The 234,257-nt window shown below is 42.6% G+C and overlaps 4 protein-coding genes and 3 long non-coding RNA genes across 21 annotated transcripts; 3 read left to right on the forward strand and 4 right to left on the reverse strand.

The window, feature by feature from the left end:
• Positions 1-2,953: 2,953 nt before the first annotated feature.
• On the reverse strand, positions 2,954-14,585 carry LOC140620909 (uncharacterized). Of its 3 annotated transcripts, none has more exons than XR_012020667.1 (5): positions 13,313-14,585; positions 6,794-6,943; positions 5,605-5,675; positions 4,684-4,828; positions 2,954-3,174 (listed from the first exon to the last, which is right to left on the reverse strand). It is a non-coding gene; the product is annotated as an uncharacterized lncRNA (long non-coding RNA). The 3 variants fall into 3 exon arrangements; XR_012020669.1 differs by having other exon boundaries at positions 14,548-14,568; XR_012020668.1 differs by lacking the exon at positions 13,313-14,585 and adding an exon at positions 7,750-7,900.
• LOC140620910 (uncharacterized) lies at positions 12,320-47,030 on the forward strand. Of its 3 annotated transcripts, XR_012020672.1 has the most exons (4): positions 12,320-13,108; positions 19,619-19,731; positions 20,180-20,303; positions 46,523-47,030. It is a non-coding gene; the product is annotated as an uncharacterized lncRNA (long non-coding RNA). The 3 variants fall into 3 exon arrangements; XR_012020670.1 differs by lacking the exon at positions 19,619-19,731; XR_012020671.1 differs by lacking the exon at positions 12,320-13,108 and having other exon boundaries at positions 19,136-19,731.
• On the reverse strand, positions 40,661-139,953 carry CFAP58 (cilia and flagella associated protein 58). The gene is made up of 18 exons (XM_072805401.1): positions 139,762-139,953; positions 134,555-134,836; positions 132,273-132,421; positions 128,418-128,574; positions 127,188-127,382; positions 124,749-124,886; positions 122,635-122,794; positions 118,435-118,517; positions 114,989-115,180; positions 104,196-104,357; positions 103,263-103,409; positions 96,663-96,803; positions 95,670-95,893; positions 92,595-92,706; positions 90,446-90,550; positions 48,341-48,460; positions 45,403-45,536; positions 40,661-41,394 (listed from the first exon to the last, which is right to left on the reverse strand). The coding sequence occupies exons 1-18, from the start codon at positions 139,768-139,770 to the stop codon at positions 41,283-41,285; spliced, it is 2,622 nt and encodes an 873-aa protein (XP_072661502.1). The 5' UTR covers positions 139,771-139,953; the 3' UTR covers positions 40,661-41,282.
• A 15,168-nt stretch (positions 139,954-155,121) lies between these two features.
• Positions 155,122-188,178, forward strand: ITPRIP (inositol 1,4,5-trisphosphate receptor interacting protein). Of its 9 annotated transcripts, XR_012020674.1 has the most exons (5): positions 160,645-160,816; positions 173,534-173,758; positions 175,387-177,681; positions 181,863-181,978; positions 187,529-188,178. XR_012020674.1 is itself a non-coding variant. In XM_072805406.1 (4 exons), exon 4 carries the CDS (start codon positions 175,400-175,402, stop codon positions 177,053-177,055), a length of 1,656 nt encoding a protein of 551 aa, XP_072661507.1. In that variant the 5' UTR covers positions 155,124-155,510; positions 156,055-156,382; positions 173,534-173,758; positions 175,387-175,399; the 3' UTR covers positions 177,056-179,069. The 9 variants fall into 9 exon arrangements, 8 of the variants coding, with proteins under 8 accessions (XP_072661512.1, XP_072661507.1, XP_072661505.1 ...); XM_072805406.1 differs by lacking the exons at positions 160,645-160,816; positions 181,863-181,978; positions 187,529-188,178 and adding exons at positions 155,124-155,510; positions 156,055-156,382 and having other exon boundaries at positions 175,387-179,069; XM_072805404.1 differs by lacking the exons at positions 181,863-181,978; positions 187,529-188,178 and adding an exon at positions 155,124-155,510 and having other exon boundaries at positions 160,633-160,816; positions 175,387-179,069.
• On the reverse strand, positions 188,175-212,772 carry LOC140620913 (glutathione S-transferase omega-2). 3 transcript variants are annotated; one of them, XM_072805414.1, is made up of 7 exons: positions 212,353-212,767; positions 206,256-206,366; positions 205,864-205,972; positions 202,883-203,105; positions 201,840-201,941; positions 189,604-189,710; positions 188,175-188,467 (listed from the first exon to the last, which is right to left on the reverse strand). In XM_072805414.1, exons 2-7 carry the CDS (start codon positions 206,284-206,286, stop codon positions 188,308-188,310), a joined length of 732 nt encoding a protein of 243 aa, XP_072661515.1. In that variant the 5' UTR covers positions 206,287-206,366; positions 212,353-212,767; the 3' UTR covers positions 188,175-188,307. The 3 variants fall into 3 exon arrangements, with proteins under 3 accessions (XP_072661515.1, XP_072661514.1, XP_072661516.1); XM_072805413.1 differs by having other exon boundaries at positions 206,256-206,426; XM_072805415.1 differs by lacking the exon at positions 201,840-201,941 and having other exon boundaries at positions 206,256-206,426; positions 212,353-212,772.
• LOC140620915 (uncharacterized) lies at positions 212,347-216,620 on the forward strand. Its single transcript, XR_012020675.1, has 2 exons — positions 212,347-212,602; positions 212,834-216,620. It is a non-coding gene; the product is annotated as an uncharacterized lncRNA (long non-coding RNA).
• On the reverse strand, positions 213,801-223,707 carry GSTO1 (glutathione S-transferase omega 1). The gene is made up of 6 exons (XM_072805416.1): positions 223,477-223,707; positions 223,188-223,296; positions 218,756-218,978; positions 216,675-216,773; positions 215,221-215,327; positions 213,801-214,052 (listed from the first exon to the last, which is right to left on the reverse strand). The coding sequence occupies exons 1-6, from the start codon at positions 223,508-223,510 to the stop codon at positions 213,899-213,901; spliced, it is 726 nt and encodes a 241-aa protein (XP_072661517.1). The 5' UTR covers positions 223,511-223,707; the 3' UTR covers positions 213,801-213,898.
• Between the last annotated feature and the right edge of the window lie 10,550 nt (positions 223,708-234,257).

The raw sequence follows: 234,257 nt of genomic DNA on the forward strand, positions 1-234,257 counted from the left end.
GAGGCTCGAGGATCTATTCTTCAAAAGCTCCCCAGCCACTTCCCTGGAGCAAACAGCACAACACAGAGTTCAACAAATGTTCAAGAAGGACTTAATCAATCGATGGAGATACAGAGCTCTGTGATCAATATGATTGACAGGGAGGGACTATTCCTTGCAGGCATCATTATGATTAGGTTCTATTTTAATCATGAGAAAACTCCATAGTATATTAAGATGCCTCCAGAGGGGCACTAACTGAGCTGCCAAACACTCAGTCTAAGGCCACGGGTCCCAACAAAGTTTTTGTTAATTATTCGACAGCAGTGTCTCTTCATTTTCTGAGACTCTTTATTAGAGAAATAACCATCTTCTCTGAGACATACCTTGTTTGCTGTGGTTGTGAAAAATGAAAGGGGTCATGGAAGAATTTGGGCAGGAAGAGCTGAGAAGCCCAGTGGTGTATAAATAGATAGCTGGATGGTTACTAAAGTTGATAGCCAGAGTCACGTAACTAGAGAATGGCAAGGGGCAGGGTGGAAGGGAGACCTCATTAACCGCAAAAATCATTGAAAGAAAGAAAGAAAGAAAGAAAGAAAGAAAGAAAGAAAGAAAGAAAGAAAGAAAGAAAGAGAGAGAGAGAGAAAGGAAGGAAGGAAGGAAGGAAGGAAGGAAGGAAGGAAGGAAGGAAAGAAAGAAAGAAGAGAGAAAGAAAGAAAAAGAAAGAAAGAAAGAAAGAAAGAAAGAAAGAGAGAAAGGAAGGAAGGAAGGAAGGAAAGAAAGAAAGAAAGAAAGAAAGAAAGAAAGAAAGAAAGAAAGAAAAGAAAGAAAGAAAGAAAGAAAGAAAGAAAGAAAGAAAGAAAGAGGAGGGCTGAAAGTAGAGGTGTTGAGCTGCCAAGGGAAGGCTATTCTGGACGAGGCTGGGATCACAGCTGGAGCAGGTTCTGTGGGTCAGGTCACAAGGGAGGAGCAGAGAGCTGGTCATCTCCCACATGCATCTGTGGTTTTCCGCAAAAATAACACAAGAGGTGGGAATGTTCAAGGCATATAAATGGCCATGGTCTCTGTCTTCCATACGTATGCTCAGGGTTGTGTGGCAGCACTGCCTGCGGGCACAGAAGTCTGTAGAGGTGACCCTGACCCTCTCCACGCCATTCATGAACATGAGGGGTCCTCTGTGATCTGAGCAGTAGTCAAGGCGAGACTCAGAGTGGAGCCAAGGACCCAGATGAGCCCAGACCCCAGGCAGTAATCCCTAGCTGATGTCTGCTCCCCAAATCCCGGCTCCTTCTTTGGCTCTCCAAGTTTTCCTGTGTCCTACCTTTGACTTAAGTAGGGATAGCACTGACTCCTGCTATGTCCCACGACCTAAGGAGGAATTCATTCCTCTTGACTTGATTCATTCAGCTAACACATGCTGTGCTCCTACTCTGTGTCAGCTAACAGGGATGTACAGAGAAGGCAATGTCAGATGAATGAGTGAATAAATATTCATAATAAAACTAGTAATAACTAGCATATACTAAACCCATGTCATAAGCGAGGCTATGGGCTAAGTGCCATATATTATCATTTTGTCCTTATCCCATGAAGAAGACATGATTATTCCAGTTTTACAAATCAGGAAACTGAAGTTCAGAGAATTTAAACAGCTAGGCTATATAGCATATAGGAATCGGTGGAGCTGAAATCTAAGGCCACAGCTGCCCGCTCCAACATTTGAAGGTCTTAAAACCTAACTGAACCACGAGGTAAGGGTGCAGAGTGATAGGGCGAAAGAACCAGAAGATGTAGACAGCAGCAAGAATAGAGCAAAGGAGGGAGAGGGCACAGGCCGGGGAAGCCAGTGGTTCCCTGCTATGAGGCCGGTGGGGGGTAGGGGTGGGGGTGGGGAGTCCAGGAGCATGGCTCTTTCTGGCTCAGAAGAACTCCTGCACATTTGGCTGGCAGTTTTTTAAGGTTTGATTCTGACTGCCTTTCCATGTGGAATGTGTACCATCCCTAGTGTCTGATCACAGTCTGATTTATACAATAGTGATTTGCTCTACTCGTCATTTTGAGGTTGCTGAGAAAAGATATGGGCCCCCAGATAAAATTCAACCCCATGGTGAATTTACATTACAACATTCTGCTTTATTTTAAAACTTCAAAGGGACTCCTTTCCCTCAATCTATTTGAAGATGTGTGTGTATGCTCATGTGTGTGCTTGTGTAAAAATCTGCCTTAACATGAGGCCCTAAGCAGAGGATGTGGAGAAGTTCCCCATTTTCCCTCAAAGCAGATATGCATATAACTTAGAGAACAAAGTGGTCTTGGGATATCTTGCTTAAGAACAGAGGCCAAAAAAAAAGAACAGAGGCCATAGGGATCCCTGGGTGGCGCAGCGGTTTAGCGCCTGCCTTTGGCCCAGGGTGCGATCCTGGAGACCCAGGATCGAATCCCACATCAGGCTCCCGGTGCATGGAGCCTGCTTCTCCCTCTGCCTATGTCTCTGCCTCTCTCTCTCTCTCTCTGTGACTATCATAAATAAATTTTAAAAAAATTAAAAATTAAGAAAGAAAAAAAAAGAACAGTGGCCATAATATATTAGTATATTCTGTACCCTTTAGAAAGGAAAAAATCTGGGGCACCTGGGTGGCTCAGTGGTTGAGCACCTGCCTTTGGCTCAGATCATGATCCTGGGGTCCTAGGATCAAGTCCTTCATTGGGCTCCCTGCAGGGAGCCTGCTTCTCCCTCTGCCTATGTCTCTACCTCTCTCTGTGTGTCTCTCATAAATAAATAAATAAATAAATAAATAAATAAATAAATAAATAAATAAATAAATAACATCTTAAAAAAAAAAAAAAGAAAAGAAAGGAAAAAATCCATCAGTCATTGCCAGGAATTTCTAGTCCTTACAGGATTTTCCCAAAGATTCTTCATAACACCTACCCATGAGTTCCTTGAGTAGGAAAGAAGAAATAGAAGTACATGTACTGTCAAAGGAATTGAGTATTCACCATAGCCCACCAAATCTAAAATGCCTACAGGGGAGTATCAAGCACCCATACATCACAAACCAGGTGTGGAAAGGGGGCTAGAAATGTGCTTCAGAAGACACAATTGCTTCTCTGGACCAGTCGTGACTCAGATCAGAGCTCACTGAGAACCGTCAGCTTCTGCAGGTAAAATAGCATCTGAACTTCAGGCAAGGACTGAGCATAAGGTATAGGAAGGGATTCAAGGGAGCATTTACTTCCCATACCAGAGTAGTGCTGAAGACTTTGAAACACAAGTAACCCCAGCAGATACCCAAATCCCATACCCCAAACCAAGTTCTATCCCATCTGGATTATTAACCTGAGCAGACTTCCTTCAATAGCATCACAGGGTACTAAGATGGTAGAAAGTCTTGTCATATGGCAGAGGAGGTGAGGGATGCAAGGAAATAGAATACGTACTCATTGCCAGGAAAGTTGGAGCCAAGTAGGTCTGCTGGAGATTCCTGATTTCAAAGAATATCAGTGTATCCACAGTGGCTCTCATAGATTGTTCTGGAAAACCTCTCTCTTCCAAGATGCAATATCATGCCTTTGTTACCAGACTAGGCCTTCCAGGAGGCAAATCCACGTTCTCTGATGCCCCATTCAGATAAGTCTTCTTGAGCATAAAGGACCAACTCCTTCACTGGCATCTTCTCACAGAGCCTACTACACAACTCTGCTCACCGGGGAGATTTTTTTTTAATTTATTTTTTATTGGTGTTCAATTTGCCAACATATAGAATAACACCCAGTGCTCATCCCATCAAGTGCTCCCCTCAGTGCCCGTCACCCAGTCACCTCCCCTTCCCCCACCCCTAGTTCGTTTCCCAGAGTTAGGAGTCTTTATGTTCTGTCTCCCTTTCTGATATTTCCCACTCATTTTTTTCTCCTTTCCCCTTTATTCCCTTTCACTATTTTTTATATTCCCCAAATGAATGAGACCATATAATGTTTGTCCTTCTCCAATTGACTTACTTCATTCAGCATAATTCCCTTCAGTTCCATCCACGTCGAAGCAAATGGTGGGTATTTGTCATTTCTAATGGCTGAGGAATATTCCATTGTATACATAGACCACATCTTCTTTATCCATTCGTCTTTTGATGGACACTGAGGTGCCTTCCACAGTTTGGCTATTGTGGACATTGCTGCTAGAAACATCGGGGTGCAGGTGTCCTGGCGTTTCATTGCATCTGTATCTTTGGGGTAAATCCCCAGCAGTGCAATTGCTGGGTCGTAGGGCAGGTCTATTTTTAACTCTTTGAGGAACCTCCACACAGTTTTCCAGAGTGGCTGCACCAGTTCACATTCCCACCAACAGTGCAAGAGGGTTCCCCTTTCTCCACATCCTCTCCAACATTTGTGGTTTCCTGCCTTGTTAATTTTCACCAGGGAGATTTTTAAACCACAACATCAAAGAACTGAGTGACTAATTAAATGTGTGTGTGTGTGTGTGTGTGTGTGTGTGTGTGTAGCAAGTCCAAGATCCTCAGCTTGGACTTTTTTTGACTGATTTCTTTCAAACCCAAAGGCCAAGTTATATGGTAAGAAATTATTAATAAAATTTGCATTGAACTGAGAATAAGAATTTCAATTAGCAAGTAGCTACACACACACACATAAATACAGCAAATGGCAACATATATACCCATTTGCTTAGATGCATAGACAAAAGGATACAATCAGATGAATGGGGAGCATGATCCCATGTTGAGCTTAAGCTGTATCACCTGTGGGATTCGTTCATGTTTTGGAATATCTGACAAATTGGTGATGCCTCTAGGAGATCATCATGAGATCTAAGGAGCTTTTGGCAGTGAACTTCCTGAGGGAAAAGGGAGATAAGGAAAAGCTTGACCCAATGTCAAGTCCTCAAGGTAAGAGAGGAAGTGTGATTTTGCTGATAGTGCAGAATCTGTCACTTGGCCCTGTCCTTGCCCGGTCCCTGAGCTGTATCCCTTGGGCCCAATTAGCTAATTAACATCAGCTGACATCACAAAGCATTATGGTATGCACGTAGTTTTGTGTGCATTAGTTCATTTAGCCTCTAAACAATCCTGAATCAGGTACTACTACTTTAATCCTATTTCACAAATAAAGGTGTTAAAGCTCAAAGAAGTAAAGAACTTTCTCCAGCACAATTACTGCATGGGAGAATGAGGCTTCTAACCCTAATCAGTTTGAACCCATTCCCCAGATTCTAACCTCACACTATCCTGATCCCCAGGGAAGAGAGGACCCTCAATAAAAAATGAAAGAGCCAAAAAAAAAAAAAAAAGAGCCCTATGCCTGACTGCTCTTTAAGGCAGCAGCTGCAGGCAGGGCTGCTTGGGAAGCACCAAGTAGAGATAGCTTTTCCCTCCAACTGTGCCACGGACTGCCATGCTTTAGCACCTTAAAAGTTCTGGAGCATTTACTGATGCTTCCGTGGGAAAGCAGGTGTTCACGGAGGGAGACTGTGGTGCTCTGTGGCATAAGGTGGTGGCGGTGGGGAGGCGGAGTGCCCTGCGGCCATGGCAGTGTCCGGCAGAGGTAGACATACACAGTTGGCCCAGGGGCAGCAGCGTCCCCTGGAAACCTACAACAGCTGACCAGACTCACCGATGAGCTTCGTGGGAAACTTCCTGGGTACACCCGAGAATACTTGAGGGGCTCTGGCAAGGATTGGGGTCCTGCATTAGGAAGAGGAGACATGAGCTAAGAAAACATAGGAGATTACTGGTGACATGACCCACTGTTAACCCCAGGCTGTGACGGCCTGAGGAAACAGAAAATCCAAGAGAGAGGAAGAGAGAGCTCTGATCCTCAGCTTGGACTTTTTTTGACTGACTGATTTCCTTCAAACTTACCAAGCTAGATGGTAAGAAATTATTGATAAAATTTGCACTGAACTGAGAATAAGAATTTCAATTACCAGATGCCACCCTCCCCCTAAATTATCTGCTCTATTGATGAGAATCTTTGGCTTAAGTCTTTACAAGCATTCTGACCATCTCTGACCATCCAGAGAAATATCTACTGTCTCTAGGAGCAGAACCCACATCCACCTCCATGCGAGCTCATTCCTACTCATACAATGTAGACAAGACAGGGTTAAAGGCTCAGCCCTGCTTTGTCTCAGCAGATGCCATGTGGAAAAGTGCTGGTCTGGCAGTGCCCTGTGGCTTCAGCAATCAGGCAGGGTAGGCTAATTAGTCAGTCTGAGATCCATGGGGGAAATGCTGACAAACTCAATAAGCAGCAAGTGCCTGGCCCCCAGGGGTGGGGGTGGAACCACATCAAAACAGAGGGGCAGCAGGTCTGGGGGCGGAGGAAGGGCAAACAGGTGTTCTCCAAGGATCCCTTTACCTACTGACCTCTTCAGCCTTTACTCCAGACATTATTTTCAAGCAACATTAAAGAGGTCTTACCTGGAAACAGACCCATAATTACAGAGAACACACTGGTGGTTGCCAGCAGGCAGGGAATGGAGGGATGGGCAAAAAGGAGTGAAGGGAGGTAGGAGTTGCAGGCCTTCAGTTACAGAATGAATAAGTCAGGGAGATGAAATGTACAGCATGAGGAATATAGTCAATGATATTGTAATAGTGCTGGATGGGGACAGATGGTAGCCACACTGTGGGGAGCATAGGATTCTATAACATACAGAATTGTCCAGTCATTATGTTGTACACCTGAAACTAATGCAACATTGTGGATCAACTATACTTCAATTTAAAAAAAAAAACACGCAACTTAAAAACTTGAATTATATGATTTAAAAACAAATTGAAAAATAAAGAGGTCTTACCAAGCACCAGGCACTGTGGTCATGCTTTCTCAGGCACCTATGCCTTTGAAACGGAGGAGGAGTGGTGACTGGTGACAGGCAGATGATGCCAAAGGTTCTAGAGCATTGCAGGATGCACACAATACAATATCATCCTGGAATGTTGATTTCCTATCCAATGATGGAGGAGCAGAGAGAGCACTATTTTATATCAAAACAAGCATGGGCATATTATAAAATACAATGCAAGCTCTGCAGGAATGTTTTAATTTTTTTTTTTTAAAGTAGGCTTCATGCCCAGCATGGAGCCCAATGTGGGGCTTGAACTCATGACCCTGAGATCAAGACCTGAGCTGAGATCAAGAGTCAGATGCTTAACCAACAAAGCCATCCAGGTGCCCCAGGAATGTTTAAAATAGAGCAGAAGGCTATAGGATTAGAGCTACACTCCCAGACATCACCCCCAGCCCCGGGGCACATGCTCAATGTGGTCTAGAGTTGGGATCCAACAGTGGAAAAGCAGAATATATTTTTACTCCTTGTCTTTAGCAATTCTTAGGGTTATGTTTCAGGATCTTCTTCTCAAATTAATGACTTGCCCAAGCTCACCCAGCTCATGACTGAGCTGTGCAAACTCAGTGTGTCTAATTTTACCACCTGATTCGAGAAGACAGTTGGGAGAATCTAAAACCCTATTCAGACCACAAGGAGAGCACTGAGGCTCTTGAATTCTTTCCCAGATTTACCAAGAGCACAGAGAATACCCTGGCAGGGAGAGAGAGAGATGATTATCTGGAGAAACAACTGGACAGGCCCAGAGGGAGCACATCCCCCCCAAATCCAAACAGCCCCACAAACAGAGCATCAGCAAACCCTGAAACAAGCAACCGTTGCCCCTTCCCTTACAGGTAGGGTGTGATGGACACTGGCTGATTCTGAGAACAAAATGTGTCCCTTTCATTTTGGGTAATACACACCTTTCTTTTAAGAGGGTTGGGACTGAAGACATCACAGAAGCCCCCCAGAGGTGAAACACTGATTTCCATTGGATATAGTCACACACTTTCTGGACCTCGGTAAAAACATTAAATTATAGTAGTTGCCAAGCATTTCTGAAGGTTAAAATTCATAAAGCTTGAGCCAGTTTTTATTTTATTGTCATATCTTTATTTTACTTATTCCCTTGCATGTCTTCTAAACTGAATGATATGCCATGGGCAGTGAAAGGCAGGTCTGCAGGCTGCCCCGTGAGGAGAACCTTGCGGGCGTGCTGGGGCGGGCATCCCTGGAGGGCCCAGAGCCTTCCTGCCCGAACAGCCCTGCCCACAGGTTAGTGCCATGAGGAGGAGCAGAACGTAGGCGGCTGTGGAATTCACGCTCTCAACAGATACTTATGGGGCCAAGCAACTGCTCTTGGCACTCAAACCTAGCAGTCACAGTGGTGCTTTCAATGAGTAACAGAAACTGAGGCAAATTCACACTCTCCAGTATCAATATTACCTTAGTAACAGCAACAGGAACCCAGTAACTGTATTCTTCACCTGCTACTGATGTAGTTCACCTTCTCGGGCCTTACCAAGTATCCCAGCCCGTAAAGATGGTAGTAACAGCCTTAAGTATAGGGCTAGGACAACTAAGGAGCTTAAAATCAGTAATACAATCAATCAATCAATCAATACGATAAAAAACACAGAATAGCATGTGATAATGACATGGGCTTGGATCAGAGGCCTGGGTTCAGGATGTGACTCTGAAGTCAGTTATCCTGTGAATTGCAGAGAAAGGTACTTAGAACAACGTCTGGCACATATAACCTCTCCATCGATATTAGCTCTTATTATGAACAATAAGACACACGGGAAGATCTAGAATTGACTGTTCACTGAATGGTACTTCATAAACAGTCAATATATGAACTTCAGTTGCCTTTCCTCTTGCCTCCTCTTTCTGGAGGAGTGATCGAAGCGGGGTGGGGGGCACACTGAACATTGATAAAGCTGTGAGTCCCATCTCTGGCTTCACTACAGACCAAAGAAACAGATGATTTCCAGCAACCTTTGGTTTTTGGATCCGTTGTCCCTGAGAAGAGCTGAGTGGTGCTTGCATCTTGAATGAACTATGCTGGCCTCAGTTACCCAGGCACATGAGAGCTTTCGTTTAAATTTTGTATCACTTGTCACCCTTAATAATCCAGACTATGACCTTGAGTTCCCCATTGGATGGGGCAGTGGATGGAGCTCTCCTTACATGATACAAATAAATAAATGAAGCCAGGGGAGGAGGAGGGAGACAGTAAAATTGTGTCAACTGAGTTCAAAGAAAATCAGCTCTGCATGCTATCTTCAAATGGTAATGGACCAAATCCACCAGGTAGATGTTAAGTAAAAGTCCAGGCCTGGAAAGCACACATAGGGGGACGAGAAAATCTCTCATCACAGCTCCCCCTGACTGCCCTCCTGTCCTTCCCACTGGTCTTCAGCTGGGTGGAGGGGGCTCATTCTTACAAAGAAGCAACACGAAGGAGCCAGTTGATGATCAGAAGGGAACAGATGTCTCCACTTTCTCCCTGGCACCTTCAAGCTGCTTTCAGCTTAATTAGCCAACTGTGCTCCCCTCACACCTGGATGGGAATCTGGATGGGCTTCTGCATGGGAAACTGGAAGGCTGAGCAAACACCCACTGGGCCACCGGTGAAGGGCAGTCCACACCCTCTCCGTCCTCCAGACTCCCTCAGGGCCCCAAGAGCCAGCTGCCTTTCCTAGGTCTCTGGGCTATAAAGGGACCCTGGACTGATTGCAGGGGCAGGTCTGAAAGGGAAGCAGGCTCTTAAGAAAGGCCCTTACTTCTAGCTGACCCCTCAGCACCCAAACTGCACCGTCCTTGTTCCTTTGGAGGGGAAGAGCAGGATCTCACAATACTGGGTGCATCAGTATCTTACACGTATGAATTCATTACCTCCTGGCAAGAATGCTAAAATTGCTTTTTTTTAACTGATGAAGGAACAAAAGCACAAAGAGATTAATATGCCTCAGGTCATACAGCTACCAAGTAGCAGAACTGGGATTAAGACCCAGGCATTCTGGGATCCCTGGGTGGTGCAGCAGTTTGGCGCCTGCCTTTGGCCCAGGGCACAATCCTGGAGATTGGGGGTCGAATCCCACATCGGGCTCCCGGTGCATGGAGCCTGCTTCTCCCTCTGCCTATGTCTCTGCCTCTCTCTCTCTCTCTCTCTCTCTCTCTCTGTATGACTATCATAAATAAATAAAAATTAAAAAAAAAAAAGACCCAGGCACTCTGGGGGCCCCTGGGTGGCTCAGTCAGTTAAACTCAGGTCGTGATCCCAGGATCCTGGGATCAAGCCACACATTGGGCTCCCTGCTCAGCGGGGACTCCACTTCTCCCTCTCCCTCTGCTGCTTTCTCGTGCTTACTTGCTCTCTCTCTCTTTCTCTCTCGAATAAATAAATAAAATCTTTAAAAAAAAAAAAAGACCCAAGTATTCCAACTCTAGAATCTGGGTTCTTCACCATGACACTAGAAACTTGACGGGTGAGCTCACCAGCAAGCAGAGATAGATGAATGTATTAGAGGTCTGAAGACAAACATATGGATGTCATTCAGCCCATCAGGCCAGAGAGCCCATGTGGAGCCAAGCTGCCCTAGAGAGATCTGCTGAGGAAAGAGATGCGATTCTGCTCTGGCAAGGTTTACTGATTAATAATAATGACTCATGTTTGGTGCACACTTACCAGCACCCCAACCTGATATTACTATTTCCATTTTACAGATGAGGGAAACAGACTCAGAGGTGAACATGCACAAAGTCATACAGATAATTCAAGGTAGAGCTGAGGCTGGAGTCTAGCTCTGTCTCCAAAGGCAACAGTCATTCAGGTACAGGGGCCCATCAAGAATGGGAGAACCTCTCCCGGGACCCCTGTTCTGTGCTACAGAAACCTCTGAGCCAGAAGAGCTAGACTTGACCCTTGCCCCGTCAAGCCCACCTTTGGCTCCCCTTGGCTTCTCCTGGGAGTATAGCAGAACCCTGGCCTCAGCCCCTGACTCCTGCCGTGCAGCCCTTCTCCACCAGGGAGCTGGGGTTCCCAGCAGCATGTCTTCCTGCTGACATCTGTCTTCTCCAAGCTCCTAGGAGAGTGGGCAGGTGCCTGGAGGGACCTGATCCTCCTGGCCTGAAACACCCCTGAGTCTTCCATGGAAACTTGTCCAGCCTGCTCAGTCCCCAAACCCACCTATCCTATCCCCCCACGAGACAATAAAGTTGGCCCACCTGCCTCTCGGGGATGCTGTCTGTGATTTCAGATTTTTGTAAAATGGCTCCTTTGGACTTTTTGAGAAGGCTCTTCAGAAGCTCTGAATTTGGAGACACATTGAGGGTTTTCAAACACACAAACATCATTACCCACCATTGATAACCTTCCTTAGTTTGCGATCTGCTCTGAGATTAATGTAGCTACTCCCACTTTCCTTTGGTTAGTGTTGGCATGCTATGTTTTCCTCTATCCACTTTTAATCAATACACATTACACATCTTTTTTTTTTTTTTTTACAGTGGGTTGCTTGTAGATGACATAGAGTCAGGTATTGTTTTTTTATCCACTGTTACAATCTCTGTCTTTTCGTTGGTTCTTTTAGGCCATCGATGTCCAAAGTGATTATTGACACAGGTGGATTACTATCCATCACATTTGTTAGTGTTTCCTATTTGTTGCCCTATTCTTTGTTCCTGTTTTTGTTTTCCATTCTTTTTTTTTTTTTTTTACTCTTGTGATTTTAACTGAGCATTTAATATGATTCCGTTTTCTCTTCTTAGTATATCAGGTGCACTCACTAGTGTTTATGAAAAGCTACCATGGTCATTCCTGTCCAGCTTTCTTTCTGCTAATCCAGACTGTCTGTTCTTCACTGAGTCCATTCCAGCAAGCCACCTTCTGCTCTCCATGGGCCATGGTGGGTTATCAGTTATTCCGTTAACAACTTTATTTTGTACTTAGTCCTATGTAATTGCTGAGCTCTGCCTTCAGGAGTTGATGATCACAGTTACCATTTATTGAACATCTATTATTATGCACTAGTCACTGTCCTGGACATTCTTGACTACTTCAGTACAGAGGTGTTACTATTCCAGCTTCGGTGATTGGCTGCAAAAATATCCATCATTCTACACTGTTTTCATTATTTTTTTCCAGAAGAAATTAGGGCAGTCCAGAGTCTGACTTGATATCTACACCCTGATAATACCTATTCTTGACAGGTTAGAAACCTGACTTCCTGCCCTTTGATTCCCTCTTGTGTTCTTTTTTATTTTTCTTGCCCCATGGAGGAAGGATCATTTGGCTTTAGCACCAGGAAGTACATATTGTAATATTTGTAATTAAATGTTCTTTAATTTTAAAAATTTACAGCAGAGGCATTTGAGGATAAGTATTGAGCAGGATGACTTCACCCCTTCTGGGTATTCTGATCTCATCTTAGCTGTAATAATAATATTGGAGTAAAATGATAGGGGGTACAAAACATTTTGGGGGCACCCTGTCCACAGCTGATTCAATCAGCGGTGGCCATCTCACCCATGTGATGACCTTTGGTTTGTCACTTCTGGGAATTTGAAATGGAAACTTTGAGACTGAGCCATAGATGAGAGCAGGTCAGAAGTGGGCTTAGCTGAATCACACTAATGGTGAAGCACTAATGCAAGGTCAGGGCATTCTGCTGCCACCGTTGGCCTGGGAATAGCCTGGTTCCCACCCCTCCTGTGGCCCCAGATTTTACTTGGATTCCAGCAGGTGCATAGCCTTAGTGTATTCTTACCCTACTTAAGGGACTTAAGGAGTCCCTACTCCAGGGACTCTATTCTTAGCAAATATATGATGTCTAAGATAAATTGATTTTGCTTAAAAAAATAAAATGCTCAAATTCATGGAAATACAACAGATATTCTCTTCTGAGCTTCAAATAATACACTGACTATAATCAAACTCACAAGCAGGTGGATATGGAGTTCCCAGGATGTGGCCAAGCTCTGTGGCCACGGCTGAAGAAGGGACAGAGAGCTGGGGGGCAGCAGACTGGTCCTATTCCATCATGGAGGAGGGAACGGAAGTGAGAACTTAGCCCCAAAAGGAATGGGAAGAAAGGAAAAAGGGGATCCAACTTTTGTTCAGTGCTTGCTCCTCATCTGCTGCCAGCTTGCTGGCTGCCACAAAGACAAGCTGGTCGTTTTCTGGGCTGAGCACTTCTCTGGGAGCTGGGAAATAAACCACAACCAAACTCTCGCTGACACCTTTGCCAAGCCAATAAACCGCAGTTCGTGGGAAAGGTAAGCTCACCCAAAGACAGTTTTCACTAATGAAGAACTGTGCAAGATATGAAAGTCACTTTTTAAATAGGAGCCTTAGGATGGCTTTCGAAATTTTATGTATCTGTATCTAGAGTGCGGGGTGCTTATGTGCACATGTGCATGGGCTTTGGGTGGGGGTAACTCTTTGGAAAGAAAAGCATAGTGCTAGAGAAAGCCACTTACTGTGTGTCCTCGAGAATTTGCTTAAACTTTTGAGCTTCAATATCTTTATCCATTTGGGACGCCTGGGTGGCTCAGCAGTTAAGTGCCTGTCTTCAGCTCAGGTCGTGATCCTGGAGTCCTGGGATCGAGTCCCACATCGGTCTCCCTGCATGGAGCCTGCTTCTCCCTCTGCCTGTGTCTCTGCCTCTCTCTCTGTCTCTGTGTGTGTGTGTGTGTCCCATGAATAAATAAAATCTTTTAAAAAAAGGAATTTCCTCTTTAAAAAAAATCTTTATCCATTAAAAAAAGAGAGAGATAAATCACCCCATATGGTCATCATGAGGGTTAAATAATTGACCAAAGTATAATGCCTGGCACATAGTAAGCACTCACTGGCAGCTTTTTCTATTTTTTAATTCAACTGGACTTGGGAATTCTTCAATTCCAACCACAACCCCGCTACCCCCGCCAACTCCCTGCTGTCTGCATAGGATAGAAAGTTCCACCCACATTAACCTTAGCTCTCCACTCTTTAAACAGAAACTCCACAGCCTACTTCTGCTACAATTTCTTTCCCTGAATAAGGAAGTTGTTCATGGAAAGCATCAGGAAAGGAAGCACTAGGGAACGGGATGACGTTCATAGACATTCATCTCAACACTTTGCCTCCCTTGCCTCTTCCCTCCCCAGCCCCATCCACTGTCAGGTCCCCCAGGTCAGCTGATGTGTCTAGAATGAAGGCTGCACTCGGTCCACATAAGAGTAGCCTGAACTCTGGTCATACAAGAATTTTTGTCCAACCAGCTCCAGGTTTTCTATGTTAATACAGCCAAATAGATTGACTATTTTTTTTAAAAAAGTCCAGAATTCTGGTGCCTCTTGAGAAGTCAGACATCAGGCCACACTGGGTTCTCCTTCCTCCATCTCAACAATAGGCCAGCTGGCACTCCAAGGCAGCTGCCTATGCTAGTCGAGGCAAGTAGTCGCCAGTCGACCATAGTCGTCACCATTCCCTGTTGCTTTACGTTGCTTGCCTGGCCCCATGCCATCTGCAACATCTGGTCCAGAGCTCATAATTAACCCTCCTTCAGCCTTACATTCTGTAAGAAGACAAACAGCATGGGATTCCAAGAAGTCCCTAGCATGATGCCATAAGAAAAAGGACAGTGTTTTGCCCACCAGACTTTCCCAATAAGAAAATAGCACTGGGTGGGGATTCTGGCACCTGGGGTGTGTGAATTCATCCTCCCCCTCACCTCTCTGGACTTCAGTTTCTCCTCCAGTGACTTAAGACACTTGGAGGAGTGGGACTCAGAGATTGGCTCTGGCACTGCCTCGTCATAATGCAGAGTCACCAACCATCTGGTTCATCTGGGAGAGAGCTGCATGATGACCCTGGCACCTGGCTCAAAATTCAGAGTAGGTCCTATCAGAAAGAGGCTGAGCTGATGGCGGGAGGGCAAACTCGGGCAGCCACTCTGGAAAGCAGTATGGAGGTTCCTCAAAAAGTTAAAAATAGAACTACCCGATGATCTAGCAATTGCGCTACTAGGCGTCTACCCAAAGAATACAAAAATACTAACTCAAAGGGATACGTGCACCCCAATGTTTATAGCAGCATCATCTGCAATAGCTAAACTATGGAAGCAGCCCAAGTGTCCATCAACTGTAAAGAAGTGGTACACACACACACACACACACACACACACACACACGCACTGTGGAATATTACATAGCCATCAAAAAGCACGAAATCTTGGCACTTGCAATGACATTTTTGCTAAGTGAAATGGGTCAGTCAGAGAAAGACAAATACCGTATGATTTCACTCATTTGTGGAATTTAGGAAACAACACAAACAAGCAAAAGAGGAAAAAGAGAGAGAGAGAGGCAAACCAAGAAACAGACTCTCAACTACAGAGAACAAAATGATGGTGACCAGAGGGAGAAGGGTGGGTGAAATGGGAGGGTGATTAAAGAGTGCTCTTATTGTGATGAGCACTGGGTGTTGTACGGAAGTGCTGAACTAAATTGTAGTTCCCCTGAGACCAATACTACACTGTAGCTTAACTAACCAGAATTTAAATAAAAACTTAAAAAAAGAAAGAAAGGAACAGGCTGAGCTGAAAACTCCCAGCTACGGAGCCTCCGCAGGAAGAAGGAGAAGAGCTAGAAATCTTTGTCTCCTGCTGGGGCGGCTCATTTACCACCAAAGACGCGTGGTGGGTGGGTGTCAGAGGAAGTGGAGGCCCTGGCTGGGGCTAGGCGAGCAGTAAAAATTTGAAGTAGAGAGAAAAAAAAAACATTAAAAGCAAGTGGATGGGAAGATAAAAGGAGGGAGAGAGGCTCTGGGTAAAGGGCTGTATAATTCTGTACTAAAATAAAAATTAAATCCCAAGGGGATAAAAATACTAAAAAGAGTCATCAATTTGTGTCATGACTTATTCTGGTGCCACCCTAGCTCCTGGAGACTTTTGCATCCTTGGCTGTGCCCTCCCTGCCCTGCCCTGTGCTATCTGCTCCCTCTCCCCTCCCACCCCTCCAAACCCTGGCTGCTTCCAAATGAGCCCTCAGTTCTGTAAGCTGTTTTCTTAGATTGCATCTAACGCAAAATGTTCCACTAGAATAATTTTGTTTTCATTTCACCAAGCAAGAGAAAAGACCTGAGATGCTTTGAAAAAGCAACCAAGCCCAAGCAGTTTTAATAGGCTAGCGTAGGGTAATAGGAGTACTTTAACATGGACTTAAAGTAGAAGCTCCAGATATATATATAGAGAGATAGATATAGATATAGATATAGATATAGATATAGATATAGATATAGATATAGATATACAGAGAGAGAAAATGACAGAGAGACAGAGAGACGGCAGCACAGAGAAGTGGGTTTTGGAGCATCCTTCTCAAACCCCCATATCTCACCTGAACTCTAGGACAGGCTCTAGAAAAAGGAATGCCCACAACCAGAACCTCCCCCTGTCAACAAAACCCATCAAACAGCCCTGACCTGGAACCCAGCTGGAGCCTTAGGCCAGTCTCATCAGACATAGCCTCAGTCTTGTATTCATTCAATGCACATTTGGAGGGCTCTAAAGACAGGAAGCCCCTCAAGGTCAGAACTATGTCTCTTTTGTCCACTAATGTCTGTCCAGTGCCCAAAATGGTCCTGGCACATAGTGGGTTGCTGGTAAGCATTTGTTAACCAATTAATTATTTTTGTGCCACACACTGATCTAGGCACAAGGGAACATGATGGCGAGTAAAAGAGGCTTAGCCTCTGTCCCATGGGGCTTACAATCTGGCTGGATAGATAAAGACCTTCAAAGACCATTACACTACAGCATGGTAAGTTTGGGGGAGTGGGGGAAGTTCCGAGTGCTATGAATGTGCATAGGAGGAGCATGTAACCCAGATTGAGGGAGGTAGGGAAGGGTTCCTGGATGTGGGGGCATTCCATTTTTCACCCTTAGACACGAAGGATAAGAGTCATCCAGGAGAAGTGCCGGGGGCAGGGGGCGGGGGGCAGTGGCAGCTGCATGGAGAGGAAAGAGTGTTCTGGAGGCTCGGTAACAAGACTGAATGAGATATCCAAGGAACAGAAAGAGACCTGGATCAACCAGATGGTCGGAGACAAGGAGGTGAATATTTGGAGGTGAGGAGGAACAGATCACTTTACACAGGGACTGAGAAGCCACACTATGGCATGTAGACTTCATCCTAAAGCAGTGGAGAGCTTTCAAGAGACATTTATTAAGCAACGTGTATGTTTCAAGTCTGGTGTTGGCATTGGGGATTCGGAGGGAAGCAAATCAGTGGTGATCCTTGCCCTCTTGGACTTCAGTGTAGTGCAGGGACAGATATGAATCCAAAAATAACTGAATAAACCAACGTGTAATCATGAAGGGAAATAAACAATCCAGAATAGCCTGCCAGATCTTCCTGCGACTATGAATATCTATAAATACAGCATGGCCACATATGCTAGTGTGCACTTACGATGCCACTAATGTGATTGAGCAACCAAATGTTTCATTTTATTTAATTTTTTTAAAGGATTTTATTTATTCATGAGAGACACAGAGAGAGAGAGGCAGAGACACAGGCAGAGGGAGAAGCAGGCTCCATGCAGGAAGCCCGATGACAGACTCGATCCCAGGGCCCCAGGATCCTGCTCTGAGCCAAAGGCAGATGTTCAACTACTGAGCCTCCCAGGTGCCCCCATTTTATTTAATTTTTATTATCTTAAATTCAAATTTAAACAACCATAGGTAGCTAGCAGCTACTGGATTGGACGGTACAGAGAAAAATGAACTCAGATCTGAGAGCTCATAACAAAAGAGCTAGTCTCAAGTAGGGAGGAGGGTGAGCATTCCTGGGGATGTGACATGACTTAGGACCTCAGTTACAAGGTGACAGATAGTGTTGATGGTCCTGTCTCAAAACCCCTAGTATGTGGTGGAAAGAACACTACAGCCAGTGGCTGTAAAAATTTGAGATCTAGCCATGGCTCAGGGGCGTACACACTGGGCAATGCATTATTCAAGCCCTCTGAGCCTCAGTTCCCTGATCTGTAAAACAGGAATGATAATTCTACCTAATTCACAGAACTGTTATGAGGGTCAAGTGAAAGTACGCATGTAGAAAACTTTGAAAACTATAAATATCATATGAATGTAAGATATTTTAGTATCTTTTTGGCTCATTCCAGGAGAAATGTACACCCATTACAGAAAAATCGGGAAATCTAGAAAGATTCAAAGGCAAAAAGAAAATTGTAAATAACACATCTTAGCTGTCTCTGCAGTCACTTTTCTTTGCATAGGTGTGCATATCTGTGACTTTAAAAACAAATACCTAGAGCACACCTGCATGCTGTTTTGTCGTCTACTTTTTTTCCCTAGCAATATGTCATGAACATTCCCCCGAGTCATTAGTTTGCTACAACATGGTTTTCCATGGCTGCAAAGTGTTCCATAGGAAGTTGTCGTTTTACCTTCAGAGCCCATTACTTCCTTCATCAGCAGGTTGAGAGTGAGTGGAGGGAAGTCCTCTACTGCTTCCCCTCCACCGCAGGATGTGCCAGCACATTCGAATTCACGGAGCCGGGCTCCTAGAACCCACTGCCTCAGTGCCCCCGAACAGACCGAAGGAGGAAGCCTCCCAGGGCACTCAGCTGATCCCACCTGTTTCTGTGCAATCGTATCTCCTGGCCCTGGAGCCAAGCCAAGCCCAGATGGCAACGTTGCCAGATTCACCAGTGATTACACATCGGCACTTGGCTCCCAGGGCTGAGTGGGTGGACTTCTCCAGGGAGTGACCGTCAAGCCCCCCCCCCACACCCGCCCTCAGCAACCCACCCCTATACCAGGCTACGTGGGGAAAAGTGTGCTTTCTTTGTTACTGGAAAACTTCACTGGACTTTCATATTTTCAAAGTTCAGGTGGCCTCGGACCCCCTGAGCGGCCCTCCTGCTGAATTGGTTTTCAGACTGTGCCACTTTAAACATGATTCAAGAAAAATTACCGGAGCCTCCACTCCATCTGTCTCTGGAAATGGTCTTTGTGCTTAGATCATTTGCCAGCGACACTCCATCTCCACAATTACCTCGGCTATTTTATCTTTATCTGTCCGGAACACTGAAGGGAAGCAGCAGATAACACCATCATTTAAGTGACTTGTTCAGCTTAAATACTTTTGCACCTCAGAGTGTGAAATACCCCACTGCTGCACTGGCCTTGCCCCAGGGATGAGCCCCTGCACTGTCAGTGGGTTTTAAGCATGATAAAGAGAGGCTGCTGACGGAAGAGTTTCATCATAATGGGGCTGCATCCTCAGGAGCGCAGTGATGGTACTGAACCCCTGTCACAGCTCAAATTGCTTCTCCGTGCTCCCTAATCCCCAGCTGGCCTTACAGCCAAGGCCAGTATCCTAATCCTCTAGCACCAGAGTGTCTTCTATGCAACTGGAAGTGTCTGCAGTGGATAAAGCTGAGGTGTGCCTGAGACATCAGGAGGAAAAAGCAAGGATCAGACAGGATGTTACCCTACCTGGTCCCTACACGTGTATCTTTTTACATATTTACTATATACACATACTATAGATGCCAAGAGGAAGAAAGATGCTACTGCGTGCCTCCTGCCTGCAGGGAGATAAAATATCAAAAGATAATGAACAAAACCAGGCAGTACATGCCAGGTTAATAAGAACAGCTAGCACTTACTGAGCTCTTACTGCGTGCCAGGCATTCTGCTAAACACTTCATCACATTTTCTTATTTACTCCTTGCAACTATCCTATGAGGTGTGCATGATGAGCCTCATTTTTCAGATGAAGACATTGAGCTGTGGTGAGATTAAACAACTTGCCCAACGTCACACAAGCAGTGGTTGCAGCTGAAGCTTGCTGCTTTGCGAACAAGAAAGATGCTGCTGCTTCCAAAGGTAGCGTTATGAGAAAGGAGAGAGGGCACAGCCCCATTTCTTTTTTTTTTTTTAAGATTTTATTTATTTATTCATGAGAGATAGAGAGAGGCAGAGACATAGGCAGAGGGAGAAGCAGGCTTGCTCCCCACGGGGAGCCCGATGGCAGGACTCTATCCCAGGACCCTTGGGATCACGACCTGAGCCAAAGGCAGACACTCAACCACTGAGCCACTCAGGCACCCCGCACAGCCCCATTTCTAACAAAGCCAAACTATCTGCCCATTTCAAGTGTTAGGACCAGAGACTGACATGACCAGTGGGTGGTGAACACAGTTCTCCATCCACCCAGTTCTTCTCTAGAGACACATCCCTATATTTCATATCCAAGGTGTGGTCCTTCAGGGTTTCTTTCTTTGTTTCTATTCCTTTCTCCCTTAAAAATGAGATTCCATTCTTTCCACTCAAGGACAGAGTCAAACCCAGCAGGAATACCAGCTACAGGGACCAGGGGAGCATCCTGGCAGTCAAGCCAGGTCATGGATCAGAGGAACCAAAGACAGATATGATCTGAGAAGTCACATGAGTTCAAGGTAAGGAGGGATAAGGAAGAGCCCCAAACAGTATGGGACAAGCCACCTCAGATCTTGGCCCCAAAGGGAGAGAGTCAGTGCAGACATGAAACAAGGTGTGAGGTCTGGCTTAGGGTGTGAGCCCCAGTGCCAGGCGCTGAGACAAGACTGAATTTAAACATAATTTGAGAAATGACTGAGAAGCAGTAGTAGGGGAATGAGAACTGAGACAAGGAGAGGAGGGAAGCAAATACAGGGCATTAATAAGAAGTTTATCATTTGGGGCAATTGGGGCTCAGTTGAACTGGAGAACTCCAGGAGAAGATGTGGAACATACCTCAGAACTATCCCACCAAAGAGGCGAGAGAGCTGGGGTATTAGTCCACCAACACATTCAGAGAAAGAGTTGAGGGCTGCTTCCATGTGACAGGAGTCCCAGCCTTTCAGCCTGTCCCTGGTTGTGTATGCCAGGAGCATATGACAAGATTAGAGCCAGAACAAATAGGAACTGGGAGGGGAAGAGAATAAGAACACAGTGAAAGTCCTCATGCTATAGGGAACAGAAGGCCTATGAGCTCCTGAGGGCAGCCTGGCTAATGACCAGATGACACAGGGACAGGCAAGGCTGCGGATACAAGGGTAAGGGCTGAGCTGATGGGTAAGGGCTGAGCAGGCCCTGTGGACCTGCCCCCCACCCCTCAACCAGCCCCTTCCCTATACAAGGGATGAAATGGGCAACCAACATCCAGATCAGACCCTGAGAAATGAAAGTATCCCTTACAAGTCCTTGGTCCTCTTGCCACCTTCTAGCTCTCTCTGTACCCCGGCTCAGCTTTTCAGAGCCTCCATCCCCCATGTATTGATCCCTGGGCCAGGGCAAGGTGAGTTTGCTGAGGTGACACCTCCTCTCTGTCAGCCCAGACCTATGACCTGACTCTGTGACAGTGGCCCCAGAACTGTCACTCTGCAAATAACTGTGGCCAGGGCAAGAGAGGCAAAAGCCAACATAAGGATCTGAGACAGACATCTGTAATTGCACATTTGGAAAAACGCAAACCTTTAAGCAGAAGCTCTACTTCAATTTTCTCACTTTGTTCCTCCTTAACCTCAGACTGAGGGGGGAATAAACCCTTTTTGATTTGTAGACTGAATTCTTTAAATAGCCAGCTTATCCTCTTTTAAATTTATTTTTTCCTTTTGCTTGGGGCAGTCACCAGGGGCCCAAAATGGGAATTTGGTACCTTGGTCAGATGGCTCAAATGTCAAAAGTTACTATAGGGGATATCATGCTACCAATCCATCTTTCCTGCTAATCCAAAAGTCAAATAAGTCCATGGAGGACTTTTTTTTCCCTAGAATTTCAGGCTCCCTGAGGACTAATTTCTCTGAAAGCTGCATTAAACTAATAGCACCATAAAAGGCCCATTGTGAGATGTAATTGGTTTGCAGGACTTTCCTATAAAAATAATAAAAAGACTGACAAAGGCAGTTTCCAAAGGTCAATTATCTTTGTGTTGCTTGAGTTGAATGGAGGTCAGTCCCAGAATTCCATTTTATAGGCATATTAATCAAAACTGGGCCTGCCCTACCCATCTGACCCTATCAGCTGTCAGAGAAGTCACAGGTTCCACCTTATGCTCATTGCCAAAAGGATGCTTTGGGCTCCTCTTCTCCCCAGATGAGATTGGCCCATCACCACTTTGAGAGCAGAGCTGGAAGCTGAAGTTTTTAAGGGAGGAAAAATGATACCCTGAACACAAAAAAGAAGAGGTAACTCAGTGAGTCAGGCAGGTGTGTGCCAGGCAGTGTGCTTAGAGATAAGGCCCTGTCCCCAAAGAGCTGAAGAAATACGTTAGTCATGATTCTAAGTTATATTTAACCAAAACCAACTAAAACTAGCTTCAGTAAAAGTGAAAATTTAGTTAGCTTACATAACGGAATTTTAAGGATGGCTACATCCAAGGGCTCAAAGAATGCCAACTCATTGATGACAGAAAGTTCTCATTATTCTATCTCTCTCATCTACTAATCAGTCATCTATCTATCTATCTATCTATCTATCTATCTATCATCTGCCTATCTATCTATCACCTATGATCTCTCCCTATCTCTGCACTACTAATTCCTACTCTCAGAAAAGCTCTCTGCCACATGGCAGGCAGGAAGGTATCCTTGTTGTCCATTTTCCCCAGTGAGCTACTTCACTATAAAGAGATTTTTTTCCTCCTAACGTTCACATATCAATTCCAGGAAAACAAAACAAAACAAAACTCTGGTTAGCCCTGTTTGGATCACATGCCCACCCCTGAACCAATCATTGAATCCATGAGGTTGCAATAATATGATTTCTCAGGTTGGGTCACATGCTCACCCCTGTGGCTAGGAGGTCTAGAGAGAGGGCATAACAACATATTTGACAACTAACCAGATCACATCAAGTAGAGAAAAAAGGGGGGTTCCCCTGATGGCAAGATGTTGGCAGACAAAATCCTGCCCACCCAAAGAAAACTATCCAACTTTGAAATGTACTCAACCAGTTAATTTAAGGTATCTTCATTCCAACTACTCTATTACTCTATTCATCTCTCCTTTCTCTCACCCATCCATCCATTTATCTGGCAAAAGAGTTAGTTTCATAGGAACAAGATCTTTTCCTTCTTGCCCCTGCTCAGAATAAAATTTTTTAAAAATTGCTATTTCCAGGGAGGGCCTAAGTCTCCAAAAGGATGAATTATCCTCAAGCTTTAGAGTGTCCAAAACTCAATAAGGATACACAAAAAAGTATGGAAGACTATACAACCAAATGTTAACATTGGTTATCTCTAAGTGGTGTGCGTGTGGCTCCTTTTTTAGTTTGTTTATCATGTTTTCCAAGCTTTCCGTAATGAAAATGTATTGCTTATATAATTTTTAAAAGGAAAAGGTAATGCTAAAAGCCTCTCAATCTCATTCCTCTGATTCTATGTGCACCAAGCAATCCTTTGAGGCTTAGACGAGTTTCCCAAGTCAACTTTGCTACAGAAGAGAAAATAGTCTAACCATCCAGAGCGCTCAATAGCTATGTCTTTCCATAATAATAGGACTCCATCATGCTAATTTATCAAGTCTTTCTTGAGTCTCAGACTGTTCACAAGATGCTGGCCCAACATCCAGCCTCTTCTTGGCAAAATCTGAAGGCAGCATCCAAAACCCTGGAGGATAAAAGTGTTTATCTTCTCACAATAGCCCCGTGGTGGCCAGCCACATTTGCTGCTGGCCACAGAGCCATTACTCATTAGTAGCTAAGTAAAAGACAGTGCACTTCCTATCATCTTCATGAGGGGGTAATCTTTTGATGCAATCAGCAATTGTCCACACTGAGCATTAAAGGAATGTGCCCTTCCTGTGAACAGCAGCAGAAATGTTCTAACTGGGGTCGGGGGCTCCATTAAGAGTCATCTCTGTGTTGGGAATAAAAGTGGAAATTATCAGACCTTTGAAATAGCTTAAGCTTAGATCTTAATATTTTGAATAGGATCAAAGTGCCTTGGTACAGTGCAGTACTTTTCATGGAGTGCTTTGTCACACAGGTATGGAAATACACATATATGCCAGCCAAAAGTATTTTAAACTTTTATACCCAGATCCATCTTAGAAGAAGTAGGGTTGCTGATCAAATAAGAAATACAATTTTTAAAGTATGTTGGTGTTTCTCAGATGTGAAACCATTAAATGATTGAACACCAAGCTACATATGTAATATTCACATGGGCTCTGAATCTGACATAATTCCTAAGGAAAACAACTGTCAGAAATAAATATTTAGGGATGCCTGGGTGGCTCAGCGGTTGAGCATCTGCCTTTGGCTCAGGGCATGATCCCAGAGTCCTGGGATCGAGTCCCACATAGGGCTTCCTGCATGGAGCCTACTTCTCCCTCTACCTATGTCTCTGTCTCTCTCATGAATAAATAAATAAAATTTTTTAAAAAGAAATAAGTATTTACTATTCACCCTCGTGATTTATACATATTTTTCAAGAAGTACCTTACAACCACCCTACAAGGTTTTAAAGGTGGGAAATCAGTGAATAATACTAGTGATTGGAAGAACCATAGTTTATCCAAGCCTATCTCAAGTCTGTCCTGTGCTCTTCTTCTTTCCGTGACACCAATGTGACCTTTCCAGCACCCCCCCACCCCCAGCTATACCTGCACATAGCGTGCACATCTGTGGGCACTGTGTGCATGATATGCTCGTGTAATTCCTGCATTGACTATATATTAATATGCAGGCAAGGATGCCAGCTGAGAATAACTCAAATGAAAAAGGGAAATAGATGGTAGAGTTAACTCTAAATGAGTAAAATCAATTTAACTTAAAGAGTCCTTCTTCCATTGCATAGAAAGTGGCAGCTGAGCAATGGGTTCTGGACAAGCTTGGCCATTTCTGGCTTAAATACGACCTCTTCAGAGGAAATTTCCTGAAGTGTCAGGTGGGCATAATTCTAAAATGTAATGCTAAACGTCAGCAGGGAAATAACCCTACTGGTCATAAATCCCATAAAGAAATAATAAAAATGTCTCTGACTAGATAACAGCATGACATGCCAATGTTCCAGAAAGACAAACATAAACATAAGTTGCTGCCTACTTTAAAAAAGAAGTGCTAGTGACAAATTCACTTTAGCTGCTTTGCGGGGTCCTTGCTATTAGTGCCTGCAAAGTTACAGGGCCCCAGGGTCTGATCTCAGATACTGTCTTCCAGAAGGGGTGCTAGCCAAACTGGGTTTATTTCTTCTAAAGCTAAGACTGGGGAAAGTACAAATCTTTCTTTAGAGGTTTATAGAAAACAAGACTGGCTTATTCCGAGGATGGCTTTTTTTTTGTTGTCGTTCTTTATAATAACAAGAGGATTTGGATACACACTTGGGTTCATGAAGTATAAATCCTGCTTAAATCTATAGAAGTTAAGAAGATGTGTGGTGGCTCCGTGGAGCAGGAAGCAGCATCTGTGTCAAATCGTACTGAGCAATGTTCTTTGTTGTCGTGAGGTATTGATAAATCCCTGGGTCTTCAACAAGGGGAGTCAGGAATAGGAAACTCATTTCAAATCATATCTCAGGTAGGCGTCTGAGTCAAAATAAGATGAAAGTCATTAATTTTTTTTCTATTAAGCCACCAAGCACAAGTGGAATAGTTCTCTCCTTTCCTTCTTTCAACTGAATTCTGTTAAGAACAAGGGCCAAGACTCCTGTTCTAAATCTTCAGAGAATGACACAGAATTGTTCTTTTCCTTTTTCCTTAGCAAAACAACAAGGTGTGAACAAAACTGTCACTTAACATGGTAATTAATACAGGGAGGTATAATTAGCTGCCACAAGCATTTCTTTCTCGTCTCAGATACCACCGATGCCAAGGAGATTAATGTCTATATCACCGTTAGGGTAATAAGCCCACCTGATGGATAGGTGTGCTCTGCTTCTCTTGATTTAGTAACACCACGTCCCAAATTAATTTCTGAGTGATTTCTTCATAGATGAAAAGAGTCACAGAGGCAAAACGCTTCCTCAGGCAAATCTTCACATCTGTAAACATAAACAGCCTTATAACAAACCACATAAACGTGGGTAACTGCAACTCAGGGCAAAGCCAAAACAATCTCTAATGATAACAAACTAGTGAGTACCCCCCTCTTTAACCACCTAAACCAAAGCCACTCTTGCCGTCACACTGCATAAGACGGTACAACAACAACAAAAAAGATTAAAACACTATCTTTGGCATGCTGTGTTTAGATGAGGTTGTGCAAATTATTTATACTACATCTGGCTTTCCTTTTATTTCAAGAAAGCCAACGCTGTTCAATCGGAAAATAAAATCCAGCATGCAGCTTGCCTAGTGATAAGCATGCTGCTCCTTTAACTGGATCATTTCATCACGTCCTCAACCCTCTTTGTCCATCTACAACAAAGCACAATCTGCTGCTGGTTCCTTTACCTTGTGCCACTACCCTATTTTCTCCCTAGGTCTCTGTCCTGCTCACCATCCCCTGTAGCTCATACATGTAGCTTTTGCTTCCCATATTTTTTAAGCAAGCTCTATATCCTGAGATCAAGTCACATGCTCTACTAACTGACCAAGCCAGGTGCCCATATTTTTTTTAATGATTAGGAGTTTTAACGTGGTCTTCCCTGTATTACCAGTTATAAGGTAGAATACTTATTTATGAGTAAAATTTCCATTCCATCAACTTTATTAATTCTTCAGGAAAACAGGGTTGCATAATATTTGAGTTGTGCTTCTTCCAGTGTCCCTGCTCCAAATGTTCTCCAGTGCACAAATCCTCTCTTTGATAGCCCTGAGTCATGATCTTCTCCCCCTTGCTAAAACACTTCAGGTGAAAAGAAAGTCAGTGCATTTGGGGCCACCTGCTACATTGCCACACTGCAAACACCTGCATCCTATGCTGCCTTACATTCACTGGAGTCTGTCTCCTACAGCTTGGGTGGTTGACTCTGGTTCCATTCTCAGGAGCTCCATAGATTATGTCAACTCCTCTTCTATCCTGGTAACCCCTCAATCAACTAGAGACAGCAACTTGGTCTCTCATAGCAGGGTGTTTGGCTCAGACAGCTGAAAAAGCCAAAAATCACACTAGGTAGCTATGTGGGACCTTGGGGAACCAGAAAGAAAATCATCCAAGGGGATCTGCAGTGACTTGGCACCACATGACCTTTGGCATAAGTAAATGAAATTTACTGGTACCAAATCTTTCAAATTTCCAAGAGAAGTATGAAATCTGTATTTTTATGTGAGATTTCCCAGTTTTCCCAATTTTTAAAAGTTGACAACCAAAAGAAGAAATTATTTCAAATACCATGCAGGCCAAATGAAACACATATGAGAGCCAGATCCAAACTACAGAACACAAGTTGCAATCACTTCTCTAAAATGTTCTCTTCTCCGAATTAAGCATATGGAGGTTTGAACGACAATGGCAAATGTCGTCTGGTATCCCTTTTTATTTTTGTTGTACACACTGGCCTCCAGAAATGATTAAGTGTCTTGCTGAGCACATTTATTTGCGGCTACCTGGAGGTTTGTTGTTTGTTTGCTTGTTTGTTTGTTTGTTTTTAACTATTTCAAACAAACTAATCCCTCAAGCAAGCCTGTCTGCATAAATACAAGTTCGATGGCTTTAAGTTATTTAGATAATTAGCCAACATCACTCATCATCCATTCATGTGTGGCCTTAGGATGTTCATTTAACCTCCCTGTGCCTCAATTTCCTCATCTGAAAACTGGGACAAATGTATTTTTCTTGGTAGAATTTAATTATTACCATCCCTTCACAGGTTGAGGTTGCATTAGAATTAGTGACTCTCTTCCAAAGAACAGTGTGGAAAGAGAAAAATGGTAATTTCATGGTAGAGAAACCTGGCAAACACTACCTTAACCAAATGATAAAGGTGAACATTGCCAGTGATGCCATGCGGCTATCATGTATCACATGATATGAGGAGATTAGAAGGGCACTGCACCTCTATGGTACTCTTCTTCAAAAACCATAATTCCCATCTAATCATAAGAAAAATATTAGATAACTTCATATTGGAGGACATCTATGGAATCGTGATTAAAGAGGAGGAAGTAGTCAGTTAGAGCAAATGTTGTTGAGAGACTATTTGAGATTAGGACAGGAAAAGTTTGCTGATTTGACTGTTTCCAGAGGTGTGGCTGGAGACTGAAATTTGATTGGATTTAAGCATTGAAGGGTTGAAGAGTAAGTGGAACCAAGGATAGATAATGGGTTCAGATAGATTTTCTGGAAAATAAAGAAGAGAAATTGTGATACAAGCTAAAGGAAGATGCAAAATCAAGTAGAACTGTTTGTTGGTTTTTGATGGGCCATGCTGGTAACTATAAGTTGTTGAGATGTCCTATAGAGTAGAACAGATCAATGATGTAGTAGAGACATAATAAAACTTCCTGAAACAGCAAGTCCTTGAGGAAGTAAGGAGGTGGATCCAGAGCACAAGAAGAGAGGCTGGCCTTGGTTGAAGTGGAGATATTTCTTATCTCTTAACAGGAGAGAACTAATGGCAGGTAAAATTCCAAGCAGATGTCTAGGTTTGTTGGTGGAAAGATTATGGCTTCTATAGTCTCAGTTAAGTAGGCAATCCATGAGTTTAAAGTAAGAAGGTAAGGAATAAGGGAAGGGAGTAAAAAGAAGGCAATGGGTGCACACATAGATAGGATCCTTGCCAGGCCATTGCAGCAGAGAGAGAGAGGATATGGGTTCCTCTCCCAAAGACACTGGGGTGTGGCCTGGGTTCTTAAAAGCCTTTGTGATGGCAGCTATTACAATTATTGTTACACTTAATAAGTTCCCATGCATCATCACAATGGGAAGGAGGAAAAGAAATTGTCTTTGTTTAAATAGAACAGTGTTATTATGGAACTAGAGGAAAGAGCTCCTGGCATTCTGTCTCAGATTAAGTGTAAGAAAGGCTAATCACTTATGTAAAAGAGACAGAATTGGCACAATACACTTTAATAGCCATTCAATCTTCTAATACCTATTTAAAGAGCATAATAGAAGACTTCACAATCCAGGGAGGATTCTTGACCATATCCATTCAGGCAGTAGTTAAGCAGTTTTCACAATGTTTATTATCCATTCACCTGACCACATAGAACAATATTTTAAAACTCTCCAAGTTGTTATTAGGGCAAGGACATGATTTTCAGATAATAAAAATTAAAGCTGGTATTTATTGAGCACTTACTATGTGCCAGGCACCTTGCAAATATCACATGTGGTCTCCTGTAATCCTCATAATAATTCTGAAATGGATTATTATCCCCATTTTGCAAATGAGAGTTCAAAGGCTGCAGAGGTTACTTAACCTGCCTAAGATCAAAAACCTATACTTGGAAGAATATGAATTCAAATTAAAAATCTGTCTGGTCCCAAAATCTGTGCCCTTTTAACCACTATGCCATCTTGTCTACTTACAAGATTCCATAAGACATAAAAGGGAACAAGGTTATGGGCCAAAAATGGAGGAATCAACCTTATAGAAAAGTAGACATGTTCTCTTGTTTGATAGAATAAAAGAGAGAACAGGTATCTGGGGGAAAGGATGTAAAGGAATTGAGAAGTAAAAAGAAAACACAAAAATTCTAAAGTTTACACGGACACTTTTATATTTCCTAAAGTACTTGGCACAATAAGTTATATACAATAGAAACTTAAAACATACTGTTGACTCAACATACTTTAAATTGTCATTTTTTCACTAAATGAGAAATTTTAATGGAAATAGTTGATTTGCCAAAGGGCCCACATTGTGAAAGCTTCTGTCCATCTCAAAAATTTTCATATTTATTGCAATCATATTGTTTGTACAAATAGCTTAGAAAACATGAGTACTAGAAGGAAAGAAGGAAGTCAGGGAATGAGGAAGGGAAGGATCATTCTTCTGACCAATAAAAAGCCAGCTAATAAGTGGAGAAGGAATAATAGAATAAGAATATCACTATTTGGCAATATTAATATTTTGCCAATATTAATAATTGCTGTTGATTAAGAAAGAATCATCAATGGTGCTAAAACTAGTAGGTACAGTTTAAAGAGGAATAGAATAGGGATCCCTGGGTGGCGCAGCGGTTTGGCGCCTGCCTTTGGCCCAGGGCGCGATCCTGGAGACCCGGGATCGAATCCCACGTCGGGCTCCCGGTGCATGGAGCCTGCTTCTCCCTCTGCCTGTGTCTCTGCCTCTCTCTCTCTCTCTGTGACTATCACAAATAAATAAAAATTTAAAAAAAAAAAAAAAAAAAAAAAAAAATAAAGAGGAATAGAATATTAACATAGTCTCAAATTATTTACTACTAGATATTTATTAGTTATAAGAGTTGAAGAGTAAATTTACAGTGGAGAAACATGGTGATGCCATCTTAAAGCAAACTCAAACTTAATATGGTCGGAAATGAGATCAATCATCTGCCTTCCGATCTGTCGCATTGAGAAGAATTCAGCATAACTTCTGTGACATTCTGGACAAAAGTATATGACCTAAATGTAGCCATAAGAAAACATTAAACATGGGGCATCTGAGTGGCACAGTCAGTTGGGCATCTGACTCTTGAGAAGAGAGTCAGGTCATGACCTCAGGGTTATGAGATCAAGCCCCTCATCAGGTTCTGCACTCAGGTAGAGTACAGAGTGCTTGAGTTTCTCTCTCCCTCTTCCTCTGTTCCTCCCTTCTCCTCTCAACTAAATAAATAAATCTTAAAAAAAAAAGAAAACATTAAACAAAATCAAATTGAGTTTGAAAAATAATCGTTAGTGCCATGAAATACAAAGACTAAAGATCTCTTCTACATTAAAAGGAGTTTAAAGAGATATGATATTGAATTTTCATTTGCTATAAAGAATATAAATGAGGCAACTTACAAAAATCTCTCAATAAAGTCTATGGATTAAAAAATAGTGTTATATCAGTTTAATTTTTGAGTTTGATTTTTATTGGAGTTATGTAATAGAGTTCCTCATTTTTAGAAAATACACTGACATATTTGGGAATAAAGAGACATAATCTCTACAGTTTACTCTTCAATGGTTCAGAAAAAAACATAAATAGATAAATAAAGTGAGTATAATAAAAATTGGATAATCTGGGTGAATGATATCAATGAATTTTTTGCACTATTCTCGCAACTTTTCTCTAAGTATTAAAATAAAAAATTGAAAAAAAATAAAAATTAAAATAAAATAAAATAAAATAAAATAAAAAATTGTTTGAATAGCCCTCTAGTAATCCACATGCAATTTACCTACCAAAACAATCTTGCCCACTTTTAAAAGCAAGACACTAAACTCTAGACACTCAATAGGGGAACACATTATGTAGCAACTAATAAAAAATTACCAGATATGCAGGGGCACCTGGGTGGCTCAGTCAGTTAAGCGTCTGCCTTTGGCTCAGGTCATGATCCCAGGGTCCTGAGATAAAGCCCTGCATTGGGCTCCCCTCCACAGAGAGCCTGCTTCTCCCTCTCCCTCTGCTTCTCCCCATCCTGCTCATTCTCTCTCTCTCTCTCTCTCTCTCTTTCTCTCTCTCAAATAAACAAATAAATAATAAAATCTTCAAAATATTATCTGATATGCAAAGATGCAGGAAAATGTGACCCAAACCAGGAGAGAATTTAGTCAATAGAAAAAGTCACAAATTACAGCAATGATATATTATAGACAAGAATTTCAAAATGGTTATGATAAATATGCTCACGGATGTAAAGGAAGCATGAACATAAAAAGGAGAGAGAGGGAAGATATAAAAATAACCAAATGAAACTTTTAAAGCTGAAAAATACAATATCTAAAACAATAAATTTATTAAACATTGTTTAACCACAGAATAAGAACTGCACAAGGAAATATTAGTAAAACTTAAGACATTGCAAAGGAAACTATCCAAAGTGAATAACAAAATAAAAAGGAGGGAAAATAGAGAATTTAATGCCTACTCAATACTATCAAACTAATATAAAAATAATAATAATCCCAGATAGAGTGTTTCCAAAAATATCTGAGAAATAATGACCAATTTTTTTCAAATTTTATGAAAACTATAGCCTATAGATCCAAGAATCTCAATAGCCTCCAAGCAGGATAAACATAAAGAAAACCACAGCAAAACACATCATAATCAAATCCTAAAAATCAATTATAAAGACAAATTTTGTAAATCAAAAGACATAGTACATTCAGGGAAGCAAAGATAAAAATATTTGCAGTCTAATAAAAAATAATACAAACCAGAAAACAATTTAGCAACAAGCAAAGGGGGAAGTTGGCAAAAGGATACAAACTTTCACTTATAAAGTGAGTAAGTTCTAAGAATCTAATGTATAACATGGTGAGTGTAATTGATAACAAAGTATTATATAATTGAAATTTACTGAGAGTAGAACTTATATGTTCTTATTCCCTCCAAAAAATAAAAGGCAAATATATTAGGTGATAGATATGTCAATTAACTTAATGGGGGGAATCCCTTCACAATGTATACATGTCAAATCACCATGTTACATACTTTAAATATCTTACAATTTTATTTGTCAATTATACCTCAATAAAGCTGAAAAAAAACCTCAGTACAAAGCAAACAGGAAAAGAGAAACAATGAACAGATGAGACAAATACAGAGTGAATAGTAAGATGATAGACCTAAACAATATTGATAAATGCATTAAATTTAACAGGTCTAATTCCTCCAATTAAAAGGGCAAGATTGCCACACTGAACTTGAAAAAAACAATATCCCACTATATTTTATCTAAAATGACCATTTCCCAAAAGGATAGCAATACCTTAAAAGTAAAGGATATGGGGGTGCCCGAGTAGTGCAGTCACTTGAGCATCTGACTTGGTTTCAGCTCAGGTTGTGATCTCATTGTTGCGAGATCAAGTCCCACATCACACTCTGCACTCAGCACAGGATCTGCTTGAGATTCTCTCTCCCTTTCTCTCTCTCCCTCCTGCTTGTGCTCTCTCTCTCTCTCTCTCTAAAATAAATAAATCATTTTTAAATCCTTTTTTTCCTTTTTTAAAAAAGGAAAATGATAGAAAAGCTATAATATGAAAACACTATGAATAATAAAGCTGGAGTGACTATATTAATACTAGACAAGGTAGACTTCTAGACAAGCAATATTACCATAAATAGAGATATTTCATAATAAAAAGGTCAATTTTTCAAGAAGACATAATCTTAGGGGCACTTGGGTGGCTCAGTTGGTTAAGCATCTGCCTTTGGCTCAGGGCATGATCTCGGGGTCCTGGGATAGGGTCCCACGTCAGGCTCCCTGCTCAGTGGGGAGCTACTTCTCCCTCTCCCTCTTTCTTGTGCTCTCTCTTTCTCTCTCTCTCTCACACACACAAACAAATAAAACCTTTAAAAAAAAAAAGACATAATCCTAAATATTTATGCAGTGTTTAAAGCTTCAGAATCCAGTCAGCAAAAACTAACAGTGAGAGGATAGACAAAGCCACAATCACATTTGGAGATTTGACACTCCACTCTGAGTAATCAATAAAACAAATAAGAAAATCAATAAAAATTTAGGCTAGCAACAACTTGACCTAATTGACATTTATACAGCATTCCATCCAACAGAAGCAAAACACATTCTTTTCTAGTGCACATAGAACAAGAACCAAGGGATCCCTGGGTGGCGCAGCGGTTTGGCGCCTGCCTTTGGCCCAGGGCGCGATCCTGGAGACCTGAGATCGATTCCCACGTCGGGCTCCCGGTGCATGGAGCCTGCTTCTCCCTCTGCCTGTGTCTCTGCCTCTCTCTCTCTCTGTGACTATCATAAATAAATAAATAAATAAATAAATAAAAAATTATAAAAAAAAAAAAAAAAAAGAACAAGAACCAAGATAATCCATATTCTGGACCATTAATATGAAATAATTCAAAGTATACAGGATGGTAGGGGATTGGTCAAAATAGGTCATAGGATTAAGGAGTGCACTTGTCATGATGAGCACTGGGTGATGTATGAAATTGTTGAATTACTGTATTGTACACCTGAAATTAATATAACACTGTATGTTAACTATATAGGAATTAAAATAAAATAATTCAATTAAATAAAGTATACAGGACATGTTCTTTGATGACAACAGAATTAAATTAAAAATCAGTAACAAAAAGCTATCTGGAAAAGCACCTAAATGTTTTCAAATATAAAAACATGATTCTAGGGGATCCCTGGGTGGCTCAGCGGTTTAGCACCTGCCTTTGGCCCAGGGCATGATCCTGGAGTCTGGTGTTCGAGTCCACATCAGGCTCCCTGCATGGAGCCTGCTTCTCCCTCTGCCTGTGTCTCTGCCTCTCTCTCTTTCTCTCTGTGTCTCTCATGAATAAATAAATAAATAAAATCTTTTTTTTTAAATTCCCATGCCCAGGATGGAATAGGAAACCTTTGTTTAGATCTTAGCCATGTAAAATAACATTTTGAACAATTTTAGGTCAATAAATTCAACAACTTATATGAAATACACAAATTCCTTGAAAGACAAATTATAAAAAGTGACACAAGATAAAACAGAAAAACTGAATAGCTTTATATCTATTTAAAACCTTCAAACAAGAAAAATTATAATTTCACAATGGCTTTACTGGCAAATTATATTACATATTTAAGGAAGAAATAATATCAATTCTACACAAAGTATTTCAGGAAATAGAAGGAGCATCTCCCAATTCAGCTTATGAAGCTAGCAAAATCTTAATAACAAAACCAGAGAAAGATACTATAAGAAAACTATAGACTAATAAACCTCATAAATATAGTTGTAAAAATCCTTAACAAAATATCAGTAAGTCTAATTCAACAACCTATAAATGCATTAAAATGACAATATGACAAAGTAGGGTTTACCCAAGAAAAGGCAAAATTGGTTTAACATTTGAAAATCAAAGTGATTCACCATGTTAACAAAATATGAAAAAAAACATATAATTATCTCAACACATGCAAAAGAAGCATTGAGGAAATTCAATATACATGTACAATTAAAATCTCTTAGCAAACAAGAAATAGAAGGGAATTTCTCCAAACAAACCCAATAAAAGGCATCTATGAAAATCCTTACAGCTAACATTGTACTTCATGATGAAGTGCTCTCCCCAACATCAAGAACAAGGAAGAGATGTTGGTCTCACACTTCAATTTAACATTGTACTAAAATTCCCAGCCAGTACAAGTATAGTAATTATGAACAAGAAAGAATACTGATTGAAAACAAAGAGAAACTGTCTTTATTTTTAGAAAACATGATTATGCTCACAGAATATTTTACATAATCCCAAAAAGCTATGAAACAAATTAATCAATGTCCTAGAATACAAACTAACATACAAAAATAAAACAGTTGCATTGTTACATACTAATAACAAATGGAAAGTAAAAAAAATAATAAGATTTATTTATTTATTTATTTATTTATTTATTTGTTTGTTTATCTATTTATTCAGAGGGAGAGAGAGAGGCAGAGACACAGGCAGAGGGAGAAGCAGGCTCCATGCAGGGAGCCTGACAAGGGACTCGATCTCAGGCCTCCAGGATCACACCCCGAGCTGCAGGCAGCGCTAAACTGCTGCACCACCAGGGCTGCCCTGAAAGTAAAAATTTAAATACCACTTATAGTAATATCAGAAAATGCAAAATACTTAGATATAAATTTAATAAAATATGTGCAATGTCTGTACACTGAAAACTACAAGAAGTTGCTGAAAGAAATTTAAAACTAAATAAATGAGAACATGTACCATTGATTGAAAGTGTCACTATTGTTAAAATGACAATTCTCCCCAACTTCATCTATAGATTCAGTGCAATCCCAACCAAATTCCCAGCAGACTTTGTTGTAGAAATCGACAAGCTGATTTTAAGCTGTACATACATATGTAAGGGATCTAGAATAAAAAAATAATTCTAAAGAAGAAAAAAGTTGGGGCACCTAAGTGGCTCAGTTGGCTAAGCATCTGGCTTCAGCTCAGGTCATGATCTTGGAGTCCTGGAATAGAGCCCCATATTACATTCTCTGCTCAGCAAGGGAGTCTGCTTCTCTCTCTCCCTCTGTCACTCCCCCTGCTTGTGCCCATGCTCTCTCTCTCTCTCTCTGTCTCAAATAAATAAATAATTTTTTTAAAAAAGAAAAAGTTGAAATCTTACACCATCTAATTTTAAGAGTTACCATAAAGCTATTGTTATCAAGAGAGATAGGTATATGGGACTACAGAACAGAACAGAGAGTTCATAAACAGAACTAGTCAAATAGTCAACTGATTTTCTACAAGTGTGCCAAGGCAATTCAATGAGAAAATGACAGTCTTGTCAGCAAATGGTGGTGAACAACTAGATATCTATATGGAACAAAAATGAACCTCTACTCTAACTTCATACCATACATAAAATTAACTAAATGGATCATAAATTAAAATATAAAAGCTAAAACTTCTAGAGAAAAACATAGATTAAAAAATTATTGCTGTCTTGGAATAGGCACAAATTACTCAGGACAAGAAAAGTATAAACCACATTAAAAAAAAAAACAAATTGGACCTTATTAAAATTTTAAATGTCTGCTCTTCAAAATACACTGGTAAGAAAATGGAAAAGTAATCCACAAGCTGAGTGAAAAATATTTGCAATCCATCTGTCTGACAAAGGCTTTGTAACCAGAGTATACAAAAAACTTCTACAAACTAATATAAAAAAAATAGGCAAAAGATTTGAAGACACTTCACATGCAAACGACCAAAAGCACATGAAAAGTGCTTGATATTATCAGGAAACACAAATTTAAATATCAGATACCACTATGTATCTAAAAGAATGGCTTAAAAATACTGACAATACTGAATATTCACAAGGACTGGAGTAGTCACAGTTGACGCACATTGTTGGTAAGAAGGTAAAATGGTCCAATCAGTTAAGAAAATAGTCCAGCAGTTTCTTACCATGATAAATGTCCACTTACCTTTTGATCCAGCCATTTCATTCCTCAGCATTCACCCAAGAGAAATGATAATATTTGCTCACATAAAGACTGGTACATAAATGTTCAGAGCAACTTGATTCACAATAACTAAACACTAGAAATCATCTGAATTCCCATCAACAGGTAAATCCATAGACAAATTGTATTATGTCAATGTAATGGGATATTACTCAACAATAAAAATGAGTAAACCCCTGATACACATAACAACATAGGTGAATCTTAAAAGCACACTACATGAAAAAAAAAAAAAACAGGCACAGAGTAAATACTGTATGATTCCACTTACATGAAATTCTAAGAAAGATATAGCTAATACATAATGATGAAAAACTGATCCATTGTTGCTTTGGTTGGATGGGGACTGTGAATATTAATGCCAAAGGACATAAGGACACTCCTGGAAGGTGGTGATTGTGGCAGTAATTATTGGGTATATGCATTTGGTAAAACCTAGTAGCCTTTATACTTAAAATATGTGCTTTTGTTATACGTAAATTATATCTCAATTATATCTTTTATTTAAAAAAAACAAAATATATTTACATATGCTTATTTTAAAAGTCCAGAAATATATACTCAAGATTATGAAACTGTAGAATTTCAAATGTAACATTCAAAACATTTAACAGTTGGGAATTTTAACCATCAATCAGTCAGAACAAATGATGGGCATGAACAATTGGAATTGCCAATCCATATGAATGAGAGGAGCATTGGCCCCAGAAAACACCAGTTATCAATAGATGGTGAGATTGATGATGCCCTTTTCTTCCTTTTGCTCATTTGTATCTTCTAACTTTCTACCCATATTTTCAATCAGGCACTTTAAAATAAAGGGGAAAAATCTTTAATTATAAAAAAGAAAAATGGCACCCTGTTGATACCACATTTCGTACTGTTATAAAATTCTAACGGGTTTCAAAATCTTAATGGAACTTTTCAATAATAGATATGAGAAATGGTGTACTAAAACAGCATTGAATTAGGAGTTAAAAATGGATAATGCCATAAAAATATTTCCCATCCACTACAAAGAAAATAGTGAGATATATTTTTAAACTATTTTACCATTTTAATATTTTAAAATGCCCCCCCTTTGCTCCTATTCCAACTAGATCTCCATATAATTGATTATGTTTACTAAGAGACCTAGTATCTTTCCTCAAGTAGTCCAGGCCCTGAAATGCCACATTGCTCAAAATTCATTATATAGTATTACCTGATGGGTATCTTGGCCTAAGTCAAACTTCAGAATCTGACTGAGCAAGCCAGGAGATCAAATGATAATTATCAACCCCGGATAAATTTTTATAGCAAAATTACAGCCCATGACCAGAGATTTGCTACTGCCTCCTCTCAGTATAACCACCTCCGTCTCTATGGCTTATCACAGCAACAAACCTTTGCTCTAGGCAATTTCTTTAGAGGTAAGCACGATAAAAACCTGTCTATAAGAGCAGTTGCTGAGAAGCTATGATCAGCAAATAATGACCAGCAAGTTCCCTTTATCATGTCTCTCTCCATCCACAGAGAAACCCTACCAGCTTCCCCATCAGCCCAGTGGAGAGTCAATGGCTAGTTTAGCAACATGACTTCTCTCTGAAACTGAAAATCCCAGGGTAAAATGATGCTACTATATGATCTCTTAATGTTGCTTTACAATGCAGTTCAAATTTGTGATTTTAAAAGCACCTCAGCGCAATGTGAGTTCACAGTTATCTTTAATGATTTGCAAATCTCAGTGTTTTTAACAACTCATTTTTGTACGGTGGCTATGGTGGTTAACACCTACACCTAAATAGTTATTGCTTATAATACCCTCGGCTATCAGGGTGTGCAGTAAATGAGAAGCAGTGGCATTACCTTCCACCTTTTCAAGCCTTAATTTACTCCTTCTACATGAACATAAGGAGACTGAGCCATATTGAGCTGCCCTGTCATCTCCTGGGGATTGTGCCATCTTGGCTCATGGGACCTCTGTCATCCACAGAGGCTGACCACCCTTCTCTATCCCATGGAGAAAAACAGAGATGGCAGCTAGAGGCCACCAGCTCTTTCCCTCTGGCTGGAAGCTCTGATTTCTGAAGTAAAGAGTCTGTCCCCAGATCACAGTTACAAAAAATATATACAGAATTTTTCATGAGGTACCCAATGTGGCATTTCTGCAAGATATTCAACTATAAATCACACTACCAGATCCAACTTCATCCCCACATTATATTGTCACAAACATTGTTCTCTAATTTCAAAACATTAGTTATCTCTATGTAATAGCAATAATAATGGCAGATATTCATTGAAGTTACTATGTGCCTGATATTGTTCTAATCTTACCTCTGCATTAATTCATTTAATCCTCAAAACAACTCATTGTTATGATATGCCAGAACTCAAACCCAGCATCTGCCTCCAAAGTTTTCACCATGCTAGGATAGATCAAGATTCATAGACCTCTTTTCCGGAAAGAAGTGAACTTCTTATAAAGCCACCCAAGGACTCAGAAGGAAGTTGGCTATAGATACACTGCAAAATGTCCTTGAATTGACTGGAAAACATCCAGTGGTGTACATGTGTAATAACTACCTTGCTTTACCTTACCTGCAAGTCTTTTGTCTAAACAAAAGATGGCCCTGTTGTAAGATATCACCAGTGATTTTCAAAACTGAAAATGGTCCCACTGTGATTCTTAGGTTTAAGCTTCCCTTGGCAAATTCTCCAGGGTCCACACCTGTCCTCCACACTCCTATATGACACACAAAATTTGACGACCACACCTCACCACAGGGTCATAAGCTACAGTGGAGGGTGATTCCCATCTGTCCTTCTTCTCCCAGAACCATGCAGGAAAAGCAACAGAGCATGGCACTGCCTAACCCCCTTCCCCCAGCCCTTAGCATTTTCACTGCTGACAGTAACGCCATTTCTGTCTCACGCCCGCCCCAGGCAGCCAGACCCTGCTTCGCCTGCAGACAGAAGGACTCCTTCAGAGCAGTCCTTGACCAATGATTGCCAGCATGGCATAGAGGTTATAAATATCCCAGCTGCCTTATAACTTTCTTCCCCCACCGGGACAACTCTGAGCTGAGATTCCATTGTCTCCAGAGCCCCCTTGAGAAATGTAGCTGAAGTCTTCCACCATGGAACTTGACTTGAGATTGCACCCTTGATGATTTCTTCCCCTTCTCTGATCTATTCCTCCATTGTTAGTCATGAGATCACTTCATAATAAATGACCTCACAGCCATCACTACCATGGATCTGTTTCTGGGGGTGAACTGAGAAAGACGGCAAAATATGCAGATGATCCCTCTAAAATCTCACCTCTCTATAATCTGAACAAGCATTCTGGGGTCATTAAGTCTCCTGCTCCTTGCAGTGGGAAACTTGGTCCCATAGCAAAATGGAATGATCCACTTATATTGTCCTTATCTCTGAGCTGCTTACTCCTCTATAATTTAAAAAATTGCAGAGGTCAAGTTCTTGTGAGAGAGATGACCAGATTTTCCTCGCATAATATTCCTGAATGGACCCTCTTAATGAGGGAACTTTGAACTGAGGTCCACATAATTGTGGCTTCAACAGAAAGACAATACAATGGATTCAATGACTCTAATGTTGGCCTGAAGCCTGAAAGATCTTTGTCCTACATAACTCCGTTCTCCAAGTGGGAGGTCTTAGAAACACCAGGCCTTCAGAGGATGTCAGCCCAAGCCCCTCATTTTAAAGTCTTGGTTCCTCGGAATCAGATCTTTATGTTAAACATTTCTCAAAGTAGTTTTAAACTTTAATTACATACTCTACCAAAGCAAAGATCAAAATCTCTACAAAGGTTCTTTTTTATTTTTTATGATGAAGTATTTATTAGTATGTCTCTTTGGAAAAGATTTTCATACCCCAGGCCTGAAAAGAAATTCCATATAGAAATCATTCTCAAAATACTTTGTAAATACTTGAGAGTTTGTCTTTTTTTCCCTTACCTCATGCAATGACTTGTTAATGAGGAATAATTAAAATAGATTCTTATTAATAAGAACACACTGCATTTCAAAAATATTTTTAAAATGTAAAACCTACACACCAATGTTTATAATAGAGAAATCCAGATCCAAAATTTCATCTATAACAGAGTGTCTAGATATGTGGTGCATTTCAAATCAATCAATGTGGTAGTAACAAAAGATCTGCTTTATGCAATGCATCAGCCTAATTGAATGATATAATTATAGTCTGTTAATATCCATGAGGACTGAGTAGAATGTCATCACTCTTAAATGTACATGATGATGATAGTTTTTGCATTTCTTTTCATCCTGGAATTTGAACACTGATTTCTCTAAATATTTGGGATCCAAGGGATTTGAAAGAGATTCCTCCAAAATGTTTCGAAGCGAATTTCATGAGCTGTTCCAATGCACCAAGCCAGGAGCTTCATCAGGTTAGGACTTCACTTTGGATGGCTTGCTGAGGGGAAATCCACCCCCAGTAAAACGAGGGCCAGTTGGCTTGGCCATTGAGAAGGTGTTATCCATGGATATTCTGTCCTTATTTCTGAAAGACAGGAGGGGAAAGTTAACTTCCTTAACATCCTTTTCCGCTTATAAGTTTGTTGTTCTCTAAATTCCTAGGGTGAGTTAGCCACTAAAAACTGCTTTGATTAAAGCTTCCAGTTTTAGACAAGGTGGTTGTTTAAACCTAATTAGTTGTTCATTGATAACACATAGAATTAGGGAAAGACACAATTAAATGTGCCCTCCTAATGTTGATCTAAATGTGGACATAAGACCTCATTATAACTCAATCACTATGGACTTGAGACTTCCGACTTGTAATCATCTTCCTGTTTTATAAAACATTTGTTTAGTTCCAAAGATCAGTCAGAAGAATCTTTCTCTTGGCTCAGTTATAATGACTAATTCATCATTTACCAACTTTTATACTCCAAAGTTTCAGTGGAAACTTATAAATATTTACCACACACACACAAGGTATCTTCATCAAACTTGGATATTCATAAAATACAAATTTTCCTGTAACTTTAGACAAGCAGCAGTTATTATTAGAAATAGTTTAAGTTACAAGAAGGACAAATAAGGTAGTACATTTGGCAATAGATAAAGGAAGTTCTATCCTAAAATCTACAATGTATCTCCTACATAGATCTCCTTTAAATACACACACATATACACAGGCATTCACACGTACATATACACACATTCACACACTCACACGTTCAGGTCTCCTGCAGAGGTAGCTTAAATTTACACAAATTCCCTATTGTGTATTTAGGGGTCTTATGGAAAACATCTCTGGGCTCTCTTTAAAAATAAAAATTAAGCTAATGACTAAGACCAAAACCAATTAGACTTGACAACTAGAAATGATTTACCTTAGGAGAGAGAATTCCACCTTTGGGGAAAGAATCTGTCTAGTTCTGCAAACTCTAGACCAGCCTGGGCAAAGGGAACCAGAGGCAGGTGGGTGAGGGTGCAGGTCAGGATGGAAACATGATGAAAGGGTGTTTGAGAAAAAGAAGGCTTAGAGGTAAAAATGGCATGAGTTACTCTTTTATAAAGAGCATGTGTAGGGAGAACATCCACAGAGATTATTCTAAATTATTCCATTTGGAAAGAACCTGTAGATGATTAGTTAATCAATCCAGTAGTCTCTTAGCAGGATTGATTTCATTATTATAAAAAAAAATCATCCTCCATAAGTAGGACAAAAGCTTTAGCCTTAAGTGGATCCAGTAAAGAGGATTCTTTCAAGTACTTGGCAACTTGCATCCCTGATGGCTGGAGGATGCAGGCAGCCCCCTTGTCTGGCCCTCTCTTGCCTTCAATTCAGTAACTTTCCCTCTCTGAAGGAACTTCTGCTAACCGCTGCTGGCTTGCTCTAAGTTGACTGATGGGATGATGCCCACTGCCTTTGTAATGTATCTTTAGACCATCACATTGGCCCCCTTCAGCCTCCTGCCTTCCAGTCCACACCCTCTGGGCACCCCTGTTCTTGCCTCAGCATACTTTCCTTCAGCCCCTGAATCCTTTTGCCCTTCTCCTGTGAACTCCTCTCTCTGTCTACCTCCAGTATATGGATCCCCACCAAAATGGAACCACCAATGATGCCCTAACCAGGTCAGAATGGCTATAAGTAATGAGCATTTTAGGTAAAAGCAAGGATTCTATAACTGTGCTATCCAATAGAACTTTCTGTAATGATGGCAAAGCTCTCTATCTAGAGCCCAATGCTGCATCCACTACCTCCATGTGACTATTAAGTAGTTGAAATGTGACTAGTGCACCTCAAGCACTGAATTTTTTATTTGATTTAACCGTAATTCATTTTAATTCAAATATCCAGGAGTGGCCTAGGCCAGGTGGCATTGCAGTTCTAGTGGATGCATCACTGGGAGGGACTAAACCAACAGAAGGGCATTTCTGTTGGCTCCACAGTGTTTCTGTGTCCAGAAAACTGCGTGGCGAGTGTATGGGAGGAGTCAATACAGTCAACAGACCAAACTCTAGGGCCAAGGTGGGGAAGTTAGTCAGCTCTGGAAAGATAACTACTTAGCTAAACTTACTCTTTTTTTAAGATTTTATTTATTTATTCATGAGAGACACACACAGAGAGGCAGAGACACCAGCAGAGGGAGAAGCAGGCTCCATGCAGGGAGCCTGACGCGACACTCGATCCGGGGACTCCAGGATCACACCCTGGGCAAGGCAGACGCTAAACTGCTGAGCCACCCAGGGATCCCCTAAACTGACTTTTTATTACTATATGAACTAGATTGCTGGTCTCCAAAATGGATGCATGTACTCTAAAAGATGAGTAAGATGACCTGTCAGGAAGTGCAAAAAAGATATTTAAGATTCTATTCCTATTTTGTCTTTCAAAAATTAAAAAAAATTGTTTACTAAAAATCACTGAAAAAATGGCAATAGTATTTTGCTTGCAATTTCTACAAATTAAAATATATTGGAGATATAAAACTCTCCTAAAATAAAATTTTCAATTTAAAAATGAAAACAAATATATATATTTAATGTACATGCCCATACATGGGAGACTACAAGTTCAAAAGTGTTGTACTGATAAGAGTGTATGATCAAAACTCTCAAAGACCACTGAGCTGTGCATGTGCCCTACGTAGGAACTAGCCTTCAGCATGATCCTGGTGTCCTAACAGAAACCACAGTGTCTCCACCCAACATGCACTGATTCACACCATTAATACACTAGTTCTCCAGCTGTAGCATGTGTGGGGATCACCTGAGGAGTGACTGAACTGTAAATTCATCCAGAGCCCATGGAATGCAAACATCTGGAAATGGGGCCTGGGAGCCTGAATGTTTAACAAATCCCACCAGCTATTCTGAATCAGATAGTTGCCAGACCCACATGTTAAGACAGACCCAGTGAAATTAGCAGGATTTTATTCTACCAAGAAGCTGGCATCTAAATGTGGAACAGGGGAGGAGGGCGGGGGGTGGGAGTGAATGGGTGACGGGCACTGGGTGTTATTCTGTATGTTAGTAAATTGAACACCAATAAAAAGAAATGCAGTGAAAAAATAAAAAAAATAAAAAAATAAATGTGGAATAGGGGGATATTCTGATTTACAAGCAGGGCAACTTTTTCCCAGCAAATCACTTTGCATCTAGTTACTGTAAATAGTTGTTTGCCACGAACAAATCACAGGCAGAGGCACCCCTTTCACCATGTCCTCACAATACCCACATGGATGAAATACCCAACTTGACTTAAGCACACGATGTGAGCCACTACAGAATTAACTAGGTGAGTTGGGTAATGCCATACAGCAAGCCAAGGTTCAAACCCAATGATTCATTCAGGCCTACTCTCTCACCCTAGCATTAGGCAAATGATGACAACCAAATGAAGAGACATCTACCCTTCCACCTGTAGGCATCCTGAAATGCAAAATGATAACCTCAAGTCAAATTATCATCTCCTAGAAGAATCAGAGCTCACGTCATGCCTCAGCAGATACTGAAATCAGTTACTAGACATAAAGATAGTTCAGAGACAGATCATCTAAAACATAGGTAAAAATTATCTGTGAGCAACTCATCATTACAGTGACACAGCTGCACTGCATTCTTGGAAAGAACAGCTTTACCAAACCTATACCCCTTAGCAAAAGTACCTGTGATTTTAAACATAGATGTGCTTTCATTCATACAAGCCTGATTGAGAACCTCATTTACAAACATTGTTATGGCATGTTCATCTCCAAACCATGAGAACAATGTGGGGGGAAAAATCACACTATGTTTCTTCTGCTCCATGTGAGGTCCACTGATGAGTAGAGAATAACAGATACTGGTTAGAGTCCTAAGGAGAGGCCTTAGTATCAGATGAGACATGCATCTTGCTCTGACGCAAACCAGTGGGGACCTGTAGAATGTCATTTGTTCACCCTGTGACTTCGTTTACCCCAGCGGATTCTTTGACTCTGTGCCTGTCTGCCGGTTTTTTTCTTATCTGCAGGAAATAGGCACAACTAAATTAAAAGAACATTTAGTTAATTCTTACCTCTGGATGTATTCTTTACGTTTCTGAGCTAGGTATTTCTTCTTTAAGTTCATCAGTTCATTGGTAAGCTTCTCGATCTCGTATTTGTATTCTTGGCTCTGTGATTCATACATATTCAACTCTGAAGACAAAACCTAAAGTGACAAAGAAAGCAGCATTAGCAGAAGATACACAGGGGCACCTGGGTGGTTCAGCTGGTTAAGTGTCTGCCTTTGGCTCAGGTCATGATCCCAGGATCCTGGGTCGAGCCCCACATCGGGCTCCCTGCTCAGCAGAGAGCCTGCTTCTCCCTCTCCCTCTGCTGCTCCCCCTGTTTGTATGCTCTCTCGTTGTGTCAAATAAATATATAAAATCTTTAAAAACCAAAAAAAGCAGAAGATATGCAGTGAGACAAGATCCTGCTGCCATTTACCTCAGTGAAGCTAGAGATGCAAACCCGTGCCCAAGTGTAAGAGCTAATCCAATCCCTTCTGCCAGTTGTCAGTTCCCAAGATCTGCATGGAGGTAAAAATCTGACTGAGGTCTGAAGACTCATAATCCAGTGGCAAACGTGGTGAAAAGAACTCTGCTTAAAAGAACTATTAGGGCTACATTCAACAGGCTCACACACGAATGATATAATGTGTTTCAGGTATATTGTGAGCAGAGACAGAAAAACTCCCAAGCATGCAGTATAAAATTGCTTTTAAAGCCTTTTTAGGGATCCCTGGGTGGCTCAGTTTAGCGCCTGCCTTTGGCCCAGGGAGTGATCCTGGAGTCCCTGGATGGAGTCCCACTTCGGGCTCCCTGCATGGAGCCTGCTTCTCCCTCTGCCTGTGTCTCTGCCTCTCTCTCTCTCTCTCTCTCTCTCTCTCTCTCTCTCCTCTCTCTCTGTCTTTCATGAATAAATAAAATCTTAAGTAAATAAATAAACAAACAAACAAATAAAGCCTTTTTAAAGAGCATTCAGGGAAGTCCTCACCAGGGAGAGTGATTCATTTGAAGATTATAGTAAAAATTATTCCAGAATCATCCTGCTGCCACCACCGCTAAGTAGGCATTCAGCTTACATGCTTTCCTAGGTTGCTGTTCTGCTAAATGTCTATCACCTCTTTATTGTGCTCTTTGGGACTCTTCACAGGTTCCTTCTTTCTCCCAGCATGGCAACATTCACCTCAGAGAAGCAGGGAGCTAAAGCACGTGTAATAGGAACCCTGATTTTCTGCCTCTTCCACTGTACTGTCCAATAAATGCTACTGGTCTCAGTTGAGCAAGAAGACTGGGAATTTACTCATCTGAACAGGATGTGTAAAGCATGCCCAAGCTAGGGGTGCACCCCACAGAAACCAAAGAGAAAGAAGAAAGGTTACCATTCTAAGAGGCACACAATAGACGAATTTGTTTTTCCTCTTGCTCACTATTTTAAAAATCTGCACAAAAGGGAGATCTTTGTCTTTTGAGTGTTCATCTGCTTCTGCACTCTCTCCCTTAATGGCTGTGAAAACGATTCTGACCATGCTATCATGAGCTGAAGAATAGGACTTTCATGTTGGGAGAAAACCTGCCTTGATCATTAAAAAATTAGGAACAAAGACTCTGTTTCCAAACAATGAATATAGTGTTTCCTAAAAAAGCCCAGAAAATGAGGACAAACTAGCAGACAGGCTCAGGTCCACCACCTCTGAACCTCTTCCACCAGGAGTCACATTTCATCAGAGTGAAATTCTGAATTTCTTGAGTTAAGGGGTTAAAATACCAGAGGGCTCCTGTGAGCCATATAATGCAATCTAGCGCTGAGTGTAGCTCTCTGACAGCAGTGTGAAGACAGACGTGTGCTTTTCTAATCTATACCCACTCCTGAGAAAATAAACTTTTATTTTGTTTAGAATATACAATTGTTTAAAAGGATAAAAATAATCAAAAGATTATGCCTCGTGCAAAACTCAAATTACATCTCAGGATACTCATATGCAATAAACACTGTGAGTGATAAGTTGAAAATTAATGTTCTAATTACACATTTGTTTCATCTGCCTTTTTAAAGTAGGAGGAGGTGATTTTACAATGTCCTATTTGTGAAAGGATTAGTACTATAGGGGGCATCTACATTACCCCAGGCAGAAAGGCAACATTATTACCCTCCTTGCAGCAGATAAGTGCCAGAACTCAGCTGGTGTGTGCTACATTCTGTGCATGCATGTGTGTGTATGTGTGTGTGCGTGCGTGTGTGTGTGTGTATAAGACTTCCCTGACATGCCAAGAATACTTAACCACTTGCTTAGGAGGTACAGCTCCAGATATGATGGGAACACACAGTTTTTGAGAAAACTTTTAAAAGGCACATGTAATAATAAAACATTCCATCTCCCCAGCTGAGGTTCTGAAGTCACTTAGAAGGGAATTTATGCTAACAGAATTCTAAAATGATTTTACCTTCCTTTCATAGCGACTTACTTGAGAGATGGTCATGAAGGAAGGCCCTGGGGGCTAGGGACTAGCCTGTGCTTTCTGAACATTTATTGCAGGTGGAATGGAAGAGCAAAAACCTCCTTCGGCACAGTGTTCCGCTTCAGTGGATGATGGTGTTGAAACATTTCCTCTGTTCTTTCCCACTGTCCAAGATCTCTCACTCATCTTGAGATCATCCCTACACACCCCATCTCCCAAACTTCCATTCTGTTGCCATCATCCTCTCTCGAACTTTTTCTCTATTTGCTGACTTCCCTCTTTCAGAAACAGAGAACCGTGGGGTCTATTAGTCTAGACACAGGGGAATAAGGCTGAGATGTGGTTGTTTCTCCTGGGACTGGAATTCTTAAAAAAAAAAAAAAATTTAAAGTCAACCTCTGTGGCATGCGGCATTTGGGAGACTGGCTCCTTGAACTGAGGCAGTGGACTCATCCAGCTCCCTGGTGTGAGGCTGTCCACCTGCCAGGAAAAGGCAGAGGTTTCCACTTACTTTCAGCTGCTTGGTCTTCTCCCGCAGCGTGTGGCGATAGATCTGCAGCTGCTCTGCAGCCTCGGGACCAGGCTGCCGGGCCAGGATGTGCTTTAGTTCCACATAGAGTTTCTCCTTTTCCTGGTGAAGAGCATAACCACAAGGGAGATAAACAGCCCCATCACAACATGGAAAGTGCCTGTACCAGCATATGGTCAAGAGAACTTGGGACCATCCTAAGGTACTCTGGAGTGCCACGCTGATTACAGTCACCATAGATTCTATAAAAGTGCCTCAAAACAACTCTGGCTAAAGGCTTAGGATGTGCCTGACATTCAAATACAAATAATAAGACAAATGAGGAAGGGAAAGTCTCTCTCTACCTCAACTTACAATCATGTGACTGAGAGACAGGGCAGCGATGGAAGGTTTGCACAAGTGTCGTGGCCAGTAAAAGTAGGGAGTAGGGGAATTTTCACAACGATGTCATTTGAATTGTTGCTTGAAGAATGAGTAGGAGTTTTCCCCAAGCAGAGAGAAGAAAGAAAAACTTTTTAGGCAAAGGTTCAGAGCCAGGACAGGGGAGAAGTGAGTCTAGTCCAGCACGTGCACTGGGCTGAAGGAGGGAGCAGTGGAGAGAAGAGGTTGGGCTCCTAGGTAGGTTTCAGGCTAGGGGTTTGGGAGGAAAGGATGAGGCATGCCTGGGAAATAGCTCCAGCAGTAAGGCAGACAACAGAGTAAGGGGACTGCTCAGGGCACCAGGATAAACAGAAGATGAAAACAGGTAGACCTAAGGCAACTAGGATTGAAAGGAGGTAGATATAATGACATTCCTGAGGTAGAATCAGTGGGATTTGGTGAAAGATCAGACAAGTGAGAAAAGAAGGAGCAGAGCCAAGAAGACTCCAAGGCTTCTAATATGGACACCTTGGGGGCTGGAAGGTGGTGGTAATGGATGCAGGATGTAGGAAAGAAGGAGTGTGGAGAGGGGGGAAGAAACTCTTCCCACATTCTCTTCTGATTATCAGTGGGGTCTGGATATGCTGAGCTTGAGGTGTTGTGGGCTATCGAGGAGTTGAACTGAAGTTAGAACTGGAGATTGGTCATGGCTAGAACCACAAGAGTGGCTCTATCAACCCCCAAAGAGGCTATCTCCCAGGACAACAAGATCTTTGGGAGAGTCAGCATATCAGGGGGAGGCAAAGAAGAATGACCCAAAGAAAAGGGGCAAGAGAGAGTAACTGAATGTCCCCCAGCCAGGAAATGGCAATGTTTAAAAAAAGAGGCATAGGGCGCCTGGGTGGCTCAGTTCATTAAGCATCTGCGCTCGGCTCAGGTCATGATCCCAGGATCCTGGGATTCAACCCTGCATTGGGCTCCCTGCTCAGCAAGGAATCTGCTTCTCCCTCTCCCTCTGCTCCTTCCCACCCTGCCTGTGCTCTCTCTCTTTCTGTCAAGTAAATAAAGAAAATCTTTAAAAATAAAAAAAGAACCAAAAAGGGAGGCATGATATGAGTGGTCAGTGATACCAGATGGGCAATGAGAAAAAACTGGAGAGGGGTTGAAAATGGCCTTGGGGAGGCCTATTAGGATGACACCATGACCTTAGAGAGTTTGCAATAACACTAAGGAAGCAAAAGTCACACAGCTGGAGAACAAATCAGGAGTAGGAAGTAAAGAAAGTTAGTCTTTTAAGAAATATGACACAGGAAGAACAGAGATCTAGAAGTAGTGTGAGAGAATAGGTAAAAAAAACTAAGATGTGCACATTTGTAGAACTACAAGAAAGGGCTTTCTAGGAACCCAGAGCAAATCATAATTTTGTAGTTGAATTTAACCAACAAACAATATAGAATTCCCATTTGTACCCTAAAGTTTAATTGCTTGTAAGGTGTTTTCAGATTCTTGAACTAAAAAAACTACATACAAAGGAAGATTTATTTCTTAGGCATCTCAGTTCTGCATTCCCATTTCTCTAAACTGCAATAATTTGAGCAAACATTGATAAAGACTAGTCTGTCTACTCATTTGTCTCTGTACATATTTATTTCCTTAAGGTAATTATGTTAGAGAAAAAAATATAAGTAAAAGCCCTCTCTCAATAAGTGACACATCCAAGCAAATGGAAACTAATTTTTACCTGGAGCTATGTATTCTTAGCACTGTCATCAAATAATCTGTTTTTGACAGAGGACATGAGAGTCAGTAAAAAAATAAAATAAAATAAAAAATCGGTAGAAGAAAATTCATTAACTACTCATTGTTACCATTTGTTTTAGATTTTCCTTCCCCCTGGCTGAATTATAGAAATTTTATCACAAATAGCATGACTCTACTTTCAGAAGAATGCATGCAACTTAAGAATTAGTTGGATAGAACAAGATTCTGGAGAAACATGTATCCAAAAATAATACTCACCATTTAAGAAATAATTCCAGAAATGACAAGGAAATCCAAAAGCCCGTGCAAAAGAAAACTTGAACAAATAGAATTACAAAGTGGTGATTTTCCTTTGTTGTACAACACCTCCCGTCACACCTTATAATATAATCTTCCCAGTAAATGGATGTAGCAAGCAATGGGAAAGATGTCAGGAGGTGAGTTTATTTTCTATAGCCACTTAATGCCTGCTCTGTTGGAGAAATAACATTTCTGACAAGGCTTCAAGATTCAATTTGGAGAAGGTAATAAATACGTGGAGAAGCCCATGAAACTGTTTTGTCCGTTTCTTTCAGCTCCCCTTCCTCTATACCAGAACACAGGTGGGCTTGAAAAGTAAAGAACCCCACGAAGACGAGGAGGAAGCAATCTGGTTTGGGATATAATAATGTCTTAAACTGAAAAGATCGTCTTACTCCAAGAACCTTCGAATGTTTCCCAGGCGTAACACTTTTCAACCACTCTTGGCAGGAAGGAAAGAGACACAGAGGAGAGAGGCTAGAAGAAGCAAATATTGCTACCTCGTCTCATAAGTGAGAATCCCAAGGTCAATAGGAATGAATGGTGTATCCAAAAGCCCAAAGTGTGACAAGTCAAAAACCCAGTCATGATATACTCGGGAATCACTTTTCCCATGCAATGCCTCCTCTGGGGCTTGAAATATTATAACCCTGAAAGAATCTGGAGGAAATCGTGCTACCTAATTCCTAAAGGCTACACGATACTATCAGAAGGATGGAGACAGAAGATGAAATTGTTTGGGCAGCCAGAGGAGAGCACATAGAGATAAGAGCATGACTCAGCTCCTGGCACCCAGGGCCTAGACCAGTTGAGTGGGCTCCACCACGCCCTCTAACAGGACGTGCAATCTTCATGTACAGGGTGAATGAGGCCACCATGTAGCGTGTCTTCCCCGATCTCTGCTTCCCAGTTTTTTCCCAAGGCCATAAAAGGAATTGAAATGGATTTATTCTAAAAAATAACTGAGCGACTGAACAGTGAGGACTCATAAGTGTGGAGAAAAGTGAAGAAGCTTAGTGAATTACCATTAAAACTGTTGCAGCACTCAAAGTCAAAAAGTTCTAAGTTACATCATCCAGGCCAAGTGATGCATGTGTGTTGGCGGTGGGTGGAGAGAATACCAAATGAATACCAAGACAGTGGAAACGAGGAGAGCAGAGGGGAAAGGAGTGGGGGACAGCGGCTGAAATGCATTACCAGGCTTCAGTGTGCACGAATTTTGGTCTGTGTTTACAACAGAAAACCTAACTGATAAAACCAAAGTGAAGACCGGTCAGCATTAACATTCTAGCTGTGTGTATCATACAGATTTGTATTTTGGGAGAGCGTTCTGGTAATTTAGATAAATATGGAGTGTTTGATGGATTGAAGGTCTTAAGTACGATTGTTTTCCAATTTATTTCTCTCCTAACCCTCTACAAGGGCCAACCAAGCTCTTCAAACATTGTGCAATGGTGTGTATAATAACCCCATTTAGAGACAAAGCGTGCAGTTCTATTATAAAGAGAATCTATCTTATGCAACAGAGAGACTCATTAGGCTGTCCGATGTATATTGTCTCCATAAGCCAGCAGTGGCAGAACCAGCTGCCTTGTAATACATATCCTGTCCTTCTTCGTTAAGCTGCACTCATTTCTTTTTAAACCAAGTCAATTAATTTGTCACTGGGTTAGAAGCACCATATGTCAATGAAACATCATAAGAAAATCATAAATAGTTTATTATTTCCCCACCAACAAAAAAAATGCATCTTCAGGTTGGCATTTCTTTATTTATTCAGAGTGTGTTCACAACGCACATCAATATTACTTCGTAGCATGCCTTACTCTCTAAATTATTTTGTGAACAGCTATACTGGAAAAAAGCTAGACTCTCAACATCAGGAGACTAGCTCTCACTTTGGCTGAGCACGACTTGCAAGCATAAAACATATTATGTCCATCCTCGAAATGATGCTCCCTTGCTAGGCATCCCATCCTCTCAGTTGGACAGACTGTCAGACATGGTTATGGATTCTTTTGCTGCAAGAGTCTCTGCCAAGTTATGCTGGATAACAGCATGGCTCATTATTAACATTGGCTGAGCATAGTGGTAAGAAATTAATTGCAGTATTAGCCTCAAATAATGCTGTCATTACATGGTGACAGTCTGTAACCCCAGATTGGAAACTCCAAACACGAAGTCACTCAGACTTCAGGTGTTTGTATTTTATCTGACAATAAATTAAAAGCCTACATTCTGAACAGTCTATGCAAATAGGAGTCAGTGCTATTCTGGGTACAATTCAGAGGAAGAAATGGAGTTTCTCACAGACCTTCTTTCCCCACTGAGCTACAATTTTATATCCACTGTCTGTTTATATTCCCTGTCTTTTGCTCGGCATCTTCATCTGAAAATAGAAGATAGTTCGCACTCAATGTGTACCTTAACGTCTCTTCTTCAGCTCACCTACTTGAGGCAATAACTGATTAAGAGGAACTAATTTATTCTGTTTTAATCTAAATCTGTGCTTGGCAAATGCCAGTGCATTGATTCTGTTCACCCTGGATTCATCAATTTGCTTGGGTGAGCGTTGCAAATAATTGTTTCACCCTGAGAACTAGTTAATTCATGTGAATCAGGCAACCTTGCTCCTGCTCTCAAGTCACATGCTTATCTATACCCACCAGGGTGAAAGCCACTCACTGAGATGCTTGGATACCATGTGCTCCAAAGAAAGAGACATCACCTTATCTTCACTCTAGCTTACCCATGGGTTCAAGATGAAGTTGGTTTAAAAAAAAAAAATCCCTCAATCACTACTTGTGGGAGAGCCAACTCCACAGAATATATAGAAAATCTTTTTTCCACACTGAGGGGGGCACTTGACGGGAGGAGCACTGGGTGTTATATGTTGGCAAATCGAACTCCAATAAAGAAATATATTAATTAATTAGTTAATTAATAAAACAAATAATTCATTGATATTAAAAAATAAGAAAAAGTCTTTTTTACAAAATGTCAAAATACCATTTATATCACTTCAGTATTTAATACTTATGAATCCATTCTTCCTCGTTGCATTATGAGCCTTAAAGGTCAGAACAATGGTGGCTTTTTCTGTGTGTCCCTCATACCTGCTATTGTGTTCTACTCATTCTAGGTGTTTGATAATTTTGTTGCTTGAAATTATATTGTCAGCAAACTATGCCTATCATATTTTAGTAATACACATCAACAGAGGTGAGATATATTTATGTTGAGAACTTTTACTTAAATTAGAACATTGGGTAACAACTCCCAGTCAGCAGAGCTTATATAATTCACCCTAACGAGCTAGTTGGTCCTATAAATCATATACCTTTGAGTGAAACCTTATCATCATGCATGCTGTGTATAACTCATGAAAACAATTGATATACAGCCTTGATCTCTTAGTAAAATGTTTATAGTGGTTTCTGATAGTGCAACTGGTTTCAAATGTTTCTTCTAATTCATAAGACTGGCAAAGGTATTTACATTAACTGGTTCTGAAGCTCTGCTTGTATATGTATGTACATAGAGACACATGAAAATGCAAGCAAACTAAATAATGCATGTAAACCAAATAATGTGTGGACTTTTTAAACAGCCTCCTTAATCACAAGAATCCTAACTGCACACATAACTTTCTTCTACAATTAAAAAAAAATGTGTTACACTTTTTCCTGTTTGGTTTTAGTTTGTTTTCCACCTTCCTACCCCCCACCCATAATCCTTAAGAAAAGACTAAAGCCAAATTTAAAATTTTAAGCAAAATTGCTTCCCCCTTTATATGAAGGCAACTCCAGAACACCATCTAATTTATCTAGAAATGTCTCTTTTCGTTAGTAGGAAAATAAATTAGAAACTCTGTAAACATATTGCATTTCTATCTAGCTTTAGGAAAGGGAAAATAATGGCTGATACCTTGGGGCTTTCTTGTTTATTAGCTTTATAACGAAAATGTCAGCTAACCTGAACTCTGGACCTATCTTGTTTATGGTGTCATGAAGTGGTAAGGCCCCCTGGAGAGGCTGGGAGATGCTGGATTTGGGGATGAAACAGAATTACACAGCTGAGTTCCTCATGAGAAGGAAACTATTTAGTTACACAGTGGTTCTTGGCTCTGGATGTAGATGATTAAGTGTTTTATGAGGCATAGGAGAAATCTGCACATGCTAACCTTCACCGTTTTTGTAATAATAGGGAAAATGCTTCTGGTGCTTTCTAATGTAAACAACACAAACTTTCTTGAGAGATCTTTTTCAATGGGTTTTGTCCCAAATGCAAATATATGTTTGTGAAGTCCTGGATGGTATAGAATTGCCTAGACCAGCCTGAACTTCATTACCAAGACTGCTGGCTTGTTTTACCCTTGCACCTTACCTCACAACTTAACATATGTGAAGAATTTGCACATATTAAGTAATGATGGCGTTGACTTTTCTTAAAACCTATAATGAAACAGGTCTAGAAAAATTCAAGTCCACTAAGTTTTTATTTAGTGACAGCACTACACATATGATTGTGCTAGTTTCATACAAAGATAAATAAGGTCCAAACTTCAAGAAGCTCACTTTTCAGCAGGAGAAAAACAAATAACTAAGTTATAAAATAAGACAGAGTATTGCCAGGTCTCCAAAGAGGTGCTAGGAGTAGTGTGCAGTGTGTGGGTATGTCCAAAAATAGAGACAAAATTCATTTGATGGACTGTAGAAAGGGAAATATTTCAGATGGATCTTAGTGGGAGTAGTAGTCATAGCAATAATATTTGCATTCATGAATTAGAGAAAGGACTCATTACCAAAGGACAGACTTAATTGATAAAGCCACTTAAAGGTGATCCACCTAAAATGTGATCAATTTTCATTATAAATAGTACAGAAAAAGGTTTGAGACTTTTTCCCCCCGAAAAATTGATCTAAAAGTCATTTTAAGAATATCTTTAATTTTTTATTTGAGTATTTTGTCTTATAATTTTAAAATTTGCATTTTAATTGTAATAATGTACAAGTACTGGATCAATTAAAACTATTGGGTTTGGGGGCACCTGGCTGGCTCAGTCAGAAGAACACACAATTCTTGATCTCAGAGTCCTGAGTTTGAGCCCTACATGGAGTATAGAGATTACTTAAATAAACTTTTTTAAAATTATTGTTTTTTTTAAGATTTATTTATTTGAGGTGAGGAAAGGGGAGGGGCAGAAGGAGATAGGAAGAGGATCCCAAGCAGAATGCATGCTGAGCTGACACAGGGCTCAATCTCACAACCCTGAGATCTCCACCTGAGCCAAAACCAAAAGTTGAATGCTTAACCGACTATGCCATCCAGGTACCCCTGGGTATTTTTTTTTTTTACATAGCTAACAATATTATAGTACAATTTTACTTCCTTCATATGTCTTACTTCTGCAGTACAACTCTTTAATTTTTTTATTATGTAACAACCATACGAAAGAATATACAGTATATATGACTATAAAGCATAATAATAAAATGAAATCCTTGATGAATCCATCACACAACTTATGAAATAGAATATCATCAATACCCAACATTTGTGTAAACCCTTCTCCATCCCATCCCTGTGCCTACACAACTGCCACCATCAGCCAAGGTAAGCACCATCTGAATCTTGTTACTGTCATTCCCTGGTTTTTTCCATTTGGTTTTATCATACATCTATTTTTTTAATTTTGCTTTGCTTTGAGCTTCATAAAAATACATCCTGGCATGCCTAGTTCCTTTGACTTGCTTGTTTTACTCAAAATAATTGGTAAAATATTTATTGATGTTGTTGTGTGTCTTCCATACATGCATTTTGTCTGATATTCTGTTGGGTGAAAATTCCACAATTTACCCATTCTCCTGTAAGTGAGCATTTGGGTTGTCTCCAGAGTTTTGTTTATATCAATAATGGTGCCATGAACATTCTTGTGCATGTCCTCAATTACAAGGCTTCCCCATGTAGACCTATAAGTGGGATTACTGCATCTTAAAGATATATAAATGTTCAACTTTGTAAAAGAATGTAAAATGAAGAGGTAATGGATCTATACCCTAAAAGCTACAGAACACTTCTGAAAGAAATTGAGTAAGACACAAAGAGATGGAAAAATATTCCATGCTCATGGATTGGAAGAATTAATATTGTGAAAATGTCAATGCTACCCAGGGCAATTTACACATTCAATGCAATCCCTATCAAAATACCATGGACTTTCTTCAGAGAGTTGGAACAAATCATTTTAAGATTTGTGTGGAATCAGAAAAGACTCCGAATAGCCAGGAGAATATTGAAAAAGAAAACCAGAGCCAAGGGCATCACAATGGCAGATCTCAGGTTGTATTACAAAGCTGTGATCATCAAGACAGTGTGGTACTGGCAAAAAAAAAAAAAAAAAGACACATAGATCAATGGAACAGAATAGATAATCCAGAAATGGGCCCCCAACTCTATGGTCAACTAATATTCAACAAAGCAGGAAAGACCATCTACTGGAAAGAAGACAGTCTCTTCAATAAATGGTGCTGGGAAAATTGGACATCCACATGCAGAAGAATGAAACTAGACCATTCTCTTACACTATACACAAAGATAAACTCCAAATGGATGAAAGATCTAAATGTGAGACAAGAATCCATCAAAATCCTAGAGGAGAACACAGGCAACACCCTTTTTGAACTCAGCCACAGTAACTTCCTGCAAGATACATCCATGAAGGCAAGAGAAACAAAAGCAAAAATGAACTATCGGGACTTCATCAAGATAAAAAGCTTCTACACAGCAAAAGAAACAGTCAAAAAAACTCAAAGACAACCTACAGAATGGGAGAAGATATTTGCAAATGATAAATCAGATAAAGGGCTAGTGTCCAAGATCTATAAAGAACTTCTTAAACTTAACAGCAAAGAAACAATCCAATCTTGAAATAGGCAAAAGACATGAACAGAAATTTCAGAGGAAGACATAGACATGGCCAACAAGCATATGAGAAAATGTTCCACATCATTGGCCATCAGGGAAATACAAATCAAAACCACAATGAGATACCACCTCACACCAGTGAGAATGGTGAAAATTAACAAGACAGGAAACAACAAATGTTGGAGAGGATGTGGAGAAAGAGGAACCCTCTTGCACTGTTGGTGGAATGTGAACTGGTACAGCCGCTCTGGAAAACTGTGTGGAGATTCCTCAAAGAGTTAAAAATAGAACTACCCTATGACCCAGCAATTGCACTGCTGGGGATTTACCCCAAAGATATAGATGCAGTGAAACGCTGGGACACCTGCACCCTAATGCTTATAGGAGCCATGTCCACAATAGCCAAACTGTGGAAGGCACCTCAGTGTCCATCGAAAGATGACTGGATAAAGAAGATGTGGTCTATGTATACAATGGAATATTACTCAGCCATTAGAAATGACAAATACCCACCATTTGCTTCGACATGGATGGAACTAGAGGGTATTATGCTGAGTGAAGTAAGTCAGTTGGAGAGGACAAACATTATATGGTCTCATTCATTTGGGGAATATAAAAAATAGTGAAAGGGAGTAAAGGGGAAAGGAGAGAAAATGAGTGAGAAATATCAGTGAGGGAGACAGAACATGAGAGACTCCTAACTCTGGGAAATGGACAAGGGGTGGTGGAAAGGGAGGTGGGCTGGGGGTTGAGGTCACTGGGTGATGGGCACTGAGGGGGGCACTTGATGGGATGAGCACTGGGTGTTATATGTTGGCAAGTTGAATTCCAATAAAAATATACAAAAAATAAAAGAATGTAAAATGATTTTCCAAAGTGCTATATAAAAACCCCCAACGATCTGCATCTTTGCCATTGCTGAGTGTCACCAGGCATCCCTAAACAAAAGACCTAACTAAATCTCTATACCTAGAGTCCTATCCCCTGAAATTATGAAATAATGTATATTAAGTGGCCAAATTGGTGGTAATTTATAACAAGGCAATAGATAACTAATACAGACATCTTAACTTTTGTTCCTCTAGAAGTAGTAAAAAAATATCTCAAAGTGGTCATATATTTCATTTCCTTGCTTATAAAAATAAGGTTGAGCATTTTTTTTAGTTTATTCATAATTTGTGTTTCCTCTTCTGAGAAATGTCTATTTCACACACATTGTTTTCCTGTTTTCTACCATTGTCTTTTTCTTACTGGTTTGTAATTCTCTATATATTCTGGATGAAGATATATAAAGTTTTTGCCTTGTTTTCTTTATGACTTCTTTTGAAGAGCAGACATTCTTACTGATAAGGTAGTAAGATTTATCCATAATTTCTTTTATGGTTAATGCTTTTTGTATTTTAGTTAAGTACTCAGACCAATTATTTTTAAAAGACTTCCCTTAGCAAAAATATTCAAAGCCTTCATTAATTTCTCCCAAATCCCCTCTTAATCCTTTGATATTTAAAACATTGTTTTGAGGTACCTACACTTAAAATTGCTTGATTTTCTCTTTTACCAGATGCTGACTTGCCATTGCCTTTGATATGATTCTAGAATTTATCTAGTATCACTTGCATTGACTTCAAGTGATCTGGAATCTTTTGCAAAGCTTACAATTGCTTTGCATTATATTTGCATTTCTTGTTGGCTGATAATAACACTGGACAATTCTACCAAAAAAGAGAGATCAATGATACCAAGATGTGCAGGAATCACTCACATGATGCTGGAAGGGATGTCTGAGTAGGTAACATCATATAAATGGCAAGCTCATTAGTGAATATATTGATATGAAAATATTAACTTTTCTGTGCAATCTCAGAATTTGGTAGAACTGGACAAAAATATTCTAGAAAAGAGTAATAGAAGCAGTCACAGCAGCTCTCATCTACAGAACAGGTACTATGGGTATGCCAAGCATGGTGCTCAGTTCAAATGTGGCATTTCTTTTCTTCTTTAAAATTTTATTTATTTATTTGAGAAAGAGAGCATGAGAGAGAGAGCATGAGCGGAAGGGAGGGGCAGAGGGAGAGAGATAAGCAGACTCCCTGCTGATCGAGGAGTCCTACTGAGCCTCCCAGGTGCCCCTCAAATGTGGCATTTCAATAACTCATCACAGGAAACCCAAGAAGTGATTGTTATTATCTCTATTTTCCACATGAGAAAGTTGAGGCTCAGAAGTGTCAGTGACTTATCTAAATAAAACAACTAGAAACTGGCAGAACCACTATTTGAACCTATAGAAAATAGAGCATGTCACAGATTGAGAAAACCATATTTTATAACTAGATGTGTGTATAGATACATAGATACAGATATAGATACAGATAGATATGTACAGGGGCACCTGGGTGGCTCAGTAGGTTGAGCAAAGGCCTTCAGCTCAGGTCATGATCCCAGGGTACTGGCATCAAGCCCCACATCGAGCTCCCTGTTCAGTAGAGATCATGCTTCTCCCTCTCCCTCTGCTGTTCGCCCTGCTTGTGCTCTCTGTCAAATAAATAAAATCTTTTTAAAAATATAGATATATATAAATATGTGTGTATACGTATATATGTGTGCATGTATGTATATATCTCCATCCTTGTTATTTTTTTAAGATTGTATTTATTTATTCATGACAGACACACAGAGAGAAAGAGAGAGGCAGATACATAGGCAGAGGGAGAAGCAGGCTCCATGCAGGGAGCCCAACATGGGACTTGATCCTGGGTCTCCAGGATCACACCCCAGGCTGAAGGTAGCACTAAACCACTGGGCCACTGGGGCTGCCTTCCATTCTTGTTCTTAAGCATTACTCACACTGCTTCCTATAGTGGGGAGTAAAAGAAGTGGGAAGTAAAAGAAGGGAAAAAATATAAACAAAAGTATAAAGGTTAGGAGGTGAGAACATAAAAGCATCCAGTAATCCTGCAGTGTATGCAAGAAAAGTTGCAAGCAACCATATATTACTCAACTAGCAAAGAAGACTATATGTGTCTTGAATGACAGATCGATGAGTATGTTTCCAACATAATAGGCAGTAGGAAACCACCGAGGGATTCTTGGTGAATAATATATTATGTTAATAACATTAATATATTATTTGTTATTATATACATGTATTACTGTAATAATTTATAAGACATATGTAAAATAGAATTAAAGACTGAGATTAAAAAGCACATATATTTAGATGTTGTGATATTTTCTTCCAACACTCAGTAGATTGTCTTAGGCCGTCTACATTGCAGAACACTGGTCTGAGATAACAGAAGTGAAGACTTACATCAGAAGAGTGGCTGAGGGAACAAACATATAAGGTTAGAAATAGATGCAAGAGCATGGGAAGATGGAATTAACTTGACTCAGCAACTGACCTGGTGGGAGGTGGATGGGGGAGTCAGAAATGGCTCTGTCATTTCAAGCCTCTAGATGCCTGAACAAGCTGCCACACCATGAATGTGCATATCCAAGCCAGGGAAGGAGCTGGCTTCAGGAAAAAGATGGTGAGCCCCATTTTAAGGAGTCAACAGGACATCCTTTTGACAAACATGTATTAAGGAAACTGAGGTTCAGCAAGGCTAAGTAATTTGTCCAAGATCACACACCTACAAATTAAAGAGCCAGGATTCTAACCCATGCCAGTATGACTGCAAGCCTGGACGAGCACACTCTTGGCTTCTTCCAACCCATCATCAAACACCTTGCCTCCACTATTCTCAGTCACCAGTCAAAACAGAGGGATGGCCAAGGTAGAGAGGAATCAGGAGAGAATAGAGCAGCTGTATAACTATACATCGACAATGACAGCTGCATAAAGAAAGGACCTTACATAGTCAAGTTATTAAAACATGCAATGGGGCCAATGAAAGGCACCTAAGGGAAATCTTGCTAACTTGGAAAATTCCTGGGAGTAGTACATAGTTTTAAATAAGCCAAATTCAATTTTAAAACAAATACTCTGATGGAATTATATACTCAAGTTGAAATAACTCCAAGTAATTTGGATTTTGTGATTAAATCCTAAAAAGCTTCCAAATAATCAGAGGACCATGACATTGACAGATTGGGCTCAGAGCAGAGAGGGCTCTGTCCTTGCTCTGCTCCTTCATGTTCCCTGTGCCCCATCACACTAAGTCATTCTCCCTTCCTGATTCACCAGGTTCTCTCAAGCCTTCTGGCCTTTATACTGGCCACCCACTCCTCTCTACCGCCCTCCCCCCACTTCCAGCTCTAGCCCTTGTCCAACACATCTCAGCTTTCAAAATGCTGCTCAAAGTAATTTCCACTGGGGAGCTTTTCCAATTTCCTCAAATTAACAGCATCTTTGATGTTACCACCTGTTGTCAGGTATTTTAACCTTGGGTGGATTTAGTCATAGAGTAGTCCCCACTTTCATGTAGAGGATATGTTCCAAGACCCCCCAGTGGATGCCTGAAATTGCAAATACCAAACTCTATACAGCCTATTTTTTTTCCTATACATGGCTAGCCCTGATAAAGCTTGGTTTGTAAATCAGGTAGAGTAAGACATTAACAACAAAAAAGAACAATTACAGCAATATACTGTAATAAAAGGTAGGTGCATGTGGTCTCTCTCAAAACATCTTATTGTGCTGTCCTCACTCTTCTGGTGATGATGTGAGATGAGACGATGCCTATGTGATAAGATGAAGTGAGATGAATGATGTAGGCATTGTGACCTAACCTTAGGTAACTACACCAGCTTCTAGACAATGGTTGACCACAAGTAACTGAAATCATGCAAAGTATAATTGCAGATAAGGGGAAACTATTGTATTCTTCGGTTTATGGTGCCTTATCATCATTGGTTCCTCTTTAACTGTATATATAGCACAAATAATACTACAGTAAGCATTTCAGTGTGGCTGAGTTATGCACAACTGAGGTTTTTTGTTTTTTTTATCAACTCCTAATGTTGAATTTCTGAGCCACATTAGAAGGCCTGTAATACATCGTACCAAATTCTGTTCTAGAAAGTTGGCATCAACACAGGGGCACCTGGATGGCTCAGTCAGTTGAGTGTCCAACTCTTGATTTTGGCTCAGGTCATGATCTCAGGGTTGTGAGATCAAGCCCCATGTTGGGCTACACACTCAGCATGGAGTCTGTTTATCCCTCTCCCTCTACACCCTCCTCCACACTCTCTCTCTCAACTAAATAAGTAAATAAAATATTTTAAAAAAGAAAAGTTGAGGGGAGCCTGGGTGGCTCAGTTGGTTAAGCATCTGCCATCTGCTTAGGTCATGATCCCAGGGTCCTGATATTAAGCCCCATGTAGGGCTCCCTGCTCAGCAGGGAGTGTGCTTCCCCGTCTCGCTCTGTCCCTCCTCCAACTTGTGCCTGCTCTCTGTCTCTCATAAATAATTAATTAATTAATTAATTAATTTAAAAATCTTTTTTAAAAAGCTAACATCAATGCAACTCTACCCGTGGTATATAAAAATGCTTATTGCCTGCATGTTCTCACCAGTACTAGGTATCATCACTCTATTTTTCATCTTTGCCAATTTGATAGGCAAAAAACAAGAGATAATTATTCTTTTAATTTTCATTCTTTTGATTACTAGTAATGCCAATCATATTTTTATGTTTATTAGCCATTTGTGTTTCTTCTTTTGTGAATTATTTACTTATGACCTCCAGCAGTTTATTCACAGAAGTGATTATCTTTTACAAATCAGTTTGCAAGGGCAGCCCTGGTGGCTCAGTGGTTTAGTGCCACCTTCAGTCCAAGGCCTGATCCTGGAGACCTGGAATCGAGTCCCACGTTGGGCTCCCTGCATGGAGCCTGCTTTTCCCTCTGCCTGTGTCTCTCGCTCTCGCTCTCGCTCTGCGTCTCTCATGAATAAATAAATAAAATCTTTTTTTAAAAAAGCAAAAAGCAAATTGACTTGCAAAAATTCTTTATATATTAAGGATATTAATCCTTTCTCTGTCATATTCATTGCAAATTTTTTGCCTTTCCATTTTTAAAGTATTTTCTTCTGGACTGATGATGTTCTCAAATTTTTATGTAGGTAAAGCTATTCTTCTTTTCCTTTGTGATTTTTGCCTTTGGTATAATACTTAGAAAGTCTTTGCCCTTCCCCTAGGTACACACCCTAGAGACATGCTTATACACGTGTACAAAAAAACTTGCACAGGAGTGCCCACTGGAATACTTTTATGGTAGTGAATGTTGAAGGAAAATATCTAAATGTCCATCACTTAAAATATAGGTAGATATAGTAGAAATATACAATAGAAGGGTGGCTGGGTGCCTCAGTCAGTTGAGTGTCTACCTTCAGCTCAGGTCATGATCCCGGAATCCAGGGATTAAGCCCTGAGTTGGGCTCCCTACTCAGTGAGGAGCCTGCTTCTCCCTCTCCTTTCTTTCTGCCCATTCATGCTCTCTCTCACTCACTCTCTCTCAAACAAATTAAAAAAAAATTATCTTATTGTGGTTTTGATGTGTATTTCCCTGATGGCCAGTGATACAGAGCATTTTCTCATGTGCATGTTGGCCATGTCTATGTCTTCCTCTGTGAGATTTCTGTTCATGTCTTTTGCCCATTTCATGATTGGATTGTTTGTTTCTTTGGTGTTGAGTTTAAAAAGTTCTTTATAGATCTTGGAAACTAGCCCTTTATCTGATACGTCATTTGCAAATATCTTCTCCCATTCTGTAGGTTGTCTTTTAGTTTTGTTGACTGTATCCTTTGCTGTGCAAAAGCTTCTTATCTTCATGAAGTCCCAATAGTTCATTTTTGCTTTTGTTTCTTTTGCCTTCGTGGATGTATCTTGCAAGAAGTTACTGTGGCCGAGTTCAAAAAGGGTGTTGCCTGTGTTCTCCTCTAGGATTTTGATGGAATCTTGTCTCACATTTAGATCTTTCATCCATTTTGAGTTTATCTTTGTGTATGGTGAAAGAGAGTGGTCTAGTTTCATTCTTCTGCATGTGGATGTCCAATTTTCCCAGCACCATTTATTGAAGAGACTGTCTTTCTTCCAGTGGATAGTCTTTCCTCCTTTATCGAATATTAGTTGACCATAAAGTTCAGGGTCCACTTCTGGGTTCTCTATTCTGTTCCATTGATTTATGTGTCTGTTTTTGTGCCAGTACCACACTGTCTTGACGACCACAGCTTTGTAGTACAACCTGAAATCTGGCATTGTGATGCCCCCAGATATGGTTTTCTTTTTTTAAATTCCCCCTGGCTATTCAGGGTCTTTTCTGATTCCACACAAATCTTAAAATAATTTGTTCTAACTCTCTGAAGAAAGTCCATGGTATTTTGATAGAGATTGCATTAAGTGTGTAAATTGCCCTGGGTAACATTGACATTCTTACAATATTAATTCTGCCAATCCATGAGCATGGAATATTTTTCCATCTCTTTGTGTCTTCCTCAATTTCTTTCAGAAGTGTTCTATAGTTTTTAGGGTATAGATCCTTTACCTCTTTGGTGAGGTTTATTCCTAGGTATCTTATGCTTTTGGGTGCAATTGTAAATGGGATTGACTCCTTAATTTCTCTTTCTTCAGTCTCATTGTTAGTGTATAGAAATGCTACTGATTTCTCGGTATTGATTAAAAAAAGAAAGAAATATACAATAGAATCATCCATAGCACCTATGTATATCACCATAGATATTTCTCAAAAACATAATGTTGAGTGTGGAAAAAAAGAACAAAATGAATAATAATACATATACTGTAATGCCACGTGCATAAATATAAAGTACACCAAATAACTATTTTGCAGATGCATCAATTTGTAGTAAAATCATAGAAATACACTGAAGGAATATACATCAAATTCCTGATAGTTGTTGCCCCTAGAAAAGTCAGGAAAGAAATAGGACTTCAAGGGGGTCCACCCAAACTGAAAAAGCTACTCTATTTATTTTTTTAATCTAAAACAAATGTGGCAAAACATTAATATTCACCATTCTGGATGGGTGGCAGGTATATTTGTTCTTTCATACTTTACTTTTCTGCATTATAATCTTCCCCCAAATGAAAAAATAGGGGATTTCCTCTACCTTCCAAGAGTATATAGAAATTCACTTTTATTTTATTCTATAACTTTCTCAATATATGTAAAATTTAGTATGAGGTATGAAGTAGAATTCTAATGAGTAACTGAAAATGAGTGAGTGAATAAGCAAATGAATGATTCTTAACGACTAAATAATTCTCTGTCACTTCTATGAGCACCATCATTCAGATTATATAAACATACTCTGCAAATCAGAGAGAATTTAGTAGCCAAACTGAAACTCAATAATTATGGCCAAAAAGTAGATATATGCCAGTCAGTATGGTAGCCACTTGCCATATGTGGTTACCAAGCACTTGACATGCAGAGTCTGAATTGATACATGCTCTCATGTTAAATACATACCAGATATTACAGACTCAGTACAAAAAAAAAAGAATCTAAAATATCACATTAATAACTTAAAATTCATTTCATGTGAAAATGATAATTATCTTGGATATATTTGGTTAAACAATCTATATCATCAAAGTTAATTTCACCTGATTCTCTTTACCTTGTTGTGACAACTAGGACATTTACAATTACAGATAAGGCTTTTTATTTATTTCTTGTTGGATAGCACTAAAATAGAGCAACAATATTGCTTTAGATCTAAAATTGTAGAAGAAAAAAACATGCCCAGGTTTCACATTTGCCTAATCTGAATGCAAACCAGCCCCCTCTTTATATAAATAATGGTATGAAACTAGATGAAAAAGTATGAGGTCATTACACTGCACAGCTGACAACTTGGAAAATTAGACCTTACACAAATTGTTCCATAAAGCACTTAATAAAATTTTAGGGAAGTGGAAAATTTTGTATTAAGTTCTGTAATACAAAATAGGCTCATTTCCAAAAGTAGACCATAAGGCGAGAAGGTGATGTGAAATACCAGAAAGAAATGACATTCTGTTGTCAGTCTCCTAATGTTTCTGCTGCCCCGTGGACAACTGCTGAATCAGCCCATGTTACTCAGTGATCCTGGGGTCCCTTTCTTTTTAACGTGGTCTCCTTTTGTCTGGACAGTGACAATTCTAATGTAGCCTTATTGACACTAAGATCCGGATGTGGACCAGCCACAGAGAAGAATCATGGTCAAGGAAAGCGACCAAAAAGTAATTTCAGACTAACTTCTGTAGATGCGCCAATGACTGTGAAGGGGGCGCCAATGACTGTGAAGGGGGCGCCAATGACTGTGAAGGGGGCACCAATGACTGTGTTGGCACCAATGTCTATGAAGGGGGTATATTATCCACATCAAAACTTAAACCCCTCTTCTCCCATAAGCTGCAGCTGTTCTCACATCCTCAACTCCAAAATTCCTAGGAAAACTTCTTTCATGTGCTGCCCACATATTCCTTCCTTCATTGTTATCATGACTATATATCTCAAAAGCCAGGGGAACTGTTCTGACAAGGATAGATCTCTCCCCTGAGTGGGAAAGAAGGATTGCCAGGAAAAGAGCAGAAAGCCAGAGCTATGTCTAGTGAGAGAAGAGGGAAAAACTGTGAAAAAAATTTGACTTTTACATTTGGTGTCCTATCCACACCAGCCAAAGCTAGGAGTTCTATTTTCTTTTTAATCATCAAGACAGTGTGGTATTGGCACAGAAAACAGACACATAGATCAATGGAACAGAATAGAGAACCCAGAAGTGGGCCCTCAACTCTATGGTCAACTAATATTCAACAAAGCAGGAAAGAATATCCACTGGAAAAAGGACTGTCTCTTCAATAAGTGGTGCTGGGAAAATTGGAGAGCCACATGCAAAAGAATGAAACTAGACCACTCTCTTTCACCATACACAAAGATAAACTCAAAATGGATGAAAGATCTAAATGTGAGACAAGATTCCATCAAAACCCTAGAGGACAACACAGGCAACACCCTTTTTGAACTTGGTCATGGCAACTTCTTGCAAGATACATCCATGAAGGCAAGGGAAACAAAAGCAAAAATGAATTATTGGGACTTAAGATAAAAAGCTTCTGCACAGCAAAAGAAAAAGTCAACAAAACTAAAAGACAACCTACAGAATGGGAGAAGATATTTGCAAATGACATATCAGATAAAGGGTTAGTATCCAAGATCTATAAATAAATTATTAAACTCAAAGAAACAAACAATCCAATCATGAAATGGGCAAAAGACATGAACAGGAATTTCACAGAGGAAGACACAGACATGGCCAACATGCACATGAGAAAATGCTCTGCATCACTTGCAAAGCCAGAAGTTCTAAATATATGCATTAATTGAAGGTTCACCATGGGGAGCTCAACTGATTAAAATATCAGATTTTAGAAAAGAAAAGTGAGGGCAGCCCCGGTGGCTCAGTGGTTTAGTGCCACCTTCAGCCCTCGGAGTGATCCTGGAGATGCGGGATCGAGTCCCACATCGGGCTCCCTGCATGGAGCCTGCTTCTCTCTCTCTGTGTGTGTGTGTGTGTGTGTGTGTGTGTGTGTCTTAGATAAATAAAATCTTTTAAAAAAGAAAGAAAAGAAAAGAAAAGAAAAGAAAAGAAAAGAAAAGAAAAGAAAAGAAAAGGGAGGGGGGAAAGGGAGGGGAAGTATAAAAATGTACCTTGAGTCATGTTTTACTGAGGAGTAATTCAAGTGGGATCAGGTCTCGCAGAATAGAAGGATTTCACAAGTCAGAGAGCATTACTAACAGCCTATATAAAAGAGGAATTAAGTCTCTTCTTCAAATAGGTGCCATTTGGAGACTTACTGATTTTCAGAAATGACTCTTACAAAGGGACTGTAAATAAGAAGGAAATTTTTTATAAATTTTGGAAATAGAGTCAGATATATTGCAACAAGCACTGGGAGTTTTTTTGTTTGGTTTTGGTTTGGGTTTGGCTTTTATCTGATTGAAATAGTCTACCTGAAATTCCATGACCAGTTTAATATGAATGCCACTAATTCCAGAGCTGGCTTGAAAACGCGCCCTAAATCCATGCTCCCCATCTCTGAATGCAGACTCCTAGCCCGCCATTGCTCTCCCTCCTTCACTGCCATCACTGGGACCTGCAAATCACTCAACCCTCCCACTTGGCTCAGCCCATTAGCCTCCTCCTGGCTTTATGGTTCTGCTTCCCCCCACCACTGCCCTAGAGTTAAATACTCCTGAGTGCCTTCCACAACACTTTCAGCGCTCCTCCCTGACCTTCTATTACACCTGGCAGGTATGTTCCCAGAGAGTATGGTCCTCTCTCTTGCTGACCATTGCTCAGCTCCCAGGCCATCCAGTGCTGCTAAAGGGCAGTGCAGGGTACAGAGCAGGGCCATTACAGGTTCAAGTTAGGTACTTTGACTTCTTCCTTCCTTCCTCTCAGAAATTCTCATATTCATTTCTTGTGAACATCCAGATACCATCTGCTCAGCAGCTTCTTCAGACCTCTCTCCTCTGGCTCCCAATTTCACCATGGACACTCACTCTCAGCAGGTGACCTGATCTGAACAGACAGAAGGCATCTTAAGAGACCTCAATCTTGGGGCACCTGGGTGGCTCAGTGGTTGAGCGTCTGCCTTAGGCTCAGGGCTTGATCCTGGGATCCTGGGATGGAGTCCCACATCAGGCCCCCTGCGAGAAGCCTGTTTCTCCCTCTGCCTATGTCTCTGCCTCTCTGTGTGTCTCTCATGAATAAATAAATAAAACTTGAAAAAAGAGAGAGACCTCATTCTTCATCACAAGGCACCAGTGCTATGTAAGTTCTCACACCCTTCCTGTCCACATCAAATGAAGAGCTGGTGGCCTCCATCTTCTTTCCTGGTATGTGCATGTGAATAACATAGGTAGACTCTACCCATGCACATAAATCCACATATTCTATAACCCTGCACACGCACAAACACACATGCCTACCTTGAATCTCCTCCTCTCCTTCTGTGCTTCCTCTTCGCACTCATGCCTGACATAAACATGAACTTCACCCTATCTCTAAAATGTTTACCAAGGATTAGAAGAGCACATGTCACTCCATTACACTCGGGGAGTGGGGCTGCCACAAAAAGGAACAGAAGCCTTGCCTGGTTTATTCTATATTTCTCTATATTTTGAATCTTTTATAACAAAAAAGTATTTATATAATGTGTGTGTTTAGTGTTTTACCTCTAGTCTTTCAGAGCCACATGTCTTACATCAATAACCTAAATCTACTCCCTCCACTCTCTCACCACCTCTTCCTTCTGAGCCCTTGGCAGTCAGGCTTCCATATCCAACAACCTCTCAGAACTGGACACTCAAAGGGCACCAGTGAGTGCCACATCCTTCCCTGAGTTCCACCTCTCTCAGGAGATGCCAACAGTGATAACCTACTCCCTTCTTGAAATTCTCTCCTTCCTTGGCTTCTGTGAGACTGCCCTCTGAGTTCTGCTGCAAAATTGGACACATTTCCCTGAAAGGCTCTGCAAACAGCCAAACAAGCTTCTTTTTCTTCTAAAGTTGAGGGAAATGACAGGCACTATGGAATGGGGAGGCTCTAAATGTGTGTGTGTTTGCTTAAGAAACATCATCCTCTAAATACTACATACCCTCACACAGCCACCTTCCCCACTGTCCTCACTTTGGGGAAAAGCCAAAGATGAGAAAGTCACTCTAAAGTTCTCATAACCCTCAGAATCAGCCAAGGGGACTTCCTTTCAGGCATCTTCTATATACATCCCCACTGCACAGGCTACGGAGCTGGGTCCCCCTTTCCCAGGCTGATTCACTCAGCTTTTCTCCACTCTTTGAGGAGAGGGCAAAGACCACGTCCTACCTGAACAATATTTTATTTTTTTAAGATTTATTTACTTATTTGAGAGAGAGAGAGAGAGAATGAGGGTCGGGGCAGAGGGAAAGGGAGAGAATCTCCAGCAGACTCCCTACTGAGCACAGAGCCAGACTCGGGTCTTGATCCCACAGCCCTGAAATCGAGAGTCTGATGTTTAACCAACGGAGACACCGGGGACCCCCTGAACAGGATTTTTAAAAAACAAAGAGGGGTTTGCTGCATGGACAAAGCAAGGACAGATATTCTCTGGGAATTTTATTTTCAGGAACAGAAAAGAATAACTGTGTGTAGAGACAATTAGAGAAACCTTTTGAGTATATGTTAGAAATCAATGAGTGTAAGCATGAGGTGGAATAGGTGAGAGTGCTTTGCAAAACGTAACTTGCTAGACAAACGTTAGATGCTTCCATCATCATCCATCTCGAAGTTGTTGAAGACCAAATAAGACAATGTATGTAAGATTGCTTTGTCAACTGGAAAAAGCAGTTTAAAATTTTTAAACTGTAATTATTATGTGATGCTTTGCCTCAGGCTAGATTAAGAGTCTGACCATGGCAATATTGAAGAAAATTAAAATACCTGCTAATTTCTTTTAAATCCACCTTCCTGAAGCTGTTTATAAACTGCGAATTCTAATTAATTTCCATTTTCTCACCTCTTTTCAGATGAACTGATTACAATAAACCTCAAACTCTATTAACAACAGAGTCAAAGTTCCTGGTGATTGTTAGCTAGACCACGGACTTTGGAGTCGAGGCCTGAAAGTCATCTTTTGTGCCCCGCCCACCGAAAGAAGGCCAACGCTCTTTCTCTTGTGACTATTTCCATTTTTTTTTTTCATTTCAATCTCCTTGGGCATCATAACATTATGGTTATACTGCAGTAGTTTCTGGGCCTTTCTCTCTATATTAGCTCTCTGATTTCCAATCCATCCCTCCTTTGGGTATGCAACAACCCAAATTAGTCCAATTAATTTCTTAAAATAACTAATATTATAAACAAAGTGATGAGCCAAGAAATAAAAACAAATTGAATATTTATTGGAAAGGAGGAGGAAAACTATCACTTTTTAGAAAAGACATGATTATATAACTAGAAACCCCAGAAAATCAACTGAGAAACTACATAGCAGGATGAGCTAGATACAAATAAGTATGAAAAATCAATAGCTTTCTGATATGGCAGCAGTAATATGAACTGCCATGAACTGTGCAACTGAAACATGTAATGGGAGAAAGACTTTTTTTGCCTTAACTGCCAATCTGTACCAGAAGTAGAATCCAGATGAGTGACACAGGATTAAGGGATTACCTTAAGTCTGTATAGTTTTTCTGAGATGGTAACTGTTTGCAGCCTTCATGTAACATGGGTGTTCTTCCCTGTTTTGTTTTATTTTCATCTTCTGTTCAAGATTCAAAGAATCTCCTGGTCCAAGTTTCAGCCTGGGCAACCTTGGTGGGGTGGGTGGGTAAGGAACAGGCACAAGAGGACCAATGTGATGTAGCTACTGGGCCCCAAGGCAGTGAGTCACCGGAAGTATCCTGGGAGTTATCAGGATAAAAACTGACAACCATTTTTGACTCTTCTCTCTTGACCTTCACAGACATTCAATGGTCAAGTCCTTTAAGTTCATCTTTTTAAAGATCTCATTGATTTACTCCTTTCTCCTCATTTTCAGTGCCTGTCCCTTACCAATATCCTCAGTAACTTGGGCCCAAATTACAACTGTCCTTTGGTGCTCCTTCAGCTCAATCCTTGACCCCTTGCCCTTTCGGTCTTTCCTCCTGGTCACTCCTCTGACTAGTTAATATCCTGCAGAACATAGGCCTGGAAGGCTAACCAAGCTGGGATAGAATACGGATTCACCTCTCACCAGAGACTGCATGGGTTTGAAACCTAGTTCTACCACTGGGTCACTCTGTGACTTTCACCATATTACTTAATCTTTCTGAGCCTCAGTTTCCTTATTTGTAAAACTGGCCTACCACATAAACAGTAAAAATCATTGTGAGAATTAAAAATAATACATAATAACATAAAGGATCAGTCACAGGATTGGACACATAATTATACAATAGGCATCCAAAATCTATAATTTCTGCCATGGTAGCTGCAGGCATTATCACCCATCTCAGAACTTTGACTCTTTATTTTCCCTCAACCTAAAATGTCCCTTTCCCTTGTTTCCAAATATGCCTCCCTCAAGAATACTTTCCAGGGTGGCTTTTTCCTGGGTGGCTCAGTGGTTGAGCATTTGCCTTTGGCTCAGGGAATGAACCCGGGGTTCTGGGATCGAGTCCCATATCGGGCTCCCTGCAGGAAACCTGCTTCTTTCTCTGCCTATGTCTCTGCCTCTCTCTCTGTGTGTCTCTCATGAATAAATAAAAATAAAATCTTGAAGAAAAAAGAACACTTTACATTACAAGCCCTTTCTACATCAATGCCATCGATGTCATGTGTAGTTAGCTCTTACTACCCTACGTGACTAGCGCTGTCCTAGACAGTTCTTTTTTTTTTTTTAAGATTTTATTTATTTATTCATAATGGACATAGGGAGAGAGAGAGAGAGACAGAGACACAGGCAGAGAGAGAAGAAGGCTCCATGCCAGGAACCCGACGTGGGACTCGATCCCGGGACTCCAGGATCGTGCCCTGGGCCAAAGGCAGGCACTAAACCGCTGAGCCACCCAGGGATCCCCTGTCCTAGACAGTTCAAATGAGTTTTCTTGTTCAGTCCTCACAACAACACTGTGAACCAGATATTATTACTCTGACCATTCTACAGCTGGGCTCTGAGAGAGTAAGTTGCTTGCTGGATATCACAAAGTTGGGCATTGGTAAAACCAGGACTCAAGACTAGGTCTGAGCCCCCTTGCTACCCCATTCTTCTTCAACACGTATTTTCAGGCAATGGTTGGATAAGTAATTTTAATGCGACAAAATCTGGCCCAATCACATCTTCTTTGTCTGTGAAGAAGCCAGTTCTTATTCATCTCCCCTACTCTTACCCCTTTGGCACTTACAGCTGTTTTAAACAACAAACACCATATTATATTCTCTCCTAGACAGTGTCTCTTCTGCATAATTGGACACTCACTATTGTCAGTATCCAGTATAATGTAATGATGCATAATTGGGTATTGTTCACTAAGTGGAACCATAAAGTGATAGTCTGGATTTTTTAGACACTGCTCATAGAGACCAATCTCATTTTTTTCCTAGATATACCTCAGAAATCTTCTGAAACAGAATATAAATTTCTTGCACGTAAGGACCATGTCTTCTATTCCTTTGTGTCTCACAAATTCTTGCAGACATTAGAAACACCCCCAAAATACCTTTGGTTCATACCTGTCTTCCAACCAGGCTCTCTTAATTGTGGGGATGATAGACCCCTGAATGTATGCAGGACAAAAAGGATTTAAGAGGGAATGATTTTCTATTATTATCTCAAAACAGATAGCACCCTCGGACTCTATACACACTGGGAAAAATATTTCTAATGGTCAGAAGCCAAAAGTAAACTCAGTTTGAAGGCATCAATATAATGCTTAATATGCTACATATTTGGCATCTATTCCAGAGAAGACTGTGTCTCAGGAACTCAGCAAAGGTCTCCTGGGCATATAGGCAGCTCTCACTCTGTCTCCTACAGATTAAATACATTCAGGCTAGGGAATATACATTTTTTAATGCATGAAACATGAGCCAGACTTGACACCCATCTATCAGAGCTGCTTTAAGGATAATAAAATCAGTGCTGCCATTATAAGGAGAGGAAACTTGATAACCCACTGGAGATTTCTTCCAATCTAAACGATTCTATAAATTCCCCTAAAATCATAAAAAAGCATATTAAGGATTCATGTAGGTGTTTGGACTATAAATACAAATTAATTTCTGCTCCAGCTGCAATTTTTCTCATCCTTGTAAGAAGCACCTCTATCTCTGAGGTATTTCTGGGTGAGAAACCAACAGAGTAGCTAAAGATAGACAGGACTCCCCAGGTGGGTGTTTGTTTTCCTCTAATTTCACAAATAAATCTGCATCTTGAAACAAACTGAATTGAATCTTGCTGCTGTCCAAAAACATTTATCACTGAAACTCTGTTTTGTTTGAGGAGTAAAATATAATTGTATACAGATTCAATAAGAATCTAAATGTTCCACTGAGAAATTCTTTATTGAAAATGTTTTGTTTGGACTCTAAGTAATCTATTTATTTCCATTTTAGGTTACTAGTCATATTATTGCATTTGTTTTTACTAAAAAAAAAATCCTGCTTAAACACCTCTCTAATGAAAAGAATTGAATAGTTTCTATCAGAAACTCCTATGATTCGCCCTCTCAGTTGGTTTTGTGAAACTTCCAACTGACCCTTATAAAAGAAAGAAAATTAATTCTTTTTTTTAACATCCCCTCATCTGAGAGCTCAATAACTAGAAATCAAAAGAAAATAGTAAATAACATTTTTTAGATATTAATTTATCAACTAATACATTTTTGGCTCACATACTTGCTCCAATTCAATGTGAAGTCAGACACCAAAATAGAAATGAACAAATGGATTGTGGATCATTTTTCCAAATGCATGGGGATAAATGCATTTCCCTAAGGAAAAATGCTCAGTTATGACATCACAGCTGTTTCTCCTATAAAAAGAACTATGTCCTACAGCAAACTATAATTTCCCAAATAAAGGGAATAAAAGATTAAAGAAAAGAAAAGCATGTCAGCAATAAAATCCAAGGATAGCAACCAGATGCCAGGCACATTAAAATACCATATCTGACAAAGGATTGAAAAAAGAAATCTTATACCACTTGAATGCTTAAATGCAAAGTGTTTCCAGTCAAACTCACCAAAGATAAGAAATTGGGATATGTTGTTGCAGTAATGGCTGGATGTGTCCATGATATTTTTTTTAAATTTTTTATTTATTCATGAGAGACAGAGAGAGAGAAAGAGAGAGAGAGGCAGAGACACAAGCAGAGGGAGAAGCAGGCTCCATGCAGGGAGCCCGACGTGGGACTCAATCCCAGGTCTCCAGGATCATGTCCTGGGATGAAGGTGGCACAAAACCGCCAAACCACCTAGGCTGCCCTGTCCATGATCTTAAACAGTCATCTCCTCCATTTATCTTGGCCACGTGATTTGCTTTGGCCAACAGGGCAAGTGTGACACTGTACATGTGAATGATGCCATTTAGATCAACCAGCTCCCAAAAACCTGCTGCCGGCAGAAACATGAGTGGGTCCAGGCAAGCCCGAGAGAACTGGCTAGGTGCATCCAGTCCAAATTGTCAACTCATAGAATCACAGCCTAATAAACGATTGCTGTTTTAAGCTGCTAAGTTTTTTTTTTTTTTTAAGAATTGCTTTCTTTCTTTTTTTTTTTTTTTTAAGATTTTATTTATTTATTCATGAGAGACACACAGAGAGAGAGAGGCAGAGACACAGGCAGAGGGAGAAGCAGGCTCCTTGCAGGGAGCCCGACATGGGACTCCATCCAAGGTCTCCAGGATCACACCCCAGGCTGCAGGCATCACTAAACAACTGCACCACCAGGGCTGCCCTAAGCTGCTAAGTTTTAGACTGATTTGTCATATGGTAAAAGCTAACTGTTACCGAGGTCATCACAGAAACTATTTATGGCCTACTCTCTAGGTAAAGTGAAAGGCTGCCCTAAGGAGAGATGGGTCAAGCAGTTATTCCTGAAAGTGAGTTTGCATATGAAATGCTCAATTGTTCTACTAAGCCACTTATAAGCTATGGTTGTGGAGATCCTTCTAAAAGCTACATCCAGGGACGCCTGGGTGGCTCTGTGGTTGAGTGTCTGCCTTCAGTTCAGGGCATGGTCCCGGAGACCCAGGATAGAGTCCCACATCAAGTCCCACATCGAGTCCCACATCGGGCTCCCCTCAAGGAGCCTGCTTCTCCCTCTGCCTGTGTCTCTGCCTCTCTCTAAGAGAGGCATAAATGAATAAACAAATATTTGAAATAAATAAATAAAATCTACATCCAAAGTACAATACCATGACACTGGCAGCTCACATCTCTTAAGCGCAAGCACTGGGCTATGGGCTTGGTAAAGATAATCTCATTTAATCCATACAAAACCTCATGCAAAAGGGATTATTATCATCTGTATTTTACAAATCAGACTCTGCAGCTCAGGGAACTTAAGTAACTTGCTCAGGGCCACACAGTATTATGAGTGAGCTTGAACTCACAAACCTGATTTGCTCCAGAGTCCAAGCTCTTAATCACCAGGTTTTCTACCTAATTCCCCACCCCATCCCCCACAGAAGGCTTCTCCAGTCCACTGGGCTGAGAAATTGTCTACACCAAGAGACCTATTCTCTTCTTCCTGGATCCCAGACAGCCAGATAGAATAGACCCAATGAGGCTGACCCACCTAGTCAAAATCAGAGAGGAGTTGGAACAGACAGTGGACATGCTGGGTTTTGCCCTGGCCCGCTGCCCTCCAACACAGAGACTGGGGAGCTTCAGCACATGGGCACGGGCTATGCCACACAGAATGGTCTGGCCCACCAGCAGTATGTGGCCCAGGCCTCATGAATATGTACCAACCAAGTAGCAACGCCTCCCTTTCCAGTCTTGCGGGGATGTGGAAGGGGGTGGAGCAGAAAGGAGTCATGAAAGAGCTAGAAAAATCAGTGGACAGTTGGGAAGAAGGTCCTTGTTTCTTGCGGTTAGAGAAAGAGTTCCTTTGAGGAGAGGAACGAGGTTTGATGTCTGCTGTGCATTTAATATCTGTCTGTCCTTTGTTAATGAAACCTCTGGAAGCAGGCCTGCTGTTTCTTGGATTCCTGACAATTTAAACAGCCTCAATTCTCTTACTGCTGAGATGAAAACAAGACAGAGGAGAAGTGAGTCCTTCAAGATAACCCCGCTTGGAAACCACTTGTTTCAAAGGAAGGAACATGACCAAAACCCTTCCTAAAGCAAATCAGAAATCCAGTGCACCAGGTGGCTGAGCATCTCCTTGGGTTGGCTGGAATTACAAGTGCTTAAGGTACTCACGGCTGAAAGTATAAACTGGTTTTTAACCTCTGTCTGCCTAAGGGAGCCTACCAGAGACTATCTCTTTTTTTAAGAAACTCCTAATGTTTGTGGGACTCTAACACCCCAGGAAGTTAGTCCTGGCACACTGATAGAGAACCAGTGAGAGGGAATAGAAGGTGGGTGATAACTGAGCAAGTGTGAAGGGACACAGGTTGAGAAGCGTATTGATCTTAAATGAAGCTGAACATGATTTCTTAATGCCACCAAACATCTGCATATTAAAAGCCTGCTCCCGCCAAGGAGACAAGCGGGTCACCCTTTTTCTTAGGCTGCCATACATTTTCTGAGGGCCCACAAACCTCTCCAGCCTTTAGTTCCTTCATCTGTTAAATGGGGCTGTTGCAAAGATGAAGAGGTTAAGCCAGAGCTCCTTCATTTTAGATTTCTTAGATGTGAATAACTCCCACCCACCCACCCTGCCAAGCTCTTGAAAGCACCAGCATGGTCTTACTAATTTCTTCTGCTGCTAAGTTTTAACATGAAATAGAAAAAGACTAACAGGATATACTGATGTAGGTTTGCTCTGGTCCAGGGACCGCTCTAAATGCTTTACATATATTAATATAATCTCTCCAGCAAACCCGTGAGACAACCATGATTATCCCTACTTGACAAGTGAAGAAATCAAGTCACCACAGACAGGTTAAGTAACCCACCCAGGGGTTCAGAGCTCGTGGCAGAGCCACGCATTCCAACTATAGTAATCTAGCAATAACATCCATACTATCAACAAATAGGAAATTGTCAGGAGTGCTTACCAATCCTTTCCTTTCATAAAGGAAAGGAATGCACGAAAAATAAAAGAGAAGGCCATTTCAAAAAACTACATAACATTTTACATCTCCAAAGGTAAGAAAGAAGAATGCGGGGGCGGATAAATGCAGTCTCCAAAATTAAAAAGTAAAATCGGCCTTATGCTACCCAGTCATTGTGCTCATGACATTTCAAATCAATGAAACACTCGTGTTTGGGAACATACACATTCTCCCAGCCCCCAGATTAGCACTCGGGAGCTACTGAGATATGATGCAGAAAAAGCACTTCACAACGTGCCCATCAGACATTAACGGTTGCCAAGGCGCTGTAAGATCACAAACAAGCTGCCCTGGAGCCCACCCTCTTAGAATTCACATCAAGGCCCTTGCACAAACCAGATATGGACCAGCATACAGCGCCCCACCGGCAGGCCACATGGATGTATGCACATCTCTGTTAATGGCCAGCATTAGCGCTCTGCTTTCTGAACGACCCGTCTCCAGTTGCTCCTCATCCTCCCTCACACATGAGGAGCAGGTGCAGGAAAGTAGACATCCCCCAGGAAGTCTGAGGACGAGGTAACAGCGGAGAAGCAGCCCACAAGGAGCATGCTGGGGAAGAGGCCTCCTCAACGATTTCTGACACTTCCAATACTCTTTGGGACAGCAAGACTTTGCTGATGGTGTCTCCCCCTCTCATCTCATTCTCCTTCCCTTTGATTTTGAAACAGAACAAAAATCTGCAGATGGCCTTCTAGCCAGCAGCTTTTGCTCTGCCTTTCTGTCCCCCGGTCTGTCTGGTGAGGGAGCATCTCCTACAATTTCAGCTCAGCTTTGCGGAGGATGAACACGTTATCTGACAACAGAGCGGACAAGAATTATGTCTGGTACAGACTATACCACCAGCAATGGGACGCAGTATTAAAATGCTGCCTTCCATATCTCAAAGCAGTTCTTTAATAATTGACCCATTCATTTGGAATTGGAGAAGGGGGAAGTAGTCATAGAAATGAAATGTTCAGTGGCTTTACTAGGACTAACCATAGAATAGTGGTGAATGGTTCTGGTCTGGCTTCCAATAACTAAGGTTTAGAAGTGGGGTCAGTGAGTCTTTTCTGCAAAAGGCCAGAGGTAACTTTTGTGGACTTCGTGGGCCATATGGTCTCTGCCACAATTACTCAGCTCTGCTGCCCTAGCACAAAAGGAGCCATAGACAATACATAAATGGATGAGTGTGGCTATACACCAATACAACTTGATCTGCCGACACAGAAATTTGAGGTGTAGGGATGCCTGGGTGGCTCAGTGGTTGAGTGTCTGCCTTTAGCTCGGGGCATGATCCCTGTTCTGGGATCAAGTCCCACACTGGGCTTCCTGTGAGGAGCCTGCTTCTTTCTCTGCCTATGTCTCTGCCTCTGTGTGTGTGTGTGTGTGTGTGTGTATCTCATGAATAAATAAATTAAATCTTTTTAAAAAAAGAATTTTGAGGTGTATTTCATTTCATTTTTACATGTCATGAGATGTGATCATTTGATTTTTTTCTAACCATTTACATGCATAAATATTATTCTTTGTATGGGCCATGTTGGGTCATCGTTTACCAAACCCTGGTTTAAATGCAGCTCTGGCATTTCTTAGCTGTAAACTCTTAGGCAAGTTTTGTTGTGAAGCCCCAGTCCCCTCCCCTATAAAACAGAAACAATAACAGCACCGGCTCATCTGGGCTTCCTGTGGATACAGTGAAAGCAAAATGCTTTAGCGCAAGGCGGCTGGGCACGTACTCAGTGTGCTATAAATGTGAGCTGTGACTGCCATTCCCCTCCACTCTTCAAAACTCTCTGCAGCTTCTGCCAAATTCATCCAGGCTGCCATAAAACAAGATCAAGGTTTTTCATGTCTCTATCAACAAAGAAACATTCTAGACTTTTCATAATAACAACACTAGCCATTGAGAGTTTATGGAGCCCTAAAACATGCCTCAAACCCTGGATGCATTCATTTTTCAGTTTCCCTCCTAGGTCTTGGTCCCTGGAGTTCAGGAGCTGTGAACCAGAGGGTGAGGTTATCTTGCCCTAAACCAGAAATCATGATATTTTTTGAGCACTGGCCAATTCTTATGACCACAGGCATTCCTCTAAGAAGGGCTTCATGCAGTTCCTTCCTATCACCTTCACAGTAACTGAAGGATGCCGATAAAGTGATGAGCTCCAAGTTTCACAGAAGTGTTTCAGGTTTCAGAGGAGATCTGAAGTGTTGGAAGGTTATGCAGAAAGTAAGACCACATGCCTAGTAACCAGGTGTTGTGGGGCTCCTTCCTGAACCATAGCTCTTGCAAAGAAAGGGTGACTATCTGAACCAATATCCTATACCCCTGGGAATCTTGTTGAAATGCAGATTCTGATTCATTAGGTCTGGCAAGGTCCTGAGATTCTGCATTCTAACAAGTTCTTAGATGACGCAGTGCTACTGGTTCTAGAACCAGGCTTAGAGTAGTCAGGCTCTAGATGCAGTGAGAAATGTGAATTTTGCCCGTTAATGAACAAAGTAGTCTATACAAGATGAATCAGTGGCCATGATTTTCCATGGTGAAGAGCCTTTGGAGCTAGACTTCTGAAGTCAGACTCATACCTCCACCAGGTGCCAGATGTGTAGCATTGGGGGCAAGTCGTTCAACCTTTCTGTGCCTAATGTTTCCCACCTGTAAGGGGGAAAGGTGACAGCTCTCATCTCTTGGGGTGTAAGGATGATTAAATGAAATAATCCATATATAAAGCATTTAGAGGAATGTCTAACACATTCTAAGTGTCCAATAAATGTAGGATAATCAGAAGATCCTTAGGATCCTAAGAAGCCTTATGAAAGAATTATCCAAAAATGTACTATGAGAGGTTTGTTCCCCTGTACAGCTAATGACTTGAGCTGATCCATTCAAACTCTCCTATCTTTCAGGCTTTTTTACAGTTAAATAAACTAGACTTGCAGCCAGTCAGTCATAAAATTAACTTACGGGAAAAGTTCACCTTGAAAAGGCAGGACCCAGATGCCAACAAAGAAGCAGTGGTTTCCAGTTCAGTTCATTATTTATTTATCTGAGGGGCATGCCCATTCTCTAGACTGGTAGCACAAAGAAACAATGGAGAATGTATATGATAATTTCCTAAGCCACACAAACCTGAACTTTATCAAAGCACTTTTCTTGCTTGGGTCATTTCAATGTGTCACTTTGGTAGGTAGTGGGCTCCCATGCATCATAACCCCCTAAAGTAATGAACTCTTCCAGTGATATGCCGCTATTCTACATATTAAGGGAAATGCCTCAGTGTTTTCATCTATATGATGAATGTTCTGAGTAAGATAATCTAGTATTCATGTTGTGGGGGTCAAGCTTATTTCCTTCCCCCAAATTGTACCTCCTCCTCAGGTGCATCACACTTTATTTCACCCTCCCATCTGGCCAGCTGTTGTTCACTGTGTGCTCACCAACATCCCTGAGGTCTGTGTGTGGGGAAAGCACAGAGCCTAACACAGAGGAACCATGCAATAATGGATGACTGTGATTAGAGCAAACTTGGGGTGCCATCTTTTAAACAAACCACAGTATTACCATGTCATCTGGTTATTGGATATCACCTGGAATGCCAGGTTGTTGATGGGATGGGGGAAGGCCAGATGGGAATGTGGCTGGGAAAATGCCACTGCCTTTTCTGAAGTTGGATTGCCAATTTACCATTCAGGTGAGAAGCTAAGTGAGTAAGGAACTGGGAGGAACAGGGTCTACTGGTTGCTAGTCTTCAGGACCTGTCAAGAAGACATATTTCCTACTGCAGCCCTGAGTCTCATCCTCTCAGCCCACCTCAAAATTTCAGCTATGGATGAAATGCCTGGCACACTGGCATGGCCATCATTTCCAGAACACTCTGGCAGCTTCTGCCTCAAGTGCAGGTGGAGTCGGCTTTTCTGCCTCAGGCCAGGGCTCCCTCAGATGTAGGCATGGATACAACTAAAATATCTCAGTCTGCTTTCACAAGCAGCCCAATGCCCCCAGGGGCAATTTTTAACCAGGGGGGAATGGGGATCAGTGAACAATATCCCAGTCTACCTTCCTTTGACAAGACAACTCTTCAGTCATTTCAGTGTGGCTCCTCAGAGAAATTCCAGTAGAACTGAAACTCAGATATCCACAGAGTGACCAGCTGTCTCCCTCCTTCTACTGGCTTTTCTCCTTCCCAGTCTCACTTTCCTACTCTCTCATTCCAACTTCCCAAGACCACCTCCCAAACTACTGGAACCCAAGCCAAGTCTCATTCTCTGATTTGGAGAATCCACACTGAGACCCCGACCACACCAAAGTTTTCTCAGAGTCCCATAGGATCCTGTACAGAATCAAAGCCTTTGTTACACTGCACTGTGGCTGTAGAGCTCCATGGTCTTCCAAGGCCAAGATCAAGTGGAATCCTGTAATCCCAGGTGCCCTGGCACATAGATGGCACTCAGTAACTATCAGTTGAGTGGATACCAGCAATACATCTGCTGCCTGTGCCCTGGAGGGCCAGGAGGCAAACCTTTGTCTTTGTAAGAATTCAGGGAATTTAAAAAAAAAAAAAAAAAAGAATTCAGGGAATTCTTTTCTGTTTTAGAAAAGCTTAAAAAATGAAACTAAGACAGAGACATTAGCAGCAGGGGGAAAGATATTTTAAGAAGATTCATCTTCTATTATGTCCACCAATGCCTGGTCCCACAAAACATACCCCAGGTTTGCCCACCTTTTTGCTTGCCTCCTCAGAAATAACCCACCTTCATTCACCTCTGACCGTCTATCCCCATAAGACACCTACAGCCTTTCCTTCTCCTCCCTCCTTATCTCCTCTTTCTCTTATGATTTTTATGCTCTGTACTTCCATCAAGGAATCACAACAAAGGACTAGATCAAAGAAATTATAACAAGTAAAAGCTGATTTGCTGCTGCTTTCTCTTAAATCTCTTTCTCCCATCAGGCCTTGAAGCCAGAGGTGGCAAATAAGCCTCCTGTGGGTCAAGGGTGGTTGGAAGATATGTTTCTGGGGAGTCTATACACTGTTCTAAAGTTGCCAATATTTAAAACTCATTATAGGGAACAGAAAAAAAATTCACATTTCAAGCTATTCTTGAAAAGTTAAAGATCTGATGACATGAGAGCATAGTGGAGGGTAGGGTTAGCTGCTTCCTAGACAAGGGATCTGCAGCCCCTATGTACTGTAGTCCCCAGCATTGCCATTTGCCTCTGATTCTGAGGCCCCTGTCCATTTTAGTTTGCCATTTCTAATCATGATACACAAAGTTTAATGTGGTCTTTCTTGTTACCTGCCTGGTCCTAAGGGGGGGTATATTTGAGTTTGCTGTTCCATATTTAAACACTTAGAAAAAACACGTCCCAACTGCTATTTATGTTTCTTATATGTTTAAGTGCCTCTGGCAAAAGGTTAGAGCTTCCTACTCTCATGCTATTATGCCATTATTTGGAATCCCATCTTGATGATGATGATGATGATGATGATGATGATGATATAATGATACTTAGGTAATGGATAGCAGTCACTCATGGCACATATGCCTGCCTAATCCTACAGATGCTATTTTGTTTTTTAAAGAAGTCATTAACACAGAATGATTCAGAAGACATGAAGACTAAATGCATTAAAAACAGAAAGAAGAGGCTACCAGGAGGCATGTCTCAGATATGCTTGCATTGCCCTTGCTCTTTTGAAGGGAATAGCAGAGTGGACTGGTAGGCAAAAGAAAGAAATCTTTCCCATCCACACCTTAGATTCCAATTCTCACAAGAATGCAGACTTCTTCATCTTACCACTGACGCTATAAAGTCAAGCTCAAGAACCATTTTCATCTTAACTCTGAGCAAGGGGAGAACTTTGAGTGCACCACATGAATTAGCATGCTTAGGCACACTAAAAGGACACTGACAGTTTGCATCAAGTTTATAGATCCATAAAGTCACAGTAAATACCAGACTCCCACAAAGTTAGAAGTTAGTAACAAAAACGAAAAGGCAACAAGAAGAATAATTACCATAATGTCTCAGAGCTCAAAGACAGAACTTAAATGGCTATGAGACATACCACTTACTGAACGACCACCATTCTTCCAACATTTAATCAGTCACTAAACAAATAACTATCTGTGGGCAAGAAACTAGGAATGAAATGATCATCAGGACAGACACAGGTACCACTTTTGTGAAGCTTATGGTCTAGCAAGAGTCATTAAGCACAGAGTTACAATTATATTGTTAAGTACAAGTGTAAGGATGGCATGAAAGAGAAGTCAAGACATAGGAACAGGTACCAGGATACCTAACCTAGGAATAAGGACCTCTCTGAAGAAAATAACACTCAAGCTAAGGCATAAAGGTTGAGTGTAGGAGTTGCCCAGGCAAAGAGTCTGTCCTTCATTATTGAGCGCTTCTCATGTGCCCTGCTACCATATCAGGCATTGGGGTTAGAGAAATGAATTATCAAGTGCCTTTCCTCAAATAACTCAAGTCTATTGGGGTAAATAGGCTTCTATCTAATCTGCTGCTAGAAAATGATGGGGTCTCTTCATTACCATGTAACAAATTAGTCATTTAAAAAATGTTCTGATACTCAGAGGAATTCAACCAAAATCTTCCTAATTGCAAAATGTTCTAAGTGCAGAGAATTTCTCAAATAATTTTAAAAAGCAGATGACACTGAGAAACTGTCCAATCCTGTGGAGCACCTGGGGCTTCCCCAGAATTACAAGGTGTGTTGTCTGGGGATATATGCAAGCCCCAGAAGGAAATATGCAGCAGGGACAGAGCAACCCAATCATCCAAAAGAAAGGTTACATGAGGGACTGAATAAAGGAGAGTGAGGCTGGGTGTTAAACCTTGAACTGTAAAAAAAATTGTTTTGTGGTTAATAATGTTAACAATAATAGTTATGTTAATGAGAACATTGTTAAAGATAACCAAGCATACTGGCAAATCTTATGTGTACTTAAGAAATTCAACTCTGTAGGTAAGTACTGCTACTGTCCCCATTTTATGAATGAGAAAACTAGAGATTAGAGAAGACCAGAAAAATGGCTATTAATGGTCATATGGCAGAACAAAAACCTGACAATGAAAGTCCACAAAGCATGAGAGCTGCTGAGTAAAACGACACATTCTTTTGATTAAAAAAAAAAAAAAATAGAGTGACTGGACTCACTGAACAAGGGGCTTGGGCTCTAATGGCCATAAAATGATAAAAGAGGGATCCCTGGGTGGCTCAGCGGTTTGGCGCCTGCCTTTGGCCCAGGGCGCGATCCTGGAGACCCGGGATCGAATCCCACGTCGGGCTCCCGGTGCATGGAGCCTGCTTCTCCCTCTGCCTGTGTCTCTGCCTCTCTGTCTCTCTCTGTGTGACTATCATGAATAAATAAATAAAATAAAATAAAATTAAAAAAATGGTAAAAGATAACTTGGTGCTAGGCCTGTGTGAAGTGGGTAACTGGTACTGAGACTCCTCCACATAAAGTTACAGACTTAACAGGGTTACACCTTTGGTGAAAGAGACAATAGATGGAAATCTACCCACTGGGATAGGAAGACCACAAAGAAGTCTAACAATGTCTCCTAGGCTTTGAGTGAGGAAAAAACTTTGGCTGTGTGGAGAATTTATATTCATGGCTCTTCCATCACAAGTCTTTGGGGTTCTAATATACATGAACCAAGTTGTCCAAGAAGCCCCAAGGTGAGAATTTAACATTAAAAATTATCCTAAGCAATTGATATCTTCTAGGGCACCTGGGAGAAACAAATGAAAGGATATAGCCTTAACCTGAACCATTCCCAAGTCCTGTAAACAAAGCTTTTCTGAAAATTAGTCCACAATCCAAAATTACAATACAAAAGTAAAAAGATCCACTACAAATCAAACTCAGTAGTCATGTATACAATAGGAAAGACCACCAACACCTTCAACTAATAGAACAAGCAGATGAAGACTATAGAATGTTTAAATTGATTGAAGACATAGAGAAAGAATAAAAACATAATAAAAAATCAAGACACTATCAACAAAGACCAGTCATATGGAGGAAAACAAAAAACCCTCTAGAAAATAAAAATAAAATCATTGAAAACAAAATCTTGTCCAATTGGCTACTAGCAGATAAGCACACCTTAAGGGAGACTTAGTGAGTAAGAGGACAAAGCTGTGAAAATGTAAAATAAGAGATAAAGAGAAGAAAAATATCAAAGAGGCCAGTAGATAAAGAAGAATAAATGAGAAATTCCAACATATATCTGGTAAGAGTTCCAGGAGTGAATAAAGGAGATAAAGGAAACACTATTTTTTTTAAGATTTATTTATTTGAGAGAAAGAGAGAGAGAATTTGTACATGAAGCCAGGGAGGGGCAGACAGAGAAGGAGAGAGAAACTCAAGCAGACTCCAAGCTATATGGGACTTGATCTCATGATCATGAGATCACGACCTGAGCCAAAAACAAGAGTCAGATGCTTAACTGGACTGTACCACTAAGGCACTCCAATAAAGCAGATACTATTCAAAGATTATTCAAATTCAGATTCAGGAAACAGCAAATCCTAAGCACAGTCAGCAAAACTAAGTTCTTATCAAATGCATTGTGCTTTTCCAGGACACCAAAGACAATGGGCAGCTCTAGCAACCAAACAGAAGCAAAGGCAGGATGCCTGAGGAGGAACACAAATCATGAGTCTCAATGGCATCACTAGAAGCTAACCCAAAGGCCTTTTAGCTTGAAAGTATAAACAGAAAATAGAATTTCAGCTTATTTATGAGTATGGCCAAAATAAAAATATTTGTAGATACAAAAGAGAGTATTAGCCTCTGAAAATTTTATCACTGAAATAACTATGAAAGGATGTACTTTCAAAAGGAGATGGAACCTAGAAGTAAGGAATTGGGGATATGAAGAAAGAGAAAACAGAAGAACTGCGGGGCACCTGGCTGCCTCAGTCGGTGGAGCATGTGACTCTTGATCTCAGGCTTGTGAATTCAAGCCCCACGTTGAACAAAAGAAAACAAAAGAACTGGTCAACATCTTGATAAATCTGAATAAATATTCATTGACTCCATAAAATCATGATGCTGACTAATGCTGGCAGGACTACAGTGGGTATTTGGAGTTAAAGCATCTAGGTCCTCATGTTATTAAGAATAAGCATATGGATCAACATCAACTATGGATTGGTTTAGACTTGATGTCCACTATGTGTGTTCAATTTTTGAGGAAATCCATAAGGCAGAGAGTGAGAACTACATTGAGCAGTGGTAGCTATTCAGAAAATAAATGGATAAACCAGGAAAAGGAGAATAGGGAATAATGAGGAGAGAGAAGTAACCAGTGGAGTGCAAAAAGAGGGAATAAAGAAGACTTAATCCAATAGAATATAGGAACAGACCTTTTTCAAGTATTAAAAAAATCAGGGCAAATAATAGAAAATAAGTAGGTAGAAATAAACCTAAAATTATCAATAAATACAAGTAGGCTAGACATACCAATCAAAAGACAAATATGTCAGATTGGATTTTTTTTTTTAGATTGGATATTTTTTAATTACAAGATACCCACCTAAAATTTAAAGACTCTAAAAGTTTAAAATTATATAGTACTTATGCACAAAAGCCCCAGGTAGAGTTATATTAATATCAAACAATTTTGTAAGTAAAAGCATTAAGGATTAAGGAAGGTTCTCATATAATACTAAGGGCACAATTCATCAGGAACAAATAACAACTGCAACATTTTACTCACCTTACGAACATAATCCAAAATGTACTTAAAGCAAAGAAAGTGACATATCTACAAGGAGAAATAGATAAATCTCCAAACTTTTTTTCAGTGATTATGTAGACAAAATTAGGAAAGATACAGATCTAAACAACACAATTAACAAGGTTGATCTGATGAACGTCATAGAGACTCATGAAGCTTGAACATGTAGAGAACATAACACTTTCAAACACATAAGCATCTGTTAGAAAAACTGACCACTTCAGTTGGTCCCAAAGCAAGTTTCAACAAATTCCAAAGAATCAGTAGAATACAGACCACAATGCAAAAAAAAAAAGAAAAAAATGAGAGATCAGTAACTAAGTGATTCCCTAAATGCATATATATTTGGGAATTTAAACTTATACTTTTGATTACCATAAGAGGAATAGCAGGTATTACTTACTCTCAAAGGATAAATAATTCTGAAAACAGAAAATATTTAGAACTAAATGAAAATGAAAATACCATATTGCAAACCCTGTCGGGAGGAACTCCAGAAATCATTTAAAGTATGTTTTATAGGTACAAATGCTTCTAATAGAAAAGCAGATTTAACATTAATGAGTTGAGCACTAGTCTTGAGAAGGTAGAAAAAGAGCAGAATAAATCCAAAGCTTATGGAAGGAATGAAGTAATAAAATTAAAGCAGTCAATGAAATACCAAACAAACTTACCACAGAGAGGTTTGGCAAACACAAAATGTCCTTTGTAAAGCCAACAACGCAATAACAACTGGGGAGGCAAAGTAATGCGCTGGTACAGTGCGTGGGCTCTGGAGGGGACGGTCTGGTTTGAGCTGCCACTCTGCCACTTCCCAGTTGCATGGCTGTGGGACGTGACTTGTGGCTGGGTTGATGGAGTTATAGCCTGAAGCCTGAACTACCCACCACACCCCGGTGCCCACGCACTAATTGGTTATCCTTACCACAGGACTTCCAAGTTGTATACTCCAGTGGGAGTATCTTTCTCCCATAAAGAAACTGGGTATTAATGCCCCCATTTAACGGATGGAAAAACTGAGGTTTGGAGAATTTATGTAAGTCTCCCTCAAGTCATGTAACATAAGGCATTGGAGCCGATTCAAGACCAGATCTTTCTGACTCCAGTTTGCCCTCCTAACCACTATGTTCATCTATAAGAGAAGAGGAATACATCCATGGGCCATTCAGCATAGCCATGCTCTGGAAAGAAACTTACTATATATATATATATATATATATATATATATATATATATATATATATATCTCCAACCTCACGGACAATGTCTTTTTAAAGTAAAAAGTGAAAGAGAAGAGGCAAATGCCTTTTGCTCATGTATAGAAATTCCTGCTCTTATTAATGGTAACTCAGCAGTTAAGAGCATGGGCTTTGGAATTAGAAATAATAAGGATAGCTGCAATATTTATTAAACACTGTGTGCCAAGCATAATACTGAGCTCCTTCCATCTTCACAACATCCCTTTCCACAAGTTCTGTTATTAACCTATAGTACAGATTAAGAAACTCAGGGGCAGAGAAGTTAACTTCACGCAGCTCTAAATTGATTCCAACCCAGCCCACCTAACATGGGAGCTTACGTTTTTATCCATACTGCACACCTAGAGCCCAGCTTCCTCATCCACTGATTGGAGGTGACAATACCCCCACCCAGAACCGTGAAAAAGAACTGAGACACGTAGGGAAAGCCACCAGGACAGTATAGGCTGGTGATAACAGCCTATACTTGCAAAGACACAGGCCTAAAAGGATGTTAGCAGTCCTGATTACTCCAGAATAACTGAATGCATAAAACCCACAAAAAGAAGTCTTTCCTTCCAGTTCATCTCACAAATCTTCAAGAGGACAGATCATCTGTGCTCTATGTGAAAGCTTATTTTCAAAATCAAAATCATAGCATTTCCCATTTTATAAAGATTTAAAGAAAAGTATTTAAAAGAATCTGACAAATAAAACTGTAGAGAAGTGGGGGATAAAGGCTTACAGCACCCAACGCACTAAGTCTAGCCTTCAACTTAATTTTCCAGAATTCTTGAAATATCAGTGATGGCAGCATAAAAGACCAATTAATCATGTTGTTTGTTCTCTGTGTGTGAGTCACTGTTGCCATCTACAGTTAAAGATGGGGCGTGCAATGCTGCCAAATAGCTAATTCTAAAAGCAGTCCTAGAGAAGGTGATGCTCAGAAAACATGCTTCCTCACTGAGTCCAGAAAAGGAAAATGCTACCTGCAGAAGCAGCTCTTTCTCAACCACTTCTTCTGTCTTGCTGATGAGACGCTTCTGCAGGGTGTGAATCTTCTGTATCAGCTCAAAGGTACTGGGGTCACTGGCCTGTTCAGAGGCAACAAAGTAAAGCAGCTGAGATATCACCAGTTCAAAACACTGAAGTTTCTATGTAAAATAATTATTGTCTTATTAAAGTGTATTGCAAACCTGCAGACCCCATACAGAGAGAATTAGGACCAAAAAAAAAAGCATAATAGATTGCAATGGCCATCAAAAAAGAAATGAAGTTTGGCTAATAGCTTACCTACTGGCTCTAGTTAGCCAATAAGTGGAAAATGAATATGTTTGTTCCATCAGGGAAAACAATGATTATACTAATAATAACAATAATGAGAGCTACTATGCATTATACCTAATTCTTTGCCACCATCCAGACACAATGCTAAGTGCTTTTCGTACAACATCAAATTTTAGGCACACGAGTTCCTTTAAGACAGTATTAGTCTTCCCCTTTTACAGAGAAGACAACCGTGGGTCAGAGGATTAAGTTGTCCACCCACACTGGTAAGGGTCAGAGCTGGATTCAAGCCCAGATGTGCCTGGCTCGAAAGCCTGCAGTTCTTCATTACTATGCTCTGAGGCTTTTCCTCCTATGCCCTCTGTTTCCGAATGAATGAGACAGGCTTCCCTAATTTATTCAAACTCAGGATTCTCCTTTGGTAATTGCCAACAAGAAGATTCATTATAGCCTATGATGAAGAAGGTTTCTAGGATGTGGACTTCTGCTAATAATGGGCAACAAAACACGACCATGGCATTTAGCTCTCAAACGGGGTTATCAATCCGGAAAGCTTTGAGGCACTTTCAATAACTATCTATGTACAATTCAAACAAACGCTACAGTTATAAATTGATAATCTGTCCTCTCGACTTTGAGCCAAAGTTCTGCTTTCAACTGTACTGACATTTTGAATTAATCTAGCAGCTAAATATTTTCATCTGCTTCCCTGAAATTTTCTAATTTTTAAATAGAAATTGACATGGAATTGGAAACTGTAAAGATTTGCTTGAAAACACATGGAATAAATGAATGAGACAGTAAATGAATTTTAAGTCTTCAGCTCTACTTCCCCAGACACATCCATATTATTGTTAGTTGACACCACTCTTGGCATTTAAAGAGGAATAAATGAGGGTCAACATCAAGGGAAGAAAACATTCCACTGACTGTGTGACTTTGCTTAAAAATACTAAGCAGTGCCAACTGATATCCATATACTGGGAGTATATCTGGCGCACATTCATCTGGCAAGACTGGATGTTGTTAAAATTCAAGCCTCATGTTTACATAACAATTTATAATGCATTACCCTTAATGTTTTCTTCATTAAAAGGAAAAAATAGGAATGAAAACCAAAACTGACCTGGCTGGTTGTACTTTCTTATGTCATATACGTCTATCCTCCCAAACCCTAATTGTTAGTGTGGTCAAAGCCCCTCCTGGCACCCACATGGCTGGCTACAGCTCTGAGAGATGGCCATCTGTTTTTTTCTTGAATAAGCAGGGCTTGTCTTTACCTGTTATCTGCAGGGCTGATGGTAATATCTATCAGGAAGTCATAAAATAAAATATGAGGTTTGTTATCCATCACCTACCAGTGAGACTTTGGCAGTGTCCCCAGATCCTAAGAGAAAGGGTTTGGCTAACGCAATGCTAGTCCAAAAAAAAAAAAAAAAAAGAGCTAGTTGACAAGAGCCTTGTTTCCTGCTGCAACATAAAGAATGCAAAGACAAACTGAAAGAAGGTATAGATGCTGGTGGCCAATGTGGCTGAAGACGATCAGCAACAGAGACAGGCAGCCTGAGGATAATTGGTTGACCAAAAACTTCTCAACAGGAAAAATGTCTATTGGTGAAGTCAGTTCACAACTTCCCCTGGGTCTTCTTTAAACAGAACGGATCTTGTCCAAGACTTTTTAAACAAAACCCAAGTAAACCATCTGGTTTGGGAACAACCCAATTTACCTTTGATATAGACAATTTGCATAGTATTAAATAAAACCAAGCTCCTTCCTGTGCATTAGAGAGGGGACAGTGTAGGGTAGGAGAATGGATCTGAGGAGGAGAGGAAGGCTCCGCCAGGCATTACCTCAAGCTTCCTCCACCTGTGCACATTCATGGGGTTCTCCAGTTCCTCCTCCAGGGCTCGACATCGTGTCCTCTCCTTCAAGAATTCTCTTTGCATGTGGAAAAGCTCCTGCCTGAATATAAGACAAACTGTCTTTTGCTAAGAAATTCTCCACCCATTGTCTATAGCCATACCACCCTGAATGCACCCGATCTTGTCTGATCTTGGAAGCTAAGCAGGGTTGGGCCTGGTTAGTACTTGGATGGGAGAAATTCTCCACCCATTTGAAAAGCATGTCTTTATGTGGCTATAGACATACAGCATCTTATATAAAAAGTTGGCATCAGGGAGACTTCTGTGAACACAAACCAGCTTCCAACCTGGGCCAGACATAGATATTATCAATCCTTAAAGTGCACAAACTTCAGCATTAGCTTGAATGAAAGTACCAGAACTTCAGAACCATGATTCCAAAAGCCCGAGGAATTTACAAGTCAATGGAAAGAACAGGGAGGAAGTGAATTATAAGAATTTCAATATACTCTAAATATCTCTATATAAAGAACAATCTATCTTTTATGTTTTACCACAAAATATGGCACCTGACTGCAGGACATTGAAGCTCTTGTGGTAACTTGACAACAATTAGGGCAGTGCATTGCACCCTGACTTCACATTGGAATCACCTGGGGGGGAGCTGCGTGACCTACCTTTGCCTGGACCCAATCCCCACAGAGATTCCACTTTAATTGGTCAAGCATGTCACTTGGGCTTTATAGGTTGTAAAGTCCTCCTGGTAATTCTAATGTGCAGCCAGGATTGAGAAAAATCAAGTTAGAAGTGATATTTGCTGTTCCACCACTACACAGATGGCTGCAAAAGTCCTGAAGAACTAGCTCTGGCTCAAAACTACTTCTCCAATCTGCAGGAATTTCTAGCAAATAGGCACCGTGCTAGAGCCATTCGCAGTGCTCTGTGAGCTGGCTGCCACCCTATGGAACAAGCTGCTTTGTTGAGGGGTGGAGAAGAGGCAAACACTCACATTGACATGGGCAATAAGGATATTATTATCTGTCCTCGTCTGCTGTGGGTGTGCAGATTACTAATACCAAGCCATCTCTTTTACTTAATTGCTTCATTTAAACCAATAATACAACTTCCCCTCATTAGCAAGACAAACCATTAGAATTAACTGCATGATGTTCACTCAACAGGGAGCTCAGCACAAGCTGCTTAGAATTAAAAGCATATTTTTAACACTTCAATCTTCTAGAGTATCGTCAGAAGAGGAGGGTCAGAGTATTAGCTACTGCTACTGACAGCTTATTTTGTTCAAGACTCTGCTCGGCACATTGTGTTTGTTTTCATGTTTAATTTTAACTACAAGTTTAAGAGAAGTTAAGGGATTTGCCCAAGGTCACACAGCTTGTGGGTGGCAAGGCTGAGATTGGAATTCATACCTGCCTGCCTCCAATATCTTTAGTAAGTTATCTTTCCATTGAAAAGAAAAAATAAAATCTATTATCTACAAGCCAGCGATACTGACTAGGAATGGGTAGAACTTGGTCCTTTGTGTATATAATAAAAATAACTCATGGCTGGCAAGTTTAGTGATGATCTTCGAGATCATTAGAATGAATCTGTTTGTCTTCAAAATGTCAATGGTGGCATCTCTGGATAGTAAACTTATGCGTGATTTTTTAAGCTCCTCTTTACATTTTTTCTCCATTTGCCATGTTTTCTACAATGAGTTTGTACTACTTTCATCATCTGAAAAACGAGTGACTCTAAAAAAATAAAAAGTATTGATCCATCTTTGATAATGACAACTTCCCTTGCTATTCCTGAATATATTCACTGCACCTAAATATCAAAACTATCTTCTAATTCAATTTATTTAAAAAGCTGATGCAAACCGTGTCCTTGTCCCAAGGTGGTCAAGGATACTGTTCATCTACAAATCCATGGGGAATAAGGTTAGATACAGAGACAACACCAGGCCTCTTATTTGGTTTCCTGCAATTGCCTATATAAAACATGGTGATGTTTTCCCAAAGGGGAAGTAGATCTTGTATAATGCAAGATTTAAAGCAAGAGAAGGCGCACTAAGCTAAAGTGAAAGCTGCAGAAGATAAATCAAGAGTGAGATATAAAATTTGGCCACCTTCTAAGGAAACAGAGTTTTCAAATAGTGATTAAATTTTTCCCTTCTTTTCATTCTGTGTATAATTCCAAGAAAAAGATGTGCAAATGTTACCAGGATTAAATTTAAATATTGCTGCTCCATCGCTTACATGCTGCCTTCTTAAATTCTAAAGAGCTCATGGGGGAAATGATTTTCTGAATTGTAACTAGGTTGGGTCTGTGATTTGTCTTGAAATTTCTTTTTTAAAATCCAGAATACAAGGACGCCTGGGTGGCTCAGTGATTGAGCACTTGCCTTCCACTCAGAGCCTGATCCTGGAGTCCCAGGATTGAGTCCCACATTGGGCTCCCTGCATGGAGTTTGCTTCTCCCTCTGCCTATGTTTCTGCCTGTGTGTGTGTGTGTGTGTGTGTGTGTGTGTGTGTGTCATGAATAAATAGATAAAATATTTTTTAAAAAACCAAATAAAATAAAATCCAGAATACAGGGATCCTTGGGTGGCTCAGCAGTTTAGCACCTGACTTCGGCCCACATCGGGCTTCCTGCATGGATCCTGCTTCTGCCTCTGCCTATGTCTCTGCCTCTCTCTCTCTCTCTTTCTCTCTCTCTATGTGTGTGTGTCTCGTGAATGAATAAATAAATACAATCTTTTTTAAAAATAATAAGTAAAATAAAATCCATAAGACATTTATAAAAAATCTTTTTGCACTCACTTATATTCCCTTGAGAGGAAACTAGTCCATTTTGTGTGTGTGACATAGAATGGGTACAAGGTAGATTCTAAATTACGGAAAAGTTGTTCTCATTATTTGCTAATAATTCCATCATATAAAACGTTAATTTATACAACTTGATAAAGACTTTCCATGACCAACAAGTAATGAACATAAGGTCATTTCAGAAGCTCCCCATAGACCATAGTGCCCTCACCTCTGAAGGGCTTCCTATTACCTGAGTTCATCAACATTAGCCACACTCCTGGCAAGAATTCCCTTTTCTCGGCGAAGTTTCTTAATCTCGAGTTTGAGAATTCTCATGTCCTCCACCCTCTGGTTGTACTGGCTCTCGCCTTTATTCAACACAGATTGTTGGATCTTGATCTTCTCATAGAGCAAAGCCAATTCGTCATTGCGCCGAACAAGCTGAGACCCAAGGATATCTCTCTCGTTGATGACCTAGAAAAATAGGGAAAGGCATGGTCATCAGGGAACAAAAAGTCTCACTTTTCATTATGGCAGCCTCTTTCATTCTGTCAAAGATTTCTCAAAGGCCTATGTGTGCCAGGCATCCAGTGGGCAATATCCTGCTACACGGTCAACACTGAGCTCCTCCCATATATTTGCTGTCCCGTTGGAAAGAGAAAGAGTACGACAAATTATCCATCATCATCATCATCATCATCATCATCCACTATTTCTTGGCCCATGGGTGTTTGGGGTGTTTGATTTTTTCCCAATCCATTATTTTATTGTTTAAATTTGAATGACTCTATGGTGGGCTAGCTCTTGCCAGTTTCCACCACTCCTTACTGTCTTACACTGGCCAATTTGTCTTTTTTTCAACCTGCCAAATCTCTGAAAGCATTTAAGTTTCTAATCCCCTAATTATACCTTTGAGTTTCTAACTCCAGAATTATGTAATTATTAGTTGCAATTACATGTGAGCAGTTAGTCTTGTATTAGAATGTAAGCTCCCTGAGGACAGGGACCTTACTTTCCTGTTGGCCAGTGCATCCCCCGGTGCCTCGGGGATAGTAAGTGCTCAATATGACTTGAATAGTGAGTGAATGTTTCATAATTAATCAACAGAAGATGGCTTTCTATTACTGTTCTTCCAATAGATTGAATGCAAGAGCTTAGAGGAGAATGAGGATTCATGAAAAGTTGAATCAAACAGTTATGTCTGCTGATGAGGTTTGCAGGTCCAATGAGGAGATATTCCTACCTGGTCTAATTCCTTCTTCTGTCTCAGCCTCTCCCCATCAGCCTCAGCAATGATTCGCAGGAGTTTTCTCTCTTCCGCTTCCTGCTTTTCAATGAAGTGTTTGGTCTCCAGAGCTTGTTGTCTTAGTTTCTGCAGCTTGGCCTGACAAAGAGTGAAAGATACAGACAATTTTTGCTCTAGGGCAGTAGGACCTGGGTCTTCATGGCCCAGATTTAGAGGCACAGTTGTTCTTATATTCTCCTTTGATGTTTCATTTAACCTGGCTTGATCACTCTCACAAGCAAAACAAGCTCCACACACACACACACATACATGCACACACACAAGCCTGTAAAGAAACAGCAGTGCATGTTGGTGGGAATGTGAACTGGTGCAGCCACTCTGGAAAACTGTGTGGAGGTTCCTCAAAGAGTTAAAAATAGATCTGCCCTACGACCCAGCAGTTGCGCTGCTGGGGATTTACCCCAAAGATACAGATGCAGTGAAACGCCGGGACACCTGCACCCCGATGTTTATAGCAACAATGTCCACAATAGCCAAACTGTGGAGGGAGCCTCAGTGTCCATCAAAAGATGAATGGATAAAGAAGCTGTGGGTCTATGTATACAATGGAATATTCCTCAGCCATTAGAAACGACAAATACTCACCATTTGCTTCGACGTGGATGGAACTGGAGGGTATTATGCTGAGTGAAATAAGTCAGTCAGAGAAGGACAAACATTATATGGTCTCATTCATTTGGGGAATATAAAAAATGGTGAAAGGGAATAAAGGGGAAAGGATAAAAAATGAGTGGGAAATATCAGAAAGGGAGACAGAACATGAGAGACTCCTAACTCTGGGAAACGAACTAGGGGTGGGGGAAGGGGAGGTGGGCGGGGGGTGGCGGTGACTGGGTGACGGGCACTGAGGGGGGCACTTGATGGGATGAGCACTGGGTGTTATTCTATATGTTGGCAAATTGAACACCAATAAAAAATAAATTCATAAAAAGAAAAGAAAAAGCAGTGCACATTACCATGATCATGTTTATTCTATGAGTTGTGCCCTTGAGGGATTTCCATCACTTTTCTATATACGTGTAGCAGAGGTTTCATTGGTATTCAGCAGCTCTTCCCTTACCAGCTAAACAAGGTGAGGATTCACAAAGAATAGTGCCAAGGAGGATGTAGGGATGAAGATGGGGGAGGACCTTTGTACGCACCAGCTCCCGTAATGGTCCTAACACCACCAGCACATCAACTACAAAGATAAAGCCTGTTGCAAGCAAAAATTAAATTAACAAAGATGGAGCCAACTATCTACCTTATAAAAGGTCTTGATGGAACAGCAGAGATGTCACAGTATAAAGAGATATATAGATCCTATTCCTAAGATGTTTCCAATCTAGATGAGAAAATAAGATATACAAGTATTATGTGAATATTAACAAGTCCAGGCAGTGATTTTTCAGTATCACGCAGTGAATTGATGCTACAGGAGGTCAAAGTACTATGGTTGTTAGGGAAGCTTTCTGGAGAGCTCAGATCTTGACTCTCTTGAGGTTATATGGAAATAGTAAGAGTCATGGGGACAGGGTACCATGAACTGGTCAGTTTCAGAAGGAAAATGCATCTCATTAAAGGACACATTCGTTCCAATTCTCAAGTGCTTGTGACCTAAATACCTCAGGCATAATACCAGGCATTTTGCAAGCTACTCTTATCCCTACTCTTATCTTATTTTATAAATGCAATGTGTAATTGACAAAGAAAAACAAATTAGCTTGCCCAAGGTCACACAGCTAGTACACAGCAGAGTTTATTCCAACCCAGATCTTTTGATTCCAAATCCTGTGCTCCCGAAGCTATCACTACCCAATTATTCCAAGCGAAATACAAAAAAGTAAGACCCGAAGGACTCATCATCCATTAGAAATGACAAATATAACCAACTACATCACAGTGGAAATGCTATCTACTGGGTGAAAAAGGACATGGGAGTACCCAGGAATTAGCTTCTAATTCCTGCCTGCCTAGGGATTAGAGGGAGGAACTAGTGAGAGCTTTGGCAACTGACAGATATTTCCTAAGTGGAGAGGCTTGTGTTGGGGGAAGGTGTTAAACATGCACCATGCATGCAACTGTAAAGTACCTGGTGTGTTCACCACACAGCCAAGCATCCAGTGTGGCTGGATTAGAGTGTTAGGTAGGGAATAGCAGGAGGTAAAACTGAGCCAGACTGGGAAGGGTTTTGTGTGCCACACACTGTACAGAGTATGCAGTGGGGAGCCACTGAGGTATTCACACTAAAGGAAAGAAGAGTATGTCTTGAGAGGTCCTAGGCCCACATAGGAAGGACAGACCAGGTCAGCACAATAAGAAACAAATGAGAAGAAAGCTCTGATTTCACCCATGCCTGGAAACATAAGGGAGATGACAAAGTGATATTAAGTCCCCAACTCTTAATGGCTAACAGGTTGGCAAATGACAGTAAAAAGGTAATACATTTTTCCTTCAAGGAAGCATTGGGACCTCCCTCCCCCACCCACCCAGAAAGTTCACCAAGAGATAGAAAACCTCATATTTGCAAGTGCCTGTGACCCAACCCAACTCTAGTTGAGTTGGACTCATGAAGACCAAGAACCATTAATTCCATACCTCAAGCTTTTGTTCCAACAATAGAAGATACAGCACACCTAGGATCAGACATGTAATGTCACAAACGAAATGTATCTGGCTAATGGGAAACCAAAGGGTTCTTTTGTGACATTTGGTTTGTTCACTCACAAAATATGTTTTGGTCCAGGGATAAGCAAAAGGAAATAAGTATTGAGAAAAGATCTTCTTAGTATTTACCACTTTGGGGGATTGCCTGTTGGGAAAGAGAGCAAAGAACCAGCATTTCTCTTTCTATCATCAGTTACGGTGACAATGAAGACAGCCATAAATACCTGTTTGGCTCATGTTTTCTTTAATAAAACTTTTATTTTCCCAGATGTGCAACATTCCCTTCCCTGTTCCTAAGTGCCAAAAGCTGATCAGAATCCATCAGCAGAACAAAATGAAACCCCTGTTATATTAAAATGCAATCAACGGTGTGTAAAAGTATCTGTCTGAAATGTAAAACCATTCACGCGTTTGGCATTGCTGTGTTTTTTTTTTCATAATATATCAAAATTCTGAGTGGTCTCCTTATGTCATAAATTTATGGGCTGTAAACAAGATGTGGCATTAGACTATGGCAGCAAATGTTAACATCAACAAAATACCTTGAATCTAATGCATTTAGCAGCTATAAATCTGAGCTGTCTTACCCAGGAAAGATGGTAACTGCTATGTGCCCAAAAGCACATCAAGCAATGTTCTGGGTGGACCATTGGGTATCCACAATTCTCAAGGTGTTACCAGTGGTATGAAGTTGTAATACACTCACAGGACACACTTGTTAGTCACTGACTCCACAATTAGTTTTGTGGCAGGTGTTTACAGAACATATATCATCCTATTTGGCTGCAGGTATAAATCATATTAAGAATCAGACTCACAGGTGTTTCACCCATTTGCACATGATCCCAATATTCACTGCATTTCACAGAAACCATCCCTTTACATCTAAGACCTAAAGTTTTCCAGCCATGGGAATAATTAGGCTTTCCCTCTCTCTCCCATCCAGGTCATCCCAGTAAAAGGATAAGGTGTCCCGAAGCCAGTCACTAATGTGATGCTGGGCTCTGGACATAAAGAATCTGCTGCTGAATTATTCACCAGGAATCAAAGTGCTGTCAGAATGATGTGGGATGATTTGGAGGTGATGAGGCAGATCAGGGGCTTGTTAGGACACTCCAAATGAGATGGCTCCGTCAGCACTGATGAAACAAGGCTGGGACGGAATGGGCAGATGAACACACATGCAGCGATGTCTATGAGGACTATTGACATTCTGTCATAACCATAATGTGCTGACAATGTCTAGAATACTGAGGAGTCAGTAGGGCCGGGTAGCAACTGAGAAAGAAAAAGAAACATGAAAGGAGCAAGATGTTTCTTTTGAGGGGGATGAGTGAGGACAAAGATGATCTATTATGGACAACTGTTTGTCATCTTGGAGAAGTAAATTAGGTTGTCCTATCAAAAGGTGTCTCATGGTCTACCACACAGGGTGGGGGAATAGGGGTCTTGCCCTTCCATGAGGGATTGTGTGCCCACAAAGCTTTGTAGAACCCAATAATAATAAGCTAAATGTCTCTTGGAGCAAGGTTACTTGAAAATCTGCCCTTCCCTCCGGGGTTTTGGTTTGCAAACTTCAGATGCATGAAATCCAGAGACCTGTGTGAAACGTGATTCAAATATGAGGCTAAAAAAGTCAAGAGGCTGAAACTCAACATTTGAGCTGTCATATTTTTCTAAAGAATGTCAAACAGGCTTCATGATAGGCCAAAATTATCCAGTCGAAGCACCATTGCAAGTCACCCTTGGATAACCTCAAAGAATAAAGCAAGCGGACATCCTTTTTCTATTCCTCATTCTTACCTCAATGGGAAATGCTAGGGAGAAAAGTCATTGTGGCTTCACAATAAGTCCAAAGCAATCACCTTTCTATAATCGACGGCTCCAAGCTTTCCAGACCCTGGATTCCCCATTTAGAGCAGACTCTCCAGGGCAGAAATCTTTTATACTCATCTACCATGTTCACCCACTCCCAGCTCTGCTAGTCCTGGACCAAAAAACAGAGCCCTCTTGCCCTTTATTTTCTTTTATTATGTTGCTTATTTGGAGCTACACATGCATGATGATGGAGGACATCACTGAAACAAATATTAACCAAAGTCAAACTCTAGAGAATTAGGAATAATTGATCTGTTACCTAGGATATTGTTTTTTCTAAAGCAGAATTTGGTAGAAGGCAGTTAGTTCCACCTTGGACCCCATTATGGGGTAATAATCTTTTGAAAAGAACATTAGCTGGGGATGTAAGAGATGAGGATTGATGTCATCCTATAAAAAGAAAAATATGATGTACCAAATAGAGTTAAATGGAAGCCTTGCTAACAAAGGGTCCATGAGGCCCATGGGTGAAGCAATATTTATAAGATTCCTCTGATTCATTCAATGGTAAATAAACACATCCCACTACGGGCTTTGGGATGGAACAAGTTACCATCTGCAAAATTATTTTTACAAACAAAGAGAACAGGGGCAAAGATGCAGGCTATTTTCCAACTTAAAAAAATATATATTTATGTTTCTTCATATGGAAATTAATTTTAATGCAGAATTTTTTTATTCCTTTTTTATCATAAGCTAGAGTGGGGAGATGAAAGTCTCAGATAAATATCAATTATCACATCTTTTCTGTTGTATTTTGATCTTTCTTATACCAAATGTGCCTTGATTTCCTGTAGTAGTTTTATTTCCATGAAGACCTATCATTAAGTTGACAAAACCTATTAGGAAATTGAGAGTGCACATTTCAATCTATGGCATTTTGGAATCAAGGAAATTTGGTATTAAAGTGTCCAACACCAGCTGCACATTTTCAAGATAAGAACTATCTTTCAGGGATGCCTGGGTGGCTCAGCAGTTGAGCGTCGGCATTCAGCTCAGGGCGTGATCCTGGGGTTCCGGGATCAAGTCTCATATCGGGCTCCCTGAGAGAAGCCTGCTTCTCCCTCTGCCTATGTCTCTGCCTCCCTCTGTGTCTCTCATGGATAAATAAATAAAATCTTCACACAAAAAAAAAGAATTATTTTTGAAAACTATTATGTGCAGAAACCAAGACACCAGGTCTCTCATTTGCTATAGTTCCTCCAAGTAGCTCATAAACATGCATGAATATTCTGTATATACATTTTCAAGATGAAAGTAATACTTTCATACTCTAAGAAGTTCCTTTTTAATTCTTGGTCAAATGGATTAGAAGGGAAATCTATTGGATTAGATAGGAAAAGAAAAATACATTAGGTTTAGTGAATGTGTATAGTAAAACAACTTTGGTTCAAGGATTGAAATTATACCATTTGAAATAATGGTATAATTATTTGGTATGTATACTTGGAAAAAGTTTTTGTATTATCTTAGTAGACATACAACATGCTAAGTTCATAGATTTAAAAGGATTTGTCTTAGTAATAAATTTGAAGACAGAGGTGGTTCCCTGGAAGAGTGGCTAAGGATAGTGTGGGCAGAAAAGTCAGGTGCACATAAAGCAAACAACTATTAGGAGCAGAGGGACAAAAGGTCTTGCCAGCACCATCTTAGGAGGAGTTTGGAAGAGTGGGATGTGGGTGTTGGACTCAGGCTGTAAATGCAAAGGGACTATAGCAAGTCTGTAACCTCCAGGACTTCTTGGGCACTGCCCACCTGCTATGTTCTCTTCTGCTGATGTGATGGTAGCAGCACAGGTGAAGTAGGTACTTATGCATCTCCACTGGCCTCCTCCCCCTTCCACCTGGGAGCACTCCCCATAAGGAAGCCTGACCTAGAGGTAGTAGAGCTCATCCTCCTGGGTCCCTGGTTGCTGTCCCTGTCCCCTTTCCTTCAGTGAGCATGAAGCCTGCCGCGAGTGGGGCAAACAGACAGACTTCTTCTGGTCCATCACTTTTCTTCTAAGTTCTGTACCTTCAAAGTTTCCTTCTCCTTCTCTATCCGCTGCTGTTCCAGATGTAGCTTCACAAGTGCTGACTCTTTGGCTGAGATTTCTTCTTTCAGCTGATCTACCTGATGGGTCATAATCTTTAATTTTCTCTTCATCTCTGTTATTTCATCCTAACAAAATGAAAGAAGGAATCTTTGAAAGTGAATTAAATAGACATCACCATCTGTATAGAATTCAATACATATTCAATAGCTTTTAAAGGAGGTTCTCTCAAAACAATGGTCTGAACAATTACCACTGGGCTGTTCCTTTGTATCTTGTGCCCATCAACCAAGTACTTCATAGCATTAACTCTCAAAATATTCTCATGAGATATATACAAAGTATGCGTAATGACTATGCCATACACAACACACATACAACAAACACATACGTACAACACACAAAACACAACACACACACAACACACACTACATACTGCATGCAACACATACAACAAACACGCAACACATACAGCACACACAAAAACACAACACATGACAAACACACACACACAATATGCACATCTATTCCTCATTTTATAAGGAAGAAATTGGCCCCACAACAAACATTATAACTAAAAGATTACAAAGCAAAGATCTGCAATTAAATGACAAGAGCATGCTGCTCCCCTCTGAGTCATGATAGCTATTAGCAGCTCTAAAAATTAGAAACAGGAGAATGGCAATTCTACATAATAATTAAAAGCAGGACCATGATCTTCACATCCCATCGAGTTGTATCATTTCCACTTCAAACAACCTGATAATTCTGCACAAACTGATCTTCTCTTTCAGGTGAATTCCCTGAGATTTCTTGCTTGCCCTGTTCTAAATTCTGCCATCAGGAAAACAGAAACTGCTTTAAACCCAGAAGGGGGGAGGAGTCAAATGTAAAGACATAAATATATTCTTTACCTGAGCCTCAATCAGATTTTTGCTATACAGATTCCTGTCTGATCTCACAGCTTCATAAAGGTTCTGTTGCTGTTTTAACTTAGTCTCTGATTCAGCGATTTTTTTCTTGTAGTCAAAAATCTGCATTTCACGGATTTTTATGTCTTCCATGTTCATGAGGAGCTGGAGAAGAAAGAAGTATATGAAAGGGTTAAAGACCCAATCTGTGGTTATCAATTTGGGACAATCAGATTTTGATCTAAGGGTAGCTGGTAGAAATGTTCACAGCTGGTAGAAAATCTGACTGAGGCTATAATCACTGCGGTACAACACAGAAATTCAGCCCAGCTGATTAGGGGCAAACATACATTTTATCACACTAGAGTTCTGCTCAAGCATGAAGGCTTAGCACAGTTATTTTGTGATCACAAGAAGAAAAATAAATAAATAAAGGAATTCTTTGAATTCTGAAAACCTCTCGGGAACACCCACCCACCAAAAAACAAAAGAAAAAGAAAAGGCACGGGTTTAAACAGATCTTCCCATGGAGCACTAAGAAAGATAAGAGATAACTTAGCTGTTTGGCCACACTCACAGCTTTATAAATTTAACCACCAGAAAGAAAAGTGGCCTTTGGACATCGATAGTAATCAAAACGCTGTCTTGCCAATGTCAAACTCGCTCCATCAGGGAAACTCAAAGGACTTCATAAAAATGCATTCTGTTGTGCTCAAAACATTTCTAGGCAAGATGAGATGTGAGAATAACTGCCTGTTTTTTGCAAGTATGAAAAACACAGGCACCGAATTCCACCGTGAGCCAATAACTTCTCAACAAGCAATCCATACCGTTGAAATTACATAATCATGACTCTCAGCTGCAGTGTCCACAGAAATTGATTTTTTAAAGACAAACTTTTTCGAAAATTCCTTAAGAAGAAAAACTTTAGCAAGGAGGACTGATTGAATCAATGGAATTATGGTCTGGACAAAAGCTAGAACATACAAAGAGAAAATTCTCCAGAGTTTTACTGCCTCACAGTGGCATTCCCTTAATTAATGATTACAGCTAAAGGAGATAAACAGCAATGTGACAGATAATAGAGGGCAGGGCATGTCCTTGCAGTCACATGGCCAGGGAAGTTTCCTCTGAAGAGGAGGCATTTTATCTAGAACCTAATGATCAAAAAGTACTTAGATTTTTGCCATGTTCATAGTCAGTGGGACTCAAGTGTGGGCTACCTCCAAGCAACATGCTCCCGAATCACTGCTATACATAAGCCTTTCGTTCCATCTGTGGAATTAGTATGCCAGAAAATACGTTCCAAGAAACTCTAAAGTTTTCCCATCAGAGGTAATGATGCCTAGTGTTTAATATATTTATCCTTTATATCTTTAAATAAACACCTTTCAAAGTTTTCTTAGATATATTTAAGGAGGGATGGGATTAAATTTTAGTAAATGCATTTTGGCATATATTATTTTGTACCATTTTTTTCTTATTGGGTCTATTAATTTGATACACTTACTAATAAATGCTTCCCTTTACAAGTATTTTAATTTTATTTCTTTGTACAGAGCCCCATGTGCCATAATTTTAAATAAATTCAGCAGTGTGAAATATTTTTTTCCTTTTACTTATTTATCTGGACCTTCCTTCTCTCTTCTACCCATATCAACCCCTTACCAACATATAAAGCAATGATTAACAATTTAGTATGTATTCATCCACATTTTTCTTTGAACTCTACATATTCTTCTACTCAGGCCTTCTAGCACAGTAATAGCTAATAGTTCTCAGACACATTCTACGTACCAGGCATTCTATATGTATTAACTCATTTAATCTTCACAAAATCCTATGAGATGTGCATTATTATCACCCTCATTTTACAAAGGAAATTTAAGTCAAAAAAAAGTTAAAAAAAAGTATTATCATCCATAGCTACTCAACTAGTAAATATTCAGACACAGGGATTTGTTTATCTTCCTTTGTCTTGCTTTTCAGGTTTTGTTTTTATTTTTTAGCAAAATGTGATCTTCTAATATATATTTGTATGCTTTTTAATCCCTCAATAATACTTGGGAGAATCCTGTAGAGTAGGTCTAATTCATTTTCTTTAAAGGTGGTTTAACACTCCACAGTGTGGCTGAGCTATCATCTCCTTAGCTCTTCCTCTGTAATGGGCATTAGCTTGGCTTCCACTTTTTTGCCACTCTGAACCCTGCTGCAATAAACATCTTTGTACATGTGTCCTTATGCACTGTGTTTTCAATTCTGTTGGGATGGATTCCCAGGAGTGGAATATCTGGCTCAAAAGACATATATATTTTTAACTGTAATAGATATTGCTAGATTGCTTTCCAAAATGGCTGTAACACTTTACATTTCCATAGTGCCAGCAATAGTTTTCTTAATAGAAAACTATCCTTGCGGTTTCAGGATAAACCCTCTTTGGTCATACTGGATGATTCTTTTAATGTACTGTTGAATTTGGTTTGCTAGAGTTTCATTTAGAATTCTGCGTACATATTCACAAGTGATCTAAGTCTATAACTTTCTTTTCCATTTTATTTTAATATCAAGGTTTCTACTAGTTTGGTAAAGTGAACAGAGTATCTTTCTGTTCAGCCATTCATTCACTCACCCATTTATTCATTTACTCAATAAACAAGTATTGAGAGGATTTATTCTTCAATGGCAGGACTGAGGATCCTCAAGTTCACCTCTAGTGAATGACTCCCCCACAGAATGTGTAGTCAAGGAATAAATAGAACCAGGAAACTAAGACATGCATTAGGTGTTATGAGAGAATCAAACACTGGAAGGTTGGGACACCTGGGTGGCTCAGTGGTTGAGCATCTGCCTTGGGCTCAGGGCATGATCTTGGAGTCCTAGGATCAAGTCCCCTATCAGGCTCCCTGCATGGAGCCTGCTTCTCCCTCTGCCTATGTCTCTACCTCTAACTCTCTATGTCTCTCATGAATAAATGAATAAAATCCAAATAAACAAATAAAATCTTTAAAAAAAAAAAACACTGGAAGGTTAATGGATAGTTTCTTCTGAGAATGGTTGTACACATATAATCTGAGCAGTTAATATTTCGGATTTACATAATTTGTGGGAACTACCTCTTCCTTTTTATTCTTCAGCCATCCCAACCAAGGACTCACATCAGACCCCAAGCTCTCTCCCAGACCTGGAGTCTTTACTCATTATCCCCACGGAAGGCATGGGTTCTCTATCAATGCAAGCAAGGTCAATCGGTATCACTCCCAAAAGAATGCAAAGTGCCTGAGCAGCACCTTTTCTAAAGTTATGTAGCCAGAGAATTATTTGATTCTTCAAAGTTTGAAAACCTCAGTTCTAAAGTTTTTGGGCCCTCTGCGAGTATTGGAGAAAATTCTTCAACTTTTTTAGTGGCTTCCATAGTTAATGATCTTCTCACATTTACTACTTCTCTTCAAGTCAAACCTTGATGTATGTACGTATTTTTGAGAGAAGTACCTATTTCAACCCATTTTTTAAATGTATGCCACTAGATTCGTACCAAGTATTTTTATATGCTTTCACTGTTTTATTGTTATTAAAGGTGATCGTCCACTTTGTATGTAAATAAAGTAGCAAAGAGTAAGAATGGTTGAGGGCCTAGAAGGAACAAAATTTAAAAATCCGACACAAGGAGATTTGGAGAAAAGGTATGTGGATTGATCTGAAATGAAAAGAAACCTCTTTACTTTTCCCATCATTTCTTTGATCCCTATCTGTAGATTCCTTCAAAATGAGTAGCAGGTGGTCTTTAAGGTACCACCACTGGTAACTAAAATGTGTAAGTTTTAGAAATAACTGTAAAACCTAAATAAGATATCCATTACTGGGGATCTGTCGTTTGATTAAAAAAAAAAGGGGGGGGGGGGGAAGGCACTATTTTGGACTAAAATTTAGCCTTTCTAGGATGCCTGGGTGGCTCAGTTGGTTAAGCATTTGCCTTCTGCTCAAGTCATGATCCCAGGGTCCTGGTATGGAGTTCCCAGAGTTCCCAGTGGTCAGGCTCCCTGCTCAGTGGGGAGTCTGCTTCTCCTTCTGCCTCTGCCCCTCCCCCTGCTTATGCACACACTCTCTGTCTCAAATAAATAAATAAATAAAATCTTAAAAATAAAAATTAAAAATTAAATTTAGCCTTTCTATGGACATGATCATCCTCTTTGGGGCCAGTGAAATGATTGGATTGAAAATACTTTGAACGGTATCATCAGCATTCAGAATATCAAGCAGCACACATCAGAGAAAAGAAAAAAATTGCTCCTTCAATCACTTTAAGAGATGTTATAACAAGAATCATCCCTTTCAGAGACAGAATAATGCTCCAGAGAAAGGATATGGCCAAGGGCATTTCTTTTGGGGGCATCCAGTAGCAGGGTTCATCTTTTTGCACATAACAGTGCAGGAAATCACAGGGCACTTGCTTCTGGCTTCTTGAAGCTGGGAATAATAAGAACTCATCATGATACAAGGAAAATCAAAGGTATTTTAGTTAAATGACAATGGGAAAAAATATTGAAACTAAGGGAAAAGACAATTTACAAAGCAATTTAGTTCTAAGTGTTGAAACTCAATTTGTTTCGATGGAAATGATTCAAACCAATGTCAAATCCTGAAAATTCATAAAATGTGTGGATTGTTAAATAGGAGCAAAACCTTTAGTCAGCAGAATGTCCCCTGTTGCAAATGGCATATCAGAGAATATGGGATGCCAGCTATAGGACTGGAGCTTAATTAATTGATTACACTTCAGGTACCCCAAACAACTCATGAGAGAAATCACACCTAAAAATAAAAAGCTTTTGTTACAGGTGGAGACTTGGAGATCCCAGCCTTTGTAAGCCCACTTCAGACTAGCCCAGAAAATGCTTACAGTGCACTCTGACGGTACCGTCCCAGTTTATAACCTACTACCTTTTCTTTTTCTGTTAGAACAACCTGCCAATAGAAGGAAGAGTGAGATAAAAATCAATAATGCATGCTGGAAATCTGCAGCATAGTCAAAACATCACATAGTCTAAGGCAGGATAAGAAAGTAGGTCACTGAATTTGGAGCCCTTTAACTTACATTTGATGAAATATCAGTATAATAAACTCCTCCAATAAGTTTTTCTGACTCAATGTCAATGGTTTGAATGCTGACGATGCCTTTACCTTCATAATGAAACTGAAAAACCCACTCTCTGGGGGAAAAAAACCCCTATGTGGTCAGGCAAGGTGAGATTTTTTTAAGACTTCTCTATTTTTCTTGTTTTCTTATTTTATTTTATTCTCCACCTTAGAGAGGCACGTCTTTGTTTCTGGGGTTTTTTTTTAAGGTTTTAGTTTTTTAAGTAAGCTCTCCACCCAACGTGACGCTCAAAATCACAACCCCGGTATCAAGAGTCACACATCCTACTGACTGAGCCAACCAGGCACCTCTGTTTCTGTTCTTAATAACATATTACATCATATTATTAAATAAGAGACATAATCATATCTACCTCAGAGGGCTATTATGAGAATTTAAGTCAGAAGATCATATATTTGCTCCATCCTATAAGTACCTAGCAGATCACAATTTAATAAATAAAAATTATCATGATGTGTTCATATTCTGTCATGTTATGTAATATTAGTACTTAACAAATCAATTTGATTTTTCCATGGAACAAATTCAGGAAAATAGTAAGCCCTAGTATACTAATTTTAGAATGACACATAAAGCTAATATTTTGTCTATGAAAGATCCTCTGTATAAAATTTCAAATTAATACCAAACAGGAGCTTTCTTTCATCATGAAGTACCTATTTAATCAACAATATTTTTTTTTATCAACTTTCGCTTTTCTCACTTACTTCTAAGCCCCTGAAAGCACATTATGATTAGTTTCTTAGAACCTTTGCCTGGGAGAGTTTTGCATGACACTGTAACAGGCAAATAAGGAACCTAGAGGTAAGGATTCATTGTGAAAGGATGCTTTTTGGCGTATAAAATGTCTGGAAAGGAAATAGCCAGTTTAATATTTAGGATGAGAAAGGAGGGGTCCTAAAATGAGCCAAGTGCATAATGTGCAAAATGTGCTATGGATGTAATGATTAACCAGGAATGGTTTTACCCAGAATTTATAAAAGTTCAGTAAATGTGGTGGACCACAACTTATAATGCCATTCCTGGTGCCTCGTAATTTAACTAAATAGTAAAATTTAGAGTGCAGCAGAGGAGAAAGCATGAGGATAAAAAGTGTTGAATTACTGTACTAGATTATCTTAGGGTTCTGCAAATATTCACTCCCTCTCCCTGTTCCTGCCATCTCCACAGGAAGAGTCTTCCCTTTGCTGTTGGACCTGGACATGTGATTTGTCAAAGCCAATGGGATGTCAGAGGACATTAGGCAAGGAGAGAGCCCTGAAATGTGCCCGTGTGATTGGGTTTGTCCTTTGCTTTCCTTTCCCCATGAGAACACCATGCATCTTGGTAGACCAGAAACATGTAGAACAAAACCAGACCCAACTCACAGCTTCAAGCCAAGTGCAGGCAAGCCTAACCTAGACCACCCGACTCCTTCTCAACTGCAGAAGTGTGAGAAATAAGCATTGGGGTGCCTGGGTGGCTCAGCTGGTTAAGTGACTGCCTTTGGCTCAGGTTGTGATCTCAGAGTCCTCGGATTGAGTCCTGAGTCGGGCTTCTCTCCCTCTCTCTCTCTCTCTCTCTCTCATAAATAAATAAAATCATTTTAAAAAAATAAAGCAGTGCTTATTTTTGCATGCCAGTGAGATTTGGTGGTTGTGTATTATGCTGCATTATTATGGCAAGTGTTGACTGAGATAAGCACATAAGAAAAGGTTTGGGATTCTGAGCCATCCAATTCTGGCACAGAAAAGGATCTTCTTCCTCATTTGCAAATGCCAAGTTAAATTAATAAAATATAATGTTGGGCTTTCAGTATCTAAGATTTCACCTTTCTTTCTTTAAACAGAAAGAACCAGAAGGCAAATGTTGACACTGTGTTTGCAGCCCAGAAGGCAGAAGAGACCAGGCCGCAAGTCACTCACAGCTAAAATTCCTAAGGATAATTCAGATAAGATTGTCCATTCTGGCAACATGCATCCAGTGAATCTAAAGTGAAGGAAGTCCCATAATAATAAATATATTATTGAAGAAGAATTTAATATAAATACTTAAAAGTAAGTCTTTGAGTAGTTAAGTTAGATCTCTAATTACACTTTCCATTCACTCCTTCAAAAAATATTTGGTACCTATCTAGAAAATAAGTAATATGAAGAGCTCAAAATCAAATACCAATCCTTCTCCTATGCACACTGATAAAACTAGGTCAAACCATGTACATGATTTTGCATTCTGTTTTTATCAGATTCATATTGTGAACGTATTCCCCATTTAAAAAAAATATTTTTCAAACACGTTTTTAATGATACTTAATATTTTATCAGGTAAGTATGGCACAATTTATGTTAAAGAATATTCTTTTATAAAACTCTTTGCATTTCTTATTTTTCCATAAATTGAGTTCTTACAAAAGAAATTGCTGAGTCAAAACTTGGGACAACATATACTCACCCCAGAGATAGATGAAAACAACAATTTTGTGACATTATCCCCAACCCCTGGTATCAGTCGTCAACTCCCGATAAACAGAATACATGAAAAGGAATGTTCTCTTTATGGGAATAAGGGGTGTGTGTGTGTGTGTGTGAGAGAGAGAGAGAGAGAGAGAGAGAGAAAAGAAAAAATATGGGGAGGGGCATATGCAGGTCCTGAATAAGTAGCCCCAGGGAACCTGGGTGGCTCACTTGGTTAAGCATCAGACTCTTAATTTTGGCTCAGGTCATGATCTCAGGGTCTGAGATTTTATCCCATGACAGGCTCTGCAAAGCCTGCTTCAGATTCTCTCTCTCCCTTGCCTTCTGCCCTTCCACACCTCACTCACACTTTCTTTCTAAAATAAATAAATAAAATCCTTAAAAAAGAAAAAAAGTCCAAAGATGATGCAAGTTGCTGTAGCAGCTGATATATGCCATCAGGGGTTAAGAAAGAAATAGAAAAAATGTAGTTGATAAAGAATTTGTTAAGAACTTGTGCTTAAATAATTTAGTAATACATTATATGATCTTGTGCAGTTAAACATCAGAGATTATGAAAAACAGTTACCAGCAAAACTTGGTACCTCTACACTTTGACAAGGAAACAAAAAAATAGATAATCCTATGTTAAAAAATGACAGCATCCTTTTTATAACTCATCATCTATCCATTTGCTTAACTTTATTGGTGCCTACTATTGCCAGCGTACTGGAAATGAAGAAATGAATGAGATGAAGTCCTAGTTCCATGAGCTCACTGTAAAGTAGGAAAAACAAATATGCAAAGAAAATAATTGCAGGATGATAAGTGCCATTCCAGAGCTACCAACAAACCCATAAAGGAGAGAGTTGGAGCAGGCCTGACCCCAGAGATGAGGATTATTGAAGGATAAAGAGGAGTTTTCCAGGCAGAGAAGGGAAGGAAGGACTTCGCAGAGAGAACAACAAGGTTGGACTCTGTCCCATAAATCACAGTAGACCAATTGCTTTGTCTTGCATGGATTAGAGGTATGTACCAAAATACCAGGTGGTGGGACCAGGGCAACTGGCCTCCCTGGGGTAGTCCTCTCCAGCCCGGAACCACTTCTCCCTTCGTCCCACAAGATATAGACATATTATTTTCTACATTTACTAAGGATACAAAAAAAATGTTAGAAAGCACAGGCCCAGGTTGCTGAGATGTGACCAAGGTTTATAAGGCCGGGAGTGATACTAAGATCACATTGGAATTTTTAACCATGAACTTTGAAAGTGTGATGGCAGCCAGGGGTAGAGAAAGACTGAGTACCAGGAGGGTGAAGGAGGAGCTGCGACAGATGATATGTTCAGATATGTTTACCGTCTCACCATACAGTGCCACTCCCTTAGGAGGATTATACTCCTACCCAGGGATGTTGGGTTTGGCCATTAGACTTGCTTTGGCCAAGGGAATATGAGTGGACAAGCCTGCCTTGTGCCCTTCCCTTACCAGCAGAAGCTCTGAGAGCATCACAGAGTCCACTATTACAGTGTTTTCCCTCTGAAAGAGGCCAGCATATCCCAACAGAATCAGCTTAGAGTAAAAGGGGACATGAAGCAGGGTGGCAGCTGACCCTCAAAGGCCATTAATTTCAGCCAAAAATAAATCTTTGTTGTTATCAACCACTGAAATTTAAGGGTCAATTCTTACAGCTTAAGCTAATGGATGCAGAGCCTGATGGGCTAGGCTAACTCAGACTGTAGAATATGAGTTCCTGAACTGACAACTGATGGTTTTCTCAGCATCAGGAAATCAATCAATGGTGCTTGTAAGATGATTAAGTCAGAAGAGAAACACACTGTATTCCAATGGCCCTCAATTAGGGCTATGAGAATCACTGGGGGATCTTTGACAAGGAAGACACGTCCAGCCAGGGCTAGACTGAGCATATGTATTTGTGTTCTTCCAAACTTATGTTCAACAAACATCTGCTCAGCATTTATTTAGCCTAAGCGGGAAGAAGCTGATTTTCTAACAGGAAAGCTGGTCCCCCACTTTGTTAATGTTTATCACTCAAATGGTGGCTGTCAAAAAAAAAAAAAAAAAATGGTGGCTGTCCTTGTCATCTTCACTGAGATTCCACTCATAAATAAATAAATAAATAAATAAATAAATAAATAACATACAAGAGCATTGGTAAACACTGTAGATTTCACTGAGGAGATAAAGGAGAGGGCTTATGGTGTAAAGTAGATAACATTTTACCAGGGGGTAAAAAAAATCTCATTAAACTAGTCTTTTCTCCCAAAACCTCTTCTAAGCCTCATACTTAAAACTTTCCTCCAGGGGCACCTCGGTGACTCAGTCAGTTAAGCAGTTGCCTTTGCCTGGGTCGTGATCTCAGGGTCCTGGGATCGAGCCTAGCAGACGGCTCTCTGCACTCCCCACCCCATTAATTCTCACTCTCACTCTTGCAAATAGCTGGATAAAATCTTTTTTAAAAGCTTTCCTCCAATGCCCCCTCCTGACATCATAAACCCCCTCTCATAAAACCTCCTGCTCTATGCCATCTGTGAATGCACTGAAGACAGCAGAGTCTAACCACTCATGCTTAATGCTGGCAACGTACTAAGACAACTGGTTCAAGTAGAACCAAATCCCTGAAGTCATTCTTCAAGATGCTGCTGTTCACAGGAAGTAGAGATCTGGGACTTAGCTACTTGATGTGTGAATTTCTACCACTGGTGAGCTTTCAGGTTCACAATAGTTGCAAAATAGAAATGTTCTTTGAATGTGTGAACATTTACCTGATGCCAGGAGTCACTTACATCTTAATTTGAGACCATTTAATTAGATGCCTTTCTCCTAACAACTAGTTGGAAGTAGTTGGTCAGAGGGGACAAAGATTTCAGGGACAGATGTGGAGGGTGAGAACAAAGGGTATGGAGATGGTGATGCTGACAGCACCTCCTCCCAACCTATGCATCCAACCCAGGGAAAGTGCACAGGAAGAGCCTCAAAGGGGGAAACAGGGATCCCCTAAGCTTTGTCCACTTCACAATTTGGCCCAGATCAGCTCTGGGACAGCTTCCCTTCTGTCAACATCATTCCTCTTAAATTCTCATGCAAACCACAGGCTCAAATCTGAAGCAATTCTCTTTGCTACAGTGTGTGACAATCAGAAAGGACGTGCTTTGTGCTCCACCCACACCTTCAAGGAGTGACTTTACCTTTTGGGTAAGGTCACTGGCTTTATCGATGTACTGATCTCTCTCCTTTTCCAGCTGAAAGATGATCTTTCTCTGCTTCTGAGCCTCATCCTTGTAGTTCTGGATTTCTTCTTCCAGATTCCTCTTGGCTTGCTCATGGAGCTTTACCAGGTCTATCTGTTTCTGGGTCGCATTGATCGCCTTAAGCATGTTCTAAAAATGACAAAAGAGCAGCCACATTACTCAAAATGTGTGGGGATTTGGGGATACATTTATCCTGTTTCATCCCTAAAATAATTAGATAACATTGTTTTTTGGTTGAATAAAAATAATCATATTCTCTACAGCTATTATGTTAATTTTGCATAAGGCAAACCCATCCGTAAATATACTAAGTGACCACAATGTCACTAGGAAGTGAGTATTGTCTTGCTCCCATTTTAAGGGTAGGAAACTGACATTTAGAAGTTAAGCTGCTTGCCTACAAGTTCATACAATGGGGGAGTGGCAGAGCCAGGATTTGAGTCTGATGGGCTAATCTGAGTCAGGACCGGCTGACCCCCCAAAGGTAAACTCCACCCCAGCTCTAGCTTTGTTCCTGTGAGCTTAGAACAACTGAATCATGTACCAGGGCTTTGACTACAAAGTAGAATAAAACCAATGTGTTAAAAATGCAAATATCAGTGTCTGGGCAGCTCAGTCGGTTTAGCATCTTCCTTGGGCTCATGTCATGATCCCAGGGTGCTGGGGTAGAGCCGCATCAGGCAGCTGCTCAGCGGGGAGCCTGCTTCTCCCTCTCCCTCTGCTCCTCTCTACTGCTTGTTCTTTCTCTATCTCTCTCTCTAATAAATAAAATATTTTTTTAAAGACACAAATGTCTAGAGTAAATGTATGATCCAACAATTTCACTCCTGGGTATATGCACCCGGTAGAGCCAAAAAACAGGTGTTCGAACAATAATTTGTATATGAATGCACACAGCAGCACTAGTCACAAAAGCCAAGAGGGAAAAACAACCCAAATGTCCATCAGCTGATGAACAGGTCATCAAAGTGTGGTCTATCCACACAGTGGAATATCAATCAGCCATAAAAAAGGAACAAAGTCCTGATACAAGCTACAGCATGGTTGAAGCCTTGAAAACATTCCAAGTGAGAGATGCCGTATATAAAAGTTACATATGATTCCAGTTACATAAATATCTCAAATAGTCCAATCCACAGAAGAAGAAAGCAGAAGAAGTCAGAGTTGGTCAGGGTGGGAGAGGCGGAGGGTGGGGGAATAACTGTAGCTAGATAGTGGTGATGGTTGTGTGACACTGTGATGGGACTCACTGTCACTCATGGTCTATCCTGCCTTACGTGTATTTTACCACAATAACATAATGAACCCAGTTTCTAAAAAAATGCAGATGTCTCTGTCTCAACTCCCAGAGATTCCAACTCAGTGGATCTAGGGTAGGACCCAGGCACCAACACTGTTTTTTTTTAAAAAGCTGCACTAGTGATTTCTGATGCTGAAATGGAAATTCCTTTGGATTGCCTGCCCAAGAAGCCAGATTGTCCCCTGAAAATATGGATTCAATAGTAGGGCCACTCTGGCAGCCACGCTCATGCAAGAGGACTCACTTTTCTGACCATAGGTATGAATGGACCAGGGACTTTTGAAACAGGGCCTTTCGCTCTTTGCAACTCAATACAGGATGTAAACCTGGGAGCTGTTGGTGATGCCTATTGGACTGAGAAGCAGGGAGGCAATCTTCCCTGAAAGAAAGGAATGAAAGCAAATCTAGTGGTGGCAACAGAGGGCTTTCATGTGTCCCCAAGAATGTCAGGTCAGGCTTCCATTAGTTCATGAGGCCCAGCTGTGTCCTTGGGTTTGATGAGGTACCTGGTTGTCCCTTCCCAAATCTCTAAGCAATACATACCTGCAGGCAGGTCTGAAACCACTGGAACATAAACACATTACACCTCACTTGGGTGGTGATGCAGAAAATAGAAAAGGTCAACTTGATTTTCAAGTATTGAATTAAACATTCACTCTCTAGAAGACAAAGCCACTTTAACATGACACTGAAAGAACGAAAATATATTAACATTGCCGCTTGTCGAAACCATGCAGCTCATTCACTCAGTGAAGATGGCATTTCAAGTCAGTGGGGAAGGAATGTATTATCAGTGAAGGTTAATTGCATACCTGCAGAGGGTCAGGCACTGCGCTAGGCACTAAGGATGCACTGGCCAGAAAAGAAAAAAAGTATACCCTGCCCTAGAGGAGGAACTGACATTAGTCAAATCAAACAAATAAATGTAAAATTAATGTTGTACTACATGTCCTATTGTAGCAGAAAATCTATTGGTCGTCTACCGGTATACATAAAATATAAATGCATTCAATGTATGTGTTAAAAATACATTTAAAATTCTAAATCAAACGAATTGTTTGCATGTGCGAATTTATTGAATAAAGTTTCCAGGATTATGCAAAAAACAACAATTTTCTAAGAAGTGCTCAGCATGTAAAGATATGTAATCTCCTACTATTTCCTGAGATCCCTACTTTGTCTCTTTTTAGCTTCCAAAGTGGTCTATTTTGTCAATATTTGTTCAACACTGGGAAACCTAAAGAAATAATGGAAGTTGAAAAAATATATGCTGTTTCTACTTGATGAGATGAAGCTGTCTTGGCCAAAGGCCATAGACTGTTCTGGAAGCAGCCTCCTCACTCTATACCTGGCCCTTGGATTTTTTTCTCCCTGGAGGAAATCCCAGGGCAGGAAAGTTTACCCTAAATCCTTGAAAGTAGTTAGCCTGCTAAGAGTGATTGTCAATTGAAGGAATTCTCTGGACCCATTTGAAGAGGAAAGGGGTGAGGGTAGGGGTCATCCCTTGAGTGGAGGCTTTGCAGTCCTCAAGCTCCCACAAGCCCTCCCTCAACTTTGGACCAGACTGAGCTCAAAGACTAAGAGACGAAAGGGCTGGAAACAAAAACAAAACCTACAACAGTCTAGGAAAAGAAGACGGAGGGAAGGTTTATGGCATCAACCAGCCCTTCTTAAACCAAACTCAAAGGTAAAATGGTATTAGCACTCACTTGTATCTTCTGGATTAGTAAAAGTTGTAGATCATAGATATTAAATTCAGAAATTTTGATCAACTGTTTAGGATGCCAAATAACACACTAGCAATAAAATCAGAATCCACACAATGCTCTTAAATCCCCTGCTCTTTTATATGGTAATTCCCCCCAAGTCCCTTTGTGCTCAAGGGTGATAATGCAGTTTCAGTTCTCAGCCTGTGAATGGTGGCCTGTGTGTGGCAGCTTGGAAGAAAACGGAGCACAATTATTTATTTCTAATCCACTTTTGTTCGTTTCAGAGTCTTCCTTCCCCTGCACAACTGGTTATAGGCAGATATCATAGCATTAAAGAAAGATATTTATTTACCATGCTATGGGTACAAGCTCACCTTATTTAATATGTCCCTTTCTCTCAGAAGCTCATCCATTGCTTTCTTATCAAGTTCTGCTTGTTTCTTTGAAGCTTCCACCTCTAAATGACGAAGTAGAAAGAGAAGAAGAAATATGGAGCTGACCAAAGAAACAATCTGCCAAAGCCAAAGCCGATGTGACACAGAAACTGCTTTACGTGTTTATCTGCAGCTATAAAACTATTTATTGAGTCTTAGATGATCTTCACTATAATTTAGTGAAGGAGGTCTCCCATCCCACTGAACAGATGGAAACTGAGACTAGTGGGATTAAGCCACATGCCAACCGTCTGCAACTAGGTGACAGGGCTAAGGCTGGGAGCATGGTTTCTCTGAAGCCAAAAGTCCTTGCTCTTTTAAATCTTTTTAATTATACAAGTAATTCGGGATACAGAAACAAATGACACATCCAAATAAACTAGAGGGAAAAAATTTCAAGTCAACCAGAATCTACTTAGGATTTTAATAGGTCTCTTTCCAGACTTTTTCCTTTGCAAATATATGTGTGCATAAAAATATAGATATACACACATTCATAATAAAAATATAGATATACACACATTCATATATATATATATACCCAAAGTGAATTATACTTCACATACTGTTTTGTAGCTTGCTTTTATAATTAACTAACATAAAATAAATGCTTCTATATATTATAAATATGCATCTACAACAGATTTTAATGCCTCTGTGATAATTCACTATATGAAAATGCATAATATATTTAGTCAATCCCCCACCTTAACATTTAAATTGCTTCCATTTTACTTATTTATTTGCAATTATAAGCCATAATTCTGTAATAGTTCTTGTTCATTTGTTACTCTAGAAGAGGAAGTCCTGGATTGAAGGTGATTTTTTTAAAAAAAAAAAAAGGCATTTCCTCCTACTACCAAATTTCTTTCCAGAAAACTAATAGTAGTTTTTTTTTTTTTTCTAATAGTAGTTTAAATCCACACCCAAAACACCTGTGGATATTATGCTCTCTGATCTTTGACAATCCAATAGATTATTAAAACCATATGTCTGTATTTATTTATAGCTCTGTGATTAGTAATGAAGTTGACTACTTTTTCATGTTTAATGATAATTTATTTGTGTTTCTGTTTTTAAAATTGCCCACACTTGCTCTTTGCCCATTCTTCTCATGAATTGTTCGTCCTTTTCGTGGATTTTTAAGAACTCTTTATATAATAAAAACATTAGCTCTTTGGCAATGTTTTGGTCAATTTGCCTTTATAGAGAGAAATTTTGATACATTAAAAACCCTTAGCTTTTATTTCATTAAATCTCTCAATCTTGGCCTTCTGGTTTCCACATCTGATGTAAACTTTTAATCCCAAAAAGTAACTTATGTCATGCTACCATTTTCTTAACCATCCATACTGCACTGGTATGAAACAACACCATTATTTTAATGATAACCTTGAGTCTTATTGTGTTTTTTCCAATCTCTTCCATTGATCCGTTTATGAGGCATTTTCACTACACTCTTTGATTACCGAAGTTTCATAATATTGAACACCTAGTAAGGCAAATGCTCCTTCATCACTTCTCTTTTCCAGAATTTTATGGCTATTGTCACCTGTTTATTCTTCTGGAGGAACTCTAGACTCAGTTTTCAAGTCCCAACAACATAACTTACTGAAATTTTTATTGGAAATATTAAGTGTATAGATCAATTTAGGCAGATTTATATCTTTATCATATTGCTCTTTTTCATTCAGGAACTTCATATATCTCTCCATTTTTCAAGTCTTCCTTTATACCTCTCAATAGAATTCTGTAGCATGTTTTATATACATGTCTTGCAGTGTCCTAGTAACTTTATTTATAGATATTTTATTACTTTAGTTACTATTGTGAGAGGGGGTTTTTCCATCATATATTCTAACTAACTGATTCTTTGTATGAAAGGAAAGTATTGATATGTATATATTTATTTTATAATCTGCCACCTCAGTGAACTCTCATTAGTTCTGGCAGTTTATCAGTTAGTTCCTTGGGCTTTATGGTAGAAAATCATAACACATGGAGGACTCGTTCTCCTAACTATTATGTCCAATGTAACTCTTTGATTGGACACATCAAAAGGAAGAGGTACCTAAGAAGAAATAATGATGTTAATGAGATAAAATAAAATATGGTTATATGGTTATAAAATAACCATAGGAGAGAGCATGATAACTTCTGTAAACATGACTTAAGGATGAAGAATTGGGTTGAACACTGAATGAATAATTATTTTTCAAAACTTAGCAGGCAAAAGTATAGAAGTTTAAATATGCGAGTGTTTTAAAAGTCACTAAACCAATTACAAAATATGACCTAGTAATTCTATTTTTCTTCCTGTCACTGAAGACATTAGATTGTAAACTCATGCAAGATCATAAGCACCCTAAGGGCAGTGACCTCCATGCACTCAACCAACATTAGTGCACTACACATAGTAGGCACTCAAGTCATTGAATGAATGATGGAGAAATTATCAAGATAAGCTGCAACTATACCTCAATAAAAGATTATTTCCTGATGTCTTAGAAGGAAAAATATCTGCATTTTTCAAAGGCTTACATAACAAATACAGTTGACTGTTGAACAACATGGGAGTTAGGGATGCCAATCCCCCACGAAGTTGAAAATCCACATATAACTCTGACTCCCCCAAAATTTAACTACTAATAGCCTACTGTCTACCAGAAGCCTTACTGATAACATAAACAGTAGACCAACACATATTCTGTATATGTATTCTACACTATATTCTTACAATAAAGTAAGCTAGAGAAAAGAAAATGTTGTTAAGAAAATAATAGAGAAGAGGGATCCCTGGGTGGCGCAGCGGTTTGGCGCCTGCCTTTGGCCCAGGGTGTGGTCCTGGAGACCCTGGATCGAATCCCACGTCGGGCTCCCGGTGCATGGAGCCCTCTTCTCCCTCTGCCTATGTCTCTGCTTCTCTCTCTCTCTCTCTCTCTCTCTGTGACTATCATAAATAAATAAAAATTTAAAAATATATATATAAAAAGAAAATAATAGAGAAGAGAAAATACATTTATATGAATTGTATTTATAAAAAAAAAAAAATCCACATCCAGGTGGGCCCACACAGTCCAAACACATGTTGTTCAATGTTTTTCAATAGTCAACTGGATTTTCAATAGTCAACTGGATAACCTTACCTAGAGATTTAGCTTTTGCCTAACTTTTAGTGAGACAATGTATGTTTTTATGCTCTTAGGTATGTTACCTCCTTCAGTGACCTACAACTCATAGTAGCCCACTTAAGTTCAATGACATGTTTCTGCCTCACATACTCTGGCATAATTAAATTCAAACCTGGGTCCTCTGTCTCCAAGTTCAGAGCTATTTCTGCCAAACCAAATTTGACTAGCATATCCTATTTTCAATCATATTCTTTTTCAGAATAAGATGGTCTTCTATCTTACTTCTTATATAAACTGTAATATCCTGGATAATAATAGATGCCATTTGGTAAGCACTTACTATGTGTTAGGTACCATCCACAAGTGCTTTATGTGTATTAGCTCATCTCATCCTCCAACAATACATACATTAAAGGTGGGATCTGACCCCAGGTAGACAGTGACTCCATAGTTTGTATCTTTAATGACTTTTCTGTGCTATTGGCCTTCCATGGCTCTTAAACTTTTCCTCCACAGGGCAATGTGATAGCTGGTAAAACAAATGTTTACCACATGGAAAATACTAACAAAGAAGTTAGGAGCCTTTTATTTTTGTTCCACTGATTCTTTGTATAATATTGTCCCAAATACTGCTAGTGGGGGACATTCATTTTAATTTATTCCCCATCTTCCATGAGAAAGGGGGCTAAAGCAGAAGGTCATGTAGAACTAGGACCTGAGGGTATAGATGTTATTTATTCCAGTGACAAGTACTGAGCAATACTTTTGGCTGAATTTACATTGTGCCAATATAGTCTGTTGAAGAATTTTTTTAAGGTAAGAAAGTTAAGATATGCAAAATTATGTCCCCTGCATATTGGCTGCTTACCAGCTTGAAAGTTATTTTATTGATTACATTTGGCATGGTTTGTGTTTGTATGCATAGAGCCCTGGGTTACCAAATGACTTCAGTCATCTATGAAATGTTTGCAAAGGAATAAAACAAAGTGCAAAATGGTTCTTGCTGTACCTCTCTCTAATCCCAAGATCTGATTTTTTAGAGTTTCCTTGTTCTGTTCAACTTCTGACTTTTGATCTTCAATCTGGTGCAATTTCTTATGGATTTGTTCTCTGATTTTGTTGAGCTTCCCGATGTCAAGCCGCATCTGATGGACTTCTTCCTCTTTGGCCTGTAATTAATGAGACAGAATTAACCAGAGACACTCAGTAGATAAAGAACCAGTGACTAGATGATGATAAACTCAGAACCAATAAAAGGAAATTGTTCCTATATCAGTGTAAAGTTGTTCTATGGGTTAAATAAAAACACAGACTGTTTGATTTTGAGAGAAATTGAAAAACTATTCTCTGAATAAAATATGTGGCTATGTAAGCTAAAAAATAATGAAAAAGACTGATTAGACCTGATGTCCCAAGGTACCACTGAATTGTTGAATCAAATAGGATAAGAATGCTGAGTATCATAAATGTATGAGTTTTATGTACAAATGCTGTATTTGATTGGCAATTTTTATGTACTCACAGAGTAATCTGTCTCAGAAGATTATTAACATGCTATAAAATATTCAAAGTCTTTTGAACCCACGTGGCCACTGTAGTAGAATAGCATATACTAGAGAAAGGGCCCTCCCTCCTCAGAGGATGTTAGTCAGTGGGTGTACATACAGATAGGTAGACAAGGTGACATGAATAAGCAAGTCTACATAATGGCAAAAGGTACCAAAATAATAATTCTAGCAAAAGAAAGCACCAGATTTTTGTCAAAGGACTTCAAGTTTTATGACTTTTTTTCAATTTAAATTAAATTCATTTTTTTTAATTTGCCATTCTTAGACATTGCTGGAAAAGCAATCAGTGATTCTTCCGCAAATAAACATTAGCAATTATCTCTAGCTTTTGACAAGGAAGAAACTGCACTTAGCTGGGCATGCTATTCTCGGATTATTGCTAGAAGTAGAATCCTATAGGTTCAGAATCTGATAACAAAAATATTCCATCTTTCAAGGTGCCCCATTCATGTTATCAAAGAAGAGAATTAATGGCATAAGTATTTTTATTTTAATTTCACCTAGGGGCTAATATATTATTTTGCCTTAAGTAGTCATTTCATTTCTGCTTCAATTTATAACTTTCTCATAAAGAATGGTTTCAAGTCAAACCATTCTGGACTGCTTTAAATGCTCCTCCACCTCAGATTTATATGGTCTAAATTAGCTGAACTAAGGCCCTTTCCAATTAGAACGATAGGATGTTCTAACTCAATAGTTACTAATCCAGACCCTGTGGTTAGACTACAGAAAAACCCTGTAAATCTTAAACTGTATTCCAAACAAGATGCAAGATGTGCAAATAAGTGTGTGTGGTGTGTGTGTGTGTGTACATGCTCTCATCAGATTGTCAAAAGGGCTTACAATGCAAAAACTGTTATGATTCACTGATCAAATCTATATATCATTCTTGATCAGTCACTCATTTTGTGCCTAGTATCCTAACATAACTGGAGAAGGGTTTATGGATTTTTTTTCAGAATCAGTGATAAACATAAAACCCTTCTGTTAAGTGTGTAGGTATACAATATGTACCCAAGTATAAAACTGTTATCCAAACATAAGATTCAAGCACTTTTCATTGAAGACAGGGAGAAAAATGGGAAGCTTGTCTTGAAATTTGCAGTAGATGAAAGTAAAAATCATGGTTGTACAATCCTGGAAGTAGATACCCAATAACACCAGTCCATCCCCAGCCCTGCCATTCCACCTTCTCCATACAAGTAGTAAAATATAATCTGACTTCTTTGCTACTCATTCATATAAATGATGTCTAGCTCAGGGCAACTAGTTATTTCCAAGGCTAAGTTACAGAGATGAGCATCTGGGCTTGCTTTCAAAAAAACATTTGCATAATCATATAATCGACATTCAGGTTTGTGGTTTTAGAAGAATGGAAGTCATCAAATTATCTACTTCCAGGCAGAAAACCATCACTTAAGACTGGCGCCTGCCTCTAATATATCAAGGCTAATACAGGTTACGCAACCAAGGGGTCCAACCGCAGTGGTAAACCTCTATTAATAGGGAATAAAGGAGGGAGTGCTAGGGAACAGATAGGTCACACGGTGTTTACTTTGAGCTCCGATGCCTTCTGCTGATTTTCCTGGGATAGCTGCTCACAAACCAGACTGTGTTGTTCATTCTCTTGCTGAAGTTTAGAATTTCTCATCTGAAACTGCTCCAGTTCCTTTGCAGCTCTTTCGTTCAATATCTGAAAGATGCATGACGAGCTGGTTAATGCTTTTTAATCTGATCACAATATCTGCATATCCACGCAGGAGGCCCTGCAAATCTCCTGGGATGATCATAGCAACCACACTTCTTTTTTGTCTTTGTAGAAATTGTTCTTTATCCCTGGTGAAAGCACTAATGCACTCAAATATGATAAATGTTAAATGGCTGAGGAAAACAATGTCTTCTAATGAATAACACAGAGAGCATCATTTTTTTTTTTCTGAGAGCCTTGGGAAGTCTTGTTCACAGGTGGCGGATAAATATTTTAATGCCTGTTTGCCATTTGGCAAGCTTCGCATATGCAACAATTGCTATAATCATTGCAAATGAGCCAGAGATTCAAACGGGTTTTATCAGTTGTGGGGCTGGGATGCTACATCTTCAGAAGCAGATCCCATATTAACATGCCTACAACATTTTTGTGAGCAGAACAATTCACTGACACCAACACAGAGACAATTCCTCTTAAATCCAACTGAACTCAAAACCGTGGAACAGCAGTGCAATGATTTCAATCTACCTGACTTTAGTGTCAGTGTCATTTCCTCTACCCTACCTTGACTATCCTGAGCAGACAAGGTTTTATTTTAAAAAAAGGGAAAAAAAAGAGGATTATATTTGGGGGAGCCGGGAGTCATTTCTATTGGCAGACTAGTGGGAGGATGGAGACATATCAAATGTGCTGAAAGGAGAAGAGAGACGATAGTTTAGACAATTATTCCAAAATATAATTTGATGTAAGCAAAAGTTAAACACAGAAAGAATCCATCCAATTTCCCGTCAATAGGGATTAAATAAAACATAGCCGGCTATGCTAAAAATGAAATTGTGTTTTACGTGAGTCCTGTATATTGCTAAACAAAGAACTGTAGTTTGATCATGATGTTCAAAAACCTCTCAAATTTCACGCTCAAAGACGTCTCATGTTTTTCTTGTGGATACTTGCACATTGTATATTACCTATATGATTTCTGGCTTTATACAAAACTAATGAGGCAATTGGCAAAGAAACGTTTTCTAATATCTATTTTGTAAGTGATAAAACACTGTATGGTTTGGCAATTCTTTGGAACCTTCCTAAGAGAAAATATTTTCAAGAAATGACTTTTCTCAATTACATGAATTGCTTCTTTAAGAAATGAGAAAAGAGGGGCGCCTGTGTGGCTTAGTCGGTTGGGCATCCAACTCTTAATTTCGGCTCAGGTCATGATCTCAGGGTTGTAGGATGGATCCCCGCCTGCCTTGGGCTCAGCAGGGAGTCTGCTTCTCTCCTCCCTTTGCCACTCCCCCAGCTCCCACGCACATGTTCTCTCTCTGTGTCTCTCTCTAAAATAAATACAAAAATCTTTTAAAAAAGGAAAGGAAAGAGAAAAGACAGACCAGAATTATTACTGTAACTCAAATGTTACCTTAAACAGCTATTTTAGGGGAAATGTTAAAAGTAGTACCATTTTAAAATGCATAAAGACTGAGTATGGTTTCCTAAAATTGAAACTTAAAAATAAGCCTGTTAAAAATGAATCATGTAATGGTCACACAATGATTACTATGAGTGTGAATGGCCCATTGAGTTCTGTCCAATAGAAGTTTTAACAGTGATATGGATACAGCACACTCTATCTGTGCTGTCCAGTATGGTGAACCCTTGAAGTGGTACTCATGCAGCTGAGGAGTTAAAATTTTAATTTTACTTAATTTTAAATAAATTTAAATAGCCACACGTAGCCAGTGGCTACCATACTGGACAATGCCGCCCTATAACTACATGGCAACATAAATGAATCCCTCAAACAGAATACTGAGCAAAAGAAGTTAAACACAAAAGAGTACACATTGCATTTCTGTAAAGTATAAAAACAGCCAAAATTAAACTCTGCTTAGAATTCAGCATAGAGGTGAACTTTGGGGGAGCATGTGACTGGGAGGGGGCACAAGGGGACATCTCGGGTGGTGTATATTGGGCTGGATACAGGTGACCAACATGTGTTTAAGTGGAGAAAATTCATCAAGCTATACACTTGTGACTTACACACTTTCCTATATGTATATTATAGATCCATAGAAGATTCAAAAGAAATTAACCCATTGGAGCTGGGGGAGGGGGGGTAGATAGGTCATATCTACCTATACGAGCTGTCCAAAGAGCAATGCAGTGCTAAGTGCTGTATTGCTCACATCTCTAAGGAAGGGAGTTTGCTGCTTTCCAAAGAAAACTCCAAGTGCTCCAAAGGCACCCTTCTTGTTGCAAGGACCGCCGTACAGCCCACACCCAGTGCACCTTCTGTTCCTTCAGCTGCTGCTCCAGCTTCTGAAGCTCCTCTTTGCTCTTCTGCACGTACTGTTGTAGCGCCTTAATTTCTGTCTGCCTGGTGTCCATGTCTGTCTGAATCTGCCTAAGCTCCTTCTCTAGTTTCTCCTTCTTCCGGGACTCCCGTGAAGCTTCATTCTGACGTTGCTGGATTTCTTGTTGGAACTAAGGACACAGAAAGGACAGAGGAAAGAGATGAAGCCCACACCAGGACAGGTCTCACCCAGCCAAGCTTCTCCCTTTCTCAAATCTTACATTTTCAGGATAGTCCCCTTGTATTAGCCCTTCCCCTGCAGGACAGTTATCTTTGAACCTCAATGTTAAAACTTTCCAAGAATATTCTATATTGCTTTTCAGACACTTCACACCAAATACCACCTGGATGGTGGGAACAAATCCACAAAGAAAGGTATAAAATCCAATTAAATATGGAAGCCCAGAATTCTAGAGAAGTTAAACATGGAAAGAATTCATACAATTCTCTATTAATAGGATCTAAATGAAATGTTTCCTGCTACCCTTAACATGAAATTATGTTTCACATGTCCTGGATGTTACTAAAAACAGCATTATAGTTTTATCATTATGGCCAAAATCTACAAAAAATATTTGTTATCTTATGCTCAAAGGAATCTCATGTTTTTCTTCTGGAGATTGCACATGTGAATCATCTACTTGACTTCTGAATTTATATAAAAGTGTTCAAAAGGAGTCCTTACAGGACCACCTGGGTGGCTCAGTGGTTGAGTGTCTGCCTTTGGCTTAAGTTGTGATCCCAGGGTCCTGGGATCGGGTCCCACATCAGGCTCCCTGTAGGGAGCCTGCTTCTCTCTCTGCCTATGTCTCTGCCTTTCTCTGTGTGTCTCTCATGAATAAATAAATTATTTTTTTTTAATAAAGGAGTCCTTACAAAGGAGAAGAGCCTATTTCCACCCTTCCCAAAAGCAGGGCATCCTGGCTGTTACCAAGGATATTCTCTTGGGCCAAAATTGTAAGCAGTGCCCTGTCTTAGTGACTTCTCAGACACACAATGTTGAGAGGAAATGCACAAGTATAACTGTTCTTGCAGAAGTAAAACCAGAGAAACAACCAGAACCGTGGATGCTTCGTTTGGGCACCAGGCAGTAAATTGAACAGAGGAACAACACAAGAAGGGTTTCCAGAAGGTTCTTTCATCTTGCCCTCCTTGGCAGAGCAGACCTGACTGATGACCTGCTCCACCTCTTCTCTGCCTCGCTCCGTTTCCTGCTGCTGTTCAGTGGTCTGAGCTAAAGACTCTCGTAATTTCACCACTTCTAACAAGAGCTGGTCTCGCTCCTTCGTCACTTCTTCTTTGAACTTCAGTAAATCTCGGATGCTGAAAAAGAACAACACAGGACTCAGACTAAAAGGCCATCTGCTCAGGAGTCCTTCATATTATCCTCTGAGCTCATGTTCATAGGCAAGACTCCGGGACCAGGACTAACACTATCCAGGTGTGAAAGAGAAAGATTTTTATGCCCTGTCATGGACACAGTAGCTGCTCATGAGTTATTAACTGAAAAAGAAGTTCTAATAATAATATATATAATATGATCTATTTTCTTATCTTTAAAGAATTACACTGTCTGTGTATATGCATGTATATGTGTTTTGTAGGCATTTTTGTAGAAGTCTAAAAAAAAATTTGAAACTGGTGACTGGTTATCTCTGAAAAGTGTAATATAGGGTTGGAAGAGTTGGAGAGATAATTTTTCCTCCTTAGTTTCCATGCCTTTGTATTACTTGAATTTGTTACAGTAAGATTATATTGCTATTGTTTTGTCTTGTTTTCAAGATTTTATTTATTTATTCATGAGAGACGCAGAGAGAGAAAGAGGCAGAGACATAGGCAGAGAGAGAAGCAGGGAGCCCAATGTGAGACTTGATCCCAGGACTCCAGGATCACACCCTGGGCCAAAGGCAGACGCTGAACCACTGAACCACCCAGGCATCCCAATTATATTGCTATTGTCAACTCTTGTAATTAACCCTAAGGAGATATTAATTTAAGAAATTATTTGTTTACTATGTTCGGTGGAGGACTGTGATCACAGCCATAAAGTCTAAAATGAAGCATAAACATAAGCAAATAATATGCATTGCCAATTTTCTCTCCATTCACCCATAGAGATTAGTTTCTCCCAAAGAGATGTAACCCAGATAAGACATTCCTAAGAACAAAATTTGGAAAATCATTCACAATGCCAGTTATTGGAGAGTATGTGATAATATTTGTTGATTTAATCATAAACAGTTACTTCTACATTTCAAAAACCACTACATATGATTTGACATGACTTTCCACAGAATCAACATTTTGAAAGTAGAAAGACTATGTCTGGTCTGATCTGTGCAGCAGAATTAAGGTCTAAAGCAAGGCAGCTATGTGAGAGTCAAGAAAGCAGAGAACTTGCACTAGAGGCACTTGCCACTGGCAGTCATCAAATGACTATTGGAAGCACAGTAATCTGACAATGTTTACTTACCAATAACTTTGATAGAATATAACTATTTAATAAGGACACTTCAAGACCACATTCAACTTCTCCAAAAACAAAAGTTCGAATTCTAAGACTACTATGAAGACAGCTTAAGCACATTATTAAAGATATAATTCTAGTCTGGATAGTTTCTTCAGTTCTTCTCCTCACCATGTTCTAATTCTCATTAATACTCGCCCTAACTGGGGCACCTAGGTGGCTCAGCTGGTTAAGCATCTGACGTCAGCTCAGGTCATGATCTTGGGGTCCTGGGATCAAGCCCCACATTTGACTCTACACTCTGCAGGGCATCTCTTCTCCCTGCCCCTCTCCCCACTTGTGCCTGTTGTCTGTCTCAAATAAATAAATAAAAATCTTAAAAAAAAAAAAAAAAAAACTTCTCCTAACTGATCAGTTCCCTTACATTGCTCTTCAGTAGTTTCTCTGATGATGCTTGACTTCTTTGATGAGAAAATAGAGTCCATTATTACAAACACTGCATCTTCTATTTTTCCTATTCCCTCCCCTAACACCTGCACTTAGAATTAACTCTCAATATTGGATAAATGCACCTAGAAAGCATGAGAAAACTAGACAGCAGTTAGATATAGCTAAAAATGGCTAAGGAAGTGTGTGCTCTTTCTTGACTAATTAATTAATGCAAGGCTTTGCATGCCCGGCACAGTGCTAGACTCCTAAAGGGAAGGTAAAGGTGTCTTCCTTCAAGGAATTCACAGCCTAATGGGTAGCAAAGCATATCGACAATTGTTTTCTTTTTTTAAAAGAAGATTTTTTATTTATTTATTCATGAGAGACACAGAGAGAGAGGCAGAGACACAGGCAGAGGGAGAAGCAGGCTCCACACAGGAAGCCCAACGCGGGACTCGATCCTAGAACTCCAGGATCATGCCCTGAGCCAAAGGCAGATGCTCAATCGCTGAGCCACCCAGGCATCCCTCAACAAATATTTTCAATACAACGTGATCAGTGCCATACTGGAGATAAATGTTGGGTTCTATGGAAACAGAGAAAACAGTACTCTTGTGCTTAGTCATTGGTTCTAGGGGTGGGGAAGAGGTTGAAACAGAGATGCTGATAGTGATGAAATTAGATGGTATTTGAGATGGGTCTTGAAGGGTGCATAGTGGTTTACTCTGTGGAGAAAGAAAGAGAAAGCATTCCTGGCATAGAAAACAGCACGGTCTAAGGTGTGGGGGCATAAGCAAGCATGGTGTTTCTGGGCATGAATCTAGCAAGGCAGATCTATGTAAGGCCCTGAAAGACATGTTCAAGATTAGGATGCAGGGTTGCCTGGATGGCTCAGTAGTTGAGCGTCTGCCTTCGGCTCAGGTCGTGATCCCAGGACCTTGGGATCAAGTCCCACATCAGGCTCCCCACAGGGAGCCTGCTTCTCCCTCTACCTATGTCTCTGCCTCTCTTTGTGCATCTCTCATGAATAAATAAATAAAATATTTTTTTAAATAACAAGGCTGCATCCTTTGGGAATGGGAAGCTATTAAAGGTGTTTGGAACATGTGCTAGAGATGGAAGCACACAGCACACATTTCAGAAGCCTAAATCTGATTTATGGAAGATAGTGAAGATAGTGAAGATCCTTGAAGGAAGGAGACTAATTAGCAGTCCATCACTAGATCCAGCAGAAAATGAGAGGCCCGAAGCAGGCATTAGCACTGCTGATAGGGAGCAGGGAAAAATAGAAGTGATACTTAGAAGACAGAATCAACAAGATGAAGCTTTAAGGGATAGCCTAGAACCTATTTCCTGGCCTAGAATTTGAGAAGTAGGAAGAATGGTGATGGGTATAATCATGGGGTTTGGGGGGAGGAGGAAGCAGCTGGAAATTGGAGCAGAAAGGCAGCCAGTTCCATTCCACACAGGTTTGAAAGAAATAAACCTAAAACATTTACTCATTTTGAAATTGTAGGGGATCCCTGGGTGGCTCAGCGGTTTAGCACCTGCCTTCAGCTCAGGGTGTGATCCTGGAGACCCAGGATCAGGTCCCACGTCGGGCTCCTTGCATGGAGCCTGCTTCTCCCTCTGCCTGTGTCTCTGCCTCTCTTTCTCTCTGTGTCTCTCATGAATAAAAAAATAAAATCTTAAAACAAAACACACACACACACACACACACACACACACAAATTAGGAGTTCTTGGGTATGGAGAAAGGGAGCATTAAAAACAAAAAATAGGGGCACCTGAGTGGCTCAGTCAGTTAAAGGTCTGCCTTTGGCTCAGATCATGGTCTCAGGGTCCCGGGATGGAGCCCTACATCAAGCTCCCTGCTCAGCGGGAAGTCAACTTCTCCCTCTCTTTCTGCCCCTCCCCCTGCTCATGCTTGCTTGCTCTCTCTCTCTCTCTCTCTCAAATAAATAAATAAATTCTTTTGTAAAAAATAGCAATAGATGGAAAACAATCTCCAGGAAACCACCACAGAAGGAAACTCTCTGTAAAACAAAAAACATTCAAGGTGACACTGCAAGCCCCAAGGCTATTCCCAAAAGCAAGTTCAACATCCATCAAGAGTCATGACCTACTTGCTATCCTGGTCCATGGACAATCCAGACCCCTGCTCCACTAGTTTGGTTAGGTTCACTATTTCCTCTTTCAGGGCAAGGATCGTTTCCTTTGCCTTCTGCTCTTTGTCATAGGCCGTGTCCACCATCTTCCAGGCCTTTTCAATTTCCTATATGGGCCATGGGACATCAGTGAGAAAGAACAAACTAGGATCCAGATGCAAGATAAACTGAGTAAACAGAATAATAAAACAACTCCAATATAGTAATCACTTGTGGGGAAAGAAGGTTACATATTATACATTATGCATTCCATTTATATTGACTTACTGAATTTCTCAACACGAGCTAGTCAATACTAAACAGCAGTTTTAGGAGGGGTTCTGGCTCACATCCTGCAAGGGCTGCTATAACTAGGGGGATATTTTTAATAAAGATATTAATATAGGTTTACAAAATTAAAAATGAAAGTTTGTGCTTTCCAAGTCCAGATATTTTTGGGAAAAAAAAATTAAGGACTGACCTTAGATCTAAGCTTCAAATTTAATTTGAAGCTCCTGACAGTTCCAAATAGAAAAATCTGTTTTGTCCTCAGGTCCCAAGTAAGTGGTCCTGGATGGCAATGTCAACTTTAGAACAATTCATAGCAAGGTAGTCTTCACTGTCATCTAATTGTATACAACAGCTTTGGTGGTTCCCATTCCAGAAGCCCATGCTCAGGCCTTCTCATCAAATGCTCACAGGGGAAAAAACAAAGCCCCTAGCTGGAAATGGAAACAACTCATGCAGTTTGGGTTTTCTTACTGTTCTGAAATGCAATGTGGAATACCAACATAAATACTTAAAAGGGAATTTCAGCCATTCAAATAAGTGAACAAAGCAAATGTTGCAACAGCCATGAGTTTTACCCTGCCACTCAATTTTCTTGCAAAATTTTGTCAAGTGGAATGTGAGTCCTTTATACGTGTAAGAACCTATAAGCTGAAGGTGACAATACCCACTTTCGTGTTGACAAGGCATAAAATTGGAAGAGAATATTTACATAAATTCATACTCACATTAGAGAGAGAAATGAGTTTTGGGTAACTTTACATAATTTAGTGATTCAAAACAATTATAGGGTATTTTTTTGTAGCAACCATATGTACTATTTTCAGCAGAACAAATGAAGGATATTTAAGTGAAAATGCAATTATATGACGTTATGTCTCAATCAATCACCAATTATATTTTAACCAGTTCATGATTTCCATTTCCAATTTTTTAATTTACAATAAAAAATGTTTTTTTTATCATCATAGAATGAGTTAAAGCCTTCTTTTATTGTTTTTTTGGACAAAAGGAGAAAATGGCAGTAGGGAGAAAATGGCACTTTTAAAAAGGTCCTTTCTAAGAAAACAGATGTCATAATATGCGTTGGTGTTGGAAATTCACTTAAACTGGGTGATGTTTCATTGTATGATATCAAGGAGTTTAAAAACTTCATGAGTTATTTCTCATCACTAGGGCCTTAATTATAAATTAAAATCTCTTAATCTCTCATCACCTTGAAATCACAAGGAACATTTACATTTTTTTTTAAGATTTTACTTATTTATTCTTGAGAGAGAGAGAGAGGCAGAGACACAGGCAGAGGGAGAAGAAGGCTCCATGCAGGGAACCCGACGTGAGACTCGATCCCGGCCCCAGGATCACACCCTGGGCCAAAGGCAGGTGCTAAACGGCTAAGCCACCCAGGCCGCCCAGAACATTTACATTTTACCCTCAAAATAATACAACACACTTGAAAATAAAAAAATAAATAAATAAAGGGTAAAACAGAACCATATTTACTAAATATCTCCCAGACTGAATCCCTGCTCTCCCATTATGAGGAACTGGGAGGATCAAGGAGGAAGCACGATCGATCGTGAAAATCACTATCTAGGAATTCTCAAGTTAATTTCTCCTAAAACAAGGGGAATAGCAAAAATATGAAAATATCGTTTAAAAAATGTTTAGCAAGCTATCATCATGAGATATTTAATTACTCATCTTATATCAAACAAGACATACCAAGGTCCCTAGTATTATACTTAGTTACCTCTAATTCTTTTTTGCTAACCCAGAATTTCCTAGAAACTAAGCCAGTAAGGTTCTACGTTATTTCCTGCATAGTGAAATACATAAATCACGTAAATTTTCACCTAGTAACTCATTTACTACCAGCCAAGAGCTGCCAATGTAAAGAAAGAAGGATGTTTTAAATACAGGATGAATTTATGGCAGCTCTGCCTGGGTTCTGTTTCTACAAGATCACTGACCTTCTTCAGGGATGCGATGGTGGTCTGATCATCCTGGGAGACCTTCAGGGCAGTGGCAACCTTTGCAGAATTAACCACAATCTCTGCGTTGAGCTCTCTGCATTTGGCCATCAGACGCTTTTCATTGTCATAAGACTTTTTCATGACAGCATGAAGCTTCTCATATTCAATTCTAAATTTCTCCAGACTTTTGTCTCCTGAAAGTTCATTGAGAACCTCCTGAAAATCCCTTTCGATTTCTTCAAATGCAGTTTCTTCCAGTGCGAGTTTTTCACTTTTACCCTGTACAAAAGAGCAGGGGGGAAATGAGTATTGCAACATATACATCACTACTATTTGGGAATTGCTGTTAATAGCTATGAACACAAAGCCTTCACAGAAGCAAAATAAAAGTCATTGACAAAACTACATGATGGAAAAACATTTTGTTCATACCCCGATGCATGCATATATGTACACATGTGTGTTAGGATAAGATTTTTAATAATAATATTATTATTATATTATTATAATTAATTATTATATACATTATATAATAATAATAATATATTTCCTACCACATGGTATCAACAAGCAGATTAAATAGGATCATTTATGTTAAATACTTGGCCAAGTGCCTGGCAAACAGGAGGCACTCATAAACTTTGATAGCTGTTAGGATTATTCCAAGCCCCGATTTTACTTCATTCCACTTCTTACTGGCCCCAGGACTGCAGAGGAAAGCCATGGCATGTTATGGTCAGCTATCAGGAGATTTTGGTGTTGATTTGAGATCATGAAATCACACATACAATGAACCCCATCTGAAATATGGAATAGTATCCTAAAAGATATTCCATCATTTTTATTTCTTAAAATAATTAGGCACGGTTATCTCCACAGGTTTATGAGATGCCCCCTATGCCATGCTCACAGGGCTTCTCCAGATTTGCTTTTTGTGCTTACTGGACAACAAATTTAAAAAGAATTTTAAAAAGGGTGGGGAGGGCGGGAATCCCTGGGTGGCGCAGCTGTTTAGCGCCTGCCTTTAGGCCCAGGGCGCGATCCTGGAGACCCGGGATCGAATCCCACATCGGGCTCCCGGTGCATGGAGCCTGCTTCTCCCTCTGCCTATGTCTCTGCCTCTCTCTCTCTCTCTCTCTCTCTCTCTCTCTGTGACTATTATAAATAAATAAAAATTAAAAAATAAATAAATAAATAAATAAATAAATAAAATAAAAGAGAGAGAGAGTCCAGACGTACAGGTGTAATTCAAGCAGATCTGGCTATGAGATGAAACTTAGATGAGAACCTAGAAGTCAGTTATATAAGAATTCTTATTTCTCTAGTATTAAGAGTTGAATTTGTCCCCCAGAAATATATGTTGAAGTTCTAACCTCCAGTAACTGTAAATGTGACCTTATTTGGAAGTAGAGTCATTACATATATAATTAGTTAACTTGAGATCATACTGGAATACAGTGTGCCCTAATCCAATAGGACTGGCTTCCTTTAAAAAAAGAAAAAGATTTTGTTTATTTATTTATGAGAGAGACAGAGAAAGAAGCAGAGAGACACAGGCAGAGCGAGAAGCAGGCTCCCTGAAGAGAGCCCCATGCGGGACTCAATTCCAGGACCCCAGGATCATGACCTGAGCCAAAGGCAGACACTCAATCACTGAGCCACCCAGGTGCCCAGGACTGGTGTCCTTATAAAAAGAGGGAAAATTGTAACTATGTGTAGTGACTGATGTCTAAACTTGTTGTTGTAATAATAATATATATATATATATATATCAAATCATTATGTTGTACACTTAAAACTAATACAATGTCACATGTCAATTATATCTCAATAAAACAAAAGTATAGGGGTGGGATTTGGACAGAAATACAAATACAGAAAATACCACATGAAGACAGACACAGGAATTAGGCTGAGGCAGCTGGAAGCCAAGGAAAGCTAAAGATGGCTAGCTACTGTCAGAAGCCAGAAGAGGCAAGGAAGGTCCTGCCAACACCCTGATTGCAGACTTCTAGCCTCCAGAACTGTGAGACAATAAATCTCTACTGTTTAAAGTCGCCCTGTTTGCAGTATTCTGTTATGGCTGCCCTGGAAAACTAATACACCTTCTTCTTGTTAGACACAGCACAAAAATAAAATAAAAATAAAAAAGATAGGGATGGTTAATATATTTATTATAATATAAATGGTTAATATATTTGTTTAGTTATTTAGCAAATGTTTATTGAACATTTGCTCTGTGTAAGTTTATAAAGCCTGTAGGAGGCACAAAGGTAAGGAATAAACAGCTCTCCCACAGGGAATTTCTACATTAATAGTTGATGGGATATGTTTTCAGAGAATGGAAGTAAGGAATTTGATATCTGCCATAAAATGGTTTCAAAATTCTACAAGATGGAATTATTCCCAGTAGCAAGAATGAAAGCCAGTTTCCTAAAGGAGGTGGTATTTGAGCAGGCCCAGAAGGGAGAGTGAATTTTTCACAGGTAAATATGGAGAGAAAAAGATATGTCTGGCCCAGGGCAAAGCTTGAACAAATGCTCAGAGCCCAGCAAGTATTCAGGATTTGAGGTTGGTTAAGAAGCTCAGAGCGGCTGAAGTGTAAGGGGTATGATAGGGAGAAAGAAAGAGAAGACTAGACAAGGAAATAAGGGCAGATTGGAGGACTTGAATGGAATTCTAAGGGATATGGAATGGATTAATCGCAGGCCATGCAAGACTTTGGAACTGATAAGGTATGAAAGGCCTTATTTATGGATGCATCATTATGCTTTGATGTTCAATCCTAAAAAGAGCTTCAACATCAACACTCTATTGCTAATCAAAGAAATCAATTGAGATTATTTCTCTAATCCCCCAAAAAAAGTAAAATTTAAATTCGCCCTGCAGATTTAGGGTAAGCAATCTCATTTACCTTCTGCTTTGACAAGCCTGTCTTGCCCGATATAGAGAAAGTCTACATATTTTTGGTTTCCAAAAACACTTCTGTTGATTTCCAAAGATGACACCCAAGCAAAAGAACCCACATCTTAAAATAGATGTAGAGTAACAAGCATATCTATAACATTTTTGCATAACAACATTAGTACTAATGTTAAACTCAACAGAGGTTTTCTTCCTGACTAAAAGCAGCTTATTGCAAACATCACATTATAACCATTCCACAAAGGAGAGGAAAATCGTATTAAGAAAATATGGTGCTGCTGCTGCCCTGTGTTTTCTCCCCTTGTTGATGCTAAACATGAGCACACACAAAAAATTTATCATGGCAATGTTCTCAATTCCATCCCTGTAAATGGTATTAATGTCAGGCTTTGATCACTAGCCTAATGATTTGTTTGCAGACGAGGTTTTCCCTGTACATCTGGCACTTACCACAGGAATGGAAAAACATCAAACAAAGAAAAGTTTTTAAAAAGAACTTTTATGAACAGATTTGTTCATATTGACATTTTTTAAAAGGTACCATGCTAAAAGCACAGCAAAAATAGCCTCTGAGCTGTGACCAATAACCAGTTGATGTCTACACGGTCAGAGCATATAATGGTTTCTATTTTGGGAGCACAATTTCAACATGAACTAGTCAGAAAGGAACTGTGATGTTCCTTCATTCAACACCTATCTTTCGAGTGTTTACTATCTGCCAGGTACTGTCCTGGGTGCTGGGAATACCAATTAGTGGGAGAACGACAAGGAAAAAGGACAGGAGAGCTGCAATGATAAATGAGGCCAGAGTGTTAATGGAAACTTTGGAAGCAGAGGTGAGGAAAACCTGGCTGACATCGAGTGAGAGAAGAAAAAATAGAAGAAGGGAAGAAATGAGAGGAGATCATGAAGGGGAAGGGAGACTGGGAAATCATTTGTTCATGGTGAGGGTATCTGGGGCTTATGAAGAAGAATGAAATGAACCAAGATGACTTGTGAGGGGGAAAGGATGGGAGTGCTCAAAAGCAAATGAAGGAACAGGAGATGGAGAGGAAAGGAACATGACTAAGCGAGGGACGGGGTGAATATGGTGGCCACCACCATGCAGATGTGAGAGGGACAGAGATCAAGGAGCCCAGGAGTGAAGAAGAGGAGGGTGGGAGAGGGATTGGATGCTAAGAGAAGGAGGAAGCTCTGTCCACAGAAGGAAGGAGCTTATAAGGAGAGGCTTGATGTGGAGGAGACAGAATGATGAGGATGTGAATGGTGCAGAGGAGATAGAAGGAACTAGAATAGGGGTCAGGGCATGACGGTGATGACCGATGATGGAGGGACCATGCTGATTTCATGAGCACACAACCTGCCAGGGTGCACAGGAACCCTTTGCTCAATAAGCCCCACCCTTGGTTTAATGCTCTGCTATCTCTTTTTGAAATTCTTAATAATTTGTTAACAAGCAGCTCTGCATTTTCATTTTTCACTGAGCCCCACCACTTATGTAGCTGACCCTGGTTGAGACTGACCCTGTGACAGGGGAGATGAGGGAGGACTTTGATGGGACAGTGGAGGAATAGGGTAGGGTATGACGAATGGGGACTGTGACCAGCAAATGACAGGGACTTGAGGTTGTACAAATCACAAACGAGGATGCTAATGGGCAAAGGGTCAATAAAGGGGCTGCAGAAACGACCCCTCATTAGTGAGGCTAAAGATGGAGTATACTACAAAGTGAGGGAGTGAAGGATGCTACAAGATTTTAACACAGTGGTCAATGACGACACAGGGCATCCGCGATGGGAGAAGAGCTTAATGGAGATGTGTTCACAGCAGGTGATCAGATGATAGGGAATCGTGGGGTGACAGGCAGACAGAGGTCAGTGAATAAGGGTGACAGTGGGTATCTATGAAGCCTTCTTCCAGGTCCCCCAGCCAGTGACACATCAACATTTCTGCGTCTCTCTCCTGTGGTATCACCTTACGGGTCAAAGGGGCGGGTGCCTGTCAGGTGTGCGTCTAGGAATTCACGGATTTCAGACTACATTTCACACAGCGCCAGCTTTAAGAGTGGAGGTGGGAGGTGAGACAGGAGGTAGAGGGGCCAGAACCAACGAGACGGAGGGGTGGGGTGAGGCTGCGGGTGGGGATAGAATGCGGGACGGCGGGAATGCGGGAATCCGTGGATGTGACCGGGGATAAGCCGACAGGGGGAGAGGGACGACGGGGAGGAGTCGGGGAGGAGTCGAGCGAGAGACAACAGAGAGAGAGGCACGACTCCTAACCTCGGCCATCCTGACGCTCTCTGGGGGTGGCCTCAAAGCCTGCTGTGGTGACCGCGGAAACTGGGCCCGAGTCTGAGGAAGGGGCTGTGCACTCCCCCCAGCGTCTATAAGGGCGCCACGTTATTTGTATCCCGCGCAGGGGGACAGAAACCCGGCGCTCGGCGCGTCCTCCCGTCGCCTGGCAACCGCCACGCCCCCTAGGGAAACGTGGGGCCGGGGAAGGGGCGGGGCCTCCGGAGAAGGGGCGGGGCCTCCGGGGCGGGCGCCTGGGGCGTTCCTTAGACGCATATGCAAATTGCCCGGAGTGGGCGGGACCAAGGATGCGACGGGGCGGGGCCTCCGAGAGGCTGCGCGCACCCCAAGGTGAGGGCCAGAGGCGCCGGGGGAGCGGGCAGGGGCAGATCCCGGAGGCCGCTAGGGCCAGCCAATGGAAACGTGGATCAAAGGCTTCGGGAAGGACCGGCAGCCACCCTCTGCTCTCTGTGACATTCGGTCGCGAGAACAGGAAATCATCTCAGTTCAAGTCAATTCAACCCTAATGAAGCAGCTGATGTATGCAAGACACGGAGGGGAAAGTAAAATAGAGAAAACACAGACCCTGCTTTCCAAAGGTTTAGTCACCAGTGGTGACAAAAATAGGGTACAGCGCTCGATGCACCCTAGGAAAACGAATGTGGAGCCACATTGTGAAAAGCTACCTTTCATCTGGGCCTCCGCTCCCAAGGCCGTTTCTTCTCCCTCTCCCCCTCCTCCACCACCCCCTATAGACTTCAGGTACTGAAAGGTGGATTAAAAAACTTGGTTCATGAAACGTGCAAGACCCGGCTCTTGTTTTATCTTTTCCCTCTATCCTCATTCTTACTCTCACCCTTCCTCAGGCCCATAGTCATTCATGCTGCTGTGCATGGATATGGATTTTTGAAAAGTGTAGACCTTTTTATTGGTGTATTTTTAAATGTTTCATAAAGCTATTGGACTTTAGGAATCATCTCATTCTCTTCTTTTTTTTCACTCAATATTCTTTTTCTGCATCTGTCCTTCTGTGGTTGTTGTTGCAATCCTAGTTCATCACTTCTGATTGCTGCATAGCCTTCCATATTGGACATCCACCCAAGTGACTTCCATTCCCCAAATGGATACCAAGGCTACCACCACCTCTCCAATACCACAAACAATGCAGTGATAATCATCCTTGAGGCATGGTCTTTTATGGACCAACGTGCAATTCCGAGGAAATATATGCCTAGGAATGAGATTGGTGAAGTTGCAGGGGATGCACAGGGCCATCACATTGGGTTATGCAATTTGTCCAGTACAAAGACATCCAGCCAAGGGACCTGTGGGGGCTGGAACTCAGCCCCTACTCTATCCTGTGCCATGTGCCCTGCTGAAGGAAGATGTGCCCTTTTCTTCCCACAAAAGCTCTGTTCTTTGGACAAGACATGAAACTAGAAGAAGGCTATAACCACCCAGAGGATATATATGCCTTTTTCAAATTCATCTGACCAGTGGTGGACACTATTTTCCAATGTACTCACCTTCACCAAGTACTGCTAGATTGCACACCAGAATTGCTGCACCATACTCTGCTCCACTGCATAATATAAGGGTTTCTGTCCTCCACTCCCATCCTTGCCAGCACATGGTAGTTTGTTTATTCATAAACACTCACATAGTGTTTACTAAGTACCAGATACTATTCTAAGTGCCTTGCAAATACTGACTTGTCTAATTAGCCAATTTTATAAATTCTGTCAATTATCATGGAAGTAGTGTCAACATATTTTTTTTTACTTTGCATCACTCTGCTAGTGAAATTGAATATTTCTTCATGGCTTTCTTCATAAGCCATTTGGGGGTCCCCTTCTGTGAATTTTCTATTTATAGCCTTTGCCTATTTTTCAATTGCTTTTTTTCTTTTTGATTTGATTTACAAGAGGTCTTTGTAAAGTCTGGACATTAATCTGCTTTCAAAGACTAGAAACTTTGCTTGTAACATCCTCTGTAAGACAATAATCCTTCGTTTTGTAGCCCGTCATTTTTTTTCTTTTTTTTTAATTTTTTATATGCCTTTTCAAATGACTTAACAAAACATTCTCAACTCCAAGTTCAGGAGGGTCATAGAGGGATTCTCTGTCATTTTCTTCCATTAGTTTCATAGTTTCATTTTTTAGCATTCAGTTCTTGAGTCCATTTGGAGTTCACTCTTACATATGGTATGAGATAAGGAGACATTTTTTTTTTTTCTCAACGGAGTGAGCACATTTTCAACATCTTTGTCCCCTAACATAGATGGGTCTGTTCTGAGCTCTCTGGTTTTCTCCTATGCCAGTAATACAAGGTTTTATTATGATGGTTTTATAGCCAGTCATCATGATTGAAGGGCAAGTCCCCCACCCCTATGTCTTCTGTCAAAACTGCACTGGCTTCTCGTGAACTTCCATCACCCCATATAATTTTCAGGATGTTTTTCAAGTTCCTCATGAGAAATCTTAATTGGAACATCACTGAATTTATTAACTTGGGGAAAATTCACATTTGTATAATTATATCTCCGTTGTGAACAGAAATTGTATATGTGGTAGACAAACATTACATAATATGGTTGAGGCATAATGTGCATGGAGGTGATGGGAGAGGTGGCAGATAATGTTGGATACTAATGTTGATAAGAGGGCGTGGGTGAATGGTAGAGGTTTGGAGGAATAACAGAGAAGCTGGAGAAGCAGTCTGCACCAAACTGCAAGCCAAGATAATAGAAATGAAGTAAACATAGGGCAGTGAACATGACTCAGACTGCTCTGTGTGTTTACAGGAGACCTGATCACATATGGAGACTATCAGGTTGTGGGACCACCGTGATCCAGAGAGACTCTATAACATTCTCTAAAGTACATAACAACAAAGAGAGACTTAGAGGGCCCTAACCACCCATATCTTGTGCTGGAGTCCATTGTGGCGCCACATATCTTCCCATTTCCCAAAAATCACCTGAAGGATTGTTTTACAAGTAGATGATCTGCCAGGGTGATAGAAATTCAATCCAGACAACACTTTTTTAAAGCACTGGCTACATTGTTCATACAAGGCTGGCCTCAGGAACCACAGAGTTAAGTAACGCAGAGTCACTGCCCTTTGCATTCACAATCTGGCTTTGGGAGAAAGAGAGAAAGGAAAATCTGCAATTAATTCTAATACTATATGATGGCATCATCTAGAACATGGCATATCAACAGCAAGCACTATGGGTGCTCTGGCCATCTAGACACTGATACCTGAGAGCATTACTCAAAATATGGGGACAAAAGGACCAGAACCAAGGAAATCAGGAATCCACAGGAGGTGGAAAGGAACATGATGCATTCAACTCACAGGAAAGGGATGCAGGTGGACATCATCTTGGATGGATGAATGGATGAGAGGATGAGTGGTTGGACAAATTAATTTATGCTGATGTAAGAAGGTGCTTCATTTCCATTTTCCCAGATTACTGAGGCCCCTGCTCCCCTTTGTGGTTGTAATAAAAAGGAGCACTAGGTGGCATCATACTACCAAAAGTCCTCACCTTTTAAAGTCTCAAGGAGAAAACTCCCCCACCAAGATTGAGTCAGCTCCTAATCTTAGACAAGACTGCTTCTAACAATTTCATTTCTCATAACATCCACTTAATTTATTTATTGAGCATCTACTATATGCTCATCCTATGCTGCATACTGTGGAGAATAAAAAAGGAGCTGAAGAAAGGATCTCCTCCTATGGGAACATAAGGAGAAGCAAAACATGTATGGCACCCCTCCCCTACACAAAAAAATTTTCAATACAGTCCAAGGCTGGATGGTGAGCACTGAAATGAGGATGTCGAAATATAATATCCAGTGTAATCTGGCCTCTTTGACTTTCTGGTGCCTTCTCCCACAGCTCACTTCTTACCTCAATGGCTTCATTCAATTCCTTGTGTATGTCACATTCTCTCCCACTACTTGGAGTTCACAGAGGCTGATCTTTCGTCTGGTATGCTCAACCCTCCCTCTTTACCTGGCTGACTCCCATCCACCCTTCCTTCAGATCTCATTTTCTCAAGATCATTTCTGACCAGCCCTCAACACCAGACTACTTTTACAAATACCATGTCTTCTACTTCTTGGACCCTCCAACAATGGGTAATTAATCATGTATTCATAGAAATGATTGCTTAAAATCTGTCTTCTCTAACAGACTATCGAACAATAAGAAGACAAGGATCATGTATACTTTGTTCAGCCCTATCTCTGCTGGTGTTATAGGCTGAACTATGTCCCCCTAAAATTCATATGTTGAAGCCCTAACCCTCACCTACCTCAGAATGTAACTATATTTGGAGATGGGGCCCTTAAATAGGTGATTGGGTTAAAATAGACCATAAGGGTGAGCCTAAAACAATCAATATTGTGTCCTTATAAAAAAAGGACATTTGGACGTACAAAGAGACACCAGAGATACACATACACAGAGGAAAATAGAGTGAGAAGGGTATCTGCAAGCCAAGTAGAGAAGCTAAACCCAGTGACACCTTGATCTTGGTCTCCTTGCCTCTAGAACTGTGAGCAAATAAATTTCTTGTTGTTTAAGGCACCCAGTCAGTGGTATTTTATTATAGCAGCCCCAGGAAACTGATATAAATGGCCATCACTCCTCTCAGTTTATAACTATTAAGTGAATGTCTATTGAATGAGTTCTAAAATAAGGAAGAACAGTGAAGGATGGCATATTAGGAAAAGCTACATCGTAGACATGGCCCTTGAACTTGACCTTAAATGAGAAAATAGAAGGAATCCCAAGTATAGGAGGGACCATTGGGAATAGATACCAAGGCAAGAATGCAAAAATCCTGCTACAGGGAGGGTGGGGTCCGTCTCAGGGGCCAGTGGACACTAATGTTGATAAGAGGGCGTGGGTGAATGGTAGAGGTTTGGAGGAATAACAGAGAAGTGGCTGCAAATGCAAAGACCAGGGACAGCCAAGGACACACCCGTTTGCACTGCCAGATAACTTGAATATATGATCATGAACTGTAATACCTCTGCAAAGCTCTTTGTTTAAACCTGGATATAGTGCCTTCTACGGACGGTATCCTCCTAGGATTTCTAAACTGTGTGTTGTGACTCGGTAATAAGAACAGCATTATATACATAGAGCTCAACTCCTCTCTAGCACCCAGTGAGGATATAAAATGAAACTCCAGAAAAGCAGAAAGAAACACTGTAGCCCTACATGGAAATTCCCAGCCTGCAATGCAAAGCAACTATGCCCTAAAGGAAACCTCCTTCTCTATGGGATCAGAAAGGTCCTGGAGGCAATTTGGAGGGAGTCTGAGCAGTCCACAATCCCCTTCTCTGAGACTAGTAACTCCCACCAGGAAATGTGTTCCTCCTGGAAGCCAAAATGTTGTAGATGACCCTCTCTGGCTCCCTGGGGCCATGGCTGAAGAGGTTGGAGTGGAGATCTGACCCATGTGAGGCCAATTCCATTACTTTTCCTGGGGATTTATAATTGGGGTCAAGTTGCAAGGCACTCATTGCTGGGGCCTGGAACTGAGCATGCGAAAACCAGGAGAGGCAGAGAAAAAGGCTGCATAGAAGGAAGAATGAAGCAAATGAATGTACAGGGGAAGCCACAGGCCCAAGAGAAGAGAGAGTGGGGGAAAGGGGCCTCCTTGGCTGTTGATGCCTCTTCAGGGCCTGGTAACAGTTCCTGGGGAGGCATGGCAACACCTGCACTCTGGAGCTTTGCCAGATACTACCTCCTAACAAATTCACCTCATTTGTTTAAGCTAGATGGAGTTAGTTTCCATTGCTTATACCCCTCCTGAAAACCCAAAAGCCTTGACCAACACAAATCCTGTTTATGCAGGCATTCTTGTGATGTTGCTTGAATTTAGTATCCATGAAATCTAAAAACTGTATTTGGGGCCCCAAACAACAGCGTAGAAACTGCTCCAGTCATCATATCTAACATTTCTCCTCCAGGCTGTTGAGAAGATTAAAGGCCCACGTGTTACAGAAAATTGTTAGCATTTATCAGCCGACCCCCTGCTCACCTTAGATGACAGAACAGAGTCCCAGCTGGCTGGTGCTCTCCAAAACTGTGCGGGGCTATATTTTATTCCTTTAATCTGCTCCTTTCCCAGCCTGCTGCGGACCTAACTTAACAGAACATTTGTTGAGCATTTGACATTAGTTCCCAAAGGGTCTCCATACAAACTCCCCCCTTGATACCAGCAGAGGCTACGAAGCTCGGGCAGATTTATCAGGAAGATTGAAAGACTGGCCATGAGGTGGAAGCAGTGGGCGATCTGCCACCGCAGGCAATAATTTTTACCAAAAAGGGATGACAGTGTCACAACCACTCTGTCATCCAGCCTGCCTTGCATTTTATTGGTTTAACAGCAACTGTGTTTCTCCCAGTCAGATTACTTTCGGGTATGACTGGCTCATTCAGTTGGTGCTTTTGCCAGAAAGGCCAGGTCAAGATTGCAGTTTGATGCCTTCCTAGAGTCAGTGAGGACGTACACAAACCAACTGGCTAACCAGATTAGGCGCTCTACACAACCTGTTCCCAGTACAAATGAATAAATAAATTGAATAAACAAATGAGTGCACAAATGATTTTTTTAAAAATCAAAGCACAAATCCCTTTGATGATGACCCAATACTCTTATGTCTGCTATTCCCAGAAAATGCCATATTTTCAAACACCTCTAGACTTAACATATGCTGGTCCCTTGTCAAGAATATCCTACATCTACCTTCTTTGCCCAGTTAGACTTTCAAAACTCAGTGCAGTGTCACCTCCTCCAGGAAGCCTTCCCTAGTTAGGTATTCCTCCTCTATGTTGCTAGAAAACCTCTATTCACTGTCAATACACAATATTGTAGCCATGTGTTTATTTCTGTCTTTCCCACCAGATTAGAAGGTCCAGTTTTTCTTTAAAATATATCTATGGTGCTGACCCATAAGAGACAGCCAAAATAGAAAGTTGTGTTTCTTTTTTAAATTTATTTATGTATTTGACAGAGAGAGAGCACACGCAGGTGGAGTGACAGGCAGAGAGAAAAGCAGACTCCCCATCGAGCAGAGAGCCCAATGTGGACTCAATCCCAGGACCCCGGGTCATGACCCAAGTGGAAGGCAGATGCTTAACTGACTGAGCCACCCAGGTGCCCCTCAAAATAGAAAGTTTGATGAAGGAAGGAAAAAATGCAATTAGCTCATACTTTCAGGCACACAGCAGTTACTTTGGGGAGTGATTAATGACTAAGGGAAGTTAAAAGCTATTGGAACACAAACATTTGAGATTCTAAGGTAGTTAACCAAAATCATCTCCAGGTATACACCAGGTCCCCCACCAGAAGTATTAAGGATTACAATAAAATCCGTTTATCTCCTTCCTTTCCCTGTTTTGATACAAGTGCCAAAGTTTGAACCAAATCTTTTTTCTTACCCACAGGGCCAGATGCACAGTAGGTACTCAATAAAAGTTGACGACTCGCTTTTCATAGCAGCAGATAGGCATCTATAAAATGAAAGTATTTGTTATGTTAAAGGAATAAACTCTCCTTTCTACCCTGTGGGTAGGTTTCTTTCTTTCCAATATCTGCTGCCAGATCTACTAAATAATTTCAGCAGCAGAAAATGACTGCTGAGCATCTACTGTGAACAGGTGTTCTCAGAGGCCACAATGGGAGGGAGGCAAAAACCTCGAGCCCCTCCTCCCACCCTCCAAGGAGCTTGAAACCCAATTGAAGCTGAGCAGGACTGTTCAAACCTCCAGGACAACAGAGACCAGTCTAAATTGACATTGTATTTTTAGAATCTAGCACCAGAGTCTGCCAACTTTTCCTGTGAAGAACCCGATTAAGAAATATCGTGGGCTTCATAGGCCACAGGGTCTCGGTATTCAACTCCGCTATTGTAGTGCAAAAGCAGCCACGGACAATACAGAAATGAATGGGCCTGGTTTTGATCCAGCAAAACTTTATTTACAGAAACAGGAGGCACTCCGGAGCTGGCCTGCCAGCCATAGTTTGCCAACTCCTGATTTAGCACAATGCCTGGCATGTAGCATGTAGTAGGTGCTCAAATATTTATTGAATTAGTGAATGAGTAAATGAATGAATATGTGAATGACTGAAGGCAGGTTTTCCTAAGGTTAGAGCATGGTGATTTAAAGTTCCAGGGTACCATCTTTAGACATTAACTACACGGAGAGCGATGAATACTGACTAACCAGAAACAAGTTTGATAGAAATTATTTGACAGTTTTCCCCACTCCAAGTGCTGTGTGCGGTTGGAAATTTGACATTTATAAACCACTAACAGCTTTCATAATACAGATGTGAACTAGAAAAGTGATTTTAAGAAGGATTTTGGGGGTACCTACCTGTGTACTGAGTTGGTTAAGTGTCTGCCTTTGGCTCACGTCATGATCCTGGGGTCCTAGAGTCAAGCCCCATGTCAGGCTCCCTGCTCAACGGGGAGTCTGCTTCTCCCTCTGTCCCTCCCCTTGCTCATGCTTGTGTGTGCTCTTTCTCTCTGAAATAAATAAAATCTATTTTTTAAAGAAGCATTTTTGGGGGACTCCTAGCTGGCTAAGTCAGTGGGGCATACAACTCTTTATCTTGGTGTTGTGAGTTCGAGTCCCACACTGGGTGAAGAGATTACTTAAGATTAAAAATCTTTCTTTTTTTTAAAGTAGGCTCCATGCCTAGCAGCCCAATATGGGGCTTCAACTCAATCCTGAGACCGAGACCTGAGCTGAGATCAAGAGTCAGATGCTTTACCAAATGAGTCACCGAGGCACCCCAATATTAAAAATCTTCTAAAAAATAAAAACAAGAAAGCACTTTTTTCTCTTACTTTGGATCATGACTCATTAGTCAGTTGTAACCTGCATTTTTTATCTTCAGGAAAGGGTAAGAGACCGGTAGAGAAAGAAGGAATATACCAGAGTATCTCACATGCAATAAGCATAAGGGTTGTTTTTAAGGAATCTTTCAATTATAACAGACTTTTATGTGTGAGTATATTGGGTTCTGAGGTAAAATGTAGTTTCAAAAAAGTTTGAAAAACATTTTAACCATTGAAATCTCATTCTTGGGGAAATTCATTGTAGTTGTACATTTGGAGGGGGTTTACTTTAAACAGAAAGATACAGCATTGTAATTAAGGTCAAGATTCTTGAGCCAAAGTGCCTGTTTCAAATCCTGACTCTGCCACTTAATAGCTGGGTGACCTCAAGCAAACTACTTAGCCTCTCTGGGCCTCAGTTTCTCCATATATTAAATGGGACTGCTAATGATACCTCCTGTGTGCAGTTATTATGAGAATTAATGAATTGTTAAAGTGCTTAAAGCAAAAGTATAACCACATCATGTAAGTTTTCCCTATTATATTGTCACTAAACAACAATGTGACCTTGAATATGTGACCTGGTTTCTCTGGGCTCCACTTTTGTTGGTAAATAATCTCTAACTTGCTGGTTCCAAAATCCCTAGGAGAGGGAGGAATTTCCAGCACAGACTTTGAGGAAAGAAATAGCTAAATGTAAATCATCTATCCTGTTCAACTGACACATCTGAGGTCTCAGCAAAGTAGCCCGTTCCAGTGAAATGCTCTGTAAACCACCGTGTTATTATCTCTTAAAACTACACACAAAGGTGAATTCATGATGGCAAGAGATCGACTAAATCAAAGAAAATGCCCTATTTTTCTCATCCATCATTCTGTTCATGACTAGCATTGGCTTCCTGTTTCTCCCATCGTCGTGTATTCTATTCTACATATGGGGATAACCACAGCCGGGGGTGAACAGGAAATCTGTCCTCACATTTGGGTTGGTTTTTTTAAATGTTCTTGACTGTGAAGCACAGTGTGAGGCTGCCCTGCAATTGGTCTGGTGTTGGTCACAAGTCACCTTTCACTGTAAAATTTGAAGTCACAGCTAACACCTGAGATTATGAAAAGAGTTCCATTTACCTTCACACACACACACACACACACACACATGCACACACACATGCACGCACACACACGAGAACCAAGCCAACAGAAAAATGAGTAAAGTTATAATCAACTATCTCCAAATGAAGAAATAAAAATGGCCAACAATCATGTTCCATTTAACCTCACTTATAATTAAAGAAATACACATCAACACATTGAGATATCTTTTTTTACTTATAAAAGAAGCACACTAGGAGTACCTAGGTGGCTCCATTGGTTAACCATCTGACTCTGGATTTCAGCTCAGATTATGACCTCAGGTTGTAAGAGGGAGCCCTGCATAGAGCTCCAAGCTCAGCATGGAATCTGCTTGAGATTCTCTCCCTCTCTCTTTGCTCCCCCGCTCTTGTGTTCCCTTTCTCTAAAATAAATAAGTTAATAAAAGTTTATTTCCAAAAGAAGGAGCAGGAGAAGGAGAAGGAAGAAGAAGGAAGAAGAAGGAAGAAGAAGGAGAAGAAGGAGAAGAAGGAGGAGAAGGAGAAGGAGAAGAAGAAGAAGAAGAAGAAAGAAGAAGAACAAGAAGGAGGAGGAGGAGAAGGAGAAGGAGAAGGAGAAGAAGAAGAAGAAGGAGAAGAAGAAGAAGAAGAAATAAAAAAAGAAGCACATTAGTTGAAGTAAGGAAATAGCCTGTGCTGGAAAGGATGTGGGGAAACATTGTTCACATACCTTATCAATGGCAGTCTAAACTGAAAACAGCCTTGGAGGACGGGTTTTGCAATATGTACATCACATTTGACCAGACCCAAAACTATCAAAGGATTCAACCAAAGCAGCCACCTCTATACAGACTTCTCATTTAAGAAAAATAAATCCCCTATTTCTTTAATTCTCTAGTAGTCTCAAACACATATGAAATTATAGTCAGGTATTCTATTACTTGCAACCAATCACACTCCAAATTGACAAAAAAAAAAAAAAAAGATGAAAGAAGACATCCTTATCCTGCACTAACTTGAACATGACGTTTCTAGTATTTCTTCATTAAGCAGGACACTGGTTTGGAGGCCAAATGTCACCTTTTATTTTTATCATGCTACAGAAGTTGTTTCTCTTTTTAAAGATTGTATTTATTTACAATAAATAAATACAATCAGAGGCAGAGACATAGGCAGAGGGAGTCTGATGTGGGCCTCAATCCCAAAACCCCAGGATCACGACCTGAGCCTATGACAGACACTCAACCACTGAGCCACCAAGGTGCCCAGAAGTGTTGAATTACATTTTGATATACTGCTGAAATTCTGTATCAATATTTTAGTTAGGATTTCTGAAGGAGTATTTGTAAATGAGATTAGTATGTCACTTTTCTTTATCCCCCCTTTAACAATTTTATTTACTGGGACACCTGAGTGGCTCAGTATTTGGCTCAGATTGTGATCCTGGGGTCAAGGATCAAGTCCTGCATCGGGTTCCCCACAGGGTGCCTGCTTCTCCGTGTGTGTGTCTCATGAATAAATAAATAAAATCTTTTTAAAAATAAATATTTTATTTATTTGTTTATTTATTTATTTATTATTTATTTATTTATTTATTTATTTATTGGACCAGGGGTTAGGGGCAGAGCCCAACAATGTAGGGCTCCATCTCAGGCCCCTGAGATCATGACCTGAGCTGAAACCAAGAGTTGGGCATTTAGTAGACAGCCACCCAGACACCCGTTCCCCTTTTCAATGAGTTATTGTTCCTGGCTTTTTGACTGATACATTATTACTGCCTAAGAATTCCAACCATTAAGATTTTTTGAGTGTAAATGACTAAACTTTTTATTTCTACATATTGCATTTATGCTTTTCAAATTTGCCTATTCTTTTTTCATAGTGCTATGTTCTACTGTTTTTTATCTTTCTTATAATTTTATCTTTGTAATTATTTTGAACAGAACTATTTTATAGTATTCTTCAAATTGTTCGCCTTTCTCTCTCATTAATAAATAAATAAAATCTTTAAAAAAATTGTTCTATTGTATCAAGTTCTTAAGAGTCTAATTCTCGTGTTTATTACACCTACCGATCCCATTCCTCATGCAGTTCATTTCCTAGTTTATAATTTCTCATTATAAGCTCATCTTCAATGAGGGTTGTTTGTGCTGTGAGAGATCAGAAGAAACAGCTAGGTTTTGCATTCACTTCTGACAGGACCAAGTCATCACTCTGGAACCAGCTTTGATATTTTGTGTTGACTTCAGGATTCCCTCCCCACACCCGTTGTGTAGATTAGGGCCTCACATCTGTGCATAGTGGTTTCCATTTCTACAGCAGACAACTTCAGTTCATCCAAAGCCCCAGACAAACGACAAACTTCCTTGCTGGGCCCCTGGATGAGTGGAGAATTTTTTCTCTCCATCTTCTAGTCCCTAAGATCCTCTGCAGGGTCCCAACTGTGGGCAGATCCCTACCTTTTTAGAACCCAAGGCCTGAATGAGTCCTGAACTCCGGTCAGCCATTTGGGTTTATTTAAAATAAGTCAACTCTCCCGAGGTGTTTCTGAGTTCTCTTTTCTTGCATCAACCCTAGGGCTCCCCCTTTCTTCCTTTCAATCATTACTATCTTTTTTTCAGCTGTTCTGTGTTTAAAGCCGAGGGTCATGAACTCTTTGATCACTACTGTTCCCAGAAGTTGAATCTTTGTACTTTCCTGTCTTTTAAAAACCCTTTCTAGAGTAAGCACAAGGTGCTATGGAATCTACATGATGGGGAGGAGGATTCTAACCACAGCGTGGTGGTTCAAGGAAGAGTTCCTGGAAGAGAAACTGCCAATTTTGAAGACCCAGTCCCCTTTAGCTAGGAAAAAAAAAAAGTGTGTGTGTGCAAGGAGTGACAGGTTGGAGAAAGAGGTGGGTGACGGTTGCAGAGAAGATAGAGCACTTGTGAATATCTAAGGGTAGGGGCGGGGAACAGATCCCATATCACATTCTGAGAAGCATGAATTCCAAGAACTACAAGGAGTTCAGTGTGGAACGTGTAGTGAGATATGAGGTTGGTGAAACTGATGTGGAAACAAAGGCAGAAGAAAACTTGTTAAATTCCCTTACTACCTACAGCCCATGGACAAGTCCTTGAAACAGGCAGAGTGACATTCCTCTAGGGACTCAACTGCCTTGATGTCGATGTTGGTACTTTGCTAAGGGCAAAAGGCAATCTTAGCCTGACCCCCAGAACCCTGTAAGTCTACTTTACCATATAAAAATTCCTTTGGAAACCTTTGTCTCTACCCTCCACCCCTCGCCCCCAAGATACTTGTTGGCAATCATCCCCAAGCATATGACCCGATAACATACATACATCTGAAGGGTCTCCTGAGTTTTTACTAAATAATAATAAATGACCTTTACCTAACAATAGCTATCCCCCTCAGGATCCTGGAAACTTTGTTTCCAAAATACTTGGGAGGCTAAGGCTCTCTCTAATCCCCTCCCAGCTTGAAGATATATAATGGGCCACTCCTCAGTGACCTCAGTGCAACTCTTTCTGCCCACAAGTCTTGTCCCCACATTTAACAAAACCACCTTTTCGCACCAGAGATGTCTCAAGAATTCTTTCTTGGCCCTTGGCTTCGAACCCTAACATCCTTTTTCTGCATCAAAATAAGTAGAGGCTAATTCATGAACAGCCTGTGTGCCAGGTTAGGATGGTGTATTCTGTGCTGAAAGCAGAGGGGAGCCAATGCAGGTGACCATTAGGTCACTCAGAGTGAAATCATCCGGTTTGAAAGAAAGACAAATCTAATAAATATTCCTTATATAAATAAATATACACAGCCGTTTAGAAATTGATAGAAGGACTTTGCACACAGGATGACAATCCCAGAGGGCATTCGAGTACTAACCTTCATGTTCCAGCATACAGAACCCTGAACTCTTACCCCAAGGATTATAAGGCAGTGTAGAGGTGCTCAGGTCAGTGTCCCTACCCTCCAAGAATTCCTTTTGCCTGCTTTGGGGAGAAGGAGTACCTCACCCATCCAACTTGACAGACATTTTGGCAATACATAGCCCTTTCGCAAACGTTTCCCTAGATTCCTGGAGTCAACGAGGAAGAATTTCTTCTGCCCCTCAAGATCCTTCTAGTAAGACTAAGAATCAAACTGACATGAAGCAGATTTTTTTAACAGGAGAAAATCACATTTAGGTGCCTCTGTAAGGGGGGATCCCACCCAGACAGGGAAATTCCAAAGACAGTGATAGCTAAAGTGAGCCCAGGAGAGGGGGTGGGCTCTGAGGTTACAAAGGGAGAAAGACTATTGGGAGGATGGTGAAAGGAGGAGTTTGGAAAACAAAGCTTGCCTCATTACGCTTCTTAGGTAAAGAGGAATTCCTAATAGCTCTCTTCCTAGCGCTGGCTGGCCCCCGGGAGGGGGAGGTAAAGAGCTTTTCCAGAATCTGCCCAGGCAGGGTTCCATTGCTTTTAACTCAAAATAATGTTCAGGCCAAAGGGGCCCATCTCAGAGCAGCCTGCCCCTTGACCCCTGCAAGCCCGTTCCCCCATCCTCCCCATCAGTGCCCCCCCAACTCCGCCTAACTGTCCCTGATGTAAGGAAAGCGCTAGGAGCAAAGCAGAAGCTTGAAAACAAGAGTAACCTGGGCCAAGGGCCAGGGGGGTCTATTTTTAGCGCTTTGTCTCACTGCCTGTTTATCTTCGAGCCTCAGCCTAATGTCTTGCAGGCGAGTGTTCACGTTACTGGGCTGGCTCCAAGAGGGAAGGGCATAGGTGACCTAAGAGGCCCCACCGCAGCGGCCCTGGTGACAACCCCTTGGACAGCGTGTTCTCCTCATTTCCCCCAGGCCGCCCTCCGTCGTGCTGGACTCCCCCAAAGCCACTTAATGCAGGATTTGTTCCAGCCGCGGCCGCCACTCCCCCTGGCCGGGACAGCCGGCGGGTCACAAGGAGGAGAGGCTACGGATTTCGCACCCGGGGGCGGGGGGGGCACCTGGGCACCCGATTCCCGGGACCCTAACTTCACACACGGGGTCTAACTGCACTACGGCGGCGGGCTCGGGGCCCGACAGCGCCCTCTGCAGGGAGGCGGGCGGTGCCCATCCTTTGTGCAGCCTCAGCCGGGAGCAAGGCACGGGGGCCCGTGGCTCCTTGTTCGTCCACTCGAGCCGCGGAAAAAGAAAGGGGCCGGCGTCGTGTCTGGACGTACAGTTCCCTCCCAGGACAAAAGCGGGGGGGGGGGGGGGGGGCTGGGATCCCGCCGCTTGTAAAACGCGCCGCGGAGAGCTCGCAGCCCAGGGGCCGCGCCTTAACCCCCGCCCCCTGCCCGCCCGCGCTGCCTTTTAAGGGCGTCCTGCTCGCCCCGCGGCCCCCCGCGCCGGCCGACTCGGGAGGCCGGAGCCCGACTCGCAGGGTCGCCCTCCGGGTCTGCTGGCCTCTCGGGGGTTCCTGTGGGGGGCGGGGGCCGACCTCTTGGGGCCGCCTCACCGCGACTCGCGCGGTCCTCCTTAAGGAGCTGCGGCGGCCCGTGGCAGAGGCGGGTGTTTTGTTCTTATAAGGAGGAAAAAGTTTCTGTGACATCCAGGAAATGAGTAACTCCGCCGCCCTGGGGGCCGCGCGGATGGAGGCGCGAGGGCGGGAGCCGGCCGTGGAGCCGCCGCCCCCGTCCTTCTAAGCGCCCGGCGGGACGCGAACCGCGGCCTCCGGGCCCTGGGGCCCCGCGCGCGCTGCGGGGCTGGCGCGGTCCCCGCGGAGGCCGGGAGGGGACGAAGGCCGGCGTGAGTCCCGAGGGCGCCCGCCTCGCGCGGGGGGGAAGGGGCGCGCGGCGGAGGGAGCGGGGGCTGGGGGCGCGGCGGAGGGCGCTGGGGCTGGGGGCGCGGTGGAGGGCTCCGGGGGCGCGCGGTGGAGGGCGCCGGGGCTGGGGGCGCGGGGCGGCCGGCTGCGTGCCCTTCCGCGCCCCCCGCGTCTCCGCTGCAGCCCGGGCCGGGGCCCCCGGGCCTCCTGGCTGCACCCCCGCGCGGCGACGGTCGCTCCCGCCCCGGGGTCCGTTACTTCTGAGTGCAGCGTGCGTGCGCGGACAGACCGACGGGCCGGTCTCCGGCTCTTCCCCTCCTGCAAGGAGGCAGTAGGAGGGCTGCCTGTTTTCTCTCTCGGTTTAAGGTAGTGAAGTTATGGGGTTACGGGGGCCCGAGGGAGCCTCCGCAGCTTCCTCTTTCGGGACTGCGAGTGTTAGAGACCCCGCGCAGTGCAGGACTTTCCTCTTGCGGCTGCAAATCGCCTGACCCTTAACCCAATCCCCACCTCTCCCCCCTGTGTCTCCAGCTTTCTGGCTTCCAGGTGATGGGACTCAGAAGCCCCAGGGCCGGGCTTCCCATCCCAAATGCTCCTCTTTAGAAATCAAAATGCTGCCAACCAAGAAGGGGAACATATTTTACGGAGCCACTCAGGGATCACACATCCCCTGCCTGGTGTGAGAAGGAACCGCCTTCAAAACTAGAAGAGCTCCAGATGCCGGGCAGATCCTGGACCCCGGCCTGGGGGATCTGAATCAGTTTGAGAATCCTGTTCTGTTTTCTTGTTACTCTTTTGGATTTGACCCAGAGCCCTTCCTGCCTTTTACAAGCCAGTTGTACCCCGGAGAGGCTGCCAGGTAAAGCTGATCTGAGCCCGCTGCAGTCACAGGTCCAGGTTAGCTGTGAACATGGCACCGCACACGCAGGTGGAGTTGCTGCTGTTCACCTCTTTATTATTAACATAATGGGCTGTGCTATGGAGCCCTCCTTCCAGCCTACGTGCCTAAGTGGCTTTCATTGTTTGCTAATTCCCTGTGCCTGCTGCTGCTCCAGGCCATTCTGCCCTCATATTTTCCACTTGTGGGTAACCATAAAGTGGTTATACTGACTCTCTGCTCTCCCTGGGTGGATGGCTTTTGTTCAGATGCCATCCCCTAGCTCCGTAATTTGCAAAGATGCAGCAATTTCAAGCTCTGGATTTCAGGGGGCAAGGATCTGAACTTTTAACCCGATGCCATCATCCCAGAAGTTGTCACCTTACCAGGAGTGGTTCCCAGCTCCTGCAGGATTCAAAGTGAAACAAAGACCAGGGTGTGGGGGTGAACTTTTTATCTGAGGGCAAGAACAGGGAAGAACATCTAGCAGGGGCTTCTGGCAAAAGTGCCCACCCGAGAAAGTACTACCTGGGAGAAAGCTGGTTTTGTATTTGTCCCTTCTCAAACGCCCTGGAGTCAATAAAGAGAAAGAAGGTGGGGGATTCTGTCTGATGGAGGAGGTACACATCTCAGTTGGGAGGCAGTGACCAGCAGAGCCCCTACGGTGAGCTCAGTCCTCCAGGCCCCCTCCAGCAAAGGATGGCACTGCCAAAGGGAAGTGGTCCAGGGGAGAGGGGCTGGCATGGCAATGGGGGGTCAGCAAAGCGCATCTTGTGAGGGAGAAGGGAGTGAACCACCCGCATTTGTCTCCAGGATGAGAAGCCCAGGGGGATGAGGCCGTGGCCCTCAGGAATCTCCAGCACTGTCACTTGAGGAAAAGTTTGCTCACAGACACAAAGGTTTGCTCAGAGACGCACCAATTAGAAGCAGGGAGATAGCTTTCACTCAGAAGTAAGGAGTAACTTGGCAACAACTAGAAGTTAGTAGTGCACTGCCATCCCTGCCAGCAGAGGCAGGTGGCCACTAGCAGTCAGGAAGGAGAGAGCACAAAACTGTGGCTCCACGTTTGGGGCAGACAAGTCCCCTCAGTAGGGACGAGGTCGCAATGCAGCCTGTGGGGTTTTGACAGAGAAATGTCCTACCAAGAGTGCTAGGACCTACTTATGGCTGAGACCAGTCCATCTCAGACCAATCCCCCTCTAATCCAGTCTTGCTGGGGAGAGGGATATATCTGAGAATGCCAAGGGTTGTTAATAATCGCCAAGGCTATTGCTAGCCAGTTCCGTCCCTTGTGTGAATTAGAGTAAGATGCATCTTTCTGCAAGAGGGTGGCACCTTGGTGACATTTAGGATGCCATGTTGGGGTCTCATCTTGATGGATATGGCCCAGGCGCATAGCTGGGCAAGTGCTTGTGAGCTGGATCCATCCTTAACCATACTCAGGCCAAGTGTTCTTGAGCAGTATATCACCTGTGCAACCATACGCAGCAGCCCAGATGACCAACAATTATTGAAGGCCTAACATTTATTTGCCAGGATTTTTTTTTTCCCCAAAACCACTTTCCTTTCATTAAGTCATTTAATCTTCATAGTAGTCCAATGAGGTAGGTGTTGTTACCCCTGTATAGATGAGGAAGCTAAGACACAGAGCAGTGAAGTGTTTAGGAGCCTGGAAGCTGAGTCCCAATCACTGAACCTAGAGTAAGAAGTCGGTTAATTTTAAAAAGCTAGTTTGCCAGGTGCCTGGGTGGCTCAATTGGTTGAGCATGCGTCTCTTGGTTTCCACTCAGGTCATCATCTCGGGAGTCATAGGATCCAGGCAGGGGCAGGCTCCATGCTCAGCAAGAAGTCTGCTTAGGAACTTGGGGTCCTCTCCCTCTCTCTCTCCCACCACTTGCATGCTCTGTCTCATTCTCTCTCATAAGTGAATAAATCTTACAAAAATAAACTTGTTTGGTTGGGAGCCCTAGTGGGAAGAAGGGAAGAGCAAGCCTCTTGTATGATTTGGTCTTTTCTTTATCAGAGGAAGACAGAAAACTGCTCAGAGGGAGGAAAGATAGAAAACTCATCTGGCTGCAGAAAGATAAGGGGAAAAGAGCATGCTCAGTCAGCCTTGATGGCTCATGGAGGCCAGGCCCAAGTATCAATTGACTTTCGTCTTTAATTGCTGGACAGTGTGAGGTGGCAAATCCAGTTTGGGGCCTGACGTGAGAGTGATGAGTAAGTGCCACCTGGGCGTTGTACAGAAAGAGAAGGCCAGAGCTACGTGGGGCCCCTGACCAAGGCAGGAAATGCCCTCAGGGGTGGAACAAGTTGGCGAGTGTCCAAACATGCTGTCCCAGCTCTTCCCACCTCCTGGGCCCCATCTGTCCCCTCTTCCCTTCCCTGTCTAGGCCCTGTTCACCTGTAAATGCCCTTCCCAAACTCATTCAGGGAATCTTTCCCAAAATTTCATCTTATAGCTACATCTAAATGATCATTTATTTTCCACACTATACATTTTAGCATTTAATTAGCTGGAATGAAGCATTTTACTACATACTATCTATAGACAGTATTTTAAATAAACTAGCTGCTGGGCCATGAGGATGCTTCGAAGTCTCCTGGGAAGGACCAGCTGATACCCAGCAGATTTCCCATAAAGGGTGCTGTTTATGTACATCTTGTCACCTGTCCCAAGCCTAGCTCTTAGTTAGCTATGCTTATTCAGAAACCTCATCTCCACAATTTTCAGAGTATTTTGGACTTGGAGTACTGAGTCACCTCGAGAAGCTCCCAGAAGTGGGAAATTAAAATGCTAGTTTATTAATTGGGAAGACTTGTGACCGTCACCATCATGCAGACTGTATCCTGGCCGAGCCACATAGGAATACAAAGATCCAGGCAGCTCATGCTTGGCAAAGCGGGGCATGGAGTGGGGTGTCTAATATAATGGGGTTCTCTTGACTCTATGGCCCTCTCATCAGTGGAGAGATACTTGCCAGATAGACCAGTACTCCAGTCAGCCTGGCTGTCTAGATCTTTTTGGCCAGTGCCTTGGGGGCAGTGTCTACCTGATAGGATTTCTCCATTTCCTCTTGCATCATTTTGCTTATTTCTATTTTTTAAATTTTTTACTTATTCATGAGAGACACACACAGAGAGGCAGAGACACAGGCAAAGGGAAAAGCAGGCTCCCTGTGGGGAACCCTGATGCAGGACTTGATCCCAGGACCCTGGGATCGTGACCCAAGCCAAAGGCAGACACTCAATCACTGAGCCACCCAGGTGCCCCTAGCTTACTTCTATTTTACTTAGCTCCCAGCTACGTAGTTTTATTTGTAAAAGTCAACCACTATACAGTTTCAGGGTTGAAGGCCAGGCCACAGGGATAAATTCTGTATGTAAATTAAGAGGATTTAGCGAAGAAACAAGATCGCTAATCACAGATGCTTGGGGAAGTGAAAGACCCCAGATTGGCCACTTATGGCAGCCCCTTTGTGAGCATAGGCATGAAGCTGTACTAAGGCACTGCTTGCCTTGGCTGTCTCGGATCAGTTGGCCTGCCCAAATGGCCTCTTTGGAATTAAAGGGCTCTCTGTGATCTCTGGTCAGGCTCCCTCACGGTTCATCTTTAGTAAGCTACAGTCTCTAGGTGACCCGGTGCCAAGAAGCTATGACCCTCATGGGCTTTGGAGTAGCGTGGACTTGGGTTGAGTCCTGGCTCCACCACCCAGTAGATCGATGTTCTCTGTATTTGGGCAAGCACTTTGACTATTTCAAGCCTCAGTTTCATCATTGGTAAATTGGGGATAACCACTCACAGGACATGTGTAGAAAACTCCAAGCCCTGTACCTGGCATCAACTTATCTGGCTAGTATGAGCTCTTAAAGACAGGTTGAGTTCATCCACATTCTCTGCCGAATTGGGCCTCTGGCTTCCCCATTACTGCCACTGATGTCTGGCCAAAGGACAAGGCTGTAGGGACCCAGACTGTCTCAGAGGCTTAGAAGAAAGTTGCTCATCGGTGCCCTTGCTGTGGTTTGTTCAGAGGTGAGGACACAGCCGCTAGTCCTCACCTTTCCGCCAGCTCTGGGGGAGGGACAGCCAGGTTTGAGGCTTGGCCTGAACAGGCATCCAGAGGGGAAAGAAAGGTGAGGTCTTCTGGGAGAGGAAGAGGGTCATTTGGGGGTGCCTCAGAGGTCTATAGGGCCCTCCTCAGGAGTTTGAGACCTGTGATATTTTCTTGTAGAAAGCGTACTGCCCTTCTATCCGAGTGGCCCACCCCCTGACATCAGCAGAATGGAAGCACCTGGAAGGTGACATCACTGTTGCCCACGGCAACACCTCTACCTTAAGGCAACTGAGGAATAAGAACCACTCCAACTGTAGGACTGATGTTGAAGGGAGGGAGCATAGAAGGTGTGACATCCCAGGTGTGTTTCTCAGGGGCTGGGCAAGGGGGGCAGGTAGGGGCTGCATTTTCAGAGGTCTGGGCTGTGAGCCAGTTGGTGGTAGGCCTCTGGGCCTTGGGCTTGGCCCAAGGGAATAGAGCTCAGTGCTGAGACCAGCAGTTTTGTGTAGTTCTCTGAGTTGTGACTTGAAACAAAGAGTATGACATCTTACAGTAGCTTCTGGCAGCTTCCATGGCCTTGGGTTTCACAGCCTGATCTGGTGGGGGAGAGTGGTAGGTAGGGGAGCAGTGATAGGGTGATCAGAAGAGTGGCTTTCCCATTTTCTCCACCCTCACCCCCAAAGGAAAGTGGGAAACAAGGATGCCCACGTCCTGGCTACAGGAACTGACTTAAGAGAGACTGTCCGTTCATTGCTCGAGTATTTCTTGTGCTCCTGCAATGTGCAAGGCAATGAGTGTGCTAGGGATTCATTGACCTCATGGAGCTTTATAATCAAATGCACGCAGAGAAGAGGAATATCTGGGATCTGCAGCTCCAAGAGCTGGTACAGCTGGGAACAGAAGCAAGGTCGCACAGCTCACCTCTCGCCAGCTCTAGCACGCCACAGTTTCAACTTGGCTTAAACTAAAGCTACAGAATCCCTTCCTCCCCAGTAGTTCATACAGGGGTTCGGAAGTGGTTGAGATACATCCCAGGATTTGGAGAGTGGCATTAGAGAGGATGGGCACAGGTATCAACTGCGTCCTGCCAAAGAGCAGAATCCCACAAAGTCTGAGTGTCAAGAGGTGAGAAGACACCAGGCCAACCACCTACCCAGGTCTTCTGCTGTGACTCACTCTGGTATTAGCAGTTAGGGCTCAGTTTCTCAACCTGTTAATAGGGATAATAGCAGCCAGTACCAGAGAATGAATATACAGAGCACTTTAAAATCCTCAGATAAGGATTTTAAACCTTTTAAACCTAAACCCAGGTGGCCCAGTGGTTTAGCACCACCTTCAGCCCAGGGTGTGATCCTGGGGACCTGGGAGCGAGCCTGCCTCGGGCTTCCTGCATGGAGCCTGCTTCTCCCTCTGTCTGTGTCTCTGCCTCTCTCTCTCTGTCTCTCATGAATAAATAAATAAAATTTAAAAATAAATTAAAAAATAAAATCCTCAGAAGTCCTGGGAAAAAATAGAAAACCCATAATTTTCAAATGACTCTCTTCCAGGTGAATGGCAGAGTGGAGCACTCGCTGCCCGGGAGGAGGGCTCAGCTTTGGAGCTGTCCTGGGCTACTCCTACTTTCACCCCCAGGTCATTTGCCTTAAGTGGGTAACAGGAGAGTTTCCTTCTAACTAACCTGCACCAAACCATAGGGAGGGCGTTGTCATAATTCTAGCCCTGCTTGTTGGTACAAAACCATGTGCTCATAACAAACTGTTCTCCTGGGAGCCTGTTTCAATAGCCTTCTCAGTAGCAGTCAGAGGACCCGCCTCAAGTTCATGAAAAGGTCCTTTGTTTGCTGAGACTTTGTTCCCAGTCAAGTGAAGAGGCAGGAGGCGGAGGAGTGTGGGACCGCAGTGAGCCTGGGCTGGTGGGCACGAGACGGGATGCCGAGGTCTTACCCCTGAGTGCCCCCCCCCCCAAAATGCCACTTTCTTCCTGAGGCCTCCCCATAAAACACACTGTCCAGTGTCCAAAGGGTCCTCCCTCCCTTTTCCTGATACACTGCCCTTTTGGCTGAAAAGCGGTCTCAGACATCCCAGGTCGCACACCCAGAATCTCTGGGTGGGAAGTACCTTGAAAGCTCATTAAGACTGATTCCCTGCTTCATATCCAGATTTCACTTAAATTGTCACCTGCCTTGCCTTAAATGGTACAGGGAAGCCCAGAGGTGCGTGTAATATTTCACAGATAATCAGGTCACACAGCATCATGGGAAAACCAGAGACTTGAAAGTCAGTCCTGAGTTCAAATTCCAATGCTGATAATGAGCAAGTAGCCTCTCCAGTCTTTTTTCTTAAAGATTTTATTTATTCATGAGATACACACAGAGAGAGGCAGAGACACAGGCAGAAGGAGAAGCAGGCTGCATGCAGGGAGCCCGATGTGGGACTCCATCCCAGGACTCCAGGATCACGCCCTGGGCCAAAGGCAGGTGCTAAACCGCTGAGCCACCCAGGGATCCCTCCAGTCTTTGCCTCAGTTTCCTTATCTGTAAAATGAAGATATTGCCTCTCGTAGAGGCTTATTGTGCAGATGAGACTCAAAGCATTTTGCAGAATGCCTAAATCTTAGTAAATGTCACACTTGGGCTGCTACTGTTTAAACTCTCCCATGGGGCATAGGGCCATAGGGCCAGTCTGTTCTTTTCCAGAAAGGGAAAACTGCTTGCCATTCCATCAAGCGGTGCTTCTCTGCTTCTTTTCCTGAATTTGCTTCAAATCCCATATCCTCCATTTATCTTACATTTCTGTAAGACTCTCAAGCAAGGAAGTGAGCGTCAAAGGGAGAGGCAGCTGGCGGTCAGATAAACTTGTGTTGGGGTTCATTCCTGGGCTGTGTTCTTGGTAAACTCGAGTGGTGAGTCAGCCTATGGTTCAGCGAAGGCTGTCCAGACCTGAAGTGGCTGAGGTCTGTCTCTGGGGGCCTGCATCTGAAAGAGTTTTTGCTCACATTCCCCAAGGCACCCACCACTGTCAGCACTTTGCTTTTCTGACTGCAGAGCGTTCCCAGGAAGAAAAAACTTAGAAGTTACTTAGTCAGGGATCTCCCACTACACCCCCATTTCAAATTCGTGCTCCTGGGAGTAAAAGCAGTGAGGTTTTCCCCCCAGTCCTGACATCATTCATTCACTCAGCAAGCATCACAGGGTGCCTGCACTGTAATACCGGACATCAGGCACCAACAGTGGTTTCTCCTTCTAGCTGCTCCGAAGGTCCTGGAGGAGGGTCAGTGTTGATGCTGCCAGATTGGGGGGTGGGGGTGGTGGCAGGCTATGAGGTCCCCAGGTGCCAAGCTTCCTGTCTCCCTCTGTGGCAGCCCCTGGGGCCTTTGGAGAAACAGGGAGGCGGAGGAGACAACCAGGCCAAGTCCCCAGGCATCTAGAGTGCCACAGGGATGTGGGTCACCTAAGATGAGTCAGAGTCCCTAAGATGCAGGAGCAAAGGGGAGCCCTGGCCTTATGACCCATACCAACGCAGATAAGCATGTCCTTTAGGGAGCACGACCATGTATGTGACCACCATGCCCGTCGTTACCGCCCGTGAGAGACTTGGGGTTCAAACCCGGGCCCTCTGATTCCGGAGTCTGGCCCCTTCGCTGCTGTACACTAAGCCTCGGCCAAGTGTTAAGCTCTCCTGAGCTGAAGCGCCTTGGGCTGTTTGTTTCTGGGTGGCCTTGGGGCGGAGTATGTCCCCGGGACGTTGGCAGTGGCAGCGGCTGCCCGCCCCGGCCTGACCCGCTGGTACCTGCCCGTGGTTCGGGCCCACCCACTGCGTGCCCCGCGCAGCCTCGGGCAGAAGCCAGGGCAGAGCACAGGCGTCACCCTGGTCCCTTGTGGCTGCCTCCTGTGGTTGTCGGTGTTTTGACTAATTCAGGGGAAGGGGACTCTGTGCAGCCATAGACGATTCTGGGGGTAATTTTGCCCTCTGTTCCTGGCCTACAGTCTAGGCCCTCTGCTTTCCCGGACGGGGAGAACGGGTTTGCCCTGACGGAGGCGGCTCTGGGCCTGTGGTTCAGCCCAGGTGCCTGCAGCAGAGAGCGCAAGCAGAGAGGCCCGCCACAAGCTCTGAAGTGTTTAACTACTGGGTTGGCCCCCATCTTGCCTTTGTGTCTCTTTATAAAGATGAAAGGGGTTTTAGATCTTTGCAGGCTGTGTGTGTGTGTGTGTGTGTGTGTGTGTGTGTGTGTGTACATGCAGGAGGCCCAGAGCTCTTCCCTTCCCCAATGCCTCCCCCCCCAGCCCTGCCCAGCTGGGGCCCAGGCATTGTGTCCAGTACCGCCCCAGCCACAGGGGACCAGGGTGGGAGACAGCCTGGGATTTCAATGTGTGGGGGCCAGAAGCCCTCAAGCCAGGATGTGAGTGAGAGGGAGCCCAATGGGGACTGAGGAGGTAGGGAGCTGGCCTTTCTGTGGCCATAGAAAGCCCTAGGCGCCCTTGCCCTCCCCGGAGAAGCCAGGTCATCTTTATGAGCTAGTCTGTTCTCCAGGGGATCACCAGGAAGGTGGCGCCCAGCAGCCTGTTTCATTCCATCCATCCCCAGCTCATGTGTGAGAGGGGAAGCAGGGTGGTGGCGGAAGCACGGCTTTGTCTCCACTTTGTTTGCCTTCATATTTTCTTTCTGGTTCCTGCTCATCCCCTCAGATACCCTCCCCATCGAGGCAGCATGTTTGCTGCTGTTGGAGCCTGCCCATGCTGCCCATCCACTACTCTGCTGGGAGGCCGGGGGTGTAGAGGACACAGGGTGGAGGGAGAGAGGGGGTACAAGCCTGGGGAGCCTCGGCATCCCCCCCATTGACGTGGGTGTTCATGTTCCTTCCCAGCTGGTGCTCCTGTGGGCGAGATGGGGCCCAGAGGTGGAGGGAGATTCAGGGAAATACTAGCTCGAGCCTAGCCAGCGTGTGGTGGTAGATGAGGGCTGCTTCACTGTGGGAAATGGTCACCTCTGTGTTTCCGCTGTTCACATGTGATTTCAGGTCCAGAAACGCCAGGTGGGAATCTGGGGACCAAGGGAGACGCTTTGGTGCACGCTCGCTGTAGGAAACGCATCCTTCCCTAGAACGGAGGACTTGTGCGATACCTTCTTTTGAAAGCGGGTGTGTCTCCAGAGCACAGGATGTGAGCGCACTGGTGGGTCCCCAGGATGCATGGGTCCATGGAGCACGGAGCAGGCCACCTGTTTGGTCTCTGCCGGCCACTTCGGGGGATGTCAGGACAAGCCTTCCTGGCCCCGGGAGTCATGGGGTAACAGAGCTCAGGCAACTCACTGTGATAAAAGAGCAGGATGGGGTGAACCAGGTGGAGGGCAGGGTCTGGAGCTGTGGGCCTAGCATGGCCTCTGGCTCCCCTGTTCTTTTCCTGTGAGACCTTGAGTGATTTTTCCACCTCTCAGCTCCAGGGACCGCTGTACTGCTGAGCTGAGCTAACTACAGAGGGAGGCGGGCAGCGGGCAGCAGGGCGGGGGGGGGGGGGGGGGGAGTTCCTGCTATGGGACCTCTCTGGCGATGCCATCTGCACAAGGCACCAGGCTTAGCTGTACTCAGAAGGGCTTAATACAGATGCCATCTGCTCCAGCCCGCCCCCCACCCCAACTCCGGCTTGGTCTCCTCCCTTTCAAGAAAGAAGGATCTGTCTCAGGAGTTAGGGGTGGAGAGAGATGGGGAAGGCCCTTGGAGGCAGTTTCTGAGGTGTGCTTGCTGTGAGGACCATTGAGTAGGGTTTGGGTTGTGTGGTGTGGACACAGTGCAGGGAATTTGGGGCCGTGTAGGAGGTGTTTGGGGGCAGTCAGTAATCTGAAGTAGCCAGGGCAGGTGGGAAGGGAACGGAGGGGACCCCCAAGGCTTGGTGGGACCAGGCCCTGAACATCAGTCTTAAAGCTCTGACCTGTGTCACATGGAAATTAGAAACCAGTGAGATGGAGAAAGGAGAATTCCAGGGAGGAGGAGGCCACCTGGGGTGGCTGGGCGTTAGGGAGGGCTCAAAGGAGCCGATTCCAAAGGCTCATGCCAGCCAGGATGGGGAGCCCCCGGCTTCGGTGCAGAGGAAAGGCTGCCTCAGAGGTAGCTGGGGATCAGAGTGGGGCGAGGAGGCTGCGTTGGGCTTCGAGACTGTGTTGTTCTCTGAGGGCTGCTTTGACAAAACGCCATAAACTGGGTCGTGAAACAACAGAAAGGACCCTCTCAAAATTCTGGAGGCCCGATCTGAAATCAGATTACCCTCAGGGCCACACTGCCTCTGAATGTTCCAGGGGGGCTACTCCCTTGTCCTGTCCAGCGTGCCGTGGCTGTAGGCCTTCCAGGCTGTGGCAGCTTTGCTTCAGCCTCTGCCTCTGGCTTCCATCACCTTCTCCTCTGTGTCTGTTTGCTCCTTTTCCGTCTCTTTATAAGGACACTTGAAAAAAAAAAAAAAAAAAGGACACTTGTCACCGGATTTAGGGCCCACCCAGGTAATGCAGGCTGAGCTCATCTCAAGATCCTTAATTTAATTACATCTGTAGAGACCCTTCCTTCCAAGTGAAGTCACATTCACAGGGCCTGGGTGTCAGCATGTGGACCTACCTAACTTTTGGAGGGTCACCATCCAACCCACCACAGGAACTGTTGGATTCAAAGTTCCCTGGGGGAACAGGTGAAAGAAAGCTGGATGTGGGCCTGGACGAAAGGCTGCCAGGGGGAGCCCCTTGCTGTCTCTGGGGTCTGCCGGGCCTAAGCCTCTGAGACTCCCCGGAGTCCATCTGTCCCAGGACACGGTGATTTCCCATGACGTGCTGTGGGGATGTCAGACACCGTGTCCTTCCTGGGAGATTGATGGCTTCCCTGCCTTCTCCATCTGTTGCTTGCCAAGGGATATGTATGGGCTGCTGATGGAAGAGCGGGAACAGGAAGGATGTGGGCTCTCCCACCCACGGCAGCCGAATCCAGGCCCCTGTCCTTCCTGAGCTCGGGCTGGTCAGCTGCCTCACCCCAGACCAGAGGAGGGGGCTGGCTTCCTGGTGACTTTTTGAACCTCTCCCCTCTGAAAGTGGGCCTTGAGGAAACTTAGTGCTTTGGCCGATGTGACTTTGGCTGGTGTGACTGGGCACCCCCTGTGAGTCTGGCCAGTGCGGACACGGGGCGATGACAGCAGAGCTCACCTTGGTGAGAAGGCTGTTCCTTTCCCAGCCTAAACTTTGCCATGGGCTCTCTTCTACTGGGCATGGCAGGGAGGGGAGTTTTCTCTCCTCCCTGTTCTCTCCTGCACCCCTACTGGGGTACAGTCTTGACCCCTGCTTCTTCTGAGCCCAGGCCCCTGCTCACTCAGGTCCCCTGGGTTAGGGAGGGGCAGTGGGGGTCCAGTTCTCCAGTCCTGGGGACCGTAGACCTTAGACAGTAATACCAAGTGCTCCTTAGTGCACACCCATTAGGCCACAGTTTGCTTTCTTCTAGTCCCTGGAGAGGCTGTGGAGAAGGCCTGGCTGTGGAGAAGGCCTGGCACATAGCCAGCCCTCATAAATGCCGGTTATGATTATTCTGGGGGCGGCTGCTGGGATGACTGGGAGACGCTGGAATACAGTCAGGACTGGGTTTGGGGAGAAAGGTCGAGCCAGGGGGGCTATTCCAGGGAGTCCTATTCACGGAGGAAATAGTAGATGGTCGTATTGCCAAGGAGGAAGAGTGAGGAGAGTCCCAAGGTCAAGGGCAGCCTTGAGGATGCTGAGGAAGTGGGGAGTTCCGGTGAATAGGAGAAAGAAGGCACATAAAGGGGGCTTGTGGACCAGGGCCCATGGACTTTAGGTGGCCCACTGACATACTTTGTGTGGCTTCCATGGTTTTCAAAGAATTTTTGAAATAGCACCCAACATTGTAAAATTGAGGATGTTGATAAAATCCAGATTTCTGGCTTCTCTTGGGGGGAAAAAATAGATCATGCCATTCTCCACACACAGCACATGCCATGTGGTGGCTCTCCCCTTTAGGGAAAGCACGTGGGCCCCATTTGACCCCATGCGCATCACTTGGATCTGTAGCATCTGCAGCCTTGACCATTTACTATGGTCACCTCTCCCCTTCCCCACCCCTCTCCCCCACATTTGGTCTTATAACCCCTGCCTTCAGGAAGGGTGACTGAAAGCAGGTAAGGGAAGGACCTCAGTGGCTGTGAGGGTGGCAGGTCTGAGGAAGGTGAACTTGGCTGGAGGCCAAGACAGAAGTTCTGCTGAGTGGGAGGAGTGAGGTGAAAGGTAATGGGGGTGGCTGTAAGGACATGGAGAAGAGACACTGGGGGCTCAGAACCTCACCCTTCAACCCATTTCTCAATTATGCTTTGTTGGTTCTCTTCCTTCCTCTTTCCTCACTTCCTTTCTTTGCCTGCCCTCCATCTCCTACTCAGTCAGGCTTGAGGCCCCAGGCCCCAGCCCCCTCCCCAGTGCTGCTCAGCCTTTCCCCTACCCCACCTCCTCCATTTGGGGTGCAGGCAAAGAGGAACCTCAGCAAGAGATGCCCTCACTGGGGTGTGGGCCAGGCTGCAAGGCCTTTCTCCTCTCCTGTAGGAGACTCCTGTCCTGAAAGGGCAGGAGCCATCTAGGATGAGTCCGTTTACACCCCACCCCCAGCCTTGAGGGGAAGAAAAAGGAGTTTGTGGAGACATGTCATCCCCGCAGTGGCCATCTCCTCCCCAATGCATGATAAGTCAGCTCTGACTGGCATACTGGGCGCCTGCTGCATGCGCTGCCCGAAGCCTGGTGCCCTGGAGGAGGTGAGAGGACATTCAGCTTTGGGAACTTGCTAGAACTGTAGCCAGGAAGGCAGGGACTGGTGGGCAAAGTGACACAAGGGGGAGCGGGAAGGTGGCCTGAGCTGCAGGAGTTCTGAGATGGGCGAGGGAGGCCTGCCGGTGAGAGCCACAAACCCCTTCCTTACTCTGCATGTATTTTGTCCTCCCTGAGGAGGGGCCCCTGGGCTGGGCAGGGAAGCTTGTTTGACGCCGGGGCGCAGCATGGGCTGGGCTAGAAAGAGACATGGAATCAGGGATCAGACAAGCCAGACCCCAGGAGAGCCTCACCAGGGCTTCAGACAGACTGCTTGCTCTCTTGCTCTCTTGCTCTCCGGGGCCCAAACTCCACCCCCAAGACAGACGCAGGGTCAGACTCTACAGTAGTTTCCCCATGATCTGAGTGGTTGCCGCTGGCCTGGCCGTGATACCTGGGAGGTGGCAGGGCTCACTCATCCCTGGGAGGATGGAAGGAGCACTGAGGGAGGGGGACAGGCTCCCTGCAGACAGGGAATCTGAGAAGCCACACAGTGGGTCTTTCTGACCGTCAGTCTCTTCACAAGGTAGGATGTTGCGACTATGGAACTAATGTTCCGAGAATCGAATGACAAAATATACTCAAAGTGCTTAGCTTCATGCATACCGGCTGTTGCAGGGCACCTGCCGCCACTTCTCTGGCCTGTCTCTCCATGTGGGATTCACCCCACCAGCCTGAACCACACCCTCCCCGCCCCACTCCTGCTCAGAGGAGTCTCCTCTTTAGGTCTCTTTAGTTTCCTCATCTGTAAAATGGGGCTTAGACGAGCATACACTAAATTCTGACTTTCTTAAATTTGTGGCTTGATTTCCCCCAAACAGTCCTGTACTTTGCCAGCTGGCACTGAGAAAGTCCAGCTCAAGACCAGGCACACAGCCCAAAATTAATGACAGCTCTGTCTTCTTTGGCCTCTTCTTCCTCAGAGGGTGCAGAGTCTCAGCAGTGGGAGAGGGACCCAAGAAACCCCCCAGGATCTGGGCTACAGGTGGCTTCCCCTGCCATCAACCCACCTTCCTTTATTCTATTTATAAGGAAACCACTCAGCTGTTCCTTTTAGCTCTGACGATGACGCTAGGGCCGCTTGAGCTAATTGCATCTGACAAGCTGGGCGTGGGGCAGAGCTCTGGCGAGCTGCAGGATTCTGGGCTGCAGGGGCACCGCAGGAGCCGCACCCTCCTCCTCCTGGAGGCCTGCCTGGCTTGGGCAGGGCTGGTTCTCAGACTTGAGTGGGTGCTGGAACTACCCACAGGGCTCCTTGCGACATAGGTGCTGGGCCCCAGCCCTGGGATTTCTGATCAGCAGGACTGGGATTGCATCTGAGCATTTGCATGTCTAAGTTCCCAGATGATCACGGTGCTACATTTTGAGAACCACTGTCCCAGGGGACTGCTGGCTGCTGAGAAATGGGTCCTGGGTACCTCTGCTGCTGAGGCCACAGCCACCCAGCCCCGAGTGGGGGTAGGTGGGTGACAGGTCAGAAGGGATGTTGATGAACACACGGGGCTGGACAACAGGCTCTCACTGCTCTCACCAATATGGAGCCAAAAGCTAGCACAGCCACGTCTCTGCAGCAGGGGGGACACAGGGAAGGTCCACAGACAAGGAGGGGTCCCCAAAGAACAGAAATGAAATTCCCTCTGCATTTTCATAGCCTACTGCTCATGTGCCATTAACGCTCCCCAGCCCATTCAAGTCCTGTGAGGCCTTGGTGGCTGTCTGCCTCCACATGTGGGTTGTGGTGCTCTCCGTGCCTGGGATCAGGCTGGGCTCATGGTCCTTGTGCATAGTAGGTGCTCTGAAAACACAGCAGGGTGGAAAGAACGTGGACTTTCGGGGTGGAAACAGAACAGACGGTATCTCAACCCAGCTGTGCCTTTTCTAGTCGTGTGCTAGAGAATTGCTTCGTCTCTTGGGTTTGGTTAACAGGTTTGTGAAACAGGGATACCACCTACCACTTGGAAGGGGGCCACAGTGCACCCAGCACAGCCTAGTGAGGGTTTGATAAACAGAAACAAATCTCTACTAGACAACTCCTAGTGGAATTCACTGGATTAAGCTCTGATTGGGGTGCTAGAGGGCTCTGGGGGATGCAGGAGTGATCGACCCCAGGGGATAGGGAGGGTCTGAGGCTTCTGGCCAGGCACAGAATAAGGGTCTGAGAAAACCAATGGTCCAGGCTGACCTGACCATCTGCAGCCCTCTGCCCCAGCCCCTGCTGCCTCGTGACCCTGGCTCTTTGCCAGGCTAAGTTTAGCTGTGACCTGCATGGGCCACCACACTCTGCGGGCAGGAGCGGGGGGGTGGAGAGGAACTCAGCAGGTTTCCTGCTGCCTTCCTGGCAAGCAGACAGACAAAAGCCCGAGGAGTAACCCAAGTTAATTTTCAAGCCAAACCCAACTGGATGCTCAGGCCATGTGTATGGGGCAGCCTCATGGGGTGAGAGAAGTGGACAATTTGAAATTGAGAGGAAAGGGGCTCTTTGGGAAGGGGTGTGTGTGTGTATACATGCATGTGTATCCACAGTTTGGGGAGAGGCTCCCAGATACCTGCCTGTCCCTGTGGTTCCAATAAAAGTCACACCACTCTGGTTCCTTCTCCTTATTCTTCTGGCCCTGTGGCCCCCAGAGGAGTGTTCCCTGTGGCTTGGTTTGGGGAGGGGAAGCAGAGGTTCCAACTTTGCCCCATCTAGTGAGCACTGAGCAACCACAGCCTGTTCCCCACCCCTTAGGGTGCCGTAGGCAGAGCCTGCCTGCCCAGACGTTAAAAGGAGCAAAATGACAACTGGGATCTCATCTGATCCCTGGGAGGGAGTTGACGTGAGTCAGACTCTACCTCCAAGAGGATCCAAGGCTCCAAAGGCTTCTCCCCTTTGCTGGGGGGCAGGGTGGGCAGAGTGACATGCCAAGGGACAGCAATGCTAGAGGAGCATTTTGTGCTTTCAAAGCACTTTTGAGCGTGCTTTCCTCCGCACCCCTTAGCACTTGGCAGGGCTGGGGTGCTTAGCAGGTGAGAAAACAGAGGCCCGTGGAAGCCTAGGGGGAAGGAGCTAATGTAGGGCATCCACTCTGTGCTAGGCACTGTGCCAAGCACCTGAACTGGATTATCTCCCTTAACTCAGCCTTCCTGGGAAGGAGGAACTTCTCTTAGCTCCATCTCAAAGGTAAAGCAGTGGTGCCATGAAGCAAGACCACTCGGCAAGGATAGAGTCACGTTTCAAACCCAGGCCTGTCTGTTTCTATAGCCCGGGCTCCTTCCACTTTGCTACCTCATCTCCCTCATGCTCGGGTGAGTCTTGTAACCCTACTCCTGTCAGTGTTACTGTGGGCTGCTTGCCTCCTGCCAGGGTACCTGGTAGGGGCATCTGCATGGCCCATCAGGAAACTGTACAGGCAGGGCCCTTGCGTTTCCCCATCCCATCTCTGAGACCCTTTTATAAACTTGCTCAGGGGCAAGGATTTCGCTAAGGGCTTTATATGCATGATCTTGTTCAAGCTTTCCAACATCAGGTATTATTCTTTCCATTTCACAGATGAATAGACTGAGAGTCTAAGAAGTTAGGTGGTTTGTCCAAGGTCACAGAGCTAGTACGTGCCCATGCTGGGTTCTGGAATCCAAAATCCATCCTCCTAACCCCTTCCATACAGAGTCGATGGCTCCATTTGGTCTGGAGCTCTGAACCTTGCCTGTCCCAGTACAAGGAGGCCATTACAGCCCTTGAACAAGGCACGAGGATGCACACAGGTAGCCCCATGGAAGCTGTTGGGGAAAGAGGAGGCTTGACGATGGCACTATTCCCCAGTTGCTGGCATCCTACCCTGAATTGGCGTGGAGACCAACCTCCTGGGTCAGGGGCCACCCAGGACTATTACTGTGACCTGTCAGGGTCTGCTATGCCCAAAGGGGACTGCCTATAGTACAGGGACCCTCAAGGGCCTCAAAACCTCCAAATTCTCTCCCAGCTGGCTGCTGCCTGGTGCTGTGCTTATTAGCACTGCACACCTTTATCTTAAAACCCTGATCCACGTTCGTAAGCCTGCCTCGTGGCTTTGCCTTGGACCACCCTGGCAAAACTTTCCATTGATGTTTCTCTTGTGTGGAAACCAGGGCTGACCTGTTTCTGCAATTATCCAGCAAGCCACTCCTTGTCTTAGGGAAGAAAAGCTGGCTGGCTTCCCCCTGGACTTTTTCCTCACCCCACACCCCTTCCGATCTGACTTCCTGCACTTTCTCCTGTCCTCCCTCTCCTCCCCAAGTCCACCTCTGGGGCCTGAATATGTGTGCACGCTGAATTCTGCTACCACTGGATCCCGCTTTTGGTTCCTGCTCGTTGTCCAGCTATGTGTGGGATAGAATCACATCTGAGAAGCAGGCTTTACCCACCTGTGGCAACCCGAGTCGTGTACATCCTGGCACTGCTGGCTAGAACCTGCAGAGCTGTCTTCACCTGATGACACACACCTGTTCTTGGCACCATTAGGGTAAGAACCAGCACAAGTGGTTGGAAGGGTGTAAATGCAAGGTTAGGGAATGGGGCTCAAGCAATGTGGAGAAGCGCGTGTTGGCATACGAGGCTGGGGGGTGGCCAGGGGAACCTTCTGTGTCTTTTGTAGTCCAACAACAACCTCATTTGGCCATTTGCTCTCCTAGCGGAGGTCCCAGGCAGAAAGGGGGCAGGGCAAAGCATGGGAAAGGCTCATTGTTACTTGGCAAGAGGAGAGGGTATAATGTGAGGCTTACCCCATAAGACTGTGCCTCTCAAACTTTAATGGGGATGATATTAAAATGCAGATTCCGGTTCAACAGACCCAGGATGGGGCCCCAGGTTCAGCGTATCTAAAAAACTCCCAGAATTATAAGGGGTGGCTTGAGATCTAAAAATCCATTTGTCCTGGAGGAATGGCATGTGGAGACACAATTTTAAGAAGTGAGATTTAAGTTTAGACGACTCATGAGAGGAAAGGAAATCCAATGACTCAGTCACTCTGGTTATATCCAAGATTGCCCTGGGGAGAGACCTGGGAAAAGTCGAGGAGGTCAGTGTCTGAATTTGGATGAGGCCTTACAGATCAGAAGGAGAGGTGTGCAGTGGGGGAAGACAAGGACCCAAAACTGGTTCAAAAACACTTGCCATTCAACAAATGTATGCTGTGCACCATCCACGGTGCTGTGTACGCAGTTTGCATGGGTCACCACATCCCTCAATACTGCGCCCTGTGGTTACTACATATAGCTTTCCTCCTGTCCATTAAGGAAAATGGGTCTCAGAGAGGTGTGTTAACATGTCCAAGGGCACACAGCTAATCAGTGACAGAGCTGGCCTTGGAACTCAGCCTTCTTATTCTTAACCACTAGGTTTTATTGCCTCGAGCAAAGTCACATTCGCTACACGGCATTAACCGGGGGGAGGTGGGTTGAAGTGATAGGAAAACAGCTCAAACTGACTTAAAGCAAAGCAACTATGGACTTACATGACTTTATGAGTCCAGAGGCAACAGCTTCAGGCATAGCTGGATCCAAGGAGTCTGCTTGTATCTACGTTGGCATCCCTCTCAAGCAGACCCCCCTTTGCGGGAGCTGGAGAGCCATGGGCAGAGATGATCCTGCTCCCTGGCAAACCTAGGCCCCAGGGCCGTCTTTCTCCCCATCGGCCCCAGCACATCCTATCTCTCTGTGTCTCTCACATTGGCCGGAGTGAGGTCCTATGCTCCTCTCTGAATCCACACTGTGGAGACAGGGGTGTGGAATAGTTTGGGCCTGGGTTATATGTTCACCCCTGTAGCTGGAGTTGGAGTTATCCCCACCCAATCATGGATGGGGACCACTGAAAAGGGTTGGCTCCTGGCCAAAGTGGGTTGTGCTTCCAGAAACATGACAGCTTCCATGGGTTGCTCAGCCAGGATTGCTGGTGTGTGACTTTGTAGTTCCCTCTTCCAAGGCTGCACTGAGACACAGCAGTGGGGGAGGAGGTAGGACTGCAGGCTGAGCGGGAGAAGACCTGCAAGACAGTCACCGACGCAGTGGGACAGAGCTTGGTGTGACGGTCCGGGGAGGAAGTGGCACGGAGGGAAGCTCGGTGTGACCACTGATCTGTCTCTCTGTGTGGCAGGAAAGTTCCAGCCATGGCTCTGGGGCTCTTCCGGGTGTGTCTGGTGGTGGTGACAGCCATCATCAACCACCCACTGCTGTTCCCCCGGGAGAATGCCACAGTGCCCGAGAACGAGGAGGAGATCATCCGCAAGATGCAGGCGCACCAGGAGAAGCTGCAGCTGGAGCAGCTCCGCCTGGAGGAGGAGGTGGCCCGGCTGGCAGCTGAGAAGGAGGCCCTGGAGCACGTGGCAGAGGAAGGGCAGCAGCAGAATGAGAATCGCACAGCCTGGGACCTGTGGAGCACCCTCTGCATGATCCTCTTCCTGGTGATCGAGGTGTGGCGGCAGGACCACCAGGACGGGCCTTCCCCGGAGTGCCTGGGCGGGGACGAGGACGAGCTGCCCGGCCTGGACGGCGCCCCGCTCCGGGGCCTCACCCTGCCCAACAAGGCCACCCTCCACCACTTTTATGAGCATTGCATCCGGGGCGCCACGGCCGACGCGGCCCGCACCCGGGAGTTCGTGGAAGGCTTCGTGGATGACTTGCTGGAAGCCCTGAGGAGCCTCTGCAACCGGGACACGGACATGGAGCTGGAGGACTTCATCGGCGTGGACAGCATGTACGAGAACTGGCAGGTGGACAGGCCGCTGCTGTGCGAGCTCTTTGTGCCCTTCGTGCCCCCCGAGCCCTACCACTTCCGCCCGGAGCTCTGCTGCTCCCGCCGCTCGGTGCCCTTGGGCCGCCAGGGCTACGGCCAGATCAGGGTGGTCAGGGCCGATGAGGGTGCGCTGGGCTGCGTCTGCGGCAAGACCACGCTCGGGGACGACATGCTGTGTCTCCTCCACGGCAGGAGCAGCGTGGCGCGGCCCGGCGGCGAGCTGGAGAGCCTGCTGTGCGCCGGAGACTCCCCGTACCTGGACACCGCGCGGGTCATGAAGTGGTTCCAGATGGCCCTGACCCGGGCCTGGCACCGCATCGCCCACAAGTACGAGTTCGACCTGGCCTTCGGTCAGCTGGACCGGCCCGGCTCCCTCAAGATCAAGTTCCGCTCGGGGAAGTTTATGCCCTTCCACCTGATTCCGGTGATCCAGTGTGACGACTCGGACCTGTACTTTGTCTCCCACCTTCCCAGGGAGCCCTCGGGGGAGGCCCCGGCGTCCAGCAGCGACTGGCTCCTGTCCTTCGCTGTGTACGAGCGGCACTTCCTCAGGGTGACCTCGAAGGCCCTGCCGGAGGGCGCCTGCCACCTCAGCTGCCTGCAGATCGCCTCCTTCCTGCTCTCCAAGCAGAGCCGCCTGACCGGCCGCAGCGGGCTCGGCAACTACCACCTGAAGACGGCCCTGCTGCACCTCCTGCTCCGCCGCCGGCCGGCCGACTGGAGGGCCGGGCAGCTGGACGCTCGCCTGCGGGAGCTGCTCCGCTTCCTGGAGAAGAGCCTGCTGGAGAAGAAGCTCCATCACTTCTTCATCGGCAACCGCGAGGTGCCCGACGGCATGGGGCTCCCGGAGGCCGTTCGCCGGGCCGAGCCTCTCAACCTCTTCAGGCCCTTCGTCCTGCAGCGAAGTCTCTACCGCAAGACGGTGGACGCCTTCTACGAGATGCTGAAGAACGCGCCGGTGCTCATCAGCGAGTATTCCCTGCACGTCCCCTCAGACCCCGGCCTGCCCCACAAAGCTGCGGCCTTGTAGAGCGTCCAGCACCCAGAGGGCCAGGGCGCGGGGCACCCACGCGTCCACACCTCCGGGGGCATCTGCAGGCCCTGGCCCAGGACGAAGGCGGGCCCTGCCGGGCTCCATGGCCCAGCCCGCCAAGGAAGCCAGGCCCCGCGGCACGGAGGAAACGGAACCCCGAGCCGGGAGCTGGTTTGCCCTCGTGCCACCGGGGCCTACCGATGAGGCTATTGTCTGCGTCTGGTTGATCCTTTGCAGCTTACTTTTGGATCACCCCATATGGCCAAGGTGACAACAGGATACTCTCTGGTCACTGAGGTAAAGACAGCACAAACATCGCCTTGGGTGTGACTTTTACATTTACTTGAATATCAACAGAGGGTCTACAGGAGTGCTGATGGGGACACGTGTTGAGACCCTGCACCCTGACAGGATGGGACAGTCTTGGGAGTTTGCAACCTTCCATCTCCAGCCTGCACAGGAGGGGCCCACCTGTGGCTGCCATTTTTTAAACTATTTGGAGAAAAGACATAGGAGAAGTCCAAGGCCCAGAAGGGCCGATGTCTTTGTTGCACAGAAGTGGGTACTTGGTGGCAGAGAGAAGTTTCGATCGGCCGCTTTTTTAGCTACGTGTCTCGCTTAAGGTGCGCCCCCTTCTCCCCACCCCTTCCCCCAGGGTGCTGTGCCCTGAGTGGCATTGGTGCCACATACCATGCTAGGGACAAGCTCCAACAGCTGGTCTCTGATCATCTGTGTGGTGGGGGAGGGCAGATACTGAAGATGGAAGCTGCAAGAGACACAGGGTGACTGGGGCAAAGGGTGGAACCTTGTGCCCAGGGGTGCTGGGCTCTGCCTCTGATGCCCAGTTCAGAGAAAACAGCAGAGCTGAGAAATGAGGGATACCATAGACCTGAGTTTTCCTCAGCAAGATCCCAGTCCTAGAGCTGAGCACGCCTGGAGGCAAGAGGATACCCAGCTCCATCTCTGGGCCCCAAGATCTGTTTGTTCCAGTGGGGCGCTCCCACCGCACAAGAACCCCCCTTTCTGGATGAGCCTTGGCAGCCACACAGATGACCAAGACCCAGAGATACTTGGCTGCCTGGGAACATGCAAGGACAGCGCTGCCAACCCAGCCCCTGAGCCCCACAGAGGTTACCTGGTCACTGAGCAGGCACCAGAGCCAGCGGTGGGAGCGAGCCTATCTCCGGGCCTGTGTAGGGGGGTTGGGAAGCCACTCCAACCCCACCTGTGGCTTCACTGGCCCTTTGGGACTTTCTCTCATGACACTGCCTCATTACCCTTGCAGCAAGCCAAGAACGCCTGAACCAGCACTTGGGATCTGCTCTGGGGTTCAAGCTGGCCATGCCTGCCAGACAGCATACCCAGTTCCACAGGGGTGTCAGGCTCTCCGTGAGGATCCTGTCCCTTCCCTAAGGGTGCTCTCACCTGGCCCCAGGGTTCTGGAAGATGGACGGTTTGCCTGACAGGGTTTACTGGCAGCAGGAGGCTCGGCTGTGATGGGGTGCTGAAGCCTGTAGGAACCATTCCGCGTGAGCTGCAGCCAGACTGTGCAGACTTGGGTCTGTGTGTCCCCAGCACCACAGTGGCCCGGTGCTGCCAGGAAGGATTAAGCTCACATGGCCCTCAACAGCAGCCCACACCCCCATTCAGTTGTGATGTGTTTCCAGAATCAGGGGGAATTTCCGTATTTATTATTGCCCGTGCCTTGCCTTTCCCCTTTCATCCTTATCTCGTTGTGCTTAGAGGAGACCCCCAGCCAGGAACCAGCCTCCAGAAGCTAAGACCGAACCTGAACCTCCCTCGGCTTCCCCTTGGCTTCCAGGGGAAAGTTCACTGAAAAACTACCTTCTGGCCCCTTGTTTATGCAGAGATAACAACTTAGCGGGACGGGGGTGGGGGGATCTTTTTTGTACCAAAGCTGCTTCTGAAGCAGAAAGCAGCAGGGCTCTCAGTGTTTCGTGCTGCCTTATTTATATTAAAGGAAGAATTAAATTCTTGCAAGGAGTAGAAACTGGTCACAGTATTTGTTTTAACTTCAGGAAGTCTGTGAGATTCCCAGGGCAGAGTTGGGGAGCAGGGAGGGTTTCCTGTTGACCAGCGGAAGCTTTCACTCCCTTCTGATTCTTGGGCTTTCAGGAAACTTTAAAAAAAAAAAATAACAAAATAGAACATTTCTAGCCCATCTCTGAAGCAGCCTGCAGAGTTCCAGAAGGGGAACGTAGTAGCTGCCTGCACCAGACCCGATTTCACAGAGCTCAATGTGCAAACACATGGGGACCTACAAGGAACACGCAGCTTGTGGTTTTTGAGGAAAGAGATTATCTTTTAAGTGGAGGCTTTAGTACATGAGGGCATTTAATAGGCTTTCCCACAGAGGACACCCAGGCCTCTTTCTCTGAAGAAGTTCTCTCCTTTCCCAAGCATGCTTGACCTCTCTGGGCATCCGCTCACTGCTTGCTGCACCTCTTGACAACGCTGAAAGGGGTACAGCTACGAGGCCAAGACATCGAGTAGGTTGGGATGGGCCAAAGAAGGATGGAAACACATTGCTCACTGGTCCAAAGGAGAAGCCAGCTTAGAGCCTGCTTCTCCAGCTGTGGCCCCGCACTCCGTGCCTGGGTATCACACGGGTGAAGGCTTCTGGCCACGCTGCAGACTTGAGTGAGTCTCTAAGAGTCCAGCACAAGAATCTGCATTTTGCCAAGTCCCCCAGGTGATTCTGAAAGCCCAAGAACCGCTGCTACCTGGGCGGGGATGTTAAGGATTAGGCCCTGCCTGAGACAGCTTCTGAAATATGGATAGGACCTGAGCAGGACAAGTGTTCCAGCCAGAACCATGGAGTGAGGGTGGGAGAGCATGATAGGTGCAGGCAACATTGAAGTAGCACCTACTTTGTGCCAGCCGCCCTTCTATGTGCACTTACGTATCATTTCATTCCCATGTCAACCCTATGATGTGGGTGCTGTTAAAATCCTCCCATTTTCCAGAGGAGGACGCTGAGGCACAGAAGGGTAAGCAGCAAAGCCAGGGCTGAATCCACACAGGGCTGGTGTATATGTGGACAGATAATGAGAAGTTTTAGCACATGAGTTTGAAGATGTTGGGGCTGATCACAGAAGAGCCTTCAAGGCAGAGCCAAGGTAAATTTGCACTTCATACAACAAGCCGTGGTGAACCATTGTTGATTTTTGAGTGAGACAGTAACTAGATTTACCCCAAACCTCAAAGCCCCTAACTATGTGATCAGTGCTGTGTCAGGTGCTGCAGGGATTTATGGCCCGCATCCAGGGTGGGGTCGGTGGCATCTGTGGCAGGGTCAGTGAATGTCCCGGAAGTTCTAACTGAAATCACCCCATAGGCTGTGATTCAGAACATTCTCATGCTCCACGTGGTCTCCATCTCATGGGATAGAGCTGGAAGGTTGTTTGTTTTGGCCAGCAGACCGGGAGCAGAGAGCGCCAATGACCACCTGCCTTGTCCCCACCCTACTTCACCCTCCTCTTGCCTTGCCCCAGGACCCCCACCCTGGGAAGGACATCTTTTTGAGTTAACTTTTCTCATTGCCATCCAAAAATAGCTTGCTTTTCTAATTAGTTACTTTCTCTATATATAAAAACAGTAGACTCATAAACATTTCTTTTTTTTTAATTTTTTTAAATTTTTATTTATTTATGATAGTCACACAGAGAGAGAGAGAGGCAGAGACACAGGCAGAGGGAGGAGCAGGCTCCATGCACTGGGAGCCCGATGTGGGATTCGATCCCGGGTCTCCAGGATCGCGCCCTGGGCCAAAGACAGGCGCTAAACCACTGCGCCACCCAGGGATCCCAAAAACAGTAGACTCATAATAAAAAAATTCAACCAATGACAGAAAAATTAAGTAACAGACAAAAGCACCCACCTCTTACTTTTCCAGTCATTACCCAGCCGGAACCAAGATGAAGTCTCTTGTGTATCCTTCCAAAATTGTTCTGTGTATGTATCACATGTGTGCATGCATCCCTTTCCCTTTTATATAAATTGCATCCTACCATCTAACTTTTCTTAGATACCATTTTTCAACATTTGGTTCTACCCTATTTTTCAAAATAGCTGCTTACTATCTCCCTGTATGCGCAGACATACCCTAATTGACCCAGCCTCTCCTACTGAGGGACAGTGACATGTCTCCAGTTTTTTTGCTATTACAAACAACACACCAGTGAACATCTCAGGGCATAAAGTCTGCTTTGAAGTGATCCTCCCTCCTGGTCATTGCTATAATATGTACTCACCAACTTGGTACATACGGATTCACCACCAAGTATCTTACCATATTTATTCCATCATTATGACTCCAAAGCGAGGAAAAGGCATTTTTAGCCAAGTATTGAACCACCCAGCTTGTGTTCCACCCTGGGTCAGGGGCTATGTGGGGAATAGAAGTGTAAGACGAGGGATCTGTCCCCAAGGACATGAGTCTTTTGGGAAAGGCAAAACTGATGGCCCAAAAATAAGCCAGAGAACAGTAGAGAGTGTTAAGTCATTGAAAGTGAAATGATGTGGCTCTTAAGGCCTGCATGGCAAGAGAGAATTCGAGGACCCCCAGGTCAGCTTTGAGTTTGGGCTGTAAACAGTCTCAGCTCTCAGGAAAAGGTGAGGAGCCTCCCAAAGAAAATCAGATCAACTTGATTGTTTTCCTGTCCCCAGATGCATGTGTTCTGTTCATTTGTGCTCAGGGCTACTTTGTTTCCTCCTGGACAATGTGGGGCCCCTGCTTTCCTAGTATAAGTGGCATTTCTATTCCTTTAATGTTCCTCTGCAGCCCCACAAAGAAACCAGAAAATAAAGCTGTCAACAACAAACTCTCTTCCAGCAAGATGGAAGTGCATAAACCTCAGAGATGTTCGAAGGCCTTTCTTCTTTTCTTGCTGGGAAAAGGTAGGTCTTAAAAGTGCCAAATGAAATTTGCAGGACAGGGGTGGGGTCGGAGATTGGGAAGAATGTGCTCCCATCTGTTACTTTAAAACCCACTGATGAGTGATCTTGTAGGTCTCTCTTAAGGTAACTTTATTTAAAATAGAAACAAAGCTAAGACCCACTTCCCACCACTTCTCACAAGCCTCCCTTGGGCCTGTCTTCCCACCTGGCCAGAGATGACTCACACAGCCCCCAAGGCCTCACTATTATTTCTGAAGAGTAGACTGGATTATGTTGGACCAGTCTCTCGGGATGATGGTTGGACCCCCAGTGGCTGATGGTTGTGTTGGGTCTCCTCCAAAAAATCATGGCTAGTGTTGAATCAGCCAAGGACAATGAGTCAGCCTATACATACCCCCTCACCCCAGGAATCTGGGCTAACCAAGATGACAGCAGAGACCTTAACTAGAGCCAGATGCAGGGCCAAGGAGGTTGGTGGCAATCTGCCCTCTTGATATCCCAAGCTTTGTCCAGGCCAATTCCTAGAAGCCCTCTCCGCACATTTTTGTCTTCCTTGCAACATTTTATAATCTGACTAGCCAAGGGAGCTACTGAAGCCCCACCCATCCAGTACCAGACTTCAAGCAGCACTATCGCTCAGCCTCAACATTCCATGATCCAGGAAGAGACAAGGAAGTGTGGACCTCTGCCCTATCTCCATGTACCCACTCAAAATGGATCCCCATGTGTGAGGCACTGCCCACTAGATACCCAATTTCTCCCATGACAAAGCGATACAAAGAGCAAAGAGTCAGATTCCAGACCGTATAAGTACCACAGGTGCTAAGAGCCTGGGCTCTATGTTCAGATCCCAGCTGTGCCATGTCCTAGCTCAGCAAGTCTCATAATTTCTATGAGCCTAGGTTTTGCTTCAGTTTCTTCTAGAAGACAGGAGTACTGTCCACTTCATAGAGCCATTGAGAAGATTGAGTAAAATGGTCACAAATGAAGCGCTTAGCTTGGGACTTGGACAATAAAACCAAAACAAGCAGAACAACAACAACAAAAAAACATAAACAGGAGGTTTTCTATTCTGACTCTACCTTGGTTCCTTCCTCTGCACTCCTGAAGCCTGGCTTTAGGCTAGGGCTTCACAGAGCCCCAGTGAGCTCTTGCTCTGGCTTCCAGGTTAAGCAGCTCTTGCTGCCACTACATCTGGGATGTCCACCCCCCACCCCACACCTGCTACCATCAGACTGTCTCAGATAAAGTCCCCAAAGGGGACCTTTCTCTTTATCAAGTGAATGACCAATTGCCACTTATTTTAGGATGGAATTTTAAAAATAATTCCTGCCCTTACCATCTATACAGCTTCTAATTATTTATCCTAGTACCTTCCTTCTATGACAGAAATGCACAGAAGCATGCAAATACACACACACACACACACACACACACACACACAAAGACTTAACTAAATCCCTGAGCATAACCCAAAAATTCCACAACCATAATCCCAGATTCATCAAAAGCTGCTCCTGCTAACAGATCACCATCCTAGGTTCTGAAACCCATCTTTTGCTCCTAGGAGACAGTCGGCTCAGGCTACCTGGGGTGGGCTACCCGTCAGAGCCTGCCTCGATGGCTTTGTCTGGGCCTGACAGGCTTACAAATGCTCTTTCCATCCTGCCTCGATGCTAGGGAGCTAGCTGACTCTTGATTTTTCAGCCACACCCTCGAGTGAGGCCCTCTGCTACCGACAAGGAAGCAGGCCAGCCAGGGGCCCCTATCTACAAGGGGATTCTTGCAGTGCTGGGTCCTTGGGAAGAAGTGACAAGACACAGTATTGCTCCTGGGGCGCCTGTATGTTCCCCACAGCACTCAAGCTACCTAACAATTGTGCAGGCCTTCGGTCATTTCAAATCCCTCCTACTTAAACACACTTCAAGAGACAGAGTAGCTGGATTCTGAGTACTTCTCCACAACACGGGAAACGGTATTTATTTTACGTTCCTCAACAGTGTAGCAAGATCCAGGGACTCGGTGATCATCTAGGCTTGGAGGGCTAGGAAAGGGAGGAGGAGACAAAAGTCCCGGCTTCCAAGGGCTCACAGGTCATTTGAAATTAAACCCACCTGCACAGAACCAGAAAACACTCCGAACCATGAATCACTTTGTTCCACAAAGTGATGGGAGAATGGACACAGGTCAAGTTTGATCTTTTGCAGAAGTCTCACCATGATAACAGGGTTGCCTGCCACTCACTGGGCATTTACCCGGCAGGTGCTGAGCCCTTTCATGGATGGTCTCATTATTCTTCAACAACCCTATGAAATAGACACTTCATGGTCCCATTTTACAGATAAACTCATGCTCAGAGAGGCTAAGCAACAGAATTTTTTTTTTTTTTAAGATTTTATTCACAAGAGACAGAGAGAGAGACAGACACAGGCAGAGGGAGAAGCAGGCTCCATGCAAGAAGCCCAATGTGGGACTCGATCCCAGGACTCCAGGATCATGCCCTGGGCCAAAGGCAGGCTCTAAACCGCTAAGCCACCCAGGGATCCCCTAAGCAACAGAATTTAATGAGTGGCCGAGCTAGGATGTGAGCGCAGTGTGCCTGACCAAATAGCTCTATTCTTACCCATGCTGGTACACTACCTCTTTGCACAAAGAATTTTCATCTGAACTTTGCAAGAGAAAAGGCTGGTTGAAAAATAAAAATGAAACAACCAGACGCTATTCTGAGGAAGACTGTAGAGTGGAGGAAATAGCATTTGCAAAAGGCTAAAGAGCTCTGAGTAGCCAGAGGTGAGCAAAATGTTTGAAAAAAACCAATGTCCAGCCTTCCAGGGATTCACAGAGGAAGGTAGTGGGAAATGAGCCTCTAAGGTGGGCACACTGTCCAGTTTGTGGCAGGGGGAGGGAGAAAGGGACTGAAGCTTAGTCAACAAGAAAGCCCCAGGCAGCCTGGGTGGCTCAGCGGTTTAGCGCCGCCTTCAGCCCAGAGCGTGATCCTGGAGTCCCAGGATCAAGTCCCACGTCTGGCTCCCTGCATGGAGCCTGCTTCTCCCTCTGCCTGTGTCTCCGCCTCTCTCTCTCCTCTCTGTGTATTCTCATGAATAAATAAATAAAATCTTAAAAAAAAGAAAAAGAAAACAAGAAAGCCCCCTACCCCCTCGAGCAGGATATTTGGTTGTTTGTGAAGATTTTAGATAAATGGAACCAGATCAACATAAACCATGAGAGTTAAGCTTGGTTCTGAAGGCAGAGCAGAACAGAACCCCTGCATCAAGATGGCCATTGACTTTGACAAAGGAAATGCGGACCAGGCAAGACATGAGAGTAAGGAATCAGGTGGAGAGACACCCCACGCACACTGCCACTGCCACGTGCCACCAAAGCTCCAGAGAGCAATGTGGAGGCACACGCAGAAGAAACATTCCAGCTTCTACCTTATAATTCAGATTTAATCCACCTGAACAGTTAGTGACTGTGTTGTCAAAGATGAGAGAAATTGAGAGCTAGAAGCAATTCCACGTAACACTGAGTCACCATCTGCCCCCCAACCCTTCCCGCCCCACCACCACTGCCAGCCCAGCTGTCCTAGTCACTCCACCGACCCCCAGACCGCATCAGGATGTCACTGGACTCACTCCAGTCCAGAACCTCTAAGGAAGGGAGCTTCACAGGACCTCCTCTGGTCGTGGACTTGGATGTTAACCTCGTGTGCGATGAGGCTCTTTCAAATGCGGTGGTTCAAACTATTTTTCTCTTTTTTTGCTCTGCAGGACATAGAGAAGAGCTTTCACCTTAAATCTGTAGGTTTAACATGCTTTTATAAGATAGATACCAACTGTTAAAAGTGGTTATCTCTGTGACACGAGATGGTGGAAGGATTCCCTTTTTTTTTTTTTTTTTTTTTTTTTGCATTGTTGCATTTCTTTTAAAACCCTGATATATTATTTCTTGCCCTCTCCCGCAGTAAAAGACATGGTATTTCAAAAGCTCCTCACGGAGCATTATTTAATTGCCTCTTGTCTCCAGGCTAAATCCTCGTTAATTTTATCCAGAGGTTGACAACTGAGTCCTCTGTGGGGCAGACAGGTAACATAAAGGAACGAGAAGGGAGACGTGGAAGGCAGTGCAGGTGACCATGGCAAACTGCAGAGAGCACGCCTGGCCGAAAGGCATCCACATCCTCAACTGGGCTGCGAGCCACCAGCCTGCAACCTCTCCCCACGAGCACGTTTCTCATCCTGTGTTTCCTGGTTTTTCAAGCTTTCTAAATTAGTATGTAGAGCCCCAAACAGAACATCTTTGGTTTTGGTCATCCAAAGACATGCCATTATCTGTTGTGTCAACAGCAATTTTGGTCTCATGCCAAATACTCGCCAGCACACAGGATTTACTCCCAAAGAGACTGATCCGTCCCCAAGTCCTAGGAGAGGCTACAGGGGCCGAGCAAAGATCCCAGGAAAATGTGACTCGCAGACTGTACTCTGCATTGGCTCAGGTGCCATGACAACAAGGCCCATCCTGAGCAGATGCCACAGCAGACTGCCCCTGTCACGCGGCGCCTGTTCTGGCAGCCCAGGCTACCTCACCAAACAGGCTTGCTTCTGTCCAACTGGCTCGAAGTCACACTGGTAACTATTTACATGAGTCAAAATCCACCCAGAGGCAGCAGATGGCCAGGCCAGGTTGAGACGTGGGGAGAAACTGGGCTAGTTGGACTGAGTCAGAGGCAGGGGCTGTAGACAGCCCATCAGTGGGCACTGACAAGTCAAAACATCACTCCCACTACTGCCTGGCCTTTCACATGGCCGGGAGGCTGAGAAAAGATTGGGCATGAACACAGCTGAAATGATCACAGGCTGATCCCTAGACCATGAGATAAAATGGTATTGGACAATCCCGTCCCACTCCTATGGGGTGAGTGATGGAAGCTCCCAGCCTCGGATACCCACCAGCACCCCTGGCCACCCTCCGGGGATCTTAGTCACCTTCAGTGCTGAGCAATGCGGGGCAGAGTCAGCAGAGGTGCCACACGAGGCCAAGACAAGCATTCCGACTGCCAGACAAGCAGCTCCAAAGCACTAAGTTTAAAATCTCAACCAAGATGAGTGGAAGGACCAGGGGCTCCTGTGTTTTTGTCATCTTTAGCCCCCACATGGCCCAGGGCTTGGTACACAACAGGCAACCAGAGGCATCTGCTGGGATTTGAAAGTGTGTGTGACGCAAATCCAACAAAGTGACCTTTGCCTGTGACTGGGTTTGGGGCGTGTTTATTTTTTTTAAGGCAGGATGTCAGCTATAGAACATTTTGTGAGCCATTCTGAGCCCTGTCAGCACCGGTGAAATTCTGACGTAGTTAGTTCGGCGGAGACAACGGGTGTTTCATTTCCTGCTTTGGAATTCCTTTAGTCATGAGACCCTTGGTGTCTCCTAGGCCCATGCCAAAGTGGGAAGCCGAATGACACTCACATGCCCATGCGGACAGCAGCTTTTGCGTGCCAAATGGAAAGTATTTGGACCTGAAGTGTTTTTCTTCTTCCTCCTCTTCTCTAGCTCTCCTCTCACCAGGAAGGTTGTGGATGGTGCCAATCGGGAGTGATGATCATCACAGATGGGCAGGCCTTGAACCTCCACATCTGGAGGTCAAACTGGACCAAAGGTCGAGGAGCCAGGAGGCACACAGGCTCCCAAATGAGCTTGGACATGAGCACCAGGCCCTAGAAATTTCTAGACAATCACTAGAAGGTAGGGGCCAGAAGAGTCATACAAATGGATTATCAGAGGGATCCCTGGGTGGCGCAGCGGTTTGGCGCCTGCCTTTGGCCCAGGGCGCGATCCTGGAGACCCGGGATCAAATCCCACATCAGGGGATCCCTGGGTGGCGCAGCGGTTTGGCGCCTGCCTTTGGCCCAGGGCGCGATCCTGGAGACCCGGGATCGAATCCCACATGGGGCTCCCGGTGCATGGAGCCTGCTTCTCCCTCTGCCTGTGTCTCTGCGCCTCTCTCTCTCTCTGTGACTATCATAAATAAATAAAAATTAAAAAAAAAATTTACAAATCCCACATCAGGCTCCTGGTGCATGGAGCCTGCTTCTCCCTCTGCCTATGTCTCTGCCTCTCTCTCTCTCTGTGACTATCATAAATAAATAAATAAAAATTTAAAAAAATTAAAAAAAAACAAATGGATTATCAGAAAGAATACATTTTCTGTCTCCATGTTTATTGGGAATCTCAAAGAAAATGAACAGAGATTGACTGACCACCAAAACAATTCCTGATGCAGAGGCACGACATGCTTGGGAACTCTGGATGGTGAAGGAGTGGATTGAGGCTCAGCAAATTAGCCCATAGTCAAAGGCATCAGGGTTGTTCTGAAAATAAAGATTCAAGAAGCCCGAGAAAACGCTCTTATCTATGAGAAGAGCGCACACTGTGGGGTCCTGCTTCATGGCTGCTGTCCAGAGCCGAAGTGCTGGCGTGTGGTTCAAACAGCTGCAGGACAGGAAAGAACTGTTAGCTCGTCTGAAAGGGAGGCCATCGGGAGACATGGCGTGCACTGCGTTTTAGATTTACAAGATACAAAAGACTGGTTTACATGGGCAATAAAGTTATCTTAGTTATCTTATTATGAAACTGACCATGATCATATACTGCAGGAAAAAATCTTATTTTGGGCACAGCTGTGTATGTTTTGAATGACAGAAGCTGTTGTTGGTTTTAGCAAGAGTTATAATACTTGTGGACCGACTGCTCTGGGGAAAGAAAGTGTCTGTGCTTTGCTGCTAACCAACCGAAGTCTGAAAAGAATGAAGACAAGTAGTTCCCAAAAACACTTTTTAAAAGTCAGCAAAACCAACATCAAACCTTGAAATAATGGAGCTGACTGAGCCCTTTCAAAGATGGATCAGGAGACTGAGGTCTAGGATATACAAGTGGCTTGCTCAAGACAGTACAACTGGTCAGTGGGAAATCTAGAAGGTGAGGGTTTGAGCCATGGTTCAGTACTCTGTCCCTAGGGGACACAGGTTTTGGTAATGTTTATGTTGAGACATATCTAAAATATCTAATATGTTTAAAATATCTAAATATGGGGGCATCTGGATGGCTCAGTGGTTGAGGATCTGCCTTTGGCTCAGGTCGTGATCCCCCAGGGCCTAGGATCGAGTCCTGCATTGAGCCCTGGCAGGGAGTCTGCTTCTCCTCCTGTGTCTCTACCTCTCTATGTCTCTCATGAATAAATAAATAAATTAAATATTTAAAAATAAAATAAAATATCTAAATATGTTCTATCTGACCTTCCTTCGGAGGTGTAGGAGAGCACTGCTGGGTGGATTCACATCCACATATTGTGAGGGTACAGATACAGTTCTGCCTCAGCAGGACCCGGTTCCCCAATGCCAGAATTGTCCAGCACCCACCCTGTGACTGGCTGGGAGTAGAGCAGGTGCCAACTCAAGTTCAACGTCTCAGCATCATGGGAACAAAGCACTTGTTCTACCTGGGGACCCGACACGGTCTCCTGAGTCCACTGGGTAATTTCTTCTACTTTAAACACCCCTACATCTCCATGGTGAATGGCTGGCCACTCTGTTTGTTACCCCGTGCAACCCCACAGTCAAAGGTCTTACTCGGCGATTCCATACACTTCCAGCCGCTCAAACCAGGGCCAAAAGAGGTAATCAATCATGGATATACAGTCTCCACCAAAGAAGACGGTGTTCTGATAGCCAAGAATCTATAAGTTTAAACAGAACAAAAGCAAGTTAATTTACCTACCTGCTTACGTATTTACAGATGCTAAATACAAGTATCAAATGGATTCCCAAAGGGGGAGAGCCAAGGCTCTGATTCTCCTTCCAATTTGTTAGACAACGTGTCTTCTCTTCTTCTAAGGTTTCTTCCACTTCCTTTAAGGTCAAACTCCCAGCCACACTCAGCCTTTCCCCCCTTTCAACACTGGAGCAACAGGGTGACCTAGGGAATTTGGAGGAAAACCTAGGCAGAAGGAGCCTAACCCCTCCCTCTTAGCCGAAACGAGGTTCCTCTGAATGCTAAGTTTTCTATGGAGGAGCTCAGTCCCTGGAGGCAGGGGCCTGCCCCACACTGCCCGTTACTGAGAAGGAGGGGACCACATTAGGAAACCTGTTCTCCAGGATCCACTTTATCCATAATTAAGGGGATACCCTAGTCTATATGTCTCCCCCTTTAGACTTATTTCTCAGTTGACTCAAAACTAAGGCAGGAAAGGGGTGCCTGGGTGGCTGAGTCAGTTAAGCATCTGACTTTTAGTTTTGGCTCAGGTCATGATCTCTGGATAGTGAGATCGAGCTCTGCATCAGGCTCCATGCTAGGTGAGGAGTCTGCTTGAGATTCTCTCCCTCTCCCTCTGCCTTTCCTCCTTCTCACACACACATGCTCTGTCTCTCTCTAAATGAAATAAAACTTAAAAAAAAAAAACTAAGGCAAGAAAGAGCAAATGCTATTTTAGTGGACTCCTTCAAATTCTAACATTGCCTTTATATAATATTTTCTTTCTTTTCTTTCTTTCTTTTTCTTTCTTTCTTTCTTTCTTTCTTTCTTTCTTTCTTTCTTTCTTTTCTTTCTTCTTTCTTTTTCTTCTTTTTTTGAGCTCTTTGAACTTCAGACTTTTTGGCCACTCAACACTATCAACTTTTTACATTAATATAGAATTTCTTGGGCAGCCTGGGTGGCTCAGCGGTTTAGTGCCATCTGCAGCCCAGGGCGTGATCCTGGGGACCTGGGATCGAGTCCCACATAGGGCTCCCTGTGTGGAGCCTGCTTCTCCCTCTGCCTGTGTCTCTGCCTATCTCTCTCTCTCTCTCTCTCCCTCTCTGTCTCTCATGAATAAATAAATAAAACCTTGAAAAAAATAGAATTTCTCATTAGCCCAAATTTGCCCAGATAGATATACTGCAACAGATAAACTCTCAGCAGATAACTAAAAAATGGTTAAAAAAATAGTTGAAAATTTTAAAAGCAAAAATGCTTACTAGAGGTTATTGTTGGACCAGGTCGTTGTAAAGAGAAAAGATGGTGCCAATTATGTAATTAAATCAAATAAATAACTTTTCTGACCCATATAACTCATAGACAACTACATACTTCTCTATAGCTATAGAGCCAGATTCCTCTATCCTTTATCTGGATTTTGTATTCCTATCTCTATCATTCAAGCTTGACTCTTCGTACTCCAGACCAGCTTTTAGACTCTCTGATATAGTCTAGGGTTGTTGTTAAGAAGGTCAGCCCAGGAGCAGGCTGACCTGGTCCTATCCTGGGCTCTACCTCCTATTCAATATGGAATCCTGGACAACATACCTACCTCTCCTCCAAGACTCAGTGTAAAATAGTGGTAAGTTAGTGCCCACCTCAGAGGTTATGGTGAAGAGTGCCGTCACCATGCATGAATTAACATAAGCTTTTACGATGAGAAAGTACAAAGACAACCAAAGTGTACCTCTACAGAGAGCAGATGCATCTCTGACAGAAAAGATCAATGCGATCTCCCACCTGCCACCCTTCCCCACAGAAGAAAGCAAATCTTATTGCCCTGAAGTCCAAGTTTTCATAATCCCTCAATATGGCATGGAGGAGTTCCCATTACGTGTGCTGGAAGTCTGAAAAAATGTGAGGTAGCACCACTTTGTTCAAGAAAACTAACAGGATGGTACTAAACCAGCAGAGTCTGGCCAATGAAAACTGAAAACAGAGGCTATTTTAAGGCATAAGGAAAACATCAGACTTACAACAGAAAGGAAGAAATTGCTCAGTTTTCATGGATTCCAGAGAGCATCAAATCTCTTTTATGTTCAGGAATGGATAGTGATTACCCAAACTTTTATCACTGGCTTGGAAACATACTTTTCCAGCTTATTATTGGCCTTCATGGCGCAAATCAGAACAAAATCTAAATCGATCAACCTTGGAACATCTGTATAGCTCTTCTCTTTACAGAGCAGGGGTGCTCTTGGGAAAGTCCTTGTCAGAACAAATCACACATGGGCATTTATTGGAACCTGTGACAGGTCCTTTGGTAAAGTGATATTTTGAAAATGAGTAACTGCTTAGTCATTGATATTTATTTAGTATATATTTTTTAAGCTTTTTATTTACTTAAAATAGAAGTATGTCCTTAATACACATGATGTTATAAATACAATCAATTCTTATATAAACGCTCAATAATTCAAGTCCAAAGTACATGGTACAATAAAAAGATGAACATATGGATGGAAAAGATGTGGCATCACTTTGCCAGCCTCTCCCACCCCCAAAATACATATTCACATTCCCTCCAACTTTTTTTTTTTAAGATTTTATTTATTTACTTGAGAGAGAGAGAAAGCGAGAGACAGAGCATGAGCGGAGGGAGAGAGGCAGAGGCAGAGGGCGAAGCAGACTTGCTGCTGAGCAGGGAGCCTGACATGGGACTCGATCCGGACCCAGGGATTACGACCACAGCCGAAGACACATGCTAAACCAACTGAGCCACCCAGGTACCCTGCCTCAGACTTTCTTAAATCCAAGTGGTTTTTTTAAGATTTTATTTATTTATTCATAAAAGACAGAGAGAGGCAGAGACACAGGCAGAGGGAGAAGCAGGCTTCCCGCAGGGAGCTTGATACAGCATTCCACCCTAGGACCCTGGGATCATGACCTGAGCCAAAGGCAGGTGCTCTACCACTGAGCCACCCAGGTGCCCCAAATCCAAGTTTAATATCAAAATTCCTTAGAATTCTTGATACAGCTGCCGATTCTTGAGTCTTGCCTCAGACGGGCATTTCTCTACTGGGTTTCTCATAAGGCAAGTCTAAAAGTCCCAATAGGAAAAGCCATCTTCTGGGGTGCCTGGGAGGTTCAGTTGGTTAAGCATCGGCCTTCAGCTAAGCTCATGATCCCAGGGTCCAGGAATGGAGCTCCTGAGTCGGGTTCCCTGCTCAGGGGGAGTCTGCTTCTGCCTCTCCCTCTGCTGCTCCCCCTGCTTGTGCTCATGCGCTTGGGTGCACGCGCTCTCTCTCTCTCCCTCTCTCTGTCAAATAAATAAAATCTTAAAAAAAAAAAAAAGCCATCTTGCTGTAAAGTAGCACAAAGTGCTGGCTTCTTTTCAGAGTGATGTAAAACATGCCAGTGATGTAAAACATCCTGGCCAGGCCTCCTTAGAGGTCTCTTGAAATCTTTAAGACCCTCAGTGGGAGAGCTCCCTTCCATGCGAACCTGATAACCTTCCAAACACGTGCAGTGGCCTTTCCCTTGAGAATCAAAGAACATCAGGACTGGAAGGGTCACTGGAATTCTGCTATGGGACTCCCCTCCCATTCTACCATTTATCTACACCATGCTCATTACACAAGGGATTGGAGATGCAATGTTAAAAAAAATATGTGTACCATAAAATATTATATATGAAAAATAAGAAAACACTAAGATCAGAGAAAACAAAAGTCTAAAGAGGAGGTCAAAACAAGGAAGGAAAGGACATCAAGATATCAAGCCCGGGGTCCCACAGAGTTCCTTAAAGAAAGCTTTGAATTTGACTTGAGTTTTCCGGCAGCCAAAGGGGAGAGGATTGATTCTTGCCTCTCACGGGGAAGCACAAAGGGCCTCTCGCTTTTCAGGGGATGAAACAGTCCCAGGGAGGTCAAGGAGCTCTTGGGCAGTGCAGAGCTAAGACAAAAACAGCTTTCTCCTTATTCCCAGATGAGAGCCAGCCCTTGTGTCACCGAACTTTAAATATGTAAGTATGAGGATCCTAAGCACAGCAGCTTTGCCAAGTCTCTTCTGAATTCTTTGTTCTTTCAATTTAAGCATCAGCAAAAAGCTTAGAATCAGCAAACTCTGAAAGCCTCTACAGCCAAGGCTTGCCCAGCGATGAGCTTCCCTGTGAGAAGTACTTCCCAGTCTTATTTTCTCTCCTCAAACAAGGGCCTGGCCAGAGTACCTACCCCGCTGAGAGGCGAGACACAATCACGGTAGAAAAACCTGATGGAAATTCTCTCCCAGGGCGCCTAGCTGGCTCAGTCTGTAGAGCACGTGACTCTCGATCTCCCGGTTGTGAGTTCAAGCCCCACGTTGTATGGTGATTCCTAAAACTAAAATCTTTACAAAATTCTCTCTTTCCTGTTCCATTCCATTGATAAGAAGGTGCTTAGGAAACTTTATTAAAATAGTTGTCCTGTGTTCTGTTTAACCTTAGTCCTCTGCTTACAGCCAGTTAGCAACTCTGACAGACTTTAGGATAAACAGTGAAATAGGATAGTGGGATAGTCAGTAAACTAATAGTCTTTCTCTTCAGTGGCTTATCCTCCCTAAGTGTTGTATCATCACTAATGGAAGAGGAAGCTGTGCTATAGCTCAACCCACTCAGCAGTGGTTATACTAATATCCAACATCATTTTCAAAACTCTACTTTGAGTTCTTTTTGTCACCCACCTACCACATGATTGATACTGGCCATTCTTAATGTTGAATAGCTTCTCCCACAATAGAATCCCTCACTTTCAGAACTACTGTCCTCGGTATGCCAAGCAAGATAAAATAACCTGCTTAGAAAAGATGCTTTTCTTTCAAGGTTCCAGACATCTACCCCAGGCCACACACAGCCAGCAGAGGGAGGTAAGGCTCCAGCTTCTAGCTCTCCACTTTCCTAAAAGTATTAACACATCTCCAATCCAGGCTTAAGAAGTAGGATATTTGGGGGGAAAGCCATTTTATATCCTGCAACATATTTTTTTTAATCTACTTTTAAAATCTTCTGTTCTCCAGCTCACTGAAAAATGATTAGATAGCCTTCTCTTGCTTTTGAATGTCCAAAGAGATAAGGAGTGAACATGCAGATTAAGCAGGAGGGACTGTTGGGCATGAGAAAGGTACAGTATTTCCACCCCTTGAACATGAAAAAGCTCGGATGGAAAGGCTCCTTCTCTTCTGCAAAGGCCTCTCGGGCTCCCCCAGGAGGACCCAAAAGAGGCTGGCGCCAGAGAGCAGGTGGAAGGAAGAAGTGTGTGGGGCTCCCCCTTGTGGCCATCGATGTGAGGCTCCCTGGCCGTGGCTTTCCCAGGAAGTTCACCAAGGAGGTGAAAGAAATTTTGTAAGGTTTTGGGGAGAGAAGCAAGATCACAAAGAGAAGCAAATCCCAGACTTCCTCATGCCAGGCATTCTAAAAAGCTTCCATCTACGGTCTCGGGTAGTGAAACTTGGGATCAGCTTCACTAACTGTGCTTAACCTTGAAGAGGTCGCTGCCCTGCACCACTGTCATTGCCTCTAAGGAGGACACAACGCTGTGGCTTGCAGAGGTGATGCCCTCCTTGCTGGAGAACAAAGAAAGCTTTTTTTTTTCTTGATGGAAATAGTTCCCCCCACCCACCCACCCAAAGGACACAAAACCACCTGCCAATACATGCAGGCCAAGACAAAGCAGGCCCTTCTCAAGAAGCAGCAGCAAAGTACTCAACTCCAGGGCAGAAATCACTGAGTCCATAAAAGATAAGATAAGGTTCTCAAGATTCAAAGTTTGGGTCCCTGTTGCACTGAAGTGCAGCTGAGGTTGAGCTAATGAGAATGAACCAATTCCCTGTAAAATGAACCAAAGGAATAGAAACAAACTTGGAATGCATATAAAACCATTTCTCCTCTGGAAAGAAGCCTTAGAGGCAGAGTCTGGGACAGAACATGCCCCTCCTGCTGCTCATCAATTATGACCTGGAATCCCCTATGAAGATTCAGAATGCAATTTGTCAATATTTGGGGATTAAAGAACCATCCTGAAAATTCTATGCTGGAGAGCTCCTGGGTGGCTCAATTGGTTAAGCACCTGTCTTTGGCTCAGGTCATGATCCCAGGGTCCTGGGATCAAGCCCCATATTGGGCCCCCTTCTCCATTGGGAGCCTGTCTCCTTCTCCCTCTGCTGCTCCCCCTGCTTGTGCTCTCTCTTTCTCTGCCAAATAAATAAATAAAACCTTTTTGAAAATTCTATACTGGAATCCATTTAATGGGCTTACTTCTTTTGTCAATATATATGTGTACAATAGTAGTGGGGGAAGCTAGTAGACCAACACCTGACAAGTCAAATACCTTTAAAGTAATGGATGGTGGATGAAAATATAAATGAATGTTTTTAATTTCCCCTAGAGGGGAAGATGACTTCTTACTCATAAAAGCTGTGGAAGAAATCACTGGGAAGACCTATAGCACAATATTGTTAAATGTTATATTTCTGTTACATACAAAAAAGATAAGCCAAACTAAAAGTTAAAACAAACACACACAAACACACATTTTTGAAAAACAGGCAAATATCGTTTAAATATAAAGAACTCTTTAAAAGGAACTTTTACAAATAAACAAGGAAAATCACGAAGATCTTAATAGACAGATGGGTAACAGACTATTTTCACAAACAAAATACAAAGAGATGGCATACTTTGGGGGAAAATCTTCTATTTCACTAGCAATCAAAGAAATACAAATTAAGTCAACAATGAAAAACTACTGCTTCTCTCCGAAGCAGGCAAATATCTTCTTTATTGAAATCTCCCAACAGTGAAAAGGGGAAGTGCAAAGAGAATTTTTATATACTGCTGCTGGTGGGGGCAAACACCACAAGTCTTTGGGGAAGCAATTCAGCAACACAGAGCTCAAGTCTCTAAATGTTCATCCCCTTTGATCTGGTAATTTTGTTCCTGGAAGTCTGGCCCAAGGACATATTCTCAAATAGAGAAAATGTTTTTTATGCAAAAAAAAAAGCTGCTGTTTCTTGCAGCACCATTCATTCACAATAGTAAATGACTAGAAACAATCTACATACTCCTAATGGGGGTGCTGGATAAATAATTCATTTATACACATGGCAAATTATGTAAAATGAAAGTGATTTTTTTTCTATTTTTAAAGATTACATATGTAATACAGAAATACATTCTTTTTTTAAAAAAAAGATTTTATTTATTTGAGAGAGACAGAATGAGCAGTGGAGAAGGGTAGACAGAGAGAGAGAGAATCACAGACTCCCTGCTGAGCAGGAAGCCCACTACCAGGCTCCATCCCAGGACCTGGAGATCATGACCTGAGCTGAAGGCAAACACCCAACTGACTGAGCCACCCACGTACCCCCAGAAATACATTCTCATTATTTAAAAAAATTCAAATGATAAAAAGCAGCATAAATGGCAAAGATCTGCCCTTGCTCATTCTTGCTTTTATCCACTTTTCTTTCCTAACCCAGTACTAGTCACTCTCCCAGTAGCAGCCTCTACTGGGAATGTGATGTGTATCCCTCTAGGCATTTTTCTAAACATCTATTTATATGTATATCTTCTATATCTTTACATGTATATCTTCTATATCTTCTAATGAGATCATTTTATCTCTATTACTGTGTAATTCATTTAAATATTTCCAGGCAGTCTTTTCACATCAGTACACATGGATCTACTTCATTCATTTTAAACTGCTGTATAGAATTCCCCAAGACGAACATAATTTATCTAACCATTCTCTGTCTAATGTACATTAAGGTTTATAATTTTTCACCCTCATAAACAATGCTTCTCTAATAAAAGCTCTTATACATATAAACAAGCATTTTACAGAGTTTATAAAAATATAGAAAGATCTTTACATCATAATGGTAATCCAGTTCTATATGCAGTACAATTTTAACTGCATAAAAATATACACAGCAAAAAAGGACAGAAAACAAAAAGTCCAAAATGATACCAGTAGTTGTTTCTAAGTAGTGGGATTATGGATTCTTTGCCTTGGTTTCTATATTTTTCTATATTTCCCAAATTCTAATGAACAAGTACTTCTTTACAATTGGAGAAGAGTAAAAGTAATCTCTAAATAATTGGGATAAGCATTATTCTATTATTTACATGGTGGTAGATGGTATAGCAGAAGGCTACTAACAGAAATACAGCAAATATTAGTTTCCTGAGAAAGCAGCTATCAGAACTGGACAATGGATGAAGTTGCCAAAGTAGCAACAGCACTAACACCACTAAATTAGCCATTGTGAACAGAGGATAATCAGTTCTCTGGTGTGAAAGGATGGTGGTTGCAACTAAAAATGGCATATTAATTAGTAGACATGCTAAATCAGCTGACAAACTCAAGAGAACTGACAACATATATCCAACACAAAAACTTGTATACAAATGCTCACAATATGATTATTTGTAGTAGCCAAAGAGTGGAAACAACCTAAGTGTCCAACAAATTATAGATAAACAAAATATGGTATATCTATCCATACAAGGCAATACTATTCAGGAATAAAAAGGAATAAAAAAGTGAACCTTGAAAATGCTATGCTAAGTAAGGAAAGCTCGTGAAAGGTTAACATTGTATATTTCCATTTATATGAAATTTCCAAAACAGGTAAAGACAAAAAGTAAATTAGTAGTTGCCTATGGCTAGAAAAGTTTTGAAGAAATGGGAAGCCAATGCTAATGACTAAGAGATTTCTTTTTATGATGACAAAGTGTGCTAGAATTAACAAGTGGTGATGGTTGCACAACTCTGTAAATATACTAAGAACCACTGAACTATACACTTGAAAAGGGTGAATTTATGGTATGTGAATTATGTCAATAAAGCTGTTATAAAAAATAGCTAGTAACAATGAATTTAGTTTGTAGACACAATAAGTTAGTTGATAATAAAATGAATTTAGCTTATAGTTTGCCATACTCAAAAGGCTACAGAGAGTTATTTTTGGTAAACAATTAGCCAGATACAAACTCTCTTTCCTTCATGTTCTAGTGACATCAAAAGAGAACCAACTAAGCAACAGATAATTTCATTATCGAAATTAATAAAAATTAAGAAAGAAAAATAGCAAAACATAACCAAGACAATATTGTCTTATCTATTGGAGAATAGACAGATTAAAGATTAAGGTTATGGAAGAAATTTTGAAGCAAGAAAATATTTAACTAGAGATGCTTCTGAGTGATATAAATACAACTTATACAAGTTTGACCTCAGCTACACACACAAGGCATGTAATCAAATTTGGCAACATGGGAAACTGCATGGAGATACCACAAGGCAGGTTGAGAATGCCAAGAATTAAAAACATCAAGTGTCCTGTGGGCCTAGAAGTTGAAGGCCTCAAGTTATTAGCCAGGTTCTCACTCCCCCAGGGTTTTTCCAGAGTTATCTACATTATCACCCTTCCCGTTCCCTTTTATTGAGTTCTGCTGATGACTAGCTGCAGATCAAGCAACAGTCAGAATACAGAATTCATAAGCACAGAAACTGAATTAGAGCAAAATTCCGAAGCATCAGAGAAATCTGGCCAAATTTTGTCTTTCACTGCCCTTGTACGTAAGTTGACTGCTGAATGAAAACATTCAGAATGGCAAACACACGCACACACACACACACACACACACACACGGAGAAGAAGCAGGAACAGCAGCGCTGAAAGGTCTGGCACATTCAAACCCACAAAGATAAAATGAAGGTGGGCTCAAGTGTTATTCTGATATGGCAAAGTCAACCACAAACATTAAAAAAAGAATAAAGCTAAAAAAAATGAGTGCCGCTGAGACTGATTCAGTAAAGGCTAGGAAGTTGGTTTCAAAACAGAAAATCTAGTTACAAAATGACATCCCCATTGTTTTAAAACTCACAATAATGTTCAGAACAGGAAAGCACGTGGGGAGGCTGCTGGTTTGATCATAAAACAGCAGTAAGGCATCTCATAGAATTGTGAACATATTACAGGAAAATATGGTTATAGAACAAGCACAATGAATCTTTAATTTTGATGGAACTGGTTTTCTAAAAAAATTAAAATTCAGGGTATTGACTTCAAAAGAAAAAACTGTCAAAGTTCAAAGCTGTAAAAGGTAAACTGAGCCTTTTGCTTGAGGAGAACATGGCAGAAACTTATGAATCAGGACCTTGACTTGCTTATTCCTCAGAAGGACCATGTATATTTAATACGCTTTTAGCCCACACAAGATCCTGATTATAAAAACCATGCAAAAGAGTTGCACAAGTCAGGGAACATTCTCAATCAAAATGACTCTGATAAGTTTCTGTTTCATTAGAATCTCCTAGAGTCAGTATATTGGTATTTAGAGGATTGAATCAAATAATTCAAGCTAACTGGGCATGTTTCAGATTCTGATATTGCCTACACTGTATTTATAATTCTTGCTAATGATGGAACAAAACCACATTCAAATCTGCTAGAACAGGGCAGCCCGAGTGGCTCAGCGATTTAGTGCCGCCTTCAGCCCAGGGCCTGATCCTGGAGACCTGGGATCAAGTCCCACATCAGGCTTCCTGCATGGAGCCTGCTTCTCCCTCTGCCTGTGTCTCTGCCTCTTTCTCTCTCTGTGTGTCTCTCATGAATGGATAAATAAAATCTTTTTTAAAAAAATCTGCTACAACAATGCTGAATACTTACTCAGAGGTCCTTAAATCCCATCATTGAAAGCTACCTACACATGGACTAGTTAACAGGTTATTTCTAGGACTCAGCTACTGAAGATAAAGTGGAAATGTGTTATTCAGTGATGTGCGGAGCTGACCAATCACCAATCACATCTCTTCTCAACCCTGAGATTAGAGACAAAACATTGGTAGGTCAAAATCAGCTTTTGGTGGGAATATTTTCTTCACTGAAATCAGAAAATGCTATAAATCAGAGCTGCTTTTTCCTCTTTCAGAGAGTCATTTCTTATAGATGATTATTCATCATTCATAAATACTGCAAATGTACAAATCTAAGATAGGCAGCTGGAAGTGTAAATAAATTTAATCTGCTTCCACTTGACAAAGGTCAAATGGAAGAGTATTAATAATGAGCCTTCCTTTAAGGGGAAAAAACAGCATTCCGATAGCTGTCAACAGAGTTACAACCCACCCATAAAGGGAATGTATCAGTTTCTAGAACAAAGATAAAGGACATTGTAGAACCACCTTCTAGATTATTCTAGAGGTAAGGGGTAAGCAGCTGTATTACTGCCAGGTTAGGGAAGGGTCTCCTGGCAGAGATTGCTCCTTGCCTACCCATAGCCACTTTCCCCTTTTTCTTAACCACAGAACCCTGATTTTATCCAGGGTGTCCCCAGAAAAAAGACTACATTTCCCAGCTTCCCTTGCACATAGTTATGACCCTACAACTAAGTTCTGATTTAAGTAGATAAGAAGAGATTTAAGTGAGATTTAAGTAGTCATTGAGCAAGAATTCTGGGAAAGCCTTTGAATAAAGGGGCATGGCTTTTTGCCATTTTTTCCCTTCTGTTCTCCTTCCTGCAACCTGGAGCTTGGATGTGATGGCTGAAGTTCCAGCAGCTATATTGTCATTTTGAGGATGAAAGACTTGTATTAAAGATGACAGAAAAGATGAAGTCTCTAGGAACTATTAGGAACTATTAAAAAAAGGCCATCAAACTAGCCCTGAACTGCACTACCTCTGGCTTCTTTGTGTAAGAGAATAAACCCTTATAAAATAAATTTACAGTCAGTAGATTCCTTTTACTAGTAGCCAAGCAAAATCCCTAACGAATATAAATCTTAACCTCATTGGCAGAAGGTACAGAAGCCATGCAGAGCTACTTAAGGAATGTGGTAACTCAGGGGAAGGAAGAAACTCATCACAGGCCCTTCCCCCTTCCTTGCCAGATTTTCAAGAATAATTCTATAGCAAGTGAGTGGAGGGCAAGTACCCACAAGTTAAAATTAGATGAGTAGTAGCTGAACTTAACCAAAGTCTGGCAAAAAGAATAAGTCTGTGAATGCAGGGGCTGTCAGAGTGACCAGGCTAGGGATCTTGCATTGCTTTTTTCCCTGTATCTAACCAGGAGAAGGGCCCCTTTTTGTACCTCTTCAAGGTTGCAGAATTCCTGACGCAGGGCTAGCTTCAGATCAGTGCATTCTCTCCCGCATCTCAATGCTACCAGACACTCCTTGGTCAAATGTGGGACCTAATCAGAGAACACAGGTTCTTAGTGGAGAAGTCAGGAAACACTGTGCTCCTGCTCTGCCTAAAAATGCAGCCAGAGCTTTATCACTCCAACTTAACAGGCTAACACCCACATCTGGGCTCTGCACCTCCTCAGAGGGTCCTCTCTGTGGTTCCAGGAATCCACTGTCCAGCCCCTGGTAAAACAGGGTGCTTTAAAGGGGGTTCTCCAGTGCTCCATCCTTGTTCACCTACTCCACACTCTACAAACTTAGGCAGGACACCTAACCTCTCTAAGCCTCAGTTTTGTCATTTGAAAAATGGATACAATAACAGTACCTACCCTAAAGTGTACTAGTGAGCATTAAATGAGTTAATCTTTATAAAGCAGGTAGGATAGTGCTTGGTACAGCATAAATGGTCAAGCCACGTCAACCCTTAATGTCCTTGACTTCCTTTTATCTCTTTTCAAAGAGAACCATCAAAAAATTTCCCCATCACTTTTTCTTGTATTATCAACAGGTACCGACCTCTTTTCTCTCTCCTTCGCATTTCCTGGACAGTTGGCACTGTTGTTCCACATAAAGGGCAATTCCCTTTCATCCATTACCTTCTTCACACCCCAATATTTTTATGCCTGAAACTTGAGAAATACTCCCTTTAAAGCCCTACTAGTTTTCAGCTCTTTCAACATTCCTCCCTTGGGTCACACGGTCATAACCATGCCATAACCATACCCCTTGAGACTGCTTGTCGAAATAGAAAATTGCTTTAGGCCTTTAATCTTTAATATTAGAGGTGACGGCCCTACTATTATTCCATACTAGTTATCCTCCTAAGATATGCGTAGTATTACAACACAACAATTTGACCAATGATATAGCCTAAAAAATGAACTGAAGTTTGAGAAAGACATACAAAGTAAAATATGCTGTAAGTGACTTTTTAAAAAACTGCATATACCTTATAGAATAACTCCAATAACATCTTTTGGCGAGCCCGCTCATAAGGATCATATGGATACAGCTTTCTTCCAGGATAAGCATCATCCAGGTATTCGCAAGCGATGACAGATTCGTAGATCAACTGACATTTGCTGTTCTCCAGGACAGGAATTTGGCCAAAAGGGTGCTTCGTATAGTACCATTCAGGCTTGTTTCTCAGGTTAATGTTGATAACTTCATGTCTTAAAAAGCAAAGGGAAAACAAGACAACAAAAATGAGAGGCTTACGCAGACAGAACCTCATTGGGAAGGTAGAAGGAATCAATTTATAAAATTTAAGTTTGTAGTTAAGTTTCTCAAACTTTAGGTGTTTACAAAGAAAATTACATAGCAACATCACTGTCTTCATCCCAATAGTTAAGATGTGCTAAATGTTTTCTCTGCCTTGTCTCATGCACTCCTTGGGATTCCTGGCTCCAGGAGGTTGAACCTCCTGCCCATTATCATTGCTGCAAGGACATAGTAGAGCCAAGGAGAGCCCGGAAGTCTGACTCAGAGCTCATTCACTTAACCATAGCATTACAGAGTTTTATACACTATAGAGCTTGCAAATACAAATCTGATATTAACAGGTCACAACCGAATATGGTACAGGTTAGCAGTTATGAGCTCCCATTCTAGCTTCAGACTGACTGGGGTCTGGATGGTCTACCTTGTGATATTGGCCAAATTCCTCTATCTCTCTGTGCTTAGTCCTTAATTGTAAAACGGGAGTAATAATTGTACCCACCTCTTGGCATTGTTGTGAGGACTGAATAAGTGAGTATGTCTACAGTGCTCAGGATAGTGCCTAGGTACATAAGCATCAATAACCTTCTTATTCTTCTCATTATTAATTATTATTAGAGGCTCAAGCCTATAAAGTTACCAGAAGTACTCACCTATGTTTAAAAGATTAAAGGAAACAAATGAGTATATTCTTTGCTCAATCAAGGAGATTGTCTTGAATCCTAAAGCAGTGGTTTTCAACAGAGAGTGATCTTGCCCCATTTGGGGACACATGTTAATGTCTGGAGACATTTTTTGGTTGTTATATCTAATGGGTAGAAGGCAAGGGATGCTGCTAAATGTCCAACAATGCACACAACAGCACTCCACCCCAACCTGAACACACATACACACACAACAACTACCTGGCCCAAAATGTCAATAGTGCCAAGGCTGAGAAACCTGCCCTAAAGAAATATTTACCTTAGTTCCTAAGCTACCAATTTTTCACTAAGGGTAAAACATCAGGCTATTGTTTTTTTAAATAGGTAACTTTAGGGCCGACTAGACTTGAGCAATAAGGAAAAATCTGGAAATGCATGTCATATACATTCGACAAAGCAGAATTACATTATTTTGTTTAAAGATATCTCTATAGGGATGCCTGGGTGGCTCAGCAGTTAAGCATCTGCCTTCAGCTCAGGGCATGATCCCGGGGGTCTAGGAATCAGGTCCCACATTGAGTTCTCTGCAAGAAGTCTGCTTCTCCCTCTGCCTATGTCTCTGCCTCTCTCTCCATGTGTCTTATGAATAAATAAATAAATACAATCTTTTTGTAAAAATCTCTATATTAGTATAGGTTATAATATAGTCTCTATATTAGTATGTCTCTGGCATGAGTCTGAAACTCTGAAATTGTCCCTTAAAGGACGGGCTCTCCAAGAGTCAAAAGCCTGGAATAACACAATCTTAACATTTTGGCTTTGAGGCCAGCTGCATTTGGCAGTCCCTATTCCAGACCTCCTTTGCAGGTGCTAGTTTTACAAAATTCCTTCTGGAAGAAAATGTACCTATTTCTCAGTATGTCAGAACCTTCAAGACACCTCTCGACTGAAGTTCTTTCTGTTTTCATTGTTTGGAACTATTTGTTCAGTCATTCAGAAAGTATTTTTAAATACCTATCTGGCACCAGGCTTTCTTCTAGCTCAGGAATAAGAGAGGCAAAAGCCCTACCTAGAAGAACTTACATTTAGTCCCGGTGGGGGTGTGGGGGGTTGAGTGGGGAGGAGGTGAAGCTGGGGCAGCGGTGGAAGTGGGGCTGGGCAGCGTGGAGGAAGAGGAATAAACGAAACGGGTAAAAGGCTGGGCGCAGGAAGCGCAGTGGAGGAGGAGAGCCGTAGGTGCTTGGGGGCTGGGGGGGGGGGCGCAGTTGCCTGGGGCAGGGGCGGGGCGCGGCTGGAGCGGTCGGAGAAGGCCCTGAGCCTCCGCAGCGCCCCGCCTGCAGCGGCCTTGCAGACCAGGGAGTTGTCCCAAGACTCTCACCAGGGACAGGGCTCCGAAGAAAGCTCTGCAGTTCAGGACCGCCCACTGCAGAACCCACCCTCGGCTAACCGTTTACTGATCTATATGTTTTAAGATTGATTGATTGATTGATGACACAGAGACACAGGCAGAGGGAGAAGCAGGCTCCATGCCCACTGCAGAACTCACCCTCGGCTAACCGTTTACTGATATAATTTTTTAAAGATTTATTTACTTACTTACTTACTTACTTATTTATGATACAGAGACTCGGGCAGAGGGAGAAGCAGGCTCCATGCAGGAAGCCTGATGTGAGACTCGATCCCTGGTCTCCAGGATCAGGCCCTGGGCTGAAGGCAGGTGCTAAACTGCTGAGCCATTGATTGATTGATTTATGACAGAGACACAGGCAGAGGGAGAAGCAGGCTGCATGCCACCCTCGGCTAACCGTTTACTGATATATTTTTTTAAGATATTTATTTATGACACAGAGACACAGGCAGAGGGAGAAGCAGGCTCCATGCAGGGAGCCCGACGTGGGACTCGATCCCGGGTCTCCAGGATCAGGCCCTGGGCTGCTGAGCCACCCGGGCTGCCCCATTTGCTGATTTGCCTCGTTAGAAAGAGCCACCAGGAGCCCTCTGAAGCGAGGGGCGCCCCGCAGGTGGAGCCCTCCGCGCGCGCATCGGGTCCCCGCCTCCCGCGTCTCACCTGATGCCTTTGGCCCGGAGGACAAGGCGCGTCCTGTGCGCGTAGGGGCAGAACCTCATGCTGTAGATGCGGATCAGGCCCTCTGGGACCGGCCCCGGGGGGAGGCTTCCTGTGCAGGGAGCGGGGATGCAGAGGCCCGTGAGCCCGCGCGGAGAGGGGGTCACTCGCCTCCCCGGGACCCCGAGGGGACCGTGCACGCCACGCCTCCCGACACACCTGTACGACTTTTGTGCAGAGGATCCCTTGAGGTTCCTCCCCGCCGCGCTGGTCTGGGGGCCAAGGCCGAGCAGCACCGCCCCCCCACCCCACCCCGACCCGGTCTCCAGAGCCAGCCTCCCCAGCCATGCGGCGCCCCCAGCCCCAGGCCGGGGAGCGCTGTCGAGGGGGCTCACCTTTCCCGAAGGTCCTGCTCGCATCCTCCATGGTCTCTGGGCTCTTGCGCAGCGTGCAGTGGTCGCCGCGGCCGCAGGCTCCCGGGACAGCTGCGCTCCAGCACGCCCCTCCTGCCCCAAATTCAATTTTTGAGCGACTGAGCTCGGGGCGGGAGTGGGGGCGGGGAGGGCCTGTGGGGTGGCAAAGGGGGACAGAGGAGAAGTGATCTGGGACGGGAGCTAGGATAACTTAACCAAGAGAGCCACACCCCCAGATTTGGAGGCCTAAGTGTCGGGCTGGGCAAGAAACCCCTGAAAAGTACCCCTTGCCTTGAACTCGTGAGTAGTGTATTCACTGGGGTCTCTCTTCCACATCAAAAAACCCCCTGAAGAATGGGTATTTAAGCTCCAGCAAGTCTTTCAAGGGAGTTTAATAAAACTTGACCAGAGTGATGATATATTTTCTTTCCCATCCTAAGCCCTCCCTCCGCATCTGGAAGACAACTGGACACAACCTCCCTATAACAAGTAAGATTTGTTTGCTTATTTTATATAAAGCCGCATTCCCTCAGTATAGAGCAAGTAAGGAAGAAAAACTTGGTAGTGTTGAGATCTTGCATAACCCTAAGAGTGAGCGCCTCCTTAAAATTTGTGCCCTGGACATAGCTCTTGGTTCACCCTAGTTCTGGCCCTATTTATGAGATTTTACCCTGCTGTGGAAAACAGGTGATGAATAGAAACATTCTTTACCTAGAGGCAGAAACAAATGTATGAGCTCTTTCCGCCCCCAGCATGCATTTCAGAGGAAACCCTTTCTGACTGCTATGGAAAACATGCCAACAGCCCAGCCATGTGGGACCACTTGGATAGCTCTTCCATCTACCTTAAGTAGAAAAGATAGCTGGTCTTTGCTTTGACCCTGATAGGCTGAGATCCTGAAATTCAGCAGGTGCTAAAATAATTCCTTTAGTTTTGCAGGACTTAGTTGAAGTAGGAATTGCTTGTCAATGGATTGTATAAGATTGATAGGTAAAGAAGGAAAGAAAAATATATGTCCCAGTCACACTAAATGATTTCCAGCGACTACCTTATTTGATTCTCATGATTACTCATTTAGGTATCTAATATTGTTCCTATTTTACAAAATAAAAAAACAGCCTCAGAAAAATGAAAGTATTTGCCCAACATGACCAGCTAGTGGGGTCAAAGTACTTTAAAAGTCCAAAGCCCGACTAATTGTCTTGACCTCTAAAAGTGGTCACAGTATGAAGAGGAAATATAAGCCCTGGAAAAAATATAGCACATAATAGCTGCTCAAATGTTAGCTGAATCTAAATATCTTTATTAAAATGACAGAACCTAATGATGTAACTTATGAATGGATAACTTCTGGCCTTCAGAATTCCAATCTATCCAGAAATTGTTGGTTAGTACGTTAACTATGTTTTTTCTAATGAATAAGAATCTTTTAAAATCTTCAGAGTGTGACTCAGTTACAGTTTTTGCTAAGTCAGAGTGACTTCATATGATTTTGAATAGTTGTCACTTTATAAGAATTGGAGAATGGCAAAAATGTTTGAATAAATGTTCTCTGAAAGGAAAATGCATATATGTCAGCAAGACATCTGGGATTGGAAAAGATAAATTGACTTGCTATGCTAATAATTTTGCATTTTGAAAGACAAATTAAGTAATAGAATAACTATTATTCTGGAGCTAATTTTGATCAAGAAGAAAAAATTGGGTGGTAAAATGAAAGCAACAAACATAACCATGTCATGGGAGAGCTTCTGGGTAGACAAGGCGATGACTCCTAGGCAAACAAATATAAATAAAGCAGCTTTCAAAGAGTTAAGAGAAAATGTATCCAAATTCTAAAGGGAGAGGATCACAAGAGGAATGTGAAATTGACAAAATAAAAATAAATTATTATTTACATGTATTTGGTGCTTTATGTGTATTCACTCATTTAATTTTTAAAACAGTCCTATAAGAATTCTATAATTTTGGGGCAGCCCTGGTGGCTGAGCGGTTTAGTGCTGCCTTCAGCCCAGGGTTTGATTTTGGAGACCCAGGATGGAGTCCCACGTCGGGCTCCCTACATGGAGCCTGCTCCTCCCTCTGCCTGTGTCTCTGCCTCTCTCTCTCTCTCTCTCTCTCTCTCATGAATAAATAAAATCTTTTAAAAAGAAAAAGAATTCTATAATTTCATTTTTTAAATTTTTTTATTTATTCGAGACAGAGAATTGCTTGTCAATGGATTAACATCCATCTTATCTCAACTACTTACCTCTATGTAAACAGCCATAGACAATATATAAATGAATGGGTATGGCTGTCTTCCAATAAGACATTATTTATGAACACTGAATTTAAATTATATATATAATATAATACAATAAGTTATATATATATATACATATATATACTTTATTCTTAGAGTAGTTGTAGGTTCACCACAAAACTGAGAATACATAGAAATTTCCCATATACTCACTACCCCTACACAAACACAACCTCCTCCACCATCAATAGTCCCCATCAGAGAGGTACATTTTTACAATTACTGAACCTGCATCTATACATTATTGCCCAAAGTCCATAGTTTTCATTAGGGCTCACTCTTGGCGAATTTCATATAATTTTTCTGTGGCACAAATTATGGTTCTTCTCTTGTTTTTTTTTTTTTTTTTAACCATTTAAAAATGTAAAAACCACTCTTTGCTCTTGGGCTGTACAAAAACCAGCAGTGGACTGGATTTAGCCTGCTTGCCTTAGTTTCCCCATCCCTGCTCTATATTGACAATGATTTAATTAGCAATGGACAAACTGAGAATTCCATTTGTAAAGTTAAGTTACTGGATCACCTTTTTACTATGCCAAAAGAGAATGTATTTCCAGCTTTCTTCTCCTTATTCCCATCTTTTAAGGGAAACCAACTCTAAGAGTTGGAGGATATTATTTATTAAAAGTATACCTGTGTATGGGAAGCCACATTCTAAATTGGGAGTATATTTAGTGTAGTTAGAAAAGAATAGGGAGAACAATGGAAACACTTCTTCCTCTGAAGGGAAGCAATGTAATGTCAAGATTCTCACTTGGCACTGTATTTAAACCCTGGCTTTGGCACTTAGGCAAGCTCTCTAACTTCTTGGATCTTCATCGTCCTCATCTATAAAAAGAGAACACAGTACCTACTTGATAGGTTTTGAATATTGAATGTAATCGTGCACATTCTCAGTATAGTAAAAGCTCAGTGTGTGCACTTGAAAATTAATAACTAATAATAGTGAATAAGAACACATGTTTAATAGCATAGTGCACTCCAATTTTGTACCTAGAAAGATGAAATGCACTGCAATTCTGTTTTGTCAAGTGCATTAGGATGGAAATTCAACTCAGAATACTTCTTTCACCAGTTACCAATTTAATGCCAGTTGAATGGGTTGAATGCTGCAGGCTACATTTCAGTAGTGTGGTTTTTAATCTTACCACTGAATGCTATGGTTTCCCTGGAAAAATTTTTTAAATTTAAAAAAAATTTTAAAAAAAAATGACCTTTAAACTTATCCCCACTTCCTTTTTTTTTTTTTTTTTTTTAAGATTTTATTTATTTATTCATGAGAGACACAGACAGAGAGAGGCAGAGACACAGGCAGAGGGAGAAGCAGGCTCCATGCAGGGAGCCTGACGTGGGACTGGATCCTGGGTCTCCAGGATCAGGCCCTGGGCTGAAGGCAGCACCAAACCGCTGAGCCACCGGGCTGCCCTCCCCACTTCCTTTCTAAGAACTGATACGTACCTCTTTGAAATCCTCTACGCAAACTTTCTTTCTTATGTTATTGTATCATGTCTAGACCTCTATTATACTGATTAACTCAAGCAAAAAACAAATAGAAATATGGCCATATGAAACCTACTCTAAAATATTTCTAGCCACCTGAAATATAATCAGATCTGTTTTGAAAATGTGGGAAACTTCAGTCATGGGTAATAATGACTCAAGCCTTCTAGGAAAAGAATGCCACCACAGAAATAGTTTCTTTCTTTTTTTTTTTTTTAAGATTTATTTATTTATTCATGATAGACCTAGAGAGAGAGAGAGAGAGAAAGAGAGGCAGAGACATAGGCAGAGGGAGAAGCAGGCTCCATGTTGGGAGCTCGAGGTGGGACTTGATCCTGGGACTCCAGGATCACACCCTGGGCCAAAGGCAGGCGCCAAACCGCCAAGCCACCCAGGGATCCCAGATATAGTTTCTTTACTCATTACACAAGTCTCTGTTTTAAGGAAAGGAAAGTGGAGTTTGCGTTTTGTAGTTCTTAAAATCTTTTTTTTTTTTTTTTCCACATCAGTCTCTGGCAGTGGCAGGAACTGGAGGACATTCTCTTAATATTTCAGAAGCCTAATTTACATGAAAAATTCTGTTACTGGGTGTTCAAAAATTGTTCACCAAGTTCAAAGAGTGAGATAAGTAAGGGAAAAAGCTCTATTTTCAAATAGGTCTAAACTCAGGACTATTTCCAGAAAGTTAGGATCATAAGGAATCCTATGTTCTAATGCCCTTGGAACGTTTTTGTTTCATTTTTATTGAGATATAATTGACATACAGCTCTGTATGAGTTTAAGATACACAACACAATGACTTGATTTACCTAACTGGTATAATTACCACAATAGGTTTTGTTAACATCCATCTCCTCATACAGGTATATAAAAAAATTCTCCCCATGAGATCTTTTAAGATCTACTTTCTTAGCAAATTTCAAATATATCAAACAGCAATGTTAAGTACACTCATCTCATTGCACAGTACATCCCCAGGACTTACTTATCTTATAACTGAAACTGTGTACCTTTTGACCACCTTTATCAGATCCTACATCCCTCCTCCACGAAACACACACACACACACACATCTGGGACATATCAAATAAAATTACTAAAGTTATCAGAAGCGGAACTTCACCTCCCCATTAGGTAAACCTGAGTCAAAGGAGACTTTTTAAGTACTAGATTCTGCTTTCCTATTCCTATTTCTCTTTACAGCTTGGGGGATCACAGAAAAAAAAATTAAAACATTTTAACATGATAACATTTGAAGGAGCAAAGGCAGATTTTCAAGATCCCGAAAACAGCCAAAGTTAAACACCGTAAAATCAAACAAAACACTAAGTTTGGAAAAGGAACCTCAACACTTCCTGTTAAGTCCCAGACATATGATGTGTCATAAAGTGGATACTATCCTCTCCTGGCTTAACCTCTAAATGCTAGTGACTAAAGACAGACCCAGGTGGAAGCATATGTGAGTTCTTCTCTCTCAAGGACTCTAAGAGCTCAGGCTGGATTTGAATCACCTTTTTCAGCATTACCTAGGTTGGTGACCTTGAGAAACACACATTTTTCTTTCTATGCCCTTTTGATCCCATCCATAATTTGGAGGCAATAGTACCAATATATTCTAGGGCTTGGGGAGGATTAATTCAGATACTGGTTGAGAGGCATTTCATATCTAGTAAGCATCTAACATCAGCTATTATTTTTATTAGTATTGGAACACAGCAGGGAAGTCCCGTAAGTATTCATAAAGTGAAGACATTCCCGGGGACCAAATGCCGCACCTCCCAGTGTCCTGTAATGTAGCTAACCCAGGGGTGCCCAGTGCAGGACTGGGAATCCTGATCTGAGGTCCCCTTTACCTGTCTCCAGCCAAATCAGAACAATAAGAACAATTCAGTGAGGTTTTTTTTTTTCTTCCTTTTTACGCTAAAGGGATTCGCTTTAACGACCTATTCTTTAAGTCATAGACCTTGTGCCTTTCTTGATGTTAAAATCTTTGATGAAACTTTGATGAGGTTAAGTCGTCGGATTTTTCTTTTAGAAGGGTTAGGCAAACCCGAAATTCCTGAAAAACCCCCAAATCCAGAATTGACCTCAAGCCCCTTCTCCCTTCCAATGCCTCGCAGACCGGACAGACCACCCCCCCTCCCGCCAGCGACCTCCGCGCCGGGCTGGGGGACCGGACACCGGACCGGGAGCGGCGGCGGCAGCGCGGGGCGGGGGCGGGGGCGGAGGGAGGCGGGGCCCCAGGCGAACCCGCCCCCTAGACCGCGATCCTACCCGCCAACTGGCCGCGGCGCCCGGAGCTCCAGCCAATCCTTAAGGCCTTTGGAAGCTCCGCGGCCGAGCAGTACGCAGCCGAGCCAATGGGCGGCCGCGTTACAGGCTGCTGGACCCCGGAGTCGCGAGGCCTCGCCGTGTCCGTGGCTGGCCGCCGTGGAGGCCCGCTAGTGGCTGGCGGTGGCGCCTCGGCGCCGGGGTCTGCATCCGACCCGGGCCTGGAGGGCGGGGCAGGCGGCCGGCGGCAGAGGTGGGTCCGCCCGGGGCCTGGGCGCTGGGGGCGGCCGAGGGTGGGCTGCGGGAAGCCTTTTGTGAAGTCAACCGGTTCTCACTGCCTCTCGGGGCGCGGCCCCCGGATCGCCTGCATCACGGGGCGCGGGGGGCTCATCTCCAATGTGGACTTGGCGGCGCTCCCTGGACCCACCGACTGGGGAACCCGGCGGCGAGCCTCGGCTGATTGTTATGCGCTCTTACGTTTCAGAATAAGCAGGGGCGGGCAGCCGGGCCCAGCGGTGCAGCACCCGCCTGCAGCCCCGGGCGTGATCCTGGGACCCGGGATCGAGTCCCGCCTCGGGCTCCTGCATGGAGCCTGCTTCTCCTCTGCCTGTGTCTCTCATGAATAAATAAATCTTTAAAAAACAAAAATAACTAGGGGAAACCGATGGGGGCGGGTGGACAGCTCCCTGATTTTGATGGGAAGAGTCGTGTGCTGGCTGTGCTCTCCGGATCTCTCTGCCAGCATCTTGCGGACTCAACCTCGGGATCTGGGTGAAATCATCTGTACAATGAAATGATGCTCTCCGACCTGCCTTCTCATGGAGGTGATGGGATGTTAGAAATGAAATAGAAGCCTAGTGGGCTGTGGAAGTATATGCAAGGTGGCGTGAATGTTTTTGAATTACTCATTTAGATTTATACCGAATTGATGGAGGCTGTCCTCACAGTATATAATTACATTTATGGGATCCCTGCTGGGGTATCCTACCCAGCATGGGAGTTGGCAGGAAAAATCTGAAGGGGATTGAGATTGGGGATCTGGGAGACCAAATAGGACTCCTAGTTACCTGACTTTGAGGTGCTATGAGTCTAGTCTTCAGTGGTGACAATGGGAATAAGAAAGGTAGTGGAGTTGATGGAAAGGAAAGAATGAGGATTGAAGACTTGAGAGAGAGGGCAGCTCTTGAAACGACAGGGTATCCAAGTGGAAATGTCCTGTGGGCAGTAAGAAATCTAGATTGAAGTCCAGTTCTTACCAGAGACGATGACTTAGAGGTTTGCAGCACACACTGATAAAACCCTTAGAATCTTGTGAGCATCGTGAGACAGGAAATGTGCTTACTTTTCTACAGGAGAGCCTCAAGGAAACCCCACAGTTAAGCCATGATGTCAAATCAGAGACGGTGATCCAATGAGACGTGAGAGTGTAAAAATGTGAGATGAGAGAGAGGTAAAATGAAAGCTCATTTTTACTCATATTAGTGAAAGAAAATATCAGACATTTAGTGAAAGAAAATATCAGACATTTCATTGCTGACTCTTGCCCCCATCAGAGCCCATAGTCACAGGCCTCGGGGCTGTTCTGCAAGTAGAGATTGAGGAATCCTCGAAGGGTGTTGGCCTCATTGAGGAGGGCTGATACGGCAGGATCTTCTCTCATGGCTGCCATCCAGAGCTTAAGTTTTGGAGTGTGGTCTACACAACTGTGGGGAGGGAAAAGGATGAAGATGTGAGCTAGATTAATTAGGAAAGCCTTGCAAAGCCTCCTGTATCGGTATCACTCTGCAGTTTCCTTTTGTTTTCCTCTAATCTTTTAAAATATTTCTTTAAAATGCACATAATCAGGGGATGTCTGGGTGGCTCAGGTAGTGATCCCAGAGTCTTGGGATGGAGTTCCACATTGGGCTCCCGAAGGGGAGCCTGCACCCTCTACCTATGTCTCTGCCTCTCTCTGTGCCTCTCATGAATAAAGAAAATCTTTGAAAGAAAAATAAATAAAATCTTTTTTAAAAATGCATATAATCAGAATAGTAGATTTGATAGATATTGTAGAGGTCCTTGTTTCATGGAAAAGGAATCTTAGAGTGAAGTGACCTGCTCAGTCAGCATGAGAATTTGTCCAGGTAGACTAATAACTTTTTTTTTTTTTAAGATTTTATTTATTTGTTCATGAGAGACACGGGGGTGGGGGGGGGAGAGAGAGAGAGAGAGAGAGGCAGAGACACAGGCAGAGGGAGAAGCAGGCTCCATGCTGGGAGCCTGATGTGGGACTCGATCCCGGGACCCCAGGATCACGCCCTGGGCCAAAGGCAGGCACTAAACCACTAAGCCACCCAGGGATCCCCTAGACTAATAACTTTTTAGAAGGAGAACATGAAAGACACAATGAATGTCATATATTTATTATTCTACAGCAAGACTGTGACTAAAAGTAAACTTGAATACCTCTAAGCTCTAAGAATTGGGAGTAAGCCAAGGTGGCTGCCAAACTTCAAAACATGGAATTTGGAAAATAGTGTGGGAATCCTTCTGGTAAATGGGAGGTAGTATTGGTCATATAATCCTGCATCACATGCTTATAAAAATGTCCATCCTTACGGATTTTTAATTGGAGAGAAGGGAGTAAGTTACTTTTAAAACATTTTACTACATGTCATAGAACTCTCTGCCCACCCCTCCCCTACACACTCCAGGAATGGAGAAGGATGGTGAGTATATGCCCTGGATGGTCTGAGATGCTCCTCCTGTTGCTTGTTCCCATTCATACCAATTATATAAAATATTTTAATTTTTGTTCGGAAAAAAAGGTCAATATATACTCTTCCAGTTATCATTATCTTAAATTATGCATAAAATATTCAAATGTCTTACTCATTTAACTCCAGAGCTTCCAGCCGTTCAAACCAGGGCCAGATGAGGTAATCAATCATAGAAAGAGAATTACCACCAAAGAAAGTTGTCTTCTTATTGGTCAGAACCTGGACATAAACAGCATAAGAGTACTTGTTATTTGTGCACTTAGTAAGATTCATCATTAGAAATGAGTAAGGCAAGTTAAGTACAGCAAGTGAGAGCAGCAGCTTTTACTGACGTATTCAAGCTGCTTTTTGTTTGAACTTTAGAATCTCCTGGTTTGGGATGAAACCAGCAACTGATAAAATGAACTGGAAAATAGAGAAAAAAAAAAAAAAAGCAACAGAGTACAGGATCTTTGTAATACATATACCCAACAAAGGACTGGTATTCAGAATATAGAGAGAACTACTGGCAATAATAAAAACGACAACTCATTAGAAAATTGGGTCAGACTTGAACTTCACAAAAGAGGATATTCAAATGGCCAAAAACCATTTGAAAAGGTATTAAATTACATTAGACATCAGGGAAATGCAAATTAGAGCCAAAATGTAATACCACTACATATCCATCATAATGGCTAAAATTAACAAGGCAAAGTCAACAAGGGTGTGGAACCACTGCTGGTAGGAGTATAAACTGGTGCAACTGTGTTTTGACAGTATGAACTAAAGCTGAGTGCGTGCATACTCTAACCCAGTAATTCTACTGTTTGGAAATATGAACATATGTTCACCAAAAGAAAGGTCGAAAAATGTTATTGCAGCACAATTTGTAATAGCCCCAAAGTGGAAATGTTACTGTCCATCAGGAGTAAAATGGAGAAACAAACTGCTATCATATGTTGAAACAGTACACAAAAGATAGGAATGAACTACATACAACATAGATGAATCTCACAAATCTAATACTGTATGAAAGAAGCCAGACCCAAAAGAGTGCATATCATATGATTCCATGTGTAGAAAGTATTAAAACACCCAAAACTAACGTTTCTTGATATGGGTGCTGGTTCCATGACTGTTCATTTTGATAAACTTTAGCTTATTAAGGTGTTAAGCTTTATTTTATAATGGTGTTTTGGCTTGTATGTTTAACACAACAGCTCATAGCAATCTGTCATAACCTCAAATTCCTTTTGATGTTATTACTAATTGCCACAAAGTGATTTGGGGAAAGGGAGTATAAAGGACAGTATAGAAGGAAGAAGACAGGGCAGCTTGGGTGGCTCAGTGGTTTAGCACTGCCTTTAGCCCAGCGCATGATCCTGGAGACCCGGGATCGAGTCCCACGTCAGGCTCCCTGCATGGAGCCTGCTTCTCTCTCTGCCTGTGTCTCTACCACTCTCTCTGTGTCTCTCATGAATAATAAATAAAATCTTTGAAAAAAAAAAAAAAAGAAGAAGGAAGAAAGAAGACAGAGGATACAATGTTTCATTTACTCTGACAAAACCCAGGAGAAGAGATTACCTCCTCTAGCTTGCTGAATTCCTTCCGTAATTCTTCTTTTAGGCCAGAGCCATCTTCCTTATTTTGTCTTCTCAGAAAGCCTGTTACCAAAGATGGAACCTAGACAGAGAATAATTTTGTAGTTATCGGTGTGATGTAAACTATACCAACTTCCTCACAGAAAAGCATGATGGAACCCTCGAGTCCCAGGTCAGGGTGTTGGAGACACCTTAAAGCTGCACTAATTTCTGTGTTCCCAGAGGTTGGATACTGATCTTAGAAACAGTTTTGGGGAGTGAGGTGCTGTTTGGTCAGGATTTTACTTTAAGATTTTATTTATTTATTTACATGAGAGGGAGAGACAGAGATAGTGACCAATAGCACAAGTGTGAAGGGAAGAGAAAATCAAGTTCTCTGCTGAGCAAGAAGCCCGATGCAGGGCTCGATCCCAGGACCTCAGGATCATGACTTGAGCCGAAGTCAGATGCCCAACTACTGAGCTACCCAGTCAGAAATTCCCCAGTCAGGATTTTATACGTTGCAAATAATAGAACCCACTTTGGTGAGTTTGAGCCAAAAAATGTCTTAATTAGACACTGAGTAACTCATAGAATTATTGAGAGTCTGAAAAGATAGGCTGGGAACTAAGCTGGAACATTCTGAAAGTCATGCTCAGAACTGACCTGATGGGAAGCACCCCATGCTGCCAGAGAGTTGAGCAGTAGGTGCACTAGTTCGTGCCCTGCCAGAGGATGGGTTCTGGGGTAACTAATGCCTTAGCCCTGCCGCCGCTTCTGCTCCAGAATTTCATCTTGCAACCACGACTATGGCTCCCCAAAGCCTGCAGCTCTGCCCCACAGCACTCTCGCCAGCAGAACCGGTGCCCCACACCAAGCCTGTCTCCTCACATTGCTCATTTCTGAATCCAGCTCTACCTCGTCCGTTTCTGACAGAAGAGCCTCGGTCCCAGGCCTTCACCCCAGCTGCAAAGGGCACTGGGGAAGAGAATCTTTCTGCTTTCTACCTCGGGGAGGACGTGAGAAGGATGTTCACCAGGTGTAGCGTCAGACGCATGGTGGTCGTGCTGGAGGTGTTTATATCTTTTAATACTTCAGTCTTTGATATTATTTCCCAGTTTAAGTCAACAGGTGCTTGTAAAAATATAGGAGAATGTCTGAAATCCCACCCAGGTCAGTACAGCTTGCCCTCATTGAACTGAAGGTTTGTAGGCAGCACTTCTGTCCACAGTTCCACCTGGGCCTACCTGGTTTTTTATCCTTGCTTTTCCTTAAATGTCTGCTTCATATATTATCAAGTCCCTCAACAATGCTCTTAATTTCTGCTTCCTTAAAAATTTTATTTTTTTGGTGGGGGGGGAGGGGTGCCACCGTAGCTCAGTTGGTTAAGCAACTGCCTTTAGCTCAGGTCATGGTCTCAGGGTCCTGGGATCAAGCCCTGAGTCAGAGCTGAGAAGCAGGCTCCCTGTTTTATAGAAACTGATTTTTATCCAGAAGAACAGAGCAATTACTATACTCCTTTTACAAGTGAGAACCTGAGGCACAGAAGTAAATAAGTAACTTGCTCAGAGTCACACAGCTAGGGAGTGGCAGAGCTGGTCGGAGACTGAGGCAGGGAGCCAACAGTGATGGGAACGCGGCCTCCGCCGAAAGGAGCTCACAGCCCCGGTGCAACACAGGCAAGAAGGCAGTCACTGACAGGAGTTAGCACATGTCAGACCCTAGGGCTGGGCACCAACCCAGCCCGGACACGCTTCTGGAAGGCAGCAGAACCTGAGCAGACACATGAAAGAGAACTTGGAGATAATCAGGCAAAGTGAGAAGGGGGAAGAACCTCCCAGCAAAAGTTTAGGAGGAGGTAGGGAGTCTGGGAAAACAAAACCTTCGGTGTGGCTAGAACACAGGGTCTGAAGAGTGAAGAGGGCTAACTCTGGAGAGGCAAGCAGGTTTGCAGGACATGTCAGAGCAGACGGGAGCACTGCTTTGTTTTCCTTTCCTACATCACTGAATCACAAATGACAACACTGACTTAGCTTGAAAAGCAAAGTTTCTTCAGAGAGGAGCTGAAGTTTCTTATATACACACCTTGGAAAATAACTCAAACACCATCTTTTGGCAAGCTTTCTCATAGGGATCATCCGGCAACAGCTTCTTCCCTGGATATGCTTCATCCAGATACTCACAAGTGATAGGAGATTCATAGATCAATTGACCCTGACTGTTTTCCAGAACTGGCACTAGGCCAAAGGGATTCTTCTTAAAGAACCACTCAGGCTTATTTTTCAGGTTGATGTTGATGATTTCATGCCTGAAAGAGACATGGAAAGCAATGAAGAGAGTGGCACTTTTTTTTGTACTTCTGAGTAAATCCTCACTGGTCCTACCATCCACTCAGCTCATCAGACCCCAAATTTAGGATTCAACTCAGTCTGGATCCCTTTTCCCTTGCTCCCTCTTCCTCAAGTCAAATGGATCATCAAGACTTGTCATTTAGACCTCCAAATCATATCAACATCTCAGTTTGACCACTGCCTGCCTCCTTGTCCAAAACATTATTTGCCAGCTGGACCTCTACTATATTCTCCTCCCAGCCTCTCTGCTTCCACTGTGTCCTCCCCACAGTCCATTTTCCACACACAAAAGTAAATTGGATCAGGTCACCCTCCTGTTTGCAACCCATTGATTGATTCTCATTGCAATGAGGATAAAAAAACTAAACCCCTCTGTGGCATGTGCTCTGGCCCCTTCTTTCCTGTCATCCCTGTTTCCTAGGAATTGGCCGCCGGTCATTACAATCTGGCCACACTGGCCTTTTTTATGTCCCTTGAATTTGCCAAACATGTTCTCACCTTAGAGCATTTACATTGTGTTCCTCTGCTATCTCTGCCTGTCTTCAGGCCCTCCCTGACTACTGTCTCTGAAGCTGCTGAGAGCCTCTACTACATGATCATTTTGTTTCACTTTCTTCGTTGAACCGATGACATATACCTGAAATTACTTTGCCCATTTATTTACATGCTTATGTCACCTCTCGATAATGCAAGCTCCATGAAAGCAGGGATTTTATGTACCTTGTGTGGGACCCAGGAAATGTTTATTTTTTTTGGACCCAGGAAATTTAACAAAAATCCCCTACCCCTTGACAAGCAGAGCAGGATTAACTCCCATTTTGTGCTGCACCTGCCACCTCCTGTATCACCCCCACATGACCTGCTTATTACTTAAGGCGCTGCCCCACCCTAGTCCAGCCGCTGGGCACACCCTTATCGGAAATCGGCTCATAACCATGTAACTCTGCCTTGTGCCCACCAAAACTGAGCGCCAATTCTGACCAAAGTAATAGGCCAGCTCAAATGGATACTATAGGGTAAAATGTAATTCAATCGGCCACCTGTATGTGGACTGCAACTTTCTGCGTGCGTTACAATCCCATTGGCCACTGGCCCCTGTAAAGCTGCTACGCCTCTTAGTCTCGGGGTCCAAGTCCCTGCTCCACTGTGTCAGGTACACTTGGACCCAAGCTCGAGCTTGTAAATAAACCCTCGTGTGTTTGCATCGGTGTCGGCTCCTTGGTGGTTTTGCGGATTCGCAATCTTGGACACAACACCTTGTTCATATTAATAAACATGTACAGGAATAAAATTTCAAATACATTTAAATCCTATGAAAACAAAAATGGTTTCAGATAGGGTTGAGTAAATATTTGTTGAATGAATGAATAAGTGGAAATGCTTCAAGATTGTCGGATAGGGTTGAGCAAATATTTGTTGAATGAATGAATGAATAAGTGGAAATGCTTCAAGATTGTCAATAACATACCCCATTTTGGACTAAGCAGTATTCTAATCGTAAATTATATAAGGTAACTAGCCAAATTGTATTCACTAATTACTATATGAGAATCAATATGATAAAATTCAATTCCTTTTGCTAAATTGAAAAGAAGGTTATTAAGGAATCCAAAAAATCCACCCACAATATAAAGTTTCAGATTAAATGTCCATGCACTGATATTTTTTAAAATGTTACATGGGTAGGGATGCCTGGGTGGCTCAGTGGTTGAGCATCTGCCTTTGGCTCAGGTCATGGTCCGGGAGTCCTGGGATCGAGTCCCACATCAGGCTCCCCTCAAGGAGCCTGCTTCTCCCTCTGCCTATATCTCTGCCTCTGTGTGTCTCTCATGAATAAATAAATAAAATCTTTAAATGTTACATGGGTAAATCACACTAAGCAAACCAAAAGGGAAGAAACCAGATGAAATCCAAGCTGTATTCAGACTGTAACTAGATCTAACTTGTTTCCTGCCTGAGAGATTATAGAGGAAATGAGAGAAAGGAAAGTTTCATATAATTGTTAAAGCCAGGTCCGTGTAATTGTCCAAGCTGGGTAACTGTTCAATAGAACAAGTTAGTTACTAAAAAATAATATACTCCAACACCTTTTGTTTCCTATTTCCCCATCCACCTCAGTCGTTAGAACAGTGTTTAGTTTGAGGATTTAAATATGTAATCCCCCATGGAAACAAGAAGGGCTGGATTGAACACTAGTATACATTTGTGTATATAGAGGTTCATGTGCTGACAGATTATGAGTCATCAAAAGAAATCCAAGGCCAATCCCTGCCAAGGAATTAACATTTCTGAAATCTTATACCATGAAAACAAAAGGTAGAGCCTGGCTTTTGTGATAAAGAAAGTTCTTAGAACACACATGCATTTGGTAACCTGACATTATGAGCCCACAAGTCAACACACCTGCCGTAACAAGTTGGAATATGCACTTTAGAGAAAACCACGCTTTGTTAGGTGATACCATGTAGCAAAAATCTAGCACCTCTCTAACAAAAGTCTTCTGGGCATCAAACTAAAGACTGGTCCATGAATGTAGAAGACCTCTGTTGTTTGCACTACCTGCCAACTGTTTTCTCCACCCCCATACAGACACTATAAATCAGTTCAATTTTTCCTTTAGAAAACTATCCCAGTAAATAAGGTAGGGTTGTTTTCAACCTAGAGTTCCAGAGGGGCACATGAATCAGGACTTTATGTTTCCCAATCCAGCTGTTCTTTGCTCCTGTACTTTTCAATTACATGAGCACAAGATATATCTTTTTTCAATCCTATTTGAATAAGATTACTCTTAATTTCTTATTACAAGAAATTCTAATATGGAAAATATTGTAGTATTTGGATAAAACATAACATTCTGGATAAATGTTACTAAATGTTGAATATTTTGCTATGTGTTCAGGATCAATTTCATCCGAATAAGATGCAAATCTTAGTGAAGTGATGGCTAATCTGAAAATATATTTTTTTCTTTGGAACGTATCTTACATTCTTTTGGGGAAAATTATTGTCTGCCTAATTCTTTCCCTAGAAGACTAAAATTAGTTTATAAACCCTAAGCACATGGATAGAAAATTTCTTAAGAATGAGGACTATGTTTTAAACTTCTTTACCACAGGTACCTAATGTCTGCTCAACAGATTCCAAAGATCATTGGAAGGAAAGCAACTCCAATGGATATTGGTGTCAGGAGCCATGTGACTGTTGTATATTCCCCATGGATAACCAATACTCAAAAACCATTTGGTTTTGGGAAGCCCGGGTGGTTCAGCGGTTTAGCGCTGCCTTCAGCCCAGGGCTGATCCTGGAGTCCCGGGATCAAGTCCCATGTTCCATGTTGGGCTCCCTGCATGGAGCCTGCTTCTCCCTCTGCCTGTGCCTGTGCTTCTCTCTCTCTCTCTCTCTCTCTCTCTTTGCCTCTCATGAATAAATATTTTTTTAAAAAAATCTTAAAAAAAAAAAAAAACAAAGGATGTGATCCGATCCAGTCCCATGTCAGGCTCCCTGTGAGCAGCCTGCTTCTCCTTCTGTGTCTCTGCCTCTCTCTGTCTCTCATGAATAAATAAATCAATCTTTTTAAAAACTTTAATTGCAAAGAGGCTTCACAAAAGATTGAATTTTTAAGCATATACACTTTGACTCAACAACCCAAGCTACAGAAATATGTACAGTATAGTGACTCAGCACCAGGTCAAGGCTTGGACTCTGCACTGGGGTAAACTGCCAGCTATTAGGGAAGGGACTATATAATCAGAATAACAGCAAACAGTATCATGTAAGATGGGCATGCATGTATAAGTGTAGTGAAAGCAAAAGGGCAGTGAACCAGGAATCAGTGATCTACCAGAGCTAAAAGAGCGGCCGCTGGTCATTACCTGTCAAGGGATCTCGGCCTACCACCAACTTCATGAGAACCTCAGCTTTTCAGATCCATAAAATGGTTAGGTTGATGGAAATGGGGTATCCCAGACTGGTGTAATCTGTGGCAGTCCTCCCACCCCTCACCTGGGAAGTGGGTTCATAATTTGCTTTGTCCTCCAAAAGTCCGAGAATAGTTTATTTTGCAGGAAGGGAAGACCCTGGGGCCCTGAGATTGCCCACCCGGCCGCCCCCTACCCCAGCAGCTGCTGCCAGGCCGCTGGGGGAACGGCTCCCACCCGAGCCCTTACCTGATCCCCTTGGCCTTCAGGACCAAGAGTGTCCTCTGGGCGAACGGGCAAAACCTCATGCTGTAGACGCGGATGAGGCCCTCGGGGACCGGCCCCGGGGGCGCGCTTCCTGCGGGGCAGACGCGGAGGCCGTGAGCTCCCGAGAGCGAGAGCGGCGGGCACCCCACCCCCCGCCGCCCAGGGCCGCCCAGAGGTCCCGCGAGCTGCGGCCCGGCCCGGCCTCCCCCCCCCCGCCCCGTGGGGGACCCCAGGCGGCTCCGGAGCAGCCACTCCAGGCCACGCGCCTCACCCTTCGCCAGGCTCCTGGCTGACCCTGCGGACATCGCGGCGCGGCGCGGACGGAGCTCGGAGCTCGGGCCTCCGCTTGGCAGGCGAGTCAGGAAGTGGCCGCCCCTCCCTCGGAGCTTCCTCCTCCCCCTCCTCTCCGGAGCGCAGGCCTAGGCCCGCCGCTAGCTGGGGGCCGTGCGGTCCCGCCCCGCGGGCGCCCCGGCTCCCTTTCCCTCTCTCCGCGGGGAGGGATGCGCCGCCCCCGTGGCCTAGGTGGGCCGCAGGAAACCGCAGCCGGGAGCCCACCTGACGCGCCCTCCTTGTGCCCAGGAGCACTGTGCTGGCCGCCAGGCGCCCCCGGCCAGAGGCGCAGAAGCGGCTCGACACCCTCAGAGCCACCCCCCGCAGAAGCAGAGTGGTCCCCAGTCCTGCCTCCACGCAGGTGCATGCCTCCCCCTGACCCTGACCCTGACCCTGACCGCCCCCACCCCGCCCCCGGCTGCTCTCAGGAGGCACGGGTCTGGTTGAAGTTCCCCCTCAGCCCCAGAACTCTCCTGATTTTCCTGATTTCAGGGCTCGTGGCCCCGGGCCCAGAGTTCGCTCACAGTTCAGAACTTACTCTGCAAAGATACCTGTCCATGGCCCGGTGCCAGGTCGCCCAGCCATCTGTACAGCCTTTTCCTTTCCTTGTCACTATTAGCTTAATATGACTACTAGGACGGCCACTGTTGCGACTGTCACCTGTAGGACACATCTTTTTTATTATTTTTTTAAGATTTTGTTTATTTATTCATGAGTGACACAGAGAGACATATGCAGAGACACAGGCAGAGGGAGCCCAATGCAGCACTCGACCCCAGGACCCCAGGATCACGAACTGAGCCAAAGGCAGAGGCTCGACCGCTGAGCCACCCAGGCACCCCTTAAAATCTTTTTAATTTTAATCCAAAGGAAATAGCACATATGTGGATATTACTAACAAAATGATGGTGCTGCTTTCAAAAATCTATTAAAACTTTGGATTTTGAAGCCAAGTAGGGGGACACGGGCTCAAAGTCCCACAGGTGGGCTGAGTAGATTTAGACTTGTAGATCTGGGAAAAATATCTGGCTGGAACCACTGCTAAAACAACCCCTTAACTTAAAGGGTAGAGAAGAAGAGGTCCAGAGTACATGGTAGGGACACAGGAAAAGAGTAGTCAGTGTTTTGCTCCTCTGCCTAGATTTGAAAGCTGGTAACTCCTGTGCCATTTATTTGCTCCGTGTTGGTGTCTGTTTTTATTTTGATTTGTTCTGTTCTGAGAGAGGCAGAGAGTGAGGTGATAAGCACACCAATCTTGCAGCCTTCCTGCTTGGGTTTGATCCTGACTCCACCCCTGTATTACTTTGCAAGGCTTAGGTTAACAAAGTACCACAAACTCAGTGGCTTAAGCAACAGACATTTATTTTTGCAGTTCTGGAGGCCAGAAGTCTGAGATCAAAGTGTCAGCAGTGTTGTTGCTTCCTTTTGAAGACTGTGAGGGAGAAACTGTTTCATGCCTCTCCCTTCGCTTCTGGTGGCTTCCCTGGCAATCTTTGGCATCCTTGGCTTGTGGAAGCATCACCCCATTTCTGCTTCACCTTCACATGGCATCCTCCCTGTGTGCATGTCTATGCCCAAATTGCCCCTCTTTAGAATGATACTAGTCATATTGGATCAGAGGCCCACCCTGCTCTAGTATGACCTCATCTTATTTTAACTGATTACAGCTGTAATGAACCTATTTCCAAATAAAGTCACATTCTGAGGTACTGGTGGTTGGGGTTTCAGCATATGGATTTATGAATTAATAATTCAACATATGAATTTATTATGAAACCATATGAATTAGAATAACCCCTTATTAACTGTGTGAATGTGGGCAAATTCCCTTTGTGTGTTTTTTTTCTTTTAATTGTATTTATTTGAGACAGAGAGAGAGAGACAGAGAGAGAGAACATGAGTAGGGGGAGAGGAAGAACAAGAAGCAGACTCCTTGCTGAGCAGGGAGCCCGGCTGGAGGCTTGATCCCAGGACACTGGGATTATGACCTGAGCCAAAGGCAGATGCTTAACTGACTGAGCCACCCAGGTGCCCCTCCCTTTGAGATTTAATTCCCTCATCTGTAAATGCAGTGCTAAAAACTTTTTGCCTCCTTTATAGAATTTGAAGAAGCATTAAATTAATAAATATATAGAAAGCACTTAGAACAGTTCTTGGCACAAAAGAAATGTTAAATAGATGCTTATTGTTACAGATAATAAATGAAAAAAATTAAAGCCCATTTTTTTGCTAAAACATGTGTCCTATTTAACTCTTTTTTAGAACACTAACTTTTGATGTCTTTTAGCACATTTATGATGTCATGCAAATTAACTCTATAAATTTAAATCTCTGATTGGCCAACCTAATAATTGCAGGTCAGGACATTATTTGAACACTTTTTTCTTTAATGGCTTGTCCCCTAATTAGCCTGAACAGAGTAACATTTTGCTGTAATGATTTGAAAAATCCAATTAAAATGTTAATTGCTCAAAGGAAGAAATTGAAAAGAAACTATATTGTCCCAGGAAACTACTGTCCTGAAGTACTGCTGTGATTTATAGTGGATCATCTCCAAGCCTTTTGTGTTTGTGTACATAATGTAACCATCTAGATTCACACAGCTGTTAGTCACAGGTGAAAGGGCACAGTATTTCACTTTTTACAGCTGTAATTGTCAATAATTAACTTGGGGGGGCTAACTTGAATTACTTCTACTGGTTGAAAATCAAGACTTGGAGGTCCTGGTGATAAGAAACAGTTTTCTTTTTTTTTTAAGATTTTATTTATTTATTCATAGAGATGCAGAGAAAGAGGCAGAGGGAGAAGCAGGCTCCATACAGAGAGCCTGACATGGGACTCGATCCAGGGTCCCCAGGATCACACCCTGGGCTGCAGGAGGCGCTAAATGGCTGCGCCACCACGGCTGCCCAAGAAACAGTTTTCAACCTTACAAGTACCACCTGTCTTTTCTGACCATATACAACCACCTGATACAAAATTCTTTTAGGACTTTTCAGGAATGTAACTTGGTGTTTTTCGCTTGAGTTTTCTTTTTGTTTTGTTTCAAGTTTTTATTTAAATTATAGGTAGTTAACATATAATGTAATATTGGTTTCCGGAGTGGAATTAAGTGATTCATCACTTACATATAATACCCAGTGTTCATCACAGCAAGTGCACTCCGTAATACCCATCCCTCATTTAGTCCATCCCCCATCTACCTCCCTCTGTCAACCCTCAGTTTGTTCACTATAGTTAAGAATCTCTTATGGGTTGCTTCCCTCTTTTGTCTTTTCCCCTCTCCCCTATGTTCAACTGTTTTGTTTATTAAATTCCACATATGAGTGAAATCATATGGTATTTGTCATTCTCTGACTTATTTCACTTAGCATCATACACTCTAGCTCCATTCACATTGCAAATGGCAAGATTTTATTCTTTTTGATGGCTGAGTAATATTCCATTGTATATACATATACCACATCTTCTTTATTCATTCATCAGTTGATGGACATTTGGGCTCTTTCTATAATTTGTCAATTGTTCATAATGCTGATATAAACATCAGAAATGTAATTTGAATAATTTTATACTTTTTAGTATGTGATCAATTAAAATTAATAAGCTATTTTTACAGAGTGAGTTAGGAATATTAAAAGTTAATGAAGTGCTTCACCTGTTATTGTTTTAACTAACCATATTTAAAATTTCTTTGAAAATTAGGAGCCCTTGCCTTCTTAAAGAATTAACATTCTATGACAGTCCATAGCTGCCTTCATCAAAAAGATTCCATAGACGAATACAGGCTGAATGACTGAAAAATTTAGTAGGGCCCAGAATGAGGTCAAGTAGGAAAAAAAAATCATTATAATCCTCATAAATAAGTTGCCATACAGGAATAAACAGTCCATAAAGAAAGGAGCTTGAAAAGCAAACAAAACAAAACAAAAAAGAAAAAGGAAAAGAGGGTGGTAAAAGTTCACAGAGAGTACAATGGGTAAATAATCTGTGGTATATTTATATAATGACCAACTATCCAGCAATGAAAACTAATACACTATAGCTGCAGCTATTAACATAAATGTATCTCAAAAACACACAATTGAATCATAAAAGTGAGTCACAAAATGGTATATATATGACTATGTATATTAACTTTGAAAACATGCAAAATGAGAGGTGCCTGGATGGCTCAGTCAGTTAAGTGTCCAACTCTTGATCTCAGCTCAAGTGTTGATCTCAAGGTTGTGAGTTCAAGCCCTGCATTGGAAAAAAAAACAAACAAACTAGAAAAACAGAAAAAAAAAAAAAACATGCAAAATGAAACCATGTCAGTTATGGCCCATGTATATGGGGTAGAATTGAAAAACAAGAAGCAATAAACAGAATTTAGGAGAGTGAATACCTCCAGGGCAAGGAAGAGGAAAAAAAGGAGAAGGTAAATGGCATGGTGGGACCCTTCCAGAGTATTGGTTTTGTTCCATTTCTTATGCTGGAAGGTGGCTTCTGGACAATGGAATTGAGGTAGGGAAGGATAAGATGAGAAGAAATGAAATAGACTGTCTTCATTTGAAAACTTTTCTATATAGTCTGAGTTATTACAATATGCTATATCTCAAAAAAATTTTAGTTTAAGAAATTGATTTTGAAAAAAACATAAAAAACAAAAACACAATGTAACTAGTATTAAAAGGGATTGTAGAAAAGAAAAATTCGCCACTCCAAAATGTGTTTCTTTGGCATGTTGATTTTATGCTGATTATTTTTAAGAAACAGAAGCCTCAAGAAGAACCTTTGACTTTCCCCCTAACTACCTAAAAGAATTTAGATCAAGGACCTGTCCGAGGAAGGGAGCTATCACCATAAATGACAATAGAATATAAACTAGGTGTAGTAGACAGGAGGAAACTTGGAAAAATCTGTTTGTTAAGATTCCCCCCCGTATGTTAGTAAATTGAACACCAATAAAAAATAAATTAAAAAAAAAAAAAAGATTCCCCCCTATGTCACACTCTTTCTATATGGCCCGGCAAACATTTGTTTACCAAGCACTTGCTCTTTTTCACCTTTCTGTAAATTGTCCTCCTCTTTGAAGCCCCAGATTCCTATACCCTTCTCCTCAAGTTTAGGATGACATATATGTGGAGGCCGAGAAAAATTAAGGCCATTCCACCTCAAGTTTAGCATTAGCACAAGTACAGTTATCTTAAGCCCCTGGCAATAAGAGCTGAACTTTACAGGAAAAACTGCAGAATATCCTAGGCAGGGACTCTCATATAGGAAAGACAATAAAGCTAAGAATGTCCTAGGCAGGGAATCCCATATCGGAAAGACAATAAAGCTCAGAATGCCTTTGGCAGAGAATCCCATATCAGATCTTAAGAAACTCCCCCACCCTTTCCCCCATATTGGAATGGAAAAAATTCCTCCACACCTTCTGAAAATCCCCTAGGCCAGCCCATAAAAAACCCAGCTGTAACCCACTTCAGGGTCCAAATCCCTGCTCCGCTGTGTGGAGTATACTTGGATCTAAGCTCGAGCTTGTAAATAAACCCTAGTGTGCTTGCATCGGTGTCGGCTCCTTGGTGGTTTCTCGGAATCGCGATCTTGGGCACAACAATATATACTTCATTTTGCCTATCTTTGGAATCTCTCATGTTTATGTGGATTCCCAAACATATGCAATGAAATTTGATTTTCTCCTATTAATCCTTCCCATGTCAACTTAATTCTTAGACCAGTCAAAAGAATCTTGAAGGGTAGAGAAAAATTTTCCTCCCCAACAGCATGATGTAGGTCTATATATACTGATGCAGGAATGTGTTCAAGATATACTATTAAATGAAAATATTGTTAAACAGGATGTAGAGATCATTTCAATCTGGTGAATGCACACTGCCTGCTAGGTGTCTGCTAAGTGTTCTACATGAAAAAATTCTAATTCTCACAATCCGAAGAATTACATAAAATTAAATTAATATTTAATATTACCATCTCATGGATGAGGAAACTCAGAGACAGAAATTAAATGACTTTCCAAAAGCAACATATTTCTGAATGGTGGAGCTGGTTTTTCAATTATGAACTGAGATCAGAGTCTGATCTCTTAACTACTACCGTATTTCATCAATATATATTTTATCCTATATTACTCTTGTGGAAGTATAAAAAACAAAAACAAAAAGTAAGTGATTGAATTAAGTTTTTTTTTTACAACCTGTTCACTTTTACAATCCAGCTCTTTTGAATAATTTCTCAAGTCAGAGTCATAGGTGTTCATTTACACCTACCTCACTTGCCAACCCTCTCCCCCTGCATTGTCCTCTGTGCCAACAGGAGCATTTCATTTGATAATGGAACAAGGATGCTCTCTTATTGTCTCTGGGATTTTCTTTCAAGCCATTGACAATCCATCTTGCAAGTTCAAGCACAAACAACATTCATGTCAGGACTAGACCCACCCTATAGTGATTTTAAGATATAGCCCAATTTTCAAAAGTGTATTTCAGAAAGTTTCAGCTCTTCCAGCTATCACATATCCAGTAATAAGTAAGAATAAGAACATGAACTTTTAACCTGGAGGCTCTTTTCTCTAAATCACATAGCCTCTACAGTATAATCTGAACTCAAATGTGTATTTTCACCACTTCATCCTCACTTTCTTATTGTAGACTCAAGATTTGTCATAGAATACAATGAAGCATCTGATCCTAAATTTGTCACGCCAGGTTTCTACCTGTAAAAACATATGGCTGCAGAACATGTATTTTTTGCAAAGCACTGTTGCCTTGCTTCCAGTTTAAGGGAACACAAGTATGAAAGACCCTATGGGCAAAGGAAATGGAAGGGAAGTCAGATAAAAGTATATAAAACAGCATGTATTATTGGATTTTAGTGCTTTTAGCTTTTACTTTTGTAAGAAGTTCAGTGAAGAATTTAATGCAGATGAACCTTGAAGCTTCTTTTTTTTTAGTTTTTATTTATTTATGATAGTCACGGGGGGCGGGGGAGGCAGAGAGAGAAGCAAGCTCCATGCACTGGGAGCCCGACATGGGACTTGATCCCGGGTCTCCAGGATTGCACCCTGGGCCAAAGGCAGGCGCCAAACCGCTGCACCAACCAGGGATCCCCAATCTTGAAGCTTCTTAAGAGGACATTCAAACTCAAATTTTGAATATGTAATGATAGTAAACCACAGTCTTCAAAAACTTGATACTTAATGCTCTCCTAAAGCGCTATTTTAAGTGATATTTATGGTACAATGCAAATTGAGTTGTTTTGGTCTATTAATGGTCCTTGGGTTTCTTTAAATAAAGTCCATATTAGAATTCATAGATACCAGTATTCTGTGAAATTGCAGGGGATCCAAGACCCCGGGCAACTTCAGAAGCCTCGCCCGGCCCATCTCAATGCACTCTACTACCAGGTACCTTCAGCAGGAGTTAACTTCTGACTTTTTGTTACACTGTAATTTTTTAAAATCATATTTCTTATAAATTTCACTGTTTTCCTCTTTCATTATCTCCTACAAAGTTTTTCTCCCACGTTATTTTATCTTTCACTAAATAGTTTGTCAAACATATGTGACAGTACCATCCACAGTTGCCACATGGAGTGCCCATACCAGGGACCCCATGCTTTAAAGGGCCCACACTTCTGTGGTGTAGGATATAGTGCTCAACATTCCCCAAGGACCTGGTGACCCTAATGATCTACCGCAGTAACTAACCCTCTTCTTGCCCCGGATTCCCCCGCTGTGGCTGGTTTCCTCAAAACCAGACTACTTACTGTGTTTGACCACTTCAAGGTTTGTATAATGAACTTCTTCTACTGACATCAGAGGTGGAAACTACTTAGGGAGTGTAGGGAAATACTGATTAGCAGAAATGCTTGGATAAGAGAAAAGACAAATTAATATATTTGTCTAGAGAAAAATTTTCCTCCCCAACAGCATGGTGTATTAATGTATTAATTTGTCTAGCCCTTTGTTTCTGAGAGTATGAATGCATCACTGCTCTCATAGTACACTTCCCCAGTAGAATCAAGAATCAAGTAACTATTTTCTTACTTCTCTTTGGGCTCCAATTTGTGGTTCCAGGAGTTCTCGTGAATTAGTGTGGCATTGGCAATTTTAACACGAGACTGACGAGTGTTTTACAATATGATACAAATCTTATTATGTCTACATTTATTTATGTATGTAGGTCAAGATGAAACATGTTGGAGCCTGACACCAATCTTTTCTTTGACTAGGTGGATATTGAAGATTAGAATTACAATTTTTGATATAAAATATTATTATTATTATTATTATTTTAAGACTTTATTTATTTATTCATGAGAGGCACAGAGAGAGAGAGAGAGAGAGAGAGAGAGGCAGAAAGAGAAGCAGGCTTCATGCAGGGAACCCTATGTGGGACTCGATCCTGGGTCTCCAGGATCACACCCTGGGCTGGGAGGTGGTGCTAAACTGCTAAGCCACCCGGGTTGCCCCTAATTTTTGATATAAAATATTATGAAAGATTTAATTAAAATAAAAAAGGAAACAATTTTGGCTTTATTTAAAAATTATTATTTGAATTTTTAATTTTCATTTTTGTAATTTATATTTTGACTTTTAAATTTAAATAAATCATTTAAAATACTTGGATAAATGGCTTAAAGGTATATATTTATATTCTTGCCTTGGAATTCAGGGTGGGCCTGATGTGATAATCTCCCCTCTCCCCTTAATATAACTAAATTTCTCAGTCATCTCCTTTAAAGCATTCCCTAACACTGTAGATCCAGTGTATTATTTACTTGGATATTGTTTGCAAATCCTTTCCATGTTTCAACCAAGTGTAGTTATTTCAGTATCATGATCAAGGAAGCAACTGGGACAAGAAATGTGATCATAAAAGTCTGTTCTACATACACTATAAAATATTTGAAATGTGAAAGTTAAGCCTGAAAATGTTAGATTAAATGCAGGAAATAACATTCAGCCATTTTTACTAATTAGCCCAGAATTTCCATAAAAATGTAACCTGGTCCCATATTTTGTATTCTAAAACTTGTGGGAATTATGAAGGATTCCCCATTTTTCCTCTTCCAGAAAAAAAGTGGTCGATTCAAATTAAATGCTCAGTTTGTTCTAAAATTTCAAGTCTGCACATCTCTGGAAAGAAGGGCCCTTTAAGACAATTAAAACTATCTGGGTTCAAATCCATTTGAGGTTGTGATATCCAGTACAAAATTCTTAACTTTTCTGAGATTCCATTTCCCTGTCTATTCAGTAGGGATAAAATCATACACATTTAATAAATGTGTAGCAGACAGAGTAGCAGCATGAGTCAGCTGCTATTATAACTGAGCAGAGAGGAAATCTGTGCAGAATTAATGTGCAAACTTAAGTTACATACTTCAACTCTCTAAGCACCAGTTTCTTCTGTACTGTGGTTGTTGGGAGGATTCAGATCATATTAAATTCTCAATACATAGTAGGAGCTCAATAAATTGTGGTTTATTATCAACACTACTGTAAAATGGTCCAGTTTCCAAAGAATAAGGAGGTAATGCCTATTGCAAATCGTTTTCCTTTACTTTAAAACTATTCATTAGGGGATCCCTGGGTGGCTCAGTGGTTTAGCTCCTGCCTTTGGCCCCGGGCTTGATGAAAAATTTAGTGAAAATTCATCTTTCAGATATCATGGAGTTAGGCTGGGACTCAAGAGAAGCCAGGAGTGAAATAATCTCTTAGTGGGAAATAAGCAATTTTTTATTCTGTGGCTGGTTGTGGACAGATTTTGGTCTTAGGGTTCAGTAGACTTAAATTGACCATTACTTTTTTTGGGAGGGGAGCATTAAGCTGAATTCTCCTACAAAGCTATAAAACCTAATGCTTAGGTTTATGCTTATTCTGTCCAGGACTGGTCTAAGGTGGTAGGGTGGAGATTTGCAAGGAGAAAGGGAGTTGAGAGGGATAGGTTGTGTTTAGGGGGTTTGGGTGCTTCTCAAAAATGGTGGAACATACTGGGTATCATCACAGAATGCTTAGGGCTGCTCCTTCAGGTCACTGATTAGAGAAAACTAGTTTCTAGAGGAAGCTTTTGTTTCTACCATCTGTAAATCTTTCGGAGTGAGCACTAGAACAGATTGTCCTGATTTGCCCCTACCAGTCCATTTTCTGGGATGATCTATATTTCCACCTCTAGACTAAGATAGGCTGTTCATTTTCCTGTAACTGGCATCTCCAGAGAACAGGGCATCTCCTCCTGAATATCAACAACAGATATCCCAGAAACCCAGCTGGAGATCTTTTCATCTAAACCTCAGTCAGGGTTTCATGAAGTAAGATGGCTTTTTTTCAATTTGATTCCATTCAGTTCCTCTTTTGCTCTAGCACTGGGCAAGTTCAGGTTTTTTGGATCATGGCTGATGCAGCCTGGCCAGTATCTCTTTTCCAGAGTATACACTTCCTGTCTACCTTATACCTTCTATCTATCATTTACCCTGGGAGCAGTGGCAGGATTTGCCTCATCACATTCTTCTCTGGTGTTAGTTTTAAAATGCTCAGGTTGTGGTTAAATGTATGTTTAGAGGGAGGGCTTGTTCAAAACACAAATGAGCCAATTAGTGACGGAGTGGCAATAGAAATTGCCCAGGGTTTAGGAAGTACCAGAGAGGAGAGCTTGACTTTTCTTCATGCCACTTCTCCCCGTGACTCAGAAGTATGGGATTTTGTCAGACAATTCTGTG

The sequence above is a fragment of the Canis lupus genome, chromosome 29 (assembly GCF_048164855.1).
Source record: "Canis lupus baileyi chromosome 29, mCanLup2.hap1, whole genome shotgun sequence".
Classification (NCBI taxonomy): domain Eukaryota; kingdom Metazoa; phylum Chordata; class Mammalia; order Carnivora; family Canidae; genus Canis; species Canis lupus.

Excerpts from the sequence above, each read along its gene's own strand:
- CFAP58 (XM_072805401.1), bottom strand. Across the intron at positions 104,358-114,988 it reads CCAGTGACCTTACCCAAAAG|CTCCTCATGAACATGGAAGA; the intron begins GTAAAGTCACTC and ends TTTCTTCTCCAG. Across the intron at positions 96,804-103,262 it reads AGGAGAAGGAAACTTTGAAG|GCCAAGCTGCAGAAACTAAG; the intron begins GTACAGAACTTA and ends ACTCTTTGTCAG.
- ITPRIP (XM_072805411.1), top strand. The coding sequence starts at position 175,400 with ATGGCTCTGGGGCTCTTCCGGGTGTGTCTGGTGGTGGTGACAGCCATC.
- LOC140620913 (XM_072805414.1), bottom strand. The coding sequence starts at position 206,286 with ATGGAGGATGCGAGCAGGACCTTCGGGAAAG. Across the intron at positions 205,973-206,255 it reads GAGCAGGACCTTCGGGAAAG|GAAGCCTCCCCCCGGGGCCG; the intron begins GTGAGCCCCCTC and ends CTCCCTGCACAG. Across the intron at positions 203,106-205,863 it reads CTCCGGGCCAAAGGCATCAG|ACATGAAGTTATCAACATTA; the intron begins GTGAGACGCGGG and ends TTGCTTTTTAAG.
- GSTO1 (XM_072805416.1), bottom strand. The coding sequence starts at position 223,510 with ATGTCCGCAGGGTCAGCCAGGAGCCTGGCGAAGG. Across the intron at positions 223,297-223,476 it reads AGCCAGGAGCCTGGCGAAGG|GAAGCGCGCCCCCGGGGCCG; the intron begins GTGAGGCGCGTG and ends TCTGCCCCGCAG. Across the intron at positions 215,328-216,674 it reads AATTCAGCAAGCTAGAGGAG|GTTCTGACCAATAAGAAGAC; the intron begins GTAATCTCTTCT and ends GTTTATGTCCAG.